Source organism: Mustela nigripes, chromosome 16 (genome assembly GCF_022355385.1).
Source record: "Mustela nigripes isolate SB6536 chromosome 16, MUSNIG.SB6536, whole genome shotgun sequence".
Taxonomy (NCBI): Eukaryota; Metazoa; Chordata; class Mammalia; order Carnivora; family Mustelidae; genus Mustela; species Mustela nigripes.
The window spans coordinates 11,235,462-11,438,288 of record NC_081572.1 but is presented as its reverse complement, the minus strand read 5'-3'; the positions used below and the strand labels follow the sequence as shown (position 1 = coordinate 11,438,288).

At 48.5% G+C, this 202,827-nt stretch overlaps 5 protein-coding genes across 12 annotated transcripts in view; 3 read left to right on the top strand and 2 right to left on the bottom strand.

The window, feature by feature from the left end:
- The window catches only part of GNA13 (G protein subunit alpha 13), a 41,211-nt gene extending 12,877 nt beyond the window's left edge, over positions 1-28,334 (top strand). The window contains exons 3-4 of the mRNA XM_059380325.1: positions 17,686-17,736; positions 22,830-28,334. Coding sequence (XP_059236308.1) covers positions 17,686-17,736; positions 22,830-23,402 — 624 coding nt within the window. The 3' untranslated portion in view covers positions 23,403-28,334. The remainder of the gene's footprint in view (positions 1-17,685; positions 17,737-22,829) is intronic.
- Positions 28,335-52,762: 24,428 nt separating this feature from the next.
- On the top strand, positions 52,763-63,147 carry AMZ2 (archaelysin family metallopeptidase 2). The gene is made up of 9 exons (XM_059381118.1): positions 52,763-52,856; positions 53,310-53,404; positions 53,732-53,821; positions 54,375-54,657; positions 55,192-55,365; positions 55,506-55,634; positions 58,723-58,890; positions 60,005-60,204; positions 61,362-63,147. Exons 4-9 carry the CDS (start codon positions 54,375-54,377, stop codon positions 61,515-61,517), a joined length of 1,110 nt encoding a protein of 369 aa, XP_059237101.1. The 5' UTR covers positions 52,763-52,856; positions 53,310-53,404; positions 53,732-53,821; the 3' UTR covers positions 61,518-63,147.
- Positions 63,148-63,546: 399 nt separating this feature from the next.
- On the top strand, positions 63,547-165,108 carry ARSG (arylsulfatase G). Of its 7 annotated transcripts, none has more exons than XR_009400544.1 (13): positions 63,547-63,641; positions 101,190-101,919; positions 122,268-122,455; positions 126,472-126,519; positions 128,372-128,483; positions 131,042-131,179; positions 138,405-138,601; positions 139,524-139,604; positions 150,240-150,348; positions 156,986-157,106; positions 160,533-160,695; positions 161,394-161,484; positions 164,247-164,337. XR_009400544.1 is itself a non-coding variant. In XM_059381111.1 (13 exons), exons 3-13 carry the CDS (start codon positions 101,702-101,704, stop codon positions 164,615-164,617), a joined length of 1,674 nt encoding a protein of 557 aa, XP_059237094.1. In that variant the 5' UTR covers positions 63,547-63,641; positions 69,006-69,118; positions 101,190-101,701; the 3' UTR covers positions 164,618-165,108. The 7 variants fall into 7 exon arrangements, 5 of the variants coding, with proteins under 5 accessions (XP_059237094.1, XP_059237097.1, XP_059237093.1 ...); XR_009400545.1 differs by lacking the exon at positions 164,247-164,337 and adding an exon at positions 162,622-162,708; XM_059381111.1 differs by lacking the exon at positions 160,533-160,695 and adding an exon at positions 69,006-69,118 and having other exon boundaries at positions 164,247-165,108.
- SLC16A6 (solute carrier family 16 member 6) lies at positions 69,135-85,788 on the bottom strand. 2 transcript variants are annotated; one of them, XM_059381116.1, is made up of 6 exons: positions 85,612-85,788; positions 78,666-78,904; positions 76,110-76,253; positions 74,575-74,703; positions 71,362-72,177; positions 69,135-70,243 (listed from the first exon to the last, which is right to left on the bottom strand). In XM_059381116.1, exons 2-6 carry the CDS (start codon positions 78,895-78,897, stop codon positions 69,993-69,995), a joined length of 1,572 nt encoding a protein of 523 aa, XP_059237099.1. In that variant the 5' UTR covers positions 78,898-78,904; positions 85,612-85,788; the 3' UTR covers positions 69,135-69,992. The 2 variants fall into 2 exon arrangements, with proteins under 2 accessions (XP_059237099.1, XP_059237098.1); XM_059381115.1 differs by lacking the exon at positions 85,612-85,788 and having other exon boundaries at positions 78,666-79,495.
- A 90-nt stretch (positions 165,109-165,198) lies between the features above and the next one.
- On the bottom strand, positions 165,199-198,437 carry WIPI1 (WD repeat domain, phosphoinositide interacting 1). Its single transcript, XM_059381117.1, has 13 exons — positions 198,259-198,437; positions 192,535-192,617; positions 190,543-190,712; positions 185,548-185,644; positions 177,293-177,390; positions 176,619-176,711; positions 175,868-175,938; positions 175,154-175,261; positions 170,961-171,125; positions 170,069-170,176; positions 169,202-169,320; positions 168,624-168,724; positions 165,199-165,723 (listed from the first exon to the last, which is right to left on the bottom strand). The coding sequence occupies exons 1-13, from the start codon at positions 198,336-198,338 to the stop codon at positions 165,676-165,678; spliced, it is 1,341 nt and encodes a 446-aa protein (XP_059237100.1). The 5' UTR covers positions 198,339-198,437; the 3' UTR covers positions 165,199-165,675.
- Positions 198,438-202,827: the final 4,390 nt, after the last annotated feature.

Sequence of the window (202,827 nt, the reverse complement as noted above, 5' to 3'; positions counted from 1 at the left end):
CAGGGCTTGATCCCAGGACCCTGAGATCATGACCTGAGCCGAAGGCAGAGGCTTTAACCCACTGAGCCACCCAGGCGCCCCTCATCTTGTGTTTTTATATGTAGTTCTATTCTGTATGAAATGCAGGTATGAAGGTTTAGAGCATTACTTTGAGTATCCATGTTCCTTATAATCTTTCTCAAATAGGAAAAGTAAAGAGCAAACAGGAAAGACAGTGTGGGCAAGAAGGCCTCGAGGAGCAGATTTACAAGTTACGGTTACAAGTCTGGTAACCGTTCACTGGGAGCTCCCAGCAGCCCTCCGGTCACATGGTAGTGAGCACCTGTTAATGAGCCAGGCCCCTTCCACAGGCTGGACGTTTGCTAGTGAATCCAGTGAGAGCAGTCTCTGTTCTCACTGCTCTTGCTCATTGGAGGAACCTACATTCGTGGTAAATGTTCTGAAGGACAAGGAAAGGAAGCCCTGAAGGAGAAAGAGGATGGTCTGAGGACGCGACCTGTAAGTTAGGACCCCGCGGGTGAGAAAGGGTCCGCCAGGTGAGGAGAAGGAAGGTTCGGCAGAAGGAGCACCGTGCGTGCAGGACGTGGGCGGGGGAACGCTTGCTGGGGTGTGGAAACTGGGGGCAGATGAGAAGAGCCACGATGAGTCAGAGGCCCGGGAAGCTAAGCGGTTCCAGGGTTCGGAGACTGTTGCGGAAGGAAGAGCTGGTCATCAGGTGGAAGCTGTGAAGATGGAGGGAGACGGTGGCTTCAGGATGCGCTTTGTAGGGCGAATCACGGGGATCTGACAGACTGGAGATGAGGTGTGAGCGGGAGGCAGACGGTAAGCGTGACTCGGCTTCTGATTTAAATGAACCGGTAGATGGCGGTGCTTTTTGCTGAAATGAAAAGATTTTGTGAGAGAGAGGTGAGGGGGAAGATGAAGACTTGGGCATATTGGGTTGAGATCTCTGTGAGACATAGAGGCGGTATCAGGTAGGCAGTTGGACACAGGAAATCCAGAATGGAGCTTTCAGCTGTAGCTAGAAATTCAGGAGTTACTTGTATTCCGGTGATCTTTAAAGTCTACGGAATGTGTGCATGCACTCGGAGAGGGTGTGAAAGAGAATAGGGCTCAGGGTGGAGTCTCTAGGGACCTTCGGGCCACTTGAGAACTTTCAGAGAAGGGGATGCTGGCAGACATGGCCAGAAAGGTAGGAGAATTTCAGGAACGTGTAGAGCCCTGGGGGCCAGAGAAGTGTTCTGGAGAAGAAACAAGTGGACAGTGGTGCCGCATGCCACTGAGGCACAGTAAGGGGAAGATTGATGTGTTCCTTGATTTGGCATCTGGAAGGTTGTTGCTGACTGGGGCAGGTGACCTGGTGAGGGACAAGCCAGGCTGGAAGGGCTCGAAGAGGGAAGAGCGTTGAGGAAGTGGAGAAGATCCACTTGAGAGTAAGCTGACTGTTCTCATTTCCCTTTTGCAGGACTTTGAACCACCTGGCTTCGTAGGTTGGGTTTTTTCAAGCCTTTTCAGAGTTCAAAAGGACATTGTGTTTATACCGACCAGTTTCTTTGCCTCTCACTGTCTCAGAAGTAGAGTTCATAGCGGGCGATAATGCTGTTAACATTAGGCCAGGCAAACACAGAGAGTTTTTCACTTTGTACGTGATTGTTTTACTTATGACCATTTCCTGTTTAGTGAGGGCAATAACTTGTTCAGTAAAACACATTCGTTCCTTTGTTCCTTCAGCAGACATGCACTGAACACCTGCCCACACCGAGTTCTGGACCGAGTAGGCCCTGGAGCTTAAGAACTGCTTGTCCGGCTGCCTGGGTGCAGGCTCTCAGTCTGGTGGGAGCCGGATAAGCCAGCCTCAGTGCTTGCCAGTGAGACGACGAATGCTCTAGTACACTGCTTGTGCTGCCCTTCGAAGCCAGGAATGTGCACAATCACTGTTTACTAGTCTAGAAAAGACCGTAGAGAGTATGGCTCCCGTTCACTTCATCTTGTACAGAAAACATAGGTCCGTAGAGGTGAAGGTTCACAGCAGGTTTTGGTTAGAGCCACTACTCAAAGTCAGGGCTGTATGACTCCAAGCCCATGTCTGATACTCACTACCGTGCTTTCCTGCATCCCTTTGTAATATAATTAACTCAACAGTGATTTGGAAACAGGAACTGATAGGCCAGCATACATTTTGAACTATTTCCCACATTGGTCGGTGTTTAGAAACATTCACAGGTTGCACGGCCTTGCTGTCTGACACGATTGATCGGCAGATGGGGAAAGGAAAGGTAGTCAATGCCCTTGTAGGCTGTGTGAAGCTTCTCTTGACAGGAGAACTTGTGCTGATGGACTGAACACTAAAACGGAATAAAGTGATCTGGATTTTCCTCCCATCTGCTGTGTGATTTTAGGCACAGAATTTCTTTATTATTGTTGATTGTTAATGTTAATTAATGTTGCAATTATTGCATAATGTTTGAGTTGTGGGGATTTCAAGATGCATTGTAGCACATCATCATAGAGCAGAAATTTCCATCTGGTGTGCATTCAGAAGGACTCTTATAGGGCCCTCTATTTAGACAGCAGGGGAATTGAAACTGTATTTGGGAAGTATGTCCTGTGTTGGAAGACTGTATTCTTTTTTCCTTTTTTTTTTTAACAGTTGAGGTCATTTCTTTTTGAGAGTTAAAGAAAAAAAAAAAAAAAGATGTTCTACTGGAGATTTTCGTTCTGGCGGAGCTTAATGTTTCTTTATAAATTAGCGGGATTGTGTATGATTGACCCTTTTCAAAAAAAGTATTTTAACTTTGGAGAATTTTTTTCAGAGCTCAAAACTTTAAGCTTTTTAGTGTAATCATTAGGTGGAAACTGAAAAATAAGAAAATTATTTTCTTTTTGTTTTTTGAGGAAATTACTTAAAGGTTCCAGAATCCAAATTAGCTTTTTAAAGTTTAAATTTTAAAAATATATATTCATTTTAGAAAATCATCCAGTTAGCCCTAATCACCATTTTAAGATATCTTTGTTGACATTTTGGCATATTTCTTCTGATACTTGAAAATAGTATTGGAGGTGGAGATAAACTTTTCTGTACTTTCTGTACAATTTTATATCCTATGCATTTAATGTTGCAACGTTAGCATTTCTTGGAGGAGGTAATGTTTCTCAGAAAACTGGTAAGGGATTCTTCTAGAAATGGGTGAATTTTTGACTTAAATGTAAATTCTTTCCTGATAAATATTTTTTTATGAGCAGGAGGTGGTGATGTTACATGGGAACATGAGCTAAATCTTACCAGGTTGCTACCCAGTTGAACAACATTATATATGATATCATTCTAGCCCTCCATCTCTGCCATATTAAACTGCTTCTTCACATTTAAAATCTGTATTTAGAGTTACCTGGGTGGCTCAGTTAAACGTCTGCCTTCGGCTCAGGTCATGATCCCAGGGTCCTGGGATCGAGCCCCTGGGTGGACTCCCTGCTCAGCAGGGAGCCTGCTTCTCCTTCTCCTCCCCACCTGTGCTCTCTCTGGCTCTTTCTCTCTGTCTGTCTTTCTCAAATAAATCATATCTTTAATTTTTAATTAAAATGCTTAATTTTTGAGGGAAGATTTTAAAAAGGAATTCTGAAACCTGTGTTATTTTAAACAAGGGATTGTAGTTCTTAACTAGGGTTTAGAGAATGACTGGTACTCAAGATAACAAAACTGAATAGCTTATATATGTTAGGTATGTGCACATAAGTAGAAGATACATATGTATGTATAAATACTTACTAAATGTATGGCTAAACTTTTTTGTTTCTTCGGGATGAAATGTTTTGATGAAAGTAAGGTTCTTTTTTGTGATTTCTATAGTAGAAGAATTACCAGGCTGCATTGTTGTATATATGTGAATTGGAATTTGGTAGGACTTCAGTAATACTCTTAGAAAACTATGATCATTAGCCTTAAATTTTTTCTGGTGAGAAATCTCATTGAAAAACTGGATGTAAAAAGGAACTTATTAATTTGTGAGCAATGGCAAGGAAAGGACCGTTTACAAAATAAAGTGATAACTTAGTTTGGCCCAAAATTTTCCTGTTTTTAATCTTGTGCACGAGTTTGTTTTTACAGCTCATATGCAGGCTACGTGGAAATTAATTGCCTAAGCTAGACAAAACTTTTTTGGGGAAATTCTGTTTAGGCTGTTATAAACTATCTTAGATTAGTCAGGAAAAGTATTTACTTTGAAAAAATGTTTTCAAATACTGGGGTGGTTTTTAATGTAACTGACTAATTTTTGGCTCTTCTGGAAGTTTTAAGTGATGCACATGGAAAACGCTGGCCAGAATTTGAAACTGCATTCAGTTGGAGTCCACTGAATATTGACCTGTTTTCCTTTTGACAAAGAACAAGAGCTTATATATTTCTAGTACAAGTAAATACTGTCTTGTTCCACATGAACCAAACCCGCACGAGTGACAGTACTTTAATAAGTATGCTTTCATCATGAAGATGTCAGCATGACCCTCGCTCCAAACTTGGAGCGTGTATCGCATCTGTACTTTATAATGCTTTTTTCCAGAGAAAAAGGAATAGGGAAAGCCATTTTTAAAAGGGGGGGGGAGGGCATTGTCATTTCGAAGATACGGAATAATAGGTCCTTTGTGAAGAACAGGAGAAAGGAGACTGTTGAAGACACCAACAGAGAGAAGAAGTGAGCCTGCCGGTGGCCAGCTCTGAGAACCAGGGGGAGGGTTTTGCGCATGTCCTGTGTGCCTACACCGTGTGTAAAGCTGGCTGGCCTCTTTATCGTATTTTAGTTTGAAGAAAAAAATTAGCCGGGGGAAAGACATGGAACTCTTTAGAGAGCTAGTGTATTTCACATATTTAAAATACAAGGGTTTCAAGCTCTTCTCACTTTATTGTCATTTTCAAAGGTATGAATAAACTCTTAAAATATAACTAGGCCATGTTTTATGTTTACCGACTTTGAGAAATTAAGTATAATGTTAGAATCTTAGATTTCAGTTAAATAGTGTGAGCAGAGCAGTATCATGGTAACTTTCATATTTCCATGTGAATATGTGAAGAGAATAGAGAAAGGACCAATCTGATGGGAAATTGAGTCTTTAAATAATTTTAAAAAATATGTATTATCTTCTGCCTTTGTTTTAGCCGCATCATTAGATTGAAATGAAGAGTCTTGATTTATTAACCAGCTTTAACCCCGAACTTTTCTGCTCTGTACCTTATTTATAGTTGCCATTTGCTTCTTACTGTAAACTTACATAAGTAAATGCTAGGTGGAAAAGCTTACGTTGCTCCAAGTCTATTCATAGAATATTGCCCTAAAGTCACCCTATTTAGATACGGCTTCATCATGATATTTGCAGGGCTTAAATTACTAGTATATACCAATATAAATTACTGGTTTTTTGTTGTTGTTGTTGTTGTTTTTAAAGCATATATGTTGGGGTGCCTGGGTGGCTCAGTTGGTTAAGCGTCTGCCTTTGGTTGAGGTCTTGCTCTCAGGGTCCTGGGATCGAGCTCCCCCACACCATCCCACACTCATGCGCATGTCTTCTCTCTCTCTTAAATAAAATTTTCAAAAAATTTAGAAATAAAATAAAAGAACATATAGGTCACTTTTAAAGGTGAGTGGATGTTTCCTTTTGAATAGATTTTTCCAAACATATGCTTAATGAAGCCTACCTAATGAATATTCGGGGAACTTTGATCTGGCTTAGTTTGGGGGATTATAAGACTGATGAAAATTAAAGGCGTATTACAGGCATACCAGAACCTTCTTGTGGCCATCGAAGTAGTACAACTCCCAAGGGTAATCAGTTTGAGGAGTAAACAGATTTCTGGTTTTCTCTCTAATCTCTTGATTGTTTTTCATCTTTAAAGTATTCCAAACTTGCAGATGAAAGACTTCACATGCATGGGAAGTGTGTAAACAGCTTTAAACCATTGCACTTAGCCATTTTAGAGCACAGACATCTATTCTGTAGTTCACTAGTACTTCTACAGGTAATGTTTTGCTGTTTTTAGCATTTGCCTAGTGATTGGTTCTCTATATAAAGAGAAACTGGATATTAACTTTGAGTTTTCATTTTCAGAATCACATGTATACTTCGATTTCAGAAGAAAATTTCTCACTGCTTAATTACCTTGGTAGTATAGATTTTCTCTACTGTTTATTGTACTGCCATGTTTATTTTTAAATAGAAAACTAGGGGCGCCTGGGTGACTCAGTTGGTTCAGTCAGGGGCTCTTAGGGGTCCTGGTATCAGGCTACATCGGGCTACATGGGGCTCCCTGCTCAGCCAGGAGTCTGCTTGTCCCTCTCCCTCTGCCTTTCACCTCGCTGTCTGTCTGTCTGTCTGTGTCTCTCAAATAAATAAATCTTTAAAAAAAAAAACAAAACAGAAAACTGTTTTAGGTCATGGTGGTCTTATAACTAAATAAAAGGGCCTCAACGCATAAAAATGGGATACTTTTTAATTCACTTATTTTTTTTCTGATTGACTTCTTTTTTTCTCTTTTTTTTTTCTTTTTTAAAGATTTTATTTATTTATTTGACAGAGAGAGATCACAAGTAGGCAGAGAGGCAGGCAGAGAGAGAGAGGAGGAAGCAGGCTCCCTGCTGAGCAGAGAGCCCGATGCGGGACTCGATCCCAGGACCCTGAGTTCATGACCTGAGCCGAAGGCAGTGGCCCAACCCACTGAGCCACCCAGGAGCCCTGACTTCTTTTTTCAATGAGTTTTCTGCCACTTATAGGCACAGTTAATTAGCCTGCAGTTAAATTCTAGATATTTTACAGGATTAAACAATGGCAGGTTTTTTTTTAATAGTAAACTAAAATCTGATACATTTTCCGCATTTTTTTCCCTGCATTTGATTGAATTTTATTTGACCTTTTCATCCCACAGAGTACTTATTTAGCAGGTAAAAAGATAGTGAGTGCTTCTTCCTTATTGAGCACCTTGAGTTGCTCTACCTTATCATGCAAAGTTTAAGTGTCTGTTGTAGGAGCAAATTAATTTCCTAGGTTTAATTGAGGTTTTAAGTTCTTCAGGATCCTGTGCTAAGATGTAAGTAGTGGTTCTAGTCACTTTTCTCACATATGCTTTTATAACATTTTAACAGTATAATACTTACTTACCTGGTTCATCAATTTTTGACCGTAAAATTCTCAGGGAGTTAGCTCCGACGGCTGCAGACTCTGGTGGACATTTGAAAATAGGCCCTAGGGATATGGAAAGGCAGGCAGCTGGAATGGCAGTAAGGTGCGCCCGGAGTGACCGAATAAAGGAAAAGCTGTGCTTGTAGTCTTAAGTCCACTGTTTATGTCACATTTCAGATCTGTCAAAGGAAGGTGTAATGTTTTACTTGTGAGACCTAGTTGAACGAAAGTGATACTTGAAACCTACTTTTACAATAAGATAAAGCCAAGTAAGTTTCTAATCTAGTTTCTTGAGAGCTTGTTTTTGGAATTTCTAGCTGGGGGACGCAGCTGCTCATATACCCTTGACCAAAGGGTGGTCTTCCTCAATCGGGGAAGGTTTTCCTCTTGACTGAGCGCACAGCTTTGGGAGGGACGCACATGGAGCGGTGAGGGAGGAAGGGGATGCCTTGCCTAGCCGGCCAGATCAGCCCTGGCCATCCGTGTGGTGACACATACCCAGCCAGATCGCCCTCACATCCTCTAATCTAGTTTCTTAATATTCTTGGCGTTTTTGCAAGGCTTAAAAAACACAACTGACTTGGTGTAATCGATACCAAAAGTCATGAAAATGTCAATATAAAATCCAGCTTTGAGTAAGATGGGTGTCCAGATCTAAGCTGACTCTGGAATGGCTATATCAGAGTCTCCTCTTTGAGAGCTTTCGTTTTTGATGTGGTAGATTTGTGGTGGACCTTGGAACCTGTAGTTTTTTAAAAAGACTTATTTATTTATTTAGAGAGCGAGAGACACAGGTTTCGATACTCAGTCCCCCGACCCCAAGATCAAGACCTGAGCACAAATCCTGCTCAGTTGGATGCTTAATGGACTGAGCCACCCAGGCGCCCCGGGAGTCAGTATCTTTGCCAAGTGCATTAGAAGTGCTAAGGCACTGCCAGGTGTAAGCCCTGGCAGAACTGGAATCAGAACACTGTTTCCGAAAGGGGCCAGTAGTGGAAGTATAGTATTTTTTTTTTTAATCTTTTTTTTTTTTTAATTTATTTATTTGACAGACAGACATCACAAGTAGTAAGACAGGCAGGCAGAGAGAGAGAAAGAGGAGGAGGAAGCAGGCTCCCTGCTGAGCAGAGAGCCCAATGTGGGGCTCTATTCCAGGACCCTGGGATCATGACCCGAGCTGAAGGCAGAGGCTTTAACCCACTGAGCCACCCAGGTGCCCCAGGAGTATAATATTTTAGACTTTGCATGCCAGCACACAAAATCAAGGGCATTACATGGGTATTTATATAACAAAAAACACAAATTTCCACAAGTTTTTTGTGGGTGAAATTCAAAAATAGAATAATAAAAATTATATAGAGTGTTTTGTAGTATATAGGTTTACAAATGAGAAGAGTGGGATTCTTTTGGAGATGAGTAACAGTTTGCTTAATTGGGGTTCAAATTTGAATATTCCCTCTCACCAAACTAAGTTGCAGATGTTTATTAATGCTGATCTGTACTGAGATTTTACACAGTTCATCCTTGAAAAAGATGTCTTTTCATACAGATAGGTACTACCAAATGAGCATATGATTTTTTAAAAGATTTCATTTATTTATTTGAAAGAGAGCAAGTAAGAGCACAAGCTTTAGTGGGGGCAGAGGAAAAAGCAGACCCCCTGCTGAGCAGGGGAGCCCCACTCTCCTGGGCTGGATCCCAGAACCCTGGGACTATGACCTGAGCTGAAGGCAGACACTCAACTGACTGAGCCACCCAGGCGCCCCTGAGCATATGATTTTAATTGAGCGTAGTCACTGCTTGGAAGACATTTATAGAATTCTGGTAGATTCTTCTCAGTGTTGCCTCTTGGCGTGTTATTTACATTGCAAATTATCCATTTCCAGTTGATGGTTAGGTGGAAGCTCCTCATTGTACAGTTAAGTGGATTTTGAAATATGACAGTATCCTCTGTCCTTGCATTGGGATCTGAAAGATGCTGCAGAAACTAGAGTTTGATTTTGGAAAAATACATGCTGCAAATTTATGTGAGGATGGTGGTCTCACTTCTTTTTTTAACTTTTGGCAGCAAAGAAATTATGTATGTATATATAAAACAGTTTAACATTGCTTATGATTAAAATAATGCCAGTTGTTGAAATGAGTTATCACAGTATAAGTTTTGCAAAAACTGGTTTGCCTTTTAATTTGAGGTTAAATTCTTTAAGATATATAATCAGATGTTCCCTAAAGCTAATTTCTAGAGCCATTCATGGTCTGCATTAGTGATTGAAGGCCATTCTTATTGGGAGAAATTCACTTTCATCCATTAGTTCCAAAAATCTCAGTAAAGATTTACCTCTGCTAAGCTCTTGAACTGTGTAATAGGACAACTCAGCATATTCAGCTTCTCTTTTTTACAGAATTCATGGAACTGATGAGACATAAGTCCATGAGAAGTGAATTAAGTTAATTATTGACACTTCTCTGGTTCAGAAACACAGGAGAGACCCATCTACTTTTCTACAAAGTACCGAGTCACGCAATGTGCAGTCATTGTTACAGTTTTCCTAAATTTGTCCTTTTTTCTGCTGTGCACATACTTCTACTCTGTACATCAGTTGTAACACTCACTGGCACGTTACAATTTAGGTGAAGTCGCTCTCCAGCTTTCTTGGCTTCTTTGAGTGTATGCTCACGTGTAGCTCCCGCACACAGGCCGTTCAGACAGGCTGAATCTTCAGTGCCTTCAGACTTGGCGCTGGTTGCTGGAGTGAACAACCGCGGAGCAGTAAGTGGGAGTCCTTGCTTGGCCAGCAAACCTGAACCATTTGGAAACTGACTTCAGTTTCCGTCTCTTTCCATCTTTCGCGAAGAAATCCTGCTGTGATGAACTATTCCCTTTTAAACTTGGTGATTTTTTTTCCCCCCTGTTGCTTTCCTGTGAGTTGGGATTATTTTTGAAGAGTGTTTAGTCTGGTGATGTGGACGTATATTGTATTCTCTTAGCATAGCCATGACACCGCTGCTGATACACACGGTGCTTTTCCATCATGTGTGGTTTATCAGAATTACCCTCGTTCCGTTGTGCCTCAACAGCGGGACATGGAAAGCCCTCTTTTGCTTTGTGTTTTGATGGATATTCACTGGTTTAAAAAAAAGAAAAGAAAAGAAAAGGTCACGCTCTGGCACTCCCGGGGACACGTGAGACCTTTTCAGGCTGTCACTGCGTCAGCATCGTGTTGAGCACGGTGAGGAGAGCCCCACACGCAGCCGTGTCGTGACCACTCGTGGCGTCTGCAGCAACCGTTGCCAGTGCGCAAACAAATGAGGGAGGTCGTGTTCAATACAGCTTTATTTATGGACCCTGAAATTTGAATTTCGTATCATTTACAGATGTCATGAAGTATGCTTTTGATTTTTTGTCCCCCCAACCGTTCAGAAACGGGCCACACGGAAACCAGCTGTGGGCTGGCCTTGGCCTGCAGGTCATGGTTGGGGGATCCCTGCTCTAGAACATAGGGAAGAGGAGAACTCGGGGAGCCCCGAGCCGGCCTTTCCTTCTGCCACAGTGGCACTGTCACCGCCGCACGAACATAGATTTTTCCTATAGTTCTGCAGTGAGGATCCTGTTTAAAGTTCCTGTTACCCATTGCCAAGTTGCCTTATCTAGAATATGCATGCCTTGCTTTTTAAAAATCTGTATTAAAGTCAGCTGAAATTCCACATCCTTTTAAAGTTGTAGATTCTAAAGTGCTGTCCTTTATACATTTTAGCTGTGCAGAAGAGACTGTTGAATATGTGGGTCTCTTGTTCAGTAATTGGGCAGATAAACTGCCAAGCTTGCCGTACTCTGACTACACATTTGCTTAATAAAAATCACATTCTCATTTGTGTTCTCAGCTTTTCTGTTACCTTTATACTCGGTCTCTGACTTATTTTACTCCAAGCAAAGAAAGAACCTTTGTAGCACATGATTCTTGTGGGATAACATTCAGGCCATTCCTAGTTTAGGCACAACTTAGAAAATTCGGTTTGTAGAACTAATAGGATTTTTTAATTCACCAGGACACTGGAGCTAATTATAATTACCTCTCTTAGCATTTTGTTCTTGAGGTAACTTAAGCTGAGTAGAACTATCTTGTGTCGGGAACCCAGGCCACTGGCTGCTATGCCACACTTAGACAGTTATGCCGGTATTCCAAACAGAGGACAAATGGCTAAGGGATGACACGAAACATTTAAAACATCTTAAAAGTCACAAGTGTGACTTGCCGCTCTTCTTCGCAATTTTATGAAAATTTCTCTTCAGTAATATGAAACAGACTGAGGAAGGATATAGTAGAGTTTCAGGTCATCACCAGCAAAAAGTGAGTGTTAGACCCATGGTATTTCTTGCCCGATACATAAAATTATTTACTTCTGTATTAGCCAAGAGACTAAGCAACAGCATAACTTGAATAATGAGTCACAGCAAAAGTGGACGTAAGATTAACAGACGCAGAGATACAGGGAAAGGAGAACTTAAATCATTTGTATAAACTGAAATTGTTGCATAGAGCAGAACTTCAGTAATTATCCATGGAACCACGAAACTTCCTCATTTTATTGACAGTTAAACTGAGACCTGGAGATGTTTAGAAATTGCCAGATTGCTGTTAGAAAAAGGACGAAAATTCATATGTTTTCCTTAACGTTAATAAGTAGACAACTAGAAGACTTTTTGATCATTTCTGAAACTGCTAAGAAAAAATACTTGAGGGAAATTTCTCCCTGGTAATTCATCCTTCATTCGCCACTTTTGGGAAGGTGGAGAGGAGGCTGCGGGTGCTGGGCACTGAACTAGATATTAAATTTGCCTACAAGCAGTAAAGCACGAACAGAAGGGGACCTTCAGAAGCTCTTGGGCTTACTGAGAACAGACTTGAGTATTCATTTTCCACATCCTTCATGATGAGATTGCAAACAACACACGTTTTATATTTTTTAATTTGGGATTTTTTTTGAGGTTGTAAAAAGACAGGTTCTCTCTCTCTTTTTTTCTCTTTTTTTTTTTCAGTAACACCTTCTAAAGCTACTGTGGGAAACTTCTCCTTTGAAAATAATTTGTCTTTTTATTGCACACATGTGTTTGCACATGCCTTGTGTGTGTGTACACGCTCACACGTCTGTGTGTGCGCACACACTCACGCTTACGCTTACGTCTGTGTGTGCATGGGTTTAAAGTTGCTTGTTTCACAGGAGCTTAATCTGGGGGCCTGACCACTTAACAGAAGGGTTCTGGCTCCGGTTTACAGCCGCGCGCATTAAAAGGTACTAATGCCGTCCTTGAGTCTGTCCCGCTCAGGTTTCTGACTACAATGGAAGGATCGATAGTATAACCTAATGGTCCAGAATGGTGAATTAACATGGTTTTTTATGGTTCAGGTGTTATTTTAACCATACTGCAGTTTTTCTAGGAATGATAAGTTGAAGTATTTATCCTCCTTAAGGCAAAGCATAGTCACAGTACAATCAGCTGGCAGCAGGGCACCTTCTTGGGGACTTGAAATACTAGAGTTAATCCCTGCGTTCAAATACGTGGAAGTGATTTTATAAATATCGTGTACAGCCTCAGGTGCAGAAAGGACTGTGTAAATCACACTGAAGAAATTTCCGTTGAAACTTCAGTAGAAGTTGAAATTTAACAACAGGAGCAAATGCATATTTCTGTAATTATTATCATTTGATTTGGGTGAGATTATGAATTCCCAGTAAACAGAGAGGCCTGGAGTAATTTGAACCTAAAAGATCTCAGATCCACTCTTAGGGAATGTATTTAAATCAGGACACATCGGGGAAAAGAACTTAAGCTTTTTTTTATATTTGTAATACCAAGAGAAGAACAAATAGGAACCATTTTCTTTGTTTTTTTTTCTTTTTTTGAGAAGAGAATATAGTCACTCATTGAGCTACAAAGTTAGCTTTTCCATATTTAAAGAGAATAGTTAAAGGATACATACTACAGACCCATTCTTATAAATCCTTGAGTCTGGATTTGTTAATGGAATTGTGAATTTTTAGATTTCAGAAAGCTAATATAGTACATATACTGTTCATTTTGTAAAATCCATAATTTTGCAGCAAAATGTTTGAGCAGTTTTACTAAGTGGGTGAGATAAAGACCGTAAAGAACCTAACGTCCATTCAGGTCAAGTTTTACTCCTAGCTAAGTGTTGGAGCCAAGCTTACCAAAAGCTTGCAGATAAGGGGTTATAATTTCTTTGTAACCTTCACTTGGTGATCTAGTACGTTAATTTAGCACTTGGTGGTGTAAATACTTCATACATGGCAATTGTATCAAAATAATTATTTGATGACATGTAATGTTATCATATTAGTATAACAGCATTTATTAAATCATTCCCCTAATGGTAAATGGAAAAGTAGACTCCAAATCTTGCTGTCATAGGTAATGCTGAATAAGATATCTTTTGTTTGTGACATTTTGTTTATGTTGAATAAATTCCCCAGAATGGGTAAAAATTCATTAAAAGTTTTCACCCATACTACTCATAATTTCCTAAAATGTTTGAATTTGCAAGGTCACTAGAATGAGTATACCAGCTTCTCTAGATCCACAGAAACAATGGGATGGTTATAAGCATTTATTTTTTTAAAGGGGAAAGGGGGAGCTTGCTGCTTTAGACCATATGCTCATGTTAAGGTGACTTTAACTTTCATTTATTTGGCCATTAGTTAAGATAAACAGCAGTACTAATTGAAATATGTTTCTGTGTAGCTGATTTTTATTGTCAGTTTGGATGTGGAACCTGCCATTTTCTGTGCTCCACAGGGCCCCCTTGCTCGGGGGTGTCTGCACGAGAAGCATCGGGGGTCCCAGTGTGGAGCCAGTCAGGGTTTGCACCTTAGTTTATTACAAACACATCCACAAAACACATCCTCTCTGGTCTCAGCTTCATTTATTTTCATCATGACTTCACACCGTTTGGTACAGAGAGTCAGTAGAACCGTTGTGGCAGTGAGTGGTAAGCATCTTAAAAACATTTATCCTCTTTGCCTTAGTAATTCTTCTGAGATCACTCAGGACATAGTTTAAGAGCACAGAGTGCTGTACTCAAAGCTGTTTATCACAACATTATCTATTTTTAAAGTATTTTTAAAGTATTAAAAATGTTTACCAGAAAAAATGCAAATAGTCAACATTAGGTCGGTGGTCTTATTTAACCTTTCAGATAATAAATACTAGGAATTATTTTGACCATTAAATTTATTTAACAGTTATTTAAGTGGAAAATCAGGAACAAACTTGACTATCTTATTTCAATATGTTAAGTATACAAAAAGTGCTTGAAGAAAGATGTTGTCAAATGTTAACTGTGGTCCTCCCTGAGTGGTGGAGGTGGTGGCTGTTGCCACTTTCTTCCTTGGTTCTTTTTATTAGTTATTTGTTTCCACAGTGGGTTTATATTAAATCTAAAATCAGGGGAAAAGCCAATGAATGCAATATACAACACTCCCAGTCCAAAAAAACACCTTTTTTATAAATTTGGTAAATTTCATTTAAGGTATCTGATATTATGTATTTAATATGCACATTACTGAATGGATAGTAGTTTTTTTAGTCAGACTCATATATTAAACAGAGTGACTATCTCTTGTCATATTTGTCCAAGTGACTCCAGTATATCAGAATCATCATTGTTTGAATTTTTACTTTTTAAATACTTTGGGTTATTTATTTATAGTCCTGTAAATAAATATTGAAATTTATAGATTAAGCCCAGATTCCCTTTGGTCTGTAGATCTCCATCAGAACACAAAAATATTAATTTTTTTCATTAAAATTCATGATATAATGCAAAAAAATCCAAGTTTGCCCAGATAATCTCTTCATTAATGCAAAATGAATTCCTTGAAGATTTTTGCCATCTTGTAAAGATCATCTCTAGATGCTAGAAATACTCCACAAGAGGACCATCTATCACTGCTCACAGCCTTGAGGGAGTCAGCCTGGCGCTCCCCACAGGGACACACCCGTGTACTTGTCCATGAATGCACTTCCAGGCAGCCGTGCTCCAAAAAGTGTGTCCCACAGATCTCTTGGGGGGTTCCGGGCACCGTAGAAAGGGAGTCTTCAAGTGAGCCCTCTTCTGAGTGGTACTAAGCGCCTTTCCCTCCTTCCGTGCTCACACTGGTGCCGAGCGTGCAGAGACAACAGCAGTGGCCTCGGCTGGCTGCACCTTGGCACAGGTCCAGGCTTTGGCCCCACGCAAAGCTGTTGTATCCTTCACTGCCATGCACTTGTAGTCGTCATTTCACACACACACACCCTCTGTCCCTTAAGATGCACCCTAACTAGACATTAAAAACTAGTGTTTTAAATCTCGACCTTTGAGTCCCCCTGTCTTTCCTATTCCGTGTGATGGGCTGGGAGGCCCCCTGCGCCCACTGACTTGGGATGGAAAAGCGCTTTGGCAGCTGGTCGGAGCATGAACTGAACTAACCATATTTTTCATGGAACACACATTTTTACTCAAGAAACCAATCGACATTCAGACTTGGGCATTGGGCATTTTTTTAGAAAAGAAGTGAAGGTAGCCTATCACTGGAAGGAATATACGGGATAGTTTTTGCCATTGATAAAATTTGAGCTTTGCCGTGAAAATCACAATTTTAGGAGAACTTGTTTTGGCCTACCACTGTGAGCTTGTCTGATTCCCAGTACTTAAGACAGAGAGGTGAAACACATACTCATGACTAGGATTTTCTTGATACGATGTAATGAAACGTGCCGGCATCTGGGGGGTCTGCATTACTTGGTCACCCCATGACCCATGCCTGGTGTCACAGAAGGGTGGTCAGGTGAAAGATCCTTTTTGCGTGTGCGTAAACCAGTGAACTTCAGTGTAACAAAGTTCGCTGGAAACTGGAAAGCTCATTGGGAGGCTTCCTGTGACACAGTGAACTAACTTTATTATTTTTTTTAAAGATTTTATTTATTTATTTGACAGCCAGAGATGACAAGTAGGCAGAGAGGCAGGCAGAGAGAGAGAGAGAGAGAGAGAGAGGGGGAAGCAGGCACCCCGCTGAGCAGAGAGCCCGATGCGGAGCTCGATCCCAGGACCCTGAGATCATGACCTGAGCCGAAGGCAGCGGCTTAACCCACTGAGCCACCCAGGCGCCCCGGTGAACTAACTTTAAAAAACAAACAAAACAAAACTGCCACTTGTGAAGTTTTGGTATAATAGCAAAAATGTCTGCAGTTATCTGAAAATATTTTATGAAAATGCTCCCTTTCCAACTACATTTTTGTGAAAGACCAGATTTTCTGTCCATACTCAGCCAGGACAGCCTATAGCAGCCGTTCACATGCAGAAGCAAATGAGTATCTCACTGTCTTCGATTGAGCTCTACTAAAATGTGCTACTACGGAATGTGTGTATTATTAAACTGTTTAAATGAATTTTCAAAATACTAAATTTCTCAGTTTTCCTTTTGTACATGCTAATAGCTACAACCCACATAAACGTCTGTTTGGGATCCTTAAGAATCTTAAAGATGTGCAAAGGGATTCTGACACCAAAACAAATCGAGAACTCCTGTGAGGTCTGTCACCCAGTGTGGTCCCAGAAGTCACGTGAACTGCAGAAACTACTACCAACTAGTAGTTTCTGCCACCAGTTTTCCCACTCCCCAGCCCCAGGTCAGAACCTGCAGTCACCCAAGATCTTCAAATAATTTCTCCTACATGTGAAAGAAGCACTGCCTTCCGGAAATTACGGAAGCAGCCGCGGGCAGGGGGGTGCTGTGATTCGGCAGTCGAAATCCAGCAGCGGTGTGAAAGCGCAGGCAGAGCGTCCGAGGAGAAAGAGGCCTTCTTGCCCCAAATGGCTCCCCTCTTGTCTGTCCTCTGTCCAAGGATTTCCTCTTAGGACTATATTCTAGATACTCAAAACTGACTGGGAGTGTAATAGAAATCTGGACTCAGAGAGAGTAGGCTGGTCACTCAGGAGAAGACCTAAGGGAGACATGAAGCCTGCAGCGTTAATTCAAAATCTTTTGGAGGTAGGCGTGTCTGTCCGGGCAAGTGCCTGTTACTGAAAGATGTTCCGGTGTCCTCGCCACATCTCTGGTTTGCTCTTGTCACTAACGATAACAACCATTGGTGTACACTTAAGGTAAAAAAATATAGACAAAAATAATCCCCCTTAAATTGTATGTTTATCTCAAAAGTAGTTTTTACCTTTTAATAACATCTTCCCTTTGGCTACCTAGATGGCTCTATCAGGAAGCGTCCAGGGAACCTCGGCCATGCAGACGGCCGCTGGGGCACCGCCTATGGGTGAAATTACCCAGCCTGTGGCGCTGGGCAGAGGCAGACACTGTATGCGTTCTTACTGGGGTCAGTTGTAACTAAAATTTGTAACTAAACAAATGGTGTTTAGATTAAGTGTACAACCAGACAGTTTAATGTAAACTGTTGTAACAGAATCTTCCATTCCTAAGCTCTAATAACTGTTTATTTTCTTCTTGTTTTAGGGTGAATCTGTAAAATATTTCCTGGATAACTTGGATAAACTCGGAGAAGCAGTAAGTTTTTGTTTATGTTTATTGCCCTTTGAAAGCAGTAGTCAGGATATTAGTGGGAGGTTTAGAAAAATTATGTATTAAAATAGCTGTTTGCTTCTTCCTTTTTCCTAGTGGCAGGACTCTGACTCTTGCTGCTCCATTTTTTCTCCCTCTGTTATCCAGATCTCTGCCGTTTCCCTGGGGGTGCCTTGTCCACTAGTTCATGAACGTGAAACTGTTTAGAGAAAGAAGTTTGTGTTTGAAAATGAGATTGCACATTGTCTCTTCGAATTTGGGGTCTTTCATCTGGGCTTTTTTGGTCAGAAGAAACAGAACACAGTGGGTTGCTGGATTTCAAAACCCTTTAGGAAACGGTATTTTTCAGTTCGGTAAAGGCCTGCCGAAGAGCCTTCACGAAGCAGGAGGAGGAGTCGGCCCTGGAAGGAGGGTGGATGGTTTTCCTCCCAGCTGGCACTGTGGCCGCTCCGGCTGCCTGGGCCTCCTGCAGACTCGCAGCTGCTCTGTCTTCTCTGGGCTGGATGCAGGCCAAAGACTGAAAGAAAGGTTGCTGTGCTCAGAAAATGCTTGAAAGTCACTGCCCCAGAGTCACGTGTTACCCTCTGGAGTTACCGAAGCATTATTTGCCTCCTCTTAAATCGGCTTTCTGTAATACATGTTGGTTTAATCATATGGGTTTTTTGAGATTCCCTTTAAAAATAAAACCAAAAGAACGCACAAAATGAAAAACCCATGGCGAGGAGGAAAGTGGCGCACTGTCCAGGACTTGAGACAGTGTGCCTTCTTTTTGCAAGATAATTTTTACATTCCCTTGCTTTGAATTTTGCAAAACTGTGCTTGTCTGCCCTTAAGCCAGTGTGTTTTTCTCCTAGATACGTGTGTTCCAGAAGTGGGGATCTCCATATTAATGGGTTTTTACTCACTCCATCAGGTTTCACTTTATTTCATTGTCTTTTCCCACCTGATTAGATTATGAGCCTTGGGGGCGGGGTGGGGGGTAGTTACCTGTAGGCCAAATGCAGAGAGCCCCAGTAAGAGTTACTGCGGGTTTTCCCATCCAGACGGGGCTGCTTTGACCTCTTCCCAGTTGCGGTTCCAGATAAGCTGTCCTTGATGGCACCGTGCAGAGCAGGTCCCCCTCTTGTGTTTGCATCAGCCCCTGCTGTTTGCAAAGATCGTTGCTCTTTCTGCAGTTGGTTTATTTATTTGTGTGTTTACTCATCCTGTACCTTCCTCTTGCCATAAGAGCAAGGACAGCATCTCTTGATCTTGAAGAGTAGAGCTCTTGAGGCCCGATGACCGTGCCCGGCACACAGCAGGCACCGGCGAACAGGCAGTGAGTGACTCCAGGCCGGCTCTGGTCCGGCGGTGCGGGCTGCTTACGGTCAGGTAGAGCACGGTTCGGAGGCCGTGGCCGGGACGAAGCAGAGAGAGCGCTGCGGTCGGTAGGTGGGCGTAAGGGAGGGAAGAACGCCCCGGCGGCGCCACAGATGGGTCCTTCCTTTTGTGCGTGTCGGGCCAGTCCCAAGACGGCGTTTTCTTCTCCGTCTCTGATGGGGAGTCCCGGGGCCACTGAAACCCTGCGGTGTGCCCAGCCCCATGACCCTCTGGGCAGGAGAACAGCGCAGGGGTCGGCAGCGTTGGGCTCTGCAGCCGGACCACCTGGATCCCGAGGCCGGTTCCCTCACAGACCGGCCCTGTGTCACCACGGGCATTCCTGCGCCTCACTTTCTTCGTGTCCTGGGCGTAGTGAGAGAGCGCATCGGGTTATGGGGTGATGACGTGGAGTAAACCCCAGGTCTTGGTCTGCTCGGGCTGCCATGACAAAACACCACAGACGGGGTGGCTCCGACAGCAGACCTTGACTTCTCACGGTTCCAGAGGTTGGAAGTCTAAAGTGGAGGTGCTGGCATGGTCGTTTTCGGGGGAGGACTTTGCTCCTGGCGTGCAGACTGCGGCCTCCTCTCTGGGGCTTCTTCACGGGGCTCTGGCTCAGCACATACACAGAGATCTCTTGCTCTTACAAGACCGCCAAAACTGTCTTCTTAGAACCCTCTGACCTCATTTCACCTGAGTCATGTCCTATAAAAGACTTTTCCCAAAATACAGTCACTTTGGGGTTAGGGCTCCAGCATATGAACTTGTGGGGGACAGAGTTCAGTCCCTGGCGTTCACTAAGGTCTTCAGAATAGAGCCTCACGTGTAGTAGTAAAGGCTTGATAGCTGTTTGGTTCTTTGATCCCTGTTTTTAAGGAACTCATTCTAGTCGAGACAAAACTGTGCCATACATAAAATAAGCAGAGGACGATTAAGTGCTAGACAGTAAAGACAGTGTTTGTCCATAGAAGGGGAAGAGATGCTCTGCCCCCGGGAGCTGGAGCTAGCCCGTAAGAACGGGGATCCGAACTGTCTGAAGGGTGAGGTGGATTTAGACTCGGAGAGAGGAGATGCGGCCCACCAAGGTGGGGGACAGCGGGGTGGGTTTAATGTTAGCAGGCATATCTGTCTGACAGAGGACCTTTGATGTTCTTGGCTCTAATATATGAAAACCAATTTCTAGAAGGCAGTAGCTTGGGTCTGGACGCATTGTTCATTGTACTTGCACGACTGTGCAAGTGAATGGTCATGGAGTGGTACCAAGACGTGCAGCTTTGGGCAAGTCCTGACAAGAGGCTCTGAGGTAAGCCTGGACAGTGTAGAGCAGAGTCTGCTAGTTCCAGAAGACAAGGAGTAAAGCGGGTCATGAAAGCCAGTCAGCAGAGTTCAGATTGGATGCAGTGAGGAAGCTCCCCGTAAGTTCTGAGGTTACGATGTAGGAGTGGGGCGGAGGGGAGTGGCTGGCGGGAGACACGACCGCACGCGAGACCACATGGCGCGTACACCGTGTGCCTGGGCCGGTGCCCAAGCACTTCCCCTATTGAACTCACAACCCCCTTGATGTGAGGGCCAGTGAACGTTATTGTCTGCATTTCACAAATCAGGAAGTGGAGACACAGCAGGATGAAGTGACTCAGCCAGGGTCACACAGCTAGTCTGTGAAGTGCTGGCTCCAGAATTCAGTTCTCGAATCGCTGGTGTTCTGCCACACCAGTTAGCACTTGATGACATTGTCCTGGTTTGGGGGCTGCGTAGGCATTAGCTTTCAGCTTCCTAACCAGATTGTTAGCCTCGAAGTGAGGCAGTTAGAACTTGTAATTTTTGGAATTAGAAAATTAAAAAACAACAACCCAGGGCTGGCATGTTTCCACAGCAGCTGGCACATGTATGCACAGCGTTTCTGGAAAGCAGTTGGGCTCTAAGTGTCCAGGGTCATCAAAATGTTCGTAACGTTTGACCTCATGATCTTATTCCTGGTTATTTCGTCTCAGGAAAGAGTCCGGGGGCGGGGGGAGTATGTGTATGAGAATTTTAATTGCAGAATATTTACTAAAGTAAAATATTAGAAACGACCTTAGTGAACACTAGTCAGGGAATGTTTATGTAAAGTACAGTACATTCACTCATTTGGCGTATTTATTTACACTCCTTTGAAGTGAAATACAACTACATCAGCATGTGTAACAGTCCATGATGAAATGTTAAACAAAAAATTAGGGGTAGGTAAAAATTGTGTGGGTGTGCTGATTCTAGGTAAACTAGTTAAGTATGTGAACAAAAGCTAAAAGGGAACCTGGAAACCTAACATGTTTTATGAAGCCCTAGTGTTATATAATAAGTGGTTGTGGATTTCAGGTAACTGAGAACTGCCTCCTTTTTTTTTTTTTTTTAATTCTAACTCCATTGCACGATTTTGAGGAGATGAATAATCACGTTGTACTGAAATTTCAAAATTATATCACACTATTTGGAAAAGCATAAGGTACAGCATTATTATAATCAGCATTGTTTTAAAATCTTGCCTCAATTAGGAAAAAATATGTATTTTGACCTTGACGACGAGCATTAAAAAGTTCTCCCATTCAGTATTGCCCAAGAGCTAAGTCAACGTTCTGGAAAAACACTAGCCTGGGAAGAAAGAACCAGTTATACTGCATCCGGAAGTCCGCTGTCCAGGAGAGCCGCTGACTTGTGAGGCTGGCAGCTTCTGTCTGTCCAAGGTCTCGGAGCTGACTGGTCCCGTGCACAGAGAAGGGTTCTTTGCATAAGCTGTCCCTCTGAGGCAGGTCGGCCTGGTGCGGCCACCTTTGCTTCACGGGCCGAGGCACAGGCAGAGTGACTACTTGTGTCACAGGGAGAGGGCAGGAGCATAGCCGCTTGGGCTGGACGCTGGAAGCAAACCTGGGTGGCGCCCCGAAGTCAAGTCAGTGCCTTGGCCACGCGTGTGGTATGGCTGTGGTGATGCCGTGGAGTGACTGTCATGGGAGTTCTTGGTGGTGAAGGTGGGGCACGGGTGGGGAGCGTTTAGAATGAGCTACAGAGAGGTAGGCAGAACCTTGTACTGGGAGGTGACCCTTAGGATCTGGCATCTCAGCCCTCCCTGCTTTTCGCAGAGAGGCAAGCAGCGGGTGGGCAAGTGAGCAGGAAGGTCCCGGGCCGGAGCGGAGGGTGGGTTGGTGAGTGGCGGTGGCTGCGCGGCGGTGGCCGGGGCGAGGGGCCACCTGCTCGGTGAGACTTCGGTCTGCAGACACTGCCGGAGTGAGAAACAGAGAATGTTGAACCAGTCTTCCTTCCCTAACAATGTAATCAATCTGGACGGTCTGTAACGAGAATAATAGTACCAATGCTTTAACGCAGCCAGGAGAAGCCACTAAAAAGACGAGTTTGTGGGGCGTCGGGTGGCTCAGACAGTTAAGCGTCTGACTCGGCTCAGGTCGTGCTCTCTGATCTCGGGGTCCTGGGACCAAGCCTTCATTACATCTGCGTCTGCTCCCAGGCTCTCTGCTCAGCAGGGAGTCTCCTTGTCCCTCTCCCCTGCCCTCTGCTTGTGCTGATGCGCTCTCTCTTTCAAATAAATAAGTAACATCTTTTTAAAAAATAAATAAATAAAAAGATCGGTTTGTTTGTGTATCCATTCCCTCAACCAGTTAGTTCAGTAGAAACTTTACTTACTTTACTCCTGGGTTACTGAGTATAAAGCAGTTTTTCTTCTTTTCCAGGATTACATTCCCTCACAACAAGATATCCTGCTTGCCAGAAGACCCACCAAAGGCATTCATGAGTACGACTTTGAAATTAAAAATGTTCCTTTCAAAATGGTTGATGTGGGTGGTCAAAGATCAGAGAGAAAACGGTGGTTTGAGTGCTTCGACAGCGTCACGTCAATACTTTTCCTTGTTTCCTCAAGTGAGTTTGACCAGGTGCTGATGGAAGACCGACTGACCAATCGCCTCACAGAATCTCTGAACATTTTTGAAACAATCGTCAACAACCGGGTTTTCAGCAATGTCTCCATAATTCTCTTCTTAAACAAGACAGATTTGCTTGAGGAGAAGGTGCAAATTGTGAGCATCAAAGACTACTTCTTAGAATTCGAAGGGGATCCCCACTGCTTAAGAGACGTCCAAAAATTCCTGGTGGAGTGTTTCCGGAACAAACGCCGGGACCAGCAGCAGAAGCCTTTGTACCACCACTTCACCACCGCCATCAACACGGAGAACATCCGCCTCGTCTTCCGCGACGTGAAGGATACCATTCTTCACGACAACCTCAAGCAGCTCATGCTGCAGTGACGTACAGAAAGACTGGCCGTGTCATACCTTCTGTCCTTTGATTGTTTTCTGTTCGTTTTGTTTTTCTAAAATAGCAGTTTACAACAGGAATTAGAAGAATCTGGATCCTAAGTTTGACTTCTTGGAAATCTTAGTCCCCCTCCCGCGGACTCGGGTTTGTGGCCGAAAGCTGCTGAGTAACACATCGCCGAAACCTGTTGACGTGCAGCCTTTGATCTGTTTCACTGTGGCTTCCCTCGGAGGGGTTTGTGCTTCCTGCCAAGCCTCTGACTGGGGAGAGTTCGGGCTCCAGCTTCTCCCACTTCTCCAGCTGAATTCTGTAGTGCCAAGTTCCGAAGGTGTCCTCGAAGCCTTATTGGTATGAGGTTAAGGACATTCAGTTCCAAAAAAAGCAAGACCCCCTTTATCTGCCCTGCGCCCGGCAGCAATCCTCGTGCCTAGCTCTAGGGTGACCTTGTTTGGAAGGGCTGTCGGAAAAAGGTTCGACCTAAGGACTGGCATTCTGTAGCTGTACACAGATTTAGCCTTCGTGTTTTTTTTAATTGCTTATATAGCGACAGTTGATTAGTTTGAAAATTTCTGTGGTTTCTGAAGGTAATGTTCTTGGTGTTTTACAGTTTACATAAGGATTCCTAGTCTGATGCTCGTGGAGTTTCACAAATGGTACAGGGCAGGGGGAGGGGAGCCAGAGGAGAGCCAGTGCCCTGCAGAGTGTTTGATGCAGAGGAATGAGTTGAATACAATGTGCCCTTTTCATATTTAAATTTCATGTCATAAATGTGCCACATGTGAGGCATTCTGGCCGTAGCTGCAACTATAAAAATCACAAATCAGTTGATAACAGAGCTTTCTGAATAAAACATACCCCTTCCAGGACCTTACGTGCTTTACGCGCGGACTTGTTCATCCTGTCTCGGGGCCTCCAGGTCCTCGCTGCAGAGAAGCACTGTTGTTCCATCACAGACATCCTTCTGCTGTTCTCCCGTCTGTTCCCATCAACTCCGACTGTGGCGTTCATAGGAGTTTTTGTTTATTTGGAGCTTGCCAAGGGCAGTATTTTCCTGTCAAACGACTCAAGAAGGCATGATTTGAGATTCCTGTTCATGTGTCTCTAAAAGATACGTGTTTCTATCATTATTGCTAATGAAATTCTAACTTTATTGAGGTACATTTTGAATGTCTTGAAGATACTTCTAAGAACAAGTAGTGATTTTTTTTAGTTCACACCGAAAGATGGTTACATTTGACCTCTCCTCTGCACATACGAGATGAATGTGTACCCTTGAGGACAGATACGGTGGTGATGGACTCATCAGAGGGGCTCGTTTGCAGTGCTAGAATAGTGCCTGCTAGGTTGGGTGTGGTGTGAGACCGAGCCTAGAGAGGCAAACCCCCCAGCCTCGTGCCAGTTGGGAAGATCGGGCAGCTTTTCTCCTTTTTCTGGAAATTGGGATTAAGACTGTGATGTCTGTCACTTTACTGTAGAGCTGCGTTCTCAGGTATTCTGCTGGCTAGAAAGTCCTTGAAAGATTGGTCAACACTACGGATCATGCAGCCTTTCCAAGGCCGTGGCTCTTGGTCTGTCTGGTGTCTAGTGCGAGAGTAGGGCTTTCCAAGGAACTAACCAGGGATTGTTCTTAACCGTTCCTGACTTTTCTTGCATTTGAAGTTCCACCATCATTTTATCCATAATAACTTTCAGTGTGTCCATGCCTTGGTCGTGCACGAGCTACAGACCTATAGCCCAGCAGCCTAAAGCAAGTCTTCATAGTATAAAGCTCACGCGTGTTTGAATACTTCTACATCCAGTGCTTCTTGCCAAAAAGAATACAGTGTTTAAATTCACAAATTAGAGTAACATCAGTGCTCGTGGATATCGGAATGCGTGCACAGTAACATTTGGACTTTCTGCGCACGGATTGCACAACTAGTTTAATTGAATGACTCAAACCATTGCACTCCAGTGAAGGCTCAAGTTCCCGGTACAAAAAGGAAACTTAGTCTTACTTGAGTTGTGTTTAAGATCTGTGATACGAACCGTAAACACTGCCTGACAGCAGCAGTCACCAAGTTGTCCCTTTCGACCACCAAGGCATGTCAAAACAGCAGATAGGTAAGGCATTATTCTGGGTGTTTGTGATTCTCCTTCCTGATGTTTGGGATGTCTCAACGTTCTTTTAAAATAAACTTTAGACCATACTTTGAGGCAGCAGGTTACTTCTCCTTAATGGCAGGCTTATTTAGACAGTGGAGGTATGAGGCTCAGTCTGAAGGCTGTAGCTCACATGTTTTTATGGACTGTATTTTAAAACCATTTGAAGGAGTCTTAATACCTGTATTATGAAAACTAGATCCTTTTGAAATACCACTGTATGAAGAAGGAGATGGAACTTAGTGAACCAAATTAAAAAGGTGCTCATGGCTTTCACCACGCTAGTTTCCCCTCATCTCTAAAAAAAGTGGCTTAAAGTTGTTCGGTCTTTTTGCTTTTTTAAATCTTAATCAAGGTCATGATTTGGAATAAAATGTGCCTAATTCTCTATTACATTGTGTTCCTCAATTCAAATGTCTTCTTGTTGAATTCTTAAGAAATGTCACAAAAGTGCCCTCACTGGCCTCAAAGAAATGTATAATATACACAGTTGCCTTACAAATCAAAGAATGCCATGAATTTGGGCCCTGATTTTCATAGGGAAAAGGTTTTGCCAAACGTTTTCTGAGGATCCACATCATGGAAGTCTTGAGTCTGCCACTTAAATATTGTGTTTTTGGTAACCCGAATCGTTGCTTTCTGCCAACCAGCGTATGACATTGAGGTCTTCCCTCCAGTGTTACTGGGTGGCAGAGGCACTGGGTAGCTGGAGAGCAGCCGAGGGTGGGGGGGGGGGGGCGGCCACGACCACCCGTGTCTGTTCTGTTTTCTTGGAAGTTGCACCGGCGCGACCTAGGCTGGGAAGCTCCGCTGGTGAACCTCTCAAGTTGAGGTTGTTTAGGGAAATCCTTTTTCAGCTGGTGGCAGTGATTGGTTTCAAGTAGAAGGAAGTAAGAGTATGTCAATACCAGAGATGATGAGAAGTAGTGATTCTGATGCAACGGAAATTGTACGCCCCTGCCATTTTTGTGTAAGAGAGAATGAGTAAATCTGAACTTGCAGTGTGGACCCGAGTACTTGTATTTATGCTTTTGACAAAAATGTATTTTCAGCCTTAGTACACATATCCGGTTATGCCTTATTTATGTGAAGAATGAAGTTATCCCAGTCCTGTTCTGTTATGTTCTGAAATTCAAATCACTAGTGGAGAAGGCCTCAAATTGGTGCTTTCATTATGTAATGATCCATTTAGACAAAACCCCAAACCAAGCCATTTGGAACAAGTTTCTCTCCTTTGCAATTTGTAGCAATGTTATTTCTGTCTGTGTAATAAGAAGGCTAAAGATCAGTGTTAACTCTGAATTTCTTGTTTGAATCCATGAAATCATGCCTGTAAAACTCAGTCAAACATTTGTAACAAACTCCCCAATAAATCTAGAGAAAGTCGCTCTGTTACCTTTTTATTGCTTTTAGTTTAATTGAAGGAATCAAGAAAGTTTGCATGGGTGTTTTCCAGTCGGAAGTTTGACTTCGTCCTGGGTCACTTTATGTCGCTTTCCCGTCATTTCCGCATGTTCGCTTCCGTCCGTCGGATCCGCACGGGGTGTGCCGCTTCCCTCTAAGGACTGATTTTCTTCCATTGATAGGGTGCAGCCTGCCCTTTCAGCCTAGTAAAGCATGAGGACGGGGATTGCACAGGAGCGGGTATGGATAAGTCTCCACAGTCCAAGTGAGGCGGATGGTATGATCCTTACCCATTATCTTATGGTACGAGGTTAGGGCTTCAAAGGTTTATACTAGAAACTAAAGTAGAGGTCTACACCTGAACATTTTAAACAGGTTGGACTTTATGGTTTTTTTCAAGTCCCATCAAGGCCATGTCAGCCTTGGGCTGGTGAGTGGTTATTAACATTTGAAGTAGTGTGTGTACCATTATCATTCTTGTGTCTGTACTTGAATGTATAGTTAGCCTGTAAGGGGACATACTCATTCTTGTGGCATCCAGGTCTAACAGTCTGATTTCCAATGCCAGAGCTTATATGGAACAGAAAGTGAATGATGGGGCACTGTTTCCTGGGTTGATGGCAGGTTTGGGGACCTAGCCATATCTGTTGAGAAAAAAATTTCCAGCTCAAAGTATGCTAGGACCCATATGCGTACATTTTCATTGTGGAAGTGGTGATAGGAATATGCTACTTCCTGGGTATCTGATTTGGGCTTGTATTTAGAAAGCTTGTTCATGATATTTCTTGCCATAGTAAGTGATACATCTGTCCTCGGTGATACCCATTTGATGGTACCAAGGGGGATCAGAAAGGGGACGGGTAGGGATTAATTCTTGGAAGGTATATGTAACAATGCAACAAACTATACCATTTACTCTCTCCTTGACCTCTTACTTGAAAGCAGAATGGCAACATGTTTCTGTACCACTCTACCTGAGAGCTCATTTACCACAAGAAGCCTTATCCGAAAGTATATTTTGTAACAACCTCACAGATACTGTACCCAACAAAACATGATTTGTATTAGCTTTGTATAAAAGTATTGGTGGCTTAGATTTTTTATACATATTATATCTTTTTATAAATTTCCAGGAACTAAGAAGCACGTTATCTGATATTGTACATTTTTTTTCCTGTCAGTGCTTTAGTTCAGGATTGGCAATAAATTATTTCTAAAGGAGATCTGAAAGTGGAAAGCATGGTTTGATTTTACACAATGAGTTGCTAGTCATGAAGGCTTTTTACTTTTGTACATATTTTGCAAAAATTTTGCCTCTTGCTATTAATATTTGCTTTGTAAAAATTACATTTAATAAACATTTATAAACTATTCAATACCATGATGTTATTTAAACCAACAGTTTGATAAATGTAAAGTATAAAGCAGATAGTTAAGTTTGGAAGCAAAAACGTAGTGATTTGAAACACTGAAATCTCAGCAGATCGCCAACAAAATTTTGCATTCCTAGTAATCCATAAGTATGTCCTTACTGTAGATGGGAAGGTGGACTTCATCCAAGGAAGCTCCCAGACACTTAATATGTTTGCATATAGGAATGGGGGAAGGGCAGCCACCCCTTTATCTCTCCATTCTTTTTTTTTTTTTTTAGATTTTATTTATTTATTTGACAGAGAGAAAGTGAGAGATCACAAGCAGGCAGGCAGAGAGAGGGGGAAGCAGGCTCCTTGCCGAGCAGAGAGCCCGATGCAGGGCTCCATCCCAGGACCCTGAGATCATGACCTGAGCCGAAGGCAGAGGCTTAACCCACTGAGCCACCCAGGTGCCCCTATCTCTCCATTCTTAAGATTGCGTAAACCACACTACAGTGTTGGGAGTTGTGTTTGCCCACCTGTGGAAGTAATGCTCTTAGGTCTGTTGTGATCGAAATAGTGTTTTAAAGACCAACATACGACCACTCGTTTTTCTTAATAAACTTTATTTTAGATGGTGACTTACAGAAAAATTGCAAAGGTCATAGAGTTCCCCACTACACCACAGCCTTTACATGGTTGCCCCAGTTAATACAGCGTGCCTCAGGTACATTTGTCATAAAGAACCAATACTGGGATTTTATTATTAACTAAAGCCCACACTTCATTCCCATTTCCTTAGTTGTTCCCTGATGTCCCTTTCTGCTGCAGAATGCATCCGGGATACCAGAGTGCCTAGAATTGTCCTGTCTCCTTCAGCTCCTCTTGGCCACTACAGGTTCTCAGACGTCATTGTTGATGACTGTGGCAGGTTTGAGAAGGAACACTGGTCGGGTATACTGTAGATGGCCCCTCTGTTGGGATCTGTCTGCTGCATTTCTCCTGATAAGTCTCAGTTAAGTGTTGGCGGGACTGCAGAGGTAAAGCCCGTCCTCACCAAATCCTATCCCGCATACTACCCATCTTTTCCCTTCACAACTTCGGCTAAATTAGAAGTTGTTAAATAACCTTGGACATGCTCATACCTTTGCTTAGGTGGCATATATCGAAAACAGCATGTGCTTGCCTGGAGCAGGATGAAGGGCCATTCCCCACAGTCAGAATCGTAACAGCAGGTGTGAATAAAGGTTCGGTGGCCATGACTGTGCACCAGACTGGTTGGCTCCAGGCCTTAGCGGCAAAGAAACATTCTGTTCTGAGGTCTCATCTTGAACATGAATTTCACTCTTGGGCCCACGAAAAAGGGAGGTAGGAAAATTTGGACTGAGAAATATCTACAAATCTACAAATATCTACAAACGTACCTTGAAAACAGGCCGTTGAAGCTTTCTTTGAGAGACTGAAGATCTTTAAAGGTTGAAATTAAAATCACGAGCATTTGAATCCCCAAAAGAAATCAAGAAGGCTTAAGAAAAAAAATTGTTTTCTTCTGCTATTGTTGGAAAAAAAGAATATTCCTTTGTCAAAGGAAGTAGCTTAAGACTCCATTATTGTCCAGTAAAATGTTTGGGCACCATCGTGGTAATGGGCGTGAGATGCTCTCAAAATGACCTGTTCCCTTGCCCACAGTGTGGGTTGTCAGAAGAGAAAAGAGACTGATTTCAAGAAGGCCGGAAACTCAAGAGAGTTTTTAGGTTAAACCAGAGGTTTGTTTTGGTGACGGGAAATTTGGCAAATCCTCAAAAAACAAATGACCAAGGACAGTGTTTTAAAATATATGCTGTAATTTTTCCTCAGAAATTAGTGGGGCAACCAAAATAACAGCACTGTGGTTGCGAGGAGTATCTACGAAAACACGGCGCAGCTAGATTTCACAAGGGTCCCCTTTCAAGTACACGGAGACAACAAAAGGCCCAAACAAGGGTTCGATACAAGCGAACCATTCAGGGCAGTTGTGTGAAGCTTCTCTGCCGGCCAAAAGAATACGGAGGGAAGTTGTGTCCAGAATTAACATTTATACTGAGTGGAGGAGTGTGTGGGTTTTTCTTTCCCCGTGGAGGTACATGATAAGAAAATGTAAGCAACAAAGTCCCTTTCAAAGTTGATCTTTTGAAATTTACTCCACCGCAGCTTCAGGCTTCCGTCTGAGTTTCGGTCTGGGTCAAACATCACAGAAGAGGGGGACCATGCTTATAAGATGAAACTGAAGGTCAAACGGCTGACCTTGAGAGCGAAAAAGTATACTTTGCTTTTTTTAATTTTTCTGCAGAAAAACCCTGTAAGCCTGGTAGGATTTAACTAGCTGGTTTATTTCAACGCCAGAACGAGCTCCTCCAAACTTCATCCCGAATAAAGAGAGCATCACAGCACCTTTGGCTCAGCGATATTGGTGACGTCACATATTCAAGTGAGTTCTGTACATGCAATACATGCATTGCGTGTATGTAGCGGGTTTAGTTTGGGGAAAAATGCTGTGAATCAGTGTAGAAATGATGACATGCCAGGCTAGGACCTGGATGGAAATAAAGAGTCCCAATTCAACCCACGCATACTGTACAGCGTAAGCCTCTGTAAAGTATAGCGGACAAAATTACACTCAGCCCCCCTGCCCAACATTCAAGGCATCTAGCATCAACCTCCCTTGCCAGCCAACCCTCCCTTCCAGCTGCCTTCACCCCTTAAACCAGCTCTGCTGCTCCCCACCCCCACCGCCGCGCCCCCTTCTCTCTGGCTCGCTTTGCCCCCAGGCCAGATCCTACTCACCTTCAAGCCCAGCTCTGAAGAAGACTTCTGGCTTCCCGCCCACCCCGAGACCAGTAGCAGTTTCCTTCCCTTGTGTACCTCTCCCACCTTATTCCTCTCTCTGGGCACGTCAAGCCTTCTACCTTCTTTTCGAGCTGTTTCTCAGCTCCTCTCCTGATGGTGACGTGAACTCAAAATTGCTGTGCAGATGTCCTCGCTAAGCTCCCTGAGTGCCTGTTGGACATACCTGACTATTCCTTTTTTTTTTTTTTTTTTATCTTATTTATTTGACAGAGAGATCACAAGTAGGCAGAGAGGCAGGCAGAGGGCGGGGGGGGAGCAGGTTCCCTGCTGAGCAGAGAGCCTGACCCGGGGCTTGATCACAGGACCCTGAGATCATGACCTGAGCTGAAGGCAGAGGCTTTAACCCACTGAGTCACCCAGGCACCCCTTTTATTTATTTATTTATTTATTTAAAAGATTTTATTTATTTATTTGACAGAGATCCCAAGTAGGCGGAGAGGCAGGCAGAGAGAGAGAGAAGCAGGCTCCCTGCTGAGCAGAGAGCCCAATGCGGGACTCCAACCCAGGACCCTGAGACCATGACCTGAGCCCAAGGCAGAGGCTTACCCACTGAGCCACCCAGGTTCCCCTCCTTTTTTATTTTTTTTTTTAAAGATTTTATGTATTTATTTGTCAGAGAGAAACGGCAAGAGAGGGAACACAAGCAGGGGGAGTGGGAGAGGGAGATGCAGCCTTCCCGCAGAGCAGGGAGCCCGACCCAGGGCTCGATCGCAGGACCCCGGGACTGTGACCTGAGCCGAAGGCAGACGCTTCACGACTGAGCCACCCAGGCGCCCCACACCTAACTACACCTAACAACACAGCGTCCACTTCTCAGGAGACTCCCAATTCTGACAGGAGCCTGAGTGAAGCCAGACTGTGAAGAAGTAGCCTCTGAGTTGACTATCACCAGCTTCAGGAGGGACCTGATTCCATTGCTGATCTGAGACACCAGGAGGCGGAGCTAATGGCTTCCATGTTCTTTCCTACGTTCAGATTCTCGAAAGCCTACTAGAATATTCCAACATGTAACAAAAATTGTTTATAGAAGAATATAATAGGATTACAGTCTCTAGTACAAAATTCCCATGATAAGGTCTTTAGTTTTTCCTCAAAGAAAGAAACATAATAAAAAGGGGACTGTGAGGGGGAAATTCTTTGAAGATATTAAGGGTAACCCAACAGGTTTTTGTAAAAATGGACCCCCAGTGTGTTGCTATTTATTTCCGTGCACTCTGCCCTCAAAGGGAATCTCCCCATAACAAGAGCACGTTAGTCTTCCTGAGGTACTGAAAGTTAGGATCTGGGAGCCTCTGAAAGTCATGGGTACTTTCACATTCATTTGTGTTAACGGCCGCCATCTTAGTTCAACCTGCTATAAAACCGGGCGGCCCACGAAGGACAGCAGTGGGCTTCTCCCCGTCTGCAGACTGGAAGCCCGAGATCAGGATGCGAGCACGACGGGCTTCTGGAGATGGCCCTTCTCGGCTTTGCACACTGCCAGCTTCTCACTGGCAGAAAGAGCTAGTTGGCCGCTTTTTCTAAAGGTACTAATCCATCCCTCAGGGCTCCACCATCATGGCCAAAGCCCCCATCTCCAAATACCATCACACCGAGATCAGGGTCTCAACATGTGAATGGGGGAGGGGGCGACCTTCAGCTCATAACAGTCCACCAAAATGTCATCACGACTGGCTTGAATCCAGCTTGATCTTCTGCTTTTTTTTTTTTCTCCTCCTCCAAGAAGAACCACTATTTTCAGTGATCAGAGCTGAGATAAGAACCCAGCAGCTCTGAGCATCTTCTGTTTCGACACCTTTTTTGGTATGTTTCTTTTCATATATTACAAAAAGTGTTTGGTGGAAAACCACCCCTAATCTTACCGATCGATCACAAATGCTGTAAGTAAGTGTGATCTTTGTCTTCGCCAGTCTTCCTGGTATATGATTCAGTGATGTGTCATTAGCATAAGTCCCAAGGATAATTGTTTTAAATAGTTGCATAGTTCACCTAGTACCTGCCTGTTTTATTACCAAATGAATAAAATTGCCTACCATCACCATTTGAGATATCTTCCCCAAATGGAGAATTATTCATGCAACATCAGTGATCTGCCCTATGTGGAATCAGTTTTAGACCTTTCTGTTCGCTCCTGCGGTGCCTCAAACAAAGGGTCAAGGTCTTCGAGATGTGGGATGTATGAGGGACATAGGAGGACTCAGAACCAGGCACTAGTGTCTGGGAGAAAAAGTCAGGCTCTACAATCCTCTGAGTGGCAAGCATTCGAAGTGGGTGTTGTCAATTGTTACTGTTGTCAGAACCGATCACGTCTCAGGTCTGGGCGAGAAGATGTCTTTAGCCCAGGCCTCAAGTAACCAAGGTTTTTGTAACAACGTCCAAATCACGTTCAATGAGCACCCGAAAGAATTCTCACCATGAATAGTGACCAGGGAGATATAAATCAGAGCCGCAGTGAGGTACCGCTTCACAGCTATTAGGATGACTAGAATTGGGTTTTTTGTTTGTTTTATTTTTTGTGTTTTTTTTTAATGAGTGTCAGTGTTGGTGAGGATATAGAGAAATTGGAACCCTCAGGCATCCCCGGTGTGTATAACCCCTTTGGAAAAAAGTCTGTCATTTCCTCAAAATATTAAATATGGAATGACTGTATGATCCAGCAATTTTGGTCCTTGGTCTAAGCCACAGAGAAATGAAAACAAACATCCGTACAATAATGTGTGCGTGAGTGTTTATGCCAGCATCATCGATAATAGACAAAAAGTGGAAATGGCCCAAATGCCCAGCAAATGAGGAATCCGTAAAATGTGACCTATCCATACAATGAAATATTATTTAATACAATGAATCGGCAAATCCGTAGATACAGAACGTATATTGATGATTGTCTTGGGAAAACAGGCAGCTCTGGTAACGGGTACAGGCTTCCTTGGGGGATGATAACATTGTCCTCAAATTAGATTGCAGCAATGCTCTCATAACACTGTGAATGAGTTAAGACCCCCTTATGAAATTGAATATAAGATGCTTAGAGTCTAGGGGCCCCTGGGTGGCTCCGTCCGTTAAGCTTGATTTCAGCTCAGATCGGGATCTCATGGGTTGTGGGATCTAGCCCCATGTCGGGCTCCGCACTTGGCAGGGGTCTGCTGGAGATTCTCTCCCTCGGCCCCTCCCCCTGCTCATGCTCACACTCTCTCTTTCTTAAATAAATAAATCTTTTTTTTTTTTTTAAAGATGCTTAGAGTCTAACGGGACAGAAAAGATATGTGCATAAATAATTAAGGCCAGTGATACCGTAAGAAATACCACTCAAGGGGACTAGATAAATTGCTGTGTGCCTTCAGAGAAAGGCAATTACTTCCACCAAGATGGCACTGGGGACACTCTTACAGAAGAGAAGGCCTTCCAAAATGACTCACACATACCTGGACGCGAGGAGTGGGATAGGCTGCATGTTGGCTGGGTGAATGGCAGAGAAATGAGAAAGCACTTTTCACTGAGCAGTCTTCTGTAAGGCACTAGAAATAGGAAAAACATCTCCACTAACCCCATCCCAAGAAGCTCACTGTCCAGTAGGGGGAAAAAAAATAGGAAAGGCTGTGATAAAAGATGAATGTCATAGGGAGCTCTAAGCAGAGGGTACAGCCTGTGCAAAGATCGGGGGCCCGGAGGAGCTTACTAATGGGGGGAGCAGCAAGAACCCTCCCTGAGAGTCGGAGAGGACCAGAGAGGCAAAGCCCATGGCAAAATATTCATTGCTCGTTATGTGCAAATTTTGTGTAGCTGAAATTTTTCAGAATAAAGAGCTAGAGGGATGGCTGGGTGGCTCAGCCAGTTAAGCGTCTGCCTTCGACTCAGGTCTCGATCCCTGGGTCCTGAGATCGAGCCCCACATTGGGCTCCCTGCTCAGTGGGGAGTCTGCCTTCGACTCAGGTCTCGATCCCTGGGTCCTGAGATCGAGCCCCATGTTGGGCTCCCTGCTCAGTGGGGAGTCTGCTTCTCCCTCTGCCGCTCCCTCTACTTGTGCTCTCTCTTTTCCTCTCAAATAAGCAAATAAAATATTAAAGAAAAAAAGAATAAAAAGCTAGAAAAAAGAAAGACATCATGGCCTGTGGGTGGTGGTGATGTAAATATTAAACACAGCTTCAAAGCCTAGACTTGAGTGGGGCCCCTACCTGTAGGCACTAAGGGCCGAGTTATGGCAGATCTGTGACATCAAGACTCTACCTCCTCCCGCTGCGGGTGGCCTCCTTCCCACAAAGCCCCTTGGGGCTGCCGCTCTCTCCAGCCTGCCCACCATCCGTCTCTGTAAGGGCCTCTGTGCTCGGTAATACAAGAGGTCCAGGCCGCCCATTCCAGCACAGGACACACCTCGTTACATTGTTTTCACGCAAGCTTTCGAATCCAAATTAGGACATCTCTAGAGAATTGCAGGGCTGCTTTTTCCTTTCATTTTGGAAGCTTATTTAAGGAATGATCGTGGGATGCTTCTGTGCTTGATAAACAAGAGGTTGATCTTGGAAGCAACACGAGCTTAGATTCAAATCCAAACTCTTATTAAGCTGTGTGACTTCAGGCAAATTACTTAGCTTTTCTGGGCGTCGACTGACTCTCTTCTGTCACACCCACCGCTGGACGTTGGTTATTACAACATGAAATGCAGAAACGCTACAGTGTTAGGCATGGGATAAGACTTGGCGATGGCTATTGTTTTTGTCTTTAAGAATGTTTGATTTTTGTCTTCATTTCTCTCTTCTCCTCCCTTCGATTTCTGTCTTCCTTCTGCGTTCTCATCACCTTCTTTTTCTCCTTTTGCCCCTTAACAATTTCCCACTTGAAGAAGCCGGAAACCAACGTGTGAAATTCTCAACTGTGAAACTACCTTTGCCTCCCAGAGGTGACACTGGAAGTTCCGGAGAAAGGACTTGTGTTGTTATTTGGTGGGAGGGGGAGGGTACGGATGGAGAAGTCCGCCTTCTATTAATTAAACCTTATATTAAAAGGATCTGTAAGCAAAACACAGGGGCACCTCCATCTTTTGATTGGCTGAGCTCTACAGGTAGAAAGTGTTATTAAATCAGTGTCTGATGATGAAATGCTTGGGTGGCTCAGTCAGTTAAGCGTCTGCCTTCGGTTCAGGTTTTGATCTCAGGGTGCTGGGATCGAATCCCACGTCAGGCTTCTTGCTCGGCGGGGAGCCTGCTTCTCCCTCTGCCTGCCACTCCCCCTGCTCGCGCTCTCGTTCTCTCGCACGCGCTAATACCTAAATAAATTCTAAACGAAACAAAAACCAAAAAAAGCCAAAAACTGAAATCAATGACCAGTGACAAGAGAGTTCAGCTCTACTCCATTTTTACAATGGGAAAACACAAAACAGGCATTTTTTTTTTTTAAGTTGGCATTATGTTCAGGCAGGTACTAAATATTCCTCAGCGCATGAAGGGTTTAACACTCATTTTTCAAACATTTTTAATTCAGGCAAGATCGATACAGAGCAAATGGGGTCCCGGGTTGCCCCATCTCATTTGGACCCTTAGAAAGTGAAGAAAGGGAACATGACGTGTTCTCTGCCTGAAGCTGGCTCAGTTAGGCTCCCTCCTGGGACCTGTCTCAGTAGAGAGGATGCTCTTGCAAACCCACCTTGGGCGAGTGGAGACATCACTGGGTCTGGGGAGCTCACCTGACCAAAATGGGCCCACCCATCTGCTGACTGGGCGGGCCAGAACGGAGCCCTCCCATGCAGCAAGCTATTCATTAATCAGACTTGGTCCCCCTAGTGAATTGGAGAATGGAGACAGACAGACAGAGACGAGACAGAACAAGCTGTCTCTGGGGAGAGCTACACTGCATCCTGGCAGCTCTCCTGGAAGGGGCTAGAACGTCCTCACTCCCCATCCTGATGGGAGCCTTGAGGGTTCCCCATGCTTCAAGATGGCCCTGGGCTTCCTAGAGAGCTCCCAGGGCACAAGGCAGAGGCCAACGGACACAGTTAACAGGTTTTCTCTCCAACCCGCTCGCTCTGCATCTTTGCATTCAGATGTCTATATTTCTTTATTCCTTTTTGAGGTAATATTTTTATAAGAGCCTTCCCGAATGTATTGGGCTGTCGCAGTAGCAAATCCACTCAAATATCCAGAATGTTCTCCCCCATCTCAAGACATCAGTAACGATTAAGTAATCACACCTGCAAAGACCTTTTGTCACCATACGTGGTGACATTCACAGGTTCCAGGGCTTAGGACTTGGACATCTCCCCGGGGTGGGGTGGGGGAGCGGGCAGGGGGAGAGTGTTCCAATGGGCTGTGATTCCGCACCTCCCCCTCTGATTTGCACCGGAGACGTGCCCTCTTATTCTCCAACTTTTGGTAACAGCAAACACGTCTGCTGTCTGGCCCAGCCTTGCTCCCTTCTGACTCCCTATCTCTGGGACAACCGCATCATTTTCTCCAGGTCCTCCTGGGAGCTCTCTTGGACCCTTCCAACTCCTTCCCTTCCCTGCCACTGCCCCACCCATGCTTTATATGAGTCACAGATCTCAGAATCACGAAGTCTCTGAGCAGAAGGGAAACTTCCCATCCAATACTTTTGACTCAGAGACAGGGCAGGGCCCGAGAGAGGTGGTGACTTGCCCTTGTCACGTGCTGATCTAATGGCAAGGCTGGTTGAGAGTCCCAGGGCCCCCAGCCCCTCCTAGCCCGGCTGCCCATCCTGCTCAGGGTCCTCCTGCGGACACCGCTCCCCCATCCTTCATCTCCAGCCCTGCTCTCGCCTCCTCTCCGCTGGGCATTGCAGAAGCCACCTGGGACCCCCTCTCCGAGCCTCCCGTTTGGCCAGTCTCCCCAGCATCCATTCACTGCTTTTACCTGACTTGCATCTTATCCCCCGCCCGCCCCACCCCATGGAAATAGCTTCAGCATCTCCCTGCGATGCAGACGCCAAGTTCAACGAGTCAGCCCACCTGTACTGAGCATCTATTATGTGCTCGCTGCTGGGAGGTCGGGAGGCGGGGTCCATGATGAACCAGACCCAGGCCTGGCCTTCGATCGCCATCGGGTCTGTGCACTGTCATGGCCCAGCATTCATGTGTGGCACCCACCTATCCGGGCCCCCCGCCTCCCCAGGCTCCCACTACCCCAAGCAGCCCATCTCCACAGCTGGAGTGGGTCAGGGGCTTGTCCCCTGTGTGCAGAATGGCCTGTCCCTTCCTGACCCCGCAATGCATGTGCCCGGCCCCACCCATGGAGCCTGCCCCCGGCACTCCAGCCCAGAGCCCTGAACTTAGCCCTCTTGCCAGTATGGATACTTCTGCAACCTTCGGTCCTGCTTCCCATCCTGGGTGGCAGAAGGAACCCCTGTCAGCTGCCTCACAGGGTGGTTTTCCACCTCCAATCCCTCTCCGTTCCACTTGTCTCTTGTGGGTTTTGCCTGGCAGGTGGGGGAGGGGACACCTCGGTGGTCTGCCCAGCAGAGGAACCCCAAAGCTCCCCACTCTGAAGCCCTGCTTGGTACCGCTGTGTCTCTGAGGGGGCACGGCTGCAGCTCAACAAGGTCAGGCTGGGTTCCTCTGCCCAGAATGCTCTGTGCCAGAGCTGAGGACCCCCCCCGTGGGTGCCTGTCACCCATCCCCACCCCAGAGACCAGAAGCCTGGGGTCCTCGGGGAATTCCTGTTTGGTCCCCAATCCAAAGCACTCCTGCCTGTGGTTCCACTGAGCCCGTCCTTTCTTTTGAGCCTGAGAAACCTGACCAGCCAGATGGCACAGATTCCTGACATTTTTCTGGGCATTTTACCTAGCTCTGGGGAGTGCGGGGTTTCCAGACCTGTTGCTGTGTCACAGACTACCCCAAAACTCAGTGGCTTGAGGCAACAGCCACGCTATTTGCATCTGTGGGTTGAGGATTTAAACAAGGCTCCAGGGGAGGGGTGGGTGGCTGGTCTCCCTCGTTGGGGCAGCTGGGGGGTGGGGGGGACACCATCCGAGTCTCCAGCACCACATGGTAGGGCTCAGCTGGTTTGGCTCCCGCGTCTGGGGGTGGCCATCAGACTGAGTCTCTCATTCTGCTTCACGGGGGCAGGGGGCCTCTCCCTCTCCACGGAGGCCTCCCCAACCAGAGTCAGACTTGTCATCTGGTAACTCAGGGCCCCAAGAACCAAGGGCAGACTCCACCGGGCGTCCCTGAGGGGACCAGCAACGTCAGGAGGGGTGACTCCCAGCGGCGTGGGTCCTGGTGGCCACCGGGCGAACAAACTACTCTCCAAGCCTAACTCCCTGAGATATAGAGGGGCGGCTGGACCCCTCAGCACCCCTCCTGCGGGCTGGCTCCACTGTTCTCTCCAGGGAGGAGCAGGGGGGCCCCACGTGCCATGGCCCCATTGGAGTGGGCTGTTACCCCGCCAGCCCTGGGGCCCCAAGAGCTTCCCTTTGGATCAGCTGGAGGGAAGTAGAGCCTTTGGGTCACCTTCTTCTTTTATATATGAGAAAACTGAGTCTCGTTTGAGGTTTTAGCTCATACGCTTGCTAAAGGCCACATTGGAAAAAAAAAAAAAAAAAGCACATGAGGTTTGAGAGCCCAGGACTCTCATTTTTTATTGAAATATAGGGAAATAGGGGCACCCCGCTGGCTCAGTTGGTGAAGTATGTGACGCTTGATCTCAGGGTTGTGAGTTCGAGCCCCTGTTGGGTGAAGAGTTTACAAAAGAAAGAAAGAGAAAGAAAGAAAAGAAAAGAAAGAAAGAAAGAAAGAAAGAGGGAGGAAAAGAAAAAAGGAAGGAAAATAGGGAGATAAATTTACTTTTCAGAATTTCCTCCCCAACCAACTTTTCCGAGCTGCATCTAATCTGTAAAACAGACGATATCCATGCTTTCTTCCCCAAACCTCCTTCACCCAGACGCTCACGGCTTTGCTTGGACGTACCTGATTGTTTCTCATGCTTTTTGCTTGAACCCAAGAATGAGTCCCATGGAGGCAGCGTCTGGGAAGACAGCTCACTCCCGATGGGAGGACGCTGGTTCCCAGGAGGACACGATGCACCTCACCTACCTCTCCCAAGAGACTATTTGGAAACATGTCCGTATTTGAAAACGGAACTCAGGAAAAGGTTTGGGGGCTCTGGGTTCCCTTTTTGGCTTTGTTTTGTTTTGTTTTGTTTTGTTTTGCTTGCATATTTATTTCATCCAACCTCCTATTTCCAATCTTATTCTCTTCTTTGCCTCTTTATGCCTGAAGAATGTCACAAAATTCGCCTCGTCCTCTCCCTCTACCTTCCACGTGTACAAGTCATTCCCTCCGTCGAAGATGCCAGACCACGCTCACTCCACCTGCTGATACTTTTTGAGAAATGTGCAAATGCCACCCGTGCAAGGAGACTTTCTTCATCCGGTTCCCTCCAAGCAAATGGGATCTCCTTCTCCTCCAAGCTTGGAAAGCACAGAGCCCCTGCTGTGTGGCTCCTGCATGGGTCCTGTACAGTGTCCCTTGCTTTGTGCACTGTAAGCGCTGGGCTTGTGACGGACCACACTGTACTCTCCCTGAGAGTACACCGGCACTGTGCCTTGCGTGGGTAAGTATTTGCTAATTGTGTGGAATTTGGCTTTGAGCATATAGAATTACCTTTCTTATCTTTCCAGAACTGTGTATAGGTGAGGTGAGCAAACCCGAGGTCATTCCCACCTCCAAGAATTTGGAGATAGGACAATAAGATTTCCCTTGGAGATAGGGTTGCCAGACTTAGCCAATAGAAATACAGGATGCCTAGTTAATTTAAATGTCCGAGAAACAGTGAACACTTTTTAGAATAAGTATACCCGATGTCATACTTGGGACACACATAAACCGAACAGTCATTCATCGTTTCTCTGAAATTCAAATGGCGGGGACTCCTGCGCTGTGTCCGGCAACCCTACTTTTGAGAGTTCGACCATAAAGAAGGAAGGAGAAGAAGGAAGAAAGGGAAAGTCACCCTTGGAAGTCAGAACGGGTCCTTCCGCAAGACTTGATTCCACTTGGAGAATATAGGGAAAGCGTATGTACAGAAACACTTCAAACCTTCTATTGTGACATATCTTAAGAATGTGCCCATCGGGGAGGTGGGGGGTTGGCCAGAGATGGAAACTGGAGGGTGCTCTGATCTCATTGTGGAGAGAGACTCACCAGGCCTTTGAGTGGCCACTGAGGTCACTCCAAAGTCCCCATGTTTGCCAGGAAAACTTACTAATCAGGTGTCCCATCGCCTTCTGGGACTGAGTGTGCTGATCAGGGACTCGTGTCTATTCAGCCTCTGCAGGGCAACTGTTAAATGTCCTTGGGGTTCTTCTGCACCATTTTCTCTTGTGTCCCCTGGGGACTGACACCCAGTGACAGTAACTTGCGTTTTCCGTCAATTCCCGCACTCTTTTGCTGGCTGGCTACCACGGCAAACGGCAGAATCCATTTCTCCAGGGTCTGAGGACAAGAGCGTAGGAAGCAGCCTTTATCAAGTGTTTCCTCTATCTTACGTAATCCTTGTCACAACTCCATCCCGGCTTCAGAGACACAGAAATCGACCTTGAGAGATGTCGTGACGTCTCCTCCCCAGGCCGCACACTCAGTAAGTGGCACAGCTGGGACTCAAAGCCATGGCTTTTTCCCATGCTTATTAACCATCACAGACATTTTGACAAGCCTCTTTCTTTGCACACACATACACCCATGGTTTTAGAGAAATAGTCTCAAATTATATACAGTGTTTGGAAATTTTAAAAAAGAAACTTTAAAAAATTGTTTAAATTTTTAATTTATTTTTTTAAAGATTTTATTTATTCATTTGAGAGAGAGAGAGAGAGCACAAGCAGGGGGAGAGGCAGAAGGAGAGGGAGAAGCAGGCGCCCCACTGAGCAGGGAGCCCAATGCCGTATTCGATCCAAGGACCCTGAGATCATGACTTGAGCCAAAGGTAGATGCTTAACTGAGCCACTTTAGGTACCCCCAAATCTTTTTTAAAAAATTCAGCAAGGTTGGGGCGCCTGGGTGGCTCAGTGGGTTAAAGCCTCTGCCTTCAGCTCAGGTCATGATCCCAGGGTCCTGGGATCGAGTCCCGCATCGGGCTCTCTGCTCAGCAGGGAGCCTGTTTCCTCCTCTCTCTCTCTGCCTGCCTCTCTGCCTGCTTGTGATCTCTGTCAAATAAATAAATAAAATCTTTTAAAAAAAATTCAGCAAGGTGTGGGGGACATCCTTCCATATATGTGCTCCCAACAGCCATGCAAAGTAGAGCTTTGAACGTTAACAAATACTTTGGCAATAAAAACAAGCTCAAAAAGATTCCGGATACGAAATCCAAATGTGAAGGAGTAAGAAATAGTCATCCTGGAAAGAAATATCCTCACGCCTTCTCACATCCAGGGCCTTCAACAAAAGCCTGATAATCTGTTTCAAAGCCACTGGATAGCCACCCACAGGCAGCAGAACCTTTCCACGCTCTGTCTGAGCGGAGGACAGAAGGGATTTGAATTACCATTTACAAGGCTTTACCCAGGTTACTAGGCTGGATCCTGGATCAAGGGAGGGGTGTACCTCAAACCAGAGACCCTAAATAGGAGGGAAAAGGAGGGTCTGTCAGGAAGCACAAGGGGGAGACCCCAGCCAGTTTCTTTTTACACCTGCTGTTTCAGAAGCGGGTCACTGTCGCGACTGTAAGTTAATCTGCTGCCGGAAAAATGATTATAAATCACGGCTTTCTTGTCATTCCAATATACACATCTCCAAAGCCTTCCCAGGAGAGCTTCTGGCCTGCCCACAGACTTAACCACCCCAGTGAGTCATGCCAACGGGCCGTTTGGTCAGAGTGCATTTCCTTAATTAGAACCTGTGACCGACAAATCCAGCCACGAGGCTCTATCACAAGGACTTGTCATGATCACTGGTTTCTTAGCAAAAACTCACCTGCTGAAATGTCAGGGCTTTGCGTTTTTGTCTTTGGGGTTTTGCCATGCTGTTAGTAATGTGGTCAGCTTCTTCTAATAATAAATAGCTATAAGGGAGCTTTCCCAAGTCTTGCTTCATCCTCTTAACTGTCCTATGGGGTAGAGGGTCTTACTGTCCCATTTTGTAGATAAACACACTGAGGCTCAGTGGGGTGAAGGACATTGTCCGAGAGGGGCCACAGAGGGAGCGGTGGTGCCTTGCCTTGAACCCGAGTCCACTGACAATGGATAGTAGATTTTCTGCCTGTGGCACAAGGCTGAGCTTCTAGAATATTCTGAAGTAGGATCTCTACAGAACCTCCCTCTCTCAACCAAAGTTGTTAGGCCTGCACCTCATTCCCTTAGGGTCCCCGGTGCCTGCTGGGCTGACTGGTGCCAGTGGACAGCCCAGAGAGAGCAGTGACCCAGAAAGGCAAGGAGAAGAGTTTCCAGGCAGGAATGCTCTGGTGTCAGACACCAGGGGTGATACAGCTGGTCACGTGCCACACTCCATCGTGACTTTGTGCCTTTGGTACATGCTGTTCCCTGTGCCTGGATGGTCCTGTCCTGGCTGGTCCCTACTCCTCCAAGATTCAGCCCAAAATCCTGCGGCTTTCTCCACACCGTGGAAATATCAGCTGTGTTTAAAATCTAACACAGCATCATTATTTTAAAAAAGCCAATGCAAGGCAACAATTTTTTTAACTTGTTTTTAATACGTGTGAATTTTATACCTAATATGTGAATATTATGCCTAATACATGAATTTTATACCTGAGATAATTTATATGTTTTTGTATTCGTACCTCCAGTAAATTTTACATATAAAATATGTGCATTTGCCCAATGTTTATAGCAGCAATGGCCACGGTCACCAAACTGTGGAAAGAACCAAGATGCCCTTCAACGGACGAATGGATAAGGAAGATGTGGTCCATATACACTATGGAGTATGATGCCTCCATCAGAAAGGACGAATACCCAACTTTTGTAGCAACATGGATGGGACTGGAAGAGATTATGCTGAGTGAAATAAGTCAAGCAGAGAGAGTCAATTATCATATGGTTTCACTTATTTGTGGAGCATAACAAATAGCATGGAGGTCATGGGGAGATGGAGAGGAGAAGGGAGTTGAGGAAATTGGAAGGGGAGGTGAACCGTGAGAGACTATGGACTCTGAGAAACAGCCTGAGGGTCTTGAAGGGGCAGGGGGTGGGAGGTTGGGGGAACCAGGTGGTGGTATTGGGGAGGGCACGGATTGCATGGAGCACTGGGTGTGGTGCAAAAAACAATGAATAATATTACTCTGAAAAGAAATTTTTAAAAATGTACATTTGTATATAAAGCTGTAAAGTAACAAAATAGTATCATACTGTGTATGCCTTTTATAATTCTCCTCTCCACTCACCATAGAATGGATATATTTTATATCAGTAAGTACTGATTTACATAAGTTTTTTTTTCAGAATACTTAAAAAGATATAAAACTCATAAATGCTTATCGCCACAAATAATTAAATAGTACTAAAAGATATAAAGAAGAAAATAAACTACACAGAAAGCCCTCCTACTAGAGAGAACCATCGTTAACATTTTGGCAAACGTTGCCTGTACGACACAAACACTCAGGCAGTTTCATAAACAGGCTCAAGCTATACATTGTTTTGTAAACCTTTTTTATTTTTTAAAAAATATTTTACTTATTTATTTGAGAGAGAGCAAGCAAGAGCTCGACAGAGCACAGGCAGAGGGAGCCGCAGACAGAGAGAGAGGGAGAAGCAGACTCCCCGCTGAGCAGGGAGCCCAACGTGGGACTCAATCCCAGGACCCTGGGATCATGACCTGAGCCAAAGGCAGATGCTCAACCGACTGAGCCACCCAGGCGCCTCTTGAAAACCTTTTTAAACATTGAGCAGGGTCTTGGCCACATCATTCCATGTTTATACATATAGCACGAGATTAATCGTTTTCATGGCTCCATCTTTTTGAATTATGAGGTTATAATTTTACATTAGACCTGAAATGCTAGTGCTGACCATTCATTTTCAGGTTCTCGGGGATTTGAAACAACACCGTGATGAACACCCTGGTAGGCACAGTGTTCTTCCCGGAAGAAGGGGCACAGATGGAAAGCTCAGTAGGTACCAGCAGTGCTTAAAAGTGCGCACCACGAAGAGTTTGAACGTATAGCCAGTGGGCAGAAGGACCGGGGGTGATTTGTCCTCTTGTTTACTCTTCTGTCCTTTTCGTGTTCTTCTACGTGTCTTTCATCAGGTTGACTCGAGTAGGAATGTGTGTTCACATCGTGCACCAGTACGAGCTTTAGAACCACTCAGGCGTCAGCCCTGGGGGCTTTCTCCTGTGTCCACGCTTGTGCACGCTTGCTGCCATCAGTCGCCATCACTGACAGAGGGCTGCTCCGTCCTGTCCCTTGGTCCTGTCCCTCCGTTGGCAGGGGGCGAGCGTGGAGGGAGGCAAGGGCTCGGGGTCCCTGGGTAGCCCCTCTCGGGGGGCACCCGCAGTTAACGCGGCCGGGGCCTCTCCGGGTTGTGAGCTCAGTGGGTTGTGCTTGTGAGGGAGAAGGCCGGCAGGACACATCAGGGCAAGGAGGCCTTTCCTGCATGAGCTCATGGGCAGAGCTCCTTGTCCCCTTGTACCTCCAGGCTGGCAGCTGGTGGCAAAACTCCCCCAGCCCCAACGTCTCCTTCAGCTGCTGCCCGAAGTGACCTGGCAACCAGAAGGAAGCTGACCGCTTCTGGGCGGCAGCTGTCCCCTCCCCCAGAAAAGTCTAAAAGGATGCAGAGGATGTCTTCAGTGTTTCCAAAGAGGTCACTGATTGAGTGGGCTGTTCTGTGTTTGGTTAGTGCTGAGACACTTCCTCTTTCACTTGTGTCTCATTCAGGCTTCCTCCCTCCCCCCTCCCCCTTTTTGGAGAATGAAAAAGGGGAAGGGGAAAGAAAACCGAAAATTTCAGATGTAGCTGCAATGCCAAAGCCCGTCCCTGGGGGGTTGGGGGGCTGCAAGAGGCACAGGGTTGGGGGGGGGGGGGATGCCGGCACCCTCCAGCGGTCACAGAGGCCCCTGGACTTGGCCTTTTTCCCACCCCTCTCGCTGGCTGTAGCTCCCACCCAAGCAACCCTCTGTGCTCCCGTGTTCCCAGAGATCCTTGCAATCCTGGGTTCTCCTTTTTAGGGAGCTGATTTCCTAAAGTAAAAACTCAAGTCGGCTTTGGTTCCCTTCATTGAGCTGACTATTCGTCAGCAAGCCAGACAGATATAGGGAACACGAGTGTGTGTGTGTGTGTGTATGTGTATGTACACAGACAGACACATGCACACGCAGATTGTGGTAGCTTTTGGAAACTGTCTGAGGCACAGAAAGTAACTCGCCTGACAAGACATCAAAGGACTGCAAAGAGGCCACATGCAGCAAAAGCCTTCGAGACCGCCTCGCAATTTCTACGTGGTTGACGATAAGCATCTACTTGCTCCAGTAAGTTGAAGCAGAACTGTACCATTTTATTTGTTCCCGGAAAGTCACTGAAGTCACAAGTCATAAATAATAGAAGATAGAAAAATCCTCTCTTCACCTAATGGACTCCAAGATCTCTTTCTTAGCTTTTCTGCTAATGGCCTCCCCGGACTTGGCACCACTGAGCTGCCCCGTGACCGGGAGATGGAGCCTCAGTGTGCAAGCAGGACTTGGTCCAAAAGACCATTTATAAGTTGGTTGTTTGGAACACAGACTGCGTTTTCCCTAAAACCGATGTTTGCCAGGGTGGCTGGGCTCTCGGGTTCCCCTTGCACAGTTCTTTCTCTCTCTCTCTTTCTCTCTCTCTCGCCCTTGGCTAATACCAGCTGTTCTGAGTCCTCTCTCTCTCTCTTATGGCCCCCGGGGCGCTTGGGGTCTTGGGAGGGTTGTCTGCAGGGCGGGTGGGAGAGATCAAGTCAGCTCTTGCTTTCCGGGTATAGCTCTGGCTCAGCAGAATTTAAATGTAAGTGAATTTTCTTTTCCATCTTCTTACCTCCCAGGAGCATCCAGGTCCCAGTGCCTAAATCACCCAGATCGTAGGACCCTCCCCAATCTGCCTTATCTGCAACCCTGTGACCCTCAATTACTTACTTACTGGGTTCCACTCCTGACCAGTCAGACTTCCATTTCCCCAGAGCAGCTGATACCAGCTGAGGACTAGGGGAAAAGTAAACTGAGCAAGTATGAATTCATACTAGTGGGTAAATGACTGAAACCCTCTTAACGTATTCTCGTGACACTTGAGAATCCTTGTGGGCAGTAAGTTATAAAGGATGAAAACAAAGGGGTTAAGGATTTAGAAACTGCACACTAATGAGTGGGACGCTTGCCCTGTTTCCAGAATATTGGCAGACAGTTAGGAAACAATCCTTTTTTTTTTTTTTTTTTTTTTTGAAAAAATGTCAGGTCACAGGTTCAGAGACTAGGGAATCTCCCCTCAGTGAATCAGCTGGTTGTCTGCCAGCTCACCCTGGAGAACCCCCAGTGGATAATCTGCTTTCATGTACACAAAACCATCAACCAGCTTTGTGTGCCTCATGATGAAAGCTTAACAGATAGCAAAGGATCATCAGATGTTTGTGGAAAGTTCTAACATGAAAGAAAAAGACCCAAACAGAGGAAACAGCAGAACTCAACTTCAAAAGTAGCATAGTTCATAGCCATAGAGAGACAAGAGAAGACATTTTACCCATTAAATGGGAAAAGGTGCAAAATAAACACTCAGAACAAGAGAGTGCATTTGGCTATTAAAGAATAGGATATTCGTGGGGGGGGAAGCTCAAAAGAAAAGACTAGAAGAAAACAGTACAAAAAGATGGACGGGAAAATACTGAAGATAAGAAAAGAAGAGCGCCCATCCTGAAGTCCCACATCCAGAAAATAAGGAAAGAAAGAAATTCTGCAGAACGGAAGGATAAGAGACTCAAGACTGAAGAGCCCACTAAGCGGGCAACAACATGAATGAGGGAGGAAAGAGCTCAGACCAGTTTATGTCTTTTAAAAAACATACAGCGGCACCTGGCTGGCTCCATCAGAAGAGCATGTGACTCTGGAGCTCAGGGTCGTGAGTTCAAGCCCCATTTTGGGTGTAGAGATTACGGATACAAATATATTTTTTAAATGTTTTTAAAAAAGAAAAAGAAATCAACTGAAAGGGAGAATACATTTTTCTCGGCAGGCTCCACTGTTAAAGAGACAGAAACTGTCGTTCAAGGCCATCCAACAAAGACAGGACCTAGAAAATTCCCAGGCTCTCAGTTTTTCATTTGGAACTTCTGGAGAACGACACCAAAGATATAAGGAGAACCAGAGTCTTAAAAACTTCAACCATCCTTGCGTCATCTTTACCTTATTAGGAGAAAATTCTCCGTGGGCCTCTTATACCCTGCACATCTTCTAAGTAGAGAAATTGACTGTCCTTGTTCAATACTATTCATCCAAAATGCTTTTATAATAAATAGTTACAGAAAAGAAAAAATTGTATATACTTAAAAACCATAGAGTTCTTCAGGGCTCTAAGGAAAAAGGGAAGCCTCCAAGGTCCTCCTTTAAAAAAGCAAGTAACCTAAGGTTTAGAAATCGAAATCATTGAGTGTCAGACAAAAATGGAACAAACCCTTCCCAGTGCTGAGGCAAGATGATTTTCAACCTAAAATTCCATACCCGTCCAGCGAAACTCTCAGGCAAGTATGAGGGTAGACTAGAAGCATTTCTAGATAGGCAAGATTTCAAAATATTTATTTCTATGTAACTTTATTCCCAAAGGATCTAAGGCATGTGCTACTACAACGAGAGGAGTAAACCAAGAAGGAGGAAGACACAGAATTTAAGAGAAAGGATCCAACAGAGCAGAGTACAGCCACAGTCCCAGGCCGAGAGCTGCAGAGCAAGCCCAGAGAGGGATGGTTCAGACGGGAACAGGGAACGGAGAGCTGCAGAAAAACAGCTCCCAGAAAACAAACAAACAACGGATGTGCTTAGGCTCTGCAGGAAATATTGACAACAGAGATGATGAAGCATTTTTTTTTTTAATTACAAAGAATTAGAGGAGGCCCAAGAAACTTGGTAAATGGATTTTTCATAATTTAAAAAGAAAACCAATCCAATAACAGAAATGAAATGATGATTAACTCCAGGTGAAAATAAAGAGTTCTACAAGAAAGAGAGCACGGGGGCCCCTGGGTGGCTTAGTCAATTAAGCGTCCAACTCTTGATTTTGGCTCAGGTCAGGATCTTAGGGTCATGGATCAATCCCCGCATCGGGCTCCTCACTCGGCACAGAGTCTGCTCGTCCCTCTCCCTCCGCTCCTTCCCTCCATCCCCCAATAAAATAAATAAAACATTTTTAAAAAGAAAAGGAAGAAAGCCCCGGTCCTAGTACACTGCTGGGCTCTGCAGCCAACAATGAGTAATTATCATAATAGAAGCGCTGACTACAGAGTCAGTCCAAAGTCCTGGTACAACTACATGGGTGGGGAACGGGAGATGGGCAGTATGAGAATACAAAGGAGGGTTCGACCCCCATATATCACGGCAGCAAATCAATAGATACCACCTTAAACCACCAGAGCAAGAGATCTCATTATATACATCTCGTTCAGAAATGGACAAAAATACTAGGGCGAACATCTGAGAGCCTCATGGAAGTTGGTCTGTGGGGTGAGGCTGTTACTTTTCATGACAACCCTTTCAGTATGATTTGGCTTTTAAAAATGTACTTGGAATACTTTCATATATTTAGTAATTTCTTTTTTTTTTTAAGATTTTATTTATTTGTCAGAGAGAGCAAGCGAGAGCGAGCACAGGCAGACAGAGTGGAAGGCAGAGTCAGACGGAGAAGCAGGCTCCCCTGCGGAGCAAGGAGCCCGATGTGGGACTCGATCCCAGGACGCTGGGATCAGGACCTGAGCCGAAGGCAGCTGCTTAACCAACTGAGCCACCCAGGCGTCCCAATATATTTAGTAATTTTTAAAGAAAGTCCAAGAACTAGGAAAATGAACGATAGATTGGTTGCTAATCTGAATGGATCTCTAATGGAATCTCAGTGAGTAAAATTCAGAAGCTGTAGGGAAGTGGTTGTGGGACAGGATGAAGAGGTACAATTATCACATGAGTTCATACTGGTATGTTTTAATTGTACTGTGGTTATTTATGAAAGTCTACTTGGTTTTGGAAAATATATGCTAAGGTATTTAGGAGTAATGAGACATCATGTCTGCAACTTACAAATGGTTCAGAAAAAAATTATATATAAATGTACCTTACATCTATATATATTTTTTATTCTAAAAATAAAGCTTAATGAACATGGGGTACTCAATTTTTTAAACAATAAGCATTAAATACGTTGACACTATACAGAAATAACGTATCCTTCTAAAACTCGGGGACAACCATAAAGTGAATTTAGTTTAAATGAAAAAACAAAAAACTCTAGTTAATGAATACATGAGTTGAATGAGAAGCCAATGAATAACTTTTATGTTCCAGATATCTTGAATGAACGTCTTTGTCCTTAAGCACCTCACAGTTTAGGGAGACACTGAGGAAATAAGTTATGATCATTGCAGTAAGGACAAACCTAGCAGTATGCACAAGGTAGTGATCATTGCAGAGGAGGGAATTTTGTGTTGCAGGAGGTGGGGTTAGGGAGCGCTCTACGGAAGAGTTAAACACTGAGCTCAATGAAGCTTCTCCGGGCGCCAGAAGGCCACTGGATGAAAAGGTAAAAGGTCCAAAGTAACTCATTTGATCCCTAAAAACCACAGGAGGTTTGTGCTGCTTTTATCTCCTCTGTACAAACCAGGAAGAGATGCATAAGTCTTAAAAAATGGACGCTGGCCACATGCTAATGAACAACGGGTTCCAAGGTTTAAGCTCAAACCATCATCTTAGCCCTTGCACTACACTGACTGACTCTCGGGATGTCTGGAGACAGGCATTCAGTCAAAAGGCAAATCGTCCCAGAAAGCCAAGAAGCATCTCAGACACAGCGAGGCTGATGCATTGATGTTTTCGGTTTAAATTTGGGGATCAGGCATGATATGGATGGATATGGATTTCACTGAACACTGGGTTCAGGTAAGGGTGGAAACGGGCACTGAGGTCAAAGAATGACTTTGGAGATTTCAAGATCCACGGGGAGTAAACAGACTAGAGACGGAGGTGATCACTGGAGTAGAAAAGACAAAATATTTCTCACATTAGTCCTCTAAGGAGAGACAACATGGGGTTAAGGCGGGAGAAGGTAACCATCAGACGGGGCTGAAGTCGTCAAGAAAACGCGTTGTCTGTCCTTCCTGGGGAGTGAGAAGGCCCATTAGGATGAAGAAAAATCAGAGAATGGTAAAAGGGTCTGAGCTTCAAAAGCATAGAGGCTTCTAGGTCACAGTAGGACAACGGCTTGGAAATGAAACTGGGGCTCGGGAGTATTTCTGAGTGACCGCTGGGAGGGAAGAAGTGATGTGCAGGGAAGAAAGCTGAGTGTCCCTTAAGGTGAGGTCTTGGGAAGAGAACTTTGGGGGGAAAAGCGGGTGGTGTGAAGGAACAGGTTTACACTGGACTCGGGGTTTTGGGGGGGGGGGGGTTCTTTTGTGGGAAGCTGCTGAGTCCAACGGAGTCCGGAGAGCATGAGGCAAGAATGACCTGAGCTGGGAAGGAAGGAGGGCGCGAGCGGTGGGGGGGCTTGTCTGGCGGGGCTGCTGGAGGCCCACACCCCTGCAGGGAGCGGGGATGGCGATCAGGTCGGGATCTGTCCTCGGCAGTGCGAGGGGGCCTGCCCCAGCCTGCCCCACTACTCCGTCCTAACGTCTGCTGGGTGGGCACCGGGACGTCGAGCGGTGCGCCGGGGGTGGGGGGGGGGGGTCCTCTGCTTTCAGACACAACTTCCCAGTGCTGAGGGGCTCCGGGGGTCAGAGCTGGCTCCTGTCCTCTTCCACGGGAGAACCGAGAGGCCCAGAGAGGGTAACGGGCCTCGCCAAGGCCACACAGCTCGCTCAGCCCTAGCGCCCGCCCGCGCCCGTCCTGCTTCTCTCCTCCGCCCCCGCACAGCCGGGAGGCACAGAGGGACGCATCCCCGCGCCGAGGGAAACCCCGCGGGCGTCTCCAGGCCGGGCCCCCGCCCCCGCCTCCGCGCAGCCCGCCGGCGCGCGCTCCACCTGCGCTTCGCGGTTGCGGCCGCGCCCGGGCCGCTGCAGGCGCCGCCGCCGCCGAAGGGAAAGTCCGAGCGGGGACGGCACCGGGGCGCGCGCCCGGGCCGTACGTCGAGCTGCGGCCGCGGCGGACTTATTTTGGAGCCGCCTGGTGACATCAGTCACGCCGAGGGCGCTCCTCAAACCCGCGGTCCCCCGCGAGGCCGGCGCAGCCCCGGGGGGAGGGGCGGAAAGGGACCGTGGGGACTGAGTTCGACGCCTCGCTCCCGGCTCACGGCGGCCAGGACCCCGACGGCGGACCCACGACTAGGGCTCCGAGCCTGCCCGAGAGCCGCGCACGAGGGGGCGTGGCTCGCACGAAGGGGCGTGGCTCGCGTGAAGGGGCGGGGCGGGGCGGGGCGCGACGGAGCGGCGGCGCGGCGCGATGGGGCGTGGCGTTGCGCCGGCGCGGGGCAGGGGAGGGCGCGCGGTACGGCGCGGGGCGTGACGCCCGGGCGCGCAGAGGCCGCCGCAGGAAGCGGGGCGGTGTCCAGGGCCGGCGGGGTGAGGGCAGTGTTGTGGAGCCGTCAGATCCGGGCCGTGGCCTCCCGGGCTGGGGGGCTTGGTTGTGGAGGATGGGGACGGTCGCGGTCGGTGGGGAGGGGTGAGGATTGGGGCGGGGCCGCCGCGGCGGAAGCAGGGGAGGACAGCGGGGGACGGGGGCGTCTCCGGAGAGCAAGGCCCTTTGAGGAGGCTTCCTCCGGGCGGAAAGACGGAGCGAGGCTCCCCGGGGGATCCCCACTCCACCCCAACCAGGGACCGGGTCGCGGTTGCACGGGCCCCGGGCCAAGGTGCGGGTTGCTATAGCAACCGGCGGGGGCGGCCAACGTGTCGAGGTTTGCCCAGGATGTGCTGGGTTTAGCACGGCAGGCCTCCAGCCCGCATGAGCGAGCCTCTCCTGCCTCCCGCGCTTCCACCCAGGGTGGCCAACCTCTCACACTGCCTTTGTAACATTAGGGTGAAGGCACCCCGCACAGCACTTCCCCGGCCAGGCCCAGGCATGCCCGTCCTTGTAAGGCAAAAATCTTCGATGGGAGCCTCCCTCCCTAAAGGTAGGTGGCCTGCAGGAGGGCACATTTGGTTGCTGTTTTGTCCCGTAGGAGACGCGAAAGGTCAGCCTGGTTGGGGAGCCCTGAGGACGATTTTATACACACATCCGAGCTCTTGACAGCAGTGACCTCCGTTTGGGAATTTCGCCCTCGCTCTGGAACCCCAGGATTCTGATGTCCAACGAGAACGAACAGACATTACCTTAGCTTGAATTTCCCCATCAATTGTCAATTATTAAACTGGAAAAAAAAAATCTAGAGAATTAGGAAATATGATGGGTTCCAGAGAGTGAGTCCACAATTTTTTTTCCCCTTTTCTAACTCAAAAAGCCTCGTGGCGGAACAGCTGTTTGACGCATTCAGAAGGAAGGATGACAGCTCTACAGAGGAACACGGCGTGAATGGAAGAAACCTGTCATTGTGAGTCTGGCTTTTGGTTAGTCACCTGATGTCCTCCCCAGGGTGACATGACTTGGAGGCAATAAACTTCAGTGGCCGAGGTCTATTACCAGCCTGCAGTTAAGTTACAGAAATGGCAGGACTTACATCAGTTCTCTTTTTGTGTGGTCTGGAACATCTTTGAGTCACCTTGGAAAAGATGAGTATTTTTCATGCGGCCCTAATGAGTCAATTCATAATATTGTTACCCCAGGGACAGAAGGAAATAGGGAATCAGGTCATCCTCTTTATTCTCTTATGGTTTTTGTAACTGGAGCAGGTTCCGTAAGAGAAGGAGGAATCAACTTCGTGATTTTTCTTTTCACCTTTTCAGCTACTCTCCCCAAGAAATGGATTGGAAATGGGGAAGAAAACGGGTTGTTTGGTGCGAATAATAGTAACAAGCAAACAAACAAACAAAAAACCAATTTTTCCATTCTAGGGAGAAATGAGAGATGTATGTGGAGGATAGGCAGATTCAAGTCACCGGAGTGGATATGCATTGTCTGTCTGATTGCTTGTGTTTTCCTGGTAGATGCAAACAGTACAGCACTCTGAACAGACTCTAAAAACAGCTCTCATCTCAAAGAACCCGGCGCTCGTATCACAGTATGAGAAGTTAGACGATGGCGAACGGCGTTTGCTGAACAAAGCCTTCAAGCCAGACAGTGATCTGTTTGGACCCATTACCCTGCATTCAGAATCAGACTGGATCATCTCCCATCCGGAGGCTCCCCAAGACTTCGAAGAGTTTTTCAGTGATCCTTCCAGAAAGGCACCGTCTCCAGAGAAACGCAGTATTTATATACAGTGCATTGGTATACATTGGTAACTTGCTGGATTTGGGTTGGTTTGCAGTGGGCCTGCTGCCAGGGATAGCCTGGGCTGCTGATCTCATTCAAGTGGGCAGTTTTATGATCATTTTTTGACATTCATTACAGTGGTGGAACCCTTGTCCCAAATCCCCTTAAAAAGGGACATTTCTGGGCGCCTGGGTGGCTCAGTGGGTTAAGCCGCTGCCTTCGGCTCAGGTCATGGTCTCAGGGTCCTGGGATCGAGTCCCGCATCGGGCTCTCTGCTCAGCAGGGAGCCTGCTTCCTCCTCTCTCTCTCCGCCTGCCTCTCTGCCTACTTGTGATCTCTCTCTGTCAAATAAATAAATAAAATCTTTAAAAAAAAAAAAAAAAAGGGACATTTCATTTCTTTGTAATTCATGTTCACATCAACGAGTGATAAAGGTTTATTGAAAATCTAGAGTTAGTTTGCCTCTAACTTCAGATTTCTGATTACAGACTTGAGAGGCTGAATGTTGAATCATTCTCAGGTCTGTCTTGCATTTTTTCTGTCTTCTAGGGTCTCTGGGAAACACCAGAATTATCAGTGAAGAATATATTAAGTGGCTGAAAGGTTACTGTGAAGCATTTTTCTATGGCTTGACAGTAAAACTCCTAGAACCGGTTCCTGTCTCTGTCACGAGGTGTTCCTTTAGAGTCAATGATAACACACAAAACCTACAAATTCATGCAGGTGAATTAAACAACTTTACAATTTGAATTGAGGAAAGGAACTATTAGATACATGTATGGATGGATATATATATATATATATATATATATATATATATATATATATAATCTCACATGGATTTTTTTTTTTTTTTCAAATAGGGCATATCCTGAGGTTCTTAAAAAAGAAGAAACCTAGAGATGCCTTCTGTATTGTGGGAATAACAATGATTGATCTTTACCCACGAGACTCCTGGAATTTTGTCTTTGGACAGGCCTCTTTGACAGATGGTATTCCTTTTTGACATTTTTGGTAGAAGTTTCTTCACCTTGAGAGTTATTTGAACCTGTTGATAAAGGGAAGAAAGTCCAACCAATTATTGTTTTAATACTTCAGACTGTTATTTCTCGTGTACGGTGCTATGCTCAGGAAGTAGTATGCTGTGGTTGGATTCTGATGATCCATGAGCCATGCACTACCTACATGACCCTGAGGCCAATGATACCTATTTTATTTTTTATTTTTTAAAAGATTTAATTTATTTATTTGTCAGAGAGAGAGAGTGCACAAGCAGGCAGAGTGGCAGGCAGAGGCAGAGAGAGAAGCAGGTTCCCTGCCGAGGAAGGAGCCTGTTGTGGGACTCAATCCCAGGACCCTGGGATCACGATCTGAGCCGAAGGCAGCGGCTTAACCAACTGAGCCACCCAGGCATCTCAATGATACCTATTTTAGAGAGTCCTTTTGGGATAGTTTACCTGTGCGGATACATAAAATGTATACACATATACCTAGCATCCATAGAGATATTCTGCACAATAGATGGTAAATGTCAGTAATTCAGGGACGAGGTGAATTAAACATGTTAAGGATGTTTGTACTATCGTTAACACAAGTGAAAATCCTGCTGCTTTTCAGTTCTTTTTGTAGCTCTCTTGCATAGCTAGAGTGACCAGAGGCTGATTTACAAGTGTGCAACGTTCTTACTCTGTGACTCATGACATTATTTTACTTCCGTAAAGTCAACTTCAGTGTTCAATTTGAGATATAGTAAACTTGACTCACTGGGAATTCTGCACTGTAATACTGAGGGTAGAAAAGAATCTGGAAGTATCCTTTTCTGGGTAGAAAGGATCCCATTCTGGGTAGAAAGGATCCCATTTTTGCCTTATTGTATTTCATTCTTTTTGCGTTCTCTCCACTCCTTTTCTCCCCACCTGTCTGTTTGTGCTGTAATTTCTCTACCCTCGTCCGCTAGGATCTGACAGGTTTGAAGGGGAGTCCAGTGCACTGAGGGCAGTGGTGGTCCATTAGCGCTCTGGGGCTGGGGAGTAGGTACCCAGGATTGTGCTTTCAGAGTACCAGTTTGACTATCCAGGTGTCACATCAGCCTTGGGGCTTGTTGGGGGTGGGCCCTTTCTTTAACAATTTTTTTTTCTATTAGGCATTTCCTTTTCTGACACATTCTTTAGAGGTGGGAGCCCAGGGCACCAGAGTCTCTTCTACCCCCTGCTCCTTCATTGGTGACTTCTCCATTTACATTCCTAGAGTGTCCCCAACCCCCTCTTGGAGACTCTGGCCACTGCTGTCTTTCTGATTTTTTAAGAGCTATCTTTCTATCAGAAATAAACTTTTTTTAAAAAAGAAGATTTTATTTATTTATTAGGAAGAGCTCAAGCTGGGGATAGAGGGAGAGAGAGAGACGCAGACTCCCCACTCAGCAGGGAGCTCCACATGGGGACTGGGGAGAGTCCGGGACTCCATCCCAGGACCCTGAGATGACCGGAACCCAGGGTTTAGATGCTTAACTGACTGAGCCACCCAGGTACCCCTATCAGAAATAACTTTTTATGAGCTGAATTTTTCTCTCCCCTTTTATAATTAACCTGACAGTGATGGAAACATAAAAAAAGTTTAACAAATTTTACCTAGACATTGCTAGCTAATTTATCTTACAGCATTTGAGGTGGTCAGGGGGCATTCTCCTAAAATGTTTCTACTTTAAGGCCCTCCCCTCCTTTTTTAGTAAGTTGTTTTTTTTTTTTTTAAGATTTTATTTATTTATTTGACAGGTAGGCAGAGAGAGAGAAGGAAACGGGCTCCCCACTGAGCAGAGAGCCCGATGCAGGGGCTCTATCCCAGGACCCTGAGATCATGACCCGAGCTAAAGGCAGAGGCTTACGCACTGAGCTACCTAGGTGCCCCTTTTAGTAAGTTTTTAAAATAGTGCATGGCCTGAAAGAAGGTATAAGCTAGCAGCGCTGATCTGTTGGGCAGTGAGATAGTATCTTACTATAAGTGACCCCCTTACTATAAGAAACCCCCAAAGATGGGGGTTTTCAAAATGGAGAAATTCTTAATTACCAAAGAAAATAATCTTACATCCGTAAGTTTATTAGAAGTAGAAAATGTTCTTGCTAAAGGTATTGTAGTGAAATATGCCCACACTTGGTTGTCTAGAGGTAGAGGAGGTCCACTGTGACAGGAGGAGACTTGGGTTTTCCTTAACTTTCAGAATGTTCTCTCTCTCTCTCCCTCTAAATATCAAATATCAGGCGACACCTGGAGGGGTGGGGTGAGGAGCATTCTCTTCGGATCAAGTTGGATTTGACAAACTTACTATGAATTCATTTCTTTAACAACAACAAAAAAAGCCTTTTTCTAAAATGCCTTATTTTAAATCACAACGGGAAGAGGCATAAATTAAAGTGATAATGTAAACAAGTCTCACCTTATAAAACCGTGCCCTTTAGAATGCGTTGTGCAGCAAACCCTGTCCTCTCTGTGCGCAGAAGCTTCCGTGTGACAGGAAGTCATTACAGGAGTGTTTATTCTGGTCACACGATGGCAGCCACATAAAGTCCCGCTCTGAGTGAGAAGGGGGAGGTGGGAGGAGGTTCTGTGTGAGGGCATGGTCTCCACCATGGTCTCCAAGCCTCAGGGCAGTGCAGGGACCCTCCCTGACCTGTAGGACCTAGAGATCTGGTTGTTGTGCTCCTAAAGAGGAAAGTCATGGCTGTGTGGTGTGTGTGTGTCACCATTTTTCCTTGCTCCTGTTGGGAGTCCTTGATTTGGACTACTCTTTGAGAAAAAAGACTAATCTTAGAGGGGAAAAAATTCTGGAATTTTCCATTTCTCAAGAATTTGATCTCAAGACCATTGAATCTTACAGGGCAGGGCAATGTGGCTAGCAGAAGAGCTAGATAGGGAAATCTGGGGCAAAAGTTCTCCTTTGTCTTGGCAAACTATAAGCATATTAGACTGTGAATGCAGTAGCACAGATTTGTACCCAGGGACTAGATGCCCAAATGGGCTCTCTTTGTTGGTTTTTCATCCAGGAATCTTACTCCCATTCTGTTGTTGCTTGTCCTCCTCTTCTAGGTGTGGGGATATTCAGCTTTGCCAGGTACGGCAGTGATTTTTATAGCTCACACTATGAAGGCAAAGTGAACAAGCTACAGAGAGTATCTTCAAGTGACTATTCCATTTTTGATAACTATTACATCCCCGAAGTGACCAGTATTTTGCTGCTTCGTTCCTGTAAGGGGAGTCTTTAAAAAAAAAAAAAAAAAAAAAAAAAATCCAACGGTATTTTTTAAAAAGCTTTTAATTATCTAAATTGTGTATAAACAGCCCTTCAGGTCCTAATTATAAATGAGTTTATATCAGCTTGCATACTTTTGATGGATATTGTTTGAAGTCGTCAATAAAACAATTAAAATGGATACCTTAATACTGAGATTTACAGTATACATGCTGGCTTTTTGTCCTGTTGGTGACATGCAGCCTTGGCTGTCTGCACATCCTCGCCACTAGTTTCATTGCAGAATTCTGCTATGAGTAAGGTAACTGACTCTTTGAGGCTGTGGTGGCCACCCAGTCAAGCTGTTCTTGGAGGCCGCTGCTCTCAGGCATCGTGAGAATGGCTTTCTTTTGGCCCAAAGCAACCTTCTCCCACGGTTAGTTCTACTGACAGCTCCTGACCCAAGCCCTGCTCTTCGGGAAGCCGCCTCCTGATTCCCTCCCCCACCATCTCCGTAGCCAGAAACATAGGCTTTTCCTGCAGCTGGGAAGTTGTGCTTAGACACTGAGGGCTAGAGTGTTTTCAGAGTATGTGCCCCATGTCAGCCTCCCCTGGTGCAGATTGAGCACCCTTCCTCCCTAACCTGCTGACTCAGCATCTGTGGGGGAAGGGTCCAGAATCTAAATGGGTAACAAGCGTCCCACTGGTCTAGTGCAGTGGCTGTAACCCAGGGGTGAGTTGTCCCACCCGGGGACTTCTGGCGGTGTCTAGAGACATTTCCCGTTGTTGCATTTGGACAGTGGGGGTTACCGGTGTCTAGTGGGTAGAGGCTGGGGGCGGAGCTAAGCATCCTATAATGCATGGGACAGCTGTGTCCTTCCCCCATCCCCACTGTGCTTATGCAAAGAATGATCCCACCCAGCACGTCAGCTGTATCAAGGCTGAGAAACCCTGCTCCAGGGGAAGTAATGAAGTGTAGGGAGGAAGGCGGTAAGACACTTAGGGAAATGAAGGATTAAGTCTTTGGGCCGATTAAGTTTTGGTGAGGACAGTAAGGGAGTTGATCTCTGTAACTTGGCTTCTTTGAAAAGCAAGGAAAAGAAGGCAGGTGTAACTCTGTGCTGAGGGTGGCACTACCAGGCCTTGCTGTGCGTGTCTTGCAGACTTTAACCCATGAGATTGGACACATATTTGGACTCCGGCACTGCCAGTGGCTTGCATGCCTCATGCAAGGCTCCAACCACTTGGAGGAAGCTGACCGGCGCCCCCTCAACCTTTGCCCCATCTGTTTACGCAAGCTGCAGTGTGCTGTGGGCTTCAACATCATAGACAGATACCAGGTAAACGAGGGGAAGAAAAAGGAAGAAGGGAAGTGGTTATCTAACTAGCAAACTGCCATTTTCTATTAGGCCCTTCTGTGGAGCTATAATTTATCAGAGGAAATTAGTGCAAAGATAAGCAGGAAGCTGTGGTTTGAAAAAAAAGAAAAACACACAAAGAAATCTCCTCTTAAAACTGCCTTGCCTCTGAGCGCCTTGCACTTGGGCTCAGTGAGAAACTGTGGGGGAGTATGTAGCCCCCTTCGCTAAGTGCCAGAGAACTTGACTTGGAAGAACAGGCTGAATGCTGATGTGCGTGGCAGAGTTCATTTTTTTTTAAAACCATAAGTATATGTGGAGATGCTTCATCTTCCCACCTATGAGACAGGGGTATGCTGTTCACGCACAGGAAAGGATGAGTTTCTTGAAGGAGGAAGAGGGAGAGGACGTAATCTCGGTACGTGTGTGCATGTCCGTGCATCCAGGCCAACCCACAAATGCATCTGTAACCCATCACATAGCTCCTTGTGGGTGTGACTGCTCACGCAGCGATCTTTACGTACGTGTGTCTGCCTGTACCTTTGTGCACACTCACACGGGGACCACTTGCACATCAGCTTGAAAGCACTTGCCCAGTGCCCTAGGGAACATTTGGCACGTTGAGAAAAGCATAATCCGGGCACCTGGGTGGCTCAGTGGGTTAAGCCACTGCCTTCGGCTCGGGTCGTGATCTCAGGGTCCTGGGATTGAGTCCCGCATCGGGCTCTCTGCTCAGCAGGGAGCCTGCTTCCTCCTCTCTCTCTCTCTGCCTGTCTCTCTGCCTACTTGTGAACTCTCTCTGTCAAATAAATAAGTAAAATCTTTAAAAAAGAAAAGAAAAGAAAAGCATAATCCTCCCATCCAGAAAAACCTGTGAGGATGCGTGTTTCTCTTTCATCTCTTCTCCCGCGCACACGTCTGACCGCCATCTGTAGTCGTAGTCTGTGTATTTTTGGCCACTGCTCCTTCATGCGGCGTGCGTTCCACAGTCACAAACGTCTTTATCAGACGGAACATCTTACGGGGCTAATAGGAGCCACTGATTGAGATAATGTGATTTAGAAGTCAGTGCGTTTCTCCTGCCTCAAACTATTTTGCCCTGATTTATGAACGTGTGGATCTGAATTTTGTTTCTCAAGGCGCTGGTGAGGTGGATTGACGATGAGTCCACCGACAGCCCTGGAGTCCGCAGGGAGCGCAGTCGGGAGGATCACGTGACTTTGCCAAAGCCTGTGGAAGCCTTTAAGGAATGGAAGGAGTGGATAATAAGATGCCTTGCTGTAGTCCAGAAATAAGAACCTTCGCCTAGGAGTAATTCCCGTAAACCTTTGCGCATTATGCCTTCCCTTGGATGCCGTACTTCCTTAGAACAAACTGCTTTACTGACTCTGCCCTGTGTCAAGTAACAGAATGGAACCTTTTTAAAGCATCTGAACTTTGAAATGAGGCTTACTTGGGATGCCGACAACTATAAACCCTCAGCCTGGTCGTGGTAGTGAGCTCGTCATTTCCGTCCTTGAAATCCATTTATACCTCACAAGGGAGTTAGGACTAACAGATAAGTAAGTAAATATAAAAATCACTGTATATATCCCAAGAAAGGATATCCAAGGAATGTAATTTCCAGGGGGTGATTTTTGATTCATTTCTCAGAAGGAGTGCGCTGCCTCCTACAGACCCAGCCTCGTCTATGGACTGTCATTTCCAGGGAGCCTGTCTGCTCTCCCTTTATTCGCTGGTTGTCCCTTGAGCCTGAAAGAAGCGATAGTTCATTTGGGGTTTGGCAGCTTATAAAATGTGACGTCCTCTCAACCATATTTACAAGTGAAACTAACAGGACTTGTACAACAAACTATTTGTGAAGGGTCTTGCTCAATTTGTTACGATGGGCCTTATGTTTGTGAGTTGCCCTTTTCCTGTAGGCTTCGAGCAGGTGTTAGGTTTATTCCTGCGATAGTATCACTCTCACTTTGCATTGTGCAGTGTTCCCTTGAGGAGGACGGAGAGTGTGATGGGGTATCCTGTTGGTGTGGCAGGAATGCCTGTGTTGGCCTGTCAGGCTGTGAACATCGGCTGGATTTCCACTGTGGGGGAACAGGCTGAAAACCACAGGCTTGAAGATTCACCTTTACGAGAGCAATGTATCTCACGCCTCTAGAAATTAGATCAGATTGTTTGGATGCTGGAGAGCAGATGGCCTTCTCCACGTTCCCGTCTTCACCCGGAGGGTAAAACTTACAGGTAGTTTTAAATTTTGAAGTTTGGAACCTAAATTCTTTCCACGTTAACTTTATTTATGCAGTGCGATCGAAAGCACATATTCTAACTGAACATGCTTTTCCTTATGACATCCATTCTTCCTTGATGAGACCTCTTAAGGTCATTTACGTTCAGGCTCATTGGAGGGCAAACACTTGGTGGTTCTAATATGAAAAGAGAACCCAAGGGAGCATGGACTTTTATGGATTCTGTTACAAGTTTTATTTCACTGTTACTGGCCCTGTGTTCATTTTTCTTCTGTTTTCCTGCAAGGTAAGCACAGGTTTGGCCCTATAGGTCAGCAAGAGTTACAAACCTACACATTCAGATTTGGCTGTGTGTGTAAATTGGGGGGCGCGGTTGTTCCAACAAGACATAGAATCCATTTGTACCAACTCTGCACGGGGAGACCAGGAAAATGTCTTCTATTTAAAGAATCAAATCATAAGAGTCCTGTTAAAAGTTGGACAGATGTTAAGTTTAATGTAATGGGCATTTATTCAGCAATCAAGTGTATAATACTGCCTTGTATTTACTTTCGGACAATTTCTTAGGGTTAAATTTAAAAACTATAATTTGTTTACTGTAACTACATTTTATGTACTATAGGGAAACCTTGTTTTGAGAAATTATTTTCACTCAGTAACAAACGGAAATCCACGTAGAGCTTGCTTTGCAAATGCTGAATGAACAAACGGAAGAGAACCAGTAGTTTTCCATGGTCTACACACCGTTGTAGAAAAAAGCGAATCGGAATCGCGCCGGCGGAGTTAGTCATCTCCCTTTGGTCAAGAGAAGCATTAAGCGGCAACATTTCAGTCCGCAAAGCCTTGTAACGGCAGCGGCCGGACCGAAGAACATGGCCTTTCCCGGCTCACCCCCTGCAGCCCCGGGACACCCCCCGCCCCCGCGCCATCAAGGGTGTGTGCATTCTGCACCCGAGGGTCGAGGGTCGGGGTGCTGCGGGCCGGCAGCGCCCTCCACCCCCGCTCCACAGCTGGGGGCTGGGTCCTCCTGCGCCTGCAGCGCTGCACCACGCCCCGCCCCGCCGCGAGCGCGCGCACGGCGCGCCCCCGGCCGTGCCCGCGCGCAGCCTCCACAGCGAGGGGGCTTGGAAGCCGCGGGGAGCCCGGCAGATCGGCGCGGCGGGCGGCGGAGCAGTGAGTGCGGGCGGGCTCGGGGCGCGTGTGCGCTGCGCTGGCTTTCGGGGGCGCGGCGGAGCCCCTTCCGCGGGCGGGGCCCCTAAGCTAGAGCGGCGCCGTCCACTACGGGGAGAGCGCGGGCCGCTGGTGGCAGCTGGATGGCTTCTGGTGGCCGCGGGAGCTCGTGTGGCCAGGGCACAGGAGAGCAGGCTTAGTCTCACATTTTACTGAATCCAATACATCCAAAATACTATCATTTCAACCTGGTGTCCATGTAGAAACAGAGAGTTTACATGGTCCTCTCATCCCGAGTGTTCGAACTCAGGCGTGCACTTGACCCTGAGAGCGCATCTCAGCGCCCAAGGCCGTAGGCGAGGGCTCCGGGGCTCCGCGTGGCTCCAGAGACGGAGCCGGTCCTGGACCGAAACTCTGCGTTAGTACCGTCTCTGGCTGCACTCGGGAGGGCGCCCCTCGGAAGCAGAATTGCTAGGAGTTCTCAGGAAAGGCTCTTTGGAGGAAAAGGGTTGGCGCGCCTTCGGGCAGTACCGGGAGTGCTGCCCTTCAAGCCCGGAGGGTGTGAACGCTGGAAGGATTCCATTGGCTTTTAGACCTTGCTGTTACTTCCTTACTTGCTGGGATTTGTTTGGTTTTTTGTTTGTTTACTGTCTCCCATTGCCAAGGGCCTGGTCCGTCCTCTAAACGCATTTTCACTTCTGAATGCAGGATTGTAGAGTGTGAATAATGTGGATCCTGCTCAGTTCATTTCACACGTGGAGACACAGGCCTGCAGTAGCGAAGTACACTTGTTCTCAGTAGCACCAACGCAAAGATGGACCCGGTCGAAGTCTCCCTCATTACGAATTCTGCTTTGTTTTCCCTCTGCTGCATGACCTCATAAGAAGTTACATACCACGAGCCAGAAAACTAACAGTTCCCTCCCTCCCCCCGACTGTTTATAGAAGCGGTTATAAGATTAAACTTTCAACCTCTTTTCTATTCAAGTGGAGCCATCTGGGGTTGCTCAAAATCAGAGAAATCAATCCATGGACTCTACCGTAGCACCAAAAAGAGACCCAATATCCAGAAAAGCACTTACTTTCCATGGAGACATTAAAAAAAAAAAAAAAAGGCATCATTAAAAAATAGTCTACTGGAAAATAGGTTACCTTGAAACAAAATCTGCTCCAGCAATATGTTAAAACTGGGCCCTCCATCTGCACACCTACCCTCCGGAGTAATTTCTTCCCGCTATTTGTTTAGTCTGCGATGGATCTATGTTTTCTTCCTTACCGCTGACTGGTTCATACGGCATTCCTGCCGGGCACTGAGATGCCCAGCCTCAGAGCTGTTGGGTCAGTGGGCTTGGATCACAGCTTTCAGTGTCTTGGAGCTACCCAGCCGCTCTCTAGCAGCACCAGACTGTCTTGAGCTGTAAATGTAAATCGATACCATGTCCTTTCCTCTTGAAAAAGCCAAAGAGAAATAAACTCATTCATTCATTGATGATATTTTTGGAGCACCACCTACTCCGTGCCAGGCCCTGCTCCAAGCCTTGAGAGGTGGCAGTAAACAACAATAAAAGAAAAAGACCCCCACTACCGTAAGGAGCAGGTGGATGAGGCCTGGTGAATGAATGAAAGCAAATACTTGTAGAACTTTTTTTTCGGGGGAAAGGGCGGATAGAATAGTCAGGAATGCCTCCCCAGGAAGGTTTGGAGGAGACCAAATTGAAGGGTCACATCATGTACATGTCAAAAGGAAGGGCAGACCAGGGGAGGGGAACTACAGATGCTAAGGCATGAGGCTTGTGTTCTCAAGGAACAAGAAGGCCGGTGGGGGTTAGAGCAGGGAAGGAGATAAGAGCAAGCAGTTCTTGAAGAACTCATTGTTAGTTAGGGGTTTTAGGTTTTAAATGAGGTTGTGACTGATTTGATTGTGCCTTCAGAGGATTGTCGTTAAGGCTTCTGTCTGGAAAATTAAAGCAATAGCAGAATTGGGCAAACCAGCTAGAAGATGATTGCCACGATCCGGCTAGGATGATCCTGGCTTGGATCAGGGTTACTGGTAGAATTGGCAAAAGCAGGTTCTGGATATATTTAGAAAGTAAAGCCAATAGGATTTGTGGAGGAACAGGTTTGGGGAGGAGGGTCAAGAGTTCTGCTGAGGACACGTGACGTTGGAAATGCCTGGTTGGCACCAGGTGCTGTGACACTGGCATGTGTGAGTCTGGAGCTCAGGGGCACAGTCAGATCTTAGAACAGGAGGTGTCAGTATAGAAAAGGGGCTTACAGTTTTGCTTGAATTCCAGGGGAGTAGATTGCTGTCAGTACAGTTGCCATGCTTTTTCTTGAGTTGCTGGAAAGGTGTCTAAATAATATAAATACATGGCCACAATGTGTATTTTCTCTCCGTAATACCTGCTGAGCTCTATTTAAAACGCGTTTGTAGATAAAATGTTCTGGAATACCACTTTTGCTGGCCATTTTTCCCTCTAGGGAATCTGTAATCACTGAAGTAGTTTTGATTTGGTTGGGAGAGGTTTTCTTCCATGAAAAGCAGTCTTGTGCCGTCTGGAACTTGTCTCTTGTCTTCTTCTGCACCCCCAGGAGTCCTTACAGAAGCCGAACACCAGGGGGAGCTAGTTTCCTTGCTTATACAGTGGCTGGCCCACCTGTTGGCACATTGCAGCCCTCTGATTAACATCTATATCAGAGACAAACTGGAAAGCAAGTCCAGCTTCTCTTTTCTCAAAGCTCCATATACTTAAGTATACTTATAGGATTAACCTTTTAGCACATAACAAGTCTGAATTGTCTTTTTTTTTTTTCCCTGAATTGTCTTTAAATTGGTCGTTTCAAATAAAGATCATAACGTTTAAGCAATGTTCTCTGAACTTTAAATCCCTGTTAGTGAGCCTGATACTTGGGAGCTTTTTAAAATAAGCATACATGATTATTTCTTATTTCAAATATTTTTGAGAAAGAGTATGGAAATCCAAGTGTTATAAATACGTCTAGGAGACTTAAATGGATAACTGGGCCATGGGAACCCTGGCTCGGGACCTATTTTCTATTTTTTCACCAGGTATTAAGCTGCAGGACAGGCAAAGAAATGTACAAAAGCTACATTTCACAGCAGGGGAGGACATAACTGGTAACTTTGTTAAAAGGTTTGGAAACACTGTATCCATGAAGGGTGTTAAAAGAGCACATGACCTTAACTCATTTTTACCACTGGAATAATTCTACTTTTGAGGAGAGAAGTAGTCTTCACTTAGCCTGAAACATTATTAAATCAACAAGGTCGGAGCAGAATCTCTTTAATCCCAGGAAATGAAATATAATTATAATTAACGTGCCATCAGCTGTTTGATCTTTCCTATCTCTGGCACTTATGAGCCAAAAGCCACTCTGACCACAATGATCCTTTCCTACCAAGATGTTCCTTTCCAGAGAGGTGCCCCTGGTGGGCCTGAGCCTTCCAGGGTCACTTTTGCGTGGGGCAGGAGTTAGAAACTGCAGGTCGCAGGCCAAATCCAGCCCACTGCCTGTTTTTCTTTCCAGACCACAAGCTAATAAGGCTTTTTTGTTTGGATGGTTTTTTAGTAACACTTTTATGTGGTTGAAAAAAAATAAAAAAAATATTTTGTGATGAAATTCAAATTTCAGTATCAATCATTAAATTTTTATTGAAGCAGCCATGCTCGTGACTTTATATATTGTCTTTGGCTGCTTTCACACTGTGGCCGTTGGGCTGAGTCATTGTGACAGAACCCACATGGCCCACAAGGCCTCAAGTATTTACAATCTGGACCTTTCCTCAACAAGTCTGCTGACCCCTGACATGGAGAGTATGCTGTTCACTTAGAGGTGGAGTAGCTCTTAGGACTAGTCTGTAACTGGATATAGATAATCTCCACTATTTATTACTTTTGATAGGCTTAGCTATTACTCTACAGTGACCACGATCTCACTTCATTCATATATTTTTCATTAAGAAATAATTAAGTTCGGGGCACCCGGGTGGCTCAGTGGGTTAAAAGCCTCTGCCTTCGGCTCAGGTCATGATCTCAGGGTCCTGGGATGGAGCCCCACATGGGGCTCTCTGCTCAGCAGGGGGCCTGCTTCCCCCCTCTCTCTGCCTGCCTCTCTGCCTACTTGAGATCTTTGTCTGTCAAATAAATAAAATCTTTAAAAAAAAAAAAGAAAGAATCAAGTTCAACAAATACCTCTTGGAAATGTTTGTGTGTCTCCTGTAGAGGTAAAAGATCTTGCAGAAACGTGAAAAAAAATTGTTTGAAGTGAATCTTCCTTGAGCTTTTATAATTTCAGTTGGATCAAACAATGAATGCCAGAACCTATACAAAAAAACTAATCAGTCTTTTAATAAAAAAAAAAGCCATACATTTATTGCAAATCTAGAAGTACCAGAATGTCACAAATACAGAATAAATCAGCAATCCTGTTTTAATTTTCTTCCAAACATTTAAAACTTGATTATTGACATACTTAAATTGGCATATTTTTTTTCATGCAGTTAACAGAACGGACATAGAGCCAGTTGCTCAGAAATCAGTTATAAATATTAAATTGTATTGAACATTCATAGTAAAAAATGTTGTAAAGTGCTGAAGTCATGTAAGTTTGCAAGACTGCCACAAGCTCAAAGTCCTTCTCAAGCAGTGACAGAGATTTGCTACATCCACCTTGATTTAGGTGTGTCTGCCACAGACACTTTGTCATTTTCTCCCCTGCCCCCGAGAGTTTTCCAGATTGTCCTATTTTTATGGCTGATAAAATACTATACAAAATGTAGCAGGTGGTGATGAGCTATGCCACTTTCATTTCAGTGCAGAGAAATATTCAAGCTTGTGTGTACCTGTAACCAAACTAGGCTTGTTACATTTTTTCCCCCTGAGTTGTCATAAATTAACAGTAAAGATGAGTAAAAGATGGAGCAGTGAGCGACCGTCACCTGGAGAGTGAGATTCAGTACGTGTAAGTAAGTAGCCACACTTGCCCTCTTTACAGAAAAATGAGAAAATGAGAAATACTTAAACATGTAGTGTAATTCCAAAAACAACAAAAAAACCCAACCAACAGTGAGCAGTTACCTAATAACAGGCAACTAGAGCAATCAAGGTTTATATAAGATGTAAATTGCAACTTGTTAACTCATGATGGTAAAAACACACGTCTCGGCTACCCCATGTGAAATACAGAAATGCTTCAACAGTTAGCGGTTACAAAAAGAAAAGAAATCAAATTCTTCAACAATTCACTGAAATATAATTCCGATCAAAGGAGATCCTCAAGTATTCTTAGGTGATAAAACAGATTATTTTAAAAAGCTAAGGCGATTATTTTCTTCCCCTTCAAACAGCACAGGTGGCCTCTGACCAAACCGAAGAATCATTACAACCTGACCCTCTTACGAGAGTGACTTTACAAGATAAGAAGTATTCTTTGAGGCATTGAAAGGATTGCAAAAAGGAGGTAAAAATGATGCTTAGGTCTCAGATTTTATTTCTTTTGATTAATCATCCTAGAATAACTTAATAATAAATAGTGGTTTAAATTAAAGACACTACAGTCACATATTTCTAAGTAATTGAAAGCAACAGGAAACACATTTTTGAATGTCATTCTCTATCTTCGGTGTTGAAATACTTCTGGTAATGACTGGCCATAAAAAGAAGTGGTAATCTTCACATTGATGAAGTAAGTTCAAGTTATGGATCTTTTTTTTTTTTTAAATTTCTGTTTATTCACCAAATGTTTGGTCTTAAACTATACTTCATTCCCATGGAATATTTGAAAAACGGAGAGGCCACAGTTGGCGAACGGAGACCTCAGTGTTTTCCAAGGGGGTGTTAAAGTAATTTGCTCATATTTCCAAAAATGAGAAAAATTTTTAAATGATTTAAGTTTTGTTTGTTTGTCTGTTTTGAGTGGCCAATTTCATCTCAGTGATCTGGGCTAATTGTCCTTTTGTAAGCGAGCTGTGTATCACACTCAAGAGCTCTTAAAACCACTTTACCATTTCGCGTCACTATTTTAAAACCAGAATGTGAGCCATAGGGTCCTTCTTTGTATCTCTCGGCTGCTCCTGCATACAACCAGACATATGTACAGAAGAGTGCTCGGTGGTTTTTGTTTTGGCTTAAGAAACAATGGAACGGGAAAACTTAAAAGCGAAAAAAAAAAAAAAAAGGATGTTGGTGGTATTCTCGTGTACGTTCCCTTTAAAATGTAGCTTTAAAAGTGGGGAGAGCCGATAGCCCCTGTACCTCCCTGTGCCCCCCACCCCCCGCCACCCCGTCCACCTGCCTCCGGGCCAGCGGGGTGGCGGCCCTGCCCGGGGAGCCTGTCACACTGGCTCCGTTTTCACGTGACCTTTATGCTCATTTTTCCCAAGGTCCATTTCCAGAAAGTCTTCAGGTATGTCTTGTAAAGCTTTCCCACGAGGACTCTCTGCCTGTCCTTCACCCGCAGGGTGACCCTGGCACAGTCCCGTTTTACACGGTCTCACGAGCGCGAGGCACACGGCAGCCACGGCCATGCCGGCGGCGCACGAGTAGAAGGCGCGGCTGTAGATCTTGCTCTGGTCCACCAGCAGCCCTGAGGGGGAACAGTCACAGCTGTTAGCAACGCGGGCACAGTCCCTCGCTCACCCAGGCTCCCCTCAAGTGCAGAAGCTTCTCCGTGCCTTTGCCTCCCTCTGTTTTATCTGGGTTTCCGAAAGAAACAGGAGCGGTGATGGTGGGCAGCTTTTCTGGCCTGGGGAGAAGAATCAGTCGGGACCAATAGAGCGGAGGCCACGGGGTTGCTAGCCTGTTCCTCACGGGCTAATCTGTCCTCGTACAGAACAAAACTTGGGACAGTTAGATGCCTTTTTTTTTTTTTTTTAAGATTTTATTTATTTATTTGTGAGACAGTAAGCATGAGTGGTGGGGAGGGGCGTGGGGGGCTGGGGAGAGAGAGAGAGAAGCAGATTCCTCCTCGCCAACCAGGGAACCCGACACGGGGCTCGATCCCAGGACCCAGAGATTGTGACCTGAGCCGCAGGCAGACGCCTCGCCGACGAAGCCACCCAGCGGCCCCTGCATGCTTCTTTGAAAAGGAAATATTTCAAAGAGAAGAAAGAGCCTTATTATTTTCCCTTGGGTTCACTTCAGGGATCTTTTAAAAGGTGGGAAGATTTCTCCTGTAACAACATTTGAGGACCTATGTCAGGGCTAAGGTATGAAGCACACTCAAGTCCTTCCTACAAGAAATATTGTGTAGAAATGAATTAAGGATCTGCAGAATACGTTCTGTGCCCACTGGCCTCACACCCTTCCTTAGAAGGGCAGATGACTTACTGAAGCCCCTCGGTGCTGCTGTTCCAAAGTCAGGGGCGGTGGGGGATACGCGGACGGGTGACCTCTGGCACAGCTAAGGCAAGACGGTAGCAAAAAAACAACCCGGGGCAGCCTGGACTGCAGATGTGGGTTCTAATCCCGACCCTGTCACTCATTTACCATATAACTCTTGGCTGACACGCTGTGACCTTCCATTTCCTCATCTATAACTCATGACTCGCTCAGGTCATCTCTAATCCCTCCAGCTCTGAAATTCGATGGGACTATAAAAAGCAGCCTTTTCTTTTTTTCTTTTTTTAAGACTGTAACAAGAAGCAAGCACAATTCATCAGGCAAGAGTAGCCAAGGGTTATGTCTTTTACGTATTTAAATTACCTGCAAGGGGTGGTCCGGCCAGGCCTGCTATGCTCTGAATGAAGACATACACTCCAGCAGCAGAAGACATCCTCTCGATTCCCACGACGTCGTCTTCGGCGAGCAGTGGAATGTGGGTTCCCCCAACTGTTCCAACCATGAACCCAAAAAAGATGCTACATGACATGAGACCCCAGAACTCGGCGGCGAAAGTGAAGGCAAACAGAGACACCATCAGCAAGACGACGCAGATGAGCTCGATGTAGATCTTGCGGATGGGCTCCCGGCTGAGCACACAGCCGGCTCCGATCCTTCCGAAAACTTCGGCGATGGCCATCGTGGATAACAGAAAAGCAGCCCGCTCCTGCTCAATGCCCAGGCTGATGCCCAAGGGGATGATGTACAGGGAAGGCGCGAAGAACCCCAGCGTGGCAAACAGACCGAACAACGCGTAACAGATAAAACTTCTGTCTTTCAAGATTGAGAAGTCTAACAAAGGGGCTGTCTGGTGGCTTGGCTTGGAGCCCGTCCCCACGAGGACCTGCTGTGTGTCGCCCTTCGGTCCCAGTTCTGTGTTGGCGTCACTAGGCACATTTTTCGGTGAGGTAGTTAGTTCTACTCCTGAGTCAATGGAGTCTATTGAGGTGCGTGTTTTCTCATTCTCGAGCATATACTGCACTTCTTTCCGACCCTCGTGGGCGGCTGCTTTCGGGGACCCGGGTCCTCGTATGACAATTGGTCTCAGCAGCGCCCCGCAGACGACGATGTTGAGCTGCAGCAGGCCCACGAAGAGGAGGCTGTACCTCCAGCCGATACTGTCCTTCAGCGCCGTGATCGCTTGGGTGAGGGGGGCGGAGAGGAAGCAGAACTGAAGGTCAGAACCCGACTCAAGGCCCCGGGAGAAAACAGCGAGCCGGCATGGGGATTCAGACTTAGGACCGCCGTAGGAATGTACTGGGCCGTGCAAACGCAGCCCACCTGCCCTGTACGCTTTATCCTCACAGCCGATGCTCTCAGGAATGAGGGAAGGAGAAAACAGGCGCAGGGATGGTCAACTATAGAGCAATGCTCAGAGGCCGAGGCCCCCAGGAGAGCTTTGGAGGGTGCGTTTTGCCGGTGGCAGCGGAAGATGTGAAATCAGTTGGTGACCTACTTGCAGGTTGGGTGAGCAGCAGCCCGCAGGCCCAACCCGGGCCGCTGCCCGTCTCTGATCATAAAGCCACCCCTGGGTGCAGCCATGCTCCTTGGGCTGATGCACCGAGTAGCAGCTTCTGAGCTGGGACCACAAATCAGGGCTTCTGACAGCTCCTCATGGTCCCGCGAAAGCCCACAGTATTTGCTGTCTAGCCTTTTAAAAATAGAATTTCCCACCTCTGAGCTTGATCACTGTCCCTGCACTCCTGCGATCCTTGGTCGTGTCGGGTTAAGTAAAAGGATAAACGCACACTCCCAAGAGCTCCTGGTTATCCCAGAATTTAACGATGCCAGGGTTCTAGGGTTTCTGCTTACAGACTGTCCCTTATACCTGAGTCCCGCTCCTTCCTACCAGGAAGCTGGGTCCTCGGCTGCTGGACACGGTTGGTGGGGGGTGGGGGGTGGTAGGGGTGATGGCCACAGGAAGCCTAGAGCCCCACAGTGATAATCAAACAACACAGGCCTCACAAGACCCTGAAAATATCTCATAATCAACCCTGAAAGGTTGAAAGATATTCAGTAGAATTTTATTATAGTCTAATTCTTTGAGAGCATGTCTACGAAGATATACTAAGCTGGTTATCCAGGAGATAGGCTTAGCAAGGCGGCCCCACATTCCTTGTGGGGGAGCATTTATTTTATAGCATGTTTTTATACTTCCCACTCCTCCCTCATGTGGGAAACTTCCAATTGCAAAATACTTTAGGCTTGGGTATTGTTATTATTATTATTATTTCGTATTTATTTATTTACTTATTTTAAGTAGGCTCCATGCCCAACGTGGGGCTTGAACTCACAACCCAGAGATCAAGAGTCCCAGGCTGTACCCACTGAGCCAGCCAGGTGCCCCTAGGCTTGGGGGTGTGGAGAAGCTGTATGCTCATCTGGCAAAAATTGGGTGTAATTTTCCTTTCTCTATTTCGCATGTCTTGAGGGCCTACCGGGACCCAGGGAGATGGCCCGTGCTAAGGAACAAAGGCGACCAAGAGACAAGATACGGTTTCTACCCTCAGAGGGCATTCACGAGCACTGATGCTCCCCTTGACGTGTTATTGTGAAAAATTTTATGTGGACAGTAAAGTGGAGAGTGCCTGCCTGCCCTTCGCCTGAGTTCGATAATTAACATGTCCTCTCTCTCTGCCCGTCTTCCGATACATTTATATGCATACACACATTCAGTTTTCTGAACTACGTGAAAAGCTTCAGACATTAGGACTTGTCACCCCTAAATACTTCAACATTATCTCCTTTGAACAAAGCATCTGTCTACTGACACATTCTGAAGAAATGGCAGAGTGAGAAATGAATCTGGGTCTCCAAGGTTAACTGTCTACTACTCTTTAGAGAGTAATTCACCTCCTGATGTGTTGAAGTAGCAAAAAAAAAAAAAAAAAAAAGAAAAAGAAAAACTAGTGATAAAAATTTTGCTGGGAAGGTGCCTGGGTGGCTCAGTCAGTTAAGCGTCCGACTTTTGATTTTGGCCCCCATCATGAGCTCAGGGTCGTGAGATCGAGCCCCGTGTCTGGCTGGCCCTGGATCCTGCTCGAAATTCTCCCTCTCCCTCTGCCCCTTCCTCCTCATGCGCGGGCATGTCTGCGTGTGCTGTCTCTCTCTCTCTCAAAAATAAATGAATAAATTTTTCTTTTTTTTGCTGTGAGATTACCCACTCACAGATAACAAAACTATTAGCATATATTAAATCCACGCTGAATGTGGTTCTTTAAAGGAAGGAGAGAAATCACAGTATGAATGACCTCAGATCCTCACAGCATTTATTTTGCAACGGAGGTTTCAAACCTTCCCACTGAGTATGTGTCTTGCGTCTTCCTATTTATGTCAACTCGGATTAGTATTAATGGCGTCTGAAATCCTAAAACGGGATTAGGGAGGACAGATCCTATAAACGCGCTGGAGGACAGAAGGCAAATAACCTCTCCCTGTGCACAGAGTTCAAGTCCCCCCTCCGCCGCCCGTTGGCGGGAGCTCCCCAGCGGCTGCCCCCAGCCCAGAGGCCCCCATGGACGACTGCGGTCCGCCTACCTGGGGCGAAAGCAAACATCGCGAAGCATTCTCCCGTGGAAGCAACTGCAGTGACCATGGAGCGCTTCTTGTCAAAGTACTGAGATAAGATGGTGACAGTTGGTAGGAAGCTAAAGCAGTATCCCAAACCTGGAAGAAAGCCAGGGGGAGCAGTCAGAGCCCCGCACCGACTGATCCCAGAAGGATGCATTCCAAGAGTCGGGATTTTTGGGTTTCTTTTTGTTTTAATATTTAATTCAACGTACGCATGTATGTATGCACTTTAGGGATCTCTTCGTTTTATTTATTTATTTTTTAAATATTCTGTGCCATGTCAAAAAGACATTTTTGGTTTCCCAAAAGATTATGTGCCAACAAGGACTTTGGTCACAATGCATGACGATTTGACAATGATACCAAAGAAGTTAACAACCAGGCAATCTAATCTCTTGGCAATCCAAAGAGTCCATTTCTGAAATAATTCCTGGGCAAAAGGGGAAATAGAAGCTGCCATTATAAGCTATTTGGTGGGGCAGGAGGCATTTATTCTTTTAAATCCTAAGTTCTGGGAGCCAAGAATTTCATTCTGGAAAAAGGTGCTGTAGCAAAAAGTTAAGCAAAATAAAATAGGTTTCATTAGAGGTCTAGAGAAGCGATAACCATTGTTTGGGGATGCTAGGAGAATAAACTGTTTTCTGTCCCCCCCCCCCATTTTTTGGCATTAAAACAATTTCTATAATTCATAACGGACAGACTGTTATCGAATACAATTTTAAAAGAAGACTCATATTTGGAAATAAATGAGGTTTGTTAAGTGCAGAAATATAGGAAAAGTGAAAATCTTCACAATATACGTATATCATCATAAGTAACACGCGGACTCCTTTCAAAGGGAAAAAAAGGTTTCTTGCTGCGCTCTCCGCTATGCCCCAGAAGCCTCACATGCCCATTGTGGAAATACCCGATAAAGAAATTCACATTTTTCTTTGTGGAAATGATGCCTTTTGGCTGCAAACTCATGCAAGAGAGAAGTTCTCTTTCTCATGGGTAAATTTTTTTTAAAGATTATATTTACTTATTTGACACAGAGAGAGATCACAAGTAGGCAGAGAGGCAAAGAGAGAGGGGAAATCAGGCTCCCCGCTGAGCAGAGAGCCCGATGCGGGACTCGATCCCAGGACCCTGAGATCATGACCTGAGCCGAAGGCAGCGGCTTAACCCACTGAGCCACCCAGGCACCCCTCAGGGGTAAATTTTACACGAGGCTTATAATTCCTCAATTGGACAGTTGACCCAAAAATTCTTTGGGTTTCTTAAAGTTTTTTAAATTTTTAAAAAACCCTTCAAAAACTCCGCGGCACTAAGAGGAGTTTCCCGTATCCCCTGGAGTCCATCCATCTTGGTTCAGAACCACTGATCGGGGACACTATTAACTTCGAAGAAAAAAAAAAAGAGAGAAAGGGAGACAGAAGGACTCTTGGGGCTGGACCCCTCCTCCCCCTTCCTTGTTCTTCTGATTGGGTATTTGAACTTGCGAGCCCAGGAGCAGCCCTTACCGGAGACGACGCCGATCGAGATATACATGTGGTAGAGCTCCCGGGAGAAGGAGGCCGTCACCATTCCTGTGCTGACAAGCAGGCCCCCGGCCACCACCACCAGACGGTGTCCGAAACGGGTGCTCAGGACAGCAGAGAGGGGAGCTGCAGATAAGGACCATAATGTGATATTTTATTTTTTATGTTACGATTTTATTTTATTTTATTAGAAAGAGAGCGAGCGAGAGAACAGGGGGAGGGACGGAGGGAGAAGGAGAGCGAATTCTCAAGCAGATGCTGCCCTGAGTACGGAGCAGACCTGGGGCTCGATCCCACCACCCCGAGATCAGGACCTGAGCTGAAAGCAAGAATCAAACCTCAACCGACGGAGCCACCCAGAGGCCTCCGTAATGTGACACTTTAACTCCAAAGGCAGAAGCATTAGCTTTCTTAACATTCCTTTGCTTAGGGCAAAGGAGCCTGGTGGCTCCATCGGTTGTGTGTCTGCCTTCAGCTCAGGTCATGATCCCAGGGTCCTGGGATGGAGCCCCCTGTGGGGCTCCCTACTCAGCGGGGAGTCTGCTTCTCCCTCTCTCTGCCTCCCTCTGCCCCCCCCCCCCCCCCCTACGCCCCCCGTGTGGTTTTTCCCCCCCTCCCCAAATAAATTAAAAAAAAAAAAAAAAGATTCTTTCTCTTAAGTCTTGAACATGGAGAGATGATGTGTTGTCAATATATAATGCATTTTACACAATGCTTATAATTGCTCAATTGGACAGTTGACCCCAAAATTCTTTGGGTTTCTTAAAGGGAAAGCCAGACTAACAGTACAAAACTTATAGCGATATTTTTTGATAAAAGTGACATGAACTCCCCATGAGCACCTATAAAGTTAGATATGCATTTAATGTCTGTTATTCTGCCATAAACATGGGCTTTCCCTTGATGGCTTGAATTGTTTCCTTTTGCTGTAGTCACTGCTTTGGATTCCTTTTGAAAAAAGCTCCAATTGGGGTCAGTTTCTAGCTCAGTTTCATCGGACTTTTCTGAAAATGGTATGAAAGTCCCTGAATTCTCCGTTGAACACCCCAAAAGGAGGACAGCCGTGGGATAAATAATTCAGAGTGGCCGATCAATTGTCATTCATTGAGCTTCTCTGATCCCTGCAGAACATTTAAGTCTGACAAATCGTTTCCCAGTGATACGTTACTCGGGCTGACCCTGATGCTGACTGGAATATACAGAGATGAGGGAACCCTTGAGAATTGGGTAAAAGAGCAACACGGCACATGCCGGATAGAGGAGGGAAAAAAAGGAGTAAATCTTGTTGGGGTTGGTGCATGTAAATCTCATGTTAGTAGAATATAAACCGATATTGAACACAGCTCATAATGAAACCACTCTTGTCAGTTTTAGGTGGCTTGTTGGCTCAAAGCATAAACTACTATAATTATAGCATTTAGGAGATCTATTTTCTGGGATAATAGTATTAACTGGAAATTTCTTGTTGACCGTATTGTTGTTTTTGGTTATAAAAGAGCTCAAAGCAAAGCTTTGGACATTTTCTTTTTATATGGATGACCAAAGGTAAAATTTTAAATTCTAATTCACTTATCACTCCAAGAAAGTCAACTTTCTGCAACTAAAACATTAAGTATCTTAATACTCAGTGAAACCAGAACGAGGAACCCTTCTGTAAAGCTTGCAAGACAGAATATTAGGTGTTGTAAGATAAGTTTGTTACTCGGTAGGGAAGGACAGGGGAGCCGCCTCTTTAAGACATTGTATGGCTGAAAATTAATTAGAATTAAAGAAAGAAAACTTAAGAGGTAAGAGCTCCATTGGCAGGATATTAAAGTCAAGGAAGTATAAGGTCAGCCCCACTGGCTATCCGAGGGGAGTCCAGTGGCCGTGTTTTCTTGGAAGCCCTCAGTGTGGCCCCTGGCAGACGGAGGGACCATCATGAGAATCAGGCCTGTAGGGGACTCAGGGAGAAGGAGCGTGTTACAAGTTCTCAAACCCCATTTTCTCCAGTGCTGTTGGACGTGGGAGTCCTGAATGGTGGCTAGCCAGTGTTAGGGAAGCAAGTGTCTGGAATTCATCCCTCTGGATGAGGTTTGTCACTTTACATCAGACGCTCTTTCATACCCCTCGTTCTTCCTCACGTACCCACATTTCACGTGCCTAGCCTGTTTGCCAGACATGTTTTTACGAGACCAGGGCCTAGGACACCACGTACTTTTGCTGTTGCTTCTTTGGAAAATGACTCTACAGGATAGGGGTTTACTGCTGGCCTCAAAGTCATCTACCGTGTCCTAAGAGTGTGCATACAGCAGGTGTTTAATGTATGCGTGTATACACTGAAGGTCATCAGGGTGGCAAATCAGGCCCTTTCTTTCGGCATCTCTTGTTTCTCGCCATCCCCAAGCTCCTGAAAACCTTATGACTTATTTGAGGCTAGAAAGGGCCCGCAGGTCATCGAAGGAAATGCTTCAGAAACAGGATGGGTACCATTACGTAGTTAAGCCAATGAAAACCGACGCATGGTTACATGTTGCTTAAACAGGAAGAGGTACTAACCTGTAAATGTTAAGACAAATACACATATTGATATGACCCAGGAGATCCTGCTGTTAGATTCATCAAAACTGTCCATTAAGTCATTGAAGAAGACGCCAAATGACTTGACGATGCCGTACGTAAAGACTTCAACGAAGAAAAAAGACACAGCTACCACCCAGCCCCATCCTCCATCAGGCACTTGAGTATAAACATTGGCTGTGGAACAAAGCTGTGATGTCTTTTGGGTCATTCTTAATCTGAAATTAAAAAAAAAAAAAAAAAAAAAAAAAAAAGCAGAAACTCAGACCAGCAATAGCATGAGGGTCACTCTGCTAACCCTTTAGCCAACATTAATAGACAAGAACTACTTACCACATTTCTTAGGGTGGTGAATATTTAAAAAACATGCAGTTACTATAAAGTCTTTGGGTAACAATAACATATTTATTTTACGGTCACAGCTGGGAAGTGTTACTTCCAAATTATTTTATATTAGTATTATCTGTGGAGTCCCCAAAGAATCTGGAAGCAAGACTTTCCAGCTGTGACAATAAATGGGAAAAACAAGCAAAAGGAATCAGAACAGCATAGGTAGAGGAAGCCCAAAGAACACAGAATGGCCACCAGACCCAAGCACTGATGCTGACCGTGAACTTGAAGACAAGTTAGGAAAAGGAAGCTTGAACTGATCATAAGGCATGTCGATCAGAACTGAAGCCTGGAAACTAGGAGGTTAGTCACTACTGACATTCCGTCTAGCACCTTCTATGGGCAAGTGTTTGGGACATCCTATAGATACCCTACGCGTCTCTGCTTGATGCTACTGGCCATTCAGAGCGTTGATCCCACTTCCCGCTCAGTCAGCAACATTCTGATTATCATCTGGGGTCCCCTGGGGATGTAACTACACCTGAGAACTCTGTCTTCTGGGAGTTTGTTGAGCATGAGGAAGTTCCTCAGAGTTGATCACCATTTGATGTATCAGCAATTGACAAATACCCTAGGATACAGTGGCCAAAGAAAGCACTATAGATTCGTAGGGCCTGGACAGCCAGTTAACCTTGCCAAGTTCCCTCTGACCTCAATACGCTTTTCTGCAACAAACAGCAGAGCCAACAGACCTATGCTCCTAACCCACTAGTAAGGGGAAAGAAACACCGTATTTAACCCCGGAGGGAGGATGGGTGAACTTGACTCTTCCCCCCTGGGTTCTAGCACACCTTTGCAGAGCCCCCTGCAGCGACATGCACTTTGAAACAGTGATATGATATGTTGGCTAATTCAACATAATGAAAAAGTAATTTTTTAAAAGTAAAAGAAAAAAACAAAACAGTGATGGGTTTTTAGCCCAACCCCAAATTAGTATCTTTAATAATACGTGAGTCCCTGGTCTTAGAACACTTATTTAAGACTTCTCTACGATCACACAGTTGTATATAGGTGAGTTTTTCTGGATGCGTGGGTGGCCTTTTCCTGGCTGTAACTTGCCACGTGCGAGTACTAAGGCAGGTTTTACTGATAATGCAGAGGGTGACTGAGAAAATAAGAGGGTACACCCTCCTCTCTCCAGTCGACCTGCCCAGTTCTGGGATTAGGATCTAATATTTAAGAGTTTACTCTGTCCATCTTAAAAAGCAGCAAACCTGACCTAACTTAGTAGCGCTCATCCTCTCGAGGGCGCCATTCCCACCGTAGCCCGGGTCTCTAAAAGGACAGTATATTCACTTTCTGTCCTTTACTGTTAAATATTTGATAGAATGAAATAGGGCATAAGATGCTTAAAAAAAGCTTATGCTCTCTGCGGCAGACCTCTGCGTTTTGATGTGCGTCAGTGTGTCCTTCCTGAGAGCACTTGCAAAGCGGGGGAAGCCAGTTAAATGTCTCAGGGTGTAGGCTGAGCACTGACAGAACAGTTTTGCCACTGGTCTTCCCCAGCATGGAAAGCAGCTGATTTAAGGTGGAAGCGGGGCTGGGGGGAGCTCCCCAACAGGAGGTTTTCACAACGCCCCTCCAGCATCAGACTTCCAAAACTCCCTCCCAAGAGGAGGGCAGCTGCGGCACAGGAGTGAGATAGGGCTGGGCTTGAGATCTAGAAGGCCAAAAATAAAATAAGAAGTACTTTCCAGCAATATGGTCTATCTAGTATTGAGTGTTTATCCTTAGGGAGGGGGGAGGGGGAGGTATTGCGAGCCCACAGTTTAGCTCCTTCTAATCTGTGCCCCCTACCAGGCCATTCATTTGGGTTTTTCCTCTGCAGAGCCCCAGACTCCTTTACCAGCCTAACTGGCTGGCCCCTTGTGTCCCAGTACGATTAATCTCTTTGAAATGCGGCACTGTTAGGACATTTTTCTGCTCCGTCTTTTTCAGTGGTGTTCCTCTTTCTGAAGGACAAATAAAACCCACGGATGAGCCTGGCTTCCAATGCCTTCGTCGCTGGACCCCACCCTCTTTGTAGCCTTCTCACTTCCACTTCTAAGACTTGACTCCGGCCCTGGTCCAGATGGATTCCTCCTTGCCCTGCGGTCCCTAACCATCTAGTGGTTAACCACCAAACCCTCCCCCACCCCCCCGGGGGGGCTGGGTACCTCCTTTACACCTGCCAGGCCCTCCTCCAATCTTGCTTCTAACACGATGCCTCCTCTGACCCACTTCACGCAGGGGCTTCTCTTCCGGAGATCGGTATCCCTTAGTAACGGGATACTGTTTACTCGCATGTTTATCTTATTTGCTCAATTAAATGATAAGCTCAAGGAAAACAAATCCTGGGGCCTTCATCTCTTTGTACCTTCTTCTCCCTCCCCACCTCTAGCCCCTGCACACAGCCAGTATTTAGGTTTTCAGCGAAGTGCCTAGGAGGGGGCCAGGCCCCGTGCTGGGCACCGGGGAGACCCCAGTGAAAGACAGAGGGATGGTCTCTGTCTCTATGGACTTCAGTCTCTGCGGATGGTAAGGACAGGAATCCTAAACCTGAAATGTGTAGTAAAACCATCTGCTGTGTCCTTCCAGAGCTCAGCGTGTGTCTAAAAAGCAGTTAGAAGCGGTAACCAAGTCCAAGGGCCTATTAGCACAGTTGTTCTAACCCGGAAGGGTGTCAGACGACCTTGGGGCTCAGGACCAACCTGAATAAAAACATTAGGATGAAACTGATCCAGGCCCCCAAGAGACAGACTGAAATTTCTCTGTAGCCTAAAACCACTATGGGATCAAGAGACCAGAATCTTTTCATTGGGACTGCATGTAGGACAAGACAGCAGGTCTTGTAATGAGGGGGTTCCTACCCGTCGTCAGAAGGTTCTGGTGATGATGGGTGCCTACCTCACGCCCTCTTTGCCCTTTATGATTTGCGGTTTGGATGTGCAATATCGGAGGGGACCCCAACCACAGGGAGCCCAGTGGGGTTACAATGATGGAATGTTAATGTGGAAAGGGGATTGGGAACTCATTTGTTCATCTCATTGTAAAGTCTTACTCGTTTTGCAAAGGGGGGGAACTAACCCCATGGGAAGGCGCCTGACCTAAACAGTCCAGAATCAGATCCGTCCCCCAGCTGTCTAAGGAACAGCACTTAAAAGGCCTAGAAGGGGGTATCTTAGGTAGGGATTGTGAGGAATGCCTCTCAGAGACAAAAATATCCTTGACCTCCATTAGTACACAGAGGTTGGCCGGGAGGCTCTTGAAGGTTCATACTCTCATATTCAGCACGGAGTTCTGGGAATCTCCTGATTCCTCAGGCCAAACCTGGTGGCCCAGGGAACCTGGGAGTGAGCAGGAAAGTGCAAATTCTAGATGGTTCTTGTGAATGTAGATGAAGAGTAGTTGGACCTTGCTTAGACCTGATCTGTGGTCACTGGGTGGCAGACCTGACTGCTATCACCTGTGGACCTTCTGAACCCCCTCTCGGTGTTTGATTCCTTTGTTTCTGGAAACGTTGCTTTACATTCCTGCTACTCCCCCTGAAGCAAGGTCCCAACAGAACTTTCACTTGCATTGTTAGGTTTCTGGGCAACAGGAGCTTTCTTATTAGCATTACTGGGAACACCATAAAGGGAAGAGGGCACCCCCAAACCCACTCTTCCTCCAAACACTACGCCTCTATCATGCTAAAGTGTCGCATCTCCTGTTATATTTAGCTTTGAAGATAAGACCACAGTCTAGAATCATCCTAGAGTAACCTGGTTTCTGAATGGGATGGGTTTCTGGATGGGAAGCTCTGTGTTTTGCATGTCCCGAGCACCTAGAAGGGTGGTCAGCAGCTCTTTCCAGACCCACGGCCTGGCAGCGCATTCGGACATAGTATGTGCTCAATAAAATTTCCCTCGACAAAGCAGGAGTCTGGGCTTGTCGCTGAAGCAGGGCCTTGCTCTAGCCTTATAAAACCAAGTGGGGAAGTCCCTGCTTGCAGACTACATCCTTCCCTGGACTCCTCTCCTTTTTTGTACATTTATTCATTCAGGAGGCCAACTGGCTGAAAGTGTCCAGCTCCTCAAAGCTAGAAACAAAGGCTTGGATTTTGAACTCAGTTACTTAGGACCCTCTGTGAGTTCCAGAATACGAAACACTGTCTGGTTCGGTTTTTTGGTGATGCGAACTCAGCTTACGGAAAGGGGAATTGGCTTCCTATGGGGGAGGGGTCCTAACTGGTGAGGCATGGGGAGGGGCAGAATCCCTTTGCTCCTTGATTTTCTGCCTTCAGGGGATATTTGCTCTTCGTCTCTGATCTTGCCCTGGCCCAAGAATCTACCATTCCAACACAGCTTTTGAGCCCGACTTGTTCTGAGTTGCACTTCCATTCTTTTTAACTCTTGAGCCCTTTGTGACAAAGCCCATGGGTTTGTCTTGAAGCTCTTGGGCATTATTTGCTGAATATCTGTTTACCATTAACAGGCTGCACAATCTTGGGGAAATCACTTAATCCCTAAATTTCAACATCTGTAAAGGAGGGATTAGACACAGCAGTCTTGAGGGGCTCTCCCAACTGTAAAATTCTACAGCAGGGCTTCCTGGCAGCCAACCTGCCTGGACTCTCCTGTTCCCCCAAAGGACATCCAACGACCAAATACACTGGGCAGTTTGGAGGATTCCCGGGAGTTTTGGTTGTCTTAACTTTAAATCAGTGAGGCTTCCACCAAGGCGTGGAAATCTGCTCTACCTGGGGACTTCACCATGAGTCCGTTTGTTGAGTAAAGATTTGATCTGGGGGCATCTAGAATGCAAAATATCGGATTATTACAGACCGTTGGAGCGTCACTCCAGGGTCAGTTCAGAGCAAAGTTCAAAATGCAGCCTTCGGATTGAAACGTCTGGGATAAGCCAAGGCTCTCCGCAAACGCCCTGCCAATCTCTGTTCTTCTGGAAAGGCGTAGCCTGGAGACAGCAGCTTTGGATAAGTTGTTTTCAGCCCCAGTTGTCAAAACCAGTCTGCATTTAGGTGAAGTTCATCGGAATTCTCTATTTAAAAAGTCCCCAGCCTAACCTGGAGATCTGCCTCAGCAGCTCTGAATCATTGGCTACCCCCGCTACCCCCATTTTACAAGATCATGATGCTGAAACCTGAACCCCTAGTTTAAGTGTCCTCCAAAGGAGTTCCACTGAGGAGGGTCCATTTTTGGAAACCACAGAAGGAAAATTCACAGTTAGTGGTACTCATTAAGACAGAAGGAGCTTTTCCACTTGGCTGCATTGTTTATTCACGAACTGGAACTCTCTATCTTGGCCACCCTTCCCTTAATTATGAGAAGAGGTATTTCTTTATCCCTGGGGCAGGATGTATTGTTGACCCCAAAAATGCCGCGTAATGGTGCTTGGGACATGGAAGGATGCATTGCTTAGAAATTTCAGCCTAAGCACGTGGTAGTTTTTTGCAGACAAGACACTCATTAGGATTTACAAAACAGTAAGATTGCTGAGAAATCTCATTTCCAGTGTAGAAACCCTCTCCTGCAAGAAGGAGCTGGCGCAGAGCGTCTAACAGCACAAGCAAAACCAGCTTCCAGGTTGTCAAGTTGTAATGCTCTTCCCCAGTTGGCTTCGGGGAGCTTTTTTTCTAAGACTTACGCCCCCCGCGTTTGGTGACATTTCCTGTGCCATCTAACAAACTTCTGTCACCTGTCTGCCGGGGGGGGGGGGGGGGGGGGGGGACGGACAGTGGGGGGGGGGGGCGGGTTTCATTTCCAAAAGAAGAGGAAAAAAGAAAAGAAAAGGAAAAAACCCCTGAAGTTAACAACCCATTTCCTCTGCAAAATCACTCTCCGCCACTACGGAACCGCTCAGCCACCCGGGCGCTTCCCTGCGGTGGAAGCCCCAACAGGGAACCTTGGAAGTTGAGCGGGACCAGCCATCAGGCGCTGACAGCTCGGACCGTCAAGGTGTGGGACCCGCGGTCTGCAGGGCAATCCCTGCCTTCCTGCGGGGTCACGTTGGCTGCCCCGGGTGTGTGTGCCAGCTGGGGGCGGAAAGGGGGGCACAGGGATTTCCACTTGCCCTCGCGCTGCCTCAGTGGCCCGCCTGCGCGCGCGCGCGGGAGCCTGGGGAAGGTACCTCTGACATTTCGCTCTTATGACGCGCAGGCAACTTCATGCGGAAAATCCACGCAGGGGTGAGCCGGACCTCCCCACTCACCCGATGGCCTGAAGCCCCTAGCCCGGGGCTTGGGGGGTTGGCACTCCAAACCAAGCCTGCCTCTAGCTATTTTCCGGACCCCAACTGCCAGGGCCACGGGCATTCACTCTCAGCTGCCCACACTGGCTAGAGCGCGTCATCCCGGTGGCCCCGGGCATTCCCAACTGTCAATATTTTTCAGAATAACCTCTCCAAAATGTTAAGATGTGAAGTGGTCTCCTCCCGCCTCCCCCACCAAAATAATCAATCAATCAATCAATTAAGGCTCCCAACACAGATTAAAAAAAAACAACCCCACACCCCACAATCAAACTTTTAAACATGTAAAATAATAAAACCAACTCACCAAGTTAGAAGGGAAGAGAATAAACCCCAAAAGGCTCCCAATAAGGCGGAGGCTTGGCCTCCCCCTCCTTATAAGCCGCTCGGTAACATGAGAAAGGTTTAACCCCTTAAGGCGTGGGCCCGAGCCTACCGCAAATTGGCTCCGGCGGGTGAGCACCGGGCGCCCGGCCCGCAGCGCCCCGGCCCCGGCCCCCCACCCACGGCCGCGCCTTGGGCACCCCGGCCACACCCTCCCCCCCGCCCCCCACCCCGGCCGCCTGCGCCCGGGCCCTGCGTGCTGCTGCCCGCGCCCCGGCCCCGCGTCGCTGCCTATCTCTTATCCTATACCGGCTGCAGCCGGTCTCCGCCGGCCTCGGGGGCGCGCCGCCGCCGACCATGTGCTGCGAGCGATGAGCGCCGCCAAGGAGGGGGCCGGCCTGGCGCGCGCGCGCCGGCCCACGTGGACCGGGGCCGCGCCGGGCGCGCGCCCGCCCGGGGCCCGGGCTGGGGGTCACGGAAGGTAACGGCGTCGCGGTCTGAAGCCAACCGCAGGGTCCCGCGGGGCCACCCCCGCCCCTGCCGCGGGGGTCCCTGGCCCGCCGCCCCGCTCCCCCAACCCGAGCGCGGCCTTGCGCGCCGGCCCGACCGGACCCGGGCGTTTTGCTGCGCCAACCGCGGGGAGCGCGGGCGTGCTCGGGGCGCCTGCACCCTCTCCGCCAGCACCCCTGGCCGGGCGCGCGCGGGGCCCCGGGGCCGCTTCTTTTCCCGCAGCGCCCGGGCGCTCCCACCGCCCAGTCCCACCCGCGCCTGGAGGATCTGGGGATTGGCTGGGGGCGGGCGGGGAGAGGGGCGCCGCGGCTAAACCCGCGCGGTGCTCGCGGCTGCGGCGGCTCCGCGTCCGCCCCGGGCGGAACAGGTTCCTTCCAGTTTGGGTGTGAGCTGCGCGCGCGGCGCCGCGAACCCGGAGTTCCTCCTCCAGCGCCCACTTCCCCCCATTTCGTCAACTCGCGCCTGGTTCCCCTTGTGGGGCCGCGGGGGAGGGAGTGCCGCAGTGAGCCCCAGTCAGCTAGTGGCCCGGCTGCTACGCGTCCCTTGCTTTCCCCCGGGTGCAGCAGCAGCAACAGCAGCATCCGCGTTGCGCGAAAGGGATGTGAGCAGCCGGGCTGAGTCAGCATCCCTGCTCGGGGCGCGCGCGCATCCTCCCTTGCTGGCGTTTGGCGACGTGCACACAGGTGCATGGCTGCCTAATCCGCGGAGAGCCCCCAGGAGGGGAGGCGCCCGGACGTTTAGGGAGTACGTGCCCCTCATCTCGAAGTCCCCGACCCCAAGGTCACCGTGAACTCAGCGGATGAAGCCCGGGAAACCAGTTTATGAGCTTGTCATTGGGGACAAAGCAGTGTGTCCTATCCCCGGCATTTCGGAGCCCGCGGGGGTGCAGACTTGGCTTCCTGGTCTCCACCTCACCTACCCAGGGCCAGTTTGAGACCTGCTCGGAAGCCAAGACCTTATTCTCTGCATTTCCCCGTCGACTTGGATACGGATTGCTCCCTCCACGGGGGGGTTCGAGGAAGTGGTTCTGATGTCAGAAACTCATGAGAGCCTACTTTGGGAGCGCGCGCACGCGGCGGCGCCGCGGGGAGGAGTTGGCAGTTTTGAGTTTTAATAAAAATCCCTTTGCAATCGCCGCCTGCTTTCTCTCACGACTTGGCGATAGGGTCTACTGCGTTAAGTGCCATTGTGTGCTGTTGAAAGCTCTGGCGTGAGTCGGGCGGGGAGCACGTGTGTTCGTGTCAGGTGCTCTGTTACGGGCCAGCTTTGCAACCTTGTGGAAGTAACGTAACTTTTTGGAGGGTCGATTTCTACATCCGTAAAATGGGGTCAGTATCCGTAAAATGGGGTCAGAATTAATTTAGGATGCCTGTAAAGTGTGGATCAAAGTGACTGCCTGTGATGAACCCGTGGTGCCCATTAGCTCTTATTGTTATTTATGGCTTACCATACCGATTACTGACTCCAAGCACCGCCCCCCCCCCACACCCTTCCAGGGATCCTTTTTTTGGGTTGTTCTTCCAAGAATCCACACGTGATGATTAAAGAAGAAGAAGAAGAAGAAGAAGAAGAAGAAGAAGAAGAAGAAGAAGCAGAAAAGATTTGAATCCCTGAGATGAAAACAGTGCTAAAACAGGACTGACTATAAGTGTAATCTTTGAGATTTAGGATCTCACAGTGCATTTAGGACCTGCCACTGTGCTCACTATGGAATCGTGGTAGTATCTACTGTTTTGGGTCTTGGGAACCTATGGGTGTAGCCCAGTATTTATAACTGAGTGATTCTGATCAAGTCCTGGAAGTTCCTGGTGCTTGGGCTTCTTGATTTAAAACATTAGGCAAATTATGCCAAAAGTTCTAGGTATGAATGAATGATTGAGAAAGTCTCATCTGAGTATCTGACCAGAGTGAAAAGCACTGGCTGTTGAGGAGGCATAACTGTAATGATGCTAGTCATACTAAGTTGCTATTATTTTATTAATATTATTAGGCCTATTAATTTTTTGCATGTTTGCTTTGTTCCCAATACTATTAAATGCCATACATGTGAGCTAACATTCACCCCATCAGTAACATTCTGCAGTCAGCACTCTCCCCATTGTACAGATGAGAAAAGTCGAGGCTCAGAGCACTGCAGGGCTTCACCCAAGGCTTCAGAACATTTATAGACACACCCTGGCCCTTTCTGTAGCTAAAGCTCATCCAGAGATGACATTTGCCACCTGCTTTTGGGGAAGGGGGGTGGGGTTGGAAACCCAGTCTCGGCCTAGTCTTGCAAGCCACAAGCCAGTGACTTTTGCTTGCCCTGGTTAGAGGCTGGCTTCACCTTGGTCCCTTTCCTAGTGAGACCAAGCGTGAAAACCCCTGCTTTTTTTTTCACTCCTCCCGGGAAAGCAAAGAGAGGGAAAGCACTGCATTACCATGCTAATCAAAACCCCCCCAAACAAAACTAACTCTGTTTAGTTCTAAATACGAACAAAAGAACCCTTGGAGTCTGGAGTACAGAACCAGAAAAATCAGGATATTAAGTTCAGGGTTCAGCTCCCCGTTTAGCCTCTTCTGTTGTGTCTGCCGTAACCCCAGCGGCAGCAGAACCCCTGGGGTCTTTCATCTACAGTGGGCAAGGCTGTGATGGTGCCCTTAAAAAGTCCGTCAACATCTTCTGGGGAAATAAATTGGCTCCTGAGGCTCTCCCCTCTGCTTGCTCTCTCCAGCCATCTTGCTTTGGGTCATTTGCATGAGAACAGATTCCTTTGTGCAAAGTTGGCCAGCCTGTTCTCTGTCTACGTTTATAGCCCTTCTAGTCTTCATGTTGGGTTGCTAGGCAGATATGACCCTGGCTTGCAAATAAGCTCACTGCATTTACCAGCCCGTGAGAACTTAAACTTGGGTAAGTAGATTGAAAGGAATCTTGTCTGGAGCTCGGGGTGGGTCTTCGGAGCAGCCATGAAGAGGAGGAGCACTGGAGGGGACTCCTTTGGGAGGTGTTGCTCTCCCACTCACTCATTTACTCTTCCTCCTCCTGATTCCGCACCACCACCCACCATCTCACCTGAGGGCCTGTGCCAGGAGATGAGTGTGTTGCGGGGGCTGGGGGGGGGGGGGGTTGGAAACGGGACCCTTGTGTATTTGAGCGAAGCGAATCTTGCTTTAAAACTTGATATCTGCGTCTCCCGACAGCAGAGAAGCCCACAGGCATTCTCGTAAGAATTCCGGGTAGATCCATGGGGTTTATCTTGTGGGTGGTGGAGTGTCCCCCAGACCCCACATTTAACAGTTTGAAGGAAGACAGGACCCTTCAGATGGGCACAAGTGCTCCTGGGGAGATTTGCAGATTTGCCAAGGGGCCTGAGACACAGATCATTTTAGGGCAATTGTTTTCTGGAACATGAGCTCTGTCCTAAAGCTGATTTGTCCAAGGACCCACTGTGGGGCAGGCCTGGTGCTGGGTTAGTCTCGCACGCGTGGCTTCTCCCTCATAACCAGAGCCAGGATCTCACTAGGGGGCTCTGTTCCAGCTGAAACTGTCTCTGGGGCTAATACCCAAATACGGTGCCAGGGAAGCCTCTTTCTTCAAGTCAATATGTCCCATCCCCCACTCATCTTGTAAAGTTGCTTCTGCAGTAGTAAGAGCTTGTCCAAATATACCATATATGTTGTTCGTTGACAAATGATCCCTTATAGTACTAATTGCGATAATAATTCAACTGGGGAGGGATTTTCTTTAACCTTGAAGTGTAAGTAACAATTTCCATTTACACACAAAGGCGTAAATTTCAATTTGTATACAAAATCTGTGCTCACAGAAATAGGGTCATTAAGTACTTTTGAATAAATAAGCACATTGCATTGAGACAGAATGGAAATACCGTTTTGAAAAAGAGAGAAAAGAAATGATAGACAATTCCGAACTTAAAGAATGATGTTCCCATGTAATTTTTAAATGAATGATGATGGTTTTTATATGACTCTGATGTTTATATATTTTTTTAAATGATTTTATTTATTTATTTATTTGAGAGAGAGAGAGAATGAGAGAGTATGAGATGTGGAGAGGGTCAGAGGGAGAAGCAGACTCTGCAGAGCAGGGAGCCCGATGCGAGTCCAGGATCATGACCTGAGCTGAAGGCAGTCGCTTAACTGATTGAGCCACCCAGGCACACAACTCTGATGTTTATCTTACACTGCATACGTTTGAAAGATTGGTGTAAAATCATTTTACTGTAAAGATCATTTATGGATACAATTGAAACAATATCTTTTGAAGCTGTGATGAAGCATTGAACATACTTTAAAACTGTTTAAAACTGCATGTTTGCATTTTTGCTGAATGTTTGCCCCCCCCCCCCCAACCATTCATATGTTGAAGCCCTGACCTCCAGTGTGATAGGATTTGGAGATGGGCCTTTGGCAGGTGATTAGGTTAGATGAGGTCCATGAAGTGGGGCCCCCATGATGGGATGAGTGCCCTTTGAAGAAGAGGAAGAGAGCCTTGGGGGACACAATCAGAAGGCAGCTGTCTGCAAGCCAGGGACAGAGCCCTCACCCAGACTGTGCTGGGCTCTGCATCCCAGACTTCCAGCCACCAGACTGTGAGAAAATGAATTTCTGTTGTTTAAGTCACCCAGTCTAAGGTGTTTTGTTATGGCGGCCTATGCTGACTGACATGGGGAGGGTTTATTGTTTTTCCACATTCTTTTAGAGGATACCCCAGCACAAACATGTGCAGGCCACTGGGGATGGTCTATATTAAAAGGAGGACGAGAAGGCGGTGGTCCCTACCCTCTTGGATCCCCGGGGTGAGAAAACAAACCTGGAGTCACCACCATGGGCCATGTGAGGGAAGGTAGGGTCTGTGTAATTGAGAGCTACAGTGTAAGAGGCACGTGGGTGTGGACCCTGGAGCCTGAGCGTGAATCCCAGCCCTGCTCTCACCTAACCGTGTCACTTAGCTGGGCGAATCGCTGAACTTCTGTCTACCTCCGTCTGCTCATCCCTGAAAGGGGGATAATAATGCTGCACAGGGTTGTCCTGGTTGGGGTGGGTGGGTGCTTAGTTCTGTCTTGCTAGGTTAACTGGGTTAAAGTGTGTAAGGGGCTTAGCAGCTTAGTGATGTGCGTTTCTCTAAGTCTTGGCTGGGGGGTTGAGGATGGAGACTAGAGAGGCCTAGAACCAGGAAAAACCTTACAAGGACTGGCAAGGGGGAGGGAGAGGGGTGAACAGCGGATGGTGCTGGGTTTGCAGACAGGAAGGTCACCTCCCCACCCATGGCCTCTGATGATCTGACCTCTATCATGCCTGATGTCACTGGGTACGTCTCATTCACTCTGCAGTAAGTTTTACTTGATGTTAACACTGATATTTGTTCTTAGACATATTAGTCTTTTTTTTTTTTTTAAAGGATTTTATTTATTTGAGAGGGAGAGAGAAAGAGAGCAAGAACAGGGGGAGGGAGAAGCAGACTCCCCACTGAGCAGGTCCCTGGGATCACAACCTGAGTCAAAGGCAGCCCCTTAACCGACTGAGCCACCCAGGTGTCCCCACACATCTATAGTTTTGTGATCCTCTTTCTACTTAAAGGGAGAAGAAAAAGAGAGAATGCTGCCTCGAGAAAGTCTCTAAAAAACGATCTCGAGCCTATTGTGAACGTACTAACAGCAACACAAGAATCAGGACTGTCGGAACAAAGTGATTTTCATCACATTGCTTTTAGGAATAAAGAACATGCCGTGTTACAAGTTTAAGCCACAGTGGCAGTCACGAAATCTAATTGGCCAGGATGGCAAGCGTGTGGGACCACTGGGTTTGCCCCGATTATATCAGGCTTGCTTCGGAGAACTGTTGCCCCACCCATCATGTTGCTCAAGGCCAAGGAATAAAAACCTGCTTTCCTGCTATGTTTCTTGCCTAAAGGGAGATGCTGGCTCTCCCCCCTTCTTGTCTAAACACGCACAGCCTGTCCTGCTGCTCCTTGGAACAATACACAGTGTTAAGCTTCCATTTTAACCCTTTAGGAGCCATGTATCCGCTCATTTCCGTATGGCTAAGGGGATGGTTTGAGGAAGCTAGGTGGCTGCTCCAGGCTGCTCCATGATGGGAGGCCTGGAGGGCCTCTGTCCTGTCATGGTCATGGTTGATGGAGGGCTCTGGCCTCCTTAGGGGAGCCCAGATGCTTGGTAGGGGTCCACGGTAGGACTGGGGACACAGAGTATCCGTCCTGCCCTCCCACAGCCATCACTCTGCCATCTGGGCGGCCTCTGCTCATCGCTGCCCTGATGAGTGCGGTTGTTTCCCGGACCACAAAACCACACCCCAGAGAACGGGGTCCCTCATCTCCAAGTGTTGACTGTCTGGTTCAGAAGACAGGACACTCGTGTGATTTTTACCTAAAGCAGCATTTCCCCAAGTGCACTTCTACGAGGGAGGACCTCAGAGGAAGGGGAACTCACAAAGCCCATCTGAGGTTAGGGAAGCAATGAGACAGAGCTGAGCTTTCTCTGGGGCGGGACGGAGCAGGCTTGGCCCTAGTTGTTCGAGTTAGATGCCTTCATTCAGCAAATATTGATTGGACTCCCTCTGGGCTAGGTACCAGGATTATGCAGTGCATAAAACACACAGACATTCTTATCCTGATGCACCTTACAGCCGAGATTTGTGACCTTTCCGGCTGGAGCACTTAGCCCAGGGTCACCAGCAAATCATTTTTCGGATGTTTCTGATATTAACATGTAATTCCCACTTTCAATGGCATCCAAGGGGAGATTTCCTTCACACCTTCTCTGCATCTCCGCTTAACCTCATACTGTTAAAACTGTCTAAAACCAGATTTGCTGGTAGGCCGTGTACTCCAGAAACCGTGTCAGCTCTCACCAACGTCAGCCCAGGCACAGGGACCTAGTCAGATTTAGCCGGAATGGCACAGACCACCATGGCACCGTGTGACAAGGAACTGTAGTTGGGAGCTCTGAAAACACAAACCAGGAGGACTCTTCACTTTCCCTTTTGCTGGTTTGTGACCATGGCGTTTGTGGCTCCGGAACTGACCAGCAGAGCACGCTGGCAAACGGGTATGACCAAGACAGCCAGGAGCTACACGGAGCCCGGATCTCACCATCGACACTCAGAATAGTTGTGCTTCATATTAATTTTAGGAAGCCTCTGGGCCTGTATCATACTTTTTTTCAAAGCGTTCTCGTTCTCGTATTTGCTCTCTCTTGATCCTCAACACCACAGGGACATGAAATACAATGTTTCTGAGCACTTACTGACAGCGGATACTCAAGGTCCAGTATTTCACGCACACATTGTGTTTGGTGGCGGGGGAGGAAGTTTACCGTGGCTCTGTTTTTCAGGTAAATGGGTAAACTGAGGCACGGGGATTTTTTTTTTTTTTTTAATTTTATTTTTTTATTTTTGGTGCTTATCCAAGATCACATAGCTAGGAAACAACGGTGTCAAATCCTGGGCACACATTCTTCTGGAAACAGGTCACCACACTCCCCCAAATCAATTTCCCAAAAGGCACATATGCCAAGTACCTCATTGCACTGAACATGAGGCACCCCCACCCCGCCCCGCCCTCCACCAGGTTTTGGTCTTTCCCCCTACTTCCTATGCCTTGACCTCAGCCTCGGAGGTGCTGGGTTAGGCCCAGCTAGAATCTGTGTTAGTGGGCTTGGGCTGCCATCACAAAACACCACAGACCGGGGGGCTCACGCAACAGAACGGTATTTGTCACAGTTCCGGAGGCTGGGAAGTTTTAGAGCAAGGTGCCGGCTGAGTAGGTGCCTGGCGGGGGCTCTCTTCTAACTTGATGAAGGTCACCTTCTTGATGTGTCTTCACCTGCTAGAGAGAAAGACCCAGCTCTCTGGTCTCTCCTTTTTTTAAAGATTTTATTTATTTATTCAACAGAGAGAGAGAGAGCGCGCAGGGGCATGGGAGCAGCAGAGGGAGAGGGAGAAGCCAGCTCCCCACTGAGCAGGGAGCCCAAAACGGGGCTCAATCCCAGGACCCTGGGATCATGACCTGAGCCAAAGGCATCTGATGCTTAATGACTGAGCCACCCAGGTACCCCTCTCCGGTCTCTTCTTAAAAGGGAACCAGTCCCATCACGAGGGTCCTACCCTCATGACCTCATCCAACCCCAATTCCCTCCCAAAGGCCCCAGCTCAATACCATCACACAGGGAAAGAGGGCTTCAACATACAAATTTTGGGAGGACATGAATATTCCACTCCCCGCAGAATCTCGTGCATTGCATTACAGAGGTAGAATAAAACCTGGGAAAGGAGACATCTGCAAAAATAGAAAAGATGGCATGTTGCGTTTAGTAGGAAGTTTCCAATTCTCATGCAAAACTGACACAGGTAATAATGAAAGTTTGACACACGAACCACGGATCAATCTTACCATGACAGGGAGAAGCATCAGAGGGAGGAGGTAGGCCTGCCAGAAAAATTCAGACGTGAATCAGATCTCACTGCTAGATCTACAAGTCAGTGAACACGGAAATGGGGGCTCTGGGGACATTTTAAATCCCACCATGGGCTACAGTCAGGTCCAAAATTGAGAAATTTCACAGTACAAACAGCTGAATTTATTTACAAATATATTGCAGGGAAGAGAGAGGAGGAACTTATAAATGAAAAGAGAAGAGATACATGAACCAAATGTAATTTGTGGTGGGCTTTGTGCGGATCTAGATTAGAGTAAAAAAAAAATTGTAAAAGAATTAAGAAAATAAAACTTTGGCAAGACAGCAGAGTATAAACGCTGACTTAAACCCTGGAGTGTTGAGAATACTAACACGTTGTTAATTTTGAAAAGTGGCTATGAATAGGGTTGTGGTTATATTCTGAAAGAATTCTTATCTTTTAGAGAAACATATAGAAACAATGTTGGATGAAATTACATGATACCTGAGGTTCATTTCAGAAATAATCCAGGGTACGTGGAGGACGAGAAGCAGACAAGTAGAAGGGAGCACAGATGACAACGGGCTGGACACGTGCTGATAGCTGTTGAGTCAAGATGCTGGGTCTGGACGCATGAGTTTCTCAACTTTTGTATGTTTGACAACTTCTGTAGAATTTACTTATTGCAAATGAGAAGTAAATACTGCTTTGTAAAAAGTCCTTCAAAATTCAGCAAGCAGGGAGCGGATTTCAGGTGATTGACCTTGATCTGTGGTGCCTGGTCACATTTCTTGGGACATTTCTTCCCAAGGGGAGGATAGCATTTTAGCGAAAGGGTGTCATTCGGAGGCCCATCTACTTTCTCTCTTCTTCTGACATGCGTTCGAGGACCCAGATATAATTTCTCCAGGGCTGTTGAACTCACAGAGGCATGGCCTGATGCTACCTCTGCTCTCCCAAATTGGCTCTGCCACATAGCTTCCTTCTGTGACGGTTCCAACAGGTGGTTTGAGCTAACGCTATGCAGGAGGTCATATGCCCCACACGTGGACGAGCTTCCTGGAATTGTTGGGTTCACAGAAAGAATATTCCCGATAGGGTCTGGCTTGCTCCCATTATAAGATAAATAAGTGTTGGGGGCATAAGGTATCACATGATGACTATAGTTAACACTGCTTTTTGGTCTACTTGAAAGTTGCTAGGACAGTAGATCCTAAAAGTTCTCACCATGAAGAAGAAACCATTTCTCTCTCCCTTTTTTCTTGTATCTATAGGAAGTGATGGATGTAAAAAAAAAAAAAAAAAAAGATTTTATTTATTTATTTGAGAGAGATAACAAGAGAAAACACGAGAAGGGAGTAGGGAGAGGAAGAAGCAGGCTCCCTGTTGAGCAGGGAACCTGACCCAGGACTCCATCCCAGGACCCTGGGATGGTGACCTGAGCCAAAGGCAGACATTTCACCGACTCAGCCACCCAGGAGCCCCAGAATGTGGTGGCTGTTAACTAAACTTATTTTAGCGATCATTTCACAGTATATATAAATCACATCATCACGTTGTATACCTTAAGCTTAGACAGTCCTGTGTGTCAATTACATGTCAATAAAACTGAAAGAAAAAGAAATTTTAAAAAATCACCTTTACCTCTTCTGTTGAGCTAAGACAGACCCCCCCCCAGATATACTCTAAAGAAAGCAATCTTTCTGAGCTGCCACTCCCCCCTCCCCCCGAACTGGCCTGTTAGGGAGGACCTCAGGACAAAGAAAGGGACCACAAAGATGTTTCTCTGTTTTTTCCCATGAGGATCTTGATTACACACAGACATTAAATAACCCTGAATAACTGTTCGTCTGGTTCCCCAGACCGTCTGGTTCCTCACCGCTTGCACCTGGATGCGGGCGAAGCAAAATTCCAGGAGTTGCTCACTGTTAGAGTCACGTGAGCACACGTGGGCACTGAGAAGGAGTGCCACCACCTTAGATTTTGTGCCCTGGTCACTGGGCTTGCCTCTCCCCCGCACCGTCTCTCACCTGGGCTCTCCTGGACAGGTGCAACTGACCCCTGATTCTCACCTTCCCTTTCCACCCCGTTTTCCCGGCAGGGCAGGGGCGAATTCTGGGATGTGTGGGTTGGAACTCAGGCTTCCTCCCTCCGCTGTTTGCTGCCCTCACCGTGACCGCCCTTTGCCCCGCTGGCCACCCTGCCCGGCAGTCCTCTCTGGTGCACAACGTCCCATAGCTGTACTGCTTCCTCTCTTACCTCCTGCAGAGCCTTCTGGAAGCATCACCTTCTCCACAAGGCTGTCCCTGGACCTTCTTCACTTTGCGCCCCATGAGCCGCTTCCCCTTGATTTTTTTTCCTCCCCAGCACTGACGTTTGGCTCATTTCATTTCTTCCCCCGCGCTCCCCCCAACCACCACCCCCGCCACACCACAAGAAAAGAAGCAGCTTGAGGGCAGGATTTTGTGTTTCTTTCCCTGCCGTACGCACAGCATCTAGACTGAGGCCTGTCATTTAGTCTGCGTTTGCTGGACAAGGCACGGGGGTGGGAGGGTGTGGAGGGGTCGTGATGGGTGCAGACTGCACGTGGGCAGCCGAGACCCGAGGCTCCACCCCCTCCCCCTCCGGCCATCCCCCTGTGACTCCTGGTCCCCGCCGGCGCATGACCATGCTATGACTTGGCAGGTAAAGGAACAGAGCTCGGCCGCCGGAGATCACGCTCCCGCTGCGCCTCTCTCTTTTTTGGCCTTGGCTCATCAGAAGCTTTGTCTCTGGAAAACCAACAGAGCCCTTTGCCAGAAGTTCTGCCCAACCTTCTTGTTATTTCAGCTGTTCTCAAGGCCCTCTAGCAGGCTGCTTGGCCGCAGGGAGGTCCTCGGGGAACCAGGTCAGGTGGTGGACTCCCAGGCCTGGGCTTCAGACACCGTAGCGTGTCTTCGGTTGACTCATGCCATTCCGTTCCCGGCCCTTCTGGCCGACCACTGCCTGCCAGTCCTTCTACCGCTCAAGAGCACCTTTCCCCAGAAGCGAACCCAGAACCAAAATTTAGCAGATCCAGAACACTTGCTTTTCAGTAGGGTTCGTAGAGAAGAAGACAGATCATTGCTGAGTGGATGGACAACTCAAGTTCACCCTCGGGCTGCCCGGGGAGCATCGAGGCGTGGGGGGTGGCTCATACTTGCGCCCAGCAGGGATCTATCCCAGTTTGTTCTGCTTGGATGGAGCACATGGGTCTTCCTTGAGGGACTGTTGTGTCAGGTGGTCACATTCCTTCCAGCCCAGTGGATGGAGAAGGGGACGCTCTATTTCCCAAAGACTCCCCTTTTCTTCCTTAGACCACAGACAATGCTCCCTGCCTCTGCCCACTCTCCCTTCTGAGAGGGGCAGGGTGGTGCATAAAGAAAATTGGGAAGAGAACCTCAGATGAGGGGCGAAAAGTCTCAGGCTGCATCTTTTAAAAACCTCCCCCCAGCTTCACTGAGGTGTGATCGACAAAACGTGTATGTGTGTACTGCGTATGATGTGATGCTTTGATTACATAGACAATATGAAATGATGTCTACAGTCTCATGAGCACACCCATCACCTCGTTCAGTTGCACGTGTTTTACATTTTTTGTGGTGGGGACACTTAACACCTACCATTCTCCTCTTTGCTTCTATGTGTTGGACTTTTTTAGATTTCATGTGTAAGTGAGATGATATTTGTCTTCCTGTGCCCAGCTTACTGCACTCACGGTAATGTCTTCCAGGTTTATCAAGGTTTTTGCAAATGGCAAAACTTTCGTTTCCACGATCCTCCTTTTTCAAGGCTGAATACTATTCCATTGTGTATAGATTCTACATGCCGCACATTTTCTTTCTTCGTTCGTTCATGGACACGGAGGTTGTTCCCATATCTTGGTGATTGTGAATAATGCAGTCAACACAGGATGCCAATATCTCATGATACTGATCTCATTTCTCTGGATAGATACCCAGAGGTGCGATTGCTGGATCATATGGTCATTTTTAATTTTTTAAGAAACCGCCATCTTGTTTTCTATAATGTCAGTTTGGAGCTCAATCAAAGTCCATGGCTTTGGGTCCATTCTTTGAATGTCTGGTTTGCCTTTTCACTGTAGTTTAAAAAAATAAATGGGAAAAGATGAAATATCTCCCTGGAGGTAGGGGCATGAAGGATAATGCAATGGCGTCCTGGCTAAATTAGCTTATTTCCGTTTGGTGAAATTTTTAAGTATTAATGATTCTCTTTGAAAATCCTCAAAGGAATGTTTTATCATGGAACTGTTAAGAAAAACAATCTGTTTATTTATGTTCCCACCTTAATTTCAGCTTTTTTCTTAAGTGAATTTTTTTTCCCCTGGAGTCCTTCGCGTTGGGTCATTCCAAAATGGATTACTGACCAAGAATGAGGCCACTCTAGAGTTCCAAGCTAAGTAGCTTTAAGAAGAAAAGCCTCCTATGATTGTTGCTAATGGTCAGAAGCCAGTAGAATGAGGCTGGGAATCAACCAGCAGGTCAACAAGTGTTTGTTGGGCGCCCTCCTTGTGCAAGGGCTCTTTCTTCTTCTAGAAAGGGAGAAATCTTTGGGGCCTCAAGATCAACAAATACTGGTTGAATCTAATTGAGTTTGAAAGAATAACTCTCCTCTTGGAAAAGAGAAGAATTTGCATTTCTGAACAATTGATTCATTCGCCTCCAGATGACCATGACTGTTTACTTGAACTCCCTTTTATTTTGATTAAGTATGTATCTGCCCATCCTTTTGAGTTTATCTGGGTCTTGCAGAATTTACATACACAACCGCCCCCATCCGCTTGGGCTGGCAGTTGGGTTGGCTTCCTCAAGGGAAGGGATACAGAACTGCACATCACGTCTATCGTAATGCCAGCCCCAGTAGCATCTTTATGTATTTGTTCTCCTCTAATCCTCTCAATGGCTTGGGTGTCCCAACAGCTTTTTTACTCAGTCTAGAATTTCAAGTCTGTGCCTCCTTAGGAACCTTGTAAATTTAGGGATTTCAAGTGAAGTTGGGGTGATATGGTTTTATTCTATGGTCCCCATTTGCAATCTGCAGCTGAAAACATAACCTTCAATTCCTGTTTTTCTTTCTTTAAAAAAGATTTTATTTATTTATTTAAGAGAGAGAACGTGCAAGAAAGAGCAAACAGAGGGGGGTGCAGAGGCAGAGGGAGAAGCAGGCTCTCTGATGAGCAGGGACCCCCAACACCGGGCTTGATCCCAGGACCCTGAAATCATGACCTGAGCCAAGGCAGTGGCTTAACCAACTAAGCCACCCAGGCGCCCCACAGTTCCCGTTTTTTAAAATTCGACCTGATTTGTGCCTTTCGTCTTGTCACTGAAGTTGCATTATCTCCAGTAGGTTAAGCATCTCCAGTTTACATTCATTTTCTCCTTGGATAAGAATCATGATGTATTTCTTTCTAAGCCTTTTGGTGCTCCAAGTGCGATTTAAGGGCGATAGAGGTCTCACCCGGAAGCTTGTTAAACATACCCCAGCCTTTTTCCTATGAACCTGCATTTGATAAGGCCTGTAGCTGACTTCTATGTACACCCAAGTGGGAGAAGCTCTGGTTGAGCACGTCTTTAGATTTTAATAAAAATTACATCATCAAGATATAAAGGGACAATTTCCATTAACCTTTTTTGGAAATGCTGACACTTTATGGTGAAACATTTCAAACCATAAACTCAAATGTTCTACCTTAAGTACCTGTACACTCTCCACTAGATTATACCATTAATTTTCTTTTTTTAAAAAAAATTTATTTATTTATTTATTTGACAGAGAGAGAGAGAGAGATCACAAGTAGGCAGAGAGGCAGGCAGAGAGAGAGGGGGAAGCAGGCTCCCCGCTGAGCAGAGAGCCTGATGCGGGGCTCAATCCCAGGATCCTGGGATCATGACCTGAGACGAACCAAGGCGGGCGCTCCACCAACAGAGCCTCCCAGGCATCCTTGAGTGACTTTTTCCTTGACAGTTCCAATAAAACTTTATTATACAGACACTGAAATGGAAGGACCCTGGGATCATGACCTGAGCCGAAGGCAGAGGCTTAACCCACTGAGCCACTCAGGTGCCCCGTATACCGTTAATTTTCTTCACGTTTCTTTTTTTTCTCGAATGATCATTTTCCGTCAAGAATTTTACCGAGAAATAGTAGTTGACAGCATGACCATTAGAAAGAATCATGTCTTGATCACACAGATCTCACTCTTTCTTCTAGAATTTTCAATGGGTTTGAGAAGGTCATGATTTCTTGGGAATCAGAGACGCGTGGTAGGGTGGGCGTGGGGAAGAGCTGGGATTTCACAGAGCTGGGCGCTGGCCCTCGCCCCGTCCAGGGCACCGGGCCTCAGTGTCCCCATCCGTGTAGTGAGTGAGTTCAGAGGCCTCCCCGCTGATGGCGCTCCCAGCCCCGTGATCGGAGGTCCATCCCCAGGACTCTCATCACCATGCCTCAGGTGGAGAAACGGATGAACCAGCTACATATTCGAGTGAGAAGGAAAACATCTGTTGGCATGGAAAAGAGATTATTTCCTAAGCTACTGAGTACAACACAGCTGCTCTGGCAGATTTAACTCTGTTTTCTTGTCAATTTTTGTTCTTTCAGGAAACCTTGCAGAAACATGAAGCCGTCAACCATCTGGAACTGAGAAACTCACTCCAGGCTGACTGCGGCTTCTAGAACGTCCAGGTGTTCTGCAGATGGGAGAATCGATCCTGCACTCACCAGCTGGAGTCCCGAACACAGACGCACGGCTCCAGCTCCAGCGCTGACATCCCCGAGTCCAGACGGGTCCTTTGCTAAGTGGCCAAAGAGCCGTTGTTGACACTGAGGGCTGACGGTCGCGCACACAGCCGGTCCCTCCCTCGGAGCTGCAGGGAGACAAACCACATTCAGGGTTGCAAGTTTCCTGACTCTCTTGAATGAGGATTCCAAGTGGGGGACTCATTTCTGTAAGCCCACCACCCTTCTAGGGACCACCCCGAACGGGACCACCACCACCGGTATCTTCTTGCCAACTCTCTGCCCTGAACGGGAGCAGGAGGAAGCTCTCGGAAAAATCTCTAGCTGTGGCCCACGGTCACTCCAGACAACTATTACCCTCCTGTCACCCCACCATGGGCTGGCTTTTTCTAAAGGTTCTGCTTGTGGGGGTGACTTTCTTGGGAGGCCTGTATCCATTTGTAGATTTTTCCTACAATGGGGACACAAGAGGCCAGAAGCCGAATTTCGTGATCATTTTGGCAGATGACATGGGGTGGGGGGACCTGGGGGCGAACTGGGCAGAAACAAAGGACACTGTCCACCTGGATCGGATGGCTGCTGAAGGAATGAGGTAAGTCTTGAAGGGGGCGAGGCAGCATCCCTTGGGATGCCGGACTCTCTGTGGGAAGGGTCAGCCTAGTGCCCTTGAAGAACAATTGATGGGTCCGTGTTGACTTAGTTAATTGATTGACTAATTTGGTTTGAAGCCAGTACAGCATCTTGAAGAAATCCATGCACTCACCCGTCTGATAACATTCAGGGTACATGTGTGTGCCTGTGTGTGTGTGTGTGTGCATGTGCATGTGCGTGTGTGTGTGTGTTAGGAGCTGGGAATACAGAGGTGAACAACTTACCTCTGCTACTTATCGTCTGCGGGAGGGGACAGGTTACAAAGAAAGTTGTACTGAGCCTGCATCGGGGATTTTTGGAGGCTGCAGAATCCAACTGGGAGTTCGGGGGAGAAGTGACCTTTGAAGAACAGGGAGTCAGCGAGGCACACGAAGGTAAGAGGACTTAGCTGTGAGCAGACTGGACTTACTCGTCTGAGGAAGGGCACACGTAACTCCAAGGGACCATCAGAGGGAAGGGCTTGTGTATCCCAGTGGGTCTGGATGTTCATAAGCCCCTTTCCTGCTCAGAAAGAGGACACGGATCAGAGCGTTCAGACTTCTGGGTACACATCTTAGTCAGACGGCGATCTGACCCCCCAGCTCAGATCCTACCGGCGCTGCATTTAACTCCGCCGTCCGGCTCAGTGGGAAGCGTTCCAGCTAGCTGGTTAGGACCCTGCTGGGGCCATCGCCACAGTGTCTCAGCCACTTGTATCCTGGAGCCCAGAGCTTCCGTGGTGATACAGACCCTCGGGGCTTCCCGCATCTGGTCTTCCCTACTCTGGTCCATCCACCCCAGCTCGGCCAAAGTGAGCTTTCGAGGAACACTCCTCTGCTTCCAGTTCTTCAAAGGCATTTTGTGGCCCTAGGGATCCAATCCCAACTCTGTACTGCAGCTTACAAGACCAGCCCCTCCTCCACACTCTTCTCTGTGCAGCCCCTCTGTTCACTTGGGGCCTCCCTGGGTCTGGGCCTCAGCTAGCTGATTCCATCTTCCTGGTGCACTTTCTACTGCTTCTGCTGAGTTAGGTTCTACTCACCACCTGGGGTCTCGAGACCCTCCCGAGATCCTCCGGGAAATCTTTCTCAGATGTTGCCGGGTTCTCTGTCTACCATCTTGCTTCTCCCCATGGTGATTGTGTAACCATATGACCACCTGTTTCGGGGTGAGTAGAGGGCTACTCCCCCCCCATTCATGCCCATCTGGAACCTCAGAATGTGACCTCATTTAGAAACAGGGACTTTGCAAATGTATTTCCTTTTTTTTTTCTTTTAAGATTTTTTAAAAAAAGATTTTATTTATTTGAGAGACAGAGACAGAGCACAAATGGGGGAGAGGGAGAAGCAGACTCCCTGCTAAGCTGGGAGCCGAACATGGGGCTCGATCCCAGGACTCTGAAATCATGACATGAGCGAAAGGCAGACACTTAACCGACTGAGCCACCCAAGTGCCCCTTAGTTGTGGATCTTAATGATACTTCCACTGAGGGTGACTAGTGTCCCCATAAGAAGAGGCGAGGACACAGAGAGACACCCAGAGGAGGTGATGGGAAGGCAGAAGCAGGGAATACGGTGACATGTCCCCGAGCTGGGAATGCCAGGGACCGCTGGCAGCCACAAGAAGCCAGAAGAGAGGCATGGGACAGATTCTCTTTCTGAGCTTCCAGAGGGAAATCAACCTCCCTGACATCTTGGTTTCAGACTTCCAGCCTCCTGACCCGGGAGAGAATTACATTTCTGTCCTTTTAAGCCTCTCGCTCATGCTCATGTGCTGCGGTAGCCAAGGAAAATCAGACACCTCCCTTCTAGCTCTGGCCTTCAGGAGGAAAAATGTCTCTTCTTCCCCACTTGTACTCCTAGCACAGAGCACAGTGTCTGGTGCCCAGGAGGCAACTTATGCATCATTGTGTATTGGTGAATGGGCTTTAGGTTAAGATCCCTTGACATGTCATCCCCAATTCTGTGTGTTGGAATTTTCTTTTCTTTTCTTTTTTTTTTCAAGAAGAGATTTAATCCATAGCATTGACTAGATCCTTACAGGGAACTGGGTGGCCAAATACTTAACAACTTCCGCTTTTGGTGTCGAGTGGGTTTGTGGGGAAGCATCTGGCCCATTATTGAAACCGAGATTTCTGAGGCCTGGACCCTCCCCTTCCAAGCTGTCCCCCCGCCCCCCCAACTTTGTCTCATCCCGAGCAGAAATGGCCCCTTGGGATCCAGAAGCAAGCACTGTGTGCTGGGCTCTCCTATTTCTTCTTCCCCTTGTGAAAGTATCCTCTCCATCTGGGCCTTGTGACAGGGGCCCGGCGGCCGGCCCTCTGGCCCGACGTCTGTGTCCGCCGCAGCTTTTCTCTCTGTGCTTTGTTGACAGGAAAGCGGGCTTCCTGTGAGGCCACGGATTGATTCATCGCTGGCTCGGCCCCTGCCTACTCACGGCCGGTGGGGAACCATGACTTTCAGACAAGAACTCCTATTGCCAAACAGGGTCTCTGGGTGACTTGAGAAAGTGTCTTTTTTCTTGTCTCTTTCCTTTTAGAATATTGCTTCCTTGGACTCCCACGACAAATTACCACCCATTGTGTGCTTCAAGCAGTTCCTACTTATCCTCTCAGGGGTCAGGAGACTTAAAAGTCCTGAATCAAGGTGTCAGCAGGGTTGGTTCTTTCTGGAAGCTCCAAGGGAAAATCAGTTTCATGACCCTCTTCTTGATTCTGGTAGCTGCAGGCCGTCCTGGGCCTCCGGGGCTTGTGGACGCATCGCTTGGTTCTCTGCCCCAGCTCTCTGCCTTACTGGTGCGTGTTTAACTCCCCTTCTTCTCGTAAGGCCACCATCACTGGCTTTCGGGCCCAACCTCATCCAGTATCAACTCGATTACATCTGCAAAGGCCCTATTTCCAAATAAGGTCATGTGCACAGGTTCTGGGTTGACATGAAGTTGGGGGTGGGGGGTGCTCGTCAACCCAGAACAATGAGCCAACCGCCTGTATCTTTACCCCTGCTCCTCCCATAATCTGTAATGTAGCAGGTGCTGGATGAATGAGCGTCGCTCTAAAGACTAGCAATCCTGCTGAAGAGGTCAGCCTCTGGCGTCAGGCTCTACTGCTTTCCATCTGTAGGACTCTGGACAAGTTCCATCAACGCTTGGAGCTTTGTTTTCTTCTCCTGGAAATGGGGACCATGGTAGCACCCACCTCAAAGGACGTTGTTGGGATTAAATTAAGTAATCAGAACCCATGCAGGTAGTTAGCACAGAGCCTGGCTCTCGGTAGACCTGGATATGTGTGAGTTACAGTTAACTTTGGTGTTGGCATTAGAAATAATACCCACCTGAATTGTCGATGTGAATTGGCTTCTCCGCATAACGAAAGGTCTAGATGATACATCACGGAAGGAGACATGGGTTCCGGAGACAAATCCTTGTTACTCTCTAGGTGGACCGTCCACAAGGAGCCAACATCTGTATTTGAATCACAAGTGACAGTTTTGGTAGTGGATAACCCATGCTGAGCACATGGGAGCTTCCCGGCTTTGGGCATCAACCCCGTTAATTCTGGCCACCTCCCTGTGCTTCTTTTCTTTCACAGGTGAGGAAGTCAAGGTCAAGCCACTTGCCCCAACTTGGCTGTCTCCTTGGGATCTGCTTGAGTCTTGAGTCTATTCCTTCCTGGACCAAGTCCCCAAGGCAACCCTTAAATGTCTCCATGACGTTTCCCTGCCAGCACACACCAGCAGTGTGGTTTTTTTTTGGTTGTTGCTTTTTTTTTTTTTTAATTCCCCACTTACTTAGGATAGATGCAATTTTCCAAATCTGTCATTGGAGCAGGCACCATTCACAGCATAACCATGATGGCATCAAGGTTGCAGAACAAAAGGATTCCTTGGGGGAAGAAAGGCAGAGATGTTAGTCCCCCAATTTTGGTTCCTTACAGACATCCTAACTTCCATGTACATAGCGGTAATTGTGGCCAGAACACCCACAGTCCCGAGGGTTATGATAGACCTTAGTCACGTACAGTAGTTCCAGGTCAAAGAGTGTCCCCATCATGCTATCACATAGGGGGGAACTGAAGCCCAGACAGGAGGGAAGTGATTTTACTACTCCAGTGGCTTTCCAGCATGTGGGGGCCGGTTATCCACTTTGCAGATCGATTCCATTAAAAATAACAATGAACAATTTATTTGTGAAAAAAATGAAGTCTCCAGAAAGTAGTGGATGTCTCTTTATCAGAAGGCATCGCTGTTCTGGGCTCCCAAGCATTTAGCGACAGCCCACCTGGGCACTTCCAAGCGACTGGGCCCCTCGCACCTGTCAGTGGGTTCAGCAGACAATGTACCTTTTGCCCTTGACCCGGTGGGCTGGGCATTTTGTCACTGTCCGGTGCAAATCTGAGTTGAGCGGTGCTGTTGAACATGAAAATTTAAGAAACAATAAGATAATGCAAGGAAAAACAAAATGTTGGAATTTAGGTGAAAAGGCCAGAGACTTGGTAATGAACTAAAACTCAAAACTTTTCAAGCAACTGGAGAAAGGGAGTCCAAGACAGCCTGCGTGGCCACGGGAACTAGCGGAAGGAAGCACTCATGCTTTAAAAAAAAGGGGAAAAATAGTATTTCACTGGGATCTCTTCCAGCTCTTAGGAGAGAGTCAACTCTGAAAATAGTCACATCATTTAAATGATTACGAGAACCTGGTGAATAACCTTGATAGTGCGACAGGAGCTTGGTTCTTGTCCCCTGCACACCAAAGAAGGCTTTCACCTTGTTCACCTTGTGATGAACCAGCAACCGATTCTTGGCAATTCTAGGAGTGAGCGGTGACTCCTGGCTGATGCCTGGGTTCTGGTAGCGGCTTAGGGTGTCCAAACTGGGGTTTGAGCACGTGAATGCTCATGACCTCTAAGTCTCTGGGGGAAGTGGGCCCAGCCAGGCAAGCCCAGATCCTGGATGATCACGTGGAGTCTCCCAGGCTGGCTCAGAAATCAGGCTGACCAAACACTGTAAACCATTCACTCGTGCGGACCGACTTGGAAGTATGTTACCTTTGCCCCTTGGTTTCCTTCCTTCCTGCTTCAGCCCTTCTGGGCCCCCAGTCTAATCTGAGTCAGGCCAGTTCTGCTGCTGAGCAGAGGCTCGGACTTAGCTAGGAACCAAAGATCAATATTCATCACTGGAAGGTCAGAGGCTCCCAAGGGCTTGAGTCTGTTTCTAGAAAGGGCCTCGGAGAGGAATGAATTGATCTGTCAATTTAGTCAAACACCTCGTGTGATTTCTGCTCTCAGCATTGGTTTTCTGCAAACAGGCATCTATCCTGTTAGCTCTCAGAGTTTTCTTGGCTAACCTGTTGCCTTCGGGAGGGTTTTGCAGCAAAAAATCCCGAGGACACTGGGCTGGCACTTTCGAAGACAGGGGATGGTTGTGAGGTCTTCCTGAGAGCTAGGGTGAAAAGAACATTCTGAGTGAGACTTATAAGAGAAAGATTCCCTCCCTGCATGTAAACCCTGTTTAGCTTTATCTCCATTCTTTCCCCAAAGGACATAAAATCACGCAATGCCCACCTACCAGCCGGGCCAAGATGAAGCCTACACAGAGGGTTCAGCAGGGTTTAGGCTCGTGGTTCTGTTTAATAGATGGGAACCAGCAGGAATAACACTGTCTAGATAACACCCAAGCTTCGAGAAAAGGAACTGAACTACTGGCCCGTGAGGCCTTGGTGCCAGCCTGCTTCACAACCACAAGTTCAAAATTGCCTGTCTAGCGGCAATTTCACGTAATTTGGCAAGGAGTCTCCACCAAGAGTCCATCATAGGACAGATTCTGGGAGACTCCAGCCAACTTTGCCCTAAGAAGCTCCAAGCAGGTGGTGAAGAAGCTAAGAAAAGCAGCTTTTATTTGTATTTATTTATTTATTTATAAAGATTTATTTATTCTTCTGAGAGAGAGAGTATGAAGGGTGGGCAGAGGGAGAGGGAGAGAGAGTCTCAGATAGACTCTTGTCTGAGCGCAGAGCCGGATGTGATCCCATGACCCTGAGGTCACAACCCTGAGATCGTGAGTTGGGCTGAAACCAAGATCAGTCGCCTGACCGACTGCACCACCCAGGCGCCCCAAGAAAGACGGCCTTTAGCATGCAGAATGGAAATGTGCTGTATGAGGAGGAAACCACATACCTCCTGCTCTCTCCGACTCGGGGCTTTAGTCCCCTGGATTGGGTGGAACTGAACTTGGATCCTCTGGGATGGATTGAGCACGTTGCTTATCCCTTGGTCACAGTCAAGAATGAGAAATGTCTATGCTGGGCTTCTCGCCTTTTGGATGATCGAACCAAGAGCCAGAGCATGTTAAAGACATTTGCGTTGAGCTGCAAAAAGAGAGAGGCCATTGCTCCAGAGGGAAGCCAAGAGGTACTGGACCTCACTGTTGAGACCTTAAAGATGAGTAAGAATTAGCCAGATGAAGAGGGAGGAAAACATGTTGTAGGCAGAGGGAAAAACAGGAGCAAAGACCCAGAAACGAAAGGTGCCCTCTCACTGGACACAGATTACTGGAGGCTCCCGCAGGCACTGTCCTAGATGCTGGGAAGCCATCCCTCATCCAAACAAGAAACGGCCATTCCAGTGGTGGAGCATGGCTGGGACAGGGAATGTGAGGCTGGACCGAAGGACAAGGCCGCTGGTGAAGGGTCTCATGCCCATGTTCAAGTGTTCGGCTCGGAGGCAGTGGGGGCCCTGAGGACTGAAGACATCGGCCTGCATTTGAGATGGATCACTCCAGCTTCCCCGGCGTGGCCCACACTGGCAGCTGGGAGGGCAGGGGGCAGATTGCAGGAGCGTCCGGGATGGCATGGCTTAGGGCTGTGGTAACCAGGAGGTGTCCAATTTAAGAGGCACCAAGATGCCCGTGTGTGTGTGCATCTTGTCATGCACCTTGCGTGTGTCCATCCTTGAGCAAAATTGTACTCATATCCACAACGAGGATGTGGAAAGGAAAGGGGGAAATTGCTAAGGATCATACCCAGCTCAGCTGCAGGAATCTTTTTTTTTTTTTGAAAAGAGCAAGAGTATGGATGGATGGATGGATGGATGGATGAGTAAACAAAACCCACCAAGTGTACTCTTTGCTGCCTTATTTGCATGTAGTTTACAAAAGGCCTGCACATCAGTGACCCCACCTGACAACTTTCTGAGCGCTGACTTGGCGGTCTTCCCATTTAACAGAAGGCAACATGGAGGCCAGGCTGCATTGGTGGGTCCCACTAGAGTTTTTCTCCAGTTCTCACCTCCCGCTCCGTCCCTCCAAGCACAAAGGCCACAGCAAATAATTTTTAAAACCTATTTCTGCCTCCAGGACTTTAAATTATGAATGGAGCAAAGACAGTTCTCATTCTAGGCACACCACAGTTCAGACAGCGGCCCCAGCAAGCCTTGTCATTTATTTTAAATTCCTCATAGATGAAGGCTGGATAGGCTTAACTTCGCAACGTTATGTCTCTCCAGGGCCTTTTGGGACAGCGTTTCCAGCACTAAAGTTTTCTGATTCTAATACCCACAATTTATGTGATGATGATTTGCTTTGGTTTCTGTCTGGCTGTGGCTAAATTTGCGTTGATTTTCCTGTTAACTGGCTGCTGTCATGTCTGGCTCTCTACTTCCAGCCTGCCTTTACAATCTATGTTCAGACTTTAATTAGGACCCCTGTTGGTGAACTGGCCTGAGCCTGCCCAGATAGATTTGGGGAAAAACAAAAAAGAAGCTTTCCAAGCAGCAAGACCATTTTATCGCTTATTAACTAGTCTCTGCCAAACGGAGACAGAGGCTGGGAGAGAGGAGAGATGACGGGCAGGTCAGTTCACTGGGCTGCATGGGGTGTTGGTAGTATTGGGGGGGGCGGAGTATGGCGAGGGTACCGACAGGATTCCCCAAAGACTTGGACATAAGGGAGAGAAGATGGTTTCTGAGCATCAAGCGATGCGAACGTTAACACAAGCTGGGGACTAATTGAACCCTCAAAGGCATCAGTTTGAGCAATTTGGGGCCAAATGGACAAATGTATGTTTTCCAACTAAATGACCTCTTCACGTTTTGTTTGCTCGCCCACCAGAGTTTGCCGGAGTGGCTCCATGCCGCCAAGGCACGCTGTCTGGGGAGCTCTTGCGACTCCGACCCTGCCCTTGCAGAACCCGCAGTCTGGGGAGGAACTCAAAGTTACACATTTCTCATTTCTTACGCATTTCTCAAAGTGCCGTAGAAACGCATGGCAGCGATTCCCACAAGGGTGGTGTTGTGTGATCAAGGAGAGCCCATCCCCAGGACGACTGTGCAAGACAGCCAAGCAGAGAGAGTATCTAGGCAATGCCTTTCGGGTTCAGCCCACGGGTACTGGTCCACAGTAGAAGAGGTGGCTTCAACAATAGGAATTATTTTTTCACCGTCCCAGAGGCTGGGAAGTCCAAGATCAGGTTGCTAGTGGGGTTGGGTCCTGCTGAGGACCCTCTCTGCAGGCGGTCCCCGTCTCACTGTGCTTCACATGGAGGGGGAAGAGAGAGAGAGAGAGAGAGAGAGACCTCTGGTTTCTTCCTCTTCTTATAAAAACACTAATCCTATCATAGGGACTCTACCCTTGTGACCTTGTCTAAATCCAGGGACCTCCCCAAGCCCCCACCTGCAAATACCATATAGTAAAATGTAGTGTAGGGATTTCAGTCCCACGTGCTGGGGCAGAAAATTGTGATTCATAGCCTTTGTGCAGCGCAGACCCACTGACAAAGATTGGTCCTTAGAGGATGGTATTTCCCTAAACCTAGCAAATTGAAGGATTTTTCTCTAATCCATTAGAGTTATCTTCGCATTAATTAATTCCATAATCACCAAGGCAAGCTTTGTTGACCTCTGTGACACTGTGGTTCCTGCCCTCATCCCTGGAGCGAGTTGGGAGACAGTCATTCTGGTGTTTCTCTTGGGCTCATGTGGTTTGTGCGGATGTGAGTCAGGCTCTTGGGGCGGACACCACTGAAGGGGAGTCTGGGGACCTCCCTAGACCAAGACTAGTCACCTGCCTAAGGTAATTCCCTCTGGGTTTACCTTACCAAAGCTCCCGATTGGCCCAGTGCCAGCCAGTCTTCTCTCCGAGGTAAAGGTAGCAGAAAGAACATGGGATTTTTGGTTGGGGACGCCTGACTTAGGTTCTAGCTCTATTGTTTCCCAAATATAGGGCTCTACAGTCTTGCCTACGGCACAGAGTAAGGTGCCTCTACACCCATACCAGCTGCACGGGCTTGAGAAAGCTGCTGAAACTCTCTCTGCCTCACCTCCCTTATCTGTAAAATGGGAATCCTAGGCATTCGAAATCAGACGTGCAATACAACTGGGGTGGCAGTCCTTCGATAAACGGCAGTTATTTCTATTAAGGTAATAATAAAGTTAATACCTATTTCTACTTTAGGTCTCAGCTTCTGTGCACATTCCTTCGAGAATTGCTCGCTTCCTCAACATGCCTATATGCATGCCTTGCGTGTTTTCGGAACCCCCCGTGCTGACTGTTCCCGGAGCTCTCTCACACGCTGGGGTTAGCCAGCTCCCTTCCTGAACTCTGGGCCACCCTAGGGCAGGGCTTGATGCTGTTCCGTGACATTCTGGGCTCCTATCCTGTTACACCCACACTGGGGTAGCCAAGACTCTCGGGTTTTAAGTGGAAGCAGCACAGCTCAGCCTGCCTGTGCACAAAAGGGGCGGAGCTTACTTTCTTAAACTAAACTCTGCAGAGAGTCCATCTGATGTCCAGGCTCCTGAGCCAGTTGCTTCCTTTTTCTTCCAGGCTCCTCCATATGGCGGGAAAGGTGGCCCTCTGGGGAGCCTGCCCAGGTCACAGGCCGTGGGCCGGATCTTCGAGGACACGAGATTGTGCCGCTCTGCTTAGCCCACAGCAGAGGCCCCTGCCGCGGTGGGCTGGGTGGGTGTGGGGCACGAGAGGCATGGGGAAGGGGTGAGTGCAGAAGTAAAGCGCGCCTGACGCCTGTCTGGTCCAGCCCAGATGTTATCCGATGAAAGTGTACATTCAGACCCGAAGAGGCTGCCAGGAAGTTTCACGTGCTCTAGAAGCCAAAGTCCAGACTCATCATCCGGGTGGGGGTTGGGAGGACACCGTGGAGGATGGGCAGGAATTTGGAAGGGCAGGAAGAGGCCTCTCTCTGACTTTCTGGGCTGACGTGTCGCAGAGTCGAGGTGCTGGAGAGGTGCGTGTGGGACACCAGGGAGGAAGCGATGGCAGATGTCCTGGGAACAAGAGTCCCATTGGGCTGGACTCCGGGGCTCCGTAGGGGGGAGTGTTTGTGTCCTGGTGCTGCCGTGACAAGGTAGGACGCGCGGAGAGGCCGAAAACGACAAAAATGTATTTTTTCACAGTTCTGGAGGCTGGAAGTGAAAAATGAAGATGTTGGCCGAGGCGTGTTGCCTTTTAAGTTCTAGGATAATTTCCGCCTTGGCCTCTTCCAGCTTCTGGTAGTCCTGGGCATTCCTCAGCTCGCGGCACTGTCCATCCCTGGCCTTCGTCCTCCTGTGACCACCTTCCCTCTGCGCCTCTCTGCGTCCTCTCCTGGCGTTCCCCTCACTCTCTTCTTAGGCCAGTCCCAGGAGGTGAAGGACTCGCCCTAATCCAGCATGACCTCACCTTCACCGCTTACATCCCCAATGACCCTATTTCCCAATAAGGCCACATTCTGAGGGACGCGGTTAGAACGTCAACCTGTCTTTTTGAGGGACACAGTTCAGCCACATCAGGCAGCAGAAGGACCCAGAAGGTCGAAGAGGTAGGTGGAGCCAGAGCCTGATGGGTTATGGTGGCCACGCAGAAGGAAGTCACTGAAGACATGGGATCCGGGGTTGGTATGACCCCCTGGTCTGCATGCTAGCGTGGGCTGGGGGAGGGGAGTGAGCCTGGCATCCTGGTCACTGCAGTGATCTGGGTGAGGCACAATGGCTGTATACCTCCTGGGTGGCATCGCGGGGCCGGGAGGGGGGGGGCGGAGCCGAAGGAGCAGGGAAATGGCAGAGAGGGTCCTGCAGATGAGGTCTCAGCCTCCAGCCAGGTTTACTGGGAGGGAGGAGGGCACGGGGTCTTGGAGGGAGGACTCTGAGCTTGGTGCTGTGCACACGGAGGCCCAGGTGCTGTGTCCCATGCGTGAGGCAGGGACTGTGATGCCTGGGGAGTGTGAGCGGCAGCCAAGGGCCACGCCTGCCCCGAATCCCACCCGTTGGTGCCCAGCACACTGCTCTCCTGCATATCTGGAATGTTCTCTCTCCCCCCATTTAGCGAGTCAGGACACTGATTACCTTGACTGCCGTGAGTTTTTAAAAGCCTGCTCTGTTCCTTGAGCTCTGCTGGGTGCTTTGTGCACATCATCCCACTGAATCCCTCAAATAAGCTGGTGAAGCAGGTGTGTTATGCCCATTTTGCAGAAGAAGATACTGAAGCCTAGATGCAGTTAGCTGTCTAGTCTCACACTAGGGGGAGGGGAGGATTTAGCAAGGCCTTGTTCGTCCACGCGTTTGCCCTCCTATCACTCTGCCTCCTGTAGTGCTTGCTTGGGGTTTCTCTGATGGGGCTTTGTCTTCTCAGCCACACGTCCCCACACTTCTGCTAAAGTAGAGCTACATGATGGAAAGGGCTGTGGGTTCCTCCCTGTAGCTCCCCCAGCAAGTTCTGCTGTGGTTGGCTGAAGTCCCCTGAGGCTCCTGGTGGCTGGAGTAACCAGCTGCGTGCCCTAGGACCCCAAGGGCTATCTCGGTGCTGCACTCTCAGAGGATTGCTTTCCTGGGAATTGTACAGGGCACACACCTCGCCGGGCTAAGATTGCCCTGGGGCCTCCAGTTGCCTGGAGCCCCATCTGGCTGTCTCTGGTGCTGAGAGGAACCCTTTCTCGAAAAACCTGTGGTCCATCTGGCCTGTGCTCCAATGCCCAGCCTGGGCAGCAATGATGGAGGGTCTGTAGGCCACCATAACGGCTTTGGATTTACTTAGATTGCGGTGAGAACCCATTAGAGGGCTTCCAGGCAGAAATTAATGTTAGCTGATAAATAGATTTTGAGATTACTTTGGCTGCCTCATGGAAAATAGAGGGCAGGATAGTTGGGAGCAGGAATGGAAGTGGGGAACAGGGTGGCCACGTACAGCGGGGCAGATGGCGCACTGCTCAACTCCGGACAACAGCGTGAATGGCATCCCCTGGGGAAACTATAATATTGACTATGGTAGTAGTCTGGGTGCCAGATGATAGCAGCTTGGACTAGGATGTTAGCAGGTAGGTGGAGAGAAATGGACAGATTCTGGATATATTTGAAAGTGGAGTCCTATCAGGAATTGACTAATAGTTTGGCTGTGGAAGGGGAGGGAAAGAGAGGAATCAAGATGACTCCTTTGGGCTGAGTAGCCGAGTAAGAGACAGTGCTATTTCCCGAGATAGGGAAGGCTGGAAGCGGAGAGCAGGTGTGCAGGGACACATCTAAATGAGACCAGATGAACTTGCAGAGACTGGCAGAGAGCACAGCCACGTACCACGTGGGAACAACGTCTGGGTCCCAAGTCCAGCAGATCTTCTTCTTCTTGCTCTGGGAAGCCCGGTGGGCCCAGGGACAAGTGGGGTCTGAGACAGAACCCATGCGGCTAGGCAGGGCCAGCTCTATGGGCGTCAGCCCGGTGCAGCCAGACACAGCCCCCCGCTTTAGGAAGGCCCTGCTCTTGGTTCGAAGCCCTGTCATTGCCATCTTGAAGTGTGTAGTAGATTCTGAGCAAGGGCTCCCTTGTTTTCTCTTGCACGGGGCCCTGAAAATTGTACAGCTGGTTCTGTTGTAATAAAGAGGCGACACCAACAAGCCTGGGCCAGCCCGCACACAGCTTACGGAACGTGCAGTTTCAACTAGGAATGAATCCGAGGTTAACATAGATGCTCAGACCTGCTATGAATGCAAGGTGCCTGGGTTGTGGTAAGGGCTTGTTAAGCCTGAGCTGGGAGTGATAAGAATTATCATAAGGGACAAATATTTAGGAGTGGGAGCTGGGCGGGTCACGGGCATCAATCTCAGGTTGAAGAGAAAAGGTTGGGCGGAGATCAGCGTTTGTCTTGGGAGCAACAGTGGGACGGCAAGGTGGAACTTGGTCTGGAATTCCAAGAGTAGGAGTCACTGGCTGCCTGCCCCATCCAGGACCCTTGGGGCCCCCAGGATGTCTGGCAGGCGGGGATGCTTTGGAGAAGCCCGTGCCTGGGAAATGGGCACATAAGGATTGAGGGAGGGGAAGCTGCAAGTGCGTCTTCCAGCCCCGGGGGACTGAGGGTCAGGAAGGAATGTCAGCGGGGGTGGGGGGTGGGAGGCCAGAGCCCCTGGTCCCCCTGAGGCCTGGAGAGAGGCCTCGCCCAGCACCTGTGTCCCCAGCGGCGCGTGTTGGGGCCCACGCCTTCCCTGCCCTCAGCCTCAGCACAGCCTGCTTCCAAGAGTGGCTGCGGGTCCAAGCCTAAGCTTCTGGAACCTCGAGGTGCCATGTCACGGCTCCCTGAGGATGTCCCTTCTTTGCCATTTGTCACCTTGAAAAATGGCGTCAGGGACTTTAGCCATTTTCGGGGTGATTTCTGGGGAGGGGAGGCTGTGGGAACCCGCTGCTGTGGGCTGAGGAGGTCTGGAGCCGAGGAAGCCCAGTGGAGAACTGTTTCTCCCAGAAACATGAATTCCCAGAACGGCTTGACAAAGAGACCCCGAAGCTGTTGAGTGTGGTGGCCTCTTGTTCTCAGGCAGGACCCCAAGGAGCCCAGGTGTCCAGGTGCTTGGTTTTCCTCTTGAAGGTTTTCAGGATTGGATGCTCCTGGGCCAAATCTGGGTTGACCATAACAGTGTTTTGTCATGTTATTTCAAGAAGCTCTTCTGACGCCCAGTTAGCGCTCCTCTCCTTTCTCAGCCAGCGGCATTTGGAGGAGCGTGTGTGTGTGTGTGTGCGCGCACGCGCGGTGGGGGGAGTGTGGTGGGTGCGTGTGTCCCACACCCGTCTTTGGATGCTGCCTCTAAACTTCTTGGGCCCGTGCCCTGAGTCTGAGGGACTGTGAGCATTTCCTCTCTGCTTAGAAACCTCTCTCTCTCTCTCTCTCTCTCTCTCTCTCTCTCTCTCTCTCGGGGCGGGTCTCCTCCTAAGACAGCCTGTGGAGTGGATACTCCCAGCCCCTTCCCTTCGGCTTTCCAGATGGGCTTTGACCTTCCTGGTGGAGGCGACGTGGTTATGGGGCCTGCACAGAGGATTTGGGATCGGATGGGTCTGAGTTTATAGGCTGCCTGTGGACCCTAGTTTAAGGCAGGGGGCTGGCACGGAGCAGAATGCCTGGGTACCAACCGCGGCTCTCCTGTGTCCGGCCGTGGGTCCCGCTGCCTCAGTCTCCCCATCTATATACTGGGTATATACTCCCCACCTATATACAACAGCACAACCTAGGGCTGCCGCGTTCAATGAATTAACACTCACAAAAGGCCATGCCCACGGTTAGTGCGACGGAAGTGGTTGTAATCATTCGCAGGAAAGCAGAAACGGCCTTGTAAGGCTTTTGTTCAGAAACTAGACTGAACGGTCACTGAGGACAGGAACTGGCTCTGTCCTTCCTCAGCGTCTGTCATGGTTCCGTCCCTGCTTGCCGCTAGTTTGGGACTAAATTGAATGAAATGATAGGTCGCCACCTGAGTTATACATGAGTGTTTTCCCGTCTGAAGAACAGCGCACCTGACACCCAGCTTCGTGCGCCTCTTCAGCTGGAATCTGGCATTTTCCTCTGAGTCTGTAAGATTTGGATGATTTTCTAAATTGAAGTGAAATCCTCATGACATAAAATTAACCTTTTTTTTTTTTAATTTTTGAAAGATTTTATTTATTTATTTGAGAGAGAGAGAGAGCGAGCAGGAGTGGGGGCGGAGAGAAGCAGAGAGAGAAGCAGATTCCCTGCTGAGCAGGGAGCCTGATGTGGGACTTGATCCCAGGACCCTGGAGATCATGACCTGAGCCGAAGGCAGACGCTGAACCAACTGAACCACCCAGGTGGCCTCAAATTAACCATTGTAAAGTGAACAACTTGGGTGCCTGGATGGCTCAGTGGGTTAAGCGTCTGCCTTTGGCTCAGGTCATGATCTCGGGGTCCTGGGATTGAGCCCCACGTCAGGCTCTCTGCTCAGCGGGGAGCCTGCTTCCCCCCCCTCTCTCTGCCTGCCTCTCTGCCTACTTGTGATGTCTCTCTCTGTCAAATAAATAAATAAGTATAACTTTTTAGAAAAAGAAGATTAATGGGAAAATCAGGGCTCTGGGATCAAGCCCCACGTCGGGCTCCCTGCTCGGCAGGAAGCCTGTTTCTCCTTCTCCCACTCCCCCTGCTTGTGTTTCTTTTCTTACTGTCTCTCTCTGTGTCAAATAAATACATAAAATCTTCAAAAAAAAAAATTAAAGCAAACAACTCAGAGACATTTAGTGCATTTATAACATGATACAACTACTATCCCTATCCAACTTAGAAATATTTTCATCCTCCTAAAATGAGACCTCATGCCCAGGAAGTAGATTCTGCCCGAGACCCCCCTCCCGCCAGCCCCTGTTTTCCATCTCTGTGGATTTACTGACTTGGGGCATTTGACTGTTTTTGAAGGGCTTCTCCATTCATGTCTTGTTTTCAAGGTGCATGTGCATTGTAGCAGGTGTCATTCTTCTTCATGGACGTAATTCCCCCAGCCGGTGGATGGTCTACACTTTGTCCACCCACTCGCGGAGCGGGTGTCACCTCCACCTTTCAGCCACGGGGAACAGGGCTGCTGTGATTATGAACGTGTCAGTACGTGTCTGAGTACCTGGTTTCATTTCTTGTGGGGACTCCCAGTCCTGCTGGTGGAATTATTGGGTCACCTGGTCAGTCAGTTGGTAAGATTTAAAAAATTTTTTCCTTATAATCCCTAGGCTTGAGAGAGAAAAGCGTGGCTGGACGGCTCAGTTGGTGAAGCATCTGTCTTCGACTCAGGTCATGATCCTGGGGTCCTGGGATCGAGCCCCACATCAGGCTTCTTGCTCAGCAGGACACCTGCTTCTCTCTCTCCCCTTTGACCCTCCCCCTGTGTGTGCTATGCTCTCTCCCTCTCTCTCTCTCTCTGACAAATAAATAAATAAAATCTTAAAAAAAAAAAAAAGAAAAGGAGAGAGAAGGAAAGGAGGAGGAGAAGAGGAAACCACTGTGTTGCTGAAACACGCTGCAGTCCTGACTACCCTCCAGGGCCATCACCCCTCCAAATGCCAAGGTCAATGTGAAGGGCAGGGTGTTCAGGGCCCTCTGTAATCAAGCTGGGGGGTGGGGGAGGAGCTCTGTAGGGCATCATGGAGGGGAGCGTAAACATTACAGACTCCTAAGGCTTTCTTTAGTCCAGTTGGACCTGGAGGCCGTTTTAAACATTGTGTTTTAACCCCCTCTGTCCCAAGTCTTCCGGAGATTTGTGTGCTCAGAGAAGCAGGGATTGGTATGCATGTCCACATTTTCTTGTCCCAGGCTGGCCTCTGTGAGGGCACAAAAACAAGAAAATGTCCCCACGCTGCTCTAATCCTCCCCCTACGCTGACCCCCCAGAAAACATGGCCCTGGGCAGGCGGCCTGGGCAAGTGGCCAGTCTTGGTCGAGAGCCGCTGTCAGTCGGTTTGGGGGTCGCCACCGTCCAGGTGTGGGGTTAGGGCGGAGACCTGAGGCCCTAATGTAGGGGGCAGGTGGTGAGCCAAGCTCTGCGGTGTGTGGGAAGGAAGTATTTAAACAGGCCCTGCTTTCTGTGACCTCATCCCCTGATGTCCTCTCTTCATGACAATTCACATCACGATGCTTATGCTTGTAACCTCCATGCCAGCTCGTTATCTTTAACACTTCTGGCGAATGTGCCCAGCGGACCTCCCCGCCCCCCCATCAGACTTCCCAGTAATGTTTATGTTGAGGTTTGGTTACACTTACAATGAAGTTGCTGGGAAGGAAAGACCCCTTTCCCCCCCTCCCCTCTCCCCATCTTCTCTCTGCCCTTCCCCCTGTATTTCCAGAGCCCTGTTCTAGGAGCTGGAGATAAGCAGCTAGCAGCATGGGCCAAGCCCCCTTTGCCCGGAACTGGCATGGAGGGAGGATGGCCCAGAATGAAAAGATACAAAAATAAACCAGGGGTTTATTAATTTAATTAATTAATTAATTAATTAAACCAGGGGTTTAATAATTGGGGTTGGGGTCAGTGCTACCATGTACACCCTAGGGTGCCCGATTAGAGGACAACAGAGGCCCTCTTGCAGGAAAACCGAGGAGGCAAGAAAGGCCATGCAAAAATCCGGGAGAGCGTACTGGGTGGAGGCTGACTTTGGCAAGGAGCTTGCACTCTGCAGACCCGGGAGAGGAGAGGAGAGGCACCGAGCCCTGCTCGGCTGTGCTGACCTGGTGTCTGTGGGCCAGTCCCTTACCCACCAGACCTTGGTCTTCTCTCTGCCCGGGGTGGTGGCTCAGCAGACGGACCCGCCTCCAGGCACCCTGGACACACGTGGTTCTAAGACGCTGAGCTTTATTTTAAGCTGCCTCTCCCTACCTTCCCTACCCTCCCGCCAGGCTCCAGCACTGACCTTGCCACTGCCTTGCTCATTCTAGACTTTGGGTTGTCATCCTTTTGAAACTTATACTATTATACATTAATTATTAACTTTTTAAAAAAGATTTTTATTTATTTATTTGACAGAGAGAGATCACAAGTAGGCAGAGAGGCGGGCGGGGTTGTGGGGGGAGCAGGCTCCCTGCTGTGCAGAGAGCCCGATGCGGGACTCGATCCCTGAGATCACAGCCTGAGCCGAAGGCAGAGGCTTTACCCACTGAGCCACCCAGGCATCCCAGTTATTAACTTAAATATTAAAAATCTCAAACATAAAAGAAAGTGAAAAGAATAGTCACATAAATACCAGTATACCCCACCGTTATTAACAGTTTGCCATTTTTGCTTGCACTTGTTCTATCTGTAAATAGGGTGGTGTTTTTCCTGAGTCATTGGAAGCGTGCAGAGTGCTTCTTTATTATAAACATCATAGCATATATCTCTTAAGAATAAAAACATTCTTGGGGCGCCTGGGTGGCTCAGTGGGTTAAAGCCTCTGCTTTCGGCTCAAGTCATGATTCCAGGGTCCTGGGATTGAGTCCCGCATCGGGCTCTCTGCTCAGCGGGGAGCCTGCTTCCCCCTCTCTCTCTGCCTGCCTCTATGTCTACTTGTGATCTCTATCAAATAAATAAATAAAATCTTTAAAAAAAAAGAATAAAAACATTCTTAATGTAATAACATCCTTAGTGTAATAAAAATATATTCCTGATGAAATAAAAAATGTGATATACATAGACAACAGAAGATTATTCATCTGTAAAAAAGAAGGAAATCCTACCGTTTGTGACAATATGGGTGTGGACATTATGCTAGGTAGAAGGACTCAGACAGAGAAAGACAAATATTATATGATCTCAAGTGTATGGGGAATCTAAAAAATTCAAACTCACAGATGCAGAGAGTAGACTGGCAGTTGCCAGGGGGTGGGGGTGGGGGTGGGGGAAATGAGTGAAGGGCGTCGAAAGGTACAAGTTCCCCGTCGTGAGATAAGTAGGTTCTAGGCATGTAATGCATAGCATGGTGATTCTAGTTAATCATACTGTATTATATGTTTGAAAGTTGCTAAGAGAGAAGATCTCAAAATCCTCATAACAAGAAAAAAAATAACTCATAACTATGGGAAGTGATGGCCATTCACCAAATTTAGTGGTAATCACTTCCCAATATATACATTTACCAAATCATTATGTTGTACCCCTTCAATGAATACAGTGTTATATGCCAATACAACTGGAAGAAAAGAAAAAAGAACAAAAGCATTCTCCTACATGGCCATAATCAAGATAATGGACAATGATCATGCAATGTCATCTTATATTCAGTCCATATTAAATTTCCCTAATTGGCCCCCAAATGTGTTGTTAGCATGTTTGAGCTGGGATTCTGTCGAGGAACATATATGACATTTGGTTTGTCTCTTTAGTGTCCTTTAGTACAGAACACGCCCCTCTATCACATTTTTCCCTGGGATATTGACTTTCTGAAGACTGACACCAGTTGTCATAGAATGTGTAGACTGGCTTGTTAGATTATTTCCTTGTGGTGTCATTTAATTTGTTCTTCTATCAACTACATTTCCTATAACCTGGGAATTAGGTCCAGAGGTCTTAGATTCAGGTTAAATGTTCTTGACAAGAATCCTCGATGATATCAACTTGGTATCATCCTATCAGGGGACACACAAGGTCAGTTTCCCCATTATTAGTGACATGAAGTTTAATCACATTCCTTGATGATAGGAGAATGCCTAGACTTCTTTTATATTTCTCTACAGTGTCCAAAAAAGGTTGGACACTAAGTGTAATAGATACAGCAGGTTCTTTCTACTGGCTGTAGTTCCTCTATAAAGTCACTGAGAACACTGAATTAAGGAATACTGAAACTTTGCTTCCAGAACATCTACAGAGTTCGGCTTCTGTGAGCTTCTGGTTACAGCCAACAGATCAGCACAGAACCTTGTTTTATGTGTGTTTCTGTCTTAAAACATTTGATTTAATATAGTTTTTGATTCATTAATATTGAGATGGCCAACAGCACCGTAATGCATTCCTGAATGAAGCTTATCTAACACTTGTACTTTCTCTGTAAGGCACATCACATCTCTATAATGCTGAAGTAGTCAGCTCTCAGACCTATGTGTGTGGGCTATTTTAAACAGCAAAATCACCAACACAAAGCACAAAAAACGTAAAAACTATAGCACTCAGTAGACTGTGGAGAAGAGGACATTTGCTTGTCGTATGGGAGCCAAAACCAGGTCACCTTCGTCATCCTCGGCTAGGGATGCACATGTGAGGAAACAAAATGGTGTTTTGGGACATCTTGGAATGTCCATAAGTGAGGGCTTAAAAGCCATGCGTGTTGATTTTTGGAGATAACAGTTGGGCTTCAGTGAGTCCATGAATTTGAAATATGGAATCTTTGGATAAAGAGGATCCACTAAATATACTGGATCAAACCAATCTGCATGAGCTGTGTGACCTTGAATTCGTTGCATTACCTCTCTGAACTTTATTTTCCTAACCTGTCCTTTCAAGGGGTGGCCTTTGAGCTTTTCCCAGCACTGGAATCCTGGGACCTGGGTGGGAACTGAACTTCCCTTGGTTTGGCTGTCTGTGGACGGAAGGACCCCAATCCCTTTTCTTTCTGTGCAGGTTTGTGGATTTCCACGCAGCTGCTTCCACCTGCTCGCCCTCTCGGGCCTCCCTGCTCACCGGCCGGCTTGGCCTCCGCAACGGAGTCACGCACAACTTTGCGGTCACCTCTGTGGGGGGTCTGCCGCTCAATGAGACCACCTTGGCGGAGGTGCTGCAGCAAGCTGGCTACGTCACTGGAATGATAGGTAACACTGGAGCTCCGGAACCGGGGACCACCCCCCCCAACCCTGCACCTCCTACAGCATTTCCTGCGGTGCCTGCCTTGTTTGCAAAGACCCAGCATGCTGCCTCTTCTGCTCCTTTTTGTTTATTTCTTGCTCTATAAGGTCGATAAGCTTTCAGCTATAAGTCATTGACAAGACCCTACAGGGAACTAAACCATATAGGGTTTCGGTTTTCCTCCCATTGTAATAAGCTGAGAGGTGAGTGATTGCTTTCATTGGCTCAGCTGCTGTAGGAAACCGTTTCTAAGTTTCTGCTCCGCTCTCCGTAGTCCGTTAGCTTTCGGCCTCATGCTTGTTGCTCCTTGGTTGCAAGAGAGCGGCCTCAGCATCATTCACCATTATCCGGCTTCAAGGAAGGGAAAAGCAAGAGAGCAGGTGCCAGGCCTCTACCAGGGAAAGACACGCCCACCCCTCCCCGTGGACATGCACTTTCATCTGATTGGTGGATTTGCATGGCCACGCCCCGCTGCAAGGAAGGCTGGGAAACTGGGCTTAGGACCCGGATTGGGGCGGGCGGTCTCTCACCTGGGAACCAAACCCGACATCCGTTAGTGCGGTAAGTGGGGGCACGAGGCAGCGTCGGCCACACTGTCCAGCAGCTTCCTTTCCTTTTTAAAATCTGTGTGGGATTCCGTGTGATTGGGAAGTTCCTACCTGCCCGGCCCTAAGTTTTTATTTGCGTCAGGGCAGGGAGATACCTTCTGAAGGGATGACGTCCGCCATCATCTGGGTGTGAGGAAACCGAGCTTCCGCCGCGTGAGGGGGCCGAGGGGCGGCTCACTGCCCAGCCGCGGTGTGTCGGCCCTGCGGGGCCCTGGTGCTTTGCTTCAGGGCTGGTCCCCCCTCCCGAGGCCAAGGCTGCTCCCCCCCGGGGCACCCTCAGGCTGCCGGGGCTGTTCTTCCGACTTCGCGAGAGCTGGTCCCGGGGGATTCCCGCCTCCCTCCTGCAAACCTCCCCGAAGTGGCAGGCGTGGGGGCGGGGCGTGGGGGGCGGGGCGTGGGGCCCCAGTTTCGGGGGTCGGCCCCGCCTCCTCCTCTGGAGCCTGACTTTGTTTTCTTTCTTTCTTTCTTTTTTTTTTTTTTTAACTTTTCTGAATGATTTTATTTTATGTTTTGATGAAGCGTTCGAAGCTTCGTGGTTGACCCAGAGCACCCAGCGCCGCACGCATCCGTGCCCTCGTTCATACCTTAATACCCACCCCCGGGCTCCCCCGTCCGCCCACCCACCTCCGCTCTGAAACCCTGTTTGCTTCTCCCGAGTCCGCAGTCTCTCGGGGTTCGTCTCCCGCTCCGATTTCCCCGCACTTCACGTCTCTGCTCCATCTCCTGATGGCCTCCGTGGTATTCCGTATGCTCCACGGGCAAGGGAAGCCCTTGATCATTGACTCTCTCTGCTGGGCTTGATAATCTCCTCCAGTCCCGTCCATGTTGATCCCAAAGTTGGGTGTTCGTCCTTTCTGATGGGGGCGTCATACTCCATTGTATATAGGGACCACATCTTTATCCATTCGGCCGTGGAAGGGCATCTTGGCTCCTTCCGCAGTTTGGCGACCGTGGCCGTTGCTGCTATGAACACTGGGGTGCACATGCCCCTTCCTTTCACTCCATCTGTATCCTTGGGGTAAATACCCAGATGTGCAATGGCCGGGTCATCGGGTGGCTCTCTTTTCAGCTTTTCGAGGCTCCTCCGCGCTGTTTCCCAGAGTGGCTGCACCAGCTTGCATTCCCACCAGCCGTGTAACAGGGCTCCCCTTTCCCCACAACCTCCCCCAAGATTTGTTGTTGCCTGCCTTGTTAATGTTGGCGGTTCTAACTGGTGGAAGGGGGGGGGGTACCTCAGTGTGGTCTTGATTTTCTTGATTTGACTCTCCCTGATGGCTCATGACGGGCAACATGTTTTCATGTGTCTGTTGGCCATTTGTATGTCTTCACCGGAGAAGTGTCTGTTCATGTTTTCTGCCCGTTTTTTTTTTTTTTTTTTTTTTTGACTTGATTATCTGTTTTGTGTGTGTTGAGTTTGAGGCGTTCTTTATAGATCTTGGATATCAGCCCGGACCTACTTTTTTTTTTTTTTTTTTTTTAAAGATTTTATTTATTTATTTGTAAGAGACAGAGGGAGAGAGAGCAAGCAAGCACAGGCAGACAAAGAGGCAGGCAGAGGCAGAGGGAGAAGCAGGCTCCCTGCGGAGCAAGGAGCCCGATGTGGGACTCGATCCCAAGACCCTGGGATCATGACTTGAGCCGCAGGCAGCTGCTTAACCAACTGAGCCACCCGGGCGTCCCCCGGACCTACTTTTATAGAAGGTCAGACTGGAGTGTGGCAGGCCCCGGTGGGAGGAGGTGCAAATTAGGATGCCGTCTTTTCAATCCCTGCTGGCCCGTACCCTGAGGTATGCTCACTGTGAAGCCCCCATGCTGGGCTGAGTGTCCTAACTGGCTCCATCGCTTGCATCCGGGTCGGGTCGCACTAACAGCCTGGAAGCGTTTGGCCCCTGGGGCTTTCTGACTCTACAGTTTCATGAGGCAGCAGGGGGCTGGGTGCTTCCTGAGCTGAGCCGGGTCCCACTTGCCCTTCCCTCTTCATGGCTTTGAACCCCAGGTGAACAACTGATTATATATCAACTGCTCAGCTGCTCCCCTCTCCCTTCACTGCTCATCCCACCATTTGCATGTTAGAGGATATCCAGCCATATCCGTGTGTTGATATCATGAACTTCCTATAAGCATGCTTAGGGGAAAAATTTAAAAAAAAAAAACAAAAAACCCACCAAAGGAATATCAAACCCCTTTGCCCCACCCACGCTTTACTTCTAACATTGGTCCACGGTCATGTATTTCTACCTAGTTGCGTACATACCTCTTGGGCCTCCTCTTAACCCCTTCTTGAGTTTATATTTCTGTGTCACACAATTGTACATTCTTACAATAATTTTAATAATTTTAGAAATAAGTTAAACACTTTAATTTTGGATTTCCACGTAATGCTTAATCCAAGCATTCTGCATAGTGCCGAAGCCATTTGCCTCTGCTTTCTGTTACATTTTTCCCCAAACCTACAGCGCAATTGCCAAAAGGGAGTAATAGACACCCATCTGCCCTTTCCCTAGATTTCCTGATTATTACCTTTTGTTGCATGCATTTGTCTCTAAAAGATAGTTTGGTGGTATTTTGTCAAGGCCAGGTAAATAATTTACTTAGCCACCCCCTACAGTTGCGCGTTTCTTTCTCTTACGTGCTGTTCAGTGCTGGCACTGTTTAGATCTTTGGACCGCATTCTTTTTTCTGTCCCTTGCCTTGTGGGTGGTTTTCCTAGGGTCTTTACTCTGAGCAGAATTATTATGTCCAAGAGTTCAACACGGTCAGAGCTTCTGCCACACGTTTCCCAGGCATTCTTCCCTAGCAAACACATGTACAGAGTGAGGAGCAGCCATGCATGACCAGGCCAGTCTCTCTGCAGGGGAACAGCCTCGGGAAGGGGGTGGTGGTCTGCCGTCCAGCCTCTGCGGGCTGCTGAGGGTGCTCAGAGAGGAAGATGATGAAAGTAGGAGGAAACCAGGCATCTCCAAGGCAATATGGGGCCCACGCTTGTCCTCTGGGTCTTTGTAGAGCCCCAGCGAGGGAGGTCGGAGCAGGTACAATGGGCACTGTGGGATTGCTGTGGGCACTGAACCCACTTTGAGGGGCAGAAGCTCAGCCCGCTGGCGTCTGTGGGCCCTCAGTGAAGGCTTGCCTTGTTTTTCTTTGTGTGCTTTCCTGCATAGGTCCTGAGTCATTGTTGCTTGCTTTCTGTGTCCCTGTGGACTCCCTCTCAGTCCCAAAGAGCGAGGCTTGGCTCTCACCCAGCATTTGCAGCCTCTCTGCTTGCCTTCTGTAAAGGGCAACACGGATGGAGGACTGCGTATGTGCTCAGCTCCCCAGAGGCACTGGGAATCCCCTTGGGGGTTCCCTCTGAAAGTCTCTCTCTTGCTTTCCTACAGGCAAATGGCATCTCGGACACCATGGCTCTTATCACCCCAACTTCCGTGGTAAGAATTCTTTGGGATACTTGTTCCCTGGGAAACAGAAAATAAAGATCTTGGTGTAGAAGGCTTCCATTAATGTTTAAGCCGTCCTGCTTCTGGGGGACACCGCTCCTGAGTTAGGATGTCTTCATTCACGGGGTCACTTAGGTGCAGTTGGGAGACTATGGCACCCCTTGGTCTCACATTGTTTTCTCCTGGCATCTTTCCTGGCCTTCTCCCACCTTGGTGCCTGCCAGCCCTTTTGGCTTTCTCGTCGCAAGCCCATCGGTGTCTACATCTCAGGAAACATTTGGCCCCTGGGAGATCCAGACATGTCCAGTGCGGTGGAAGTAAAAATTGTCCAGTGGGTTCACAGAAGCAGGCCATAAGCCCAAACAGGAGATGCCCCGTCTTGCCTTCTTCCTGTAGCTATTCACTGCCTTAGACTTTTGACTCTCTGACCTTGGGGAATAGGCCAAGATCCAGCTGCCTGAGCCAATTACCTGAAAATCAGTTTGCTGATTGATGAGTTCTCTGAATGTCCAATTCACCGAATTATTGATGGTTTTCCAAAGTTGTGGTTTGGGCCTCTGCTCTCCCCGTGACCTGCCTCCTCCTTTTCAGATGGGAACCCACAGACTTTCTCTTGAAGGTGACTTGTCATTATCTCAGCAGCTCAGGCTTCTCTGGGGTCCTTCCCTGAGTTTGCTTCCTGGCGGCTCCTGCTATTTTATAAGCGAAAGGGCAGGCTTTTCCTTAATGGTGGTTCTCGGAGTATTTTGTGGACTTCTCCACCCCTCACTCCACCCCAGGATCTCCCTCTAGCTCCATGGAAAGAGGCTGCTGTGCTCTCTGCTAGGTGTGGGGGAACGTATGCATCCGCAGATTTTTCCATTTGGAGAACAGCTTCGAGGGAACCGGCCAGCAACCAGCCTTCAGCCTCCGGCTCCCACCGGCCAACACCCTGTCCCACTCCTTCCTCCCCTCTGGTGCTCCTTCCCCCTCCTCCCTTCCCTGGTGCCTCATCTTTTTAGCTGGACTTCCCTAGCATCTTCCTTGTGTGCTTTGTAAGCAGTGGCAGGTAAAAGAAGTGAAGACCTGGCTTTTCCACTAAGAATGACCACAGAACTTACTTTTCCCACTTGCGGTTGCTTCCTCCTTGAGAAATGAAGAGGTTGAACTAGATTTGGATGTCGAAACCTGGAGTCCTGTGCTGGGTGGGGGATGGCTCCTGAGACAGGAGCCCGCTGAGCAGGATGAGGTGGTGCCATTTTGGACTTGTGGTGTCTGCTGTTGGGACTGAGAAGAGAGAGCACCCACTATACATTTGTGCCCCTGGACCAGATCATCTCAAAAAGCCTGCTGGCTTGGGTACTCTGAGGTTTCTTGATTCCTGTCTCTGAGTTCATTTGTGTCTCCTCCTGCTTCTTATACGCCTTCCCCGATGTACTGTCCTGGTGCTCCTTTACCCTCCTTCAGATACAGCCTCTTCCCGTGTCCTCTGCATGTCTTCCCTTGCAGGCCCGTGGTTATGTCTGCAGTGCCATGCCCGTATCTGGTTTTCACCAGCTCCTTACTGGATGTGTTCCTAAGTGCACTGGCGATCGGAGGGGTGCCACACGTCTCTCCACTTCCTCCCACTCTGGGTTAACTCTAATCCCAAGATGTTTGGCAAAGCTAGTCTTACAGCCAGAACCCAACAAAGTGTTTTCTTCGCATACTACAAAGGGATATTAATCAAATCCTCTTTTAATTACATACTCCATAGCCCTGCAGTATTAAATCATGGAAAATTAAATTTTTGTCCTGGGTGTAAGAATGCAGACTCATAGAACAGAAGGCAAGTGGGGGTGCTCACCAGTTGCTTCTCTTCCAGGTTTTGATTACTACTTTGGAATCCCATACAGCCATGATATGGGCTGCACGGACACCCCGGGCTATAACCACCCTCCTTGTCCAGCGTGTCCACGGGACGATAGACCAGCAAGGTAATCCCATTCAAACAACTGGCAGTGGGCTCCAGAGCAAGGTGAAGTCCCCAGGGTATAGTCCAGTAGGTGTCAATTAGGAAGGCCACAGGAGAGATTTAAGTCAGTAAAAAAGAGTAGGTTTAGTGCAAATTTGCGTTATTTGCATGGAGTGTAAGCAAACTTTTAGCAAGGGTTAGGTCAAAAAATTATTTCATTGGAATTGTGCAGTTTCCTTGGATTGTTTAGCTCAGCTGGGAAGGGCCTGGTGCTGCCTTGGACTTACCCATGTGGGGTCTCGCTCTACCTCTGCCTTCTGGCTTCGCTGCCAGGCCACTCACCTGGCCTAGACACTGGATGTAAGAGGGCTAGAGAGAGGGAGAAGACACTCAAGGCTCCTTACAAGCTTTGCCACCCCCCGCCCCCGGCAAAGAAACCAGCATCTGGCTTTGAAATGCCGTGCTGTCACTCTTCCGGATGCTTTAAAATCCTCTTCCATGGAATGGGGAAATGCTCAGGATACTGGTACATGAAAACAGCAGGAGCTAGCTCACAAGCAGTGTGCTCTTAGCTGCCTCTGTGTCCATAGCTTCACAGCCCAACTCAGAGGGAGGAAGCCCGAAGCACTAACAGTGGCTCATTCCCTCTGGTTGCGGGACTAAGGGGTTTTCATTTCGTCTTTCTTTCTCGTTATATTTTCCCAATATTCTGCAATGAGTGTGTGGTGTATTTAATATCAGAAAAATATGCTAGACTTTACTTAGGCAACAGAACAACACAAACCAGGTGTTCCTGTTTCTCAGCCCGCGAACAGCGGTTATTGATAAGGTGACGGGTGTCTGAGCCCCTGGGGAAGGCAAGTCTCCACTGGCTCATTAATCACACAATAGCTAATATAATAACGGCCACGTACTGAGACGTCGTCACAGTGTGGGCACCCTCCATGCTTATCCGCAATCCACATGACATTGTGCAAGGCAGGTATTTGGCCTGATTTTAGAAGTGAGGACCCTGGAAAGGTACAGGTAAGGACCCGCTTGCCCAGGTCACCCTGCAGCTGTAGGAGGTAGAGCTGGTGATTCCAATCAGAGTCCTCCTGAGTCCAGAGCCTGTGTGCCACTCAGACTGTGGTTGCTGGCCCAGCAGTGTGGCGGTCGTGTGTGCTTGTCAGAAAAGCAGGATGTCAGACCCCCACTCCCCCCAGGCCCCAGTCTGCATTTTCACCAGATGCACAGGGGATTGTGTGCACGTGGCAGCAGGAGAAATGAAGCTATAGCTCGTCTCTCTGCCCTCCCTACCAGCCGCCGCCCATGGGCCACAGTTGGCCGTATCGTGGCCTGCCACATGTCAGCCGGGCCCCTTTAAATCCATGTTAAATCGGAAAATAAAGGGTTGGCTTAGTGGGGGTGAGGTTGCGGGGGAAGGGGAGAGATTGTAGGTAATGGTGGAGTTGCCACAAATTCATAACAACATGAAAAACTTGACACTGACAGTGAGGTTAGCATTAGCATGCCTATTATGGAGATAATCCTTTTTCCCTTTTCCAAAACCTGTGGCCCTTGGCGATTATTTACCCCAGTCTGACTTGTCTCAAGCTTTTGGAAGGGAGTGTGTGTGCATTTGGTATGATGGGGGATTTTCTCCTCTTTCCAGTCCTTCCTGCCCCATGAGGACAGTTTCCCTCCCTGAGATGCCCCTTGTTCCCTCTTCTCTCCCCGTGGTTCCCAGCTTCTCTCCCGGTGCGCTGTGGGGTTTGGGTTGGAAGGCCGAGGGTTGATGGCATTGCTCATATGCCGGGTAGCGTGCAGAGCACTAACACTCAGCTGTCTCGTTTTGTCCTTTCAGGACCTCATCAGAGGGCGGGGGCACACTTGAGATAAGGAGAGTCAGGTTCTGAGAGCTTAGGTAACTCGCCCACGGGTCACGGCCAGAGTTATTACTCAGCCACTCATGTGGGAGCATTCATAGGTCGGTTCATCTCCAGCTCTAAGACCATAGACTTTGTTTTTTGTTCAGGAGCTATAACTGGTTTGACTCCCACTTTTTCCAGTGGCTAAAGCTTCTCCAAATTTTCCAAACATGGTTGAGATGTTTAAACTGTCCCCAGCTCCCTGGGTTACAATCAGATGTCAGGTCACATGAAGTCCCAACAGTTGACCTAGGAAAGCGCCCAGCATCGTGCCCTGTAGACAGAAGCCATCATTTAGGGAGGTCTGCGGAAGAAGCCAGGGATGGCAGCTATTGGTTGGCTGTGGGACTCAGCTTGAGTAATTTAGTTTGTCTGGACCTCAGTTTCTTTTGCAACAAAATGGGATAATGTCTGTAGCTCAGGGAAGTCTTTGTGAGCTTTGCAGAGTGGCCAGACTTGTCCAAGGAGCATAAAAGTCTGTTAGAAGGAAAGGGAAGAAGGTATTTTATTGATTTTGTCCTGGAGGAAATGACAGATGGGAAAAATCATCTGGGGCAGATTATTAAGTGTTTTGTGTTCATGCACATCGCATCGCTGCATAAAAGCATTTTCTTTGACATGACGGCTACTTAGGTCATGGAAATGAATACCATCTGTGGTTTCCACACAGAAACCTTGAGAGGGACTGTTACACCGATGTGGCCCTTCCTCTCTATGAAAACCTCAACATCGTGGAGCAGCCCGTGAACCTGAGCAGCCTGGCGCAAAAGTATGCCGAGAAAGCTACCCAGTTCATCCAGCATGCAAGGTAAGAGCCCCCTGGCTCCCCGGGGCTGCCCCCTGACCCCCCACCCCACATGTCCCCTGGCCTCAGGGCCCCCGTGCTGGAGTTCCTTTGCGTAACAAAGATGGATGCGTGTCTGTTCCCTGGAGAACAGTCTCCCCTTTGATCTGCAGGCCTGGGTGAGAAGCTCTGCAGGTATCTTCCGAGAGTTCCTGGGAGCGTTCCCCATCCTGGCTCAGATAGTGATGTGTTGTCATTATCATTCTTTCCTCTCCTCTAAGCTCCTGGACGTAGGGCCCGCCACTGTGTTCTAGGCACTCAAGCATTTGTTGATTCATTAATTGGCAGGGTGGATTAGCTTCGTACTGCTGCGGTAACAAACGCACCGCCGGCTTACTGGCTAAAACAGCAGCAGTTTACTCTCCTCCAGATCTGGAAGCTGGACTCCCGTAATGAGTCCAATGGGGCTAAAATCAAGGTATCAGCGGGGCTATCCTCTGGAGGTTCTAGGGGAAGAATGTTTCTTGGCTCTTCTGTCTTCTCTTCCGGCTTAGGGCTCCACCATTCTCATCTCCCCTTCTATCATCCCTTTGTGTTCTTGTCTTCTGTAGTCAAATCTCCCTCTGCCTCCCTCTTTTAAGGACACTTGCAGTTATGTGTAGGGTCTTCCAGCTGAATCCAAGATCATCTCCCTATCTCCAGATCCTTAATTCAGTTTCACCTGCAACGTCTCTTTTGCCATAACATGTAACACTCGCAGATTCCTGGGATGGGACCCAAGATACCTTTGGGGGTCATTGTTCAGTGTAACACACACGGGCTACAAACTCCAGCATCTGCAGGGCCCTGGTAGCTTCGGAGGGAAGCAGGCTAAGTGTAAGGCATTAAGGAGAGATAGGGCTTATGGTGAACTTGAAAGCACAGGCCCCCTCTAAGGGAACATCTGCTACCTGCCTGGGTAGGTAGCTCTGGCTGCCTGGGGCTTCTTTAAGGAATGGGAGCCGAGACGATCAGATCCTTCTCTTTCACAAGACACATGAGCTACCTGGCCCATGTGTGGAATCTCCTGATATTTAAATGTTAGAACTGACTCATGAAGAATAACAAAACACTGAAAGCAGAACCATGCCTCACCCCTGGGTGCGCACCCCCAGGCAGTGGGGTGCAGGCTTGTGCCCACTCCGGGTTGCCTCACCCCTCCCACCTCGGCCTCACCCGACCCTTCACAACTGCTTTTGCTCTGGCCTCTTCCGAGCCTGGGTGTGCTCAGCTCATCTTTCTCCCAAGACTGCAAACTCCTCCAGGGTGGTGGGATATCTTCCAGCAGGTTCTTTGGTATTCCCCACAGCCTTAGCCTAAGAAGGCAAGAAGAAACCTGTTGCATGCCTGTCTGCTTGTGCAGAATTAAAAATGGACTCCACCTGCAGATCACTGAGCATATCGGTCCTTGACTGTACAAGAATGGCCCCAACCCCTTGCTCAGCCACAGATTTTTCTGGAGAGCAGGACAACAGGCAGAGCAGAGGCAGTGATTTATTCCTAATTATAAAACCTCCTTATGGCCTAAATCTGGAGATAGCCTATTGGGGCTTCAAGGATCGCAGCTTAAAAGTTTTCAGGGCTTTCTGAGAAATGCTGGCTTTTTTCCCCAGGTAGCGGCTGATATGAAACAGGCAAGACCCTCTCCCATCTGGAGGGTTGAACACGTCTCTCTGCTCCTTGGAGCTTGGAGATGGTTCGGATCCCTGTATCCCGGACAGGTGGATGCTTCATGGCTGGTAGGGACAGTTCAGTCCTCAGTGCTTGGGACAGCACAGAGCCCTCAGAGGAATGGCAGCCCGCCGGGGACGAGGGAGGAGCCCACGTGCTCTCATGTGGGCACGGTGCTCTTCGTCCACCAGTTAACTAATCACTTACAAGACAGACAAATCCATGAACAACCTCCTTATCATATAAAAAAGGTGAAGCGTTTCCTAATTTATTAATTAGTTATTAAGTAAAAAGTCACATGAATCCCTTTGCCTTTTGACCTTATGGAAAAGAATCCTCAGGCGTGCTGATTTCTTTAGGATTTGACTTGCCAATTCATCCTTGATTTTTGGAACACCAGCAAGAAGGGGCCCCTAGATCAGCACTCCTCCACTGTGACCCTTGCCCCCAGGGCCAGGCCCTCCCCCACCTAGGCCTGTGTGTCAAAACTACTAGGAGTCACAAGAGTGAGGTATCCTGCTTCCCCATGCAAGAAGCCCTCCCGTGACTTCTGCAAAAGTTTCTACTTAGATCATTAGATGTATTTCGACCCCTGACCTGGCAGCATGCCCAAAGCTAACCCTTGATCTGGATGTTTCAAACAGCCCGGAAAGCTCTTAACTGACAAAAAAGAGAGAAGATGTCATAGGCTCCTGGGTCACGAAGCTGCCAGTCCTGTTGCCGCCCCGCCGCCTCAGGGTCTGGGATGGTATGCTGAGCCTGCATAGGGAATTCAAGTGTGCTGGGCCTAGGCATAAGCAACAGCTCAGGATATCTGAAATCAGAGTGAATAGTCAACGCGACAGAGCGTTCCTCATTCAGTACTAGGTCCCAGAGGGGCACGGGTGACAGACAAGCCCCCCTGCCTCTCTGGGCTGGAGCCAAGGAACCATATCAAAGTCTCGATTCCCTCCCATACTTGACTCCTTGACCCTCCCCCTGCATCACCCTCCCCCTGCTCGTCTGCCTCTCACCTTCCATTCACCCAGCGCTCAGCTGTACCCACCAACCCGGCACCTGCATCAGGGCTCCGGGTTCAGGAGAAGCTCATGCCCACTCCCCAGCCCCTTCTTTCCCCTCTCTCCTGTGCCAAGGCGCCGATGAATACAGAGTGAGGCAAAGAAGGAGCTAAGGAGCAGCTGGGCAGTGGGTCTGGAGTCGTCTTCTCCTGCAGCTTCTCCCTGGTGCTGTTCTGCCTGCCCCCAGTGGCCACCTGCACAGCCCACCTGTAGCCCCTGGGCTGTAGGCCTCACCGTCGTAGGGATCTCTTGCCTCACCCGAGACCCAGCTTGGTTCCCCCATGACACCGTCCCACAGCACCCTTGTATGTAGTTCTTCTCCATTACTGCTATTAATTTGTAAGTAATTATCTGATTCAATTTTTAGTTGCATTTTCCTCTCCTGTTTCCAATCCGATGTGAAGCTCTAAGAAGGTAGAAATCCTGTTATGTTCCTGGCTCTATCCCCAGTGCCGGGGGCCTATTTAGAACTTAATAAATATTCACAGAATGAGTGAGTAACGAGTGAGTGATTTTATCTCGCCCTAAAGATGTGCCATGTTGTGCTAGGGGTACAGACGTGAATTAGATCTGTCCTCGCTTTTGAGTGGCTCGCAAGCTAGTAGGGAGCAGATTTGTGGAAAGCCAACTTTCACCCAGTGTGTATCATCAATGCTGATGAGGACGGTGAGGGAGGGGGAAGACGGGCAGGCAGCAGGAAGCCATCCGTGATCTGGGAGCAGAGGAGGGGTGTTGGCTTTTGAGCTAAAACTTAAGAATTGAGTAAATGTTTTTAGGCAAGATACCAGGAAGTTACTGCCAGAGAGGAATTTCATGACCAAGTCACAGGAGGGCAGAAGGTGAGGTGTTTGAGAAGCTGGCCTATATAGGAAGAGTCTCTGGGCAGGAAGAAGGTTAGGGCCGGAAGGGACCCAGGTTGGGAATGGCCTCGAATGCTGGGCTGCTGGGTGGGGCTGCAGTGGAGCCCCCGTGTGCTTCTGAACAAGGACCTGGGTTCACGTCTGGCTTTGAGAACAGTGTCTTGAATACTGAAGCCCAGAGAAAGATGGAGAAATGTGGAGGCAAGTCCATTCCAGAGAGACCCTTTGTCCAAGCCGGAAGCCAACCAGGCAGATGCCTACCCCTCCCGGTTCCACCTGCAGGTCTGGCTCTCTGGCCAAGTGCATACTGGGGACCTTTTCTGAGAGGTCTTTCTAACTCAGCTCAGATGATGTTGTCCATAGTTGGCTGTCCTGGGTTTTAATCTGTAGCACGCCTTCGTGCCGTGCCCCATCCTCTCTCTCTCTCGGAATGTCCCGACGTCTGACTTTGTTTTTCTTCTCTGCTCACTCACTACTCCACTCGTTTTGCCACACCAATTATGTGTCCCCTTTAGAAATCTCTGAAAACAGAGACAAACAAACAGAAAAAAAAAAATCACCCTGAATGCCACACCCCAGACATAATACCCTTTTGGTAGATTTGAGCAAGTTCTTCTAGCCTCATTCTGTGTTGGTGCCTAAACATACATATGTGTGTGTGTGTGTAATATATATCAAATATCAAATACATGTATTATATATAATATATAATAAAATATGTAATAAGTATATAAATATATATTTAAATATATCAAAAGACATAATCAGCTTTTCTTTTCTAGAAAGCAGCAGACTTCCTCCACTCCTTATGATTATATTACTGTTTTTATGTGCAACACAGCAGCGTACTGCAGGGCTGGCTTGGGGGATAGGTGCACCCAAGGAGTCAGCATGCATGGTTTCCGCATGATGCTGTCTCCCTGAGTTCTAGCGTGGCATCAGGATGTGGGTAAAGAGGTATACCCTGAGCACCACACATCATGTATTATTCAGAATTGTCAATAACAAGGCTATCATTAATTAACTATAGGCAGTTAACAATCACAGCTCTATTGGGGGTGGGGGCGGGGTGAAAGCGTCCCCATCGTAGAGATGACAGAAGTGAAGTTAATTGCCAAGGGTTGCACAGCCATGAAATAAAAATCCCAGGGATTTGGAGGCAAGGGTCCGGAGCATGTGCTTTCTGTCTGCAGCTTTTGTTTAGCCTGGCGCACGTCTCTCAGCCTCTGGCCTGGGGTGCTGACAGGACTTTGATTAAAGGTGGAAGCTTAGAGACTCATGATGGGGATGGGACAAAGTGTGGGCAGTGGAACCTCCCCCACCCCCCACCTGGTAAATAAGTAGCAACCAGCACTCTATGGCAGAGCAGGGAAGCCCTGATTTGGAACATTTGTCCATTTCTGTGGTGTGAATAGTCTCACATTGGCTAATTTCAGGCCACAAACAAGATGTCACCAAATGTGGATTTGGTAAGAGATGCGCTAAAGGACACGGTCAATGGCCTTGGCACCACACAGATGCAAAAGATAATCTCAAGGCATGCATAGTAGCAAAACATAGCGGAATAATCAGGAAGCGATAAATTGTAAGAATTTATGATTTCGGCTTCTTACATGATTTATTTCACTATAAGCTGATATCGTTTAATTTTTAATGATGATCATGTGTAACAACTAGCTTGCAAAATCCCTGGAGCTGGACCCCACTTCAGCTGCACACCACTGCCACGTGGTGTCTACCTGTTAGAAACAGGAGCCCCCTCTGGGTGGTTGCTGATCTCTGCCAGGGCACCTGGGGTGGCCGGTGGACTGTGGGCTGGAATTAGGCATTTAATTATTCTCTCAGCAGGATGTCCTGGCGCAGGACACAACCTATACAACTGTACATTATCATCCCTGGGAGAACAGGCAACAGACATGAAATCAGCACTAGCTGCCACCACATCCATCCACCAGGCTGAGCATATTCTCTATCTGTGCGGTCCAAGATGGTAGCCACCAGCCACCCATGGCTCCTGAGCATTTGAAATAGTTGGCTTGGATGACCGAAACACTGAATTGAATAGATAATATATATCATATAATATATAGAATTTTTATTTATGTCTATATAGTGATAAATAGACATAACATGAAACTGACCCCCTGAAGTGAACATTTCAGAGGCATTAAGGACATTCACATTGTTAGACAACCGTCACTGGCATCCGTCTGCAGAACTTTTTCTCACCATCCTAAACTGAAACTCTGTGCTCATTAGAAGCCAGTTTCCCCTTCCCTCCAGTCTCAGTGTCCTGCTTCCTAGCTCTACGAAGTTGACCATTCTCTGGACCTTCTCTAGGTGGCATCCTGCAGTGTTCGTCCTTTGGTGCCTGGCTTTTTTCACTTAGCATAGCGTCTTCAAGGCTCATCTGTACATTAGCTGGTGAGACAATGAATTCTTCATTTTATTTAGTTTTCATTCATTGAAACCTAAATAGCTGTACGTGAGACGTGGCTGCTGTATTGGGCGACGCGGCCCTAGAAATGTTGCCGAGAAACTGTCGGTTAAGATGGAGGCGAGGTCCTAGTCGTGGGACTTGTGTCCTGACTTTTATGCCTGTTGACAATGAGAGCTGAATACAGGCACAGTCCCGGGAGCCAGGACGCGGGGAACAGTGCGTTTGAGGCCGAGCTGGGGACCACTCAGAGGACTTGACATGGGCTGGTGTAAATTGGGCTAAGCTAATACAGGGCCATCGTGAAACTCTTATCTCTGGGGGGGGGCGGGGAGTGGGGTAGCTGGTGTAGAAAAGACCCAGGCTTCTGTCACTTCTCTGTTCCAACGTAATAGATCCCCTAAAAGACACCCTGCCCAGCAGGTGTGGTCTGTGGGGGCTCTATGATATTCCCTGCAGTTTCAGAAGGGGCGAGGCTGGATCCTGGTCCTTGCCTGGGGGTGGGCATGGGGGACAGTCAGGAAGCCAAGAACCTGGGCTCTCTCCATGCTCTGGAGGGGAATTGGTGGGGTTAGAATAGGAGCAGCCAGCACCTGGGCGTCTAACAGGGCCTTGTTCTAGAGATTCCCGATGCTCACATGTGCCCTTGAAATTGCCTGTGGTCAATGCGAGTCATCCACTCATCTCCTAGAAAGGGCAGAGGCTGGGAATGAATGTAAGGGCCTGAAGGTTGCAAAAGAGCAGAGACAGTTTTAAACTACATCTATCCTGGATTCTAAAGTGCAGCAGGTCAGCCAGATGGGAATTTGAATCCAGATTCTATCACTTGCTATTTTAGGTAACCTTGGGCAAGTCCCATCATCTCCCCGAGCCTCTGATGCTTCATCTGGGAAAGGGAACTTGAGGGTTACCACGACGGTGAATTTAGACAGCACGAATCACATTTAATAAGCTCCAAGTCAGTGACAGGGGACACTCACAATGATTACGAGGACTCCCAGTTTTTAACTGGCTAACCAGGTGACCTCTACCTTCCCTAGGAAGGCTGTAGACCGATGTGTGCTTCCTGAGCATAGGGCCGAGGGTGTCCTGGGGCTCTTCTCTGAGGCAAAGGAGAGCCACAGAGACCCTTGACAAGCCTGCGGAGCCTTCTGGAAAATCACCTCTTGGCTCTCCCATTTCAGCGCCAGCGGAAGGCCCTTCCTGCTGTACATGGGCCTGTCCCATATGCACGTGCCCTTATCCAGAACGCAGCTCTCAGCAGACTCACAGGGCCAGAGGCCATACGGCGCCAGTCTCCGGGAGATGGACAGCCTGGTGGGCCAGATCAAGGACAAAGTTGACCACACAGCGAAAGAAAACACATTCCTCTGGTTTACAGGTGAAGTAGTCAAACCCAGCCAGCTCACTGAGATCTAATGGATAACCCTGCCCACCCCTGCTCTGAAGAGCAGAATCCGGCTGAGTGATCCTTTTTCACGGGGCAGGGGGCTTGCTTTGAACTTGGCGTCCTGCTAGTGTTTTTTGGCCTGAGTGCCGAACACCTGCCCACTGGGGCCTCTAAGGCTGAGCCGCTGGAAGAGTTTGCAGAGAGCAGGTACCCTGCCGGCCTCTTCTGTATTGAGTTAGGGCCATCTGGCAGTGACTTTGACTTTGCAAACCTGTGTAGGCCTTGAGTGGTGCTCAGGTTCCCTCCTCACCGTCTTCCCAGTCCCAAAGACTCCAGTCACTACCGGTCACCAGGTCATATCTTCTGGATGAGTGGGCTGAACTAGAGAGCTGTAGAAAGGGCCTATCCAGGCATTGTGGGTCCTGGGTGCCTGTCTGGAATGGGGGCACTGGTTGCAAGCCCTGCTCTTGGGGCAGGCAGGGACTCGGGCGGGGACTCGTGCCGGGACTCTTTACCGTCTCTGAGCCTGTTTCCTCACCTACAAAACTGAGCTCACGGTAGGGTCTACTGCATACTGTGTTGGACGATCATGAGATATGTCGGGGAGGCACTGGGTGCCCCCTAGGCGCTCAGGAAAGAGCTGCAGGGCTAAGGACGGTAATAAAACTATATAAAAGATAATAGTATCTAAGATGAGAATGTCCCCCTGGGGCTAACTCGGGGCAGGGAAAGCCCACCTCTATGAGCGCCCCGTAGAGGCAAGCCTCTTATGACAGGTCATTCTTCAGGGGCAGGGATGATACATGTTTTTAGAGATTCTTCTCTGAGACAGGGTATGGGTCCAGGGAGAGAGAATTGGCAAAAGCATCCATGAGCCTATCAATCGCTACATGTTGCTTCTTTTGGTTTCCAGGAGACAACGGCCCGTGGGCGCAGAAGTGTGAGCTGGCAGGTAGCGTGGGTCCCTTCACTGGATCGTGGCAAGTTCATCAAGGTAGGGACTCAGCTGGGATTGGCGCCTCATACTGGGGATGCTGAGCCCAGGCTGGCTGTGGGGTCTGTCTCTGGGAGGATCTGCTTCTCTGCAGGCCTTCTGGCTGGCCATCATTACGAAACCCAGAAAAGCTGTTCACCAGCCACCAGCTCCTGGGGAAGAAATCAATAGAGAGATGAGAGTTTCTACTGAGCCTGGCCACCCCACGTCCCACCGCCCTGGACTCCCTTGGGATGGGCCCTCAGTCCGACCTTCCAACAAATACGCTTCACCTTGACTTTCATCCCACTGCCCCTGCTCGTCCTCTTTCCTTTTTTATTTTTTTTCAGTCCTCCCTCCGTCCATCCAACCAGGGATTCATTTCATCCATTCAGGAAACATTCAGGGCATAAATATGCAAGGTCTTTATACACATTATCCCTAACACCTCTATTTACATATGAAGAAGGAGAGCCTCAGGGAAGCTAATAACTTGACCAGGGTCACACATCTTGTGGGGGGGCAGGCTTGCTCCCTAGGTTCAAGTCAGTGAGCTGCCCACTGCATGACACTGCCTCTTTCCACTTACACCTTCCTCAGCGCCCTGCTCAGTGCCCATGTGCTCTGGGAAAGCTGCCCTTCAAGGACCTCCCTTTCTAAGACAGCTGCTGAGCTGGGGACAGTTTGGCAGTAAGGACCGAAGGCTTGGAAAATATGCCTGCTGATGCATCAGTTCTTCCTGATTAGCCAAGTGCACAGTAATAGATGTGAAAGGATGGTCATCACATGGGTTTTTTAAAAAAATAGTTGGACTTTACCCAACTGTCCAGCGAGAGAAGAGTGCTTAAGGAAATGGTGATAAGCACATTTAAGGAGATTCTCGGGAACTGCTGGAATGATGCATATTATTGACCTGGAAACACTTGTCTTAAATACTCCTCAGTGAGTAAAGCAGGTTACAAAGCAATATATAAAGTTTGATTTTATTATATGAAAACAAGCATACTAATCCTCAGGATCAGTCTTGAGAGAGGTATCAAAAGTTAACAAAAAACTACCTTTGGGTGGGGGACGGAGGGTTTATGTGTGATTTTTTTTTTTTTTTTGGTATAACAAACTGGTCTTATTTGTGTCCTAAATAATTAAAATAAATCTTTTTGAAGGCGGTTATATCCAGGAGATTCAGAGGTGGGCTTGGGGGATTCCCCCTTCCCCAGGCTGGGCTTTCCCACTGTCCAGCCTCCTGGGCTATGGCTTCCACTGTCTCCAGGTCAGAGGACACAAACTGCTTTTCCTGTTAGTCTGGCAGAATATCTGTAGTTACCTAGAAGCTAGAATGTTTGCGTATCTCATGTCTGGAAGTGCGACCATTGTCACTTTCAACCTGCTGTTGGTCCAGTCAGATCCCCGGAGAACTTCACAGGTGACGTGTCTGTGGCCAGGTCTTGTGCCTGGAGCCTCGAGTTGGGGGTCAGGAGAACTGGGTGCCCCACTCCCTCCCCATTTGGTGATGGGTCAGCTTCATTTTCACCGGTTGTTTCTCTCCAAACGTAGCAACCGCTTTGACCAGTCTCATTCAGGAACGCTCTCCAGAGAAATGGGCAGAAAAAGCTGCCAGGCCGAGAGGAGGGTATAAATGTGCCTCGTCCTTGTAGCAGTAGGCTAGAGAGGTGGGGCGGGAGCCGGGAGGGGTTTGCGTTAGCTGATTGTAATTGCTCCTCTCGCAGGCCAAGGCTACTGGCTGCAGTGTTCAGTTGGAAAGCCTGAACGAACCTGGAGTCAGGATTCTTGAGGGTAAAATTCCAGAAGGCTATGGAGATCTTGGCTGGGGCGGCTCGGCCTACGTCAGTATGTGGTTCCTCTGGAGATAGCTCTCCTTTCCCTAAGAAGGTGACCTCTGATCTCCTATCTAGACCAGCCTTATCTTGTCTCTCTCCCCTTTATGAGACAGTTTGGAAATAGTGAGTTAGGTATTGCAATGGGGCATGGGGCTCTCTTCTTTGAGGAAAGTTCTTTGCCCCGTGAGAAACACAATTTTGAGGGGGGCCTGGATGGCTCAGTTGGTTAAGCTTCCAGCTCTTGGTTTTGGCTCAGGTCATGATCTCAGGGTCGGGGGGATTGAGTCCCGTGCCGGGCTCTCTGCTGACACAAAGGTCAACAATGCACCTGACTTTAAGGAGGGACGGTCTGGAGTAGTGTTTCCCATATTTTAATGCGCAGACAGTCCCCTGGGGATCCTGCAGTTCGGACTCAGCAAGTTCGTGTGGCCACGGACATGTTGCCTTTCTAATAGGTTCCTAGGGGACACTGAGCTGGCTTGTCCAGGGATCAACTCCTGGAACCGCCAAGCCTGAATATCCATGCGGAAACCATATGGGCCTAGAACTTTCAGATTGAGACCAGTAGTTGCCAGACTGTGGTCCCAGACACGCAACAGTAGTGCAACCTGAGAACTTGTTAGATGCGTGAGTTCTAGGACCTCACCCTGGACCTACTGAGTCAGAAGCTCTGGGGTGAGATCCTGGCAATCTGTGTTTTACTGTGTCCTTCAGGTGATTTTTGATGCAGATGAAAAATCGGAGCCCCGCCTGTCGAGAGCTACCCTTTCTCGTATGCCAGACACCCTGGCCACACTTCAAGGTCTCGGAAGCCACATGTGGCTGGTGGCTGCCATATTGGATAGTGTGACTAGAGAACATTTCCGTCACTGCAGGCAGTTCAGTTGGACTGTGCTGGGAGCCTCCACTGACGCGGGAGATTATAATCCTGGATAAGGACTCCAAGAGAAAGGGTAGTGCAAGGGCATCTCCCTCACCAGGGAGGAAGACAAGAAGAGTTTCCCAAGTGGTTTGAGTTTCGAAGAATGAGTAGGCCATAGCTAGGGATTCGCAGGGGAGCTGCCCAGCAGCTGTGTTTGTGTCTGGAGCTCATAGGAGTGAATAAAGCAGGGGGAGACAAAGCCAAAGGGAGAGCTGAGGCCAGAGGTCAAGGGTCTTTCATTTTCCTTCAGACCATTTTGGCCTTAATTCTAAAGAAATGTAGAATCTTGGAAAGGCTTTATGAGTCCAGGCGACGTGATTACATTTTATAGACTCTGTAACAGAAGATTAACCCTATTGACGTGTACGGTTCAGTGGTGTGGAGCACATTTGGCTGCGGGTGCAGCCCTCACCTCTGCCCAGCGCCCGGCCTTCCCTCCCCCAGTGAAAACTGCCTGTACCTTCAACACTTGCCGCCCACCCCCATCTCCCAGTCTTGCCAGCCCCTTGTTGAAGTTTAGAAGACCTTTCTTATGCCAGCAGGGCTGAGGGCGGGGCGGGGGGCAAGACTTGACTCATTTCCACCAAGCCCTGGAGGTTGACTGAGAACTGCTGGTGACAGAATCCCGGCAATGTCCCTGCATTCAAAGAATGCCAGGATAGGAGGACACCTCAGCAATCTTTATCCCAGCCACCTGGTCAGCCGCACAAGGAGACTGAGGCCGAGCAGGGTGGAGGGCTTTCCGCAGCCAGCAATTGGTCAAGGGGGCCGTGTCATTCGACCTCCACCAGTTCATTACTCAACCTGCCTGATGGTTCTTACTTATGGCCTGTTATACCCGGCTAACTGCTCAGCCTTCTGGAAAATCCTGTGCTGCTTCTTCGGACCCCATGGTCATCAAGGAAAATATCTTTGGCTCCTGGAATGGTGTGAATCTTTCTGAATCTGCAGGAGGCAGAAATAGAGAGGTGTGGGAATCCAGGGGCTTTGGAAGCCCCGTTGGGGCTTGAATCTTGACTCAGCTTAAGAATCCCTGACCACTGGGCCCCTCCCCTGGACAGCCCAGTTAACTCCCCTGTAAAGTGGGTTGTAGACCCTGCTTGCACTACAGCTGGGAGAGTTGGCTGGGGTACTGCCCACGCTACCACCCAGCCTTGTACGTGTCCTTTCCTAACCCCCGTGATTCTCCATGTCTTCGTTCCCGGCTGAAAGAGACTGGTCAGTGTTAATGTCTAGCCCCACCAAAGGCCATGGGCAACTTAAATAACATACGGGTGACTTTCCAATGTTCTGAGCTTCCGTCTTGCTCTGAAGCGGGATTGCGGTCTTCTCATTTCATACTCTGGTGAATTTGGATCTTTTTCCTTGGAGCATCTATTTTAGAATATGGGTATGCCAAGGGCCACCACAGGGTCTTCAGCTCAAGCCTGTTCCTTGTGGGATGGTTGGTTAACAGTCTGAAAGCTAAACTGGTCAGTATTACTGTCTGGCCCTACCAGAAATAGCCAGTAACAGATGACGATGAAAAATGAATGTGGTATCTCCAGGAATCAGTCGGACTTACCTGTTTGTGAGAATATGACTTCTTCCCCTCTGCTGCTCTAGATGTTGCTTTCACATAGGACCAGAAAATGGAATTTTTCACTGCTAAAGCATGTGTGTGTTGTTTTTCTGATCAAGCAGAGCTAAACTATTCAAGTCAAATAAAATTATAATATTAGTAAATTTTTAAAAAGAGAACACTCTTTTTTTGGGGCGAGGCATAAACACGTGTGGCTTACTGTGTGCCTGGGGGGGTGGTGGTGGTGCACAGTACTGAATTCTTGGTGGAGAGGGGGCCAGATGCCATTCTCCTCTCTTCTCAGGAAAGCCTGAAGGTGAACTTTGCCTGGGGTAAACACTTCCCCTTCCTCATTCTCCAAACCAGCTTCCCGTCTGGCTCCTCCACACCCCTCCTCCTCCTCCCTGCTCAGAATGCTGCTTGGGGGGCTCTGGGAAGTCAGGCAGACCCCTGTGTGAAGGGGCGAGGCAGGGGGGCTCAGGGAGGCTGAGGGAGGAGGGAGGCTGGGGGTCCCTCTGGACCACCTGCTCCTCATCCAGGTTCCTCTTCAGTGGGATGCCTGCACATCTTGCTGCAAGGGGCTGGTCTTGAGAGCAGATGAAAGGGTGAAGGCAGTCAATGTTTTCGCAACAGAGGAGGACAAACAGTACCCAGAGCCCTGCTTCTTTCTCCCTCTGGCCAGCCTGCTACGTCAGGCCACGTGCTGCCTACCCTTGTTCCTGGGGCCCCGGGCCCCCCTCCTTGTCTTCCCTTTCCTATCCTGGCCAAGCTGCCTTGCTCAGCTGATGGGATGAGGCAGCGTCTCCTGGAGCAATGTCTTCGCCCTGTGCAGGAGTAAAGATGCTCCTCTGGGCTTGGCCTGCGCCCTGCAGGGGTGAGGAGAAACTGGACCAGGGAACTGGGGACAGAGCAGAACGCCCCTGCTTTCTTCCAAACCAAGAGGTCCTGAGGGGCATGCCCACGGCGGACACAGAGCCCCTCGGCCCCAGCGCAGCCCTGGCTTCCAGCAGCTGGCCCTCCCTTCCCCACTCCAGACCTATTTCCTACCCGGGACAGAACCAGCACCTTGTTTGTCCCCTAAGTGACTGCTCCTCTGTCTGGAAAATCTTTTCTTGTTTTATTTGAAGAGCAGAACTGTTCCTTCCTCCCCCTTGGTGATGAGGAAACATTCTGTTGAATTTGGCATCCTCGGCTTCTAGGAGACCTTGGTTGTTTGTAATTTGATGCTATCAGGTTGTTGCATAAGCTTTCCCACTGGGAAGCAGGCTCCGCATCCTGGGCCTTCTGTTCCGCTTGGGGCAGGGGGTGGGGTGGAGAAAGGTCAGAGGTGGGGCTGGGTGAGGGAGAGAGGGACACGGGATGCTGGCTGTTGGCCCTGGTTGGGGCGGGGGGTGTGCAGAGCCCGCTGGTGGAGACCCAGTAGAAGTCAAATTGTGTCTCCTTCTGGGACATTGGCCACCCGGCTTGGAATGTCCCCATCACTGCGTTCAAGGCCACCCCAGGCCAGCCAGAGTCCTCCGTCCAAACAGAGGCCGGTCTGCCCTGTGTTTCTAGAAAACTAGTATGCTACGGGTATCCTTGGCAAGGACACATACTTATATTTAGAAACGAAGCCTCCTTCTTTAGAAGGTTATAGAATGCCCACAGGCACGTTCTTCTACCCGACTCACAAATACAAATGCCAGGCAGGTAATATACACGAACACATGTTTGTTTTCCTAAGTTGTGGGCAGTGTTTGGGATTCGGTAAACTGGAGAGCGGGCCCTGTCTATTGGCATTCAGAATCGGTTCAGAAAATACTGTCCATGCCAAACCCGACTGTCAGAGGGCTGAATGCAGCGTGTGAGCTGCCAGCTTGCAACTTCTGCTGTTTTTCTCCCTGTAGGTAGTTTTGTTTGTTTGTTTTTGTTTTTTTTTTGAGCTTTTTTGGATGGCGCTTCTCAGGCGCTTCCGGCAGGCACTATGCCAAAGGACCTTGCACAGAACTTTATGTACATTATCTTTTTTTTTTTTTTAAGATTTTATTTATTAATTTGAGACTGCTCCTGAGCAGGGGGGAAGGGCAGAGGGAGCCAGAGAAGCAGGCTTCCTGCTGAGCAGGGAGTCCGCTGCTCAACCCTGGGTGGACTGAGCCACCCAGGGCCCCTATACCCACTATCTTATGTAACCCAGCACCCCATGAGATAAGCACATTCATTTTCCCCTTCACAGCTGAGGAGATCGAGTCTGAGGGAGGTTAAGAATTCTGTCCAAGTCCACACGTTGAGAAGGGAAGGGCAGCCAGACCTGGCTGATTCCAAAAGCATCCTCCCGCTTCCCTCACGAAGATTTCTCGAACTCTGGTCCTCGGACTGCTGGCATCCGAATCACCCAGGATCAGAGCCCCCACCCTAGCCTTAACTGAGTTAGAATCTCTTGGGGGCTCTTCCGGGGCTTCTCTTATATGGAGAACTTTTCGAACCTACTTCTTCACTGTGTGAAGAACCACTACTTCACTGTGTGACTCACTGAGGCATGGGGGGGTGTCCTCCCGGGGAAAGACGTCTCTACTCCCCAGCATGGGGGGGTGGGGAGTCCTCCTTGGCCTTGCCCGTCCTCAGCGCATCATGGAATGCCACTTCACTTCCGCAGCCAGGGAAGAACAAGAAAGCAAATTCATGAATCATGGATCTGTTTATGTTTTGGTTGCTGAGGCTAAATATTTATTGCTTTAAGTAAGAGGTTCTGCCTTAATTAGAGTCATAACTAACCACAAGGGCACTAGAATGTGTTCTCACGACCATAAGACATGCATTTCTCCCTAGACAGCCAAATGTCACGTGCCAGTGCCACTGGTCAAAGTCTTAAATAGGTTTATCGGAACTGATGGGTAGCTTCTGAAATCAAAAAGTGTGCAGAAGTTTAATTTGAAATCAGAAAGTGCCTAGAAGTTCAATTTATGGACTTAACCATTATTCTTACTTCTTGTAACTAATAGGCTTACATTTATGATCTTACAGCATAAAGGTATAAAGGTGTGGGCAGTATAAAACTTACCCTTGGGGCACCTGTCTCCCTTAGTTAAGTGTACGCCTTGCGCTCAGGTCATAATCTCAGGGCCCTGGGATCGAGCCCTGCATCTGGCTTCCTGCTCAGCAGGGAGTCTGCTTCTCCCTTTCCCCTGGTTCATTCTCTCTCTCACTCACTCTTTCACAAATAAATAAATAAAATCTTTTAAAAACCCCAAAACTTATGCTTAAAATGCATTTAAGCCACGTCTAATTTTGAAATGCACTGTGTCCACTTCCTGATTTTGCCCCTTGCGCTCCTTGCCCTTGTCCTAGCTGGGCACTCTCGTCATTACGTCACCAGGAGAGCTTTAGCAGACATTAATGTCCAGGTACCATCCCAGGCAAATTCAGTCATAATTTCTGGGAAAGGAAACTTGGCCTGGGTCTTTTTTAGAAGCTCCCTTAGGGATTCTAATATGTATTCAGGGATGGGTGGGAGTCACTGTCCTAGAATAATGGGTCAGGGGCTGGCTGTGTCATTAGGCCTGGATTTAAATCCTGAGTCTGCCGTTTGCTAGCTGTGTGACCTTTGGCCTATGACTTAGCCTCTCTCTAAGCTTCAGTTTTTTCATCTGAGGAACAGGGATAATCGTGCCTCGCTTGCAAGGTCGTCATTAGGATTAAATGAGATAATGCAGTGAAGCACTTAGCATTACACTTATAGGTACTGTAACTAGGGGCTTAGGAAGGGCTTAATAAATACTGTTACTGTAATTATTACATTTAACTCAGAACGAGTTCCCATTAGGGGGAGCAGGTATCACTGCAGAGTACTGGGGAGCCAGGGGCAGCTATCCTGGGACTCCGCTTTATCTGGTGCAGATAAACCGAAGCAAACACTGCTAGATGTTTCTAATAACCAGATGCCATGACTCTGGGGACCCACCAAAGATGCTAGTGGAATCTTTCTAAAGTTTGTCTACCTAGCAGTGCCAATGAGATACTCGAATGTAGAGCAAACAATTCCACGTTGAGGGGGATTTAAGAAAAAAACTGTTTAAATTGAAGTGTAATTCACATACCGTGTTCTGTTAGTCTCAGGTGTACAACGTCATGATTCAACAAGGGGGATCTTTTTTATAATTGGTCACTCATCCTCTGGACTCCTTTAACATAAAATTCTGCTATAGGAAGAGGTCTGTGGGCCTGGTTAGAATATGTGTGTCTTTCTCTTAAAGCCGGAAGCCACAGTGCAAAGGGCCACTGGCTGGCCAGTCGCAGCAAAACAGAGGGGATCGCTCCTCAAGTGGTCATACACAGCCATCCTCTTTCTCTTAACTCCGGAATCTTTCCATGTGGACCGTCCACTCTGTTGACCCACAGACTTTTTATAACTGGCTGGGTTCCTCCTGATTCCTCCAGCTTTCAGCCTGCTGCTGAAATAAGACAAACGTATTGAATAATTTTTTTTTTTTTCCCACTGAAAACCGAATTAGGAAAATGAGTTGCTTGAGAAAAGAGCAACACAAAGGTCATGGTGCACAGCAGAACCCCTGCTGGTGAAGGTCAGTTAGCAAAAGCATTAAGGAGGTGCTAGTGCATCCTTCTGGAAACATGCTGGAGGCAGAGACCCAGCCCTGGTGCCCGAGCCCATGGCTGTGCCCGCCCTGAGCTCCTGCCTTCCGCATGACTGTCCTCGGAACCCTTGCATGAAGGAAGAAGCATGGCTTGTCTCTTCCAACTGGGGGCTCAGCTAGTCCTTTGCATCTGTCCTCAGAGATGAAGTGAGTCTATTTGAATTTTGTGGAGCGTGGATATGCAAATACACAGGCTCCCTATTTTCAACGATCTGTCCCCCGACCCAAGCTTCCATACAGATGTCCTTCCCCGGCTGTGGGTGGAATTATCTGCAGGGCCCTAGCACGTGCGATCAGGGATGCTTCCTCTCTGCTCTTTGGCCTTGAGCTGCAGCATGAGTTATGCATTCCAGAGCCACGTGGGAGTGCAGTTCAGGCTCGCTGCAGCTCTGGATTCCCTGTTCCATGTGCGTGAAAAATGGAGAGTGGGCTCTGTACGTCTTTATGGGAGGGGTGGCTCTCGACAAAGGGCCGCGCGCTTCGCATTCAGCCTGCTGCTTGGTTTCGAGAGTCCCACACCCCTGAGCATAAACAGCCCTGTAGACGTGAGTTGTTTTATGTTTTGTTTCTTTCTTCAACACTTGGGGGACTCCAAAGCTGGTTATGAGAAAATCCCAAGAATGCCGAGCATTTCCGGTAGGGTGTGCTAGGCCAGGGACTTCAAAGGTTCTGTGTGCAGCGGAGTGAGTGCAGAGCGACAGACGCCTCGGTCTTGTGGCCCCCTCCCGCCCATCATCACGGCTTTCCTCTCCGCGCCCGCCAGACATGGGGAAGTTGCATGACCGCGGTATGCGTGCGCTGCGTACGGCGTTTGCCTTGGAAGGACTTTCCACACGCTAACTTTGTGGAATCCTTGGCTCCACTAGGATGAGGGTGGGGTGTGTGTGGGAGTGGTGGGGATGGTCATGGTTAATTCAGTGCTACATGAATTCAGGATGTTTCCATAAAACATGACCTCATCTCTTCCAGCCCGCTGGTCATCATCATAGCCGTGGTCACTTTTGACTTCGTGGTTACGAAAATAATTCCTTTAGTTACCAAAGTGGAAATTCGTAGATTGCACATAGATTGTTCTTACCCCACCCAGCACCCACCCCCCCAAGAGGCAAGAGGTCGGAGCTGTTACTAATGCTGTCTCCATAACATGAGAACGACTCATTAACCCAAAGAAAAACAAAGTGAAGTGAAGTAAACCAAAATACAACAATAAAATTCAGGCCAAATCAGTTGTTGGGCGTCGAGCAGATCAGATAGCTGAGGGAGTGTCAGCCTTCCTTTCTTTTCAAGTAATTATCTTTCTTTTAAAAAATCCTAAACAGTCACATGATGATCAGTAGGGAGAAACGTCATTTTTATTTAACCTGTTTGTTAAATATGTACCGTGTCCTTGGGAGTATGAGACTGGTGGAGTCTCATGATGGGGAGACACACCGTCAGCAAGTTAATGAACTAACCAGACAACTTCAAGTATTAGAATTGTCCTGAAGAAAATAAAGGGGTGGGGTTCAATAGAGAGTGACAGAAGCGACCGTGTACCGATGTTGAGTCCAGGACAGCAAAAGCACGGAATGGAGATGCGAGCTAGAGGAGTAAAAAGAGCTGGTTAGAAAAGAAGTCCTTCGTTTGCGGGAATGATCCAAAACCCTCAGGGGACCTTTAGGAAAGGACCGTGGTCCTAGAGAACCAACTGTCTGTGTCCCCTCACAGGGGGAAGTCCGGCCAAGCAGACCACCTGGGAAGGAGGACACCGGGTCCCCGCTCTGGCTTACTGGCCCGGAACAGTCCCGGCCAATGTTACCAGCACCGCCTTGTTAAGGTAAGAGAGCCGAACTCTCTTGAGATGTTGGGATGTGGCAAAAAGATCACGGACCGACGTTGAGCAGAGAGGCCTCCTCGGCCACGTGCCTTGGCCAGATGCTCCCAGGTTCCCCCAGAGCTCCGAGGGCAGCTCCGATCTCCCTGTAGGCAATCCCAGGTGCTAGGGAGAGCAGCAGTGGCTCTTCTCGAGCCGTCCTCTGGAGAGCACGGTGGAGTGCGGAGGGGACTGGGTGGGTTTCGTGGCTGTGACGCCAAGCCAGGGTGGTGGTGTCTGCTGTCGCAGCAGCATCTGCCCTTCGGGTCTGGGCTCAGCGGAAGGGAGGGGGTAGACCGTTGAAGCCATTCTGTTCTCGGGGGGTAGGGCAGGTGGCCTCAGGGGGCCCGTGTGAAGCCAGCACATCACTAGCCATGGCGGGGGCTCTGTGTCCACCTACCCGGGAGGGGAGGGAGAAGGAGATGAGGCCATTCTTCCTTCTGGGAGTGAAGCTTCTCCAGTGAGGTGAGTTCACGGGCTGCTCCGTCTAGCAGGAGGACGACCGTGAACCGTGAACGTGCCCGTCTCTCACCCTCACACTTACCTCCTTATGAAGGCAGACCCCGGAGGCCAGGTCTCTGGCGTGGCCCGCAGCTGTGCTGTGCCATCCCGAGAGCTGTGGCCTGCAGCTCTCTGTAACCGACACTTATGATGGGAACTTGTCACTCATCCGGATGGGGACTTCCTCTCTGTGGTTCTGCTCTGTGTTCGCTGACAAGGGGGCCTGGGTGCTGTTCATGTCCTAAGAGCTTTGCGTCTGGTTAGAGACAGATGTACGAGGCTCTTCCCTCAGCCGAATGTGTTGTGGCCTGAAGAACACAGCCTCACAGAGGAAAACAAGCTTCCTGGGCTCTTGCAGCATCCCTGGACCTGGTGGGGCGCGAGGAGAAAGACTGAACCTACGGGAAAGCAAGGGGTGGCGGGGAGGGGGTAGGCGCCATCCCTGGCAGCCTGGGGGTCCCCAGGACTCCAGGTGAGCCCTGTACAGTATAATCAGGAGAGGGCAGCGTGCTGTTGGGGGCGAGGGGGGAGCAGGTGTGACAACAACAGCACGGGCTGTAGTCTGTGACGTCAGGCCGGCCGGGACGAGGGCCAGAAGGGCTGCTTTTTATGGGGCTGACTTGGTGCAGTCGGGCCAAACGTTCACAGGCTGGGCTGCACATGCACGAGTCCCTGGGCAGTCTCTCACGTCCCACCGCTGAACACCAGGCACGTGCTTCTCATCTGAGAAGGGTGTTTGCACCTGGGGTCAGCCAGAGCACCGTGAAAACATCATACCCTCGCATTAATGATTCAAGGCCTCAGAAGGGACAACTGACTTTTGGAATAGTTTGGTTGACTGAAAAGAGCGAGTCTTGGCACAAGATAACATTTGTCTAGGGACTCTGGAGTTTTAAGCAGGACAAGACTGATAAGGCCCCATAAGCTCCCCGCAGGATTTGGGGGGGTGGTTAAAGTTGGCCTAGTTATAGCCAGAGAGTTTGTCCCCATAGCATTCGCCTCCTTGCTCTTTCCCGGCCTGAATCCATCCGTGAAAGCCGACTTGGGTGGAGTGTCCTTCCTGCCAGGATTGGCCCCCATGGCTCTCTTCCATGACTCCTTCAGGGTCCGCTCTAAGGACAAGAGCCTTACGATCCGTCTTCAAGAAATTGATGAGAATACTTCATGTCCTTGGGCGCCTGGCCAGGCACCGCTCCCAGAGCGCTTAGCACCTGGGCTTCTACGAGATTCCTCGAGGGGGATACAGAGCTTCTTCCACAACAGAGAGAACTCCCCAGAGCCATTCAGAGCTAAGGCCAGCGTTCCTTCATGCCTCGGTTCTGGTGGCCCGGAGCTGTGATGGGGAGAGACAGGTTGATCTGAACACTCATGAATACAGACAGTAAAACATGTGTTGGGGGAGGGCGCCTGGGAAGAGGGGTCCATACTTACTCCATTGGTTCCCATTCAGAGACACTGTGAATGTTCCATTGCACACCCATGTGACATAACAAGGTCAGAGAAAGGCCTCACACATGTCCTGAACCCCAAAGCCTAGTGACACAATTACAGAGTGAGGGGAATTCCTTTACTCAACAAATATTTATGGTTGGGTCCAGCTGTGGGCCAAGCATTGCTATAGGGACCAGGGATGAGGTAGTGAGCGAATCAGACAGAAAGTTCCTGATTGTTCGGAGCTAACCTACCCTCGGGAGGCCAGGGCTTCGGCAGCATCCATTAAAAGGGCCTGGTGGTTTGAACCTTAGACTCTAAGGCGGGACAGCTCAAGCCTGGCACTGTTGACATTTTGAGCAGGATCTTTCTCTGCTGGGGTAGGGGTGGCGGGTGGGCTGTCTTTTGCACTGTAGGAGGTTGAGCCGTGTTCCTGTTGGATGCCAGTGGCCCCTCCATCCCCAGCTGTGACCATCAAAACGCCTCCAGGCAGCACAAGATATGCCTGGGAGGACAGACTGGGGCCGGCTGAGCGCCAGATACAAAGAGGCGAAGCTTAGGCTCTGCATCTCTGAGCCAGAAGCCTGCTGTCTCTGTTCAGAACAGAGCATCAGAGATTCCTGCGCCGAGTATAAGGTGACCAAATCTCCTTTGGAAAAACAACTAAAGGTGCCATTTAGGCAGGAGAGCAGGTAGCCCCTTTTGGGTTACCTGCAATGCCGTCAGTAGTGTGGAAGGGTGATTGGCCTGCTACTGCCCTGTCCCGAGGCCCGGTCTGGGAGGCCGGAAGTCAAAACCCTGAGAAGACCGCGTTCACATCAGCATGCTGTGGTTTAGATGTCACCACGAGGGCAAGGTCTAGCCACACACTTCCTTTCAGAGTACCCCCCACTTCCCGTGGGCAATGGGTGGTGGAGCTTGGTGGGGGGGTCCTCGCACCCACCCCCACCCCAAGCCGTGCTTTGCTAGGGAACGATGTGCGTGCTTTGTGTTGGGGGCTCCTGACACTCGGGGACGCCTGTGTTGCCTGGAAGCAGTGCTGTGGGGTTCTGCCGGCCTCTAAGGGGGACCTGAGGCAGGGGCCTGGTGGAAACTGCAGTTTCTATACTGTTCACAGAGGGGCTCAGGCCAAGAAGGGGTGCCTTCCTACTCTTCCCAGGGCTCAGCAGGATTTACAACAGGAAGAAACAGAACGAAATGCTAAAAAGGAGCTGCTCCCATGTCCTAGGGACAGTTCCCACTCTCCTGGGACCTGGAGGAAGTTCTGCTGTCCCCTCCCTCTGTGTTCAAGTACCTTCCCTGGGCAACCGCCTTGCCCTTCCCACTTCCCATCTTCAGATCACACCGCCTTTCCCCAGAGATAACCTCCCAGCTTCCGGGAAACGCTTCCCTTCCCAGCCCTTCTGCCATGGATGCGCTCCCACAAGGACCGCCCAGCATGGCCCGTCCCCAGTTCCCATTGACACACATCCTTGGGGCTGCCGGGCTGCCGGGCTGCCTCCCGAACTCCTGGCAGCCCGTGTGCTCAGCCAGCCGGACCCCACGGCACCTTCCCCATCGCAGGGTCTCCGCGCCCAGGTTCCTGTGGCAACACCGTGGAGAGGAGCACAAGGACACACACTCCCTCTGAACAACTTTCTGTGCGCCGCCTGGCTGCAGCCGTATTAAGAAAAAAGAAGCTATTTTTCTATGGGCAGCAGAAGCCCTGCCTGCTCTGATGGCAGCATGTTGGGTCACTGTGCAGAGAAACCGCAGGCCCACGGCAGCAGGGCTTCCTACCTCCAGAAGCCAGGACCGACTTGTCCCTGAGGCTAGGGTGGGGGCGGGGGGGGGGGCTCAGGGCCAGGCCCATGAGATTTATAGGGATGCAAGAGATTTTCAGTTTCTTCTAAAATCAGAAGGAGAAGAAAGAACTTGTAGGTTGAAGAAAATGATTTAATGTGCATTATTTCTCTATGCATCTTTCTGTCAACCCAGTTGTGAAATGGAATTTTTAATATTTTGTATGGAAGACAGGACCCACAAAGAGCCCATAAAAGGCAGATGTGGCCTTGCCCAAAACTTCCATCCCAAGTATCGTCAGCCACAGAAGCTTGAGAATGTATGTTCTAGAGGTTTTTTAGTTTTTGTGTTTTGTTTTTGGTGGTGTTGTCTCTTTCTTGAAGGTTTTAAAGACTCTCAGGACCAGTTTCTTGGATGAGGTTTAAGCTTGGGAGCAGCTAGCCTCCCTTTGGTGGTCTCCGTAGAAACAACATTTTCTCAGAGCTCACACCTCGGCTGGGGACTGGGATGGCACTGGGACCACGTGTGCCCAAGAGCCCCCTCTTCCAGGGCTAACCTCAGGGGCTTGGCTTCCTCCAGGACAGAAGGAAAGACTGGGTGACATCCGGGGCTTGGCAATCAGTGCCAGATTGGCAGGTCTTCAGAGATGTTGCTGATTTTCTCGTGGGCCAAGGTTTTCTTTGTGCTCTGGGTAGATAGGGTATCTCTCAGGACTCTGACCAATTCTGAGATGCTAGGTCCCAATAGCATTAGACTTCATGCTTTGATCCATTAGAAGCTGTGAAGCCTCCTGATACCGGGGAGAAAACGTTAAGGCAAAAAAAGTATGCTCTACATTCCAGAAGAGCACAGATCCTGTTTTCCTTGCACATGGATGTGACCCGTCTGTGACGCCAGACTCTCTTAGGGGTGCAATTTAGAGAAAGCTCGAACCAACAGCCCCCGGCCACCGTGGCCTTCTCGGACTGCACTGCAGGGCTGTGTGCTTCCCAATTTGTCCCAGGATCCTTGGACTCTGGACAGGCTTCTGGACTGTGCTGGACCCCGTTAGTGCTTACTCAGTACTACTTGACTTGGCCCGTGTGGGATGCTAGCTCCTGGACCGAATATCTCCAGAGACAAGCTACCAGCTGTGTGGACCATGAAAGCTGAAGGCAAACCAGAAACATTCTGTGCCATTGTCCAGGGAGAGATTCTGCCCTGGGGGTATGGGGCGAGCAGAAGTATGCCTGAAGCTCGGGGCTGTGCCCAGCCTCAGGCAAACCAGGGCCTCTCTGTGGCTGGGGTGGAGGGGGCTTAGCTTGCCCTGCCTCCATGACTGCCTCGCAGCCCACTGACTCATTTGGCCTGGCCCTTGGATAGAAACAGCCTTGTTGAAAGGACAGTGCATTCGTTTACACCGGAGAGTTTTTTTCCTGACAAAGCACAGCAAGCTGGCAGGAGATGGGCCCTAGAACAGAGTAAAATTTATGTACCACATGACTTTAAAAAATCACATTAACAAAATCCACCAAAATGGTAACAGTGGCTAGCTTTGGGTAATGCACTATGTGTGCATTGTTCTCTCTTTTATATTTCTACATGTTCTATGTATTTTTTCTCCTACCGTAAACATCTGCTATTTTGTAATGGGGAAAAAGTAACTGAAATAAAGGGGTGGACTGTTTCATGTACCACAGCATTTTATTTATTGGACAGAGAGATCACAAGTAGGCAGAGGCAGACAGAGAGAGAGGAGGAAGCAGGCTCCCCGCTGAGCAGAGAGCCCAATGTGGGGCTTGATCCCAGCACCCTGGAATCATGACCTGAGCTGAAGGCAGAGGCTTAACCCACTGAGCCACCCAGGCGCCCCTACCACGGCATTTTAAACAAAGACTGAATATTTGTGACACAGAGACCCAGGGGAGTAATAACGAAGTGTACTTTCTCTAGCAGGTACCTGTCACACACTGTCCCCTCTCAGCTAGTGCCTGTGGCTTAGCTGGTAACAGGTAGAACCCCTTTGTTCTTAGGTCCATAGGGATGCTTTTGTGAACAGCTTTAATTTTTATTTTATTTTTTTAAAATAAATATCCTTTTTAAAGAAAAAAAAAAAGATTTTATTTATCTGACAGAGAGAAACAGCAAGAGAGGGGACACAAGCAGGGGGAATGGTAGAGGGAGAAGCAGGCTTCCTGCCAAGCATGGAGCCCAATGCGGGGCTTGATCCCAGGACCCCAGGAATCATGACCTGAGCTGAAGGCAGATACTTAACGACTGTGCCACCCAGGCGCCCCATTTTGATTTTTTTAAACAGATTTTATTTATTTAGTTGAGAAAGAGAGAGCACAAGAGAGAAGAGGGGCAGAGGGAGAGGGAGAAGGTGACTCCCCCCTGAGCAGGGAGCCCAACCAAGGGCCTTGATCCCAGGACCCTGGGATCATGACCTTAAGGTGAAGGCAGAGACATAACTGACTGAGCCACCCAGGCGTCCCTCTTGTGAATAATTATAACACAAGCACCCTGTGAGCCCGTTCAGAAGTCTTCTATGTGCCTTCTCTGTGTGTCTCATCCACACAAAACCCCATGAGGTGGGCACTATTATCATCATGCCCATTTTAAAGAATAGAAAATTGAGGCATTGAGAAGCCAGGTAGATGCAACCTTGGGATTTGAGGCCAGGTAACTCTCAGCTGCAGGGCTTGAGTGTGAAACCGCTGTGCCATTCTTCCTCTTTGGGGAACAGAAATCCAGGTGGAACCCGAAGAAAGAAGAGGCAGGCGGGGGTGGGCTGTGAGGGAGCATGCCAGTGCTCAGTCTGGGCTGGCTTGGGTGGGCCTCGACCACAGGGTGCCCAGGGAGAGAGTCTGGAAATAGCAGGGGCGATGCTGTCTTGTTCTTCCTGCAGTGTGCTGGACATCTTCCCCACCGTGGTAGCTCTGGCCGGGGCCAGCCTGCCCAAGGACCGGCACTTTGATGGTTTGGATGCCTCCGAGGTGCTCTTTGGCTGGTTGCAGACTGGGCACAGGGTAAGTGGAGGAGGTGTGTGCTCTGCTTGGGCTTTTCAGGGGATCGGCCTGCTGCCTCTCATCCAGAGCCACCTTTGTGCAAAGAGAACCATCTGGAGACGATACATGCAGGTGGCTGCTCCAGACCTAGTTTGTCTTTGAGACAAACCTCTCTTTCCACTCCCCTCCCCCTCTTCCCCTGCAGTCAATCCAGTTTGCCAATCCAGACTTATATTTAAATTTGGCTTAGAGCTGGTATCAGGGGAGAGCTGATTCCCGATAACAGGATTTTTTCACAATTACCGAGTTTTCTGACATCGTAAGCACCTGGCACTTTTTTTGTGGGAGGAGATGGCTGAGTAGTGAGAGTGACTTGTGTATCTGCCCACCCCCCCCAAAATGGAACTTTCTGGAAGGCAAGGATCTCACCAAGAATTCTCAACGCACCTCGCAGTGCCTGGCCCCTAGCCAGCATGGGGTCAGTGTGGATCTAATGAGTAAATGAATGCAGACACCTGAACGAAACAGCTCTTGGAAGGCAGGGCCAACGAACGCTTTATGCCCCCACCTTTCCCCCTGGCTCCCGGAGGGCCCGGCCTGTGACTGTAGCCCCTGCACCTCAGGGTCCCCTCCCCATGTGTGCTGAGGCTTTCAGGGGCAGTGACAGGAAGTGTCGGGCCCAATGGCCTCTCTATGTCATTTCCGTGTGTTTTCCTTTCACCCAAAGGAAGAGGAAGTGGGCGGAGGGAACCCCAAACCCCTTTGTAGGACCCGGCAAGCACATGGCTTCTCAGTTCAGGACCGACACATCAAAGGGTCTATTTGTGTCTTTACCGAGGATCACATGGGAGTGACTCAAATGCTGCTCAGATGTGCAGTGACCGTCACCAAAGCCGCCCCCACACCTCAGCCGTCCCCGGGCAGGCCAGCACTCTGGCCCCAAGAGGGGCCCCCTGTGCTTCTGTGAGCATTCATGCAGTTTCTGGGGTTTGTCAGTCATGCCCTCTGAAGAAGTATGGCTTCTTCTGCAATAAGGAGCCTTCTAGAGCTGCCGACCCCTTCAGGCTGAGTCCTGCTGAGACGCAGCGAAGCAGCAGGAAGATGGTTTCCGCCTTCAGACTGGAGGTTTGCAGTATGTGACCCTGGGGGTTTATGGAAGACGTCAGTGGAGAGGTGCTCCTGAGTGTTTATTATGGTGGCTACTAACAGAATGATTGGGGTCACCAGGAAGTGCTTCAAGGACTCTGGGCTCCTTGACGTGCTTGGTCTGCCTGTGGAAGCCAGCTCCTTCGCACTCACTTCCGTTCTCAGACTCAAGAGCGCTCACTCTCCCTCCACTTGTGCAGAGTCACCTAGGCCCAGGCTTGGGGCCTCTCTGTTGCTGGGCTAGTGCCTGGGTTGGGGGGGGTGCACAGGAACCAGGTGGGAAGATGAGACCCATGCCGCAGCACTGTTGGGGGTTTTCGTGGGGACAGAGGATGTGTGGGGACTCAGCTGGGTGGCTCCCTGACCACACCCCGGGGCCCAGGAGGAAACATCACTCAGGGCTCACCGGAAGCCACTGATGGACTCTTCAAGAGCAAAAGCTCTCAGGTGCTGGTACCTTTGGGCCACACCCAGCCTCCCCAGCACCAGATGCCCATAGTGTTTGTGAAGACGCTGGAGATAAGAATATTTGGAGTTTGAGGGCAGCACAGGTGGTTGTTGGCCCTGGATCGGGTCTTTTCTGGTCACCCGCTGGAAAGACTAGAGTAAATCGTCTTGAATTTGCTGAGAGAGAGGCCAGGAGGTGCAGGGAGTGACCGCACAGCTTTACAACCATATGCAGATGTGTACAGACACCTTTGGGACTCCCCGTGGATTTTTTAAGAAGCACACTGTGTGTCCACACTGTGACGGGTCCTGGGCTTACAAGGGTTCCAGTATGGTGTGGTTTAGAAAACCAATCGTTTCAAGAAGCTCAAAGTAACTCCTAGATGATCATCTCAAAAACAGTATGCAAATACGGCTTGGCTGTGGGGTTCTTCCCTATTTTGCAAATGAAGTAACCGCAAGTTGAAGAGCTCAAGCCGCCTAGAGCCACAGGCCCACTGGCGACCGCCCTGGCCAATGTGGAGGGATTTAAAGGCAAATCATGGGCTGCCGGGTTTTCCCAAAGGGGCATGGGTCGGTGTTTAAAACCCGTAGCGGCTGCCAGCAGCCTGCGCTGTCTTGCACTTGGTCTGCATCTGGGTCCTGAGGGCAACCACAGGGAGGTGTGGGGCGCCTGACTGGGGAGGCTGCCCCGGGTATCCCGCTTTTGTGTTTGCCCCGATAGAAGCACGCGAGGTTGTCATGTCCCCAGGGGTCGAGTCCTCCAACAGCTCTAGGTCACCACCAAGTCCACACATTGTCAGCAAAGGGAAGGCTTCTTTAATGGCTCTGCATCTGCCAGTCCAAACCGGTCTGGGGCTGCTGTGGGTCCTGAAAGACATGGCACCTTCCGGGAGGCCATCTGCCCAGGAGCTGGGCACTGGGTTGCAAGGCTCAGGAAGTGGCATCACTTCTCTTAGGGAGGCCCCTAGTGGTGGAAGCCGCCCTGCCGGGTGGCTGACCCCTTCTGGAGCAGGGCTTTGCAGCCTCACCTGCATGTGTGTGCGCGCGCGTGTGCACGCATGTACCACAAACCCCCGGACCTCTAGGGCCCGAGGAGATGCTCACCTGCTTAAAACAAAATGGAACAAAGGGAACAGGTAAGGAAGCTGGGAAGCCGGTGCAGCTGGGTTGCAGAAGATAAAGTTATCTTTGAAATTCCGACCCAGTGTCCCCGGAGAGGACCAGTCTTCAGCGGTGATTCATGTGTAAATTTGCCAGCCTTCTTCCTCTGTTGATAGAAACAAGAACGCCCTGGCCAGTCTGCACGAAGGAAAACAAAACCCATCCCTGTTTTGGAGCGGGAGCCAACCTGAAGTTTTGCTTCCTCTTCCTCTTGGATTTTGGAAGTTGCCTCTGGTAACGCGGCATAAATATCCTGGACCTGGCAGCCCACCCTGACGGAATTTCTGTGACAGAGTCTCAAATCATGGTCACGATTTGAACCAGCGGAGCGCGACTCCCACCTCCTGGATGTCTGAGCACGTCTTGGGTCGTTTTTCCCAGTCCCCCACTTCCTGCCTTCTCCAGGAGGAAACCAAACGGCCTCCTGCGGTGACGGGCTTGGCTTCCTGCAGGCCTGGCAGAAGAGTGGGTTTTGAGTTACGACTCCTTTTCCTGTTTGGAAGGAGCCTGCTGTCATCACACTGGCTGGGGACCTTGCGGGGACTGTCACGAGAGCATAGCATGGAAGCTGCAGGTGTGGGAGGAGCCCCGCCCTCCGCGGCATCCTCTCGGAGCCGGGAAACTTGGGGGGACAGCTGTTTACTGCTCCAACAGATGTTTCTCATTTTTTTTTTTTTTTTTTTTTTTTAGCCCCATGGAAACTTTGAATCACGTAAGCGCCTTTCCAGTAATATATATCGGTCATGGTTCATCCCAGGGCGGCCTCCTGCTTGCAGCCCAAACCCACCAACTGACCAAGGACACCAGTCATTTATTTTCTACCAAATCCTGCCCTTGGCAAAGCCTGAATTAGGTGTGTTTCCGCTCTATAGGGTGATGCTTTCATCCATGGTCTGATGAGGATTTCCTCAGTCCGAATGTTAGGATTGAGTCAAAGGTGAGGACATCCGTGTTAGGCTGTGCTCACTTCTGGAGAAACCATGCCTCTCAAGGATGCCTTCTCTGGCCACCCTTACTCGAGGGAGAGCCCGAAAGTCAGGGGGATGCTAAAGAAGCTGTTCTTCCAAGGAGATCTAAGGAACACCTGTGCCAGAGTCCCTGGGAAGATCTGGGAGACAGGCAGATCCCCAGGCCCTAGCGTGAACTTGAGGGCTGGGGTCCTGGCAGGTGGGTGACTGGCGTGTCACATGGAGTCCCCTGCACTTAGGACAGCCCTGCAGCCAGTTTCAAGAGCTGATGCTGTGCCCTCTTGACGTTCTTTGGCATTGAACAAGGTTTCTCTCACTTTGATTTTGCCCTGGACCCTGTGCATTCTGCAGGAATCTGCCGCGAGCGACAGCCCACTCTGATTTAATTAACTGGCCAGACAGCTACTTCAGGGAGGCCTCGCAGGGGGGTTGGCTGGTGTGGCCCATAGGCCCGGGTTGGTGGGCATTTGGGGCCATGTTGGGGTGGGGTTGGTAGGCTGGGCACCAGGACGGAGAAAGGAATGCTTTCCGGGGAGTCACCAGCGTGGCTGTCTGGTTAGGAAGTCCTGCTCCTCTTCCTCAGGTACTTTTGCATCCTAACAGTGGGGCGGCTGGAGAGTATGGAGCCCTTCAGACGGTCCGCCTGGGGCGCTACAAGGCCTTCTACATCAGCGGTGAGTCAGGTGTCCCCTGCCCAGATCTTCCCGGAGGCCTCCAGGAGTGGGTGGGGGCTAGCCTCCTACAGGGAGCTCCCGGGGCCCAAGGCACCCCCACCCCTGTCCCAGCACAGGCCCTCTGCCCCCACGAACAGGAAAACAAGGTCTTTCTGCCATTGGCTGACATTTCCAGCAAGCTCAGAGCCGGTCAGCACGCTTAACACGGTTCCTTTCCCCTGAAGAGCGTTTCATTCCGTTGTTTGGCTTTAAATGCCAGTTTGGCTGAACATGAAATGGGAGCTTAGGGATACTTTAAAGTGTAATTTACTGGACAATGGACTGTTTCAGAAAATAGACTTGAGAGGTTGAGTTAGCAAACCGACAGAAGTCTCTTCATCGTGGTTCATTAGCCAACCGTCTTAAATGTACGTTGTAGAAATGCGATACTGGGTCCGTTTGATTCTCAGAATCTTCCAGTGGCTTCTTGCTGCCCACTGAGTTCAGGCTCCTTCCAGCCTGGGTCCCCACACTTTTCCAGGGTCAGTTCTCCAAGAGCAATGGCCTTCGTCCTTGGCCTCATATCAAAACCTCTCTCAGTACCCCAGTCAGGTCATAAAACTCCCTCTCATCTTCCCCGCTGGGTACAGTTTGGGGAACCTCTGATCATGATCACGTTCTGCCGTGTATGCCAATCATTTGGGTCCATGTTTTATTTCCCCTACTAGTTTTGAGCTTTGTAAGATGTTTCCTTTTTGTTGTCTTTAAGTGCTGAACACAGCGCCTCATACCTCCCAGGGACCCTAACATTTTTCTTTCAGTGAATGAAAAACAAAAAAAATAAGCAAAACAAAATCTGGGACCTGGTGCAGATTCCAATTTGATTCAGTTGTTTCATGTTAGAGCATTCCAAAGAATTATAAAGAACAGAAATGATTTTCCTTGAGTGTAAATACGTGATCCCGAAGAAAAACGTGGCATAAAAACAAAACAAGTTCTTTGAGTTCATAACTTGAGGGATATTAAAAATGCCACAAGAATTATTGATTCTCCAAAGCCTAAAATACAAACCAGTCAGATATTTGTTATGCTTTCAGATGGAAAGTTTCTAGATTACAGTCCTTACATTACATTATCTCAGAGGTATGGGTTCTGCAGGCCGAGTTAATTTCAGAAGTCACAGCCCTGCCAGAAAGCCCTTGGCCCCACGGGATTGGAATCCTGAATGTTACTATGAAGTCATCGGACTGTTCAGAAACGATCACAATCGGACAGGAATTATGACACCCAGGGGAGGGAAGTTCTTCTTCTGAAGAGTCACCAAGTCCCGGGATGGTGAGCACGAGGGTGGGGAGGACGGAGCCCCACGCATCTGGGTGTGTGTTGGGGAGGAAGAGTGTGCCCTGTTTTGATCCCTCCCTTCCCCTTCTCTTTGAAAATTCTCATCCTTATTACTCAAAACTATTTCAGATAAACAACATGTCTTGACATCTACTACATTAGAGAATGATGTGGAGGGAGTTTATCCGCGAATTTTGGGGCTTTCTCCTCTCTGGCTCCCTCCTCCTTCCTGAGATTTCTACTCGTCCATTTTCTCAGGCAACCCTGAGCTCTGTCCCAAAGAGCTCAAGTCAAACGGACTACAGTTCCCTCGCTGGGCTCTAGCTCCTCCCTGCTACACAGGTTGAGGGGTGTCTCTGTTGGGGGATGGGTCTCTTAAACGCAGACCCAACCCCCGTGACCTCTGTGTTTCAGTGATCAAGTTCTTTTCAGTTTCTGCCTACCTTGGTAACTTCCTGGTGCCTTCCTTTTTTTTTTTTTTTTTTTTCCTAAATATGTTGCCTAGAATTTAGAAGTGTTATCCGTAGGAGTGCTTGTTCCATGATTCTGTGGAGTGGAAGTCTTACATTTTTCTAAGAGGCATTCACCGCTGGCCTTGCTCGACTGACTGCAAACCTCATTCTCTGTCTGCCCTTTCTTGGCAATGAAGAGCCAAATTGGACTCCAGATTCTAGGCACAGACAGGCACTCTCGGGTTCTGCCGAGTGACCTGAATGTCAGCTGTAGGAGGAAGACCATTAAGGAGGACAAGTAGGCAAGAGCATGGCTTTCCCTGAGCAACTGATGAGTTTCTGCCCTATTGTTTGGCTGCCAGGAAGCTCAGAGCTCAAGGAGGCATTCAGGGATTGCCACATTTCTGGTGGCTGTCCTTTGCAGGGATTCCTTTTGTTTATTCGGTCGAATTATATTAACTTCTGCCAGATACCTATTTTTTGAATGGAAAAGGCGGGGAAAAAAAAAAAACAGTCACCTGAATCATTAAGAGCTAAGGATGCAGCCATGACTCCCATTTTTTGTTGCTCCTCTTCTGAGGCTGCCTCCGTAGCCAGATTCGAGTTCGTACAAGAATCTCAGCTGCAACCCAAAGTGAAATGACTCGCCTCGCCTTCCTGCCCCGTCCACCTGATGCGGATTTTGGTGTTCAAGAAATCAGTGTTTAGGGGAAGAGATCTTATTTCCTCACAAAGGGTAGAGAGGAGAGATCCCTGATTGGCTGTCCTAAGGGCTCTGAAGGCAAGTTCGGGAGAAGTTCCAAGTCATTCTGGACAATGGGAGCATCCCTGGAATGAATCTCCAGGCGATTCCTTGGACAGGCAGAACAGTTGTTTGAATATTGAAGACCTGGGCTGTTTGGATGAGTGTATGGTCAATCACGATTCTCCTCTTCCCAGCACAGGGCCAAAGCTAGTCTGACGGGGTACTTGTTGTCACCCTCTCTCTAGGTGGAGCCAGAGCCTGTGATGGGGCCGTGGGGCCTGCGCAGCATCACGAGCCGCCTCTGATCTTTAACCTGGAAGACGATGCTGGGGAAGCTGTGCCTCTAGACAGAGACGGTGCCGAATACCAGGGCGTACTGCCCGTGGTCAGGGAGGTCCTCGCCGATGTCCTCCTAGACATTGCTGGTGACAACACCTCCAGAGCAGATTACACTCATGATCCTTCTGTGACCCCCTGCTGCAGTCCCCACCACGTCGCCTGCCGTTGCCAGAGTCCCAGAGCATCTGCCAGACCGATTTCCCCCCAGGCAGAAGGTGTTAGGAAGCGAGGGCAAGTCCCAGCTCCAGCTCCAGATGCTGTAAAACTAAGTCTCTGACTATTGTCCTGAAGCCACTGTGTTGTGCCCCCGGCAGCCCCTCCCGCGTGTGGTGGTCGAGCCAAGAGCATTCGGACTTCGGAGCTAGATCTGGGTCAAGCCCTGGCTGTGATTCTTTGAATCTGAGGATGAAAGAAGGCGATTTAGGAAAATGCTGGCCACGTGCCCTGACACAGCACTTACTGTATTTCAGTTTCCTTTCTCTGCGCCCAGTTTGGCTGGTCGCTTTAGCATAGGTTCATCCCAGCTGGGATGGAGGACACTGCTTCTCCATCTTTAATATGCATCCCTGTCAGCTGGGAGCTTGCAGAAGTGCAGACTCTGATCTGTGGGTCTGGGGGTGGGGCCCAAGAGGCTCCATTTCTGGGCGGCTGCTGGGGGAGACCTTGAGTAGCACCGACGCAGACTAGGACCGAGTTAGAGGTTTCCGGGTCTCAGCACAGAAGAACCCACAGAAATCCATGGCTCCGCTCGCCTCCCTCCTCCCGCTTTTAAAGATCGGAGGACTGTATTCTAAAGATTTTAGGCATCCTTCCTGCTTCCTAAAACCAGGAAGAAATAAAAGTTGAAAACCTCAAAAATGAATTGCCATGATTTTATTATTAGTGTCCTAAATGGGACTCAAAAGGTAATAAATGATTTATTGCAATCACTGCAAAAATACTTTGCCTGGCAGAAAACAGTCTCTCTATGTACGTAATATACAAGAAATACAATTCAAAGAGATCTTCCTATAAGTACATTTTTACATGGCATACATTTAAAAGAATGCCCTTCATCATATAAGTTCCGGTTATAGACCAATGTGGTTGGTTAACATTGACACTATGGCTGTAACAATATTTCGGATAGCAAGATGTGTCTATAGTGTCTCTCGTATCCACTGGCAACCAGGGCAGAGGAGAGCTCGGAGAGCAGTGAACCATGTCCTGTGGCTTAAGCAGGCGGCCCCTGCCCCCCTTTCTGCACACACAACTGCACTCCATTCTTCCACCTTCCTTGTTTTCTCCAAAACCACCTGACAGGGGGGTGTCCTGATTTCTGAGGTGCGCTTCTCATCAAGACTGCTTCGTTTTGCCCTTCTGACTTCCACGGCACAAGATTATCTACCAAAATCAAAACAGAATGGCCTTACTCTTTCCAGGAAGAGGTGGTTAGGCAGGCTGCATTATTAACAGATCTGAGCCCACACGGGGTCAGCAGGGGGAGGCTGGGCGCTGTGGAGATTTTCCGCATGTCCACGGACTGGCCGTCACTCGCGGCCAGAGAAAATCCACCCATCTTAGGTGTAGACGAGTGTGGCACAGTTTCCAAAAAAATACTGTGTATAAAATGTGTGTACATGTGTGGGTATTTATATGTATATGCATTTTTTTAAAGGCTCATTTTGTAAACACAGACTGCTAAGTCACTACTAAAAAGTCGGTAAATACCCTTGGTCCCAATTCCCTTACTCCTGCTCACGAGAGTAAGACTAGTTGGAGAGAATACACAGACTTGTAAAGGTTGATGTGTTCTTACAACAAAAACAGCTTCCCAAATGTGGCACCTTTCTACAGTACCTGAAATGATCGGTTCTCTTATTGTTTATGGAGCAGAGTAAATCTCAAGGAGATAAGAGTGATCAGATCCAGGGACATGTGAGTATATTTTAAAACACACACACACACACACACACACACAAAACGAAAACAAGGGAAGACCCACTTGCAATGACCTGTGTTCTGAAGGCAAAGGCCCAGGGAGCCCCTCCTGAGATTAGCGGGGCAAGCCCATGATCTGAGCTGAAAGAGAGGTGGTTTGAACAAAGCTGAGACTCCAAGATCTTTTCACGATCCCAGAAGTTTTTAAGAGATGTGGGTAGAGGTGTGAATTCTGGCCACGTATGTGTAACAGGCACACTGATGAGAATAAGGGAAGGAGAGGAGTTGTCCACATCTCCTCTCCTGTTGGACATCGTTGCCAATAAGGGCACGAGATGGTCCATGTCGAGAGGAGGTCCCTGTGGCCCTCATACCTCTGACCCCCGTGTAGTGAGATGGACAAGGCTGTCTGCCGCCACACTGGGAGTCCACAGCAGCTCGGTCCTGTCCTCCCTGTCTGTCTGGAGGCTGGAGGGCGGGGCTGGGGTCTTGATGGCCTCCATGACCCCAACCACCAGCTGTAGGGTCTAACCGGGATCTCATTCAGCGAGCCACACTCTCACTGGCAGGAGGCCTTCCTTGTGTCTAAGTAAAAATCCCAGAAGCAAGTTAAACCAACTTTATGTGTTTGGTTCTTAAGAGGGAGATGGGACAAGCGGCTCATACCCAGCTTCCTGGCAGTGTTTAGGTGAACAGGCCTCTTGACAAGTTCTATCACTAGATTTTAAGCATCTCCATTTTTTTTTTTTTTAAACTTCAAACACAGGATAGACACAGTGTACCTATTATTTTATGCAGGTTTTCTTTGGCAGGGGACCATCTCCTGAAAGCCAGTATCTGAAGTACGCCAATTGTTTAAGTACAAGAGGTTGTAGAGCTTACTTTGATGACAGTTAAGGACCTAATTAATAATCAAATAGTCTCTTGTAGCAGTCACAGACTTTCACCAAAACTACTGAAATGGAACCTAGTGGGTGAAGCCTCTAAACCCGGATGTCGTGGGACACAGTTATCCCCCGACGTCTGCTCTGCTCTGGTTCCTAGAAGATACAACCTCGGGTAACTGACCGCCAACTCTTGAGGGGAATGGAAGAACCCCCTTTATGGCTAGTTGGGGTATGAGAACCCAAAGGCAAAACAACTGGTTTATCAGGAGACAGCAAGCCGACAGCTGATTTTATATTTATAATGAGTGTTTTTAAGAACCAGTGCTTTCCACCCCTAAAATATAAACTGGACTTATTGGCACTGGGTTTGGCAATCTGCCTATTAAAAGCCAGAAATGTACCTCTCAAGCAGAACTCTGCAGAGCCTTTATGGGCTGTCCCAACCCCATCCCTCTCGTCATGCACGGAGGGCCCCAAACAGCCTTTTTTTTTTTTAAAAAAAAGCTGACTGGGCTTACCAGGTCGCCCCAGGACTTCTACAAGAAAGAAACTAGACCTGGATGCCATCCTTTTGCAAATGGAATTTCAACTGATGTGAAGTAGTGCTCTGGGGAAAACACTGTAGCCTGAGACCCAACAGGCCCCGAGGAGCCCAGTCCAGCTGCAGGAGCCTGACTCCACAGCTCTTTGAGTCTGGGCCCAAACACGGCTTCCAAGTCTAAATGATTTCCGGTGTATCTGTGCCCCACTCTAACCGTAGCTCCCAAGAGCTGTCTGCAGGTTGCTCGAAATGGAAGCTTGAAGAATCAGAAGCTAAGGAGGCGCCGGCAGCCACCCAGAGCAAGGATCCTCTCTTCAGACAGGAATGCTGGAAGAAGCCAAGCCTTGCAACGGGCCCACCAGGAGGGTGCTTGTTGCCATAAGGGCTGAAGCAGGACGCAGGGAAAGGCAGCAGAGCGCTCCACCGGGCCTCCCACTCTCTACCTGACTGCCGGGCGGGGAGCCCGGGAGAGCCCAGGTCGGCGGTGAGAGCCTGAGGAGGGTGAGGGTCTAGCTGGCTTGCGGAGCACAGAGGCCCAGCCCTGTGAGAGAATCATCCTTAGCAAAAAGGTGGCAGTATTCTGCAAAGACATCCTTAAAAGGAGCCTCCGGCAAATGGAGTTTATGCAGGCACGGATACCCACCTCCGGTGCAGCACAGAGAGTGCAAAGGAAGCCCGGTTAAAATGCCTCCAGGCTGCTGAGACTCCCCGGATTAGTATTCGTTATTGGAATGCTGCCAGCTTTAGCCTGACACCTGCCGGCTGGTCTGTGGGGCCTGCGGCACAGGGCAGCCGCCGTGGCTTCGGACTATTAGAGGGGAGGTTAGCTGTGACAGCGCGAGAGGACAGGGAAAGTGACTTCGCCTCCTGCCCAAGGTGAAGGCTTCCTTCTAAGCGCACAGACTGAGCCACTCTTAGGGATTCCTAATGCTCACAGGGGGGAATTCATTCTCGTCATCAAGACACACTGGTCCGGTGGCAAACTCATGTTCGGGAATAACCTCTCCTCGGAGGGCTCCGCCGTCCTCAGAATAACCTGGAAACCAAGAATGAGACATGAGAGAAGCCCCACGGTCTCCTCTTCTTACGCTATGAGCCCGGGGCGGGAGCCTCCAGGGAAACCACGGGAAGCTGCTTTTGCCTTTAGAATGGAGAGAGACTGGTGCTCGCTTCGGCAGCACATGTACCAAAACTGGACGGAGAGACTGCTGCAGAGGAGTCAGGTCCCCACGAGGTGCAGTTTCCAAGGCTCCGGCCGACCTCACCCACCTTCTACCCCAGGCACCGCCAACTCTCCACCTGTGGCCAATTCTCAGAGGGGTGACCCTATTCGTTTGGGGCTCTGCCTGCCAGGTTTAGGGACCTGACTTGAAAGGCTGTTCTCACGGCCACACTGGAGGAGGGAAGGGGTTCAGGGAGCGTGTTCCATCCACGGGTGACGGTGCAGAGAGAAAGCACGGTCGGAAAGGCGGCCCCACGGTGCCCCCGGCCAGGCCCCCCCATCCACACTCACCTGGCACCGTGGAGGCCGACGAGGTGCTTGGTCTGGCTACAGTTGCTGCGTAAGACTGAGGTAATGAAGGTCTGAGGTCATTTTCTTTATTTTCTTCCGTTGTTCCTGAGCTAATCAAGCTAATTACAGCAATTGGGGGAAGGGGAGAGAAAAAAGAGATCATCACATATCCAGGCTATTGCCAGAAGGAAAAGCACCCGGAAGCTCAGGCTTGCCCACTCGAGCTTAAAGTATAGACCTATCTGGACACCGCTGGGTCATGTGACCTCCCAGGGACCTTGAACGGCCCGTGTCAATCATGCAACTCCCAGTGACCCCCTTTCTCTTGCTCTTGGCCCACCGCGTTGCTGGCTAGTTTTATCAAGTTAAAAAAAAAATGGTTAGCTTCTTTCTTCTAATGTTTAGCTTCTTTCTCGTATATGCACTGAGCGAGGATGGGCCCTCTGCTCTTCCTGAAACACCTGGCGAGGACGCCGAGCCACACTCGCAGTGGGGGGCTCGCGCTGTCCTGTCGCCGCTGGAGGAGGTCGCCTTGCTCTCAGTCACAGATGTCAGGAGAACTTCTGGATTCTGTTTGGGCACCACTGTTGAGCACCCATTATGCACGAGGAGGAAAGGCTGCAGGAAGACATTCCCTTTCTTCGAGCACGTGGTACTCATCCCGGCACTTTTCTAGAGCGTCCTGGGTGGTGAGGGCACTGGACACTGAGCCCCGCACGAAGCGCGTGCCCGCTCGAGCTCTGCCTCTGAGAAGGCCGGCGAGGAAGACAAGCGAGGGCCCTGAGGCTTGTCGTTCGCGGCTCAGGGAGCTGCTCTGCTCGACACAGCCAGCTCTTAAAAGGCTTTTGTGAAAACTAGTCTCTTCACCTGTGGGTCTTGATTAAGACACATTCTCCTCCGTCCTGAGGGTCCAAGTTGTAGATGTAAAGGTGTCCATTAGACGATGCGACCAGCAGCCTCGGCAGTTTCTGGATCCTAGAAGCCAAGGGAAACATGTGCTGTGGTCTCAGCAGTGACAGGTGATGGGCCAGCTTCAGATACAAAGCCTCACCCACCTTGGCCGTCACACTGGCTTCTCCTGCCCCCAGAAGCCTTTACCCAGCCCATGGGCCCTTGATTCTGGGTGTTTTTGGCCCTAGTGATCTACCTGGAGGATTATTTCTTGTCTTTGAAAGTAACTGGGCATGAGACAGAAGGAGGCGTGTCGTGTGCCCGCTCTTACTCCACAAAAAGCCACGGCAGCAAAATATCCGCTGACCTGAGCAGGATACAACTTTTGGCTTATGTGGCTCTCTGTCTTTTACGGTGACAGAAAGGACAAAGGACAAACTTGGCCCACTGCATTGCTGGCTAGTTTTATCAAATTAAAAAAAAAAAAATGTTTCGCTTCTTTAATAAACTCCTTTAAACCACTTAGATAAAGTATCTATCAAGCCCAGAGGTGTCTGAACCCGGACTGTGGAACTAGAGCCTTGTTACAGAGTTATGTAAAAACGGGAGTTGCTTTCAAGATAGTGTCATTATCACCAGAAAGTTGGGGTTCCCGTGCCAGCTTCCGGCACCCCCGCCCCCCCAAAACAGGCATGACAACCAGGGAGGAAAAGCAGCTGACGGACACGGCAGCCTTCGAGTCTGCTCACCCTTCCTCTTGGCCGTCTCTTGTCCTTTGGCTCCCTGCACGTGTTTGGGGACTTTGCACTCTGGGCAAACAGCCCGGCGAAGGCTTTTGCCCGCGGAGGGTGGGCGGGGCCGTACGTACGTGGAGAGCGAGCAGATGTTCCTCTGCCCAGAGAAGTTCAGACGTCCGGTGGCGAAGGCCCTGTCCTGGTTCATCATGTCTGACACCTGGGTGGGGAGGTAGTTGGAAGCAGCCATGAACATTTTTCCCATGTAGCCAGTCCAGGTCGAAGGTTCTTCTGGTCGGCTGGGGGAGCAAGGCACAGGTGGAGGTGAGACAGCCCCGTGGGCCCGGGCCCTGGGCCAACTCCCCGCCCGCCCCAGCGCTGGGGGATGTGCTCGAGGCAGCGGGAAGGAACTGTGCCTTCGCATTGCATCCTGCCCACCCGCAACAGCTCGGGACGTTCTCTGCTGGCCGTGCCAGAAGGGCACCGAGGGCTTGTTTGTCCTGCGGAGGGGCCATCGTGAAGCCGTTAAGTGGTTCCCAATGCTACCTCTTCCCTACATTAGAGAAGTTGCATGTGGTGATCAATCTGATTTCCAGATTTCTAAGAAGGGGGGCCAGGGGCGGGCACGAGACGGGATCGCTATCTGGACTCTGAAAACGAGGCCCAAGCCCGTCTCCGGCTCGCGGAAGAACAGCGTGATCTCAGGGTCAAGGACTCCCTGGTCAGACTGAGTGGGAAGCAGACGTCCGGGCAAGACGCTTTGGACGGTGTTTGGTTCCAGCCCTGAAGCCGCCCGGGTCCCCAGGGATTCCCAATGGTGGAGATAAATCAGAGGGGACCTGCTGCGTCCCCTGCCGTCATCTGGCTCCGTTGCAGGGCGTCTGCCGGACACGGGGGTGGCTGCTCTGTCGGTGACAGGTGGGAACGGGTCGGGGCACAGCCCTGCCCTCGCGCTGTGCGTACTGGGGCCGCATCAAGGACTAGTGGCCACACGCATTCCTGGGAGCACTGCCGAGAGGCCGCTTGGGTACAGGGCCTGGGCGGTGGCGATCGCACGCCGTGGCTCGGAAGCACGGGCTTCTTTCTCACTCTGTTTACCAGTCGGGTAGGTGGGCCCTGGACAAGCCTCTGGGCCTGGATGTTCCCATCGGAAACTGACGGCCCCTCTTAGTGGTTTCGCCCTTATTCTGTGATCCTGAGCATCACGAGACAGACCCGTCCTGTTTGCTCTGCGTCTCTGTGCCAAGGGGTAGGATGTGCCAAGAGGCAAAGAGGCCCCGCACCCCTGGGGCAGACACGGCACAGAGACGTCAACTGTGACGCCCCGCGGAGGGTGAGGGTAGGCGCTCCTCCAGGACGGCGGAGGAGGGACAGGGGGATGGAGTTCCTTCACCTCCCAGAGAAACCATGATAACCTCAGCTGGCTAACATGCCACCTGGCAGGGCTGTCCTGAGCACGGGAACAGGTGACCCCTGCTGAGGACTCACGTCGTGCCTGGCACACGGCAGATGCTATTTGATAAGACGGTGTCTGCACCGACTGGGGAATGTTCTGGGGGTGGTGGCCGAGAGGCCGGGCTCGGGAGGCAGGTCCAGCTCAGCTGTGGGTGCGCTGGGACAGGAAGGCAGAGCAGGGGCGGGACGCAGAGGCAGAGGCAGGTGCACAAGGCCTATGGGAGCCACAGCCAAGCTGGTCTGGCTGTGCTGCCTGAGGCGGGAAGGCCGCACAGCAGGTAAGATGCACCAAGAAGGGCCTCGAATGCCCGGCTGGTGGAGCAGGCACTTCTTTCCCAGAGCTGGGGGAGTGGGGGGCAGTAACAGTTTCTGAGGAGAGAGGGTCAGGTTTAAAGGAATGCTTCCAGAAAACTAGCCCACTGAGAAGATACAGGACAGACTGGTAAGAAGAGCCCAGAGAGAGTGAGACATAACCGAGCAGACAGGAGATGCTCAAGATCCGGTTCAGGCGGCAGCCTGAGAAACGGGGCTGCAGAGGCCGGTGGGAGCCATCACAGCGGCTCCTGCTTCATGCACAGCCAAGTGGAAGGTCAAGAGCCACCCGGGGGAGGAAGGGGTTGTTCCCAGCTCTCTGCGATCACTGACGGAAGCAGGAGAGCCTTCAAATGGTAACTTCCGGTCTGAAGCCCCAATTACGAACTCAGATGAAGACAGGGCTGAAGCAGGGCTTGGGGTCACTCCCAGCAGCCCAGCCGCCCTCCCGTGCTCCGCACTATCACACCAGCTCCTGAAGAGATCTGGGCTCTGAGAGGAGATAGGAAAGTCCAGAAAACAAATAGAAGCTCTAGGGAGACCATGCAGGGTCAGAAGAACTACAGGACAAACACTGAGCTCTGGGATGCCCATGAACAGGGGTGGACATTCGTGGGGTTCCAGGCAAACAGGAGCTGGGAGGGAGCAGCCCCTGCGGTTTCCGACACTGTCGGGGGAACGAGGTTTCGCAGGAAAGAGCCTTGCACTAGCCTGTGGAGGGAAGACGGAGCCAGGTCTGAAAATCCTTGGCACTTACTGACTTGGTTGCTGGAACCCTTGGATGGAGTTTCAGAGGAAGGGGGGCAGAAGCCAGGTACGGGTGTCGGACACACACTAATACATACACAACAGGAGTGGGGGACGGTGTTGGACAGACACGTACTACACCAAACAGCCAGAACGAGGCCGGGCACGGTATTTGGAAAGTGGGTGGAAAACGGATCTTTCTCGTAGACGTTCTACCACATTAGGAGAATTAGTTACAAAAGAGGGGCCTCTCTTGGGACAACTGTGAAAGTGTGGAGGCAAGTCCCTGGGACGTTTCCTAAACACCCCTGGAGTTTTCGCTCTGAAGATCTAGAAGCCTGGGTGGGTATAAAACTTGCTACTTCCATGCGGACCTTGGGACTTGTACACGGGGACCAGCTTTGAGCAACACACAGGACGGCTCTGAACCCCAGCTGACTTAGGGATGAAACTTCTCCCACCTCCCAGGACTCCCGTGGTGAGCCGAGGGAGGCCGTGTGTGAGAAGACTCTAAAGTGCAGTGCTCTATCGACGTACGAGAGTCATTGTCATTGCTAACTCCGCCATCTGCCTTCTGTGTGTAACCGAGCTCATCGCTGACACCTCGTGTTTCCATTTCCTATCACGGCACCAAAGAGGCAGGAGACATGAGGCATCTGAAGTTCTGAGGAAGGTATGGACCAGAAGCTACGAGAAGCTACCAGAAGCAGGACCTTGACCTTGGGGAGAGGTCATGGACAATGGCTGGTGGGGAGGAGAGTCCTTTCCAGTGTGAGGTATCTCCAAGGGTAGGCATGGACATGCCCACAGCAGGTAGTTCATGCTACGTCTATGTCCGAGTGCTCACAGCTACGGCGGAATTCCTAGGAATGGCCCCAAGATTCCATGCCCCAGTCCCCAGAACATGTGACGGTGACGAATGAGCCCTCCAGTGACTGTTATATGGCCCAGATGGCCGGAGGTAGGGAGATTACCCAGCTGGGCTTGCTCTAATCACAGGAGCCTTTAAAAGCAGAGAGGGCTACCCACCTGGTGGCAGACAAGGAAGGCAGAAGGCCCAGTTGGAGCGCTCCAGCGCACAGGAAGGGATCGGTGCGGCACCGCTGGGCCGACAGCGAGGTGCCGAAGGAAGCGGGTGCGCTCTTGAGCACAGACTCCAAGGATGCGGGCACCTCACCGCTACCACCGCATCGCCTGGGATTCTTACCAGGAATGGGACTCGTTTGGAAGAGGGCTCTGAGCTCCAGATAAGAGGGGGGCTACCTGCCACGGGGATTTCTGCCTTGTGAGACCCTGGGTGGAGAACTTGGCCATGGGGTCCTGGACGAGCAAACGGTGCCATAATGACCATGTGCTCCTTGAAGCCATGAAGTCTGTGGTTACTCGTTACAGCAGCGAGAGGAAACTAATGTCCACACCCTCGGCTGCAGTTTAAGGCACACTGTGCTCCAGCCACTGGTGCAGCCACCGGCACTGGGAGTGTCTGCCCGCGACTTTGTGGTGGGCCAGACGGCGGAGATGAGCAGACTACTGTGCCAACAGCTTCTCCTCGGTGCAGGCACTTGCTGAACACTTCGGCTCCAGGGAACTCTCTTAGCCCTCATGACATGCCCAGGAGGCCTCGGTGATCATTTTGCACCGAGGTACAGGAAGACTGAATTACCCGCCTGGGTCTCCTAGCACAGGGCAGGGCCAGGGTGTAAACTCTGGGGGGTGGCCCCGGATTTCGTGTGTCCTTGCGTGACACCACCCCGTCGGGAAGACCTACCAGGAAGGCCGGTCCACGCGGGTTTGACGTCTGGCGCTTGCTTACCTGTTAGTGAGGTGCTCCAGCTTGAAGATGTGCACGGTCTCGGTGTTGCTGGAGGCACAGAGGAACTGAGAGTCCATACTGAACACGAGCGAGCTGATTGTCACATACCTGGGAACACAGCGATGCAGAGACAGACCAGTGAGCCAGAAAGGTGAGGGTGACTGCTTGCTGGTTCAAAAACCAGCTTTTTAAGAAAACCCGATGTGTCCTGGAGAGTCTAGGTATTCTCAGATGCCCCGACACGGTGTCTTTCACATTTAGGAATTCTTGCTGGCAAGATTCGTAAGGGGTCCTGGTCTCCAGCAGGAAGAAACAAGGCGCGGCCCCTGCCTGTCATCTCAGACGTCTTCTAGCTGCTCGGTGCACAGATCCAGCTGCAAATGCCACAGCCACTAGGATCCCGGCCCATCATACTTGACAAATTGCTTCTGGACAGTGACTCGTTCTCTCTCACGTCTCCTTTGCTAGCGGCCCTCGCGCATCAGAAAAGGGCTCCCGTGGGGCTCCCCTGGGGCTCCAGTGGCCGAGGTCCTGTGCTAGAGCAGCCGAGTTCTCGGGTCTGCTGAGCACCCAGCGAGGCGTCTCGGGCAGTGACCCTCCTCCAGGGGACAGGAGGGCACAGAGCCGCCCCTCCCTGCTCCCCCCGACCGCCACCAGCCGTCCCCTGCGGGACTTGGTGACTACCGCAAAACAGGCTTCACGGTGAACACAGACCTTTTCATGCCTCTCCGAAACTCGTAGAGCTTTTGCCCGTCCGGTACAGAGAACACCCGGATGACAGTGCCCTGTAAAAGACAGCAGGTGCACACTTCATACCATTAATGGCTTCGTACCCAGATGTCCCTTCAGAGAAGAGCTTGTTTTCTTGGTTTGGAACATCTGTCTCCGAGGAGGAAGCACAAAATGTCAGACACAGAGGCTTTTTTGTGTGTATACTGCTGTAGAAGTAACTCTTGGACCGTGTGTGCAACACTGTTTCTCTTTTCCCTCCCCGCCCTAGGCGAAGGCTTGGCAAGCTTGGATGCTGGAAATGTTTGCACTTGCTAGAATGTTCAGTCTCGGCCTCTCAAAAGACACACATTTTTCACGGCATTTGAGGTTCAACTTGATCACCTTCCCTGGCCATTCCAGTCAGAAGAGATCAATCTCACACAACATATTGTTGGCACCGTTTAGTAAATGCAGTCTCACTGAGTGTCAAGGGGGACCTGCACGAACGTTTCTCAGTAACACCCCAAGTGTCCGTGTCAAGTGTCCCATATCTTGCATAACCCAGGCCTTCTGCCTGTTGAACTACTGCGTATGTATCTACACAGCACGCGTGGGGCAGAGGTGCCCCTTGGAAATGGATTCCAAGTAGGCCCAGGGACCAGCCAGTCCCCGCGTGTCCGACCTTCGGCCCCGACGGGGTCGTGCAGCACAGCCCTGATGGGACAGCCCGGTGAAGGCGCAGCGACACACTCACCTTTTCAGAGGCGCTCGCTAGTTTGGAGCCCGAGGCATTGAAGGTGATGGCGGCCAGCGTGCCCTCGTGGGCAGCAATCGTGCAGACTGTTTTCTGTTGGTGACACGGGAAGGCGGATACTGATGCCGGGGAAGCGGGAAGACACATTTCCTCTCCCTCCCCTTCCTCTTTTCTTCCAAGATGTTCCCCTCATCTGCTGGGCTCCCTGCCTCTCTCTCTCTCTCGCCCTCCACCAGGCCGTATAAGCTCTGTGTCCTATTCTGGGCTATCGGGATTCTGCCTCTGTTTCCACCCCTCTTCCCGCCCTCGGGAACACGGACAGCCGGCTGCATGCTCAACGCGCCGTGATGCTGCCGCTACTTTTTGGGGACGTCCCCCAGCAATCCTGCCCTGCTCCCTGAAGCCTGAGAGAGCAGAGGGCCGAAACGGGAAACATCTGGGCACTGTCACCGTGACACGGCACAGCACGACACCTTCCATCTGACCCTGGGCCACCAGCTGGCGGGCAGTTTCCACGACACTGTCTACATCTGACTCGGCCTGATGTGCTGCCTCATGTGTGGCTTCTCCCCCCGCCTCCCGCTTCCCCCACCGGGACAGAGCCTGTGCAACACCTGCCGATGACCTCACAGCCGAGCAGGAGGGCTGCGTCTGCTGGGTCGCTGCCAACTCACCAGGGAGTGTCCATCGTAAAGCACAATCTCGCCTGTAGTCAGGCTTCCAGGGTAGGCCACATACGAATTGGAATGGTTGATAGAGAGGGCGCACAGACCTGGCAAACAAGGGACAGCAGATGAAAAGCAGTGTCCGAGGGAGAGAACAAGCCTGGACAGGGCAGCGGAAGACAGCGTGGCCTCAGCGCCACCTACTGGCGAGGGGAGGAACGGCTTAGTCGATCTTCCAGTGGATTATTCTTGCAGTAAATTCACACTTGACATTGGCCGGCTCCTCCCCGCAGGAAAGCAGTTAGAACTCAGAACACTGCAAAAGCTCTTCTTCACGTTTTACTGCAGGGCTCTGAAACCGTGTCTATTTCTCTTTCATTACTCTCTAAGGCTATGAGAGAATTTACTCTTCATGGAAATAGGTCTTCCTACTGCAAACTTGGCCTTCCTACAGGTGACCACCTGCAGCTGGCCAGTCCTATCAGGTTGGAGGACCCAGGAGGCGGAGGGTGAGAGGAAGGACCTATTGAGAGACTGTTCATTTCTAAGTCAAATGTCTGCCTCGATAAGGGAAATGGGCAAATCCAGAGACGGAAGATCCTTTGAGGGCTGGATCCTCCGTGAAGATGGGTGGGTGTCTGCTATTGAAACAAAGTAAAGAAAGAGGACATTTTGGATTTAAGGTGCTTCGGCAGTATTCTGGAAGAGTAAACAGCCCATCACAGCACTGAACTGACATAAATAATTTTTCTTTATGAGGAGACTCAAGTTTTGGGGTTGGGGGGGTTGTTCTAAAAGTATTTAGGTAAAGGATTTTCACAGCCATAGCTGGGTTAATAGTAGAGGTGTGCGTGTGACAGAAGTGAATTCAAGGAGTTGTCAGAACTGAAAGCATCATCAGAATAAGAACTCTGAGATTAGGCCAGAGAGATATCTTTTTAAATGAAAAAAAAAGCAACTGACATCTTTGTTACAAGTTAGTGTATATGTGTGTACACACACACACACACACACACACACACACACACACACACATTTTTAAAGTAGGCTCCATGCCCAGTGTAGAGCCCAATTCAGGGCTTGAACTCACAGCCCTGAGATCAAGATCTGAACTGAGCCAAGAGTCAGATACTTAACTGACTGAGCCACTCAGGCGCCCCACAAGTTAGTCTATTAAACGGGTTTCTAACACTTGTGTAAGAAAAATTCACATCAGGCTAAAATGTACCCAACCTAATCTGTTGGGGGAGGAGCAGAGGAAAAAAAAATCTAACATTGAGAACGGAAACCAAGGTCCTCCTTCTGGCTCCCTGGCTTTGATGAGGACAAAGCTAGGGCTGTGCTCTTATCACTTGAACCGTGAGAGGAAAGTGACTAAGTGCAGAGCCCTTAACTGCACGCTCTGGCATCCTGTAACTCCCACCTGCACAGGATCCTGCTCAGCCCCAGCCTTAGGGAGAGAGTCTAGACTCTCGTATCTTCCCAGTTTTGCTCTGGGAACCTGAATTCCCCCATTTCATCTGGGCTTCTTGCAATCCAAGTGCAATTTCAAGAGCAGCTAGCAGGTGGAAGGCATTCTGGTCTTGTGAAACAGAAGGCAAGAGCAGGGCAGGTCGGGTTGGCTTGCCTGGTGGATTCCCAGAGGGCTGCGTAGCAGAATAGGCGGTCAGACTGGACACGGCAACTTGGGGGGGGTGGAACTTGAGGACCACACCAAAGAGTTTAGATCTTACAAATGCAGTGGGTACGTGCCGGAGGTTTCTGAGCACGTAGGTTTAAAAAAAGCAGTGTTAATCAAAACCACAATGAGGTACCACTTCACACCCACTAGGATGGCGATAATCAAAGAGACAGATAATTGGAAGCCTCCTCCGCTGCTGCTGGGAAGCTAACACGGGGCAGTGCTTTAGGAAACAGTCTGGCGGTTCCTGAAAAGGTTAAACACAGACTTGTCGTATACGCCCCCAATTCTACTCCTAGGTATATATACCCAGGCGGAATGAAAACACCAGCCACATGAAAAGCAGTATCGTTCATAAGATTCAAAAAGGAGAGACAACGTAAACATCTATCAGCTAATGAATTTGGGTAAACAATATCCTTACGATGGAATTTACATGCTCTAACACGGAAGTGACACAGAAGACCACATATTACATGATTCCCTTACATGTCACATCCGGAATAGGTCCATCTAGAGAGACCAAGTAGATTAGGGTCACCTGCAGCTGGGGGCATGGGGGGTTGGTGGCTAAGAGCTGTGGAGTTTCTTTCTGGGGTGATGAGAAGGTTCTAAAATTGACTGGTAAGGGTTACACAACTCTATGAATATACAAAATGTTACTGAATAGTGCACTTTAATGGCATGAGAATTATAGCTCAACAAAGCTGTTAGGAAAAAAAAAAAAAAAAAAAAGCAGGGTTTTAAGAATATCTCCTTGGCAGAGATGGGCTGAGGACACAGAGTCAAGATCCAGGTCTACCATCCACTGTGTGACTCTGGCTGGCTTATCCGTGGCCTTGTGAGGTCCACCTGTTTATTATCCACGGCAGGACGGAGCCGCCCACGCTGACCCTTCCAGCTTCCACATTCTAAGATGCCAAATCTTCATTTACTTATATCTTCCATCTGAAAATATTGAGGACCCTCTTCGCAGCAGGGAGAATTAGGAGGTCTTTGAGCAGAAAGCTTGGACAGGTAACTTCCAGTGGCCCTGTAGAGTTTTTTTTTTTTTTTTAATTAATATTTAAATGTATACACAGAATAATGGACATTTTAAAATTTAAATTAATATGCAGTGTCATGGACGTACACGATACTAGTTTTCTGATCCACAACATAATGATCAGATATTTGTCATCTCGAGGGAGTGATGGTCTAATAACCTTCGTCACCATATAGAGTTATAATTTGTTTTTTCTCGGGACGAGAGCCCTTAAGGACTAATTGTTGTATCAACTTTCAAATATGCAATATGGTATTGTTAACTACAGCCACCATGCTTTATGTTACATCCACGTGGCTTATTTATTTTATAACCGGAAGTTTGCAACTTTTGACCCTCTTCAGCCATTTCACACGACCCCCCAAGACCCCCCACCTGGCAGCCACCAGCCTATTCTTTGTATCTTTTTTTTTTTTTAAGATTCCACATCTAAGTGAGATTGCACAGTATTTGTAGTATTGGTCTTTCTTTGTCTGACTTAACCCACTTAGCATAATGCTAAGATTTCCTTTTTTTTTTTTAATGCCCGAATCACACTCCCCTGTACCTACGTGTGTAGCACATTTTCTGTATCCACCCATCCAGCAGACCCGGGTCCTTCCACGTCTTGGCGGTTCTAAACGATGCTGCTATGAACATGGGGGTCAGATTATCTTTCCGGGTTACTCTTTTCATTTTCTTCAGATAGACACCCAGAAGTGGCACTGTTGCATCATGGGGTAGTTCTATTTTTAATTTTTTGAGGAACCTCCATCCCGCTTTCCGCAGTGGCTGCACGAGCCGCCGTCCCGCCCACGGCGCACGGGGTTCGCTTCCTCCACATCCTTGCCAGCACGTTGGGTCTCTGTCTTTGTAATAATAGCCATTCTGACATTCTTTTTTTGTTAGAGCGTAAATATCCCAGAAAGGAAGAAAAGCTTAAACCTAACATCGAACCTTCTGTAATATCTGACAGAGAGTGGGATGGCGCTAGGTTCTAACAGGGAAAGGGTGACTCTGACCCGTAACTGCTTGTCTGAGAGCTTTGTCTCCGATGCCGGCCGATCCAATGAATTTAGCCAAGGGATCCCGCACACCAGCCTTCTTGGACTTAATGAAGGTCCCCAGAAATGCTCAACACGAGTTCCTTCGGTTTCCTGTGGTCCAGTTCTCAGACAAATCCAACCAGACAAATCCATACAAGAATGCATTTCTTTCCTTCTGGAAGCCTCCAAGGAAAGCATCGAGAGCTTGCTTTCAGGCTTGGATATTACCATCCTACCCATCTTCTGTTCCCCTGACAGGCAACACACAAAGCCTTCTTCGGGAAGGAAATAAGCCTTGTCTCTGATAACAGTTTATAATAGAAAAGTCATAGTGTAAAAGATCTGCCCAGTCCAGTAAATATAAAGTAAGAGAGAGAGAGAGAGAGAAAAGCACTCGTTATCCTAAAACCCAGAGGCTCTTCACTATTCTCAATATTTGCACATAATTCCTTCCAGTCTTTTTAATTTTTTTAAAAGATTTTATTTACATGACAGAGAGATCACAAGTAGGCAGAGAGGCAGGCAGAGAGAGGGGGGAAGCAGGCTTCCCGCTGAGCAGAGAGCCAACGCAGGGCTCGATCCCAGGACCCTGAGATCAGGACCTGAGCCAAAGGCAGAGGCTTAACCCACTGAGCTCCCCAGGTGCCCCCAGTCTTTTTTCTATATAGGACTCAGGTTTTTTGTTTTGTTTTGTTTTAAAGATTTTATTTATTTATTTGACAGAGATCACAGGTAGGTAGAGAGGCTGGCAGAGAGAGAGAGAAGCAGGCTCCCTGCCGAGCGAGAGCCCGATGTGGGACTCGATCCCAGGATCCTGAGATCATGACCTGAGCCGAAGGCAGTGGCTTAACCCACTGAGCCACCCAGGCGCCCCATAGGGCTCAGGTTTTGATGTGGCTTTTTGATTTGTTTTAGAATCGACACACAGTCTCATAAATCACTGTCAGCTGCAACTTCCCTGAAATTGTTGGGCTGTAATTCTTCTGCAGTTGGAACAGAAGTGCCTGTTATCAGTGCGAGAGCCAATGGGAGCGTCAGCAGGAATCAGGAGGAAGTCCTATGATTCTAAATCATCCCCACCTTGGTATTTATAGTATGACTTGACAAACTTAAAGCAAGTTAACAGTGATTTATACCCTGCAGTTCTCCCTGGGTTGAGTAATGTCTCAGAAGATACTTTCCAAGTTTCAAAAACAGAAAATCTCTGTATTTGCGAGTGTTCTAGGTGACTGCAAATCAGAGCCATTTACCCCAGCCGTATTACCCTTTCCAGAAAGAGCTCTGGCTGGGGAATAAGCCACTACTCTGTTCGATTACACGCACTGCCATGTGGTATAGACAGCTCCCTCGGTATTCTGGAGAAGGTCGTAAGAGCATGGCACAGCCGAGATCTGCAGTTGGCAGAACTTATGAGAAGCTCTCCCCCCTCACTGCTCAGCACACAGACCGCTGTGCTGGCAGGAAATTAACTTCGAGCCCCGTCTGGCCAAACCCTTTAAAGGAAACAGCCTGCAGTCTTTGACACAACGGGAATGGCCGTGACACAGACAGACGCAAGGAAGGAAATTTACAGCTGCATTAGAGACAGGTATGAAGCCGTGGTAGAGCTCTGTGTGTGTCATTTATTTATAATTCACTAGGTTACAATGTGCTCAGCATCCGTGTGCTCCTGCCCGTTGGACAAGGGACTTTGTTTCCCTTGTGTACCGATGAAGCACGGATCAAATCAAGAGCCCAAGTTTCCATCTTACATTTTTGTTAAGAAAATAAATGAGATGGGGCGCCTGGGTGGCTCAGTGGGTTAAAGCCTCTGCCTTCGGCTCAGGTCATGGTCCCAGGGTCCTGGGATGGAGCCTCACATCAGGCTCTCTACTCAGCAGGGAGCCTGCTTCCTCCTCTCTCCCTCTGCCTGCCTCTCTGCCTACTTGGGATCTCTGTCAAATAAATAAATAAAATCTTAAAAAAAAAGAAAAGAAAATAAATGAGAGAATGAGAACAAATAAAGGAGATGCCTGGCCTCTGGAAATTTTACATTTCTGGGTCTGACGGCTCTGAGTCTGCTGAGTGAGGAACTGGTCATGTCTGGGTGGGTGTGACTTTGACCGTGGCTGGGCTGGGGAAAGAGCCGAGCCTTTGCTCTCGCTGCACTGCTCTCTGCCTGCCCTCAGTTAATCCACCCCAAAATAACTTTGTGGGATAACCATTATCATCTCTCTCTTCCTGGAGAACAAAGGGAGCTCAGGGGAAGCTGAGATGATAATTATAAATTTCAGGATTTGAAAAATTCTTGGGCTATCTCTCCCAAAGGCATCAAAGGTGTCAGAAGACATATTTTGGTCTTTCGACCCGCCCGTGGTCTTTCAGAAGGAAATGCTAACTCTGTCCGTGGATCCATTCATAACGTTTATCTGAGACAGAGGAAACACCTCCCACTGTTTCTAATTTTTCTCGAGATAAAATTATTCCTTTACAAATAGCACCCATTGTCTCTAACATAAAATACAAAAGGCGCACCCTTGCAAACCTCCTTTTCTCCCAGTTTAAAGTGCAGAAAGAAAGGCAACCAGTGACTTATCCGAGCTGAGGAAGACAGGTCCATTTGCTAGAAATTAAGAGCGGATGGGGAGAAACTGCTTTTCCTGGGAGGAAAAAAGGCCCAGTCCCGCAGGCAGACGGAGCTGTCTTGCTGGCTGAGTGTGTACGGGCAGAAGCAAGGGAAGGTGAGTGCAGCGCTAACACACGGACCCCCAGGTCCCCGGGCTGGAGAGGGTCCTGACTGCGCCACTTCCTATCTCCCCAGAGAAATGGAGAACCGAGGGAGCTTCCAGCTTCCTAGCCACCTGGATGGCCCCTTGCCCAAATCCATCAAGGTCCAGATCAGATCCACTCCCGCCCTGAGTTCTGCTTCGATTCGGCAGCACCTCTACTAGCAGCCCTAGCAGAAAAGCACATCTTCCTTCCAGCTGTCTGCACCCACAGTCCCACCAGGGGTCCTGGCCCTGCAAAGTGCGCGTCTCTGGGGACTGGTGTGGCTACATTCTGGGCCCCTGGTGGGCTGCACTTCTATCTCTACCTGTCAGCGCCCTCTGTCGGCCAGGGCACGTAGTGCATCTTCAGTACATAACTTAACAGACCATTTCAACCTCACCTTCCTAGAACAAAAACCTAACCATCTGCAGCTCCTTCACTTACCATCTTGCATTTTATGAAATATGCTTTAAAGTCGTTGTCTCTCAGAATTTTCTAAAGGTCTCAATGGCTTTGACCTTTGAGAAAATATTTTTCATGGCAGAAATTTTATTTTTATTTTTATTTATTTTTTAAAGATTTTATTTATTCATTTGACAGAGATCACAGGTAGGCAGGGAGGCAGGCAGAGAAAGAGAGGGAGAAGCAGGCTCCCTGTAGAGCAGAGAGCCTGATGCGGGGCTCGATCCCAGGACCGTGGGATCACGACCTGAGCCAAAGGCAGAGGCTCTAACCCACTGAGCCACCCAGGTGCCCCCATGGCAGAAATTTTAAAGCGCCAAGGTCGACAGGAGAGAAGGTATGCATATAACCTAGGTTTATTTTATAGGTAGAATAGAGAAGAGGGGAGGAAGCAGGAATAGAAATTTTACCGCAGGGCGGTCTGTGAGCTGGTCAGTTTCACAAACACCAGCTCCTGTGATTCTCAGCTGATCCTGCCAGATGGGTATTCCCATCCTATTTTACAGGAAAAAATCTGAGGCCCAAAGAGCCTTGGTGACTTGGGGTAGGCGATACAGACCTTGAAATTCAGCAAAAGTCGAAGAATTAGGAAACTGCCATAAACAAATTCGGCTCACAGACATTAACCTGAATCTCTGCACACGCCAGCTGTCCCAGCGCGATGACTCCCCACCCTCCCAGCCAACCAACGGCCGCTTTCTCGTTTACTTCCCGCTTAGTGAGTTCCCACGAGTCCTCTGCGCTTTCAATCCACCGAATCCAATCTGTTCCCATTCTTACATGGGGGACTGGTTCAATAGTGTTGTATCCAAGGGGTTTAGTGAAGACCAGTCTCCCAGCACATCACCCACGTCTAGAGATTTCATTGTAGCTTCATAAAACACATTCTTTGGAGCCTTTCTCCTGCTCGTGCAGGCACACCAAGTCAAAACCTGCTCCTAATAATTACACCTCCTCTGTACTGAACAACCACAGACAATAATTAGGGGCAAACACTTTTTAATATCAGATGCACAAAAATCTCCTACAGGTCTACCTTAAGTGCCTTGACACCCTTGCAGAGAAGGGGTTCCAGAAGAAAGGGGTTTGTCAGAGGCCGCGGTCCTGAAGGGTGTACAGCCTAACATAACTGGGATCCGCCACCGTGAAGAAAACCTCCAAAGCAAACACCACTGAGACTCAAAACCCACCCAAACACTGCTTCAGGTTTTTGATGGAGGGGGGGAAACCAGTCTATGAGAGGAGAAGCTGGGTGTGACATCTGGGGGTGGGGGAGGGCATCTCCCCTGATTTCGGAGCTCACCTGTTGGGTTTGCAGGAATATCCAGGATGGTCTTCAACAGCTTCATGTCCTTGATGTTGTGAATGTAAATGGCCTCCTCCAGGCACACCAGCAGCCTCTGCAATCACACATACGCATCAGTCCACTGGGCAGGCTCCTCCGAAAGGACCCGACCAGACAGACATTGCTCATCCTTCCCGTGAGCCCTAACTTGCTTCTAAGCCTAAAGGAGGATGAATTTTGATGATCAAGTGGAAGATTACGTGGAGGGATGCCCGTGTATGCACGCACACACATTATCCACCTGAACAGAGGCACACAATACAACTTCTTAAAAAGTTTCCTTTAGAAATTGAGATTTTTTTTTTTTTTTTTTTTTTTTTTTGCAGGGCGGTAGGGGGGTGTGTCTGGGTGGCTCAGTTGGTTGAGTGTCTGCCTTCAGCTCAGGTCATGATCCTGGGGTCCTGGGATAGAGCCCTGTGTTGGGCTCCCTGCTCAGTGGGGAGTCTGCTTCTTCCTCTTCCTCTGCCCCGCCCCCCGTGCCCTCTCTTTCTCTCAAATGGATAAATAAAATCTTAAAAAAAAAAATAGAAATTGAGATTGTGTGTGTGTGTTACTTTCCTCTCTTTAGAACAGGGACTCCTGAACACTTCCTGATCAGACTCCCTTTGCCATGTAGGGCAATTTTGGGTAAATGTTTGGTTTATATTCCTATCAGACGGGCTCCCTTTCAATGTTCATAACAAAGTCACCCTCTTACACAGCGTGGGATTCTTTTTTAAAAAATTTTACTTAGTTACTTGACAGAGAGAGAGAGAGAGAGCGAGCACAAGCTGGCAGAGTAGCAGGCAGAGGGACAGGGAGAAGCAGGCTCCCTGTCAAGCAAGGAGCCAGACATGGGGCTCGATCCCAGAACCCCAGGATCATGACTTGAGTTCATGGCAGTCGCCTAACCAACTGAGCCACCCCGGTGCCCCATAGCGTGGGATTCTTTACTCCCTCCATATCTCCAAACGTAGGTTTTACTCCCTTGGAAGAATTGCCAGATTTACCTTCATTCCACTCAACTCTCCAGCCCACTTCTGCATGCTCTCTCCAGCTCTGATAAAGAGACCTGGAAAGCCCTTCTGCTCTCATGTGCACCCCCAGTCCCAGGGTGCCCCCCAAGACCATCCCAGTGACCCCCACCCTCTGCCCTGCCCCAGGCTCGGCTCCTTTCTCTCTCCAGCACAAGGAGGCCCTTCACTTCCTTTTCAAATGAGGCTTGTCAGGTGTAGAGCTTCTTCCCAATGGTCATGTTCTCTACCGAGTGGGAACAGGCCACGGGGTTGCCGTTGGGTGTGTCAAGGAACGGAATGCAGAGCTCAGTGCAAGTGTGGATGCTGGGTGTGGGTGAGGGGCTCTCGGGAAGGACTTTTTGGTTCGGTGGCTCTTTCCTCACTCAGAGCAGCTGCCCACACCCCCTGCATGAGCTGACTTGGCTTCCTCTAAACTAGTGGTTCTCAGGCTTTGATGAGCTTGCCGAGCACGTAAGGGGCAAGGCCCGGCCTCTTCCTGGAAATTCTGGTTTGGGAGGTTTGAAACAAGTACCCAGGTCATTCTGAAGCACACCTGAGTTTGAGAGCCTCTGTTCTCAGGCCAGATCCTCTTATCCCAAAAGACAACACTTGGGAAGGAAGGCACCTAAAAATACCACAAAAAACCCTGGTTGGTTCTCCTCCAGGGGAAAGCCTGCCCTGCTGGCTTCCCAGTATGACTTCTCACAGCTCAGAAAATGGAGACCATCCCTTATATCCAGCAGAAAAAGAAAATGTAAACACGTTCCTCAATTTTAATTAAGGCTCTGTGGGGTCACAGGCCTGGGTGCTGAGGGGTTAAAAAAAAAATTTCTAATAGGGTCTCAAAATTGATGGCAAACATTAGCGTTTCTCCGTGAAACACATTCCCTGATTTGTCTGAAAACTTTGCCCTTTACCCACACTTTCTGTGCTTACGTTCTTAGGTTTCTAATAGGCTCCTGTGTCCCCACACCCAGTCCCCAGGACACGGGGTCCTCAACGCATGCCTCCTGTGGTACCAGCCTCTACACCAGGCTCATCCACCTGTCTGCCTCTGTGCCACCAGCTGTCAGCCGCTGGCTGTCGTGTGGCCCAGTCAGTGAATCCCAGGTCACCCCTGCTGGCCACGGACAAGAATTAAATGGGACAGAGGGAAACGGAGAGAAGAGGAGGAGGCGGCACCGTGTCCCGAGTTCCCATGCACGCAGGCTTCCAGGGCCGGCCTGACCCCGTAAACTGCTCGCTAATGACCAGTTTTCAATCCTAGCTGAACCCTGGGTGCGCCTTCAAGTCTGCCCGGTCACCTTGGTTCTCATCAACTCTGCTAGGATTTAGAAGCAATAACTCCTTTTCCCGATTATAAAAATACTGATATCATCTCTCCTGAGCACCAGACTTAGGTATAGATCCAGAGGCTTCAATCCAGCGAACACCCATCTGGATAACCAGGGCCCTCAGAACAGACGGCAGGAGCACTGTCAGAGTTCACCTATGGAAATACGCCGGGTGTGCCGTCTTTATTCTGCAAGATACGTTTCCTCCATTGAGGACGAGGGGCATACTATTAACCGATAATGAAAAATAACAGAATTACTAAATGTGCTTCCTTTCTACATATTTAGAAGAAAATAGAGATGTTTTCTCCTCATAACTCCCTACACAAATCTTTGATGGTTTCCTGTTGTTTTTAAAAAAGGAACCTCACTGCCAGAAGACCCGCTGAACCCCACAGCAGGTAGGATGCGCAGCTCTCACTCCCGTTCGTTTCCTGCAGGGGGCGGCAGAGTCTGGGCCTCCAGGGACTGTGGCCGGGCAGTGGGGGCTGCAGCAGGTGCCCAGCCCCAAAGCTGCCAAGGCCAGAGCCTGCACGTTCTAAGAAAAGCAAACCCCAAGCACGTTCCAGACTGTTTCAAATCATCTTCTTCGGAGAAGAAATGCTAAGGAGGAGAGAGATGTCTGAGCGGGTTCCAAAGAGCTGGCCGTTGACAGCGGGGTCGCGCTAGGAGCACTTAGGTTCTAGAGGAGCTGGGGAGGAGAACCACAACAGTCATGGATGTTACACTGAGGACAGGGTGGCAATCGAAAGGCTAGCAGACTCAGACCCGTGAGTGATCCTTTGTCCCATTTGGTAATAAAAATGTCAGAGAGCAAGTAAGAAAGGAATGAGAGAAATAAATTCTATAGATAATATTTGAGAGTTCCGATCTTTACAGGACTTTGACCTAAACAATCTTTTTTTTAATAGATTAAAAAAATTTTATTTGAGAGAGAAAGAGCGTGCATGAGCAGGGGGAGCGGCAGAGAACACGGAGGAGAGACAAGCAGACATCCCGCTGAGCCGGGAGCCAGATTCAGGACTCGAGCCCAGGACCCTGGGATCCTGACCTGAGCGGAAGTCAGACACTTAACTGACTGAGCCACCCAGGCGCCCCTGGCTAAAACAATCTTAAAAAGACAATCAGGTGCCAAAAACGGAGATTTAATTTTTATATACTGGCTATCACTGCATGCAAAGACAAAAAGTTTTGCAATGAAATTTAATGTGCTCCCAGCAGATTTCGGAGAGAGCCCTTGAGCCAAGAACTGGGCTTAAAAACCTTCAAGCCGAAAACTCTCAAAGCCTTTCCCTCCCTGGCCAAGAGCCTGGGCTTATTTCCTTCTTTACTCCTGCTCCTTACTTAAATAGCCTTACATGCTACTTCTCGGGCTCTTATCTTCCACACTGTTCTACACAGACGTAAAAGAGTATCCGCTCAAAGTAGTCGACCAACTCAAAGAAACTCTTTCTTCTCATAAGCCGAAGGGGAACTCTGTCTCATTTGTTAAAAAAGTTATTAGCGTCCAAAAGTTAGGTAAGAAGAAGACAGAAGAAAACATTATCCTGGAGAAGGCAGTGAATGACCTCCACCATCTTGGGAATATTTAATTGAATAGAAAGGTCTGCAAGGTCATATAAAGAATATATCCGTTTGTTTATTTATTTAACAGGCCGTTGGCAAACATATTCATGGAGCACTTTCCCCCCGGGCACTGTCTTTTCTTACCAGGCCTGTAGCAGTGAACACAGCAGATACAGTGCCTGCCCTTACAGGATTTAGAACCTAATGAGTTAAGGGGAGATTCTGCTAATACCCCCAAATATTTATTTAAGGAAAATTTCTATTTTTAATGGAGAATGTTTTCTATATTTGAGATAAGAATAATCCTTCCTGGGTCACCTGGGTGGCTCGGTTGGTTAAGTTGGCTCAGGTTAACCTGAGCCATCGGCTCAGGTCATGATTCCAGGACTCTGGAGGCGAGCCCTGAATCAGGGTCCCTCTCCCCCTGCCTGCTGCTTCCCCTGCTTGTGCTCTCTGTCTAATAAATAAATATAGATATAGATCTTAAACAAGCAAACCACTACAAATAAGATCTATAAGGGTGAGCTGGTGGAAAGAAAGTGGGGAGCACGAGCCTGGGGACCTGGATTGCAGGGAAAGCCCAAGGAGAGAGCAAAAGAAGGCTAGTTCTAGAACTGCCTTCAGAGCTAGCCGGGGGTGGGGGGGGCGCGGGGCACGCTCATCCTTAGGGGCTTCATTCTGAGAAGCACTGCTGCCCGTTGGCAGTGGACGCCACCATCCAGGGTCCAGACCAGGGAGAGATGTTCTTCTGCGAAATAGCTCACGGGACAGTGTCAGAGCCAGATTTCCACCCAGCCTGCGTCCAGCAGAAAAGGGTTCACTCCACCAGGGGCCAGTGTTCGAGAAGGGACACGAGGCAGAAGGACCCGGGAGGACACATCCCTGAAACTAGGGCCCGGAGGAGGCTCACCAGGTCCCGGTGATACGAGGCCCGAGTCTTAAAATCCCTTTTAGAATTGGCTGCGTGGGTTAGCGACACTCGTCTCTACAGACAGTCATCTCGTTCTTGGGTGCCCACGAGCAGAAGCCTTGCAACCCGAGAGACCTCGCCCACGTACCTGCCGGTTCAGGCGTATGGACAAGATGTTGCTGGAGTAGCTGTAGTTACAGATCTCCGTGCCTTTCTTGAAGTGATAGACGTTCATCTGCCGCGGCTTCATGTGGCTGACCACCACGACCAGGCTGCTGGAGAACAGGCGCTCCACGATGTAGACATCCGGGATCTCGTCTGGGAAGGAAAGTGGCCCGAGGTGACGCAGACTGCAGCCTCCCCTGCCACCAGCCAGGGGCCTCCAGGTCTCGCTGATGGGGTGCCCTCCCTGAGCCCACCGCATTCACCACGATTTTCTTCCCCCCTCCGTGATGCTCTGTCTGCTTCCCAAGGTAGCAGTTCCAAAGCCCAGTCCAACACCCAAAGAAAATGCGAGTGACCAGAACCCCGAGTCAGGTCTTCTAGAGCCTCCCCAGATGCCCTCTGGGAGCTACAGTCAGCCCTCAGGCACTGCTGTTTGCTGTGGAACACATTTGGGAGGTTTGGACAATCTCAACCCACCCTTCCTCCGCGACAGGTTTCCAAGGAGTGTCTGGTCAGGGGAACGTCTGATTTCAGAATTCTGGTCCCTGTTGCTGAGAGGTACTATGGGTAAGGCCATGGCTTGGGGGGCAGTAACCTAGTTAAAGCCGTAACCCCTCCCCATCTTGTGCTCCCTGGGCCTCTCCGCAATCTCTATCTTATTGAAGACGATCTGGACTTCTGTGTCATGACCAGGGAAGTACTTCCACACCCAGGAAGAAGGTAAAGAAGTAAGCCCATAGGTGGACACCTCCATGTTTTTCTGAGAACATTCTTTCTGTATCCCTGCCTTCATTGTGTGTAGGCAGGTCCCCTAGGCAGTGACATAGGACGGAGACAGAGTGAAGTATTCCCGAAAATGGGGTAATAAAAATAGTATCTTACAAGTATATTAAAGACCCAAACTATTTATTTATCAAACCACTTTCTTTCCAGGAAAGCTAAAGATTGTGTAAGTGACAACAAACTATTACCGACCCTGAAAAAATAAGAGAGACACATTTCTCAGCTGCATTGTTTGGTGATATTCATTTGAAGGATTTCAACACCTTCAATATGAACTACGTGAATGGGATCGTATTACTTTATTAAAACAAAGAAAATATTTCCATGACTGAATGACCGTTAGTGATATTCTACAGTGCCAATATAATGGCAAAAAAAAAAAAAAAAATTGTAAGTGATCTTCTGGTTTGACAATTATAAAAACTGACGGCTGTGCATAAAAGTATATGAAGAAGTGTGAACAATATGGTTTCAAATAAAAGATTTCTTTCTGGGGCACCTGGGTGGCTCAGTGGGTTAAAGCCTCTGCCTTCAGCTCGGGTCATGATCCCATGATCCCAGGGTCCTGGGATCGAGCCCTGCATCGGGCTCTCTGCTCAGCAGGGAGCCTGCTTTCCTCTCTCTCTCTCTCTCTGCCTGCTACTCTGCCTGCTTGTGATCTCTGTCTGTCAAATAAATAAATAAAATCTTAAAAAAAAAAGATTTCTTTCTTTTTTAAAATTTTATTAACATATAATGTATTATTTGCCCCAGGGGTACAGGTCTGGGAATCATCAGTCTTACACACTTCACAGCACTCACCATAACATATGCCCTCCCCAGTGTGCATCACCCAGACACCCCGTCCCTCCCACGCCCCTCCCCTCCAGCAACCCTCAGTTTGTTTCCTGAGATTAAGAGTCTCTTACAGTCTGTCTCCCTCTCTGGTTTCGTCCCGTCAAACAAAGGATTTCTTAACAGAAAAAGAAAATGTTACCTAAGATATTGCCAAATCTAAGGGCTTACTTGTGGATGTTTTTTTTTTTTTTCTTTTTTAAACCAAGTGGTGGCAACGATTTATATTTTAACCTGAAAAATATGGACTCCTTCAGCTTGACAGTTAAGGGAGAAAAATGCAGACAGGTCAGGAACACCACAGATTAAAGTCTAGAGGGAGGATTTGGTGTCCCTGCGAGCTCACGCACGCACTTACTGCTTCCATGGACTTGGTCCAGTTGCTCCACAGAACTCAAGGAGAACAGCTTATAGCCGGCTTTGGTTCCGATCGCTAGGGATCTGTGGAAGATAATGACAGCAGGGGAATGACAGGAGGCACCGCACTCCGACCACAAATCTGCCCAAGACAGACATTCTTTCCCTCCCAGTCTCACGGTGGGCAAACATCTATTCTCAGGTTTTTCGGTATTTGATAACATCTGAATAGTTGTCTGGGGGACGGGGGGGGGGGCAGGCATGTTGAAAGGGAAAAGGGCAAAGACAAGGAGAGACACAGCGTTGCGAAATGGGCAAGAGATGTGAAACTCATCAAAAGAAGTATCAAGCCTACTGGTGCCTGTGCTTCCCCAACCAGGCAGAAATAGGAAAAATGGAATGTTGGAGAATATTCATCCTGGCACTACTCCTAACACGAGGAGGGATCTTGTGGTTGAGAGGGACTTTACCAAAAGGTAAAATTTTTTTTTTTTTTTGCTTAAAAAATAAATACACCATCATAGTAGGTTTAGTCATTAGTAAGTACGGTTTAATGGATGCACCCTTTCATTGTTTTCCATAAAAGCATCCCAGATACTTCATACCAGTAGTTCTCATCCCCAAATGGACATTAAGTTCATGTGGGAAGCTTTAAAAAAATATTGGTGTTTACTCCTCCTTCAACCCTGAGCTTTTTAATTAGGTTAATCTCTCTCTCTCTCTCTCTCTCTTTCTTTCCTACCCCCTATCTCTCTTTCTCTTCCTCTCTCTTTTTCTTTTTTTAGTTCAAGTACTCCCATGTGCAGCCAGGGTTGAGAACTCTGCTTTCTACCACATTCCACAAAGCTAGTATCACAACCAACCAACAAAACAAAAACTAAATACTCATCTGGAACAATATGGGCTAAAAACAAACAAACAAAAATACCCAAAAATGTATTTTCTTAATTTTTCACTTTCAACCAATAGAAAAAGACAGAGTGTCGACCCAGGTGAAAGCAAAGGGGTGGGTTTTGTTCAGGAGCTGGGATCTCCATCCAGCTCTCTCCTGCTTTGCCTTCAGTGCCTCGGTGGTGAGGAAAATCTTAGCCAGAGCACGCTGAGAATGAGCAGTCTGACCTTGAGCACTTCCATCCTGAGAAAATGGAATGTCAGAGCCGAAATGGACCTTAAAATACTCCTACATGGACCTAAAAATTAGCCCAGCTTCCTCATTTAAAAGTAAGTATTTGCAAAGGTGAGATTTGCTCTTCACAGGGAAGCATATACAAACATAAGCAGTTTACTGGGGCAAGCCTGGAGGCAAGGCTCTCATTTCATACAAAAAATCTTTTCAAATAAAAAAATGAGGACATCACATGATTTTCCGTGGAATTGTTTTTTTGGTTTTTTGGGTTTTTTTCCTACCCAAACATCTGTTCTTCCCTGGAACACAGGGATAGGAGACTATGGTCAACTTTTAACTGGGAAGGGAGTAGCTAGTTTCTCAGCCATCTCACCGGCTTGAGGGGGAAAGTGGTGTGCTAGCCCTTTGCACAAGAGCAGCAGTGTGCCCAGGACAGGGGTCTGGCACCCAGACTACAGCATTAATGGTGACAAGCAGCTACTCAAGAGGCAACCCAGCAGCATCTAAAAACTTCAAAACACAGCTACAAAACAAAACAAAACAAAACAAAAAAAACACAGCTACGGGCAAAAGGGTGAAACTGGATTACTATCTGATACTCGTATACACGTGTGAACGCAAAGTGGATTCAACACTTGAATGTAAGACCCAAAGCCATAAAACTCCCAGAAAAAAACACAGGCGGTAAGCTCCTTGACATGGGTCTTTGAGATGTTTTTTGGACCTGACTCCAAAGGCAACGGAAACAAAAGCAAAAATAAACAAATAAGACTACATCAAACTAAAAAGCTTCTGCACAGCAAAGGAAACCACCAATAAAATGCAAAAAAAAAAAAAAACAAAAAAAAAAACCACCCACCGAATGGGAGAAAATATTCGCAACAAGGGGTTAGTATCCAAAATATATAAATTCACCTAACAACCAAACGACCCCCAACCTGATTAAGGAATAGAAGAGGGTCTGAACTGACATTCTTCCAAAGAAGACACAAGGATAACCAACAAGCGCCCGAAAAGATGCTCAACGTCACTAATCATCAGGGGAAATGGAAATCAAAACCACAATGAGATACTGCCTTACGCCTGTCAGAATGGCTAGTGTCAGAAGGTCAGAAATGACAAGCGTGGGTGAAGGTGCGGAGGAAAGGCAGCCCTCAGGCGCTGTTCATGTGAGTGCAACCTGGTACAGCCTCTCTGGAAAACAGCACGAAGTTCCCTCAAGAAATTTAAAATATAACTACCCTATGATCCAGCAATTTCACGTCTGGGTATCCTTCTGAAGAAAAAATGAAAATACAAATTCAAAGAGATATAGGCAGCCCTATGTTCTTGGCTGCGTTGTTTACGGTAGCCGATATATGGAAACTATGTAAGTGTCCATCAGTGGATGAATGCATAAAGATGTGGTGTGTATGCGGCACACACACACGCGCGCACACACACACACGCTTCTCAACTGTCAAAAAGAATGAAATCATGCCAGTTGCAGCAACACGGTTGAGAGTACTATGCTACATAAGTCAGACAGAGAAAGACAAATGCCACATTTCACTTACATGTGGAATCGAAGAAAAACAAAACGAGCAGAAGAAAACAAAACCCAGACTCATAGTTACAGAGAATAGATTGGAGGTTGCCAGACGGGAGGGGGGTGGGGGGGAGGGCTATGAAATTGGTGAGGGGGATCAGGAAGTACAAACTTCCAGTTATGAAGTAACTATGTCATGGGGGCTAATGCACAGCATGGGAAATACAGTAGCTAACACTGCTCTACTTTTTTTTTTTTTTTTAAGATTTATTTATTTGTTTATTTGACAGAGAGAAATCACAAGTAGTAGGAGAGGCAGGCAGAGAGAGAGAGAGAGAGGGAAGCAGGCTCCCTGCTGAGCAGAGAGCCCGATGCGGGACTCGATCCCAGGACCCTGAGATCATGACCTGAGCCGAAGGCAGCGGCTTAACCCACTGAGCCACCCAGGCGCCCACACTGCTCTACTTTTGTAAGTTAACAGGTGTTTATTAGACTGACTGTGGTGACCATTTGTGTATACAAATGTTGAGTCACAATAGGTCATACACCTGAAACTAATAGAACACTGCATGTCAATGATACCTCAACTTTAAAAAGCTCCTTTGTATTCCTATGATTCAAAAAATGTTTTCAAATACACTTGGTAGTCATTACCATTTTTAAACTTCCTTCACACAAATATAGATGCGTTTAGTAGCAAACTGATTTTTGCAAACAAACTTGCAAGGAAAAAAAAATGTAACGAGAGTCTTGTGATATTAACCAAAAGATTTCTGGCAATTTAAATTTGGCAATTTAAAATAATTTTCAAACATAGGCCCTGCTCCTAGAACAGAAGGATTTTATACTATTACTATTATGCTTTAAATGATGGATCAATGGCCACAAAAAATGCTGAATCGAGGAATTCAAACTATGACTTTATTTTACTCATAAGGCTTTCCTGCAGGAAAACAAGTTCTCACCATCTCTCATAGGAATAGGGGTTAGGACAAATATACACTGCCAATCAAATGAAAAAAAAAAGTACCCAAAGTGTCTAACATAGTGCAAACATGAAGCATGATCAAAGAAGTTTAGTTGTAATACTGTAAAACTCAGCCTGTACTTAAAGAAAAAAACACACTGGTAAGCCTAAATGCATTAGTAAGGGGCTTGATTTATTTTAAAAAGTTCAATGTCATACCCTCTGTGGCTCAAAGCAACTGACTGTGACAAAAACTTTTATTTATAGGTAAGACAGAGCTGTCCAGCAGAGCCTTCATCCAAGAAAACAGAACTGACAGTAGAGACAAGGAAATTTACTTTCCAAGCACCCAACAGCTTTGAAAACAACATTCTTACCCAAGTGCTATAGAAAGTTGGGACTCAGCTAGAATAAAAATCAACATCACTTAAAAAAAAATCTAATAAACAATACGACAAAGCAGAATTTAGAACATTTACTTCCAGTAAGCAAACTGACTCCCCTCCTTGTCCTGTGTTCAGTTGGGCAGGAAAACATTCTGGCATTTATTTCAACAGCCATCCTCTCTTGCAAAATGCTACTTACAAAATGACAGAATTTTATCTACACCATCATTTCTGTAAACTGCTGGTTTCAACCCATCAGCTGATCTTAAAAACAGTTCAGTGAGTTACAAACACCTTGAAAAGAAGGGACCCCCCAAGGAGGGGGTAAACACTATTTAGTGAATCACTTTTCAGGGATGTTCTATGTATGTGGGGATTAGGAAATGTTGTCATATGTATTTCTTCTTGTGGACTGTGGTTAGGAAAAAAAAAAAAAAAAAAGCTTGAAAGTCATTCATCTAACCAAGCTGTCCAGCTACCAGATTACCCGATTACACATAGTTTTTTTGGAACAAAGGCATATTGTTTGGCACAGGGTGTTTTTAAGCAGAAACACAAAGGGAATGAAAGCCAGAGTTACTTATGGTACCGGCTCGGCCTTAATTACACCACTGCATGTTCAATATTAGCACAGCCCCCGTCACTGGCAGCCAAAGCACAAGCGAGAAGCCGGCTCCCAACAAGCAACACAACAGAAACTGGTACAGCAGGAAGTGGGAAACTGGAAAGCGGTCATCCCTGCTTGATGCTCTGGGTGCACATTCCTAAGCGATTATTCCATATGGTCCTAGGGACCGGCGTCTAACAATTCCATGAAAAGAGGCAAGGGAACAGGCGTTTGCTTCCAAGGGACTGAATCCCTGAGATGTCCGAACCACAGCTCAGCCACTCAACTCTCTGGCCGAAGTCCAAATGGGCACCTCGAAGTGAAATATTAAAAAAAAAAAAAAAAAAAATCCACTCCCAAAGCAACTGGAGCTCGTGCTTCTCCGAGAAGGCAGCCTGGGCCGGGGAAAAAGGCTCTAGAACTCGGAGAAGCAGAGGCTGCCTCGCCCGGGGAGGAGGGAGGGAGGGAGGCTTCGTGCAAACGCTGAGAGCGGTGGAAAGGTTTCTGACACCCCGAGCCCCGCAGGCGAGATGCCTGGAGCTGGGGCTGGGACCGGGGCTGGCCCTGGCCGCAGGGATAGGCTGCCTCTTTGTCCCAGGCCCTGCCCAGATGCCACGTTGAGATGCTCAAGGACAAATGGGAAAGTTTTTCCTGTATTCCCATCTTCCTGGGCCCCAACAACCTCGCCTGGGGTCGGCTCGCCACTTCCCCCTCCCCTCCCAACCCCCTTTGTTTTTGGCTTCTCCTCCCCCTCCCCCAGACCCCCCGCTCCGGTCGCGAACCTCTGCCCCCCCCCCCCCGCCCCCGGATTCCGAAGCCTTCGCCCGCCCCACTCCGCCCTGGAGCTCTCTCCCTCCTCGCTCCGCCGGCCGCTCCTGGCCCTCGGCCCGCAGCTGGGGAGGGGTGAGGGTGGAGGGGCTCGACCCCCCCCTCCGCCGGGGGAGGGGGAGCCCCCGCCAGGCCGAGCCCGTCCCGGGCCGCCCCGGCCGCGCCGCCGCCGCCCTCCTGGGGCGCAGGCCTGCGCCTCTCCGGCTCGGAGCTGCCGACAGGACGAGACCCCCGCTCGCCACTTTCTTCCCCAGCTCCCGGCCGGGCAGCCGCCGCGGCTTACGTGCAGTCCTGGTTGAAGGAGAAGCAGCTGAGCGCCGCCTCGGCCCCGCCCGGGGGGCCGTCCGCCGCCTCGGCCTCCATCGGGGACTCGACCCGGGGGAAGCCGCAGCTCCGAGCCGGCGACAGCCACCTCAGCAGCCCGCTGGCGCCGGCTCCGCGGGCCGGGTCGCCGGCCCCCCTCCGCTCCTGGCCCCGCCCCGTTCCGCTTCGCTCCGCCCCGTCCCTACTTCGCTCCGCCCCCCCTCCCTAGGCCCGGCCCCGACCCTCCTGCGGGTCCCAGCCAACCCTCGGCGCTGAGGGGGCGGAGGCCCCACCCCCGGCCGCCATTGGTTACGAGTCCACGCCCACGGCTCCCCCCTGGGCCAATGGACGACAGCTGCGGGAGGAACCGCTCCGGTGTCGACCCGCCCCCGGCTCGGTGAGACGGCTCTCCATTGGACGAAGGCGCATGACGCAAGGCTGCAGGCCACGTGGTGGTGTTGTCATTGCCAGATGCCGCGAAACGGGAGATGGCGAGAATGAGCGCGGCTGAGGCCCGACCCCTTGGCCTCGGCGGGACCGGTGGTGGAGCTGTGGCGGGGGCGGCGGGCGGACGCGCTCGGTCCACCCCGCCCAAACCCCTGTGACGAGTAGCTTTCCGTCTATTAAACTCGTAGAGTTTAGTGGAGAGCGTGAGACGCCAAAGCCCCACCCTGTAGTGGAGTCTTCAAGCTGCTCAGAGAAAAGTTTCCAAAATGGGGATGCACAGGCCAGACCCGAAGTTACCTTCCCGCCTGCCCCGCCGTGGGAGGCCAAGCGCTGTCTTCGCTGTGCCGATGATCTCGCTGGATTTTAAAAAACAGGAACAATGTTTTCTGACCCATGTTTAATTTTTTATTATTTTTTTAAAAATTTTATTTATTTATTTGACAGACAGAGATCACAAGTAGACAGAGAGGCAGGTGGGGGGGGGGTGTGTGCAGGCGATCCCAGGACCCTGAGATCATGACCTGAGCCGAAGGCAGGGGTTTACTTAACCCGCTGAGCCACCCAGGCGCCCCTCTGCCCCATTTTTAAAATAAAGGGTCAACTGAGCAGCTAAATAATCTGTCCAAAGTAACACAACAGATGGCAGAATGTGGATTTGTCCGGTATCAAGACCCGCTGCGCACCAAACCACCTGCTGGGAAATTTGGCAAAATGTAGTTTGGGGAAAAAAAAAATAATGAAAGGAAATGTGTGTAAGATGGTGTTTTTGATGAAAGGGATGAGGTCTGGAAGATGGCCCAATTCGAAACTCACATATTTGACATGAATGCTGACAACAGTCTCTCTTCCCAGGTTGAATGCATGTTGCATGTAATATACCCAACACACTTCATGAATCAGTAGCTCTGCTGGCTTTGGATTTATATTAACTCCTGGTGAATTTTTAACTCACACTTTTCAAGCTGAGATGACATTTTAATTATGCCCCAGTCTTTCAAATTGGCATCATTAAAACCTATTTTGTGACAAAGCTGTATATGCATATGTGTGTATACACGCACATACTTTGGAAACTGGAACCTGTCGTGGATGCGGGAAGAGCACTATTTCACAAAAGCTTTTCTGGTTGCATTTCTGGTTTGGGTTTTCTGAAGCATAAAAATAAGTTTCTTCACGCAACACTACTACTCTTTCTCTCAACTGATGTGAAAATAGTTCAACTCATAGACCTGCAGATGTTGGTTGCTCTTTAGTTGATTGTGAAGTGTTGTATAAACCATCCTAAGTGAAAAGAGCTTCTGTTTGGATGCTTGAACTGCATCATCTTTGTTACCTCTTGGATCAAAGGTTCTTCTCCTTAGCACTCCCAGCTCAGCCATTTATAAAAGTAGGAGTCTGGTAGGCTAGGTGCTGGGCTGTTTGGAGAATTAAATAAAGTGTGGGATAAGGTTATTACGGTGGAAGCTGTTATTCTTGGTAGTTTAGACGTTATTAGGTAGAGTTGGGAGCTGGTGTTAGTTTTTGAGCAGGAGCGTTTCATGATAAAAACTGTGTTTTAGACAGATAAACTTGTTTGGGGTGTGCAGAATAGATTAGAAGGGGGAAAAGCCTAGACTAACGTGAAATTCTAGGAGTGAAGGGACGTAAGATACAGGCTGGAAAGGTTAGGACAAACCCCAAATAAATTTTTTTCTACTGAAATATATTGGACATATATTTGATACATAACATTGTGTAAATTTAAAGTGTATGGCATGTTGATTTGATACTTATATATTGTAATATGATTGCCATTGTCGCTATTATTAGCACCATATTAGCGCCACTAACGTGTCACATGAAGAGATATTTTGAGGCAATGCTGTCTGAGAGAAAGATAATGAGAGAGAGAAAGTAAAAAAGAAAGAAAATGTCAGCCACAGATATGAACCCCATTTATAATTTTAAATTTTCTAGAAGCCACAGTAAAAAAGGTAAAAAGCAATGAGTAATGAACTTTAATAATTGTTTAACACAATGTGTCAAAAATCTCACTTTAATGAGTAATCAATGCAAAATTATTAATCAGTTAGTGTAGATTATTTTTTAGCATCATTATTTAAAATCCAAAGTATCCCTTTCACTTAGAACATATCTCAATTTACGCCAGCCACATTTTAAATACCTATGTGACTGGTAGCTATGGCATTGCCCAGTGAAGTCTGGGGAGAATAAAGCACAGAACCTAGTGGCTGATGGGGAGGGGTGGTGTGGCAGAGAAGAGGAAGGAAGAGTCCAGTCTGATTCCACGGTTAGGAAGGTGGGAGCTCGTGACGCTGTTTTCAGAAACTAGGTGTTCAGGAAGATGCAATTAGTTACATGTTGACACAGCTCTCTGGGATTGCAGTTCGGGCCTCGAGATGTAGGTACGGGAGAAAATTGATCACCTTCCCAGCCTTACCTTTCCCATGAATGAGCCCTCTTGGACGTTTCCCACTGAGTTAGTGGTCCACCACCCACCACCACCCCCGTGGAAATAATATCCCAGGGTTGCCTCACTTGATTTTATTTTTCCTAAGATAATACAGAAATCTGTACTTTTATATAAACACATTTAAAATAAATATTTATTTTACATAAACCTATGTAATTTTGAAAAAGATTTTATTTATTTATTTGACAGAGATGACAAGTAGGCAGAGAGGCAGGCAGAGAGAGAAAGTGGGGGAAGCAGGCGGCGCTCGATCCCACAACCCTGGGATCATAACCTGAGGTGAAGGCAGAGGCTTTAACCCGCTGAGCCACCCCGGCGCCCCAAATCCATGTATGTAATTTTATGTAAAAATTTAAAATGTTGATGATCAATTCTTATTTTTAAAAAGCACTGTGTGGGCCAAATTAAATATATCAGCTGGCTGGAAGTGGTTTATGGAGGTCCAGTGTGTGATCTCTGTTCGAGGCATAACACCCTCAAAAAAAAAAAAAATCCAATGAAAATTCTATGAATAAATCCAGAGGTGCTGGGTTCATTTAATGTCGGGCTGATTTTTCTTTTTCTAAGTTCTAGTTCTAGGTTCCGTGGAAGAAGAAACTCCTGATTTAAATATTGGGTCGATGCCATCCTAATCCTTCCACATTCTAGGAATAGGAAATTTCAACACCAAATAGCAGAAGGAGAGGCTATCTGGAGGAAGAGGGGAAAACAGAATTTCAGGCTTTTTGTCCTTCTTCCAAGCGAGATGCCTAAGTGGCTATCTTTTCCCAGACAAAATGGCTCTTATTTCTAGAGAAACAATAAATCAGCAAAATCCGGAAGAATAAAGCTGAGCTTGGGGATTAAGTATTCTTGGTCATACAAAATGCAGGCCACCGTTCAGCTAATGGGAAGCCTTCTTACTTGTGCGGCCATCAGGCTGTCATTTTAAAATGCTGATTAGGGACTGCACTGGGCAATGACCGGGGAAGTTGGAAATGACACATCCTGTCTGACTCAACCGTCATGTCACCCAATATGGCTGCCCACAGCACCCAACTGTCTATAATTAGAGTAACTACGAGGTGAGCAGATGCCACGCCTGTCCCTTTCTTTGTATACAATCTATTCCATTTTTCTAAAATCAAGTCATAGGAAATAAGCTCCTTTTTTTTCTTTTCCGATTCGTTTCAGCACTCGGAACGGGAGTTGAGAAGGAGTAGGGCCGGAGTGGACGCGTGTAGGGTAGTGCTTTGAGAAAAGGAAGGAGGAGGAAGGGCCTGGGGACGATGCAGAAGAGGTAAGACTTGGGGGGTGGGGAGAGGGAAGAGGATGTGTCTCAGGCTCAAGGAGTCAGCCCTGCCCTCCTATTCTAGGGTCAGAAGTAAGGGCTTGAAATGTAGGGTGATTTCTGGGAAAGGAGGTGATCCCATCAGACTGGCCAACAGGAAGTACCCAGCCAGAGGGATGGCTACCCAGCAGACATAATTGGGCTTTTTTCTTACTCATCCCAGGCCCAATCTGTGTGGGAGAGCATGGCTGCAGTGAATGAACGGTCCCTCTAATGGGCCTTTGCTCTCTAAATGGAACCACTAAATCTGGTTTTATTACTGAAACAAAAAAAAAAAAAAAAAAAAAAAAAAAAAAAAG

Bases quoted from the DNA above. Each gene is read 5' to 3' on its own strand.
- SLC16A6 (XM_059381116.1), bottom strand. From the start codon at position 78,897: ATGACCCAAAAGACATCACAGCTTTGTTCCACAGCCAATGTTTATACT. The intron at 72,178-74,574 runs GTAGGCGGACCG...CCCTCACCCAAG, and splicing joins GATGTTTGCTTTCGCCCCAG to CGATCACGGCGCTGAAGGAC. The intron at 70,244-71,361 runs GTAATTTAAATA...GTTCCCCCTCAG, and splicing joins GGCCGGACCACCCCTTGCAG to GGCTGCTGGTGGACCAGAGC.
- ARSG (XM_059381110.1), top strand. From the start codon at position 101,702: ATGGGCTGGCTTTTTCTAAAGGTTCTGCTTGTGGGGGTGACTTTCTTG. The intron at 131,180-138,404 runs GTAAGAGCCCCC...CTCCCATTTCAG, and splicing joins CAGTTCATCCAGCATGCAAG to CGCCAGCGGAAGGCCCTTCC. The intron at 138,602-139,523 runs GTGAAGTAGTCA...TTTGGTTTCCAG, and splicing joins CACATTCCTCTGGTTTACAG to GAGACAACGGCCCGTGGGCG.
- WIPI1 (XM_059381117.1), bottom strand. From the start codon at position 198,338: ATGGAGGCCGAGGCGGCGGACGGCCCCCCGGGCGGGGCCGAGGCGGCG. The intron at 192,618-198,258 runs GTAAGCCGCGGC...TATCTTCCACAG, and splicing joins TCCTTCAACCAGGACTGCAC to ATCCCTAGCGATCGGAACCA. The intron at 165,724-168,623 runs GTGAGCATTAGG...TGATTTTGGTAG, and splicing joins ACGAGAATGAATTCCCCCCT to ATAATCTTGTGCCGTGGAAG.
- AMZ2 (XM_059381118.1), top strand. From the start codon at position 54,375: ATGCAAACAGTACAGCACTCTGAACAGACTCTAAAAACAGCTCTCATC. The intron at 55,366-55,505 runs GTGAATTAAACA...TTTTTCAAATAG, and splicing joins AAACCTACAAATTCATGCAG to GGCATATCCTGAGGTTCTTA. The intron at 60,205-61,361 runs GTAAACGAGGGG...TTGTTTCTCAAG, and splicing joins ACATCATAGACAGATACCAG to GCGCTGGTGAGGTGGATTGA.